The sequence below is a fragment of the Trachypithecus francoisi genome, unplaced genomic scaffold (genome assembly GCF_009764315.1).
Source record: "Trachypithecus francoisi isolate TF-2019V2 unplaced genomic scaffold, Tfra_2.0 Lachesis_group12, whole genome shotgun sequence".
Lineage (NCBI taxonomy): Eukaryota > Metazoa > Chordata > Mammalia > Primates > Cercopithecidae > Trachypithecus > Trachypithecus francoisi.
The window spans coordinates 96713808-96981550 of NW_022681457.1; the positions used below are offsets into that span (position 1 = coordinate 96713808).

A 267743-nucleotide genomic window follows, 5' to 3' on the forward strand; every position below is an offset into this window, starting at 1 on the left:
ATGTCTTCCAAAACTTCCCACTCATTCTCCTTCCCATAGTTTTTCTAAATCTACCAAATGCACCTAGCACTTCTCACGTTCCTTTTACCGAGGTAGGGAATAAGCGCATTTTTAAAGACCTCCTTAAAAGTGAAGGCTGTAGCACCATCGGGACTGCCCGGGACTCACGCAGAAGCTGCCGTCTCAGTGGCATCGAGAGGGGCGTGGCCATGAGCGGGGCTCGCCGTGCCGGCGGAATGGGCGGAGCCTAGGCGCTTCCCCGCCCGGTCATACTCAACACATGCGCCCTGAGGCTTCTAGTGGAACGAGGTGTGGATCGTGAGGGGACTCTGGCCGCTTACTTCCGGTTCCTAGGGATGCGCATCCGGGTCACACTAACGCCGCGGTTTCCTCCGCTCGTTTGGTTCTACTGTGGGTCTGGACTGGTCTCCATGTCCTGCTGTGGGACTTTTACAGCCTTTGGGTGAGTCTCCGCTGCCGACAGGGTTTGAGCGCAGCCGGTTGAGCACGGCCTGAAAGGTCTAGCGTTCTGCCTCGGTCCTTGGGTGTGGGAGTCTATTCGCCTGTCCCTTGTCCCTGCAGTGCTTCACTCACCTCAGCCCTTTCCTTCACGCTGGCCTCGCTTTATTCACCTCAGCTTAGCCTTCTCGCGCTTCTGTGCATCCCTCGCCTTGCTGTTTTTCCTCAGCGTCATCAGCCCTTTTCCAACCTCGGTTTCTTGCCTTACACCTCAGAGCTTCTCTCAGCCACTGCCTCTCCTTTTTTCTCCACCTCCCTTCTTTTAGCACCTCTTTTCCCCTACCCCGATCTGGGATCTCAGCGTTCTTTCACCGGGCGAGACGGCCCACCTTCTAATTGCTCTCACTCTTCACCACTGAGAAACTGAGCCTCTCTCTAGGGTCTTAGGTCGTTGTCCCCCAACTTTCTTCACCTTTGATCATTCCTCCTGGGACCAGTAGGTGACAGTGCTTCTCCTAGGGTTCTCCTGCCTGTCCTTAGCTAGAGGAGGGCTTTGCCAAAGCCCCGAAATGGGAAGACTTCCCCAGCCTGGGGGAAGTTTTGCCTTAAGGCGCTGGGTTAGACTGAACTCTGGTAGCTTCCATAGTTAGGGTTCCACAAAGGCGTTCCTAGTTCTTCGCTTTACCTCAGTTTTGGGGCTCTCTCAAGAGCAGCTAACAGGTGGCAGGCACACGGTACTGCTAGCGGTTGGGCTGGCGCGATCTTGTGCATTGACAAGTCATGAGGACGTTCTGTCAGTTTTGTGTTCCCATGAGAATGGATGTGCACAGCTGAGACAAAAATGCGAATGTTTGGGGACGTTCAGCTCTGTTTTCGGCGTGGACGTTTCTTAGAGGACACTTGTGATGATAGAGGACAGGGTTTGTGAGGAGATCATTAGCCCCAGATATATGAATTTATTGTGTTGTTAGCGAAAAGTGTTCTGCTGAAGAGTTCACTGTAGTAATTTCAAAGTAATCTTTAAACTTAGTATGCACACATGCGTTTTTTCATTTTTACCCTATTAAGTTTTCTACTTGTCTTCCTTTTCCTTCATTAGCCAGACATTACTTAGAATTACATTACTCAGAAGTACATTGCTTAGTACTTTTGTGGGTTTTTTTCTTACCATTTCCACCTTTGTCGTAAAACTGTCATTTTCTCATTTTGAGATTTAGGGCACCTTTCTTAAATTTCCCTAGAGGTTTAAAGTCATTTATAACATGAAAGAATTGCATTTAATAATGGTTAGTGCCCCCTTTGCCAACTTTCGTGATCTAAAGTATAGGCTTGGATAATCTTCATTTTTTCCCGATGTTTATGGTGTATATCTAGCACTTGATTGCAGAGGTTTTTGTGTGATCAGTTTCTGTAATCTATAAATTGTGCTTTAAAATGCAGTACTTCAGTAAGAACTTAAATACAGCTCTGAGCACCTGCTTATCTTTTGGCTAATTAGCTATAGAAAAATGTCCTTCATTATATGATACATATACATATGAGAGTGTATAGACCTTGGCTTATTCCAAAATTGGGCTCTCTTTGGCTGTTTTTAGCAAAGGACTTTGGAGTTTGGCCATGTTAGTCCTAGAAGCCACAGAGAAGGACCCTTCTAATTGGCTTTCAGGATTTACCTAACTGCTAAGCGAAGCCTCTTTGAAAGTTTCTTATGTGTACCTCCTCCCCACTACCTAGCTCTAGCTTCTGTCCAACCTGGCCTTACTATTTTCCATCCTTCAAAACTAACCCCAATGTGTATGACGTACTCCAGCTGCTTCCTTACCTTCAGGTTTATGGGCTTCATTTAAGCCATGAGAATGCCAGCTTTATTAATGCAGATTAATATAAGAACGTTAAACCCCAAAAATGATGGGAAATCACTCTGTCTTCAAAACAATAGAAAATAATAAAATCTACTTTTAAAGATTATATACCATTGTCAGTAGTAAGAAGTGGCACTTTTATTTACAAAGCATAAAGAAATTAGGGTTTAAGTCTGGTATGGTGGCTCACACCTATAATCCCCAGCACTTTGGAAGCCCAAGGTGGGAGGATTGGCCAGGAGTTCAAGACCAGCCTGGGCAACATAGACAAAATTAGCCTGGTGTAGTGGTGTGCGCCTGTAGTCCCAACTGCTCAGGAGGTTGAGGTTGGAGAATCGCTTGAGCCCAAGATTTTGAGGTTACAGTGAGCTGTGATCACAACACTGCACTCCACAGGGCAACAGAGTGAGACCCTGTCTCTTAAAAAATAAATAAATAAATTACAACTTAAGCAGTTAATCATTTTTCCAAGGTCATTTTTTTTTAAGTCCCATACGTGCTCTCAGAGTAGAGGGTGTTAATTCCATTAAAGCCATAGGCTGGAAAGCACAATATAGTATTTAGTGGGTCATTTCAGTATATGTATGTCATATATGAATGAGACTATTAGGATAAGAAATCTGTGACACGGATTTTAAAATCCAAAGCCGAAGTCATTTTGCCTTCAAAGAGGGACTAGAGAAAGAAACTGTTTTGTGCAGAAGTAGAAGTTGAAAAGTTTTAGGAGTCTCTTTTGCTCTTCTAAAATGACTTTGGCCTGTATATTCTGCATTGAAGCCATTAATTAAATGAGCGTCCTGTATTGTCATTGAAGCAGTTGTGTTCATGCTGCTGATCTTCAAGCCTGCCCCTCTACCTAGCTGCCAAATGAAATCAAACCAAACAAACCAACCAACCCAGAGACAGCTTAATGTGTGTTTGTTTTTAAAGCTCAGGAAAAAAAATTACTGTTGATTTTCTATAAAAATTTCTACTTTAGTTTGTAGCCCTAAGGGCTCAATTTAAAATATGTTTCTGTATATTAGCTTTATGCTTACCAAGTTTTCTTATTTTGGTTTGGTTTATTTTTTGTTCTTTTTTTGTCATTTTATTTGCTAGTGTACTTTGTCTTACATTTTTTGGTTTGATTTTTGGTCCTTGAATCCTATGTTTAAGGAGATGTAGTTTTTTGTTTGTTTTTTTGTCTCAAAAAAAAAAAAAAAACCTTGCTCTGTTGGCCAGGCTATAGTGCAGTGGCACGATCTTGGCTCACTGTAGCCTCGACCTCCTGGGCTGAAGCCATCCTCCCACAGCCTCCAGAATAGCTGGGACTATAGACTTATGCCACCACGCCTGGCTAATTTTTAAATTTTTTTGGAGAGGCAGGGTTTCACCATGTTTCCCAGGCTGATCTCAAACTCCTGGACTCAAGCAATCCGCCTGCCTTGGCCTCTCAAAGTGCTGGAATTAAGGTGTGAGCCACCACCCACAGGCGGCTGATGTAGTTTTGAAAATTTAAGAAACAAAATATACCTCCAACAAGTCCTTGTCACTTGTACCTTGTAGCATTGTGGTTTCTGTGCTCTGCCTAAGCTTTTTCATGACTTCATTTATTTTGTTTTGATTATAAGTAAAAGGCTCACGGAACTTCTTTTTAGGTAGCAGCTTGTTCAAAAGATATTTCTGTTCTGCATGTAACAACAGGATACTTTAGCTCATGTATGATTTAAATGGAGGAAGAATAGTTCAAAATAGGAATGTGTATTTTAAAATATTAGGAATAGTCAGCACTTTGGGAGGCCGAGGCAGGCGGATTGCCTGAGTTCAGGAGTTTGAGAACAGCCTGGGCAACATGGTGAAACCCCATCTCTACTAAAATACAAAAAATTAGCTGGATGTGGCAGTGTGTGCCTGTAGTCCCAGCTGCTGGGGAGGCTGAGGCACAAGAATTGCTTGAACCAGGGAGGCAGAGGTTGCAGTGAGCCGAGATCGTGCTACTGCACTCCACCCTGGGCAACAGAGGGAGACTGGTCTCAAAAAAAAAAAAAAACATATATATATATATATATATGTATATGTATACACACATATACATATATATATAAAGAATAGGCAGTTCTTCCCATATATTCATCTAATTAGTTTATACCAAAAGGTTGAATTGTTATATTGATAGTAAAGTGGAAAATAGGTGAACTTTCTCTTTTGTAATTGACTTAAAAATACAAGTGCATATTCTTTTACAAAGTGTATGGCTTAAGCTCTAAACTACCCTGTTGGTACTGGTATCTTTTACTGTCAGAGAACATAGCAAATAACGGAACATACCATCCTTGATATTTTTATTTAGTTCCATCAACCTAAGTCCCAGGGTAGTTAATTATTAATGTAGAAGTAATTTAGGCATTTTCTCTGTTATTTATAGTATATTTAAAAACAGCCATTTAAAATATGGGCTTCATAAAATTTGTCTTTGCTGTTTTCCCATTTAAGTATGCAATAGTATTTTGAATCAGAAAAGGAATGTGTAGTTTAAATAGTACCAACTTACTATAAATAAGTTAACAGATCAGCCCAAGGCAGTCAGTGCTTCATATCATGAAGATCTTACTATAGATTGTGTTGGATGCACTTTAACTTAATAGCTTGGTTAATGTTTGTAGCAGTTAGATGGTTTTCATTTTCTTCCCTAGAAAATAATTAGCGATACTCTTTGTAATACATTTATTTCAGCAAATATTGTTTAGGCACCTGCTGTGTACAGTTACAGTAGTACATGTTTAGGCTATTTATGTGATTAGGTAATATTGTATCCGGCAGATATTTACACTTAAATTCTGAATTTGATCTTATTTGTACATTTCTGAATTAAACCTAAGACTTAACATAATTAGAATTAAATAAACTTAATTAACATAAAATCATGTTCTTTCATTATAGATACAATCAAGTAATTTTCACTTGGAGAACTTTTTGATAACTGAAACATGAAAATCTGTAGTGGTAAAATGGTAAAAGTAAAAGTGAACTTTACATAGCACTTACTATGTACCAGGAACTATTCTAAGTAGTTTACATGTATTAACTCTTTAATCTTTACAACCCTATGAAATAAGGGTACTATTCTTTTTTTTTTTTTTTTTTTTTTTTTTTGAGTCTTGCCCTTGTCCTGTTGCCTAGGCTAGAATGCAGTGGCACAATCTCGGGTCACTGCATCCTCCGCCTCCCAAGTTCAAGTGATTCTCCTGCCTCAGCCTCCTGAGTAGCTGGGATTACAGGCATGCGCCACCATGCCCAGCTAATTTTTGTATTTTTAGTACAGATGGGGTTTTACCATGTTGGTCAGGCTGGTCTCGAACTCCTGACCTCGTGATCCGCCCGCCTTAGCCTCCCAAAGTGCTAACATTACAGGCGTGAGCCACAGTGCCCAGCCAAGGGTACTATTAATATCTCCATTTTACATATAAGGAAACGGATGTACAGAAGTTATGTAACTTGCCCAAAGTAACACAACTAGTTATCAAAGAGCTGGATTTGAACTTAGTCTTTTTGGCTCCTGAGTTAATCTTTTTTGTACAAGGGTCTACTACTTTAGTGATTTCTCTATAGGTTGAGGTTTAAAATCTAGTTTATCTGTAACACAAAAGAGTACTGCTTTTGGTTAGGAACCTTAAGGGAGGGTTTTGTTTGGCCTTTTTACTAATGATGGCTTAAGGCAAATTGCAAACCTTTTACTACCGATGTTTCTCAGATGGTAAAACCATATATTAAGACAATACAGGATCAAATTCCTCCTCCGTTAGAAAAATTATCTTATGGAAGTGAATTACTTTGGAGTTACTTGGAGATAAGTCACTATTTTTTATAAAATGGCCCCTTGGAGTTAATTTTTTTCTTTTATCTTCAGAGTACTAAACAAACTTATGTAGTAGTCTTAAAATTCTTAAATCTGGCCGGGCGCGGTGGCTCAAGCCTGTAATCCCAGCACTTTGGGAGGCCGAGACGGGCGGATCACGAGGTCAGGAGATCGAGACCATCCTGGCGAACACAGTGAAACCCCGTCTCTACTAAAAATACAAAAAACTAGCTGGGCGAGGTGGTGGGCGCCTGTAGTCCCAGCTACTCCGGAGGCTGAGGCTGGAGAATGGCGTAAACCTGGGAGGCGGAGCTTGCAGTGAACTGAGATCTGGCCACTGCACTCCAGCTCGGGCGACAGAGCAAGACTCCGTCTCCAAAAAAAAAAAAAAAAAAAAATTCTTAATCTTACCATTCCCATATGAATTTAACATCTTGGAAATATAAAACAGAAGACTAAAACTGAAACATCTGATTCACCACTGGTCTCATTTCCAAATTTGGAAATTTCTGTAAAATTAAGTACATTAAACTCTTCAGGACTATCATGTTTAGAGTACATGAATCTCTTTAGGACTATCATGCTTAAAGTATATTTACATTAGTGATTTTATTTTTACTTTAGAAAAGATGAGGGGAACTTTTCACAAATTACTTTCTAAATGAGAAGATGCAAATAATAGTCATTTGGAGTATTATTAATCATATTAAGATGATTCTTTTGTGCCTTTATTAAGCCCAAATAAAAAAACTTAATCAAATATCTGGGGGAAGGAGATTGTTTTGTGTAAGTTGAGGTGCACCTTAATGCAGGAGTCTTGTACTCAGATAATGATATTATTTTTCTGAATATTTTGAAAACAGTTGAGAATCGTAGAATCTGGTTTACAGGAAAAGTATAAATATTTCTGGCAAGAAGTGACATTTGATTAGGAATACTAATTTTAATTCTCATGTTAACTCTTCTTGTTAATTGAGACGTTAAGTATACTGTTTTTTATAGTAGCTTTTGTCCTTTTTCCACTTGGTGGGAAAAGTATTGTTATGGAGCTGAACAGAGTAAGCTTTTGCTATGATGATAATACTTGTTGATATTTAGAATGTTCTTTAGTTTTAGTTAAACATTTAATTTTTGATTCAAAGCAATTCTCTTTTATATTATGTGGGTCTGATAATCAGTGTATTTAAAAATTTCAATAGTTTTCTTTCACCTGAAATTTAATATTGTAGCAATTACTGAATTTAGGAAAATTGGTAGGTAGTTGCTATCAGCACCGTTACTACGGGAATACATTAGAATGATTAGTTTTTAGGTGGAGTTGAATTTTTTCTTTAGTTTCCATAGTAATTGAAAACGATTTAGGTCAGCTTCACCTGTTGTGCCCCTCCCCCTTTTCAAAATAAGAGGAACATTTAATTTAGCACAATGATGTTAATTTTTCCTAGTAGATTGATGATATGAATATGGTAATTTCACTCTCTTTACCAAAGAAATAATCCAGTATATACATGTATGAATTTCGGGGGAATATTTCAGACTTTAGAGAAGATTATAGGATAAAAAAAAAGTGCCTAAATATCTTATAAAAATCAGTGTTTTATTACATCACTGAATTTTTGTCTTTTGAATTTAACAATGTCAAATTTAGGAAACATCTGTGATAATTTAAAGAAGAATTTTTGAAATCTGCTTTTCCTTTTCACCAGGTGTTCCTCTGCTATAGGTTAGGAAGCAGTAATTAGGCAACACTAATGAATAATGTTCTTGAGAGTGAGAACTAGAGCTTCGCAAAGAGAATAGGCCATCTCTCATATTTAGTGGGGCATTTAATAGCTAGATAAACTGAAAATTTTTGTTTTCATTTCTATGTATTTTCTGTTAGTATGTATTTATTTACTGTAGATACCTCACATTCTGTGCAAAAAAAATTTTGGAAATAACTCAGTGGTTTCCTTTATCTTTTTTGTTCTCTTTCAGAGGCTTGCTTATATAAAACTACAGTTTAGAGAACCATCGGCTGGGCGTGGTGGCTCATGCCTGTAATCCCAGCACTTTGGGAGGCCGAGGCGGGAGGATCACCTGAGACGGAAGTTCAAGACCAGCCTGGCCAACATGGTGAAACCCCGTCTCTACTAAAAAAAAAATACAAATTTAGCCGGGCGTGGTGGCAGGCGCCTATAATCACAGCTATTTGGGAGGCTGAGGCAGGAGAATTGCTTGAACCCGGGAGGCAGAGGTTGCAGTGAGCCGAGACCGCGCCGTTGCACCCCAGCCTGGGCAACAGGAGCAAAACTCCGTCTCAAAACAAACAAACAAAAAAGAGAACCATCAAACTCTGAATGTTGTTTCCTATGTAGTGTGAAGTGGTTACTGTCTTCCGTTTTTGACTGGCCAGTTTTTTGTTTCTGGTAAAGTGGCTTTCAAACTCTTCTGATCATAACCCACCATAAAATACATTTTACACTGCTATCCAGTACTCAGACACATATGTGTACATATTAATATTTGAAATCGAAACAGAAGTTTCTTGAAACAATATTTTTACTACTGGTGATGCATTGTAATATTAATATTTTCTATTCTATTTGGTTTGTTTGCTTGTTTTTTGAGACAGGATCTCACCCTGTATCACCTGGGCTGAAGTGTAGTGACACTATCACGGCTCACTGCAGCCTCGACCTCCTAGGGTCAGGTGATCCTCCTGCCTCAGCCTTCCGAGCAGCTGAGACTACAGGTGTGTGCCACCATGCCTCACTAATTTTTTTTTGTTTTGTTTTTTATAGATGGGGTTTCACCATATTGCCCAGGCTGGTCTTGAACTCCTGGGCTCAAGTGATCCTCCTGCCTCGGCCTCCCAAAGTGCTGGAACTATAGGTGTGAGCCATTGTGCCTGGCCTCTATTTTGTTTTATTGTTTTTAATTTAAAACAAACTGCTAGTTTCCATTCACTAAGTTGATATGGTAACCTGTTAATGCAGTGTATCTGCAGTTTGCAAAATTTTAGTGACTGCTAGATTTTTCCCCTAATATTGTCTTTTTGTAATGGAAAAAGTTTCGGTTTGGGGCCAGGTGTGGTGCCTCATGCCTGTAATCCCCGCACTTTTCAAGCTCCTGAGCAATATAACATTAAATGTCAATCACTTAAGCCCAGGAGTGCAAGACAAGCTTGGGCAACATAGCGAGACCTTGTCTCTACCAAAAAAAAAAAAAAAAAAAGAAAATGTTTAGGTTTGCTAGTTTTTTTCTCTGCAGTGTACCTGGATTCTGTAAAACTTTTAACCTAAATAGCTACAAAACAGTCACTGAGAGAGGGAGGTCCTATTGTCCTGATTACCATTACTGTCATCTCTGTTCTTTACCGTGTCTAGGCACATTATTTTAAAAACTAATTCTGGAATCGTGAGGTTGAAAATGCTCGGTTGTATGCTGAGCTTCCATCATTAGAATCCTTTGCTAGTTTCCATCTAACAGTCAAAAGTTTAGGTCCATTCAGTTGGTTTTCACAAACTTTGCTTCTGTTCTTGGCAACTAGTCAAAAGGTTACAAAGCTGCTTTATTCTGCTCTCTTCTGGCCCCAGTCCAGTCTTTGTAAACCAAAAAAAGAGGACTGAGGAATGAAGCAGTTTGCTCATGTGTACATGGTCAGGTGAAATAACATGATTGAAGAGTCATTAGGGTTTGCGACAGTGGATTACATTTATGTATTGTCCCAGTTCATTTCCTGTAATCACAAAGGGGGAAAGGGCGTAGAAATATCAACAGTCCCTTGCCTATCCTAGCTGTTAGAGTGAAATAGGGTCAGCAGACATACTCTACTATTTTTATACGCTACCCACTCTTAACACTTAGTGAGCACTTACTATTTGCCAGGCACTATTTAAAGCACTTCACTTGTGTTAACTCATACTCATACTTGGGAGGCCTGGGGAAAAAAATGAGAATGGTAAAGGATAAAGAAGAAAAGTTGCCGTCTTCTCGTATGTTCTCATTACTTGGCTTGAGAGTTCTGGCTGTTGGTGACTATAGTGTGGCATATCATACATTTTAAGCTTGGTCAGCTTTTAAATATCACCAGTCCTGTCTGCATTGTTCCATTATGAGACATATAGCTGTGGTTTGAGAACTCAGGCTTTGAAGCTAGCCTGCTTGGGCTTGAATACCAGGTTGGTGACTTACTATGTGTATAGCGTTGGGCAAGTTACTCTCTGTGTCTTAGTTTTCTCATCTGTAAAATGGTGATAACAAATAGCTTTTATTTTATAGACTTATTGAAAGATTAAAATAATTAATATATTAGCTAGGCATGGTGGCATATGCCTGTAATCCCAGCTACTCAGGAGGCTGAGGCATGAAAATTGCTTAAACCTTGGAGATGGAGGTTGCAGTGAGCTGAGATCATGCCACTGTGCTCCAGCCTGGGTAACAGAGTGAGACTCTGTCTCAATTAAAAGAGAAGGAGGAGGAGGATGAGAAGGAGAAGGAGGGGGAGGGGGAGGGGGAGGGAGAGGAAGAGGAAGGGGAAGAGGAAGAGGAAAAAATTAGTTAACATATTAAAAGTACTTAGAACGGTGCCTGACCCATAAGAAGCATTCCATAAATGTTTGCTATTAATAGTATCAACTCACAGTTGGATCTCCTGAGAGTGTTTGTGGCTATGATGAGTTCTGTATATTTTCTGAGTAACAGGACATGATTGACATTTAATGTTATATTGCTCAGGAACTTGAAAATATCTTGTCTTGAGGACCTGTAGGGAAAGTTCTTGTGTAGTGTGTTGGATTTAAAGCTAAAGGTTATCAAGGCTACAGGTTATGCAGGCCCAACTTGTTTAATCTCTCTTAGGAACCACTTGTTATTTGGGCTGTAATCTTAATAGTTCTTATGGTTTGCTATTTGGGAAAACTAAGCGGAGCTAGTTAGTGAATTGACTTTCACTCAAGAACAGATTTCTTTCCTTTTTATCTTAGGTGTAAGATATTTATTTATTTTATTTTTCTTTAACAAACACTTATATTATCCTGTCTGATGGAGTTTTGAAGGGGTAAATAAAATTGGAGAAATAAAACATTAATAAAAAAACTGAACCTAGATTTTACAGTTCTTCTGACAGCTAAAGACATAGATTTCAAAAGACTTAGTTCTGTTAGTATAGTGTATAGTCAGTGTTATCCAAACACTGGCAAGTTGAAATATATGATTGGTGTATAGATGAGATATATAGATATATAGAATGTTAGAGGATTGATGACATAGGGTACAAACTTTGTCTGTATAACTGGAAGCAGCACATTTATGGAATATTCATGTTGTGATTCTCAGAAATGTTAACTGCACAGATTAAAGAAGGATGAAGATAAAGTTTTAGAGTCTTTGAGTCTAGATCATCAAATTTTTTTAAAATTTCTTTTATTGTATTCTTATTTTTTGATTTCTTGTTTATTTTTTTTCATGTCACATGTTAACACCCACTACAAACGGAGAAATTTTTATGCTCTCTGATAAGTTACTAAAACTGGAGAGAGATCCAAGGACTGTTGGAAGAAATATAGTAGAACCGTTGTACTGTTATTAAGCTCACATTTGATATAGCTAATTCAGGTTAACCTCCTCCTTCTTAATACCTTTTACTATGGTTTTGAAATTTTTCCTGTGGAACACATCTGCCTGTTTCATTAGGAGCTTGCAGGGGAAGCACAGTGGCTCATGCCTATAATCCCAGCACTTTGGGAAGCCGAAGTGGGCAGATCACGTGAGGTCAGGAGTTCGAGACCAGCCTGGCCAACCTGGTGAAACCTCGTCTCTACTAAAAATACAAAAAAAATTAGCTGGGTATGGTCATGCACAACTGTAATCCCAGCTACTTTGGAGGCTGAGGCAGGAGAATCGCTTGAACCCAGGAGGCGGAGGTTGCAGTGAGCCGAGATTGTGCCACTGTACTCTAGTCTGAGTGACAGAATGAGACTCTGTCTCAAAAAAAAAAAAAAAAAAGATTGTTTTGTAAACAGCTTCAAAGGATGATTTTTGTTAAGAAGTAATATTAGAAATTATAAAAACAGGCCAGGCGCGGTAGCTCGCACCTGTAATCCCAGCACTTTGGGAGGCCGAGGCGGGTGGATCACCTGAGGTCGGGAGTTCGAGGCCAGCCTGACCAACATGGAGAACCAACATGGAGAATTTAGTCTCTGCTAAAAATATACAAAATTAGCCATGCTTTGTGGCACATGCCTGTAATCCCAGCTACTCAGGAGGCTAAGACAGGAGAATCACTTAAACCCGGGAGGCAGAGGTTAAGGTGAGCCGAGAGCGCGCTACTGCACTCCAGCCTGGGCAACAAGAGCAAAACTCTGTCTCAAAAAAAAAAAAAAAGGAAATTATAAAAACAGTTCTTCTTAGAAAGACCCCTCCCCTCCCCTCTCTTTCCTTTCCTCTCCTCTCCTCTCCCCTCCCCTCCCCTCCCCTCTTTCCTTTCCTCTCCTCTCCCCTCCCCTCCCCTCCCCTCCCCTCTCTTTCCTCTCCTCTCCTCTCCCTCTCCTCCCCCTCTCCTCTCCCTCTCCTCTCCTCTCCTCTCCTTCTCCTCTCCCTCTCCTCTCCCTCTCCTCTCCCTCTCCTCTCCCTCTCCTCTCCTCTCCCCCAGGCTGGAGTGCAGTGGTGCAATCTCAGCTCACTGCAACCTCCACCTGGGACTACAGACACGTGCCACCATGCCTGGCTAATTTTTGTATTTTTAGTAGAGACAGAATTTTACCATGTTGACCAGGCTGGTCTTGAACTCCTGACCTCAAGTGATCCACCCACCTCGGCCTACCAAAGTGCTGGGATTACAGGCGTGAGCCACCATTCCTGGCCAAGAGTCTGTTTCTGGTAAACTGTTATTTTTTTCTGTTAAGAATTTGGTAGAGCCTAAATATATGTATATATTTTAAAAAGCAACTTTCTCAGTAAGTTCTGGTAGTGTTTTGTTAAGTGTAAAGTTACTATAAATAGTCCTACAGTGGATAATACTATGATATGTTAGTCATGCCTCTGGAACAAAGTAGCCAGAAGAATTCCCCAGCTTTACCGCAGTCAGTTGGCTGCACTATTTATTTATGGAAGGTATTGACCAGTATGGTGATGATTTTTATCTGTCTACAGAAAGTCCCATCAGGGAGGTGTAGGTGGTTGCAGTCTTTCTGGTTACAGAAGTGTGATTTGTGCTGTTGCCTAAGTTGTGAGACCTGAAAGGCTCTCTTAGGATCACACTAAAGGGAGCCTTAAGAGAGGTTAGCTGAGTGTAGGTCTGCTGGATATTTGTGTCTACTTTAGCAGGGCTCTGAGTACAAAGGATTCTGAGTGGATATGTTAGTAAGTATGTCAGATTTTTTTTTTTAAAGGTATTAAATCAAGAAAGTAGGCTTTCAGCTGATGGGACTTTAATGGATTTCTGAAAGATAGGAAACAGTGAGACCAAATTGATGGGGAAAAATGGGAGAAGAAATCACAGCCAAAAGTATATGTAGAAGTTTCAGAAATGTAGCAGACTCCAGGTAAACAAATATGAAGAACTGAAGGGTACCTGGAATATTTATCAATTGCAGCAATCTGGGAGCATTTATTCAAGAGAAATGACTGAATCTTGGCCAAAACAGCAAACTTTGTGGCATTTTAATTTGCCCTTTTCCCTCTAGCTCCTCAGTAGCCTTGAAAACCAACAGCCTCCAATCATGGTGAAAACCAGCCACTGGAAGGGATAGATTGAGTTTAGAGTTCTTCAAAGCTCCATTCCCAGAGTTGTCATTATTTTACTTAGCTGTTGGTTCCTTGAAAAACCTCATTCACAAGACCATCTGTATTTGACCTGAATTGAAGCTCACTTAGTACAAACAGCCTTTCCACCCTGGAGTGTTTATTGAAAACAATCAAAGGCAATTGTTGAACAACTTGAGTGCTCACCATTTTGAGTGACAGTGAATAGTTAAATCAAATAATAGGTTAACCAAGAAGCTTAAAAGGAAAAGCTGGGAAATTAAATGTTCATAAGGAAATTTAAGAAGCTCTGGTATATTTCTGGGAATCTAGAAGGCTATGTGTATGTGTAGGGCTGTGTGCTGCATGCTTAGGAAAGAACTAAGAAGGTCCTAAGCTGTCAGTTCTGATTAATCTCTAGGCTTTGTGCAAGCAAGAAGTAAAGGCTAAGGAAAGGTTGTAAACCACTTGGCTGAGTGTGAAAGGTATGCCCTAACACATGGTAGAGAGCCTGTCAATACACACTGAGACTTATACTGGTAAGCATTTAAGGAAGTCTCTGCCCAGTCATTAGCTGATCACAAACGAACAGCAGAGACTTTAGTGACCACATATGATAGATAACTAATATTTTAGATAATTAGTTCAGGAAAGTCACTAAAAGAAACAACAATAAACAGTAACAACAGTAAACAGTAGTAACAACAAATACCTGGTAGGGGAAGAATCTGATTTTCCGAGTTGTCACATTACATTATTTAAAATGTTTAGTTTTCAAGATACTATTACAAAGCATGCAAAAAACCACTTAAGTATGGTCCACACATAGGAGAGAAAGCAGTAAAATAGAAAGTGCACCCTGAGGAAGCCCAAATGTTGGACTTTAATATTAGGCAAAGACTTTAAATCAGCCATTTAAATTATGTTTAAAGGGCCTGGTATGGTGGCTTGCACTTACTGAGTGGAAGAATTGCCACTGCACTACAGCCTGGGTGACAGAGCAAGACCTCATTTCTCAAAAAAAAAAAAAGTTCAAAGAACTAAAGAAAACCATGTCTAAATAGCTAAAGTAAGGTTATGTGAACTATATTATATTAGTCCACTTGGTTTGCCCTAACAGAATACCAAAGAATGGGTGGCTAAAATAACACATGTATTTTCTCACAGTTCTGGAGATTGAAAGTCTAAGATCTCTTTTAAATGAGTACTAACTTCTATTTTAGGTATAATTGTTTCTGAATAATTGTATGTTGTATAGTTCTACCTCTAGTGTTTAAGATAGGGGAGAATTCTTCCACCATTTCAATTTAAATAAGGAAAGGGTATCTGAAGGTAGTCACATTTAGAATAAAAATAAGAATTTTTACAATTTGACCTTAAGTCATCTATGTAATGGAAAATTCTTCTGTTATGATAACAGGTAATAGAGCCTACATTTCAAATCTCTGTACTCATAAATAAACTGTTGATCCAACTGTTTTTGTAGTTTTATCTGCCAATGTTTCAGATCTTGTTACTCATAAATAAACTGTTTATTGTTCCAACTATGTTTATAATTTTGTTAGCCAACATTTCAGATCTCTGTACTCATAAAAAAAACTGTGGTCTAACTATGTTTATAATTTCATTTGTTCGTATTACAGTCATAGAATTTTATGCAGCTTCATATGTGATTTTTTTCTAAAAATCTTAAGTAGATCCTGTTATAACTTTTGAGGTATAATTTACATACAGTTAATTCTTTTAAACAAACAGTTCTGTAAGTTTTACAGATTCATACAATTTTGTAAAACCACATCAAGATATAGAGGGCCAGGTGTAGTGGCTCACATCTGTAATCCTAGCACTCTGGGAGGCCAAGGTGGGTGGATCACCTGAGGTCAGGAGTGCAAGCCCAGCCTGGCCAACATGGTAAAACCCCATCTCTACTAAAAATACAAAAATTGGGCTGGGTGCAATGGCTCACACCTGTAATCCCATCACTTTGGGAGGGCGAGACAGGTGGATCACTTGAGTTCAGGAGTTCAAGACCAGCCTGGGCAACATGGTGAAATGCTGTCTCTACTAAAAATACAAAAAAATTAACCAGGCATGGTGACACATGCCTGTAATCCCAGCTACACGGGAGGCTGAGGTGGGAAGATTGCTTGAATCCAGGAGGTGGAGGTTGGTTGCAGTGAGCCAAGATCGCGCCACTGCACTCCTGCCTGGGTGACAGAGGAAGACACCATCTCAAAAAAAAAAAAAAAAAAAAATTAGCTGGGCATGGTGGCACGTGCCTGTAGTCCCAGCTACTTGGGAGGCTGAGGCAGGAGAATTGCATGAACCCAGGAGGTGGAGGTTGCAGTAAGCCGAGATCACGCCACTGCACTCCAGCCTGGGCAGTAGAGTGAAACTGTGTCTCAAAAAAAAAAAAAAAAAAAAGATATAGAATAGTTTCATCAATCCCAAAAAGGATCCCTTGTGCGTCTTTATAGTCAACCTTTTTTCCCATCCCCAACACTGGCAACCACTGATCTGTTTTCTGTTCTTGTAGTTATGTGATATAAATGGAATTATACAATATGTAGGCTTTTGAGTCTGGCTTCGTTCACTTAGCATAATGCATTTGAGTTTCATCCAGATTGTTCTGTGATTTACTGTATAGTATTCCATTGTATGGGTATACTGCAGTTTATTCATGTGCCAGTTTGAAGGGCATTGGAGTTGTTTCCAGTCTTTGGCATATATATGAACAAGCTACTGTACACATTTACATACAGGTTTTTACGTGAACGTAAGTCTTCTTTTCACTTAGGTAGATACCTCAAAATGGGATTGCAGGGTTGTATAGTAAGTGTGTGTTTACCTTTATAAGGAACTGCCAAACTACTTTCTATGACTGGTTGTACTGTACCATTTTGCGTTCCCACCAGCAGCGTACAATTTCTAATCGTACATTGTTCTAGTTGTACAGAGTTCTTGTTGTTCTGCATCCTTGCCAGCATTTGGCCAGTTTTTAAATTTTTATTTTAGACATTCTAGTAAGTGTGTGTTGGTATTATATATATATATATATATATATATATATATATATTCCCCCACTTCCCCCAGGGGCTCTCTGTCCTAGTCTCTGCTTAGCCTAAATGAAAGAATCTAAATCTACAGAGGCCAACAGTCCCAAACTTTTGGAATCTCCTCTGAATGCAGCTCATTACTGTTTACTAGATTCCAGACTTTATTCAGATTTTACTATTTTTTCTACTAATATCTTTTTTCTATTCTAGGATCCAGTTCAGGATACCACTTTGCATTTATATAGTTTAATTTTTATTTCTGGCTGTAACTAACATGTTACCGGTTTATAAGATACTGCTACTAGTTTTGGTTCTGTTTTTTTGCAGGACTATTTTTTCAGTTCCTATTTGTCCCAAAATGCTTTTTATGTCACACAATTTTATTTTGAGGGATGAATTCAATTTGTGTGTCATCATTTTGAGTTGCATTCAGAGGAGATTCCAAAAGTTTGGGACTGTTGGCCTCTATAGATTAGATCCTTTCATTTAGGCTAAGCAGAGAATAGTACAGAGAGCCCCTGGGGAAATTGTTTCAATTAAGAGTCTTTATCAAGAAATGATTAAATTCCTAAATTTTACTCTTATTTACTTTGTTGCTTGAAGTTGGAGTTAACAACTTTACTTGGTTAAATTAGCTGAGCCTTTATAGTTTCATTCTGTTTGATCTGTACATTTTTGTAAAGGGTAGTTAAATGGCATCTTCAACATTGACATGAACTTTTGACGCAGCAGCTAAAAGTAAGTATGATTTCTTTCAGAATGTGTCTTTAATACCTGGTATATTTTATCCTGGATTCTATTTCAGTGTTTTTCTTCCAGCTTGAAATATTCTATGAATATGTTTAGAAAGAATTTCAGGGTTCTGTTCAAGACACACAAAAAAGAAATCCCAAAGAAAAATACATGCATGCAAAAAAGTAATTGCATTAGAAAAGTCACGTTTTTCCAATGAAAAAAATTTCTGATCATTTAGTACCATCTTATGATGTGTTTATCAATGTTCTTGATACAGTGCTAAGCACAGTGTTACAAAGTTAAAAATTAAATGTTTAGTAAATGATTTATGCTACATGAGAGAAATGCAAAATAGGAACTTCAATCAAAACAGAAAAATATGAGCTTCAATCTTGAGGCATAATTTACCTAAGATTGTTATTTAAGATAAATTGGAAAGGAGGACTTTGATATATTTCAGGTTTAACTCTAGCAGTAATTTTTTTCCCTAAGCAGAACACATCAAACAGTATAATGAGGCCAGGCATAGTGGCTCACACCTGTAATCCCAACATTTTAGGAGGCTGAGTCAGGCAGATCACTTGAGGTCAAGAATTTGAGACCAGCCTGACTGACATGGTGAAACCCCATCTCTACTAAAAAATACAAAAATTAGCCGGGCATGGTGGTGGGCGCTTGTAATCCCAGCTACTACGGAGGCTGAAGTGGGAGAATTGCTTGAACCTGGGAGGCCGAGGTTGCAGTGAGCTAAGAGCACGCCATTGCACTCCAGCCTGGGTGATAGAGGGAGACTCCATCTCAAAACAAACAAAAAACAGTATAGTGAATGTATGCAGACTTTAAGTGCTGTCTTACAAATACTAGTGTTGAGTTTGTTAAGGCTTTGGAAAGATCTTGTAAGATTTCTCAAGATCCATGAAGTACCTGAGACTGTCAGTGTTACTGTTACCTGGCATAAATTTAAGGTTTATCCCAGAGTGAAAGCAGGAGAATGCTAACTTTGAAGTTATGTAACACTTTCATTAGAGAGGCAAACTTGACAATTATTTGGAAAGTTTTTAAGTGTTTTATGTTTATTATTTTTAATGTCTGGAAGCATTTTTTCATCTGTGTTCTCTTATTTACATTTCCTTTTTTTTGTTTTTTTTTTTGAGATGGAGTCTCACTCTGTAGCCCAGGCTAGAGTGCAGTGGCATGATCTCGGCTCACTGCAACCTCTGCCTCCTGGGTTCAAGTGATTCTGCCTCAGCCTCCTGAGTAGCTGGAATTACAGGTGCCCACCACCACGCCTGGCTAATTTTTGTATTTTTTAGTAGAGATGGGGTTTCACCATGTTGGCCAGGCTGGTCTCGAGTTCCTGACCTCAGGTGATCTGCCTGCTTCAGCCTCCCAAAGTGCTGAGATTACAGGTGTGAGCCACCATGCCCAACCCCTTATTTACATTTCCTCATTTCCCACTTTTGTTTTCAGTTTGTCTGTTTCTTTCAGTGGTCAGGAGATGGTCAACAAGCCCAAACAGAGAGGTAATAGCAAAACCAAGCAAACAAAAAACATAAACTTTGCTATTTGTATTAGTTTCCTGTGGCTGCTATAACAAATTACCCCAAACAGACTTTGAGGCTTGAAACAACAGAAATTTGTTCTTTCACTTCTGGAGGCCAGAAGTCTGAAATCATGGTATTGGCAGGGCTGAACTTCCTCCAGAGGCTTTAGGGGCAATCATCCTTTGCGTCTCCCAGCTTCTGGTGGCTGCTGACATTCCTTGACCATAACCCTCCAGTCTCTTCTTCCATTTTCACATTGCCTTCTTCTCTGTATGTGTGTTAAATGTCTGCTTTTCTCTTATAAGGACATTTGTGATGGTGTTTAGGGCCTATGTATAATCTCATCTCAAAATCCTTAATTACATATGCAAAGACTGTTTTTCCAAATAAGGGAACATTCACAGGATCTGGGTATTAGGATATGGACCCATCTTTGACTAGAAATCTATTTCATGATAACTGTGTGTATATGTGTTTGGGGAAGGGGATTTCCCCCCTCCTCTCTTCCTTTTCTTTCTTTCTTTTTTTTTTTTTTTTTTTTTGAGACGGAGTCTTGCTCTTTCGCCTGGGCTAGGGTGCAGTGGCCGGATCTCAGCTCACTGCAAGCTCCGCCTCCCGGGTTTTACGCCATTCTCCTGCCTCAGCCTCCGGAGTAGCTGGGACTACAGGCGCCCGCCACCTCGCCCGGCTAGTTTTTTGTATTTTTTAGTAGAGACGGGGTTTCACCGTGTTAGCCAGGATGGTCTCGATCTCCTGACCTCGTGATCCGCCCGTCTTGGCCTCCCAAAGTGCTGGGATTACAGGCTTGAGCCACCGCGCCCATCCTCTCTTCCTTTTCTACCTCCCTTTTTCCCTTTCTTCCTTCTCCTCTTCCCTCCCTCTCTCTTTTCCCCCCACCCTCCTTTTTCTTCTTCTCTTTTTTTTTTTTTTAATAAATGGGGTCTCTTGCTATGTTGTCCAGGCTGGTCAACATACCAGATTACCAGATTACTCCTGGGCTCAAGGGATTCTCCTGCCTCAGCCGACCCTTCCCACTTTGACGCCCAGCCCCAGTTAAAATTACTTGTTTTGGCCGGCCATGGCGGCTCACGACTATAATCCCAGCAGTTTGGGAGGCCGAGGTGGGTAAATCACTTGAGCTCAGGAGTTTGAGATCAGCCTGGGCAACATGATGAGACTCGGTCTCTACTAAAATATGAAAAAGTAGCCGGGTGTGGTGGCATGTGCCTGTAGTCCCAGCTACTTGGGAGGCTGAGGCGGAGAATTGCTTGAACCCAGGAGGTGGAGGTTGCAGTGAGCCAAGATTGTGTCACTGCTCTGTCTCCAAAAAAAAACAAAAACAAAAAAACTTGTTTAATTAACAGTAAATCAGTCCGCCACGGTGGCTCAAGCCTGTAATCCCACTTTGGGAGGCCAAGGCGGGCGGATCACTTGAGACCAGGAGTTCGAGACTAGCCTGGCCAACATGTTGAAACCCTGTCTCTACTAAAAATATAAAAATTAGCCGGGCATGGTGGTGGACACCTGTAGTCCCAGCTACTCCAGAGGCTGAGGCATAAGAATCGCTTGAACCCAGGAAGCGGAGGTTGCAGTGACCCAGGATTGTGCCACTGTACTCCAGCCTAGGTGAGATTGTGACACTGCACTCCACCCTGTCTCAAAAAAACAAAAAACAAAACAAAAAAACCCAGTAAATCAAAGTCTGTACATTGTAAATTAAGGACTTACGGTTATAAAGATAAATCTATTTGTTTTTGTGGGGTTTTTTGCTAGCCTGTATAGGGAGTTAATAAGTAGCATAAAAAGAATGTCAGGGAGCTCTCTGAGTCTGAATCTCTTCTGATTCTGAGGGCTGCCAGATTCAGAAGTAGTCCTTTGTTCAACTAAGCTCTTTATTCCTCTAAAGAAAAAAAAAAGGAATGTTATTTTTGGATTTTTAGGAGGTCCTTAAAGTGCCAGTCCATACATTGAAAAAGAATTTCTGAGTTTAAATTTAAGATATTTAAAAACTTTAAGAACATGATGTTATATCATCAGATCAAAGTAATACAACATAGGATAGAGATGTAATGAAAGAAAAGGAATAAGTAGCCTAAGGTAATAATATTAGGAATGTAATTTTTTTCATTATTTGAGACGGAATCTCACTCTTGTTGCCCAGGCTGGAGTGCAGTGGTGCAATCTCGGCTCACTGCAACCTTCATCTACTGGGTTCAAGCGATTCTCCTGCCTCAGCCTCCCGGGTAGCTGGGATTACAGGTGCCTGCCACCACGCTAATTTTTTTTATTTTTAGTAGAGATGGGGTTTCACCATGTAGGCCAGGCTGGTCTCGAACTCCTGACCTCAGGTGATCCACCTGCCTCAGCCTCCCAAAGTGCTGGGATTACAGGCATGAAGGAATGTAATTTTAAAAGGGAGGGTTTTATGCTCAATTTTGCATAAAGGAGACAAAAAATTTCAGACAAGGGAGTTTAGAGTTTTGAGTTCCACCACTGTTTCTGCTGCTTACAGGTTCATGAGGCAGTGCCTTCTCTTTTGTTTAATTTCCTCAACTTTAAAATAAGGATTACATTTAATGATCTGTAATACCCTTTATCCTTTGTAGCATCTTTTGTTATATATTTTCTCGCATTTCCAAGAGAAAATCATATCTGTCCAATAGAGTGAAACCAAATGTGAAGTCTTTTCCAATAACAAATTCTTTAACTATTGGAAGTTCACTGCTTTTGCTTAGAGCTGTAAAATGAACCAACCCTGAGTTTATGTACAGTGTCTAAATAACTTCTTAGGAAAGAGATGACACAGCCAGAAAATCAAATGAATCTTTCTGCCTATATTGTTGTCACAAACTTTAAGGTTTTTTAGGTAAGGGAGGATCACTGCAATTTGAATTGCTTTTCCCTCAAAGCTGAAACTTTTTTCCAATGGAAAAAGTTGGGGGCAAGAATGAAGAACTTGTGTCTAATTTTAGCTTAATATCTTGAACATTTTTATATAAGCATTTAAAAATATGTATTTAAACATTTTACTATACTTTAAAATGTAACTTTGTATCTGCTTTTGATTCTTATCAAATTATATGTAAGCTATTATTAAACTAACGTAAAAACATGTATTTTTTCACTTTTTAAATAAGCTTGTATTGAAATAGTTTACAGTTATGGTATAGTTAAACTTATTCTTCACGTGTTGGTTGTTTCACATTTTTTGTTTCTTAGACAACAAACGTATACTATTTTTAAAAGTAGAGTTTGCTTCCTTCCTCCCTGTATGTAATTCTTGGGTGAGCACCGAAGAAAAATTATTCAGGTTAGGCCATGGCCAATCTTATGACCTCTTTTATACTTTATCCAGGAACAGTTTGAAGACACATGTGATTTTACAGCTATGCCTGACTGAATATGTCTTTATCTTCTCATAACTCAAATAACACTTGGTTTTGTTATTTAGATTTTTTTTGGTAGCTTAATATGTATGAAGTCGTATCTTAAGAATATTACAATTTATATTTCTCCAATTAGTAGTGAGTCAGTCTTTTTTCTCAAGTGCTGATTTAATCTCTGTGGTTTAAACTGCCTGTTTTTATTCTTTGACAGGTTTATGAGTTAGTCATTGTTTGCTCCGTAATAACAGATGATTGGGAAATGTTGAATTGGTTTGGTTTATATTATAAACATTAAGTTTTATTTATCATAATTCTTGTAGATATTGCCTGAATTTATAATATTTTAATGTTAGATTTTTTTTTTTTTTTTTTTTGAGGCGGAGTCTCGCTCTGTCGCCCGGACTGGAGTGCAGTGGCCAGATCTCAGCTCATTGCAAGCTCCGCCTCCCGGGTTTACGCCATTCTCCTACCTCAGCCTCCCAAGTAGCTGGGACTACAGGCGCCCGCCACCTCGCCCGGCTAGTTTTTGTATTTTTAGTAGAGACGGGGTTTCACCGTGTTAGCCAGGATGGTCTCGATCTCCTGACCTCATGATCCGCCCATCTCGGCCTCCCAAAGTGCTGGGATTACAGGCTTGAGCCACCGCGCCCGGCCAATGTTAGATTTTTTTATTGCATGAAAGTTTATTTTACATAACTGGATTTGTCAAATTGTCGTTTATGCTTTCTTTGAATTGACCATAGATTCATCTCTTTTCCATAGTGAGATAAGGTTACTGTTCTGTTTTCTCCAAAGTTTTTTGAATGCTTAGTTTTTTAATATATTTATAATTAGTTATAGCGGGCTGGGCGCAGTGGCTCACGCCTGTAATCTCAGCACTTTAGGAGGCCAAGGCTGGCGGATCACGAGGTCAGGAGATCGAGACCATCCTGGCTAACACGGTGAAACCCCGTCTCTACTAAAAATACAAAAAATTAGCTGGGCCTGGTGGCGGGGGCCTGGAGTCCCAGCTACTCCGGGGGCTGAGGCAGGAGAATGGCGTGAACCCGTGAGGCGGAGCTTGCAGTGAGCCAAGATTGTGCCACTGCACTCCAGCCTGGGTGACAGAGCGAGACTCTGTCTCAGGAAAAAAAAAAAATTAGTTATAGCATATGATGATGTGGATATTTTTTCCATATTGGTATTCAGTTTTTCTGACAATGTTTTCTAAATACTGATTTTTCTCTATTTATTTCATATTTTAAATACTTTATAGATTTGATCTTTTTTTGGCACTTCTAATCCGTTAGGTTTTTTTTTTGTATTTTTTATTGTAAAATATACAGAAGATAAAATTAACTGTTTTAGCCATTTTTAAGTACAGTAGTACCCCCCTTATCTGTAGTTTTGCTTTTGGCGATTTTAGTTACCTGCTGTCAACCTTGGTCTGAAAATATTAAATGGAAAATTTCGCAAGCAAACAATTCATCAGTTTAAAATTGTGCACCGATCTGAGTAGTGTGATGAAGTCTCTCTCCATTTTGCTCTTTCCTGCCTGGGTCATGAATTACCTCTTTATCCAACACATTCATGTCGTAGATGCTTCCTGCCTGTTACTTAGGAGCCATCTTAGTTATCAGATCACTTGTTGAGGTGTCTGCAGTACTTGTGTGTTTGAGTAACTTTTTTTTTTGAGACACAGTTTCACTCTTGCCCAGGCTGGCGTGCAATGGTGTGATCTCGGCTCACCACAATCTCCGCCTCCCAGATCCTGGTTCAAGCAGTTCTCTTGCCTCAACCTCCTGAGTATCTGGGATTACAGGCATGTGCCACCATGCCCGGCTAATTTTTGTATTTTTAGTACAGACGGGGTTTCACCATGTTGGCCAGGCTGGTCTCGAACTCCTGACCTCCTGATCCACCTGCCTCGGCCTCCCAAAGTGCTGGGATTACAAGCATGAGCCACCGCGCCCGGCCCAAGTAACTCTTATTTTACTTAATAATGGCCCTGAAGAGCAAGAGTAGTGTTGCTGGCAATACGGGTAAGCCAAAGAGAAGTGCATTAAGTGAAAACGTAAAAGTTCTCTTCTAAATAAGGAAAGAAAAAAAATCCTATGCTAAGATTGTTTTTTTTTTTTTTTTTGAGACGGAGTCTCGCTCTGTCGCCCAGGCTGGAGTGCAGTGGCCGGATCTCAGCTCACTGCAAGCTCCGCCTCCCGGGTTTACGCCATTCTCTCGCCTCAGCCTCCCGAGTAGCTGGGACTACAGGCGCCCGCCATCTCGCCCGGCTAATTTTTTTTTTTGTATATTTTAGTAGAGACGGGGTTTCACCGTGTTAGCCAGGATGGTCTCGATCTCCTGACCTCGTGATCCGCCCGTCTCGGCCTCCCAAAGTGCTGGGATTACAGGCTTGAGCCACCGCGCCCGGCCAAGATTGTTAAGATCTACTGTAGGGCTGGGTGCAATGGTTCACAGTTGTAATCCCAGCACTTTGGGAGGCTGAGGTGGGCAGATCCTGAGGTCAAGATTGAGACTATCCTGGTCAACATGGTGAAACCCCATCTCTACTAAAAATACAAAAATTAGCTGGGTGTGGTGGTGCATGCCTGTAGTCCCAGCTACTCAGGAGGCTGAGGCAGGGGAATTGCTTGAACCCGGCAGGTGGACGTTACGGTGAGCCGAGATTGCACCACTGCACTCCAGCCTGGTGACAGGGAGAGACTCCATCTCAAAAAGAAAGAAAAAAAATCTACGGTAAGAACTAATCTTCTGTCCATGAACTTTTGAAGAAGGAAAAGAAATTCATGCTAGTTTTGCTGTCACATCTCAAACTCCAGGTTTTGGCCACACAGTGCATGAAAACTGCTGAATTAAAATTTATCATAGATATATGTATAGGAAAAAAGATAGTCTATATGGGTACCATCTGTGGGTTCAGGTGTCAACTGGGGGTCTTGCAGTATATCCCCCCCTTGGAAAGGGAGACTACTGTTTACAATTCAGTGGAATTAAGTACATTTACAGTGATTTGCAGTCATCATCACTATCATCTGGTCTCTTTATTTAAGGTATTTTTACTTCAGCCTGCAACATTATTGCTGTTACTCTTGGACAAATTGTTTAAATCTCTGAATCCCAGTTTCCTTGTTTGTAGCATGAGGATGGTAATACCACCTGCGTCTTAGTTGTGGAAACAAAATTTGATGAGATAGTGACTATAAAAATTACTTGGAGCTGGATGCAGTGGCACATGCCTGTAGTCCCAGCTACTCGGGAGGCTGAGATGGGAGGATTGCTTGAGCCCAGGAGTTTGAGACCAGCTTGGGCAACATAGTAAGACCCCCATCTCTTAAAAAAAAAAAAAAACAACAAAAAAGAAACTTTGTGTATTATATATGCTCAGTAAATGACAGTTCTCTTATCTTTTCCACTATTACTGGTTTTAAAGAATAGTATAGACAGGTTTTCCTTAAATGGCCTCTGTTATTCTCCTTTCTCCCAAAATATTCATTATTAATTTTGTCTAATTTTCAATAAGAAACTTGTAGGTATTGGAGTAAACCTTTGTTCACTTTTTTTTTTTTTTGAGACAGAGTCTCGCTGTCTCCCAGGCTCTATATATTTATATATATATATGTATATATATAGAGAGAGGATGGCTCGCTTCCCTCTCTACCTAACTGCATGTTGAAAAATAAGGATTTGTTGATCTCAAGCATCTGTCAGATGAGTCATACACTGGGTTGTTTTTGTTTTTTATATACTTGTATGCACACATTATTTCAAATTGAAAGCAGCGTCTCAATGGATTTGAAACTTATTAAAAGCTATTGTCTAAAACATGAAAAATTTATAACTGTAAAAATAAATGCACATATTAATATTTAAAGTGCATAATTAAGAAAACCTATTGGTGTTTTGTTTTTCTTGTATACCAATAATTAAGCCACTACTGTTGACACTATTTAGCTTTCTATTTTAACACCGAAGGAGTGAAAGTACTTATATTTGTGAATTTACTACTAAAATCTTGGCAAAAAAAAAATTGTCTAAAATGTGTGGGTGAAAACTGTTAATCATGTGTGTTTCTACCTTCCCCCCCAAAGTTGGACACCAACTATATACTGTAGGTTCCCTAAGGTTATTTCACTATTATTAAATCAATAAGATAAATATGAAATAGTTGTGTGTATGCAACATTGTGTACAGAGAGGAGATAATGAATAGTATTAAACGTTCTCATCTTCCTTTACCTTTTGTTCCCTAATACCTATTCTACCTTTTAAAATTTCAGACTTCACTGCTCTTTGAATTCATAGTTCAAATTTGCACATTATTGTTATTGGAAAATCATATCTAATAAAGGTTTTAGGCCGGATGCGGTGGCTCACACCTGTGATCCCAGCACTTTGAGAGGCCGAGGCTAGTGGATCACTTGAGACCAGGAGTTTGGGACCATCCTGGCCAAAATGGCAAAACCCCATCGCTACAAATATTAGCCAGGTGTGTGGTGCACACCTGTAATCCCAGCTACTTGGGAGGCTGAGGCGTGAGAATTGCTTAAACTGGGGAGGCAGAGGTTGCGGTGAGCCAAGATTACACCACTGTGCTCTAGCCTGGGCGACAGAGCAAGTGCTGTCTCCAAAAAAAAAGAAAAAAAAAAGTTTTAGTTATTCCCCCCCCCAAAAAAAAAAAATTATATATATAAGGCACTTTGGAAAGTGTAGTAAATAAACTTAAAATACAATGTAGTCAGTGATTAAATCTATGGAATACCTTTTTTCTATGTGGGACTGTGTCATAGATATCCAGTTAACTCCTGAATATCTCTGTACATACTTAGCTGCATGCAAGTTCTCTTTCTAGGACCTGTAAATCAGACTGTTTTTGCCATACTTAGACACTTCTTTTGAAGTTGTAATTAAGAGTGATATATGCCTTGTTTTCATGGAAAACAATTTGGCCTTTATTCTGTGCCTTTTTTTTTTTTTTTTTTTTTTTTGAGATGGAGTCTTACTCTGTCGCCTGTCGCCCAGCCTGGAGTGCAGTGGTGCAATCTTGGCTCACTGCAACCTCCACCTCCTGAGTTCAAGCAGTTTTCCTCTGTCAGCCTCCTGAGTAGCAGGGATTACAGGCGCGTGCCACCATGCCGGATTAATTTTTTGTATTTTTAAGAGAGACAGAGTCTCACCATGTTGGCCAGGCTGGTTTCAAACTCCTGACCTCAAGTGATCCGCTCGCTTCGGCCTTCTAAAGTGCTGGGATTACAAGCGTGAGCCACCGCTCCCAGCCTATTCTGTGCTTTTAAACAAACAAAACACACACACACACACACCGCTACATATATTTAATTTCTTTTCCTAACCCTAAGAGCTTTAATAACACATTGAAGCAACGTAATTTCTTGCTTGTGGCTATTTACATTTGCAGGGTATGTAGTATGTCGAACTTGAGACAAAACAGAAACTATGAGGTAGGAATCTAATTCGAATTTTGAAATAAAATATTTGTTACTAATTATTTCCCTTCTAACTTCTAAAGAGTAAAAATAAAATTTATGGCCACCATGTTACAGAAAGATTCTGCTTTTATTTTTAAGCATGTAAAATCACAATAGCATTCAAAATTGTGTGGCTCTTGAATCAAACCAAAGTTTCTATTTTTTCACTGTCAGCATTCACAGGTAGAGAAGTATAAGGTCTTAGGAAATACTATTTCTATTCTCAATTTTAAATTTTCTCAGAATTCTGTCCATGAAGGCAAATGAATACTGACAAGCTCTATTTCCAAAAAAGGTGATAAAACAAGTGTATTTAGAAACCAGTAGTAAGAATCGAAATTAGAAAATTGTGGAAAGATGGAAAGACTTTACTTTTCAAATGTTCTAAAGGTACTTAAAAGATTAACTCGGGGCATGTCTTGTAATTTCATCAGCTGTTTGACTAAGTTTTAATTATATTTATTTTAATTACATTAAAAATTCACTTTTCTGTGTCACAACTGTTGTTATTACTTGATATTTTAAAAGATCAATCTCATTGAATGTAAAATAATGTCAGGTTACTTTAATGGTAAAAAAAAAAAAAACAAAAACACTGTTGGCCGGGTGCAGTGGCTCATGCCTGTAATCCCAGCACTTTGGGAGGCCGAGTTGGGTGGATCATGAGGTCAGGAGATCGAGACCATCCTGGCTAACATGGGGAAACCCCGTCTCTACTAAAAATACAAAAAATTAGCTGGGCGTGGTGGCGGACGCCTGTAGTCCCAGCTACTCGGGAGGCAGAGGCAGGAGAATGGCATGAACCCGGGAGGCGGAGCTTACAGTGAGCCAAGATCATGCCACTGCCCTCCAGCCTGGGCGACAGAGCGAGACTCCATCTCAAAAAACAAAAACAGCAACAACAAAAAGTTAAATTCTAGAACTAATACAAGAAAGTGAATACTAAGATTTTTACTGTAATTCTGTACTTCTTTTATTACCAAGTTTTGCAATATTGTGTCTTAGTTATATTGTACTTTCATCTCTTGCTGGTAAGTATGACTTTTGATTGTCTAGAATGTACCACTTGTGGAAAATGGTATGAAGTCTTAATAAAAGTTTTAGAACTGGGACTGTGATGAATACTTGCATTCTAATATTTAGTATGTTCTGATATTTCAGGTCATTCAGTGTACAAATTATTGGAAGGCAGGAGAATACTGTATTGATGGAAAGTAGCATTTAGATGAATGTTTTGGTAGAATTATATAATTTGTGGTCATTAGTGCATTTTATACACAATGTACCAGAATGTATGTTTGCAAACTTCCCACACATCGTGTATTGACAGTAGAATCCCAGAAGATTTTGTAATATATTCTTTACTTGTAGGCAGCTTTTTGTTTTAAAATGATCAAAATTATTCGTGGTCATTGACCAGTTATTTTGAGATAGCAAGCCTGGTTTTTAAACTTTTCTTTTCTTTCTTCCTTTCTTTTTTTTTTTTTGAGACAGAATCTCACTCTGTCGCCAGGCTGGAGTACCTCACTGAGACCTCCGCCTCCCAGGTTCACGCGATTCTCTTGCCTCAGTCTCCCAAGGAGCTGGGACTACAGGCTTGTACCACCACGCTCAGTTAATTTTTGTATTTTTAGTAGAGACAGGGTTTCACCATGTTGGCCAGGATGATCTTGATCTCCTGACCTTGTGATCCACCTGCCTCAGCCTCCCAAAGTGCTGGGATTACAGGCATGAGCCACCATGCCTGGCCAGTTCTTTTCTTCTAAATACAGAAATTATTTGTGTCCTTTTTATTCTCCTAGATTGAAAAGCTGAGAAGACAAAGGGAATTTTAAAGATGGAAACAACAAAGCGTGCTTATTTTCAAAGAATAGGAAATGTAGAAAGGAATGTCTTTAAATTTTTCCCTTAAAGAAAGTTTTTTTGCAGCTTACAGAATTTGTCAAGAAATAGTAGATTCTTCTTTTTCTATTATAAAATCAATTTAATATTACCATATTTCTAAAAAGCAAAATTCAATATTTTAACATTTATTGATAATTTATTTCCCCTCCATTTATGTTTTTATGTTTTTTCTTTTAAAATGATTCTTTCCCCACCATTTATGTTTCTATGTTTTTTCTTTTAAAATGATTATTTCCCCACCATTTATGTTTCTATGTTTTTTCTTTTAAAATGATTCTTCATTATTCAACTTGATAGAGTATTGTTTCTTTTTAAAACCAATGGCCCCTTTTGACCTGTAAATAGTATTATGTTCTCCTTTAATGTAATTCAGATTTCTAAAATGAATTAATTTTTGTGTTTAAAAACAAAATTAAACCACGTTATTGAGTGTGTATACACACACACACACACACACATATATATATATATTTTTTAAACAATTATTCTTACCTTCCTCCTATCAGAGATGAAATTTATAACTCTTCCCCCATGGTATTGTGGATATCCCTTTTATCTCCCTTGCTGAAAATATATTAGAGATTGTAGTTTTATAGTCATGGCCTTCAATTAGGGAAAACATGTAATGTTGTAAGTTTTGTATGGATGAGAACTGGTCACACACACAAAAAATAAATTGGCCGGGCTTAACCTGTAATCCCAGCACTTTGGGAGACTGAGGCAGGCAGATCACCTGAGGTCAGGAGTTCAAGACCAGGCTGGCCAACATGGCAAAAACCCATCTCTATTGAAAATACAAAAATTAGCCGGGTCTGGTGGCGCGCCTGTAGTCCCAGCTGCTTCGGAGGCTGAGTCAGGAAAATTGCTTGAACCCGGGAGACGGAGGTTGCAGTGAGCCAAGATTGCGCCACTGCACTCCAGCCTGGGTGACACAGCGAAACTCTATCTCAAAAAAAAAAAAAAAAAAAAAAGAAATTCAACAAATGAGGTATTGAAGGTATTCCATTTCCCTAATGATTTGGTCCTGTTTTGTTGTTTCTAATGGGATGAAATAATATATGTACATAATGTACATTTAGACAGTATAAAATGTAAAGGATTGTCCCTTAAAGAAAAGATATTTCAATTTGAAACTAAGACACAAACTAGTAAAACAAAAAATGTTTGATCTTTCATAGTTATGAATCAGTTTTAAGTCACATTGTTTGTGCTGTTCTAAGCTGAGCAAAACAAGTGCAGAGAAGATAGCTCCTATGAGCTTTACTTATTGCACTCTGTAATTCTGTATCATTAGTTATCTGCGTCATGTAGCAGGAAAACTTAGCTTTTGAGGCTCTGTGTATGAGCTACACGTGAGTGCACTGAGTATCAAGTGCTTCTGACCTTTAAACTTTTTTCTTTTGATATTCTAAATTGGGGTAGGGAATAAAGCTGTGTTAGAGTTGGACAACTTTGCATCTAATTGTAACCTTATGTGTGTTTTCTCTCCTTTTCACATTCTGAAGTGTGGCTTACAATAAAGTTGTGTTGTATTGCAACATGATGGAGTAATAGAAGTAGAGTGGTGGTATACTGGCATAACAAATTTTTTGTTTTCTTGTTATTTGTCTATTTTCAGGACTTCTGTAATAAGATTATATACTTTAGCTTTGTATGTGAGTTAGGTACAGTGGTTGGTAGAAAAACTAAAAACAGCTGTGACTTAAATGTACAAGCAATCACATCTTTTGGGAGAAGTGCTGGTTTCACTTTTGTTAGACAGAAATGGAGTATTTCATTTTTGTAATGTATGCAGCTTTCTAATTTTTGTCTCTTTGTCTCCTGTCAGTAGGACATGGTAAGGTGGACTTAGAATCCTATTTTTCCTTTTTTGTTTGAAAATCAGGACGGAAAAAGTAGGTTCTGAGAACATAAAGATTTTGCTTAAATAATTGACTGGGCAGTACAGTTAGTAGAAGCTCATTATTTCAGAATTAAATTAGGTCCTATCTTTGAATGATTATTTTCTTTAGTTCTAAAAGTCAAGGTTTCACTATACTTATTTTTATTATTGAGATGCAGAAGAATTGAGTTTTCCTTTAAATTGATGACATATAGACAGATAGTTGGTTGTAAATGCATTTAATTGATATTCTGGTTTGTCCTATTTAAAGTGATTCTGTGTGTCTGTGTTAACAGTTATGTAAATGCTCCACATTAAAGCAGGTTAGATGTTATCATAACTTGCTGACTTGCTAGGCCAGTCTCTATCATTTTTAATGTAACTCTAATCCTTAAAAAATTATTTTATTATCTGCACATGGCTTTCATTGTAAGATGTTTAATGCATTAGGCACCGTAGTAACCATCAGAAGTGGTTCCACGTGTTGACTTTTGCAAGGTATTATAAAAGTCATTGTGTACACCTCTCTTGATTTGGTGTAGCATGTCATTTTTGAAGAGCCACGTGCAGGTCTGAGATTTTGTGATTGGAGCTCACGTAGAAAGCTTGGGGTAGCAAAATACTAAAAAATTATCTGATGGCCTCAATAGTAATACTTTAAGAGTATATAAAGCTTTGAATCCTCCTTTTTAAAAACAGATTGTGAAAACTGCTGAGAGAGACTTGTAATCCAGTCACATAAGCATAATAAAGAAATATTGGTCCTCATGGAAGAAGAGCAAGATTTACCAGAGCAACCAGTAAGTATTTCCTTTAACAGTTTAAAGTTGATTATGGAAGAGCTAATCTTAAGGTATTTTAATTATTATTCAGTTATAGATTCCAAATTAGAAATAAAAATAAGGAAAAGATTTCTTAATTGTTTCCTTTCGAGAAAACAATGTTGTATTTTTCCAACTTAATTCTAAGGAGTCTAAGGAAAATTTAGCATTACAAAATGAATATTGTATTTAGAAATGTCGTTTAAAAAATAAGTGGCTAGTGTTACAGTTTTTAGAAAATAAGACATCTCTTTACTGATCTGACAGTATGTCACCATTTCTACCAGAAAATTTAGTTTTGTTTTTACCTAAATTTCCCTAAGAGAGTTAATTTTTTAAAAAGTAGTAGTGGTGAGGAAGGTATAATTTGACCACTAGCTAATTCTTGAAAACAGATAAAACCATAGAGACTATATTGAATTCTTAATTTCTTTTAAATATTTAACATAATAAAATAATTTTAAATGTCCCCAGATGATATGGGTTTATCTTCTTTTTGGTTTTTGGCCCTTAATATTTAAAAAACAAAAGCAATAGTGTCATTCTTTTAAGATAACTTTTATGCTAGAGGGTCTTTTCCTTTTGTCTTCAGTTTCTTTTTCTGAAGTTTGGTAACTACTGATTCAATTTGCTATCCTGAGTGGGCCTCTTGCATTTCATATTAAGAGAGGATACAGCATGGTACATGTTTACTTTATGAAAATTTAACCTAGAAAAATTTGAATTTTGAAAGCAAATAATAGGATATGTTTTTCATGTTCTAGTTGTATTCTTTAGGTGTATTAGCTCCCATTTAAATGATAAAGTCCTTTAATATATTTTTAATATTTTTCTTTATATTGAGAAATGCATATTGATGATTGCTTTGTCATTATTATTTTAGCGCCCTCAGTTGAGGTAAGTATAAAACTAGGAAGGCATTAGCAACTGGTAAAAAGACCTTTTGAAACGTTTGAGATGTGATCCCCTATTCCTGGTGGGACTTTAATTATCAGGGAAATGGTAGGGTTAAAAATTATCTTGAGCAGTGTGTTTAGGATTTACACTTTTGGAACAGATAGCTGAACTGTAGATACTAAATGTACCGGGGAAATTATGCCATTGAGTTTTGAATGTGGTAAGACAAAGGTCTAGTCATATTTTCAAAAGACTTATATAAGTGTTGACATACTGTTGAAATACGGATATTGTTAGTTACTCCTTACCTATTTAAGGTAATGAGAATTGTGAGGCTGACCTGCTGACAATCATCTATCTCTTCTGCCCTGCTTCATTTCCTTGTCATTCTGTTGAACTTCTGTAACATGATGTGCAAAACCTGATTATTACTTCAGAGAAAGGTAAGAAATTGAAGCACTTTAAAACCAAAATTTCTGCTGACTATAAATGGTTGTCACAGGGCATTATTTCCTTATTGATTTGTGCCCAGATCTTAATATAAAAAGGTGATTGAGTGACGACATGGAGAGGTCAGTGCCATTGAAAGAAAAGTTGAGTGTTTACTCATAGTTCCCCTTGAAACAAGAGGCATAGCATGCCACATGGGGGAAGTACCACTGTTGGTCAGGAGGCAGAAAAAAGTGAGAGGAATGCATGGGCCACAGACTTATTGAGGTTTCCACAGGAAAAGCAAGGTAGGCAGGGTAAACAGCTTAGGGTTGACTAGTTTGAATAATTTTGTCAGGCTTTGTGGCCTATGGGCTGTCCCTGGTTATCTGGTGGTACTTTATCCTGGATTGATTTATGATTTAGGGCAGGAAAAATAGGGGCTTAGTGTGTGAGAGTTAGATAAAGGAGGTGGTTCAGAGTATGGGCACCAGATCTCAGGGGAGATAGAATACAACTTTGGTCTTGAGTTTGGCTCTGTGATTAATGGACGTCAAACAGACAAATACAGAATCTAAAAACACGACACTTATTAATGTTTAAAATAGAACAGAAAGAGTAATGACACACTTTGAGGTAAAAAAACAACTTTTCACAGGCTGTAGTGGAGATGTAAAGTATGAGTGGAAAGAATGGTCCCATCCCAAGTTGATGATAAATAAAGCCAGTATTTTTAACCCTGGAGATGTTACTGATGGTCATTATGATTGAAGTTATTTTAATCCCATTGTCTCTTCTTGACTTTTCCTTACTGAATTATCCCTTCTCTTATTTCTCCACTAATTGCTTGCTCTACCTCAAGATTTTGTTCAGATCGGCTGGGCACAGTGACTCATGCCTGTAATCCCAGCACTTTGGGTGGCGGAGGTGGGTGGATCACTTGAGGCCAGGAATTTGAGACCAGCCTGGCCAACATGGGGAGACCCCATCTCTACTAAAAATATAAAAATTAGCCACGTGTGGTGGCGCATGCCTGTAATCCCAGCTATTTGGGAAGCTGAGGCAGGAGAATTGCTTGAACCCAGGAGATGGAGGTTACAGTGAGCCGAGATTGTGCCAGTGCACTCCAGCCTGGAAAACAGAGTGAGTGAGGCTCCGTCTCAAAAAAAAAGATTTTGTTTAGATAGCTCACAATGCAGTAAATTTTGACTTCAGATTCTTTCACTTTCCCTTTATTGCTTATCAGTCCTCAACTGAGTTGTAAATAACTGTGTTATATTACTATAAATCACCTTCCAAAAATGCAAGAATCTCATCCACAGATGAAGGGATCCTTTTGACTGATTATTGTACAGCCTCTACTTGGAGAATAGAGTATAAAGAACAGCAGTGGATTGAGAATAAGAAATACTTCATGCTACAGTTTACACACTGAGAGTGCCTGAAGAAGTAACATTATCACCCTTTGATACCTTAATTAAAAATCTTATTCTTTCCAGCTTTCTGTCATATACTTTACCTATTTATAGCCTAAATCTTTAAGCTATCAATAAAAATGTTGAGTGTTCTTAGAAAAAATAGCTCCAGGTGATTGTCATATCCTTTCTAGGTGTCTACAGAGGTCTGTTCAATAATCTGTTTTAGAACACTGTCATCAAATCAGCATTGAATTAGCACTAGTTTATAGTTTCCGGCACCTAATTCCTCTCTGCCATCACCTTTAAATTAAAACAAACAAACCAAGTAGTGAAACATTTCTTTTCGTTTTGTTTTGTTTGAGACAGACTGTCGCCCAGACTGGAGTGCAGTGGTGCCATCTTGGCTCAATGCAGCCTCTGCCTCCCAGGCTGAAGCAATCCTCCCACCTCAGCCTCCCAAGTAGCGGGGACTACCAGCACACCCAACAAATTTTTTTGTATTTTTAGTAGACACGGTGTTTTGCCCTGTTGCCCAGGCTGGTCTTGAACTCCTGGACTCAAACCCTGTTTCAAGCACCTCTCTAATTCTCTGTGATTTTTCAGAGATGGTAAACACTGGTTTAGCAATCATGTTTGTAAGTTACAGGTCTATGGGATAAAGCTTCTATGAGTCTGGAGGGTTCGAACTTATTTAAAATAATTGAGGTGCTTGCTTATAAATATGGAAATAAACTCTTTTTGAAAAATTTAGGTATGCTATCATTTACAGTTTGTAGATTAACTCTTCTTGATAGAGAAGACAAAAACATTTTTTGCCTCCATCACAAGTCACACCTGACATGCAGTGGTAGAATAGGAAGTTGTCGCTGCTGTAAATATTTACCTCTCTAATAATTTGGAATGCTTACCTCCCTCTCTAGGTCCTGCTTTCCTTATGTTAAGTTCTTGAAGTCAAATTAATAATTAGATAGCTATTAGTAAGCACGGTCAATGAAAATAGCATTAAATTGTTTTTTGTGTGAAATTTCATCTAGGTTGTGATCAAATCCTTTACCCCCTAGGATATGGAATATGACTTTTTAGTAAACAGAACAATGTCCTTCTCTTTGCTGAACAGTGTTGGATAAATCTTGACATAAACATCCTTTTTATACTCTCCATGAAGACTTACCCGACCATTGTATTTATTATTGCCAAGATTACAACTTACCTAGCACTAGTATACTTTTGCCTCTTGTTTAAACCTTCAGAGTCATTACTTGTAAGTTATCACAGAGTAATTTCAGAATGACATTTGAGATGCTTAATACAATTTTCTTAACGAGCGAGTCCTATTTCTTAAGCCTGTCTTGAAATTTCTGGGATTCAACTTTGTTCTTGCTGTTTATGGTAATAACACTAAAATTTAACAATTACATAGCACTTTGTTTTTCATAAGCAGCTCACTCTTTTCCTCTTTAAATTTCATCTACATATTATGTTAACAGTACACATCCTTAAGTTTTATTCAACCAGCATCCTTGTACTGTTAGTCCTGCTGTTTCCTGCTGTTGGAACATGAGCCCTGTGAAGTAGGTAGTTGTATCTTTTTTTTACAGATGAAGAAACAGATACAGAGAAGACATGCAGTGAATTAACTGTCAGAACTTAGCCTGGAGCCTGTATATTCTGAGTTTGTATACTGGGTTTTTTGTTTCCTTGCTGTGTTATATTTAAAGTGTGATTATACATTGTAGCAGAAGCAAAAATAGAACCCTGATTTATGAATTTGCCAGTGCTTCTTTCTTTCTGTGTTATCATTAGCCATTATATGCCCATAGGATTATGTCATTTTTTAAGATACCAGCTTTATTGATATGTAATTTACATATCCTACAATTCACCCTTTTAGCGTATACAGTGCAGTAGTTTTTAGTCTATTCCAAAATAGTTTTGTAACCATTACCAGAATAAATTTTAGGGCATCTTCCTTTTTTCTTTCTTTTTTATTTTTATTTTTATTTTTTTTGAGACAGGGTCTTATTTTGTCACCCAGACTGGAGTACAGTGGCACAACCGTGGCTCACTGCATCCTTGAACTCCTGGGCTCAAACAATCCTCCCATCTCAGCCTCCTGAGTACCTAAGATTATAGGTGTGAGCCACCACACCCAACTGTTTTTTAAATTTTTTGTCGAGATGGGGTCTTGCTCTGTTGCCCAGCTGGTCTCAGACTCCTGACCTTAAGTGATCCTCCGACCTTGGCTTTCCAAAAGTGCTGAGATTATAGAGGTGAGCCACCATGCCCAGGCAGAACATTTTCCTCACTCCAAAAAGAAACTCCATACCCATTAGCAGTCATCCCCCAGTTTATCTTCCACAGCTGTAGGCAACCATTACTTTGCTTTGTGTCTATAGATTTACCAATGTGTAGATATTTCATATAAATTGAATTCTGTAAGTCAGGCATGGTGGCTCACACTTGTAATCCCAGCACTTTGGGAGGCTGAAGCAAGTGGATCCGTTGAATTCAGGAATTTGAGACCAGCCTAGACAACATGGTGAAACCCCATCTGTCCAAAAACAATACAGAAAAATTAGCCAGGTGTGATGGTGCATGCCTGTAGTCCCAGCTACTCAGGAGGGTGAGGTGGAAGGATCGCTTGAGCCGGGGAGGTTGAGGCTGCAGTGAGCCGAAATCAAGCCAGTGCACTCCAGCCTGGGCGACAGAGTGAAACCCTGTCTCCAAAACAAAACAAACAAAAAATTGGAGTTACACAAACCATGGTCCTTTGTGACTGGTTTGTTTTACTTAATGTAATGTTTTTAAAGTTCATCCATGTTACAACGTGTATCAGTACTTAATTCCCTTTTATTGCCCCGTATTTCATTATGTAGATATACTACTACATTTTATTGATCTGTTAATCAGTTGATAGACACTGGGGTTGTTTCTACTTTTTTGCTGTTATGAACATTCATATAAAAGTTTTGTGGGGACATTTATATAGTGAGGAGTCGAATTGCCGAGTCATATGATAACTCTTTGACCTTTTGAGGAACTGCAAGATTGTTTTTCAAAGCAGCTGCACTATTTTACATTTCCACCAGCAGTGTAGTGAGAGTTCCAGTTTCTGCACGTCCTTGTCAACACTTGTTACTGTTCAGCTTTTTTGTTATAGTCATCTGGGTGGAAGTAGAGTAGCATCTCAGTATAGTTTTGATTTGCATTTCTCTTATGACTAATAATGTTGAGCACCTTTTCATATGCTTATTGGTCATTTGTACATCTTTGAAGAAATGTCTATTCAGATCTTTTGCCTATTTCTAAATTGAGTTATCCTCTTTATGTATTCTGGTCCCTTATATATTCTAGTCCCTTATGAGACATATGATCTGCAAAATTTTTCTTCCATTCTGTGGGTTATCGTTTTCTTGATACTGTTCTTCGAAGTGTAAAAGGTTTTTTTGTTTAAGACAGAGTCTCACTCTGTCGCCCAGGCAGGAGTGCAGTGGCGCAATCATGGCTCACTGTAGCCTTGACCTCCCAGGCTCAAGTGATCCTTCCACCTCAGCCTCCTGGGTAGCTGAGACTACAAGTGCATGCTGCCAAACCTAGCTAATTTTTTTGTACTTTTTGTGGAGGTGGGGTTTTTACTATGTTTCCCAAGCTGGTCTCGAACTCCTGGGCTCAAGTGATCTGTCTACCTCTGCCTCCCAAAGTGTGTGAGCCACCATGCCCAGCTGAAGCATAAAAGTTTTTCATTCTAATGAAATCATTTTTATTTTTTCTTTTGTTTATCATATCTAAGAAATTGTTTAATCCAGGTCGTGAAGATTTTTATTTGTGTATATATATGTGTGTGTATGTGTGTGTGTGTGTGTATATATATATATACATATTTTTTTTTTTTTTTTTTTGAGATGGAGTCTCACTCTGTCGCCCAGGCTGGAGTGCAGTGTTGTAATCTCAGCTCACTGCAACCTCCACCTCCCAGGTTCAAGCAGTTACCTACCTCAGCCTCCCGAGTAGCTGGGATCACAGGCGCCCGCCATCACACCTGGCTAATTTTTGTATTTTTAGTAGAGACGGGGTTTCACCCTCTTGGCCAGGCTGGTCTTGAACTCCTGACCTCATGATCCACCTGCCTCAGCCCCCCAAAATGTTGGGATTACAGGTGTGAGCCACTGCCTCCAGCCTATATTTTTACAAGTGATGAGAGCATCCATATTCTCCTAATAATTTTATTGCTTTAGCTTTTACATTTAGTGCTTTGATCCATTTTGAGTTTATTTTTGCATGTGGCTTGAGGTACAAGTTCAACTTTATTTGTTGAATTGTCGTGGCACTTTTGTTGAAAATAATTTGACTGTAAATGTGATACCCTTGTTGAAAATCAGTTGACCCAATAAATGTAGAGGTCTATTTCAGGACTCTCAATTCTGTTCTAGTGATCCATATATTCATCCTAATGCCAGTACCACACCGTCTTGATTACTCTAGCTTTATAGTAAGTTTTGAAATTGAAAAATGGGGCCGGGCACACTGGCTCACGCCTGTAATCCCAGCAATTTGGGAGGCCGACGTGGGCGAATCACCTGAGGTCTGAGATCTGCCTGGCCAACATGGTGAAACCCCATCTCCATTAAACGTACAAAAAAATTAGCCAGACATGGTGGCACGCACCTGTGGTCTCAGCTACTTGGGAGGCCAAGGCATGAGAAATGCTTGAACCCAGGAGGCTGAGGTTGCAGTGAGCCGAGATCACGCCACTGCACTCCAGCCTGGGTGACAGAGTGAGATTCTCGTCTTGAAAAAGAAAAAGAAAAAAGAAATGGAAAAATGTGAGTCCTTTAACTTTGTTCTTTTTTTTTTTTTTTCAAGATTGTTTTAGCTATTCTGGGTCACTTTCATTTCCATATGAAATTTAGGATCAGTCTGTGAATTTCTTGAATGCAGCCAGCTGGGATTTTGATTGGATTGACTGTAGACCAATTTGGGGAGTATTACCATCTTTACAAGATGAATTCTTCTGTCGCTGGATGTGGGATGATTGGCATTTATTTAATTCTTAAATTTCTTTTAACATGTACTTTTTCTTCTATTAGGTTTATTCCTAAGTGTTTTTTTTTTTTTTTTAAGACGAAGTCTCACCTTGTCACCCAGGCTGGAGTGCAGTGGCTCAATCTCAGCTCACTGCAACCTCTACCTTCCAGGTTCAGGCGATTCTCCTGCCTCAGCCTCCTGACTAGCTGCGATTGCAGGTGTGCAGCACCACACTCAGCTAATTTTTGTATTTTTAGTAGAGACTGTGTTTCACCATGTTGGCCAGCCTGGTCTTGGACTCCCGACCTCAGGTGATCCACCTGCCTCGACCTCCCAAAGTGCTGGGATTACAAGTGTGAGCCTCTGGACCCGGCCATATTCCTACGTATTTTATTCCTTTTGATGCTATTGTGAATGGATTTTCTTTTTCATTTTTGAATTGTTCATTGCAAGTTATATAGAAATATAATTGATTTTTGTATGTTTGTCTTGTATTTTGCTGCCTTGCTGAACTTGTTTATCAGTTCTAGTGGTTTCTTAATGGATTCGTTAGGATTTCTGTATACAAAATCATGTCATATAAAAAGAGATTCAGATTTTTTTCACTTTTAACCCTACCAGAGCTTTTTCAGCTTTATTGCTTTCTTACTTACTGGCAGCTTGTATTACTGTCCTCCTGCTACTGTCCTGATATGGCCCTAATTCCTTGGATACCAGTTGCTTGTATGATCTATACTGGTTTTGTTAATGAAAATTGTTGCCTATAGGACCGGTTGCTACTTGAATCTTCGCTTACTTTGCTGTGTAGTTTTCAGTATTCATTATTGCAAATACTCTGTTACTCTGTAAACTCTCCAGAAAATTGTTGCTCAATCTTTGCTATTTCTCTTAAGAACTAGGAATCATTTTCTGTCAGTTTCTGGCTTGTGTTGTTTGAACCCACACTTCTATAATTGAGTAAAATCTGTCTGTCTTTAGTAAATTTACTTGCCTGTACTGCCTGGTTAGTACATGCTTCCTATCCCTGCCTTAGAGGGGGACATAATTGCTCAAATTAAGACAAACAATGGGCCATATGAGGTTAAAAAAAAAAAAAAAAAAAGTTGTAACACCTTTTCCTTCTCCAGACTTTTCTGCTTGGTAGATACGACTTTAGATACATTTTCTCCCTTTCTATTTATGAATATGTACTCTGCACTGGGTTGGCACTGAAAAAAATTAAAAGTGAGGGGGTGTAAAGAAGCATAGTTCTTCCTTGAAAGTAAATACATTTTTGGCCAGGCGCAGTGGCTCATGCCTATAATCCGAGCACTTTGGGAGACCAAGGTGGGCGGATCACTTGAGGCCGGGAGTTCAAAACCATCCTGGCCAACATGGCGAAAACCCGTCTCTACTAAAAATAGAAAAGTTACCAAAATTAGCTGGGGATGGTGGTGTGCACCTGTGGTCCCTGCTACTCGAGAGGCTGAGGCACAAGAACTGCTTGAACCCAGGAGGCAGAGGTTGCAGTGAGCCGAGATTATGCCATGGCACTCCAGCATGGGTGACAGAATGAGACCTTGTCTCAAAATAAAATAAAATAATAATAATAATAATAATAAGTAAATTTAAAAATGTTGCTCCAGGACCTTTTTTATTTTTTTCCTTTTTTCTTTTGGAGGTGATAAGCTAAATTTGTTGCTCTGTACCTCTAATAAATGAAGACTATGATAAATTAGACTCCTCAGTGCTCTAATTTCCTCTGTTTAAATTACCATTTGAAGAGTATAGACTGTTTCAGTTACTCAGCCAACCAGCTCATAATTACATTTCTTTGATAGCAAAGAGTCTTTGGATGAGCTAAGCATAAATTCATCTCCACTATTGGAAGAGTACATTATTATCTGACCATATGTAACTACTATCATCTTTAGGTAGGAAGGGCAGAATATTTTACAAAAAGAGGCTATATTTTGTCATTTGTGAAATTATGGCAGGCAGATAAACTAGATAGTTGAATTTTTCTTGTCTTTATTCTTATAGTTTCCAGGCAAAACACTATTTTCCTATATTATCTAGGTCAGAACATATTTCCCTCCCCTCTTTCAGTGAGATTGTCATATACATTGGTAATACAGTTAGTTTTTTTTTTTTTTTGAGATGGAGTCTCGCTCTGTGACCCAGGCTGGAGTGCAGTGGTGCGATCTCGACTCACTGCAAGCTCCGTCTCCCGGGTTCACGCCATTCTCCTGCCTCAGCCTCCCGTGTAGCTGGGACTACAGGCGCCCGCCATTGCACCCGGCTAATTTTTTGTATTTTTAGTAGAGACGGGGTTTCACCGTGTTAGCCAGGATGGTCTCGATCTCCTGACCTCGCGATCCGCCCGTCTCAGTCTCCCAAAGTGCTGGGATTACAGGCGTAAGCCACCGCGCCCGACCTACAGTTTGATTTTTTTGTCACAGTCTGCATACTATCCTGGAATCCCTCAACCTCCTGGTTGTTTTATGGTGTCTTTTATCATATAGAAGTTTAAGATTTTTGTGTAATCATATCTATTTTCTCTTTTATGGCTTTTGGATTTAATGTCATGCTTAATCAGGATTTACCCACCTCAGGCCGGGCGCGGTGGCTCAAGCCTGTAATCCCAGCACTTTGGGAGGCCGAGACAGGTGGATCACGAGGTCAGGAGATCGAGACCATCCTGGCTAACACGGTGAAACCCCGTCTCTACTAAAAAATACAAAAAACTAGCCGGGCGAGGTGGCGGGCGCCTGTAGTCCCAGCTACTTGGGAGGCTGAGGCAGGAGAATGGCGTAAACCCGGGAGGCGGAGCTTGCAGTGAGCTGAGATCCGGCCACTGCACTCCAGCCCGGGCGACAGAGCGAGACTCCGTCTCAAAAAGAAAAAAAGAAAAAAGAAAAACAATTTAGGATTTACCCACCTCAAGGTTTTGTTTTTTGTTTTTGCTTCAAATGCTTTAATGTAATTTTTGTTTTAAATTTAGAAATGTTTTTTTAAATTGCCTTTGTTTCTTTATTTTCTCCTTTTTGGTACCTATGAAAATTAAGAGAACATTGAATGGAACACATTTTCACATGCCATAAGCAAGGAACCAAGAATGTTTGGTTTTATTTATTTCATGGTTGTGTATTGTCATGAGGAGTATATGGCCACGAGAAATTTTATGGAGCTTGCATTTATTATTTATCTTGTCTGAAATAGTCAATGTAATATTAAATATCTATGATTCCACCTGATACGTTTGCTTCAGATTATCTAGGAGAGTTTCTGCCTTCTTCTATTAGCTTGAAATACTTTTAAATATTTGTGGTTTGAATGGCTAAGCATATTAGACATGTTTCTACTATAGCCCATTCTAACCAGAGAGCTCTAAAATCAGATTCTCTGTAATATGAAAACAGAAAAATCCATTAGTATTAACCATTGATCTTTCATTTGTGGATTCTTACACTGTTTCAATGGAAGTGACTTCTACCCAGAAGGAAATAGAAAATGTGAAAAATGAAAAAAAAAAAATACAGGGTTAACAGTATTTTCTAAATTACTGGTAACTTGATAATAATTCATATTAATTTTTCACACTAAACTAACTTAAGTATAAAGCCATTTTTGTTAAATAAATGAGTAGATGATACTTAGATTGCCATCTTCACTGTTTGTTTAAATGTAATTTGCCTGTTACAGTATAAAACCAAATAGTTTGTATCAAAGCTTGGATACTTTATCCTAGTAAACATTCTGTCTACCTTGAGTAAAAATTCTGGTAAGCAGATTTTTTTTTAAATCAGAAGAACACTTTTTTCATTAAAAAGAAGAACTCCATTTAAAAAACAAACTTCATTTCTAGCTCTAAAATATAACAAGGGTTAATTAAATCTAAACTAAACAAAATTAAACAGTTACCCTGTAATAGTTAATAGCCTGTTCTTTGAGTAGCTAAATGATTTAAAAAATAGATCAGTACCTTGATACCTTTGTATGTTTATTTTTGCAGGTGAAAAAAGCCAAGATGCAGGAATCAGGCGAGCAAACTATAAGGTATGTAAAGTTCGCTTTCTTTTTAATGAACTACTCGTAGGTTTTTTTTTTCTTCATATGCTGATTAGTGTATGGGCATGCTTCGCCCTCTTTTTGGTTTTTACCATCAGCTGTTACATTTTGAAGCTATTCGATTTAAGATTAAAATTTCTTTTCCAAATAGTTTTTTCCTGAAACATATGCACTGATTCTTTTCTTATGCATTTGTTATTTATTCCACAATATGTACCAAACTCATGTTGTATATTAGGCACTGTACTACATAGAGGAGACTCAATGGTAAAGATGAAAAGCACCATATTCTTCAGTCAAACGTACAGTATACAGAATAGGAAGCATAAGCAAAATAAATAAAGTCCAAGTGGTTTGGTATTAATTACCAGATGGTTATGAAATGACTTAGTCATTAACCCCACTCCTCTTATAGAAAAGAGGCAGCTTGTTTGCACCTCACAGTTTGGCTTCCTCATACCATGGTTTTCAGTTTTCCACAGTTCTTATCTTCTTTCGTTTGTGCACCAACCATATGAGCCAGTAACTGCATCACCTCTACCACATTAATTTCAAGAATCCTACACTTTTACCTCCACACACTATCATCCCAGCTCATTTATTCTAGAACTGCCATGCTAGCCATATGATGTCTTAAACCATCAAGTAAATGATCTGTCATATTTTCACCATCACCCCTTAAAAAAGAACTTTAGTTTCTTCCTTATAAGAAACTTGATCAGGCTCAGTGGCTCACGCCTGTAATCCCAGCATTTTGGGAGGCCGATGAGGCCAGGAGATCGAGACCAGCCTGGCCAACACAGCGGAACCTTGTCTCTACTAAAAATACAAAAATTAGCTGGGCGTGGTGGCTCAAGCCTATAATCCCAGCTACTAGGAGACTGAGGCAGAATCGCTTGAACCCATGAGGCAGAGGTTACAGTGAGCTAAGAATGTGCCACTGCACTCCAGCCTGTGCGACAGAGAAAGACTCTGTCTCAAAAAAAAAAAAGAAACTTAACTGTCCAGTTGTGGGGGCTCCACTTTTGGAGGTCCAGGTGGGCAGATCGCTTGAGTTCAGTAGTTTGAGACCAGCCTGGGCAACTTAGCAAGACCCCATCTCTATAAAAAACACAAAAAAATTTCCAGGAATTGTGGTGCACACCTTTAGTCCCAGCTACTCGGGGCTGAGGCAGGAGGATTGCTTGAGCCCAGGGGCCAAAAGTTGTGGTGAGTCAAGATTGCGCCACTGAACTCCATCCTGGGTTGGTGGCAGAGCAAGACACTATCTCATTTAAATAAAAAGAAAAGAAAGAAAAAGAAACTTAACTATAGGATCTATTGTAATTAGTTCCTTACAAACATTTGTAACTTCCTCACTTTTTTCTGTCGTACTTGCCTAGCAAAACCACAACCCTGATTAAACCCAACTATCCACCTATTCTATACTTATTCCCAATCACTCATACATTGTGAGAAAAAAACACAAAATTGTGCAAACTATTCTTAGTTTCTATTCATGATTAGATCTAAAACAGGCACTTAAACCCCCTTCCTGGTATGTCTGATTTCCCAACCTCTAAAATCATCTTAATTCCTTTATTCCCTCCCTCCTTGCCCCCTGCCTTCTCCCCTTTCCCTTCTTTTCCTGCTATTTTCATTCACTCAGGTGTGGATCTTGCTCCCTAGTTCAAAGAGATTAGGAACATCTCCCTTCTCTGTCACCAAATCTGCCTACTTAATCTGCTTCTCTTGGATATTGTTTCTCTTTCCTCTGAAATTCCTTTGCTCTTATCTAAGGCTAACGTCTCCAGTTGTTTGAAAGAACCCATCACCTTCATCTCTTCCTGCAATTATCTCTTCTTTTACCTTCAGCAATTTTTTACTATGATAAAATACACACAATATACAATTTACCATTTTAAGTGTACAATTTAGTGGCACTAACTACAATCACTTTGTCTTGCAACCATCACTACCATTCATCTCTAGAACTTTATCCATCTTTCCAAACTGAAATTCCATGTTCACTAAACAATATTCTTCATTCCTCCATCTCCAGCCCGCTTTCTGTCTGTATGATTGTGACTACTCTAAGTACCTCACAGAAATGGAATCATACAGTATTTGTCTTTTTGTGATTCATCATGATGTCTTTAAGGTTTATCCATTTGTAGCATGTTACAGAATTCCCTCTTTTTAAGGCTCAATAATATTCCATTGTATGTCTGTTCCGCCTTTTGTTTATCCATTATCTGTTGTTTGTGTCATTAATAATTCTGTTGAATGAGAAGGAGGTATTTGTCATGCCACTTTATGGACTTGTATGTTGTTGGGTTCTTTTGGTCATTTTATTTTAGAACAATTGTTTTTTCATGGTGTATTCATTGTTAAGCAAAATTAACAATGAATACAAAGCAAAATTTATGTTTATATGACTTTGAAAATAATTATATTTTGAGGTGGTATGTCATTTCTCTAAGGACAATAATTTAAATATTTAACAAGTTAATTCACTGTCTTGGTGCTGTTGTTTCTATTTATTCTCTAGATGCTCATTTGAGTACGTAGGGGATGTTGCTATAACATAATATTCTAGGACCACTGGATTTTAGGAACTGGTCCAATGTATACTGAATCATAGAAAAATCACCAGCTTCTAAGATACAGGATCTAGAAATAGTCTTCAACAGTGGGTATAACAGTGAACCCCAGACTTAACCAGGTACATGTAGAAGTCAAACTAGTTATTGATGTCTGAAATGTGAAGTTCTGGTTCAGTTTTATGCCCTTCCCCTGGGAATTCTATGTAAGTAGGTGTGAGATGGGGTCCAGAAGTCTGTATTTTTATTAACTATTAGGTAATTATAATAAATCACCCAGTTTGGGAAACTGACACAACTACTCCATATAATTTCTTGCCCTTACCCTTCAATTTCCATAATCACATCTTAAGTTCTATTCCAAAAATATAAACATTAAGTTCTATTCCAAAAATATAAACATTTGAGTAACAAGATAAAAATGAAACTTATTTGGGGATTTAGCTTTAAAATTAATTACAAATGAGGAAAAATTATTTGAACATTCAAAATATACCATTAAAGCTGGACACTGTGGCTCACATCTGTAATTCCAGCACTTTGGGATGCTGAGGTGGGCGGATTGCTTGAGACCAGGAGTTTGAGACCAGCCTGGGCAATATGGTGAAACCCTATCTCTACAAAAATTGCAAAATTTAGCTGGACATGGTGGCACATGCCTGTAGTCCCAGCTACTCGGGAGGATGAAGTAGGAAGATCACTTGAGCCCAGGAGGTCAAAGCTGCAGTGAGCCATGATGGAGCCATTGCACTCCATCCTGGGCGACAGAGTGAGACCCTGTCTCAAACAAAACAAAAACCAACCAAACAAAAAATATATACAATTTTTAAGAAAACCCTTAGGCTTGAATATTAGAAGTCAGTTTCAGAAATAATAAGAGAACTTTATAAATTTTGGTGCTATGTATTTTTTATATAAGTAACATTTCTTTTTGCAATTTTGCTGTGTAGAAACTGCTTTTACCTTTGATTAGTCAGCATTATCTTTCCAGATATATAGAGCCTCTGGTACAGTGTCTTCCACCTCTCCCTAGAGTGTAGAAGAACAAAGCAGGTTTCTTTCTAGGGTGCATGAATGTAGGAATGATGCCTGGGCTTTGAAGAAGTTTTAATATAATAACAGTTACAGTTAAAGTGTGCTTACTATGTTCTAGCTTTGCTCTAAACATTAACTTAATAGTCCTCATAACAGCCCTATGAAATAGGTTTCATTTTTATTCTCGTTGACGGATGTAGAAAGTGGGGACAGATAAGTTCAGTGACTTGTCCAAGGTCATAGAGCTAGTTATTGGCAGAGTAGAATATGAACTTGCACAGTCTGACTCTAGAATCAACACTCCTAACCACTGTGCTATAATGGGAGATAATAACTGAAGAATGAAAAGTAAAGTAGATGGAAAAGGGAGAACATTGTGAAGAATTAAAGTTAGAACAATCTTCATTCCAGAATTTCTGTGGAATCTCTCCAGCATTAAACTATCTGACATAATGACTTGTCCTCCCAGTTTATGTGACTTATCATTTGCAATTTCTCTTAATCTTCCTTATAAGTTAAAAAAAAAAAAAGATGTTGCTTAGTCCTGGCTATAATAACAAATAGAAAATGAGGTGTTTGTGTTTTACTTAACTAGGAGAGAAGAGAAATATGGTAGAATGAATCTTAAGGGTTTAGAACCCCCACTTGGAAACAAACATATAATTTTTGTTTGTTTCATTTTTGAGACAGAGTCTCGCTGTGTCACCTAGGCAGCAGTGCAGTAGTGCCGTCTCCAATCACTACAACTTCTGCCTCCAGGTTTCAGATGATTCTCAGGGCTCAACCTCCCGAGTAGCTAGGACTACAGGCGTGCACCACAGCGCCTGGTTTTTAGTAGAGACGGGGTTTTACCATGTTGGCCAGGCTGGTCTCAAACTCCTAATCTCAAGTGATCCACCTGCCTCGGCTTCCCAAAGTGCTGGGATTACAGGAGTGAGCCACCGCACCTGGCCCAAACATGTAATTTGAAAACACTTCTCATATGATTATGGTTTGTAGCTGATGGGGAGCCGTTGTCTGAAATCAAACGTCTCCCTACCTTCCTGTGGTACTTTGGGAGCCAAGGTAACAGAGCACTGTTGCACAGAATGGTGACTGTCATAAATAATATAGCATTGTATATTTCAAAATTGCTAAAAGCATAGAATTTAAGTGTTTTTATGTACTTTTTTTCACAAAAAAGTGAAAGGTGTTTTATATATCAAAAATCACATTGTACCCCATAAACATATAATATGTACAATTTTTAAAAAGTGACAGAGCAATGTTTTACCATATGGTGTTAAAGAAAAATCTGACATGCCAGTGACTTAGCTGGAATTTCTGAATTATATAAAAACTGAAGGGATCTAGAGATATAAGAAAGAACAGTAGGTCGGGTGTGGTGGCTCACGCCTGTAATCCCAGCACTTTGGGAGGCTGAGGTGGACGGATCACAAGGTCAGGAGTTCAAGAGCAGCCTGACCAACATGGTGAAACCCTGTCTCTACTAAAAATACAAAAATTTGCTGGGCATGGTGGCATGCACCTGTAATCCCAGCTACTTAGGAGGCGGAGGCAGGAGAATCGCTTGAACCCAGGAGGCAGAGGTTGGCAGTGAGCCAAGACTGCACCACTGCACTCGAGCCTGGGTGACAGAGTGAGACTCCATCTCAAAAAAAAGAAAGAAAGAACTGTAGAATGCTGAGTGTACTAGCCCTGGCCCGAACTCTCTTCAAGTTGTTAAAAATCAACAATAAGGATATCATGAAGATTTACTTTGCCTTTTACTTGTATAGCCTAGGAGGAAGTAGGTTTGATCTCATCACTTTTAGCAATGAAGCAAATCAATCAGGGGCTAATGTGTTCGTTTTGGTTCTCCCAGTCAAGTAAGCAATCCAGATGTCAGTGATCAGAAGCCTGAAACATCAAGCCTTACTTCAAACCTTCCCATATCAGAGGAAAGTAAGTACTGTATTCTGTGCATGATTGAACAGATATTCCTATAACTAGTAATGCTTTTCTTATAGAATTGGTTTTTCATAATTGCCTTGTTTGTCCCAAAATATCCAGAAGGCTCTCCCATCCTTGTATTTGTGGGTATTTATCCTTGAGCCCTCCTTTAAGCTTTATTGACAGAGCAACTGAGAAAAGATCACATGGAATCCATTCACCCAAGGAGTCACGCTCCGTGATTTTATTTTCGTTTTGAGATTGGGTGTTCTGAAGGTAATAATGTCTTACAGAAAATCAGAGACAATTATACTTAACCATATATACTTCCCATGTACATTTTTTAAAAAGGTATAACTTTTTTTAAAAGGTGTATCTTGAGTTCTATATAGTATTTCCTCAAAGGTGATTCTGTTCTGGTGGTTCTCAGACTTTTAGTCTACATAAGAATCATCTGGAATACTTGTTTGTAATGTAGAATTCTAGGTTCACCTCCGAAGATTATCATTCAGTAGATCTGATGTGGATAGGGAATCTGCAGTTTTGACAGGTTAGCCAGGTGATTCTGGTCCATATGGAAAACTCCATATTGTGGAAAACCACTCTAATCAATAAAACGTCTCCTCTAATTTCTTGAATATCCCACTTATCCCCAGGAAAAAGACCTGTTCCCTAAAATCTTATACTTTACTTACTTCTGGGTCAGGAAGTAAGTTGAATATTCTTGCTCTTTCTAAATAATTTCCTTTTTTCCTTCAAATACTTTGGTTCAGCTGGGCATGGTGGCTCTTGTCTGTAATCCCAACACTTTGGGAGTCTGAGGCAGGAGGATCACCTGAGGCCAGGAGTTTGAGATCAGCCTGGGCAACAAAGTGAGACCTCCTCACTACAAAAAATAAAATAAAATAAATAAAAACTTTGGTTCATTTGAAGGCTACATCTGTACCTTCCCCTACCTTTGTGTTTTTACTTTAGACTGTTGTCCTATTCATTCTGTTCTTTATTTTATTTTTTTTATGTTTTTTGAGGTGGAGTCTTGCTTTGTTGCCCAGGTTGGAGTGCAATGGCACAATCTCGACTCACTAGAACCTCCGCCTCCCGGGTTTGAGTGATTCTCCTGTCTCAGCCTCCCAAGTAGCTGGGATTACAGGTGCATGCCACCATGCCCAGCTACTTTTTGTATTTTTTTGTTGTTGTTGTTATTTGTTTGTTTGTATATTTTTGAGATGGGGTTTCGCTCTTGTCACCAAGGCTGGAATGCAATGGTGAGATCTCTCGGCTCACTGCAACCTCTGCCTGCCAGGTTCAAGCTATTCTCCTGACTCAGCCTTCCGAGTAGCTGGAATTACTGGCACGTGCTATCACGCCCGGCTAATTTTTGTATTTTTAGTAGAGACAGGGTTTCACCATGTTGGCCAGGCTTGTCTCAAACTCCTGACTTCAAGTGATCTGCCAGCCTCAGCCTCCCAGAGTGCTGGGATTACAGGCATGAGCCACCACACCCAGCCGTTTCCTTCTTGTCAGGATGTAAGCAGTATACTTGCTCCTGTCAGATGTAGAGCCTTTTATTTGTGTTCCGTATACTATCTATTTTTACCTTACCCAAGGACTTGGGTACTGTAGTTTTCCTGCCACCACTTGTGTGTCATCACGGTCTTCTCTTTTTATCCTTCCTGTCAGTAAAGAAACATCTTACCATTTTAAAACATAAACACTGCTCCCCCTGCACCCCCACCCTTGGCTCCACATCTCCTACTAGTTATGGACACGTAAGTGACATATCAGCATTTCTGAAAGAGTTGCCCTCACTTGCTTTTTCACCTCCTATTCACTTTTCCAGCTTCTCAAATTTAGCTTCTGTCGTCACTCTTCCAATGAAACTGCTGTTGTCAAGGCCATTAGTTGTTTTCATGTTGCAAATTCTAGAATACATTTCTCCTCACATTCTCCCTCTCTTTACTTTTCCTCCCACCTTTCTCCTTTGATGGGCCTCAGCCTTCTTTGGTGGGCCTCAGGCCTTAGTTCTAGGCTACCATCTTTCCTCTTTCTGGATTCTCCCATTACATTACTTTAAATATCTTATACATGGTTAATGAATTCCATATTGATATCCAGTCTGACTTCTTCCGTGATTTCATTTGTGTATCAAACTGCCTGTTTGACATCTTTACTGGAAGGAAAATCATACCTAAGATGTTCAAAAAAGAACTTTCAATTCCTTTAGCCCCTATGACACACACTCTTCTCCCAAACTTGCACATCTTAGGAAGTGATATCACTCTCCCTCTAGTTGCTCAAACTAAAAACCTAGGAATCATCTTGTATTCTCCATTTCCCTCATTCTCTACATCAAATCCATCAGAATGTCCTGTTCGTTTTACCTTCAGAATATATTTCGAAGTCTTTGCCTCATCCCCACTGTTGCTATTCTAGTCCAAGCCAGCATATTACTTACTTGATTCTCCTATAGTATAATAGGATATTATACCTTGGCTCTTTATAATTGTTTTGTGGTTCCCAAGTACTGCCAAGATCAAGGCTCATTCATTCTCTAGAGAAGTGAAAATTGACCTCAGTCTCCTAGGATGTTGTTGATCCCTTCCAGAATTAAATTAAATGGGAGGAAGATAAGGATTTGGGTTTTTTAATGTATGTGTCAAATGAGGAAGAACCATTGTGTAGAATTCAAATAAACTTACCTTACATTCTTTGCAATGGATTGTCAGAACTTTAGATCTAATTGACATTTCCTTCATTTTTGTCAAAGTGATTAGAGATGAATGTGATCTCCAATAATTATTTTTAAATACTTCAAACAATAGCATTGGACAAGCTCTTCTGTAATAAACTCACAGGTGTTGATTTGTCTTACTCTTGAGCACTTGAGTTGGCCCCTCATCTGCTTTTGACCAGGGTTCTCTTTTTGGATCAGGCGCTCTTCCAGGGAACCTAATTAGACATAAAGTTAATTGGTTTGTTTTTAATCAGATATTTACAGTGTTCATACCAGAAGTAGTAATCATGAGAGTCAAGCCTTCATAGCAGCTATTCCAGATGAAGTCATGGGGGTCAAGAGGACAATAGCTGAAAAAGTCTGTGAGAGTCTGTCAGAGCATCACAGCAGTTCCTCACATCTGTCTCTGGTTTGCCAAAATCAAAGCCTTCACTACAAAACAGAAAAAATAGTAGTATAGAAATATACTTGCATCTACTCTGCTGTTGATTATGCATAGCAGTAGCAGTGGTTTTAAAATAAGATTGGATGCTTCCCCTAAATCTTTTCCTGAAAGTCATTCTTAAGGCTTTTACTCAATATAGTAAGCACTCAAAGAACAAATAAGCTGAAGTAGAATAATGTGGTTTTCTAGACACAGAGCTTGCTTTTTAAGTTTGCCTATCAGCATAGCTGAGAGCTTAGGAGGTTGCTTCATCTATTATTTTAGATCAGTAATGGGTAAAGGTAGAGATCTCTACCAACCTTCAGCTCTTTTCCATACCCCACCCTTCTTTTTTTACTGCCTCTGGAAGTCTATAACAGGTGTATAAACAAAAAAGTGAGATATTTTCTACCACATAGTCTTTCTATCTGGTGTCCAAGCTGTATTCTATTAATTAGTTTGAAAGACTATACAGTGAGATGTGCAGTTTTCCCATTCCATTTTTGAAACGTTCTAACTTTTTAACCTGGTGATACTATCTTTCTTTCAGTTATGACATGCACCGATTACATCCCTCGCTCATCCAATGATTATACCTCACAGATGTATTCTGCAAAGTAAGTTGAATAATTGTTTCCAAAATGCATTTGCTTTTTCTGTAGATTCATTGCAAAATTTAATATTATTTTTCCTCTAAAATAATAGATATTTAAATTATTTTTACATCTCTTATTCTATCATCATTCCAATTTTTAATTCCCTCTAAATATAGTCTATGTAGTATCCTTTTAAAAAGTAGATAGTTGCCTGTAATGGATCATTTTACACAGAAGCTTACTCTAAAATGAGTAGGCACTGAACGTGCAAAATAGTGTTAGTGATTAACCATATCATTGATTGACCTCTGGTCATTCTCTCTGTCCTGTACCTTGACATATGGCATACAGATTAATAAAAACAAGACTGGATTTCTCAGTCCAATCTGTGTTGTTTTGTTTTGTTTTTTTTTCTTTTTTTGAAGACAGAGTCTGGCTTTGTCATCCAGGCTGGAGTGCAGTGGCACCATCTTGGCTTACTGCAACCTCCACCTCCCGGGTTCAAGTGATTCTCCTGCCTCAGCCTCCTGAATAGCTGGAACTATCGGCATGCCCAGCTAATTTTTGTATTTTTTAGTAGAGATGGGGTTTCACCATGTTGGCCAGGCTGTTTTCAAACGGCTGACCTCAGGTGATCTGCCTACCTACCAAAATGCTGGGATTACAGGCATGAGCCACCACGCCTGGCCTGTGTTCAGTTTCTTGATTGAGGAATGTCCTCAGAGTAGAACTGGGCTTGAAGTTAGGTTTGGTGGGAAAGTCACTAAGAGGTTATGTTTTGGGCCTTCATGGGGTAATATCAGCATTAATATCAGCCAAGTTACTCATCTCCAAGGTGGGTAGGTGCAGAACAGTGTGTATACCAAGCTACCTATTGTGCATAATAAAGAGTGGACCTATGCATACAAAGACACATACAAGTGCATTTATTAAGCCAGGATATATTCTTAACGTGCTTACAGCTGCTGGATACATAAAGAAACTGGTAACAAAAAAGCAAGAGATACTTTATGGGGCTGTTATAAAAAGGAACTGTCTTTCTTTTCCCTGGTTATATCCATTTTTACCTTTTGAATTTTGCATTAGTTAAAAAATAAAAAGTCAACCCAATGAGTTCTTCTAATTTTAATCTGGTATTAACACTAATGGTGTGCTTGGGCTAATCATTTTCATGTGACTTTCTCCTGTGAAATGACTGAACCTATTCTCTGAGATTATTATGAAGAAATTAGATACTAAATGTGAAAACACATTTGAGCTTTGGGCTACAAAGACTCTGCATGAAAAAGGACGTTATGGTCTTTACCATATCTGGAGATTAATCCATTTAAGGTCACTAAGATTTAAATCATTCCCATGAGACCTGAGTAACAACTCTAACCTGAGCTATTTCCTGGACTCAGATCTGGCTAAGAAGAATAGACATTTTTAAATTCAGTTTTTTAGAATCTACTGAAATGTGGATATGTTGCAGATTCCAAATTCATTTATTCATTCAGAAAGTATTTGCATACCTGCTACATTCAGAATACCTTATTAGCTATACCATCTATCTTAATTCAGACCTCTTTATTACTTATCTGAACTATTTTTTTAGCTGGATCTCCATTACCAGTTTCTCCTCCCTTTCTAAACAATTTTACAAAGCATTGTCAAAATAATCTTTATTAAAGAACAGCTCTGATCTTGTCACTCTTTGCTCAATAATTTCAGTGGCTCTCAGTTTCAGATTTGCCTTTTAGCCTAGCATTCAAGGTCTTTGCTTCCTTTCTCTCACTACTTCTCTTAATATACTTCCCTCAGTTATCTATGCTCTTTGCAGGCTGAAGCCCTTGCTTTCCTTCCTCTGTTCCCTGGCAGGACTTTTTTCTTATCCTAGAACACCCTTTCTCTCCCAATTCTGTACCTCTTATCTACTCAGCTATTCTTTATGGCCTTTCTTCATTTTCCTCTTCCTCCAAAGGTGAAAAAAAAGTTTCCCCTTTAAAACACCCCCTGCTGCCCCCGCCATATTTTATTATGCTTACATGGTACAAATAGCATTTTCTTTTTTATGTTATATATACAGTGTAACTCACCACATGAAATAATTGGTATCAGTGCAATATCATGGATGAAATGGTTATATCTGCTAGCTACTGTAAAGTCCCAGGAGTTTCACTGCTGAAATCTCTAGCTATCGCTGATATGGTACCACCAACTAGTGGCAGTATGCCCTGACTTAAATATCATTGAGGAGATTGAGTCCTGTCTGGAACTTCCCAGACTTTGTTACTTACCTGGGTTCTGTTTTGTAGGCTTGATTTAAGGATATTGGAACCCATCACTACTTCCGTTTTTTTGGTGTGTTTGCTTGCCTTTTCTCCACCAGCCTCACCCTCTTTTCCAGTCTTACTTTCCCTCTCAGAATTTTAGTTTGGTTCAAGGGGCAGAGTGGAGAATGAGAACCAATTGCCAATCTTGTTCTATCTAGTTTTCTATTATATTAGGATTTTATTCTAGATGTAGGCTAATGGCATGAACAAGTTTAATCCATCCTTGTGTCTCACATAGGGCCATGATTGTAGCACACTAGAAATATTTGTAGGATAATTGGAACTTGGAGGGATGTTTGAAACTTAAATTTTTCATAAAATTGTTCCTTGGGTTGATGATAGTAGAACCTGGAAAGGAGGAAAGGCTTCTACTTTCTGATCATAAGAGCCATTTTAGGCCGGGCACAGTGGCTCATCCCTGTAATCCCAGCACCTTGGGAGGCCGAGGCGGGTGGATCACTTGAGGTCAAGAGTTCGAGACCAGCCTGGCCTATAAGGATGAAACCCCATCTCTACTAAAAATACAAAAATTATCCAGATGTGGCAGTAAGTGCCTGTAATCAATCCCAGGTACTTGGGAGGCTGAGACAGAAGAATTGCTTGAACTGGGGAGGCGGAGGCTACAATTAGCTGAGATCATGCCACTGCACTCCAGCCTGGGCAACAGAGCAAGACTGTCTCAAAAATAAAAAATTTTTAAAAAGAGCCATTTTATGTGGAAGATTAGTCTCCTTGTTGCAGATTCTTTGCCGTTAGTGGTGGTAGCTATTTTACCTATTTTTCATTACCAAAGTAAATCACACAAAAGTTTTTGTTTTCTTGAAATTTTCTAGACCATATGCACATATTCTCTCAGTTCCTGTTTCGGAAACTGCTTACCCTGGGCAGACTCAATACCAGACACTACAGCAGACTCAACCCTATGCTGTCTACCCTCAGGCAACCCAAACGTATGGACTACCTCCTTTTGGTAAGGCACTCTATTGTAAACAATTTCTAAGAATGTTGATTTTATTCCCCAGAAACTTTGATCAGCCATGCATCATTCTTTACAGAGCACTTAGTTACATATGTGGTTGGGTATGCAACTTTGCAACAGTATGTTTGATGTATGTAATAAAAAAATCGTAGTTTTTTAGTACTCATTTAGCTATTTTGTATGTTCTAAGTCTTGACCCTGAAGCTTGGAATCTTTAAGTGTTTGGTAAATTCTTTGAGGATTTGCTATTGATTTAACTTACTTTATATACAATATAATATGGTACTATCATTAGGAAAGCATAATAAATATATTTCGAGGTGGCCAATTTCTTGCTAAAACCAGGTAGTCTGAATATGTATCATAGTTTGCTCTGTGGGGTTTTTTGTTTGTTTGTTTGTTTTTGTGTGTTGTTGTTGTTTTTTTTTTTTTTGGCCAATTTCTCCCTCTCCTTTCTCCCCTAACCCCACCTAAAACTGATCAGATATTGTTCTGCTGAACCGAAAAGTCATTTTAGAATGCCAGAAATCCCCAATTTTCTTATAACCTTATATGCCTAAGGAGTTATTTTCATTGGTTTTAGGTGTCTTGGACATGAACTATAAATTAAAATGATTTATCAGACGTCCCTTTAAGGTTCTTTGGGTGCTTAATATCTGTGCTTATTTTTCTGTGTGTGTAAATGCAGTGTGCTTCATTGCTCCTTCCCTGCTTTCCTGAAATGGGTGTCAGAAAATTAAAAGAGTACTGTATTATTTAAAAATATGTAATATGTAACAAAATTATATTTCTGTAGACTTTATTTAATCAAGCTATGAATTAGAAAAGTTTTCCAGACAGATCACCACACAGATTCTGGATGTATTAATGTACCTGCTTCTAGTTTCCACCTTCCTGTTTCTCCTGAGCTGCTTGGCTACTCTTTTATGATATTGTCAGCCTTCTTACTTTTAGGCTTGTTAGAATTCTTTGGCTCCTGGTAACTGCTAGAAACAAGAATTGGGAGTTATGTTTAATAATAGTGGGGTTGATAACTTCATGTGAGATGGAAAACAAATTCTCTTGTTTCCTCATTTGTACATCCATATTTCCATGCCTGTTAGTACCAGCCAGCGTACTCAGATCTTGTATTTATGATATGATTAACCAGCCAACACTGAATGGACCTTTTGAAAGGAGACCCTTCTGTGAATATGTTTGTGTTGATTTCTTTTTGGTTATTTAAAGCTGATTTTTCAACAGTTGACTAATAATAGGCTAGCAATTATAATTATTTTCACATAGTTTTTTAAATCTTCTGTTTTGATTTGAATTACTAGCAAGCCCAAGCTGTTTACAACAGTTGATCATTCCTGCTGTTCAATATTAAATACAGCTCCTATTATATCTCTGAGCATGATTTATGGAATACCTAAGATAACTCTGTGTGCATATGGATCCTAGATATAATTAATTTTTTAAATGATCACTGTATTTCCCTTAAATTATTATTATTTCGAGACAGAGTCTTGCTCTGTGCACCACCAAGCCTGCCTAATTTTTGTATTTAAGTAGAGACAAGGTTTCACCATGTTGGCCAACTGGTCTCGAACTCCTGGCCTCAAGTGATCTGCCCAGCTCGGCCTGCCAAAATGCTGGGATTACAGGCCTGAGCCACCATGCCCAGCCCGCTTTGGACAGGTCACTTGAGACCAGGAGTTCAAGACTAGCCTGGCCAACATGGTGAAACCCTGTCTCTATTAAAAATATTTTAAAAATTAGCCAGGCATGGTGGTAGGCACCCGTAATTCCAGCTACTCAGGAGGCTGAGGCATGAGAATCACTCGAACCTGGGAGACAGAGGTTGCGGTGAGCCGAGATGGCGCCACTGCACTCCAGCCTGGGTGACAGAGCAAGACTGTCTCAAAAAAAATAATAATAGTAATGATAATAATAATACATTAAAAAAGAAAAAAATTCTGTAAAGTGAATAGATCTCTGTTAAAACCTTGAAGGATACATGTTTATATTGTATGTTGGTAATATTGTTAATAACAGGCTCCTTTAATAATCTGGTTTTATTTAATATTTGAGGGCAAGGAAGACTTGTGTTTCATAATTTCTTCTATCAGTAATTCAGAGAGAGATGATCATTAGCTTAAATTTGACTTTAAGTAATGTATGAGACTTACTGGAGAGAGACTTTGGTTGGGGTAATGTGAATGATAGAGATGGCATATTCTCAGAATTTACCAGAGAAATTATAAGAGAAGTTTGTAAAACTTTTAAAAGTGACTGTATTTTGAAAAGATGTTTTCTTGTGTTTTATCATGTGGCTTTTTTTGGTAATGTGTTAAATTAAGTAGGAGAAAACACTTGATTTCTTTTTTTCGAAATCAAGATTTTGGTACGTCGTGTCGTCTTAGTGCTGCCTGTTTTCATATTAGCTAATTTGTTTTATTTCAGATGCAAATAGGGCTTCAGAAAAATTCATTATAATAATATTACCTTATCTCTATTATTTACTATAACAAGCTGTGTGCTAAGAATAAGTATTTCACACTTTATAGTATTGTCTCATTTAACCCTCAGAACTGTCCTAAGAGGTAAGTGCTAGCTTTATCCCTTTTTATAGGGGAGAAACTGAGAGTTAAATCATGTGCCCAGAGTTCATACAATTAGTAAATGCCTGGGATTATAATTGAACCCCGGTTTGTTTCATTCCAGAAATGCTCATAACTTTAGGTCTGTATCAAAAAGGTGGTCTCAGAGTTGAGTTTGAAATTAAAAAGCTTCCTCCTCTTGAAGAAAGGAGAAAAGACTAGAAGAAATCTAAGAAGACTATATGATGAGTAATCTTTTAAAGTAAAGAAATACTGATCATATTCTTTCCAGAGCTGTATACAGATGGGGTGGGATGGCAGAAAGGAGATTAGAAGTTTAACTTCTAGGAATCTGAAGGAGTATGTGTAAGGAAAAGGGTACTTGTTTAATGTTAGTGGGATTCAAAAAATATGCCTTTAGGTGCCAACTGTTCTGATTTCTTTTAAAAGAACTTTAATGTGAGTTGGAGGAGTGGGTGATATGCATTAAGAGCCTTAAGGACGTTCATTTCCCTCAGTAATTTCACTTCTGGGAATGTATCCTATGGAACTAGTTAGAGATACCCACAAAAATGTGCTGACCAACATATTCATTGAAGCATTATTTATAATGTGAAAAAATTGAAAACCCAAAAATTGAATATTAAGGTATGTGTTAAATTGTATATGACTACTGCATAGCCATTATAAATCATATTCTTAAAAAATATTTAGGGTCTTGAGAAAACAGTATATTATTAATTGAAAAAAGCAGTATATAATAACAAAAACACAATGTTGTAATACCAGTTTAGTATTTTAAAAAATATGTGCATACCCAGGTATGGTAGTGCATGCCTATAGTTCCAGCTACTTGGGAGACTGAGGTAGGAGCCCAGCAGTTCTGGGCTACAGTGCACTATGCTGATTGGGTATCTGCACAAGTTCAGCACCAGTGTAGTGACCTCCTGGGAGTGGGGGACCGCCAGGTGGCCTAAGGAAGGGTGAACTGGCCCAGGTTAGAAGCAGCAGGTTAAAACTCCAGTGCTGATCAGTGGTGGGATCATGCCTGTGAATAGCCACTGCACTCTGGTGTGGACAATATAGTGAGACCCTGCCTCTAAAAAAAAAAAAAAGAAAAAAATTGTGCCTAAAGAAGAATTGGAAGCAAAAAAAAGTGGCTGTTTCTCCTACAGATGTTTCAAAAAATATATACATATACTTTGTTTATAATCAGGAAAAGTACTTACATTAAATTACTTACTATTTATAATAGCTTATCCAAATGAGCTGCTGAATCAGCAAGCCAAAATGTCCTTTCATGTGCTTTTTCTAGCATTGGTGTATACTTTAGTTCCTCACCAGACTAATCTCTAAAGATCACTATATGCGTTACTTATAAATTGAACTGATGAGATTAGTTTGGATAGTGAGTAATCAATAGTGAAGTACTTGTGCTGAGAAACTTGGGTAGAGTTTGTGATAAGACCCCACTCTGGGGGCAGCGGGAAAGCACTCAGAGACAGACTTGCTTTCCCATTGTTAACCTGACAGTTTCTCTGCAGCAGGCTCTTGATACTTAAAAGTACTTAAGAAAGTTGGTAGTTGTTGGCATAGAGCAGTGGACTGGGAGTCAGGTAATTAGGGTTTGGTTTCCTTGTTTGCTATGAGCAGTAGTGCTGTGGAGTCAAACCACTGGGTCATCATGCTGCCTATTATCTGGAATTCTGGGAGGGGTGCTTTTAGAGGAAGATGATTTGCATGTCTGAAGAGCCAGGTCTACAGTGATGCTGGAGGCACTGTCCATATTGTCTTTTATTCCTCATAAAATAATTATATGTTAAACATCTACTTTGTGTTTCTGGCCAAAGATATTCACAACTAGCTATCTCATACTTATTTGGGACATTTGTGTTCTAATTTTTGATCTTATAAGAGGGAGACTGTCAAAACATTCTCAGTTGATACTATTGTTAATAATAAGGTATTATTTTCATATAGTATAAAAATATGTTTATAAATCTAACCCCTTAGGGTCAAAACCTATTTGGAAAAAGAAATCACAGTGATGACAATAAATCTGAAAGTTATTGTGACATTGAAATAGCAATTTGTTTACCAAAAAGTGTGATACACAACCAGCAGGAATCATATCACTGATACTCACATTTTACATCATAAATGTTTAAAAAATGATATTCCCAAATATTTTTATTGTTGAAAATCAAACATAGCAAGAATCTTAATTATGGCTAATCTGGACAGGACATATTTAAATGATCATGAATTATGATAGGGCAAATGCTTCTAATTCATGCTACCAATGTCAGTATTCCTCAGTCTCTTAAAATAAGTTATTTCATGTGATTAATAGATGAGGAAAAAAATTACATTTTCTTTTTATGCATTAAGAGTTTGGGGCAAAGCCGGGCGCAGTGACTCATGCCTATAATCCCAGCACTTTGGGAGGTCAAGTCAGGAGGATCATTTAAGGCCAGGAGTTTGAAACCAGCCTAGGCAATATGACAAAATCTCGTCTCTGCAAAAATACAAAAAATAGCCAGGCGTTGTGTGCCTGTGGTCCCAGCTATTCAGGGGTTTGAGGCAGGAGGATCCCTTGATCCCAGCAGGTTGAGGCTGCAGTGAGCTGTGATTGTACCACTGTCCTACAGCCTGGGCAATAGAGCAAGACCCTGTCTCAAAAAACTTAAAAAGTGATTATCATATCCCACTATTGGTCTTTTTAAGACTTTCACATTTCTCTTTACTATTCTTAAATGTACTTGTCAATAAATTGGACAAATCTGAGTTGCACTGAAGTATCTCAGTGCCCTGGTGAAACAGAGGTTCTCATTCTCAAAGTATTATATTTTTGGTTGCATATATCTGTTCATTGGCTATAAATTCAATCACTCCTAGTTTATCAGAGTAGGAGCAAATAAATGATATGAGTTAATGTTGAGTTTGAAGTCATGGCTAACCTTAGTACTGATGTCATACATGGAATGTGTTTGGTTGATGAACCTTCTTAGACCTAATTATCAGCTTCAACTACACTAACCCAGTAACCATAGCTATTCAGAACACAGTGAACAACCAGGCATTAAGATTTTTTGGGCCTGGCGTGGTGGCTCACGCCTGTAATCCCAACACTTTGGGAGGCCGAGGTGAGTGGATTACCTGAGGTCAGCAGTTCGAGACCAGCCTGACCAACATAGTGAAACCCCATCTTTACTAAAAATACAAAATTAGCTGGGCATGGTGGTGCATACCTGTAATCCCAGATACTAGGGAGGCTGAGGCAGGAGAGTTGCTTGAACCCGGGAGGAGGAGATTGCAGTAAGCTGAGATCATCATGCCACTGCAGTCTAGCCTGGGCAAAAAAAGTGAAACTCCATCTCAAAAAAAAACAAAAAAACAAAAAAAAAAAGATTTTTTTTTTTTTAAAAGTAGGCTTTTGTGTGGCCAAAATTATCACCAAAACCATGCACTTAAGAGTGTTTCGCTCATAAAGAATATCCTTGGGCTGTCATGCAGATGCAAAGCTTTGTTTATGGTTGCCTAGTTTATTGCAAATTAAAAGGCAGATATAGCCAAGGAAGTCAAGAAGCGACAGACCACAGAGAAAAAACAGTGAAATTAGAACCTAAAAATCAGAACTATAATTAAGTTCTGTTTAGTACTAAACAATTGTCTTTACACATCACAATAGCCTCTGCGGTATCTCTGTAATATATATAGCACAGCAGAGTTTTTATTTTTGAAACAGTAACTGAGAAAATCTAAAGGTATGTGTGCTATTTCCTCCCTGCTAAGAAGGAAGGAAAGGATATAAATATATTTTAGAAAGATTGTCACTCAGGAGCATTATGATAAAAAGAAAGTAAAAATGAACAGCTATGATGTTTGTCAGTATGAGATAGATTTATATGTTCTGACTTGGAAAGATGAATCTTGAGGTATTATGTGGAAAAGCAAATTATGTATACTGGGTATAAAACAGTCGTTGGCTGGCAGTGGCTCACACTTATAATCCCAACACTTTAAAAAGCCAAGGTGGAGGATTGCTTGAGGCCAGGAGTTCAAGACTGGCCTGGGCAACGTGGCGAGACCCAACTCTACAAAAAATTAGCCAAGTAAGCTGGCACACGCCCATAGTCTCAGCTACTCCTGTGGCTGAGGCAAGAGGATTGTTTGAGCCTAGGTGACAGAGGAAGACCCTGTCTCTTAACAACAGCAACAACAAAAAACCACAATCCCATTTTTGTTAAAAAAGAAGATTAGTGAATACATAGAAGAAATCTGTACTGAGTGTAGTGGCTCATGCCTATAATCCCAGCACTAAAGGCGGCTGGGGCAAAAGGATCGTGTGAGGCCTGGAGTTCAAGACCAGCCTGGGCAACAGAGCAAAACCCTATCTTATTTAAAAAAAAAAAAAAAAAAAAAAAAAGGGAAGAAGAAATCATCTGGGTGACTCTTCTACAAACTGTTAATAGTGGTTAAGTCTGGATGATGGGGTTATATATGACTGTATTTTTTTCTAAATTATGTATTTCTGTAATGCTTTTAATTTACAAAATAAGCAGGTATGTCTTTCCTAATCAGAAGAAACAAAAGGGACAAAATAACCAGCTTAAGAAGGCAGAGAAATATTTAATATATTTTAGAAAAATTTGGTCCTTGTTTAATGGGTAAGTGGATTTTAAACTTATATGGAATGTCTCCTACCTTGACAGTTTGGATAAATTATTTATCACTGTACGTGGACATCAGGCAGTCTTTATAACAGATACTCCAGTTGGGTGTCAATAACTCTTTTTTCTGAATCCTGCCTGGTCAGTTTCCCCCAATCATTGAAATGAATTTATATACATATTGGGATTTGTGGCAAGCTTTTTGTTTCTTTGCCCTTATCCCCTAATTCTTTGAAAGTGTTATTTGCTTGTGGTGTATTACAAGTGGGAGATTCAATAATTTTCTCTTACAAGCAAATTTATTTTTAAGATTTAGATTTTAAACCTACTGGCTGATATTTGAAAGCATAACCATGCTCCTCAGTCCCAGTGTATTGTTTGTAATTGGTCCAATTTATCTGATTCAGGTGCATTGTGGCCAGGTATGAAACCTGAAAGTGGTTTAATTCAGACTCCATCTCCAAGTCAACACAGTGTTCTTACCTGCACTACAGGGTTAACCACAAGCCAGCCAAGCTCAGCACATTATTCTTATCCCATTCAAGGTAAATAGGCATGGTTGTGTGTGTGTTTTTAAATTATTATTATTGTTTCTTGCTTTTAATCTACCTGTATCTCCAAACAAATAAATTGGATAATACAGGAGCTCTATCTTCTAAAATAGAAAGGTGGTGATACTTGGATTTGTGCATGCTTTTTGTGTTAGGCAAACCACAGCTTAGGAGTGTGGTTTATAAGTAGTTTAGCCTTTGAATGTGAGCTGCTTAATAGAATTGAAGCCTTCCCTTTTGCATGTTGGTGTCCAGAAAACCCCTTGATTTTGTTCTAGTCTATTTTCACTGACGTTTTGTCCTATAAATGAGCAGAAGACTCCATGGGTTGGAATTTTGCTGACCTGTATGAATTGTCATAGCGGTATGTGAGGTGTGTGCTGCTTTTCTGCTATGTCTTTGTCACACTTATACCCCGTTTACTACTTGATGAGAGCATTTCTCTTGCTCAAGAAGTTCATTCTTATTTCTCTTTCAGGATAAAAAGCATGGTATTAAAGCTTAAGCTCTAAACATCTTTACCTTCCAAGTTCTTCCTGTAACAGAGTCAGAATTATGACAGGACTATTAGGAAAGAAGACAAAAAACTCAAAAGGCACTGTGGAATTCATTGTCTATTCTTCCAAATCCAGTGCAGGCAATTTGTCATTGCTCCAGACTGGGACTAGTATCCTTGTACCTGGCTTCTCATCTGCCTCTTTTCTCATGATATTTCCTAGCTTTTAAATTTTATTTCTTATAAAATGGACAGTAGAGGGATTAGTATAGGACCTCAAAAACCTATCTGAGGTACTCTTAATGTATAAGCTTTGGTGATAAAAAAAGTTTTCATGTAGATTAATTAGATTTTGTTTTTCAGTTTTAACTGTTTTCAGAAATGTTTGGAAACTACTTCTCCTTGGTCCAGTGGAAACAGAACTGGTCTCTATGTTCTGAGACCTTCCTCTGAGCTACCTTTACCTCCTGTTGTTTACCAAGTCTCCTCTTTTCTTCACTTGTTTCCTCCTCTTTTTTTTTTTTTTTTCTCCCCTCGTCCTCTCCCCCTTCTTTCTTTCTAAGATGGGAACAAACCAGGAGGGAGAAACTGGAGAGAATGACTTTGCCTGTCTTCTCCACCACTCCCTTTCATTTTTGTAGCGTATTTCTCTATAGTTTTTTGTTTTGTTTTGTGACAGAGTCTCACTCAGTTGCCCAGCTGGAATGCAGTGGAGTGATCATGGCTCACTGCAGCCTTCACCTCCCGGGCTAAAGTGATCCTGTCACCTCAGCCTCTCCAGTAGCTGGGACTGCAGGTGCGCACCACCACACCCAGCTATTTTTTTCTACCTTTTTTTTTTAGAGGTGGGATCTCACTGTGTTGCCCAGGCTGGTCTTGAACTCCTGGGATCAGGTAATCCTCCTACCCCAGCTTCCCAAAGTGTTGAGATTATAGATATGAGCCACCACACTTGGCCTCGTATTTCTCTATGTTGATAGGCCTTTTGGGTTCAACCACAGGTAAGTCTAGTTGCCAAGTCTCTTCTAAACAGGTATATCTCTGATAACTTACACCTAGGTTGTGAAAGAAGACCAAGGGTTCTCTTAATGCTCTACCAAAATGTAAAACCACCATTCCTCTGTAGTTATGTCTAGAATTTGAGGAACGTGGTAGCTATGCTTATTTCTCCCTCGTAAAACAAGAGGAATCACCTCTTTGGGGTCTGTTAGGACCCACTGCTTTAAAACAGTCATGAGGCCAGGCGCGATGGTTCATGCCTGTAATCCCAGCACTTTGGGAGGCTGTGGCGGGCGGATCACCTGAGGTCAGGAGTTGGAGACCAGCCTGACCAACATGCAGAAACCCAATCTGTACTAAAAATACAAAATTAGCCTGGCCTGGTGGCGCATGCCTGTAATCCTAGCTACTCAGGAGGCCCAGGTAGGAGAATCACTTGAACCCACAAGGCGGAGGTTGCAGTGAGCCGTGATCGCACCATTGTACTCCAGCCTGAGCAACAAGAGTGAGCCTCTGTCTCGAAAAAATAAATGGAAATTTTAAAAATTGAGAGTCGTGAAAATATCCCTTAAACTTCACTAACCACTGTTCTTATTTGTTATCTATTAGAACATTTTTTCCTTTGGATTGGCTAACCTGATTTCCTTCATTTTGCTATTAATGACAATTCCAGGTATTTATGAGGTGCTTACTATACTCTTGACGTTTTTCTAAGCCGTGGATAGATATTGCTCATGTAATCCTCACAACAATCCAAACCTCATTTTACAGAGGGGGAACCTGAGGCACAGAAAAACTAAGTAGCTTATCCATAGTCCCAAAATTAGCAAGTAATTAAGAAGACAGGACATTAGCTGGGCATTCTGACCCCAGAGCATGAGTACAATATTTATGCTTTTCAGTATTGAGGTTATGGTATCAATATCAACTCTCCCATAATTGAGAACCTATACTAACAAATATCTAAATTCACTTATCCTCCGTTTTTCTGGTTAATCTATTGGCCCATTTTCTGGTTAATTAGCACAGGGTAGCAATTAAGGCAGAAGTTAACCATTAAGTTATCAATTTGCCATTTATTCTGATGAAAAAATTATTAGAAAAGCAGTTGGCTGAAATGAAACGTGTATTATTGGTATTAAATTACTTAAGTTCACCACTATCAGTATTACTCTCCTTGCTCCTACTTTTCCCTTCCCTTTTAGCATGGATAATGAATGTTAGCTATCCAGGGCTGTTTCTCTCCCCCTGCATAACTGCCCAATTTTTTTAAGTTTACACCCCAAGCATTCTTCAATTGACAGCAGCCCATCCTCCGTGGGGGAGTTAGGGAAATTATCTCAAAAACCTAATCTGCTTCTGGCTTAATTAACTCTAATCAGAACCTTTTCTTTAGTTTGTACTTCAGTGGTACCATAATGAGAAGAACTGCCTTTGTTTGCTCATAAAAATGTTGTGAATGAGTAGATCTGACTGTAGTATCATCCTTTTCCTAGAGTATCTGTTGACTATGTGGCCTTATCTTTGGTCATTTTCTTCAGCTGAGATGTTTTAATTGGTTAAATAATATTCAAGTGGCAAAATTAATTTCAGAAATTTCAAAATTAATTTTAATTATATATATTTTTTGAGATTGAGTCTTGCTCTATTGCCCAGGCTGGAGTGCAGTGGCGTGATCTCGGCTCACTACAACCTCTGCCTCCTGGGTTCAAGGAATTCTTGTGCCTCAGCCTCCCGAGTGGCTGGGATTATAGGCACCCACCACCACGCCCAGCTAATTTTTGTATTTTTAGTAGAAACAGGGTTTCATCATATTGACCAGTCTGGTCTCGAACTTCTGACCTCAAGTATCTGCCTTCTTCAGCCTCTCAAAGTGCTGGAATTACAGACATGAGCCACTGCGCCCTGCCTAATTCAATCTTTTTTTTTTTTTTTTTAAACGGAGTCTCGCTCTCACCCAGGCTGGAGTGCAGTGGCGCCATCTCAGCTCACTGCAAGCTCCGCCTCCTGGGTTCATGCCATTCTCCTGCCTCAGCCTCCTGAGTAGCTGGGACCACAGGCGCCCGCCACCACGCCCGGCTAATTTTTTGTAATTTTAGTAAAGATGGGGTTTCACCGTGTTAGCCAGGATGGTCTCGATCTCCTGACTTCGTAATCCGCCCACCTCAGCCTCCCAAAGTGCTGGGATTACAGGCGTGAGCCACTGTGCCTAGCCCTAATTCAATCTTTTAATGAATGTCTTTGTACTCTAGTATCATTGGTAACACACAATAATCTATCTTTGACCAGGAGTTTTTTTTTTTTATTTTATTAATAGGTTTTATTTATTTATTTATTTTTAAATTTTTTTTTTGAGACAGAGTCTTGCTCTGTCACCCAGGCTGGAGTACAGTGGAGTGATCTCAGCTTACTGCAACCTCCACCTCCCGAGTTTAAGCGTATCTTCTGCCTCAGCCTCCTGAGTAGCTGGGATTACAGGCACATGCCACCATGCCCGACTAATTTTTGTATGTTTAGTCGAGACGGGGTTTCACCATGTTGGCTAGGCTGGTCTCAAACTCCTGACCTCAAGTGATCCACCCGCCTCGGCTTCCCAAACTGCTGGGATTACAGGTTTGAGCCACCTGGCCTAGACTTTATTTTGTATTAATAATTTTAGATTTACAGAAAAATTGAGCAGATAGTACAGAGAGTTCCCATATATCCCTCCTCCTGCACAGTTTCCCGTTATTAACATCTTATGTTAGTATATTAAACTTGTTATAATTAATGAACCAGTATTAGTATATTATTATTAACTAAGTCCATTGTTTATTTGGATTTCCTGTGTTTTTATATGATGTCCTTGTTCTGTTCCAGGATCCCATCCAGGATACTACATTACATTTAGTTATCATGTCTCCTTAGGCTTTGTAGTTTCTCAGACTTTTCCTTGCTTTTAATGACCTTGACAGTTTTGAGGAGTCCAGGTATATTTTAAGATGACCCACTCTTAGAATTTGTCTGATTTTTTCTCATGATTATGATGGGGTTATGGATTTTAAGGAGGAAGGTCCCAAAGGTAAGGTGCCATACTATCATCATTATTCATGACTCTTGATATTGACCTTGATTATCTAGTTGAAGTAGTGTTTGTCAGTTTTCTCCATAAAGTTATTCTTTCCTCCCTTTCTGTACTGTATTCTTTAGATAGAAGTCACTATGTGCAGCCCGCAGTTAAGGAATCATGCTGCCCCTTCTTTAGGGTAGAATATCTACATAATGTATTTGGAATTCTTCTGCCCAGATTTGTCTCTTTTCCCCAATTTGTTAATTTTTTCAGTCATTTGTTTATGGACTCATAGATATTTAATTTATACTTTGGGTTATAATCCAATACTACTTTATTTATTTTGTTCCAGTTTGGCCACTGGGAGCTCTTTCAGTTGGCTACTATGCCTTTTGACATACTCCCATTTTTTTTAGTTTTTGGTTGGTTTTTTTTTTTTTTTTTCCCCCAGCACTTCCTTACTTCCTGGCACTGCAAGATGCTCCAGGCTCATCTTGTATATTACCTATTCAAGTCCTATTATCAACCATTTTTTTTTAAGGAGTCCTGGTTCCTTTTATTGGAAAGAATGGTATTCAAAACCAAGATCTGGGCTTCCAGCCTGGGCAACATGGCAAAACCCCATCTCTACAAAAAAATATGAAAATTAGCCAAGTATGGTGGTACATGCTGTAGTCCCAGCTACTTGGGAGGCTGAGGTGGGAGGATTGCCTGAGCCTTAAGAGGTCGAGGCTGCAGTGAGCTGTGATTGTGCCACTGAACTCCAGCCTGGGTAACAGAGTGAGACCCTGTCTCAAAAAAAAGATCTGAGCTTGAGGGATGCTAATTGCTGCTGGGGTGTCAGTGACATTTATTTTAGGCTTTCTCAGCTGACAGAGCAAAGAAATATATGTGGATATACTAACCTATGTAAATACACATATCTATAAATATTTCTGTATGTCGTAATCTGTATCTGTGTTAAGTTAAACATGAGTTCTTACTGATTTCTTGAGCTCTGATCCATTATTACATAGATAATTCTATACCCAGTCCCTTGTTGATCTGTAAATCTCCACTCCAGCAATAAGAATCTTTTAGGCCAGGTGCGGTGGCTCACGCCTGTAATCCCAGCACTTTGGGAGGCCAAGGCGGGTGGATCGCAAGGTCAGGAGATCGAGACCATCCTGGCTAACACAGTGAAACCCCATCTCTACTGAAAATACAAAAAATTAGCCGGGCGTGGTGGCGGGCGCCTGTAGTCCCAGCTACTAGGGAGGCTGAGGCAGAAGAATGGCATGAACCTGGGAGGTAGAGCTTGCAGTGAGCGAGATCGCACCACTGCACTCCAGCCTGGGTGACAGAGCCAGACTCCATCTCAAAAAATAGTAATAATCTTTTATTAGAAGATTTTTATTATTTTGATTTACTAAGCTCCTTGTGGGGAGCAGTGCTTGCAAATAGAAGGCACTCAATAAATATTTGATAAAGGATTAAGTGAACGAATGACCCACTTAGGCAATCAGTTTTAACCACAATGTGTACAGCTTCTAATGGATCAGGAATTGTCATTTATATTAGTCATATACTGATAGTAAGTTTTAGGAACCCACCTGTCAACCTTTAGCAGAAAATAATGATTTTAGGCTGGGCGTGATGGCTCATGCCTGTAATCTCAGCACTTTGGGAGGCTGAGGTGGGCGAATCACTTGAGGTCAGGAGTTTGAGACCAGCCTGACCAACATGGTGAAACCCCGTTTCTACTAAAAATACAAAAATTAGATGGGAGTAGTGGCAGGCACCTGTAATCCCAGCTACTCGGGGAGGCTGAGGCATGAAAATCGCCTGAACCCAGGAGGCAGAGGTTGCAGTGAGCCGAGATCATACTACTGCACTCCAGCCGGGGTGATAGAGTGAGAGTGCGTCTAAAAAAAAAAAGAGAGAGAAGAATGATTTTGCCCTTCATGCTTAGTGCACACAAGATTGATGTATATGAATCCCACAAATATTTATTGACCATCACCTGCTATATGCCAGGTGCTTTACTAGATGCTGGAGATCATAAGACAGCAGGATTCTGTCTTGTTGGAGCTTACAGACTAGTGGGGTGGGAGGAGAAAACAAGCAAGTAAATACATAACAGATTTTGAACAGTGCTCTGAAAAAAAAATTGATTGCTGTGATTAAGAAAACAGAAAAGGTCTTGGTTTTAATAGAGAGGTCAAAGAGACCCTCTTTGAGGGAGTGAGTCATGCTGAGGAGCCATCATGCTAGGACGGCAAAGGGGGTGGAGAGAACAGTCTAGGCAGAGAGAACAATATTGTAAAAGTCCTCAAATGATGAAGAGCTTGTCTGGTTTTAAGTAACTCAAAGAAAGCCAGTGTGAGCAAAAGAGGTAGAGTGACATGATCTAAAATTAGAGAGGTGGGTAAAAATTAAATCTTGCACAAACTTTTATGTGCCATTAATGCTTGAATTAACCTTTTAACTTTGTAGCACTGTCACTTAGTGCAGCTGTGCCACTTACCATTCTGTAACTGTGGTATTCTGTTCAAAGCTATATCTGTATATTGTCTATATTAAGTGGATATTTAATGGGGCCTGGTTCTCAAAAGTGTTGTCTTTCAAGTTTTTGCAGCTCCATTGTCAAAACAGGAGTGATGGCTGTCCAAAAACAGTTGACCATGCCATTAGCATTTGGAGACCTAGCAGCCTTTAAATATATAGTAATAAGAGCCACCACTTGAGTTTTACTTGATTATCTAAATTTGTTGTTTTTGTTGCATAGTTCATTGTTGCTGCTTTTGTTTTTAAACTTGCAATTGAATATTATTTTTGCACGTGCGCGCGCGCACACACACACACACACACACACACACACACACACGATCTGTATTTTTAAAAAAGTGCCTGGCTTTTTAGTCATAGCTGTATATGGGGTAGGGCAGGCAGTGGTTGTGTACATTTTTAGGTGAGTTTGTCTTGGGTTCTATGGTGGTTATAAGGGCCTAAAAAAATTACTTAATTATTGACTAACTTCCCTCACTAGAATTTAAACTCCTTGAGGGCCAGGACTTTGTCTTACTATTTTATCCTTAAGTGGCTGAAACGGTTTCTAGGCACATAGTTGACCCTGATATACTTAATGGGTTTGCTGAATGAATGAGTGGCACATGTTCGAAATAGTTTGGCTTAGTTGGAGAAAAAAAGTGTTATTAAGCCCTATGAACTTTCTGGGTCAGCAGACCAAGATCCTCTATAATAGAAACCAACTATTGCTCAGAGAAGTTTGTGCTTTTAGTAAAGTACTTGTTAAAAACTCAGAGTTCTATCAATGCTAATCAAGACATTAAACTTTCTAGCAGGAATATAATAAGAGTCTATGGCCAGTTGTTTTTAAGGTTTACCATTTTACCTCCAGTACAATTCATTAAGTGGTTTGAAAATTGTTAAATTTCTAAAACCACCTTGTCAATCAGAGTACATTTTTCCCCGTTTATACAGAGATCAGATATGACTGAGTTGTACCTCCCACCATTATTAAGTTATGGAGAAGTGGCCAGGCGTGGTGGCTCATGCCTGTAATCCCAGTACTTTGGGAGGCTGAGTCCGGTGGATCAGCTGAGGTCAGCAGTTCAAGACCAGCCTGACCAACATGGTGAAACCCATCTCTACTTAAAAAAAATACAAAATTAGCCGGGCTTGGTGGCACATGCCTGTAATCCCAGCTACTTGGGAAACTGAGGCAGGAGAATTCTTGAACCCAGGAGGCAGAGGTCGCAGTGAGCCGAGATTGCACCATTGCGCTCCAGCCCGGGCAACAAGAGTGATACTTGTCTCCAAAAAAAAAAAGAAAAAAAAGAAGTTATGGAGAGGGTAGGACAGAATTAAAGATCAGTAGGTGAAAAAGAGGATTGTATGCCAGGACCAGGGCCAGAAGAAAACTGAACTAAAAATGGACTTGCTGGGGAAGATAAACTTAAAATATTAAATCGATTCTTTATTTTATTTCCCACCTTAAATCACCTATGTTCAGTCTGTTTTATTGCAGGCCTGCCTAGGATATGTACCAATAACAGCATCTGGAAACTATTCAAAATTATTTTCCCACAAGAATGATTAAAACCATTTACAGAGTCAGTTACCCTGTGTATTGTCATGTTTTGGCTCTTCCTCTTAGAAAAAAAAGGATGGGTTAAGCCACAGTAGAAAAGAAGGTGAATATTGGTTGAAAGAAAATACCATCTGTAAAGTTAAAAAACCTATTTCATTTAGTTGTTATGTTTAAGAAAGTAAGCCCCTAAGAGTCCTTTAGTTCCCCTGAAGCAAAGAGTACTGTAGAAAATAAAGTTACTCTGGGGAGTTAGGAAATTTGTTTTTGTTTTTGTTTTTTTAATTTTTTTAAATTTATTTTTTGAGATGGAGTCTCACTGTGTCACCCAGGCTGGAGTGCAGTGGCATGATCTCAGCTCACTGCAACCTCTGCCTCCCGAGTTCGAGTGATTCTCCTGCCTCAGCCTCCTGCATAGCTGGGATTACAGGCACACACCATCACACCTGGCTAATTTTTGTATTTTTAGTAGAGAGGGGGTTTCACCATGTTGGCCAGGCTAGTCTCAAACTCCTGACCTCAGGTGATCCACCCACTTCAGCCTCCCAAAGTGCTGGGATTACAGGTGTGAGCTACCGCACACCTAGCTGTAGTTAGGAAATTTGAACCCTAGCTTAGCTGCTGACCCTGAGGAAGAAGCACTGGATGAAGAATTGGGAGATCCAAGTTGTCATTTTGGTTATCTTCCATTAGTTTTGCTGTTGTGGACAAGTTACTTTAACTCTTCTTTGTCCTAGGTTCTTCATCTTAAAGCCGAGGTTGCAGCAATAGCTGTAACTGAACTTACTCTCTTCTAGATTGTCTTCTAAGCAGAGTACCCTTAGGGAAAGGGATGAAAATTCTCTGATTTTGACCAGAGAGCACTTAAGTTTGTGTTCCATTTGTTCTCCTGCCCTGTTCTCAGTGGAAGTTTTCTTACTAATTTTCCCTCTGGGGGACTTTGTTGTTAATGGGACAGGTAGTCAGTTAGGTCTACCTGATGGTGAACCCAATATGGTGTGTGCAGCTGCAGTAGGAACCATGTCTAAGTGTGTTTATGATAAGTGAGGACAAGGAGTTTGAGAACGGTACTGATAATGTCAGTTACATTGTTCACCTGAGAAAAGTCACTGTGGTTAATGCTGGTCATTGAGATTTTGGTTAAAACCCTAGTAGAGTGAACCTATGATAGAAGCTTAAAACTTAACCCAAATTACTTGTCTTTTATGTTTATTGTTTTATATGAATGGAAATCAGCATTTTCTTTCTTTATTTTTTTAAATTTTTTTTGAGACAAGAGTCTTGCTCTGTCACCCAGGCTGGAGTGCAGTGGTGCGATTTTGGCTCATTGCAACCTCCACTTCCTGAGTTCAAGTGATTCTTGTGTCTCATCCTCCTGAGTAACTGGGATTACAGGCCCATGCCCACCATACACAGCTAATTTTTATATTTTTAGTAGAGATGGGGTTTCACCATGTTGGCAAGACTGGTCTCGAACTCCTGGCCTCAAATGATCCGCCTGCCTCGGCCTCCCAAAGTGCTGGGATTATAGGCATGAGCCACCGCATCTGGCCTCAAATTACTTGTCTTAAGACAGCCCAAGTAGCATGTAAGGTACCTTTTTTACCTGACCAGAGTAATATTTAATATTTTCTGAGTTTTTCCAGGCTCATTGCTAAAGTCTGTAAATGCCACATCATTGTGTTTATTGATCCACATTAGTAATCTATTATTTGAGTAGAACTCAAGAAACAATTCTAAATGCTTTGGAATTTGGAGGACCAGCTCTGTTTCTCCAGTAATTATGTTGTATTAGGAAAGGCATAACTTGGGGCAAGTGACAGTAAACAGTATCACAGTGTAAGGTTTACCAGAGCTCTACTGCTTTACAGTAGATCACATTGCAGGTGAGTCATTTTTCAGCCTCTGGAGAAGATGGACTGGAGGAACTGGATTTAGCTGTGATTTCATTGATATTATTAGTATGAGTTGTGAATTGTATATTTATCCTTTTAGGCCTTTAGTAAGAAGAATTGAAGACTCAGGTTGAAACAGAAAGATGTTTCAAGTGTTTTGTTTTTAACCAAGTGTAAATGTAGCTACCCCATGCAAAAAAGCAAAATGAGTGTTTGCTTCCTTTGCCAATGTTGTTCACTTAAAACACATCTATTTTCAGTTTCTTCTAACCTTTTACATATTATCTTTAATATCTTTTAACCCCATCAATCCTCCAGCTTCAAGCACAAATGCCAGCCTGATATCTACTTCTTCTACAATTGCCAATATTCCAGCAGCAGCAGTAGCCAGCATCTCAAACCAGGTATGATGCTACTTTTGTTCATCCTGTTTGATAGAGTTCATCTAGCTTACTCTTTCTTCTTTCCATGGTCAATTTGCCTACCTAAGAGAAAACCAGGAAGAGTACGGGCTGTGGAGACTTTTTTCTGGATACCTTCAGAACTCGGACCCAGGATGGTATCTTAGGCTACTGTCTAGTTTTTGTTGTTCCTCTGCTGAGTCTCTCTAGAATATGATTATGTCTGTTCCTTGTAAGTGTTTGTCTTCACTTCCTACTCTGTCCCTACTAGAATGTAAGCTGCATGAAAGTAGGGATTTATTTTTCTATTTTGTTCATTTACATATTCCCAGGGTATAGAAAAATGCCTGCTGCTTACATCAAAGGCACTTGATAAATATATATGGAATGAACAGCTCATTCTTTATTAATTTTTTGTGGTCTATTCTTGATCACCATTATATTAACTATGCTTAGGAGATCACTGGTAACACCTTCAGTGTTCTAGAGTTTTTTATTTTTGTTTTGATTTGCTGTTTTCTCTACAGCAATTATCATCACCACTGTCTCCTTGGATCTTTTCCTGGCTACAGTTAACATTACTATTCTGGTTCTTATTTTAGTATTATGCTGTTTTTACTTTTTTTGAGATGGAGTCTCACTCACTCTGTCACCCAGGCTGGAGTACAGTGGTGCAATCTTGGCTCACTGCAACCTCCACCTCTCAGGTTCATGTGATTCTCCTGCCTCAGCTTCCTGAGTAGCTGGGACTATAGTCATGTGCCATCATGCCCAGCTAATTTTTGTGTTTTTAGTAGAGATGAGGTTTCACATGTTGGCCAGGCTGGTTTCAAACTCCTGACTTAGAGAGATCTGCCCGCCTCAGCCTCCCAAAGTGCTGGGATTACAGGTGTGAGCCACTGCGCCCAGCCTTGTTTTTTCTTTTAGTCCACAAATATTTATTGAGTTCCCACCTGTGTACCTGGTATTTTTCTAAGGACTGTCTCTTTCCCTCTCGTAGCTCTTCTTTTTGACCCTGTCTTTGAATGTGGACAGTCTCTATTTAGTTTTTCCACGTGTTAATTACTTCATCCACAGGAATGTTTAACCACGTAATGTCCATTTACTGTTGCCGAACTTCCAACTGATTGACATTTTTTTCTTTAATGTCTTGCTGTTTCCCTAAATTCAGCGTATCTAAAATCAGACTTTTATTCCAGCCCTTTTTATGTCTGTCTTCCAGAAGTAAAACCACTTTTCCCTGACTTCTTAATTCTTGTCAGTGATACTATGTTTTTCTTAATAAACATAGGCCTAAAACCAGACAAGATATCTTCCATTATTTTTCTTACAACCTTACCCAGTCTGGTCATTTCTCAGAATCTTGGAGAATAATTTTTCCTTTTTATTGTCATCTCCCATGTTTTGGTATTTTCCTCTTTAATCCTGAATTACCATGGTTAATTGCTCATTTTATTTCCAGTTTTTTTCCCCCTTGTGCCTATTCATTCTCTAAAATACTCTTATTAATTTTTTCTAAATTCCACTTTTTATCATGTTACTGACCTGCTCAGAATCTTTTCATGTGTTTTGTTTGTTTGTTTGTTTATTTTGAGACAGAGTCGCTCTGTGGCCCAGGCCGGAGTGCAGTTGTGCAATCTCTGCTCACCGCAGGCTCCGCCTCCTGGATTCACCTTCTTTTCTCCTTCTTTTCGTGTTTTTATTTGTTGGTTTGAATTTGAGAGTCCCCATTCCCTATTCCCTAGCCCACAAGCTATATACTATTGCCTGAAGAATCCAAGTCTCATTGCTTTACCAATCATTCAGGCCTACAGAGGTCCTTTGTTTCAACCAGACTCAGCATCTGTGGTCCCTGAATAAAATCTCTTCAGAGCCTATTCATGTTCTTACTTCCTCTGCCTATTAATCTCAGAAAGCTTCTTCACTGTCACACTCTACAATGATAGTTGTCTGTTCTGTATTTCAATCATTTGAGATATATTTTATTGACATTTTGTTGTCTGTCTTCTCTCCTGCTAGATTTTTAACTCCCTTGAGTTCTGCTAGTGTGACTTATTCTTTTCTTTAATATTTCCTTCTTCTGCCCATGCACAAATACACACATACATAGAATTATATTTGGTTTATAGTAGAGATACCCAATGAGTAATTAGAAATAATTGATCTGATCAGTTAGCTTTTTCTTACTTGCCACCAATATCAGTGTCAATGGATTAGGTGTGTATTTGAGCTGTCATACCCAATTTTTTTATAGCTTTATTAGGGAATAATTGACATACAGTAAACTACACAGATTTAAATTGTACAGTTTAGTAAGTTTTGCCATATATGTGTGTATATATATACACATATATATATACACTTATTTGCCATATAAGTTTTGCCTATGAAACCAAAAGTTTTATCCCAATATTTTAAGAAAACTTTTTTTTTTTTTTTTGAAACAGAGTCTTGCTCTGTTGCCCAATCTGGAATGCAGTGGCATGATCTCAGCTCACTGCAACCTCTGTCTGCCAGGTTCAAGCGATTCTCCTGCCTCATCTTCCCTAGTAGCTGGGACTACAGGCACACGCCACCATGCCTGGCTTATTTTTGTATTTTTAGTAGAGGCTGGGTTTTGCCATGTTGGTCAGGCTGGTCTCAAACTCCTGACCTCATGTGATCTGCCTGCCTCAGCCTCCCAAAAGTACTGGAGTTGCAGGCGTGAGCCACCGTGCCTGGCCTTTTTTTTTTTTTTTTTTTGAAACAGTGTATCACCTAGGCTGGAGTGCAGTGGCAATCTTGGCTCATTGCAACCTTTGGCCCCCTGGGCTCAAGTGATCCTCCCACCTCATCCTCCCATATAGCTGAGACCACATGTGTGCATCACCATGCCTGGATTTTTTTTATTTTTTTAATGTTTTTGTATTTTTAGTAGAGAGAAGGTCTCAGTATTTTGGCCAGGCTGGTCTCGAACTCCTGAGCTCATGAGATCCTCCCATCTCAGCCTCCCAAATAGCTGCGACCACAGGTGTACATCACCATGCCTGGATTTTTTTTTTTTTTTTTTTTTATGCTTTTGTATTTTTAGTAGAGAGAAGGGCTCACTATTTTGGCCAGGCTGGTCTCGAACTCCTGAGCTCATGAGATCCTCCCGCCTCGTCCTCCCAAAGTGCTGGGATTATAGGTGTGAGCCACCGTGCCCAGCCAGGAAACTATTTTTAAAGAAAACCTGATTGTTTTAGGTAGATAATCAGGTTGTTTTTTGTTTGTTTTGTTTGGAGACAGGGTCTCACTCTGTCACCCAGGCTGGAGTGTAGTGGTGCAATCTCAGCTCACTGCAGTGTCCGCTTTCCAGGTTCAAGCGATTCTCGTGCCTTAGCCTCCCAAGTAGCTGGGATTTCAGGCATGTGCCACCACACCTGACTAATTTTTGTGTTTTTAGTAGAGACAGGGTTTCACCATGTTGGCCAGGCTGGTCTTGAACCCCTGACCTCAAGTGATCCACCCACTTCGGCCTTCCAAAGTGCTAGGATTACAGGCATGAGCCACCGCACCCAGCTGATAATCAGTTTTTAAATTAAGACACTTTAATGTAGGAGATGTGCTTTTTTTGTTTGCTTAAGTTTAAGTTTTGTTTTGTTGTCCTTAGAAGTGCTATTATCTAGTGCAACAGTTTGTAAACCTCTTAGAGTAGAATCTTTCCCTCAAATTCTGTGCAGAAATGTGGTACATAAAATTGGGGGAAGAGGCTGTTAGAGTAGAAAAAGGGACACTGTGTGTATGTTTATGAGAGTACAGAGGACCCTTCCCTCTCAGCATTCTCCTCATTCCAAGCCTGCTCCTGGGACATCTCTTGACTCTTGGGTTTCCACAGAATGCATTTTGAAAATCATCAATTTAGATTGGAGACTGTTAGATAGGTAAATGAGAAGTCAAGTTAATGTTTTAGGAAAATAATTATGAATAAGAAAGAGGGAGAAGAAAATCTCTTGTGTTGAGATTAATGTATGCTCTAAGAGTCTTGTTTTCTTATTTCCTTTGGCCTGCAGGATTATCCCACCTATACTATTCTTGGTCAGAATCAGTACCAGGCCTGCTACCCCAGCTCCAGCTTTGGAGTCACAGGTCAGACTAACACTGATGCAGAGAGCACCACGTTAGCAGCGACCACATACCAGTCGGAGAAGCCTAGTGTCATGGTGCCTGCACCTGCAGCACAGAGACTTTCCTCTGGTAAGCACTGCAGCTCTGAAAAATTTGACTTAAGGCCACTTCATTCAACAGGTGTTTTTAGGCAATGGTAAGGATGATTTTGTTCTGGCTTAAGTCTGTTGGCTTTCCCTCTCAGGTAAGGAGTATTGGCTATGAGTCGTTAGTAGGTTTAATGTATACCTGATGCTGAGAACAGAACAGAAAAGTATCAAGAACTAAAAGACTGTTTCTAACTCTTACTCTGCCCTCCCTGTAGCTTTAACCCACTTGTCACAGGGAGCTTCAGCATGTTGTAATATTTTGTAAAAGGTGGAAGACTCCAGTTTTAGTCTTGTGCAGGTTTTGAACTGCTGCTAAGGCCTCAGAACCATAGTTCTTTCTATGTCCTGGATCCCTTTAAGATTCTGAGGAAAGCAGGTCCTTTTCCCTCAGAGAAATACATACAATTTAACCTACAATTTCAGGAGGTTCACAGCTCTGAAATGCATCAATGAATTACAGTGTCCAACTTAAAAACCTTTGACATAAAAGCTTACACACACATTTAATAAACATATGTATACATACTTTATATTTAATGAAAATTTGGTATTTGGCTTTCACATCATGTGGTTCAAGGAAAGCACTGTTTATCATTGGCACTGATGCATGTTTAGAAACAGTGCTATATAACAAGTGAACAGTTTTCTGTGCTGTTCACCCTACCAGTCTAATAAGTGGACATACAAATGGTCACTACTTCAAACTTACATAAATTTGAAATAATTACCAGTGTTGATTAAAAACTAAGGTTTTAAAGTCATTTTTCTAAATATCTTTGTTATTTTAACAATTTTAACTTTTGAATAATGGAGAATTTCAAACATAGAGAAAAGTTGCAAGGCTAGTGTGGTGAACACTTACATCCATCATTCATCTTCAACATATCAACTTATAGACAATTTTGTTTCAGGTATACATCATCTAGTTCCCTCCCCAGATTCCAGGCATTGTTCTCTAAACATAAGTATGGTACTCGTTAACATAACCCCAATGGCATTATCCCATCTTTGAAAGTTCAATACTAATAATGTCTTAATTTTTTATTATCAAGTACCAAAATGTATTTGTATTTCCAACTTTCTCATAAATGTTATGAGTTTTGTTTCTCTTTTTGCTTAAAGTAGGATCCAACCCATTCCACAGTGTATACATATTTCAAAACAACATAAAGCATATACAGTTTTTATCTCATTAGTAAATAGAAATAATAAATAAATAGAAAATTTGAGGGGGGAAAATTAGGATCCAAATAAGCTCCATAAATTGTGATTGGTGGTTACGGGTATTTTGTGTTTCATCTCTATGTTAACCTATAAATCCTCCCATCTCTTTTTCTCCCCTTTGTAGTTTGTTTGTTGAAGAAACTGGAGTGTTGATCCTATACAGTTTCCTAGTCTGAATTTTGACAGTTATATCCTCATAAGGTGGTTTAACATGTCCTGCTGCCTTCCGTATTTTATTGTAAATTGGTGAATGAACAGTTGTTTTCAACTGTTGGCAATATATGGAAACATTTTTGGTTGTTACAGTAGGTTGGGGGGTGCTTCTGGCATCTAGTGGGTAGATGCTAAGGATACTGCTTAACCAAACATCCTATAATGTACAAGACACCCCCCCACAACAAATAATCATCTGGTCCAAAATGTCAATTGTGCCAAGTTGAGAAACTCTGATCTACAAGTTTGACCATGAAGATTCAGGTTCAGCTTTTTCTTGACAAAACAACTTCATTGATATTTTCTTCCATCATGGGGTAAGGATATAAAGTCTGGTTATAATTTTTCTGATGTTAGCCAGCGCTGATGCTCAATGCGTAGATGTACACTTCCTAATTGCTTACATAAGGTTTAGCTTTCCAACCTTTATCCCTGCATTATGACTCACAAGGGCAGAGAGTCCGCTAACCCTCTTCCTACCCTTATTCTTATAGCCTATGACTCCTGACAGCATATGTCTCACTTTTTCTTTCCAGGAGACCCTTCTACAAGCCCATCTTTGTCCCAGACTACACCAAATAAAGATGCTGATGATCAGTCCAGGAAAAACATGACTAGCAAGAACCGGGGCAAGAGGAAAGCTGATGCCACTTCTTCCCAAGACAGTGAATTAGAAGTATGAGAAGAAACCCATTTGAGTTACCTACTTTGTTTTTTTCTCACTTCTTAAGTTTATCAAAAATGTTTTTGAAGCTCACAGAGATAATGTAGCCTATGTTATGTGCCCTTTAATTCCTGAGCAAAATAAACTGAATTGGCCATGTAAAAAGAAAAATGCAAAAAGAACAAATTATTCTGTATATTCCAGAAGAGAACAGAAATAATTCATCATATTCAGAAAGCAGAGGGAGTTACAAGTCATGTCATACTGTTCTCTATTTAAAATTGCAAAAGGGTCAGGTGCGGTGGCTCACATCTGTAATCCCAGCACTTTGGGAGGCCGAGGCAGGAGGATCGCTTGATATCAGCCGAGGCAACATAGTGAGACCCCCATCTCTAAAAATATATTAACAAAAATTAGCTGCACACCTGTAGTCCTACCTACTTGGGAGGCTGAGATGGGAGGATCACTTGAGCCTGGCAGGTTGAAGCTGCAGTGAGTTGTGATCGGGCCACTGCACTCCAGCCAGGGCAACAGAATGAGACTCTGTCTCAGAAAGAAAAGAGAAAAGAAAAGAAATTTAAAAGGAAAGGACTAGAGTGCTTTTAGCCAAGTTTCTGTAAGACGCAAACAGATCTGGTAACTTATTAATGAGACTAGCACTGATTTATTCTGTAGTGTAAGTACTATATGAGTTTATTATGGACATACATTTGACTTCATCATTAAAGACATAAAGGTCATGCAGAGTGCTAAAAATAGTGAAGTTTTGTATTTTTGTTTTCTGTTTTCAGTTTTTCTATAGTGCTATTATTTAATGAGGAGAAAATATATATTTAACTATGAATCCATTGATAAGTGCTCTTAAGACATAGGTGAACTGAGGCTGTATTTGAAGCCTCTCTCTTTTTTTCAGAGGTTTGGAGTGAAGAAGAAAGTAAATTTCTGATATATTTCTTAGGAAAAACTGAGAACTCATTTTTTAATTGTCTAAAATATACATAAAATTTACTATTTTAGCTGTTTTTAAGTATACAATTTAATATCATTATACATTCACAATATTGTATAACCATCACCACTGTGTATTTCTAGAACTTTTTCATGATTCCAAATGAAAACTCTGTACCCATTAAGCAATACCTCCCCATTCTCCCCTTCTTCTAACCTCTGGTAACCTCTATTCTACTTTCTGTCTGTGACTGCCTATTCTAGATATCTCATATAAGTGGAATCATAGAAAATGTATCCTTTTGTGCCAGACTTATTTCATTTACCATAATGGTTTTGTTTGTTTGTTTGTTTGTTTGTTTTTGGGATGGAGTCTCGCTCTGTCGCCCAGGCTGGAGTGCAGTGGCACGATCTCGGCTTACTGCAACCTCTGCCTCCCAGGTTCAAGTGATTCTCCTGCCTCAGCCTCCGGAGTAAATGGGATTATAGGTGCACACCACCACGCCTGGCTAATTTTTGTGTTTTTAGTAGAGACAGGGTTTCACCATGTTGGTCAGTCTGGTCTCGTACTCCTGACCTCGTGATCCGCCCACGTTGGCCTCCCAAAGTCCTGGGATTACAGTTGTGAGCCACCGCGCCCTGCCTACCATAATGTTTTTAAGGTTCATCCATGTTGTAGCATGTTATCAGAATTTCATTCCTTTTTATGTCTGAATATTTTATTATATGTGTATACAACATTTTGTTTATCCATTCATCTGTTGATGGACACTTGGGGTTTTTCACCTTTGTGCTATTGTAATGCTGCTTTGACCATTGGTGTACAATTATCTATCTGAGTGCATCTTATCAGTTCTTTTTGGTATATATGTAGGAGTGGAATTGCTGAATGCTATTGTAATTCTGTGCTCCACTTTTTGAGAAACCACCAAACTATTTTCCATTGTGGCTGCACGGTTCTATACTCTCACCAGCGATACATAAAGGTTCTAGTTTGTTCACATCCTCACCAACATTCATTATTTCCCATTTTTTTGATAATAGCTATTCTAATGGATGTGAAGTGGTATCTTACTGTGGCTTTGATTTGCATTTCCCTAGTGCAGTGGCACGATCTTGGCTCACTGCAACCTCTGCCTCCCAGGTTCAAGCGATTCTTGTGCCTCAGCCTCCCAAGTAGCTGGGATTACAGGCACATGCCACCACGCTTGGTTAATTTTTGTGTTTTTAGTAGAGATGGGGTTTCACCATGTTGGCCAGGCTGGTCTTGAACTCCTGACCTCAGGATATAGGTATCTCATATAAGTGGAATCACAGAAAATATATCCTTTTCTCCCAAAGTGCTGGGATTACAGGCATGAGCCACTGCGCCCTGCCCTTTGCCCAGTTTTAAACTGGGTTGTTTGGTTTTTCATTGTTGAGTTGTAGGAGTTCTTTATATAGTCTATATTAATATTCTAGAATATTCTAGATTATTAATCCCTTATATTAATCAGATATATAATCTTCAAATATTTTCTCCCATTCTGTAGGTCGTCTTTTCACTCTCTCAATACTGTCCTTTGAAGCACAAAAATTTTTATTGTTTAGGAAGCCTGATTTCTATTATTGCTGTGCTTTTGGTCTAATACTTGTTTCTTTTTTGTTTTGTTTTCTTGGTGTAATACTTAATACAAGGTTATGAAGATTTTTTATGTATTTTTTCTGAGATTTTCATCGTTTAGCTCTTAAATTTAAGTTCTCCATTTTGAGTTAATTTTGTGTATGGTGTAAGATAATGGTCTAACTTTATTATTTTGCATATGGATATCCAGTTTTCCCAGCACTGTTTGTTGAAACGACGTTCCTTATTGAATGGTTTTGGCATCCTATTAAAAATTAACTTATGATGTTGGTTGTGGGTTAAATACTAAAAGAAGGTAAAAAAACAAAACTAAAAAAAGAAAAAGAAAAATTGATCATATTTTTAAGGCTTTATTTCTAGACTCTCAGTTTATTCCATTCGTCTCTATGTCTGTCCTTACGCTAGTACCATACTGTTTTGGTTACTGTAAGTTTTGAAATCAGAAAGTGTGAATCCTTCAACTTTGTTCTATTTCGAAACAGTTTTGGTTATTTGGGGTTAGATTTCGTAAGAATTTTAGAATGCAATTTTCTATTTTTTTAAAAACTACTATTGGGATTTTGATAGGGATTGCATTGAATTTGTAGATTGGTTTGGGTAGTAGTGTCATCTTTACAATATTAAGTCTTCTAATCCGTGAACATGAATGTCTTTCCATTTATTTAGCTATGTCTTCTTTAATTTTCCTCAGCAATCTTTTATAGTTTTCAGTGTATGTGTCTTTTGCCTCCTTGGTTAAATTTATTCCTAAGTATTTTATTTTTGATGCTATCACAAATGGAATTGGTTTTTAAATTTACTTTTCAAATTATTCATTGCAAGTATATGGAAATACAGCTGATTAGCCGAGTGCAGTGGTGCAATCTGTAATCCCAGCACTTTGGGAGGCTGAGGTGGGTGGATCACAAGGTCAGGAGTTCAAGACTGGCCTGACCAACATGGTGAAACCCCATCTCTAGTAAAAATACAAAAATTAGTTGGACATGGTGGCAGGCGCCTGTAACCCCAGCTACTCGGGAGGCTGAGGCAAGAGAATTGCTTCCACCTGGGAGGCAGAGGTTGCAGTGAGCCGAGATCGTGCCACTGCACTCGCGCCTGGGCAACAGAGCAAGACTCTTGTCTCGGGGCGGGGGTGGGGAATAAATACAGCTGATTTTTGCATTTATTTATTAGCTTTAACAATTTTCTCTGGGTTTTTTTTTTTTTTTTTTTTTGAGACGGAGTCTCGCTCTGTAGCCCAGGCTGGAGTGCAGTGGCCGGATCTCAGCTCACTGCAAGCTCCGCCTCCCAGCTTCACGCCATTCTCCTGCCTCAGCCTCCCGAGTAGCTGGGACTACAGGCGCCGCCACCTCGCCCGGCTAGTTTTTTGTAGTTTTTTTTTAGTAGAGACGGGGTTTCACCGTGTTAGCCAGGATGGTCTCGATCTCCTGACCTCGTGATCCGCCCGTCTCGGCCTCCCAAAGTGCTGGGATTACAGGCTTGAGCCACCGCGCCCGGCCTTCTCTGGGTTATTTAAGGTTTTCTACATATAAGATCATGTCAGCCAGCCAGGCGCGGTGGCTCACGCCTGTAATCCCAGCACTTTGTGGGCAGATCACCTGAGGTCAGGAGTTTGAGACCAGCCTGGTCAACATGGCAAAACCCTGTCCCTACTGAAAGTACAAAAATAAAAAAAAAAAATTAGCCAGGCCTGGTGGTGCACACCTGTAATCCCAGCTACTTGGGAGGCTGAGGCAGGAGAATCACTTTAACCTAGGAGGTGGAGGTTGCAGTGAGCCCAGATTGCACCACTACACTTCAGCCTGGGTGACAGAGCGACACTCTTTCTCAAAAAAAGAAAAAAAGATTATGTCATCTGCAAACAGAGATAGTTTTGCTTCTTCCTTTCCAAATTGGATGTCATTTTCCCCTTTCTTGCCAAATCTCTGTGGCGAGAACTTCCAGTATTATGTTGAATAGAAGAATGGAAGTGGCAAAACGAGACATCCTTGTCTTATTCTTGATCTCAGGAGTAAAACTTTCAGTCTTTCACCACTAGGTATGATACTAGATATGGACTTTTTTTTTTTTTGGAGACGGAGTCACACTCTGTTGCCCAGTCTGGAGTGCAGTGGCGTGATCTCGGCTCACTGCAACCTCTGCCTCCCAGGTTCTAGCAATTCTCCTGCCTGGACCTCCCGAGTAGCTGGGATTACAGGCACGTGCCACCACACCCGGTTAATTTTTTGTTTTTCAGTAGAGATAGGGTTTCACCATGTTAGCCAGGATGGTCTTGATCTCCTGACCTTGTGATCCACCCACTTCGGTCTCTCAAAATGCTGGGATTACAGGAGTGAGCCACCGTGCCTGGCCAGTTATGGATTTTTTATATATGACCTTTATCATATTGATAACATTCACTCCTATCCCTAGTTTATTGAAAAAACACTCAAGCTAGGAATAGAAAGGGTGTTGAATGTTGTTAAATGCATTTTCTCCGTCAGTTGAGATTATCATGTAGCTTTTTCCCCCTTGTTCTATTAATGTGATGCATTACTTTACGTAATTTTTTTTCCAATAAGCCTTTTGCACTCCTAATTAATTTTTTTATGTTGAGTGAACTATCCTTACATCCTTATGTTCTGGGAACTAATCTCACTTGGTTATGATGTTTAATTCTTTTTTCTTTTTTTGAGACAGAACCTCACTCTGTTGCCCACGCTGGAGTGCAGTGGCACAGTCTCAGCTCACTGCAACCTCTGCCTCCTGGGTTCAAGTGATTCTCCTACCTCAGCCTCCCTGCCTAAGCCTCCCAAGTAGCTGAGACTACACGTGTGCACCACCACACCTGGCTAATTTTTGTATTTTAAGTAGAGACAAGGTTTCACCATGTTGGCTGGTCTCAAACTACTGACCTCAGGTGATCTGCCTGCCTCAGCCTCACAAAGTGCTGGAATTATAGGCATGAGCCACCATGCCCGGCCATGATGTTTAATTCTTTTAATATGCTGCTAAATTTGGTTTACCTCTATTTTGTTTAGTTTTGTAGATGTGTGGGTTTTGGGGTTTTTTTTTTGTTTTTTTGGGTTTTTTTTTTTTTTGAGACAGAGTCTCACTTTGTTGCCCAGACTGGAATGCAATGGTGTGATCCCTGCACACTGCATCCTTGACTTCCCATGCCCAAGTGATCCTCTCGCCTCAGCCTCCCAAGTAGCTGGGACTACTGGCATGCACCACCAGAACTGGGTAATTTTTGTGTTTTTTGTAGAGATGGTGTTTTGCCATGTTACCCAGGCTGTTCTCAAACTCCTGGGCTCAAGTGATCTGCCTGCTTCAGCCTCTCACAGTGCTAAGGTTGGCCTGTTGAGTATTTTTATATTGATTTTCACAAGAGATGTTGGTCTGTAGTTTTCTTACAGTGCTTTAGTCTGACTTTGGTATCAGGATAATGCCAGTCTCATTGCATTAGTCAGGAAGTATTCCCTCCTCTTCCATTTTTTGTAAGAGTTTAAGGAGGATTTGTGTTAATTCTTTAAATGTTTGGAAGAACTCACCATTAAAACCATCTTGTCCTGGACTTTTCTTTGTTGGGATGTTTTTAATTATGCATTCAGTCTCCTTACTAGTTATAGCTCTTACCAGATTTTGTATTCCTTCTTGAGACAGTTTTGGTACTTCATGCTATGTATTTCTAGGAATTTGACCATTTCACCTGAGTTTCCCAATCTTTTGGTATACAACTGTTCATAGTATTCTCTTGTAATCCTTATTTCTGTAAAACTGGTAGTGATGTCCCCACTTTCATTTCTGATTTTAGTCATTTGAATCTTCTCTTTTTTTTTCCCTTAGTCAATTTAGCTAAAGGTGGTGAATTTTACATTTTCAAAGAACTAACTTTTTGATTCATTGATTTTTCTCTGTTGTTTTTATAGTCTGTCTTTTATTTATCTCTGCTCTAACCATTGTTATTTCCTTCCTACTGCTAGCTTTATGTTTATTTTGCTCTTTTTCTCGTTCCTCAAGATATGCAGTTAGGCCATAGATTTGAGATCATTTGTCTTTTTAAATGTATATATAAAATACATATATGTATAATATATTCATATATATAAAATAAGCTATAATTTTTCCTCGTAGTACTGCTTTCACTGTATTCCACAAATTTAATGTTTTATTTCTGTTTTCATTCACCTCAAGGTATATTCTAATTTCACTTATGATTTCTTCTTTGACCCATTGGTTGTTTAGGATTGTATTGTTTAATTCCTACATATTTGTGAATTTCCCAGTTTTCTTTCTGTTATTGATTTCTAGTTTCATTCTGTTGTAATTGGAAAATATACTCTTTTTCATATTTTCTTTCCTCAGCGGGTATTTCTATGGGACTTGGATGAAACCATCATCATCTTCCACTCACTTCTTACTGGATCCTATGCCCAGAAATATGGAAAGGTAATTTGAGTCTTCTTTGTTGTAACTGTCCTTCTTCTGACTATATAGTCCGTCCCTCTTCTGACACATAACTGAAATTATTTCTCTGCTACCCTGTTGGCTGGCTTTTTACTTTCCATGTAAAACTTCAACAAATGGTTTGCAAATAGCTTGTATTAGGCAGGCTACATGGTTAGGCAGAATTGATGGCAAAGCTAGAAACTACTAGAACCAGTGCTGAAAGCTGAAGTTGTAGGAGAATGGCATTTTGTAAAGATTAAAGGATAGAAATGAGGCTCAAAACAGAGCAGAGTCTCAAGATTATATTAATAAATTCCAGAGACTGATGTCTTATTCCTTAACACACTTTTAACAGCCCAAATTGAGCATTTTATTTAGCTAAATATATGCCAGATATATATAAGTAAAATATATAGATAAAATATCTTTCTAAAATAGATTACATCCCTTTTTAAACTAAATATACCAAACAAAACCTGTTATATCTTCAGTGTACATATGAGTTTTAACAGAAGGATGGGCTGTTTTGAGACTATTAGGCTGTGTATTTCTATACTAAATTACTTCCAAGCTTATGTTTTTCAGTTTCTATGAATAAACTTTATACAAATATCTGCCCCCCAGCCAGGTGCAGTGGCGTGCACCTGTAGTCTCAACTACTCAGGAGGCTGAGGTGGGAAGACTCCTTGAGCCTAGGAGTTCGAATCCAGCTTGGGCAACTTAATGAGACCCCATCTCTAAAAATAAAAATATCTGCCTCCTTTGCCTGTCCTATTACTTCCAGTTATTTCATATTGTTACTAATGTTTTTGTTAGGAGGTGTGTTTTTTTGTTTGTTTTGTTTTTGTTTTTTGTTTTTGAGACAGAGTCTTGCTCTTGTCACCCAGGCTGGAGTGCAGTGGCATGATTTCTGCTCACTGCAACCTCTGCCTCTTGGGTTCAAATAATTCTCCTCCCTCAGCATCCCAAGTAGCTTGGGTTACAGGCGCCTGCTGCCATGCCTGGCCAATTTTTGGGGTTTTTTTGTTTGCTTTGTTTTGTTTTGTTTTTTGAGACGGAGTCTCACTCTGTCGCCTGGGCTGGAGTGCAGTGGCGCAACCTCGGCTCACTGCAAGCTCCGCGTCCTGGGTTCACATCATTCTCCTGCCTCAGCCTCCCGAGTAGCTGGGACTACAGGTACCCACCACCATGCCCAGCTAATTTTTTTTTTTTTTTTTTTGTATTTTTAGTAGAGATGGGGTTTCACTGTGTTAGCCAGGATGGTCTCAATCTCCTGATCTCATGATCCGCCAACCCTAACCTCCCAAAGTGCTGGGATTACAGCCGTGAGCCACCACACCCAGCCCTAATTTTTGTACTTTTAGTAGAGACGGAGTTTTACCATGTTGGCAAGGCTGGACTCAAACTCCAGCCTCAAGTGATCTGCCTGCCTCGGTCTTCCAAAGTGCCAGGATTACAGGTGTGAACCACTGTGCCCAGCCAGGAGGTTTTTTTTTTCTTTTTTTTCTCCTGAGATGGTATCTCGCTCTGCCATGCAGACTGGAGTACAGTGGCACAAACACAGCTCACTGCAGCTTCGATTTCCTGGGCTAAAGCAATCCTCCTGTCTCAGTCCCCCAGGTATCTGGGACTACAGGCACATGCCACCATACCTGGCTAATTTTGTTTTATTTTTGTAGAGATGGGATCTCGCTATGTTGCCCAGTCTCATCTTGAAATCTGAGGCTCAAGTAATTCTCCTGCCTCGGCCTCCCAAAGTGCTGTGATTATAGGCATGAGCTTCTATACCCAGCCTCTGTTAGTATTTTCTGCAGGCTTTTAGTGTCTAGTCTGGCATGCTGACATAAGCTTATAAGCTATATAACTAAACTGATTATAAAAATATACAGGCCAGGCGCAGTGGCTCACGCCTATAATCCCAGCACTTTGGGAGGCCAAGGCAGATGGATCATGAGGTCAGGAGATCGAGACTGTCCTGGCTAACACGGTGAAACCCCGTCTCTACTAAAAATATACAAAATTAGCCGGGTATAGTGGTGGGTGCCTATAGTCCCAGCTGCTAGGGAGGCTGAAGCAGGAGAATGGCATGAACCCGGGAGGCAGAGGTTGCAGTGAGCTGAGATCGCACTGCTGCCCTCCAGCCTGGGTGACAGAGTGAGACTCCGTCTCAAAAAAAAAAAAAAAAAAAAAAATATATATATATATATATACACACACACACATAGAGAGAGAGAGAGAGAGAGAGACACCAGGCATGGTGGCTCTTGTCTGTAATCCCAAATGTGCATAAAAATTTTATATATTGGCCAGGCATGGTAGCTCATGCCTGTAATCCCGGCACTTTGGGAGGCCAAGTTGGGTGGATCACCTGAGGCCAGGAATTTGAGACCAGCCTGGCCAACAGGGTGAAACCTCGTCTCTACTGAAAATACAAAAATTAGCTGGGCATGGTGGCACGTGCGTGTAATCCCAGCTACTAGGGAGGCAGAGGCAGGAGGATCACTTGAACCTGGGAGGCGGAGGTTGCAGTGAGCCGAGATTGCACCACGGCACTCCAGCCTGGGTGACAGAGCGAGACTCCATATCAAAAAAAAAAAAAAGGAGTCTCGCTCTGTCACCCAGGCTGGAGTGCCGTGGTGCAATCTCGGCTCATTGCAAGCTCCACCTCCCAGGTTCACATTATTTTCCTGCCTCAGCCCCCCGAGTAGCTGGGACTACAGGTGCCCACCACCACGCCCGGCTAATTTTTAGAATTTTTAGTAGAGATGAGGTTTCACCATGTTCGCCAGGATGGTCTTCATCTCCTGACCTCGTGATCCACCCGCCTTGGCCTCCCAAAGTGCTGGGATTACAGGTGTGAGCCACTGTGCCCGGCCAAAAAAAATTTTATGTATTTACATATACACATAATATCATTACATGAAAAACTTTTTTTTTACATTATAAACAAACACTAAGCTTCATGGTGAAATTTTTGGCTTTGACATTTAAGTTCACCTTTGAGGTGAAGAAGATATAATGGGAAGAGCACAGGACTGGGAGTCAGAAGACCAGAATGTGAAAATATAATATATATATATATCTTGTATTATATATATCATTATATAAAATATATATTAAAATAATATATTAATGTAAGAAGTATATTCATATATGTGAATGTATTTATATATATAGTGATGTAATTTATATAAATTATATATCACTGTGTGTATATAATGTATATATCTTATATAAATATATACAGTGATATATATGTGTATAAATACACGCGCACACACACACACACACAAACATTTTGAGACAGAGTCTCACTGTGTCACCCAGGCTGGAGTGCAGTGGTGCAATCTCAGCTTACTGCAACCTCTGCTTCTTGGGTTCAAGTGATTCTCCCACCTCAGCCTTCCAAGTACCTGGGACTACAGGTGTGTACCACCATGACCAGCTGTTTCTGTTTTAACTTTTATAGAGACATGGTTTCACCATGTTGCCAGGGCTAGTCTCAAACTCCTGGGCTCGAGCAGTCCTCCTGCCTTGGACTCCAAAAGTGCTAGGATTATAGGCGTGAGCCACTGTACCCAGCCAAATTTTATTTTTTGTGGAGACGGGGGTCTTGCTTTGTTGCCCCAGCTAGTCTAGAACTCCTAGCCTTAAACAGTCTTCCCACCTCAACCTCCCAAAGTGCTGAGATCACAGGTGTGAGCTAGCTGCCTTGCATGGCCAGCATTGTGTGTCTTTTTAGAAACATATTTTCTGGGCCGGGTGCGGTGGCTCAAGCCTGTAATCCCAGCACTTTGGGAGGCCGAGACAGGCGGATCACGAGGTCAGGAGATCAAGACCATCCTGGCTAACCCGGTGAAACCCCGTCTCTACTAAAAAAAATACAAAAAACTAGCTGGGCGAGGTGGCGAGCGCCTGTAGTCCCAGCTACTCGGGAGGCTGAGGCAGGAGACTGGCGTGAACCCGGGAGGCGGAGCTTGCAGTGAGCTGAGATCTGGCCACTGCACTCCAGGCTGGGTGACAGAGCGAGACTCCACCTCAGGAAAAAAAAAAACATATTTTCTGGCTGGGTACAGTGGCTCACGCCTGTAATCCCAGCACTTTGGGAGGCCGAGGCGGGCGGATCACAAGGTCAAGAGATCGAGACCATCCTGGCTAACACGGTGAAACACCATCTCTACTAAAAATACCAAAAATTAGCCGAGCATGGTGGCGGGCGCCTATAGTCCCAGCTACTCGGGAGGCTGAGGCAGGCGAATGGCGTGAACCCAGGAGGCAGAGCTTGCAGTGAGCCCAGATCATGCCACTGCACTCCAGCCTGGGCGACAGAGCGAGACTCCATCTCAAAAAAAAAAAATGTATTTTCTGTCCTCATTTATCTCTATGAAACTACTAATTTCTAGAAACTAAGGTCCTGAAATTTTTAACTGTCCATACCTTCTCTATTTTACAATTGTGGATTCTCATAACTGTGAATGAAATTGCATCAATGATAGTTTGAAGCACAGTTGGGAACTCATGTGTTTTGACCTTGACCTAAAATAATTTTGAAATTTGAAGATTAAAACGAGGACTGTGACTACCAAGTCAAGCTGATTTTTTCTTATTGTCTTCTAGGACCCAACAGTAGTGATTGGCTCAGGTTTAACAATGGAAGAAATGATTTTTGAAGTGGCTGATACTCATCTATTTTTCAATGACTTAGAGGTAAGCATTTTAAATTGTTTCTGTGCTTCAGTGAGACATTTTATTCAATAACTATTTAGAACTTTTACTTATTATATTTAGAAAATATGTGGTTAGATAGGGTGGATAAGGAGAGGCCAGCTGGCCACTAAGGCATACATACATAGAGAAATAGTACTTGTGGTTGAGTCACCACAGTTTTGATTCTGACCTTCAATTTTAATAGCTCAAAAATTTGATTTTTGTTAATTTATTTGAAGGTGATCTAGTACTAGGGGAAAGGCCAACCCATCAGGCAAAACACTGACATATAAACCAATATTCTAACTTAATAATAATCTATATTAAATAATATATATAAAGTGAGTTTGATTATTTGTACTCTCAATTATATTTTGACTTTTCTTCCATTTTACATTCTTAAAGGATAGTCTCCTGATTTGTCAAATCTATAAATGGTTACTCTAACCCATCATATTTTATACATGTTTGTTGTTCATATATAGGTTAACCTTGATATTCAGAATAATTTTATAGTTGTGTGCCGGAAAAACCAGGAAACACTAAGAGCTTCATGGTGAAATTTTTTGGCTTTGACATTTGAGTTCACCTTTGAGGTGAACATGGGGTAGTGGAAGGAGCACAGGACAGGGAGTCAGAAGACCAGAATGTGAATCTCACATAGGGAAAGTTATGTTCTCATTCTGGGCCTCAGTTAAGCAATCATCCTACACAGGACACTACCAACAGTGATTACCATCTATGGAGAGGGATGAGTTGTCAGGACACAAAGGTGGGAGGGAGCACACTTTTCACTTCATGACCTTTGAATTTTGAGCTGTGTACTACATATTTACCTAGTTTTTAAAAGAGTGAAAATTTTCAAGTAAAATAATACAGGATTTTATAGGCTGGGCATTGTGGCTCACGCCTATAATCTCAGCACTTTGGGAGGCCGAGGCAGGCAGATCACTTGAGGTCAGGAGTTCAAGACAAGCCTGGGCACCATGCTAAAACCCCATCTCTACCAAAAATACAAAAATTAGCCGGGCATGGTGGTGCACTCCTGTAATCCCAGCTACTCAGGAAGCTGAGGCAGGAGAATTGCTTGAACCCAGGAGGTGCAGGTTGCAGTGAGCAAAGATTGCACTACTGCACTCCAGCCTGGGCAGCAGAGAGAGACTCTGTCTTTTTAAAAATAAAAAAGAGAAAGAAAAAAGCAAAGTAATCATTTTTTAAATCTTTTTTTATTTTATTTTATTTTATTTTTTAGTAATAGAGATGGGGTTTCACTCTATTGCCGAGGCTGGTCTCAAACTCCTAAGCTCAAGTGATCCTCCCACCTTGGCCTCCCAAAGTACTGGGATTACTGGCATGAGCCATTGCACCCAGCCAACACAAAGGAATCCCATCTCTTTTAAAATAAATGTCTGTTCTACTCAACAGACAATTCTTCAATAAATTAATAGTGCCCTAAGTTCCAGTACTTTTGTCTAAACTCCATAATGCTTAAATCTTCCCTCAACTTCATATGTTGATAAATTAGGACATCATAGTTTTTATTCAGCAAACATTTATTGAAAACCTACTACATGCCAATAATTATTGCCAATTGTATTTGTAATGATTTTCTAGACATAGTCCTCACTCAGGGACTGAAAGTTCTGTGAAGAATTTGACCTGAATGTGTTCCTGCCCCCCAGGTCAGTGCTTCTCAACTTTAGGGGGCATAAGAATCACCTGGGGAGCTTCTTAAAAGTGGAGATTCTAGGACTTCACTCTCAGAAATTCTGATTCAAGTAGGTCTGGGATGGACCCAAGAATATGCATTTTTAAAAAACTTCCCCAGAGGATTCTGATGCAGGTACCCTAGGTGGTATCAGAGGAGTACATCCATTAATTAGGCAGTGGGCGGCATTTTATGTCAGTAGTAGCATGGGCTTGGTGGAAAGAACCTTGGATTAGAAGCAGGGGGAAAAAAAGAAGCAGAAAACCTAGGTTATTTCTAGTCTCTTTCTACCACTCACTAATTGTATGACTTTGAGAAAATCATTTCACCTCACTTTTAAAACATGAGGAGATTGACTTAGATGACCTCTTCTAACTCCTGACTTTGAAGTTAGAAATTTCAGTCATTCTCGGTTTTGATACCACACTCTACCAGCATCTGTTTTGTCTATAAAAATTTACTGGGCACAACTTACATAAGGATACTGGACTAGATCAGAGAGATGCAAAGGAGATGTGACATGTGGCTCCTGCCCCAAAAGACCTGCACTGTAATAGGACTTACAGTCTAGTGTAGGACATAAGAACATTTGAAGTGTAAGGGAGCTTGTGCTTATTCCCATGAGCTATTGGAGAAATGAAATATTGAAATAGGAGTAGAAATAAGGGATGGGATAGTTACAGAATTCATGAAGACTGTGGGATGTGAATCAGTTCTTAAAGGAATTGGACAGCAAGGGGTATGAGAGTGATCACCCACACATAAGCGATTCCATAAGGCATTTCATTATCCTGACACTGTATATGGTCTTTTTATGGTATGTCATGATGGTTATACCACTCCTACTCCCTGGACTGAAGTAGTGTGTTTCGTCTTTTAACAGGAGTGTGACCAGGTACATGTGGAAGATGTGGCTTCTGATGACAATGGCCAAGACTTGAGGTGATAAACATAATGATTCTTGAACACCAGTACACTTGTTATGTGCAAGATCTGTCTAGGTTTGGAGGAAAACAAAGATAAATAGAATATATCTCTGAAAGAGCTCACAACCTGTTAGGAGACATAGAAACAAACATAGTTAACCATGATGTAGAGTGTGAGAAGGTGACAATAGAAAATGCTGTGGAGCACAAGAAGAAAGAATTCTGATGGGGATAGGGAGTGGGTGGTGCCAACATTGGAGAGGCCTGCTCAGTAGAGTTGCATTAGAGCAGAACCTTAAAGAATGGGTAGCAAGCCAGGCACGGTGGCTCACGCAGTAATTGTAGCATCTTGGAAGTGCAAGGTGGGAGGATCACTTGAGTCCCAGAGTTCAAGACCAGCCTGGACAACATAGGGAGACCTCATCTCTGTAAGGCAGTCTTCTACATTTTATTCTAGTGAAAGCTAAACCAAGGAGATCTCAGTGGCAAAATGCTTGCTCAGGCTTCTCATTCCTCTTTCTTCTGACCCAGTAGCCTTAGCTAAGAAGGATCCAAAAATTTATCTAACTTAAAGACTTATAAGAAAAAAACCTGTCACATCTTTTCATATTAGTTTGTTTTAATGTTTATCCCTTTTTATAAGTAAAATGTTCTTCCCAGTAACTACCCCAAAATTCAGTGTTCCATCCATGAGTTCTCAAATGTGGAGCAGAACTGGACATACCACCTTAATAAGGACTGAGTCAGGTAGAGCTGAGAATATTGGAAGGTTTCACTTTCAGGTACAGCATCCAGTTGTACATGTTGTGTTGTCACATGGTCATGGAGGGCATAATTCTTATGACACTTTACTGTTCTTTTCAGGGAAAGGTCTGGTCTGAAGAGTTTATATTCTGCTCTGAATCCTAGTTTTTTGTTTTTTTTTTCTTCTCTTATATGTGTGGCTAACCAGTAATTACCTATCATATCTTAGCAGCTATCTTTTCTTAAGCACAGAATCTCACTCTTAGCATATTGGGATCTATTTTAACTTTTGATTGAACCAAGTTGTTCAGTCATTTTTAGATCTTTACTTATGAAATATTAATCCTTCCTAGTTTGTATGGTTGTATTATCTGTTGGTATGCAACAAATTACTCCAAAGTTTAGTACCTTAAAACAGTTAAATGGCCAGACGCAGTGGCCCACGCCTATAATCTCAGCACTTCAGGAGGCCAAGGCGGGCTGATCACTTGAGGTCAGGAGTTTGAGACCAACCTGGCTAACATGGCGAAACCCTGTCTCTATTAAAAATACAAACATTAGCTGGGCGTGGTGGCATGTGCCTGTAGTCCCAGCTACTCGGGAGGCTGACGCAGGAGAATTGCTTGAACTCGTGAGGCAGAGGTTGCAGTGAGTCAAGATCATGCCACTGCACTCCAGCCTGGACGACAGAGTGAGACTCCATCTTGAAAAACAAACAAACAATGAAACATTTATCCTCTCACAGCTTCTGTAGGTGAGGAACTTAAAAGTGACCTAGCTCGTTTTTTCTTTTTAAAAAAATACTTAAAATTTTTTATTTTATTTTAATTTATTAATTTTATTACTCTTTACACAATTTCTTTTTTTATTTTTGGCTAGAGTGCAATGGCACCATCTTGGCTCATTGTAACCACTGTCCCCGCCTCCCTCAAGCGATCCTCCAACCTTAGCCCCCAAAATAGCTGGGACGATAGGCACACACCACCACTCCTGGCTAATTTTTTGTATTTTTCTTGAGACGAGTGCCATGTTGCCCACACTTGTCTCAAACTCCTGAGCTTAAGGAATCCACCCACCTCAGCCCCTCAAAGTGCTGGGACTACAGGTGTGAGCCACCACACCCGGCTTGTACTCAATTTCTTTTTTTTTTTTTTTTCCTTTTAAGATAGGGTCTCGCTCTGGCACCCAGGCTCTGGAGTACAGTGTTGTGATCATAGCTTGCTGTAGCCTCAACCTCCCAGGCTCAAGTGATTCTCCCACCCCAGCCTTCTGAGTAGCTGGGCCCACAGGTGCATGCCACCACACCCAGCTGATTTTTCCTTTTTTTTTTTTAGAGACAGGGTCTCCCTGTGTTGCCTAGGCTGGTCTCGAACTCCTGGACCCAAGTGATGCCCCCTCCTTGGCCTCCCAAAGTGCCGGGATTACAGGCATGAGCCACCATACCCAGCCTACTTAAAGGATTTTAAATCTAGAAAATCTATTATTAATTTATTTTTACAAATTTTATTTTGTCAAGGTAAAATATACATATAGAATTTACCATCTTTATCATTTTTTAAGTGTACAGAAGTGGTTCTTTTTTTTTTTTTTTCGTTTTTCAAAGAAACGGGGCCTGCTCTGTTGCCCAGGCTAAGGTGCCATGGTGCGATCATAGTTCACAGTAGCCTCCTGGGCTCAAGTGGTCCTCTCACTTCAGCTTCCTAAGTAGCTAGGACAACAGGTACATGCTACCATACCCGACTAATTAAAAACAATTTTTCTTAGAGATGAGATCTTGCTGTGTTGCCCAGGCTGGTGTCAAACTCCTGGCCTCAAGCAATCCTCCCATTTCAGCCTCTCAAATAGTTGGGAATTACAGGCACCAACCACTGCATCTGGCCAGGGATAGTTCTTCTCCCTCTCCCTCCCTGCCCCAGGCTGGAGTGCAGTGGTGCGATCTTGGCTCACTGCAACCTCTGCCTTCCAATCTCAAGCGATTCTCCTTCCTCAGTCTCCCGAGAAGATGGGACTACGGGCATGCGCCACCACTCCCAGCTAATTTTTGTATTTTTAGTAGAGACGGGGTTTCACCATGTTGGCCAGGCTGGTCTGGAACTCCTGACCTTAGGTGATCCACCCACCTCGGCCTCCCAAAGTCTGGGATTACATGCATGAGCTACCACATTCAGCCCCAGAGGTAGTTCTCAATTAGAGTTTCTGGCGTTGAAATCAAGATGTTGGCTCGAACTCTAATCATCTGAAAGCTTAACTGGAGCTGCAGAATGTTCTTCCAATCTCTGACATGTGGCTGATGACAGAAGGCTTTAGTTCCTCATTACACATGCCTCTCCATGGGGCTGCTTGAATGTTCTCACGTGACAGCTGGCTTCTTCCAGAGCAAGTGCTCCGAGAGAGCAGAAGAAACCTACTCTCTGAAGCCTAACACTATCACTTTTATCACATTCTATTTATATTCTAAGTATAGTCCATACCCAAGGGGAGCAGAATTAGAAGAGAGGAATATCAGATAATTTGTGGATATATTTTGAAGCTACCACAGTGACCTATAAACATAAACCAGCCAGCAGATCACTTGAGAAAATATCTGCCATTATCTTACCATTGTTAGCATTTTAGACTATTTGCTTTCATTATTTTTTCATGTTTCTCCTTTTTACATAGTTGCCATCACTGTGTGTGTATGTGTACTCACAAAATTTTATATTCTGCTTTTTTCACTGTGTGGTTATTTTCTGTCATTAGTGAAAAAGATGCCTTATCCCAAGTCAACCTCTAAGGAATGCTGGTGCTTGAATTGTTTCTACCTTTCCTTCCCTCTCTCATTTCAATCCTTTCTTTGATAGAAGTAATAAGTGTGAGATAGAGAACTAATGAAAGATATACTCTGACAGAGACCAGGAAGAAGATCCTTAAAGCCATTGGCCTTATTTATCAGATACCAAGAACCCAACCAAATAGCACTCAAACAAAAACTTTATGCTGTATAAATTTTAATTTTTATTGTCTTCTCTCCTTGCAGCAACTACAGTTTCTCAACAGATGGTTTCAGTGGCTCAGGAGGTAGTGGCAGCCATGGTTCCTCTGTGGGTGTTCAGGGAGGTGTGGACTGGATGAGGAAACTAGCTTTCCGCTACCGGAAAGTGAGAGAAATCTATGATAAGCATAAAAGCAACGTGGGTGGTAAGTGTGGCATCTAACCAGTCTGATTCTCTGTTTCTTCCTGGTTTCCTCCTTACCTTTCCAGGGATTCCTTAGATTCCTCATGACAACTGCTTATAAATTATACCACAGTAACATGTTAAACTCTGTATTTAAAAAAATTGAGGTTTGGTTGAAACCTTTTGGGAGGAAGCTCTATATTTCTAACGGGCTTCTCTAAGCATAATTTTGGAAAGTTCTCTTGTTCTCTTTGGACAAATGCCTTTTTAAAGGAAACGTGTTCTGTAGATTATGTTTGATGACATGTATCACAACTACTGTCAATGCTAGTTAGTAGGGTGCCACCTTTTTTTTTTTTTTTTTGGCTGGTTTATGTAACTATCAGGACAAGTCAAATAGAACTAGCTAGTAACTTTTCGCTGATGGAAATCTAGGTCCAGGATTGTAGGTTGGCAATATCAATGTGTTGTGATTTGAAGGATCTTGGAAATTCTTTCTGACCAGAAATATTTCAAATGCCAGATGCCACTATGCCTAAAATTCTATTATTTAGAATTAATTAATCATAGATTGTTTGAATTAAAAGAGACAGAAGTCTAATCTAAATTCCTCACTTTGCAGTTGAGAAAAGTGATGTCCATCATAGGGGTAGTGGGGGCAGCTTATTCATGGTCACATTGCAGATTTGTAACCATTCCATGTTTGAAATTCACATTCCCTAACTTTCTGGTCCAGTGTACTTTCATGCAGCTCCTTTTTTAGTGAGGTACCCTTTTGAGAAAATATTTAAAACTGTAAACCATCACCCTCAAAGATACACATACATATAAAATGTTGCTCGAAGATTCAGAGATTACATAGACTGCCTAGAGCAGAGTTCCCCAGTTCCCAGGCCTCAGACTGGTACTGGTCAGCGACCTGTTGGTAACCAGGCCACACAGCCACATAGCAGGAGGTAAGTGGGCCGGCAAGTGAGTATTACTGCCTGAGCTCGGCCTACTGTCAGATCAGTGGCGGCATTAGATTCTCATAGAAGTACAAATCTTAATTGTGAACTGCACATGCAAGGGATCTAGTTGCATGTTTGTTATGAAAATCTAATGCCTGATGATCTGAGATGGAACAATTTCATCTTGAAACCCCCTGCCCCCATGGAAAAATTGTCCTCTACGAAACTGGTCCCTGGTGCTGAAAAGGTTGAGGACTGCTGGACTAGAGGTATTTTACTCAAGGTCAAGAGCCCTTGTACTATAATATGCTGCCTTACAATATGGTGCAGAAAGTAGGGCCAAGACTTTAAAGATCAATTTGGTTCATTTCAGTTAACAACTCTCTAATACCAGATAAAAGTCATGGGCTTCCAGACTTTAGGAATCTAATTACTTTTTTCAGATTCCCCTTTTTATTGCTTATTTCTTCTCATGATTCAAAGCCAGTATTTCTTATTTTGGCAACTCCAAGTCTTTTTGCACTTTCTTTCTCGCAAACACTAGCCTTTCTTTTGTTAGTTTTCATATTCAGCCTGAGTCTCTTATTTTTTCCTGCCCAATGCCTGGACCTGGTTTCCTGAACAAAGTGATGTAACCCTGTGTGAGAATCCTCTGAGCCTACTTTGGAGAACAGATTAAAATTAATGGCCAGCTGTATGTTTTATACCAATATGAATTGATGAAAGTGTCACATCATGTATTAGTTGAGTATATCATATATAGGTACTGGTTTTGTTGTCGTTTTATCCAAAATGTTAAGACAGTCGTCTAATTCTAGACTTGCATTGTGGAACCATCAGTCTGAAAACAAATTATACTCCAGTTCTCCTCCTCACAAAAATGCCATCTGCTTTTATGGAGTATTACTAATAGAATACAGGATTTTTTTTTTAACCTTCACTATAGAAAATTCAGATCCAGATTTACTGTTTGAATATTTTAACTGAAGTGTCTGAGAGCAGGCTCCCATTCATATGAGTTCTCTTTTGTGCTTAGATATCTAATCTTGGACAGTGTTTTAGTGTGTTATCAGTTGGAGTTGTTTCAGAAGTACAGTACAGAGAATTAGTTATTCAACCTGGAATTTCATGTCAACATGTTCTGAAGCAAGCGGACATGTAGTCACCATAGAAGTTGTGTGGAGTAATGGAAAGATTTCTTAAAGACCAAAAGCTACGAACTTACTGTGTAATCTTAGGGCCCTTTTTTTCATTGGGTTGGTTTCTTTACAGAGAGATTAGAAATGCTGAGGACTCTTCTAGCTGTAACACTAATTTTTCACACTTTGGTCCTTGATGTCATATTCTAAGCAGTGCAATTCAAAGTGTGGTCCACCAGTCTGCCAAAGATATGGTATTGGTTGGTGATGAAATAAGGAGCTTGCACCAGAATCTTCTTATTTCTGTCAGCTGATTTTATTGTTGTTATTGTGTCCCTGTAACAACACTTTTTTAAAAATTTATTTTTGCCTGAACATCCCCAAAACACTCTGATAAAGAAAGTAAAAATGGCATTCTGAGTAGCACTACTCTAAGGTTTCTCCAAGAAGAGAAATTAAAAAAAAAAAAAAAAAAGAATGCCAGGCACAGTGGCTCACACCTGTAATCCCAGCAGTTTGGGAGGCCAAGGCAGGTAGATCATGAGGTCAGGAGTTTAAGACCAGCCTGGCCAAGATGCTGAAACCCTGTTTCTACTAAAAATACAAAAATTAGCTCGGCATGGTGGCAGCTGCCTATAATCCCAGCTACTCGGGAGGCTGAGGCAGAGAATTGCTTGAACCCGGGAGGCAGAGGTTGCAGTAAGCTGAGATTGCACCACTGCACTCCAGCCGGGGCAAGAGAACAAGACTCCATCTCAAAAAAAAAAAGGCACTGGTCTTGTCTTGACACCAAGAACCACACTTCCAAATCCTTGTTCACTCACGCCAACACTGGCCTCCCGCCAAATTAGGAGATGTTCAAGGAGAAACACAAGGTTGCCATGCTGGGGGCACCGCATAGCTCTGCTCCCTCGATGTCCTCTGTGATCCACATCCACAGTGAGATCTCCATGCCAGAACCCTGTTCAAAATGCTCTTCATGAGCTAGTGCTTCATGGGCTTCATAGCATTAGTGTACTGCATGAAGTCTAGGGACAGGAAGATGGTGGATGACGTGACTAGGGCCCAGGCCTGTGCCTCCACCACCAAGCGCTTGAACATCTGTACCCTGTTCCTCAACATCCCTGTGCTCATTGCACTCATGCTTTTCACCACTAGCTCAGTGATAATCTTCCAAGCAATTTCTCAGAAGATAAAGGATCTCCAAGGCCAGTAGTAGAGCCCATGTACTCCACTGATGACCCTGCATCCTGGGGCTGTTGGTCCTGCCCTCTTGACCCCACCCCTATATACAGCAGTTTATATTCACCTGTCTGCAATGGAATTCAATAAAGCACATGTGTTCATGGGAAAAAAAAATATATATATATATATATATGTATATATATAAACTCAGTAGAGTATTTCAGTGACTCACACTTTTTAAATTGAATTTAGAAGTTGCTTTCTCAGTGTCAGCAAATGTATGTTGTCAAATGATAAATGTGTTTGCTTTTATTCCTAAAGGCCTTCTCAGTCCCCAGAGGAAGGAAGCACTGCAGAGATTAAGAGCAGAAATTGAAGTTTTAACAGATTCCTGGTTAGGAACTGCATTAAAGTCCTTACTTCTAATCCAGTCCAGGTATGGAAATGGTTCTTTTAGGTCTCATCTTCTTAGAGACATATTCTTCTACTCTAGTTCAGGATGAGCCATTCTCTAAAACAGGGTTTGGGATAAGGGTAAAGAGGAGTTTAAATGATGTAGGGAAGTATTTGTGTTAGGTGGGAAGCAAGGTCATTTTATGTTAATGGCACACCTTCTAGTTTTAAGAGAATATTTATATATGAAATCCTTTTTCTTTCTCCTTACTTTTTGCTCAAGAAATTAAAACTCAGTAACCCATAATCTCTAGTCTGGAAGTTGGGCCTGGTGACGTCAAAGAATACATGGAGGAGATGTATTACAAATATCCTAGGTACAGGAAGCTCCAAGAAGTGTATCCAGACCCACTCAAGAAGGCAAGATTCAAAAGAAAAAGGGTACATTAAGCAGATTAAGGAGATTTCAACATGAAGCTTAGATTGGGAAATAAATGCACCAGTCTGTGTCTGCACCAATACCCTATTGCTCCCTCCCTCAAAGCAGGAATTCCAGATCCACAATGTAGTAAACAGTAAAACTGACACCAAGGAGTGGATATCTGGTGATGGTAAAGGACATGTAAAATTAATGTGTATTCTGCAGTCTGTGTTGCTATTGTATAAAGAACAAAGCAAACACAAATCATATCTCATGGACTGACTTGCATTAAGATGAAAGAGTACAGCTCAGAACTTTTTCTTGTTTTCTAAAATATGGTATCAGTGACATGGGCTGGTGGTATTTATCAACAAGTATTTGTGACTAGAATGGTTAGAGGGGAAATAAGGCAAGAATTAACTAAGTTGCTGCTCTGCGTCCACTAAGAGACAAAAATGAGTAGAACCTCTGCCCTTTAGTATAGAAAGTAAATGAACATGAAATAATGAGTAGTAGCTGAACATTGGCCCTGAACAGTGTCATACCAGGTCCTTTAAGGTTAATTTTTAATAATTACATTGTAAAGAGTTGGCACGTATGAATTCTTGCTCCCAGGTTGGTTTAGTTTCACCTTTTCTTTTCCCTTTTACTCCCTTCTAGAAAGAATTGTGTGAATGTTCTGATTACTACTACCCAGCTGGTTCCAGCCCTGGCCAAGGTTCTCCTATATGGACTAGGAGAAATATTTCCTATTGAGAACATCTATAGTGCTACCAAAATTGGTATGGTTTCTATGCTGTTTCTTGTTACTGGCCTTGCAATAAAACTTTCTACTCATGATGCACCTATTATTTTCTAGCCCCTCTGTTAGACACTTTATATGTAATACCTATAATCCTCACAACAGTCTTCTAATATTTTTGGTAATGCAATTGAGGCTTAGTAGTTATATAGCTTGCTCAAGTTCTCACAGCTAGTAAGTCACATAAGCAGGCTGTTTGATAATATTTGAAAGAACGTAATATCTAGCTTAGAAATCTATTTTTGACTCATTTCAAATTTCTCTTTTTCACAGAGAATATCTAGTATAATAGAAAAAGCACTAGATTAAAAAGCAAGCTCTAAACTGTATACCTAAAAATGGTGGCCAGGCAAGATGAATCATACCTGTATTACCACCACTTTGGGAGGCTGAGGCGGGAGGATCACTTGAGGCCAGGAGTTCAACACCAGCCTCAGCCACATGGCAGACCTCCGTCTCTACAAAAAAAGGTTTTTTTAATTAGCTGGGCGTGGTGACACGCAGCTGTAGTCCTAACTACTTGGAAGGTTAAGGTGGGGGGGGTCACTTGAGCCAGAAGTTCAGTGCTGCAGTGAGCTATGTGATCTTGCCACTGTGCTATAACCTGGCTGACAGAATGAGATCCTATGTCTTAAATAAAATAACAGGTGTTGACCAAAAAATTAGCTGGGGTGGTGTCAGGCGCCTGTAGTCCCAGCTACTCGGGAGGCGGAGCTTGCAGTAAGCCGAGATTGTGCCACTGCACTCCAGCCTGGGTGACAGAGCGAGACTTCGTCTCTAAATAAATAAATAAAAGGTATTGACAAGGATGTGGAGAAATCGGAACCTTTGTGCACTGTTGGTAAGATTGTAAAATGATGCAACTGTTGATAGACACAGTGGTGCATACCTGTGGTCCCAGGTATTTGGGAGGCTGAGGCATGAGGATCACTTGAGCCCAGGAGTTTGAGGTCAGCCAGGGTAATCTTCTGGGTAAATATCTAAAAGAATTGGGTCTCAGATTCTTGAAATATATCCAAATATCCAAAAGCAGGGTCTCAAAGAGATATCTGCACACTCATGTTTATAACAGCATTATTCACAATAGTTCAGAGCTTAGAAGCACATCAAATGTCAAATGTGGATGAATGAATAAACAAACTGTGGTATACACATACAGTGAATTATTATTTGACCTTAAAAAGGAAGGAAATTCTGTCACAGGCACCATCATGGATGAACCTTGAAGACATGCTAAATGAAAGTGAAATAAGACAATCACAGACAAATACTATATGATTACATTTATATGAGACTTGTAAAGTAATCACATGCATAGAACTGAAAGTAGAATGATAACTGCCAGAGGCTGGAGGGGAAGGGAAATGGGAGTTGTTCAACAGATGTAGAGTTGCAGTCATGCAAAATGAAAACATTCCAGACATCTGTTATACAATAGTTAACATGACGGAACTTTACACTTAAAAATTGTTAAGAGGCCAGGTGCAGTGGCTCACACCTGTAATCCCAGCACTTTGGGAGGCTGAGGCAGGTGAATCACGAGGTCAGGAGATCGAGACCATCCTGGCTAACACAGTGAAACCCCATCTCTACTAAAAATACAAAAAATTAGCCGGGTGTGGTGGCACATGCCTGTAGTCCTAGCTACTCAGGAGGCTGAGGCAGGAGAATCCCTTGAACCTGGGAGGCGGAGGTTGCAGTGAGCCAAGATCGCACCACTGCACTCCAGCCTGGGTGATCAAGTGAGACTCCATCTCAGAATAATAATAATAATAATAATTGTTAAGAGACGCCAGGTGCAGTGGTTCATACCTGTAATGCCAGCACTTTGGGAGGCTGAGGCAGGTGGATCACTTGAGGTCAGGAGTTCAAGAGCATCCTGGCCACAATGGTGAAACGCTGTCTCTACCAAAAATACAAAATTAGCCAGGCATGGTGGCGTGAGCCTGTAATCCCACCTACTGGGGAGGCTGAGGCAGGAGAATTGCTTGAGCCTGGGAGGCGGAGGTTGCAGTGATCCAAGATCACGCTACTGCACTCCCGCCTGGGCAGGCAGGAGGAAAACGAGAAGAATCGTGTCTTGAAAGAATGAAGGAAGAGTGATCAACTCATTCTAATGTTGTTGATGGGTCACATGAGACCCAAGGGCCAGGTACAGTGGTTCACGCCTGTAATCCCAGCACTTTGAGAGGCTGAGGCAGAAGGATTGCTTGAGCCCAGGGGTTCAAGACCAGCCTGGGCTACATAGTTATTGTTTTGTTTGTTTGTTTGTTTTTTAATTAGCTGGGAGTGATGGAGCGTGTCTGTAGTCCCAGCTACTTGGGAGGCTGAGGTAGGACAATTGCTTGAGCCCAGGTGGTCAAAGCTGTAGTGAGCCGTGATTACGCCACTGTACTCCAGCCTGGGCAGCAGAGTGAGACCCTGTCTCAAAAAAAAAAAAAAAAAAAAAAAGACTTGAGAATTGGATTGAAGATTGTTTTTAGCTACATGAAAGTCATTAATAGCTTTGACATGCAGTTTGATTAGGGGAGTGACCGGGATTAAACCCTAATTGGAAGTAGTTTAAGAGAATTGAAATTTTATAGAACTGGCATAACAATATTTTTATTCGACCTGTTCTAATATTTTTACTAACTTATTACTAAATGCGAGAGAATAGAAGGAGAGTTGGAGAAGGGAACTATACAACTCTTTAGAGGAGATTTGTTTGGAGAAGAACAAAAAAATAAAGTAGTGGCTCTAGAGGTATATGGACTTCAGAGGATTTATAAGATTCATAAGAGAAATTATATCTATTTTATATGCAAATGGAAACAATCCACTAGATGAGGAAAAATAATAATGGTGTCTATTGTGTGCTAGGCAATGCGAAGGCAGTAGGAATACAGCAGTGACAAAAATCCTCTGTTCTCATGGAACTTACCTTCAATCAGTGATGCTATGATAATTGGATTATCTATATAGAAAAGTAAGGCAGAATTGTTTTCCTTCTTTACGTTATATGCAAAAATAAATTACAGGTAGATTAAAAACTTACCATGAAAGGTAAGTTTTTTAATTTTTAGAAGAAAATATAGAAGAGTATCTGTATGATCTTAAGGTGAGGATGGACCTCTTTTAAGAATCAAAAAATAGTATAAAAAGCCAAAAAAAAAATAAGATCATTGATTGCATGGAACTTTTAATTTTACATACAGTTAAATATAACATAAAGTGACAAACTGGGCACAGTAACTCGTGCCTTTAATTCCAGCACTTTGGGAGGCTAAGGCATCAGTTTAGGCCAGGAGTTCAAGACCATCCTGGGTAACATAGTGAGGCTCCATCTCTACAAAAATAAAAATAAAAATTAGCCAGGTGTGGTGGCGAGTGCCTATAATCCCAGCTACTCAAGAGGCTAAGGCAGGAGGATCACTTGAACCCAAGAGTTCAAGGAGGCCGCAATGAGCTGTGACTGTGCCACTGCACTGCACTTTAGCCTGGGTAACCAAAGGAGACCTTGTCTTAAAAAAAGGTAACCAGACAAGCCACGTTTTGGGAGAAGGTATTTACAACACATTTAATTGGCAGTTAGAATACAGAGTCTATAGAGAACCCCTGCCAGGCTCAGTGGCTCACACCTTTAATCCCAGCACTTTGGGAGGCTAAGGTGGGTGGATCACCTGAGGTCAGGAGTTCGAGACCAGCCTGACCAACATGGTGAAAACCCGTCTCTAGTAAAAATACAAAATTAGCTGGGCGTGGTGGCACATGCCTGTAATCCCAGCTACTCGGGAGGCTGAGGCAGGAGAATCGCTTGAACCCGGGAGGCCGAGGTTACAGTGAGCCAAGATTGCACCATTGCGCTCCAGCCTAGGTACCAAGAGCAAAACTCCATCTCAAAAGAAAAAGAATGCAGAATCTACAAAGAACTCCTGCAAATCAGTAAGCAAGAGACAATTTTGAATATAGAAAAATAGGCAAAAACCTTGAAACAACCAGTTTGCTGAAAAGGGAAACAAAACTGTCAGTAAATATATGAATAAGTCCTTAACCTCACAAATTAAGGAACTGCAAATTAAGAAGATGCAAATTTAAATATGGTACATTTTCCAGCCATCAGATAGACAAAAATTTAAATCTAACAATGTAATGGGAACGCTGACTCTGCAAATGGGATTGAAAATGGATATAACCTGCTTTGGAGAACGTTAATGTCTAATGAAGTTTGAGGTGTACATAACCCTTTGATCATGCAATTCCACTTTTTATATATATATATATATATACTTTAGAGCAGGGGTCTGCAAATTACAGTCCATGGGCTAAATCCTACCCTCTGGCTGTTTGTGTAAGTTTTTATTGAAACCATGCCCACTTATTTATACAGTTGCTTTCACACTGTAGTAGCAGAGCTGAATAGTGGCAACAGGGACCATAGGGCCTGCAAAGCCTGAAATATATACTATATACTGTTTGACTCTTTATGGAAAAAGTTTGCTAACCTCTACCTTTGAGTAATTCTCACATGCACAAGGAGACATGTACAAGGATTTTTTTTGATGCACCCTTATTCATAATAGAAAATAACTGGTCTGTAAACCTGTCCATGAACAGAAAATTGATAGATATAATCAAACAACAGAATGCTAAATTGCAGTTAAAAGTGGATGAAGTAAAATTACATATACTCATAAGGATTAATATGAAAAACAATAGGCTGGGTGCAGTGGCTCACACCTGTAATCCCAGCACTTTGGGAGACCAAGGTGGGTGGATCACCTTCCTGGCCAACATGGTGAAACCCCATCTCTGCTAAAAATACAAAAATTAGCTGGGCTTGGTGGTGTGCACCTGTAATCCCAGCTCCTCGGGGGCCTGAGGCAGGAGAATCGCTTGAACCCAGGAGGCAGAGATGATAGTGAGCCGAGATCGTACCATTGCACTCCAGCCTGGACAACAGAGCAAGACTCTGTCTCAAAAAAAAAAAAAAGAAAAACTGATGAACAAAAAACATTGTAGATAGATAAATGTACAGTATGTAATATTTATATAAAGATTTAAAATATTTACATTTTAGGGGTATTTGAGAAGTTCTGTAATGTCTTGATTTTTTTTTTTTTTTTTTATCTAAAGCAACTACAAAGGTCAGGTGGAGTGGCTCACGCCTGTAATCCCAGGGCTTTGAGTAGCTGAGGTGGGAGAATCACTAGAGACCAGGAGTTTGAGACCAGCCTGGACAACATAGACCCCATCTCTACAAAAAAAAATTTTTAATTAGCCAGGTGTGGCCAGGAGCCGTGGCTCACGCCTGTATTCCTAGCACTTTGGGAGGCTGAGGCAGGCGGATTGCCTGAGCTCAGGAGTTCAAGACCACCCTGGGCAACGTGGTGAAACCCAGTCTCTACTAAAATCAGCTGGGCATGGCATGGTAGGGGGCACCTGTAGTCCCGGCTACTTGAGAGGCTGAGGCACCAGAATCGCTTGCGCCTGGCAGGCGGATGTTGCAGTGAGCCACGATCACGCCACTGCATTCCAGCCTAGGCAACAGAGCAAGACTCTGTCTCAAAAAAAAAAAAAAAAAAAAAAAATTAGCCAGGTGTGATGGCTTGTACCTACAATCCTAGGTACTCTGGAGGCTAAGGTGGGAAGAGCACTTCAGCCCACAAGTTTGAGACTTCAGTGAGCTATGATTGTGCCACTGTACTTCAGCCTGAATGACATAGCAAGACTTTGTCTCATAAATAAGTAAATAAATACAGCAACTATGAAGTGTTAAGATTTTACAAAGCTTCGTTGGTGGTAGGGATTTTTTTCTGTTTTTTTGAGACAGGGTCTCGCCAGGCTAGAGTTCAGTGATCACGACTCACTACAGCCTCGACCTCCCTGGCTCAAGCAACCCTCCCACCTCAGCCTTTCAAGTAGCTTGGGACTATTGGTGCACACCACCATGCCTAACTTTTCCTGTTTTTTGTAGAAATGGGGTCTTACTTTGTTGTCAAGGCTGGTAATTCTCTATGCTTTTTTGTGTGGTTGAATTACTTCATTTCCTAGGGATTGGGTGGAAGGGAACATATATGATAGCTCCCTTCAGATATTGTTACTGCTGCCGGTTGCTTTATGTATATCATAGGAACCCAGAGCCCTCACTGAGTCTCCCACGTCTGAAAGATAGATTTTTCTGTAGTGCTTATTGTACTGAGACCTGGCACCCACAGGCTCATCAGGCTTATATAAATGAGCTCATTCCCTCTGTCGGTAAGTGTGCTTATTTGGTGATTTTCCTCAGTCTCAGTTCATCCAGAGCTAATTTGCAAGGTTGCAGTGGGATCTGGTGTCATGGTAACCACAGTTACCAAGGCTTGAGGCTTTTCTTCACAGAACTGTGAAATGGGAGCAAGGAGAAGAAATACTTTTTCACTTCCTCTGAAATGATAGCAAAATACGGTTCTCTTAATGGCCATTCTGTCATTTGGGGACATTAAAGAGAATTCTCAAAATAATTTCTGAAAATGTCAGAAGTATTTTTTGTTTTGGGGGATTTTCTTGAGACAGGGTCTCACTCTGGTACCTAGGCTGGAGTGCAGTGGCACGATCATAGCCCATCGCAACCTTAACCTTCCCATGCTCAAGCGATCTACCCACATCAGCCTCCTGAGTAGCCAGGACTTCCGGCGTGCTCCACCACCATACCCAGCTAATTTTTAAATTTTTTATGGGGAAAAGATCCCACTGTGTTGCCCAAGCTAATCTCAAACTCCTGTGCTCAAGTGATCCTCCTGCCTTAGGCCTGCCAAAGTGCTGGGATTGCAGACATGAGCCACTGCCCATAGCCAGAAATATTTTAATAGAGACAACCCAGGGACTAATATTCTCCAAAGACTTGGCTGATCTTACAGTTCACCAACTTCGATTGCTTGACATTTGGTTAACTGATTAGTCATTGGCCTCATCCTCCTGAACAGGAAAGCTCGTATTCAGAATTGTTTTGAGAGTATAAATGGAAGTATTTTACCAACTGTATTGGAGTGAGTCCTGTTTTCATGGAGCTGCTTCTTTACTTTGAGCTGTTAATAACTCTCTTGGCCTCTTAATCCTTTTAAAGGAGACATTACAGAGTATATTTCATCCTGGATCATTGCATGCCAGGACAATGAAAATGTCTGTGTTCTTATCCTCAAAATATGAGTTACTGCCTTTGTTGAGTCTTACAAGAAAGTCAAATCTGACTCACTTAAAAGAGTTTTTTTGCTGCAGACAGATCATAGTAGACTGTGCATCTGGTGGAGGTTGGCTTAGTTTGTAAAGCTATAATGGGTGAAATGGAATTAAAGAACTCTTCAACACCTTGAACATAGTAAGAATTTATTATTAGTTGAACGGTTTAATGTTTGAACTGAATTGAGGCATAAGACCTGGACTACAGTCCTCTACTGAATCATTTGTGAGATTAATATGAATTTACTCAGCAAACATTGATTGAATCCCTCATATGAATGTAAGGCAAGACAATTCTATGTAAAATGTTAGCACTAAAAGAGACCCAAGTGCGCCTAAGCCAAGCCTCGTATTATAAGTGGCCAGCTGAGCCCAGGGCAGACTAGTATCTTGTCCAGTTGACTAGTCCATCTGTTTTGAAGTGCCACTGGGGTAAGGATGTCAGAAATTTGCAGTTATATATCTGCATGACTTCTCCTATGCCACGTAGGACTTCTGAGTATGGAAATATAAGTTCTGGCCAATTATGTTATCTTAGATTTGTGTATTTATATATTATAATGATTTTCCAGCAGATGGCAGTCAAGTGTCTTGAGGAAGAGGCAGCTTTTATCTTATTTACACGGGAACCCTGGTGCTAAGTCACTCTATTGAGCAAGGGGAAGGAACAAGAAGGTTGATAGAGCAGGATGAAGAAGAATGCCAAAGTTAGGACCTTGCTTAACTGAAGAAGGTGGCAGAAGCAGGGAGATAAAAAGAGCAAGGGATATAACTTCCTTTTATTTATACAAATAAAGTATCTTTCCCACAGCAGTATGATCTGTGCATGTTTTAGTTGTTGATTGCAGATGGGATTTGAGTTTGGATACAACACTGCCATGTTTCTCAAAACCGTCTGCAGTTCTGAGAAATGGATTTAAATCACCCATTTCCCAAGGTCAGTTTCAGTGATGCAATATCTTGGTTACAACTACAAGGTGTAGTAAGTAAGGAGGTTCCAGATATGACAAATGTTGCTGCCGTATTTATTGGTCACTGTTCTCAATTCTATTCTGGGGCTCTTCTCTCACTGAAAGACATAAGGCCCATACACAGGACTGTTTCTAGGAAATGAAGAATTGGAGGGAAATGGCTTTTTGTTTGTTATTGTTTCTGACAAGAAATCAGAGCCTTGTGTTTTCACTTATCTTTTCTACCCTAAAACATTTCACCTCAAAAATCATTCATTCATTATGGCACAATGACCAGAGCCTAGATTTGGAGTCAGGGGCCCCAACTTCTAGCTACTTGGTTGTTTGTGATCTAGGGGCAAGTTACTAAACCTATGAATCTCTCCCATTTATAGAAATTCCCTCCCACTAAGATCTTAGGGACTTCACTCTCAATGTGAAGGTTAAAATAAGTTTTGTGTTTTTGTTTAGTTTTTTTGAAATGGAGTTTCACTGTTGTTGCCCAGGCTGGAGTGCAATGGTGCGATCTCGGCCCACTGCAACCTCCGCCTCCTGGGTTGAAGCGATTCTCCTGCCTCAGCCTCCTGAGTAGCTGGGATTACAGGCATGCACCACCACGCCCAGCTAATTTTGTTTTTTAGTAGAGACATGGTTTCTCCATGTTGGTCAGTCTGGTCTCAAATTCCCGACCTCAGGTGATCCGCCCGCCTCGGTTTCCCATAGTGCTGGGATTACAGGCATTGAGCCACCGTGCCTGGCCAAGTTGTTTTAATGGCACAACTTCACATTCTTTGGGTAGAGGGTCTACTGGATCTCTAGCTCCCATCCCTACTCCCCAGAAAGCAAACTACATGGGCTGTCATTTAGTCCACCTAAGCACAGGCAGGTGAACCTAGCAGCAGCCCTCTTCTTTGGTTTTGAAAAGAGTATTCTAACAGGAAATTTCTTTTTCTCATCAGGTAAGGAGAGCTGCTTTGAGAGGATTGTGTCAAGGTTTGGAAAGAAAGTCACATATGTAGTGATTGGAGATGGACGAGATGAAGAAATTGCAGCCAAACAGGTAACCGTGGTAAAGAAAAATAGTCTATGTGGTTGTACATCGTGTAATTAGAAAAAATGAGAAAAACTACAAAATCTTAGCAATCTGTTATTCATTTATAGTATCTTCTCTTTCTTCCTCTCCCATTTTTCTTTAAAGAAAAAGAAGGTCTTTTTTTTCTCCACATAGAGTTTTTCCTTTTAAGTTTTAGATCCATCCCTTCCTCTTCCTCCCTGTCCCTCAAGAATCTTAAAATCTTTAAGCCATTCTACAGGGATCCCATCATTCAACCTGAGATATGCCCCATCTTCCATCTTCAAAGACTGTGCCTTCTCAAGCATCAGACTTGACTGCAAAAAGGCTAATCTTTCTTTCTTTTCCATTATTCAAGTTCTCAGACAGTACAACCAATAGCTCTTTCTGTAGAGAACGTCTTTCCTGCCTTTGACCCCTGGAAAGATTGCTCTGATGTTAACCCCATCACTATACAGGTCCCAACTTCAGGTCACCCCTTATTTATTTATTTATTTATTTATTTATTTATTTTCTTTTTTTGAGATGGAGTCTCACTCTGTCGCCCAGGCTGGAGTGCAGTGGCATGACCTCGGCTCACTGCAACCTCCGCCTCCTGGATTCAAGCAATTCTCCTTCCTCAGCCTCCCAAGTAGCTGGGACTGTAGGCACCTGCCACCGTACCCAACTAATTTTTGTATTTTTAGTAGAGACAGGGTTTCCCATATTGGCCAGGCTAGTCTCGAACTCCTGACTTTGTGATCCACCTGCCTTGGCCTCCCAGAGTGCTGGGATTACAGCCTTGAGCCACCATGCCCGGCCCAGGTCACCCCTTCTTGATATACAAAACAATAGATGAAAGAATCTTGGCTATAGAACCTAAAATCCCATCTGTGTATCAGCTATGTGACTTTGAACAATTATCCTCATCTGCTAAATGTATCTGTAGAAGTTCTTTCCCTCCCTACCCCAATTTATTTTCTTCCAGCAACTCTATTTCTTAGACCTGGAGGCATTGGGTTGCCAGCTAGAACCAACTGCCCTGATACTCTTCATCCAGTTAAGTAGAAATCTTAGTAACTATAATAAAGTATAAGATTGGTAATCAGTCGGCATTATTATCTCATGTTTCTGTTTGCCACTTTATGTAGCAATTCAGGGATCCTTATTTTTTCGCATACGTTATGAAGCTTTAATTCTAATGTGCTTCTTGTTGCCCTCTTTGGGAAAGACACTAGTGGGTGTATGCATCAGTGTTTCCTGGTCTGAAGAAGGGTATGGGGGAGAGAAAGAACAACTCAAGTCATCAGCAGAGTTGGTAACTCTGAGCTAATGTCTAGAATCATCTACAATAGAATACACCATTGTGGCTGGGCACAGCGGCTCACGCTGATAATCCTAACACTTGGGGAGGCTGAGGCAGGCAAATCACCTGAGGTCAGGAGTTCGAAACTAGCCTGGCCAACATGGTGAAATCCCGTCTCTACTAAAAATATAAAAATTAGCCGGGCATGGTGGTGCACTCCTGTAATCCCAGCTACTCGGGAGGCTGAGGCACGAGAATTGCTTGAACCCTGAAGGCGGAGGTTGCAGTGAGCCGAGATTGCGCCACTGCACTCCAGCCTCAGCAGCAGAGCAAGACTGTGTCTCAAAAAAACAAACAAAAAAAGTATATACCCATTGGAAAATGCCTTAGCACTTTATCCAGTTCAGGCTATACTCTGTGAAGGATCTTTTCTGCAGCCTTTCTGACAGAAGTCTCTCTAGTCCTTGCTTGAATATGCCCAAGGATGAGGGCACTGGTTCCCAGTAGCCTGTTCCACCGAGGGGTCAACCAGACTGTTAGGGTGTTCCCCCTTCTACTGAGCAAAAATTTCTCTACCTTCATATACTAGGCTGGCATTCTTTTTTTTGTTTTGTTTTGTTTTTCAGATAGAGTCTCGCTCCATTGTCCAGGCTGGAGTGCAGTGGTATGATCTTGGCTCACTTCAGCCTCCACCTCTGGGTTTAAGCAATTCTCATGCCTCAGCCTCCCAAGTAGCTGGGACTACAGGTGCACACCACCACTCTCAGCTAATTTTTATATTTTCAGTAGAGACAGCGTTTTGCCATGTTGGCCAGGCTGGTCTCAAACTCCTGACCTCAAGTGATCCACCCACCTTAGCCTCCCAAAGTGCTGGGATTGCAGGCATGAGCCACTGCACCTGGCCTCTAGTCTGGCATTCTTGAACATAACAAATCGGTTTCCTCTTCTGTATGTTAATAGCCTTTTAAATATTATGTGTGAGCAGCTGGCTTAAAAAACAACTAGGGTATATGCCAAAATAACTGTGTTCGAGGACCTCAATATTCTGAGTAATTTGGAACCAGTTTCAACTAGATGATAGGAACGTTAATCTCCTCAGCTTCATAGAACATGGTTTCCAACACTTGGGTTTGTCAAAGCCCTCCTTTAAAATATGGCCTCCATATGAGAATCACTTAAACCTGGGAGTGGAGGTTGCAGTGAGCCAAGGTAGCACCACTGCACCCCAGCCTGGGCAAAAGAGCGAGACTCTGTCTCAAAAAATATAAAAAATAAATTTAATTTAATTTAAAAATATGGCCTCCAGGCACAGTGACTCATGCCTGTAATCCCTAGCACTTTGGGAGGCCAAGGTGGGAGGATTGCTTGAGCCCAGGAGTTCAAGACCAGCCTGGACAATATAGTGAGGCTTCATCTCTGCAAGAAATAAAGAATTAGCCAGATGTAGTGGCACATGCCTTTAGTCCCAGCTACTTGGGAGGCTGAGGTGGGAGGATCACTTGAGTTCAGGGGGCCAAGGCTGCAGTGAGCCATGTTCATACCACTATACTCCAGCCTGGGTGACAGAATGAGACCCTGTCTCAAAATAAAGAGTAAAATATGGCCTCCAGAACAGCACACAGTATTCTGGACGTGATTCTGACTACATAATATAATGAGATTATTATTTCCCAGATCTGTACATTCTCCGTCTTGGACATAGATAAGATTTAGGTCTTTAGTTCTGAAAGTTACAAGAAATTAACCATCCATAAGACAATATAATCTTATATCAAATACTAATTTTTCACCTGGGCCATTTTATTTGATCCTTAAGACCCTGTATGATAACTGGAATGCCTGTAGTTCCAGCTACTCAGGATGCTGGGATAAGAGGATTGCTTGAGCCCAGATTCAAGGCCACAGTAAGCTATAATCACACCACTGCCCTTTAGTCTGGGTGACACAGCAAGACCCTGTCTTCAAAATAATAGCTAGAACAGGTAATCTCTCAAAAGCACAAAGTACCACTGAAACTTATTAAAAATTTCTCACATTTACAAAGTGTGCAGTGTACAAGGTCCTTATACATATGACTATTTGATCATTATTACAGCCCTGTGAGGCAGGGATAGATAGGGTTACCATATACCTTGGGGAGAGGTGTGCTGAGGAAAGAGTATGGGCAAATATTTAATATAAGCTCTCAGAAGAAGTTGGATTAACCAGCTATCCCCACTCTCTTCCAGCACAACATGCCTTTCTGGAGGATCACAAACCACGGAGACCTTGTATCCCTTCACCAGGCTTTAGAGCTTGATTTTCTCTAAGAACTGGAATGAGGAGCCTTCCCCTTGAGCTCCTTTTCACTCCTGAAGGGAGCTGGAGACTGGAACCAACTGAGAACTTTCTCTGTCTCTCTCTCTCTGTCTCTCTCTGTCTCTCTCTCTCTCTTCCTCTCTCCCTCTCTCTCTGTCTCTCCCTCTCTCTCTGTCTCCCCCTCTCTGTCTCTCCCTCTCTCTCTCTGTCTCTCCCTCCCTCCTTCCCTCTCTCTGCCTGTCTTTATCCATGGAATGCTGGCGAGAACACAATCAGAAGCAACAGCTGCAATTTTTGCTAAGAGTGAGCTGCAGCCCCGTGTTCATCTCCATACAGAAGCAGGAGACAGTTGGATAGACAGAACAATGGACTCACTGCAGCTACAGTGCTTTTAATTCTTCTGTGTTTTGTTTTTGTTTTTTTTTTTTCAAAAAATGAAAAAGAAAAGGAAATTCCTGGGGCAGAGTTGCACTCTTAATCCATGACAAGATTGAGAATTACTCATAACTTGTGGTGATCAGATAAATGCAGCAGACTTTTATGATAACATCTCTTGCAGTCTTAGAGTCTCCTTAGCTTAGAATCTCACTTATTTCCAGTGAATGTGTATGTTATTTTTATAGGTAAGGGTCTGATCTCTGACACAGGTTTCTGCCACTTTCTTTTTCTAGCAAGAAAGTGTGTAAAGTCTTGAAAATAGTAATTGAAATACCTAAAATACCTTTGTGTGGCAGTAGCACCTCTATAGCTGCTCCAGTGGTCTGCTCTCTAGGATGATTCCTTTCCTGTTCTTCCATCTCCTAGCTGGTGAACTGTGGGGCACTGAACACTGAGTAACTTTAAACTTGGGCATTTCCCATCTAGAAGCCTTAGTCTTCTTTCCAGTCCCTTTTCCCTTTAGTCAAATGGCACAACCCTAAAAACTCTTTCAGCTTGACTGTCATTCAGACTGTATCCCAGGAAGCTTAGCTTCCAAACTGGAGAGAAGGAACTAAAGTGTCTTATGAATTTCGGCTTCTTTGGCTCTTGAGACCGAAAGGTTCTACCTGTTCCTCCTGCAGAGAAGTACCCATTTCCCATCAGATGCTCACTCCTGCAGTTTCTTCCTTCTTAGTCATCATAATGCTAGTTTCTTACCCCTTTCCTGCCCTCTGCACCTCATGTCCACCTCCAGGCAGCTCTGGCCAGTCCCCAGGTATTAGACCCAAGAATTCAAATCAAATCTAAAAACATGCTTATAACTACATTTTGGCCAAAACTGCCAATGTATTTGACTTCCTTTGTGGAAGCGCTAAGTCATATGAAGGATGTCCCAGGTATATATTTACCCAGATCTCTGCCTGAAACTGAAGAGCAGATTGCTGTATTTAAATTTTCCCATGGAAAACACTGCTTCTCAAATCCCATTCTAAAGTAGGAAACCAGAAAGACTTTGCTGATTGTGGGGGGAGGGGAGGTACAGACAGGGTTTCACTTTGTTACCAAGGCTGGTCTCAAACACCTGGCCTCAAGTGATCCTCCCACCTTGGCCTCTCAAAGTGTTGGGATTATAGGCATGAGCCACTGCGCCCAGCCAGACTTTCCTGATTTAAATGAGAGTGCTGCATCATTCCCTACTTCATGGCCCAAAACTTAATCCTGGGCCAAATGCAGGAGCAGCTCTCGACCTCTGGGCAGATTGGTGGGTGCACTAGTCACAGCCTTCCAGCCCAGCCATGATTATTGGATGCCCCATCCCTCCAAGAGCAAGTTGGGCATCTGCTCAGGCAGGATAAAATTCCCTAGAGCTGAGGAAGTTCAGCCTTTCCCAGGCTGCAAAGAGACAGATGATACGAGCATCTCAGATTGAGATGCAGGATTGGTCCGCAGAAGGAGGCATCGTTGACCAACCCCAGCTATCACTGCTTGTCGCCAGAGACTCTGCATACCCATTTCCAAAGATGTTGCAGCACAAAGAGGCAAGACTCCTTTCAATGCCAGGCCACCCAGATAGCAACAGAGAGAGGCTGGTATACCCTTACACATTCCTTCAGAACTCATTGAAAAGTGCTCATGACTCACAATTTGAAGGAGTAAGTTTTTGCTGAGTAGCTGAAGTCAGTGCTGCTTTACTTAGCTGCCTCTTTGGCCTTGTTTCCTGTGGGGTTGGGAGGAGGGAGATGTAGTGTGAGGTAGGCCTTCTCTTGGTCTGTATTCAGCATAGTTCCTTAGATGCTGCTCTGCCTTGTTTGATGGTTGATCTTAGGAAGCTCTAGGTTTTACTCTGAAGCCTCAAACCCTCCCCCTAATGCAGTATAGCTGTTGGGTTTTTGTCCTGGACAAAGGCCACAGCTGTTGTGCTGCGCTTCAGGTTTCTGAGGCTACGGAGTGGTACCCCCACCATGCACACAAGCACACACACAGATACTTCCCTCTCCACCCTTATGGGAGCTCTTTATTTTAGAATATAACTTGGACTCACTTTTATCAATGGCTTTTTTCCTCTTGCTCTGACTTCCTAGCTTAGCTCTTTCCAAAAGTAACTTGAACTTGACCAAGAGAGGTAAGGAGGCTGAGCAGAGCAGTCTCTGCTCACTTCTGGTTGTTGCCACCCTCATTTCGATGGAAGAGAAAACAGGAGCTTCTTGGCTTTTTGCCAGAATGAATTGTCCAGGGAACACGGTGCTGTCTGTAATTACCCTGCCTTTTTCTCCACCCCAACTCAAAAATCTGGAAAGGAAAATAAGTGGGTAGGATTAAGAGCTGTTGGAAGTAGAGGGCCAAAGGACACTGTGAGTCCATTCATCAAGGGGAAGGCCCTCTTCATTCGAGTCCTCATGAAATTAGCCAAATGATGAGTCCTTCCCCAGCTGGGCATGGCGGGTTCTCTTCTTTTTTTTTTTTTTTTTTTTTTGAGATGGAGTCTTGCTCTGTCACCCAGGCTGGAGTGCAGTGGCATGATCTCTCAGCTCACTGCAACCTCTGCCTCCCAGGTTCAAGCGATTATCCTACCTCAGCCTCCTGAGTAGCTGAGAATACAGGCACCCACCACCACGCCCAGCTAATTTTTGTATTTTTAGTAGAGACGGGGTTTCACCATGTTGACCAGGCTGTTCTCAAAACTCCTGACCTCAGGTGATCTGCTCGCCTTGGCCTCCCAAAGTGCTGGGATTACAGGCATGAGCCACCGCACCCGGCCAGGCTCTACAAGATGGGTCTGTAATGTCACGGTGAGGGCTCTCTCTAGTAGTAGATCTGGAGTGAGGTGTGTCTTGGGTTGAGGAGGTGGCTTGACTTTCGAATGTAAAACTGACTGTGCCTTAGCATCACCCTGTCCAGTGCCCCTGGGGCAGCTGGTAGTGTCCAGAAGAATGGACACCTGCTCCAGATTTAGGTGCCTCTCTGGGCTTTTGTTTGATTTGGGGTGTTCCTGTCTAGTGTAAAGCTAGTGAGTTGTCCCAAGAGACTGATGCCACAGCTTGTTCGCAGTTTACACAAACTCAGCTTTAAAGCTCCAGATAGAATCTGATTGACAAACTCTAGCTGCAGCATGTGGAGCTTCTAGATGTTTACTACCTTGAATGATGGTCAGTGTCACTGAACCACGGGGGAGAGGAGTATGGGGTAGAGCAATGGTCTAGGCTAACAAGTGGTGAACTTAGGGTCTTCCTCTGACTCCTTACTCCTCAAGGAGGCAGTTAGGGTCCCTCTTAAGCAGGCTTCTATTTCTTACCACTAAATTGGTTTCCTTTTTCATCCAGAAGTTAGAACTCCCCAGATATTCACACTATAGGGTCTGAATTCCGAGATTCTAAAATATCTTAAACCACAAGAGAGAAAATGTAGTGCTGCCCCAGCCCCAGTCAGCAGGCCATCTGTCCCTTTCTCTCCTGAGTCAGACAGCTCTGGCAAGCAAGGCTCCTTGGCTAGTTCCTAATGCACTGACAGGAGCCCTCCCATTAAGGACGACTTCTACTCAAAATGCAACTCTCCCTCTGGACTTCAGATTCCTCTGTTAGCAGGAAAAGGCATTGGTTGGATTGGATATATTTATGTGACTGCGGGCATTTGTGGCTGTAGAATCCGTGACCATAATGTTATATGTAATGGGAACTATCTTATAAACTTGAAAAAATAAAAGTTTTTATTTTCTATAGTTTGCTCCTGTGTCTTTTCTGAATAGGAGCAGCATAGTTGCCCAGCTGTGTGGGGTCCTAATTATGGCTTCATAAAAATTCTAAAGAGTTCATTAGAAAGATGTCACCCTTTCAGTAACTGGGTCATTTCACCAAAAAAGTAAAAACAAACCATTTGGTATAAATATACATGGAAAAATATTTTACAGTAATTTGCATAGGAGCATGTATTGTTTCTAAAATATTTTTTGCTTTTAAGGTTTAGAACTGGAGAAAAGATTTCACTCGCTGCCAAATATGCTGAAATTTCATTATTAAGGAGAGAAATCAGTACCTTGCCGCGCTGTACTTAAACCGCAGAAGCGCCGGGCATGGTGGCTCAAGCCTGTAATCCCAGCACTTTGGGAGGCCGAGATGGGTGGATCACGAGGTCAGGAGATCGAGACCATCCTGGCTAACACGATGAAACCCCATCTCTACTAAAAAATACAAAAAAACTAGCCGGGTGAGGTGGCGGGCGCCTGTAGTCCCAGCTACTCGGGAGGCTGAGGCAGGAGAATGGCGTGAACCTGGGAGGCGGAGCTTGCAGTGAGCTGAGATCCGGCCACTGCACTCCAGCCTGGGCGACAGAGCGAGACTCCGTCTCAAAAAATAAAAAAACCCCAAAGCGATAAAACTAGCAAACTGATATCCGACCTCATTTGATTTGCCCTGATTTCATGTCACATCAACTACTTATTCTCATTTCATTTCTCTGATTTGGGTCTGGCTGCATCCCTCTGGTCTGGAAAACAGTCATGAAGCCTTTCTGCCTTTTAGTCAATGAAGGAAAACAGAATTGGGTTCTAGCTTCCAAGTACCATAAATGTCAGGCCATAAGATGTATTTTTCCAAAAATTCCCCAGAAAAGAGGAAGTTGCCTATTCTAGTAATTAAATGTTTTCCTCATTAGGTGCACATTAGTTTAAGCAAACCCGTTAGCTGCTGTATCCTTACTCAGTTATAAGTACAAATATTAGAAGTATTGATTTCCAAGCACAGAGGAGATAAACATCTCCATCTCTTCCTGCAATTTCAGGTGTGTGTGTATGTTTATATGTATTCAATTAGAAGAATAGTCCTTTGTTCTAAGATTGGTACATCCTTTTATGAGATGATGAAAATAAATGGTGGTAGTTTTTTGTTGTTGTTGTTTTGTTGTTGTTGTTGTTTTGAGACGGAGTTTTGCTTTTGTTGCGCAGACTGGAGTCCAGTGGCACGATGTTGGCTGACCGCAACCTCCGCCTCCCAGGTTCAGGCGATTCTCCTGCCTCAGCCTCCCGAGTAGCTGGGATTACAGGCATGCGCCACCACGCCTGGCTAATTTTGTATTTTTAGTAGAGATGGGGTTTCTCCATGTTGGTCAGGCTGGTCACGATCTCCCGACCTCAGGTGATCCACCCACCTTGACCTCCCAAAGTACTGGGATTACAGGTGTGGGCCACCATGCCCAGCCAAATGGTGGTAGTCTTTAATGCCCTTTCTTTGTTAAAATTAAGTTTCAACCATGTTGGCCATTTTATAGGTACATGATATTCAAAAGTCTGAAAATCACTAGACAGGATCTGCAGGATCCTTTCCGCCTCTAACCATTGCTTGTATGTAAAGTCACTAGCATCGTCTTCCCAGATCCTCTCCCTGCCCCGACCCTTCACCTCTGGGTCATCTTTAGCTCCAGGCCAACAGAGTGGTTACAAGTGCTTCTTCATCCGTGGAATTCTGTTTGCATCATTCCTTCCATCACAGTGGTTCAAGCTACCAGTGACTCCAGGTTCTGTTCCTTCTCAGGACATTTATAGGCCACCCCCAAGTCACTGCTAACCAGCTTACCTGTTTTGCAGGAAGGCCTTCCCCAGCCATTCTAGATAAAGTTGTAATTCCCACCCCCAACACACAAACACCTACTCTCTCTCCCTATCCCTTTCCCTTTTTCTTTCAGCACTTAACACTATCTGATATACTAAATGTTTTACTTATCCTGGTTTTTGTGTCTCCACCAGAATAGTAACAGCTGAGACTATCCTGGATCCCATCACAGCAGTGACTGGAACCTTTTCTTCTCTATCTCAAGTGACTTTTCTGTCCCTTGTTTCTCCAAACCACAGACCTCCTAGAACAGCAAAAGGTTCCACTTCCCCAGCACCATCACCCACCACATTCACATCCCCTAAGGCACCTCATTACTTAACGTCTCAGAGGTCCCAGCAAGACGACCTTTCTTCACCAGGCTCCTATATTCACTTCCTGGTCCTAAATGTGTATGTGGCCACTCCTGCTGGGCCCAGCAGCAGAGCTGGTGGTGAAGAGGGATGCACTAAGCCCAGATCTGGATTCTTACCTCCAGCTGAGCTGTCAACCCCATGCTGGCTCACCAGCTCCTGAAACTTCAAACACGAGGTTGAGAAGCCCCACCTAAGCCAGACCTCTCTGTTCATGGACCTTGACTCATTTTGAGAGGTAGATTTTATGTCCCTGACCTCTCTCTTCCAGTTCAGGCTCTGAACTCCATAAGAGATTTCGTTTGATGACACAGACTAGGTTGGAGGATTTCATGAGGCTTTAATCATAACCTAGTAATACTGTTAAAAACAACACGTCTGACACTTGCGGACACCCACAGGGACACACATTCTCTTCCTCTCACACAGACTCTGAGGTAGGAGGTACACTGGCTAAGGAATAAAAAATACTCAGTGGTTGTACAAGGCTCAGACCAGGCTCACAAGGCTCTTGGTTGAAAAGCAGCCCCTTGAGAGCAGGAGCAGAGGCCAGGCCAGCTTCACTGAGATCCCAGAGGTTCTGACTGGGGCCACCCAGAGTTGGGCATCCCTGGCTTCTGGCATTTGAGATCGAACCCGGGACTGGTTGGTGCAAGTAGGGGATGAAGCTGGGGTGGTAGCGGGTCTTGTTCCAGGTTGCAAGGACAGAATGATGTTCCTGGCACATAACTGCTCTCCACGAAGACTTGTTTCATGAATTGAATGAATGGTGTGGGGGAGGGGAGGAAGACTTCTAGAGGACAGCCCCTGTGGCCTTCTAGCCCAGGATAGGGGAGCTAAGGAGTGGGGCAGCACCTATACCAGTCATTTTAGAGGTGGCCAGGGAGGTGGAAGTTTTGGGGCACCAGCTATACCAATGGCAGGGGGAAGAGAAAAGGTAGTGTTCTTTCCTCCCAAAGTGTCTTGTACATAATTGGGGCTCTTGACCCTGCAGGGCCCAGCCTTTCTCATCTTGTTCACTGTGAACTCCTTGAAGGCAGGACTCTGCCCGACTCAGCACCATCCCTGGTGCCCAGCCCAGCACAGGCGTCCCATTATGGCTGAGTGCATGGAGGCCACAGCAGCATCATTAGCTTATCCTCACCTGCCTTCTGCCAGCAGAGTCACTCTCCATCTCTGCCAGCTAGGTCTGATCCTGCTTCAAAGGACGCCATTCACCTCTCCCTTCACTGGCGAAGCAGCCTCATCCTTAGCCTTGGGGAAAAAGTTCTGTGCTAACTGGGTCATGCGCCTGTTCTGAGGCAACTGATACCTCTCTGGGGAAAGTAGACTCCGGGCCCCGTCTACCTGGTCAGGGTCGGGCTTCCAGCAGCAGCTAGGGTGCAGCCAGCGGTAGTACACAAGCCGCAGAGCCAGGCCCAGAAAGAAGCAGCCGCATCCCACAGGCAGCCACAGCTGCAGTGGAATCCCGCTGGGCAGCCAGGAGCTATGAGTCATCCAGGTGACCACCAGGAGAATGCTGTCAATCAGGAGGAAGGCGAAGTGGATGGTGGCCCGGCCTAGGGTATGGCCCTCAGCCACATTGAACCAGGAGAAATAGAGGATGGTGGCCACCGTCACCCGGTACAGCCACTCGGAGCTGGGGTCCGGCATAAAGTCTGTACCCTGAAGCCAGACCCAGAGCAGCAGTACCAGCCACAGGCCCAGGAAGTGCAGGGCCACATAGCTGGGGAAGAGGGCTGAGAACAGGGCCACAGCCAGGACTCGGGGCCACAGCAGCAGCAGGTTCCACAGGAAGTAGATCACGGAGGAGCCCAGGCCCAGGAGGGGCTTGGAGGGGAGGCAGGTGCGCAAGGCCCGGTGGTAGTCAAGCAGTGCCCACGAGATGCCCAGGAAGGATGTGCAGATGCCAAACCCTGCAAAGAGTAGGAGAGAATAGTGAGTCCTGGGGCCAGCCTGCTTGGCATTCCCCAGGGGTCGCAGGTACCGTGGGGCCCCTCTCAGAAACCCTGGAGTAGGTATCAGAATCCCTCATTTGTTGAAAGCAAATCTGCAGCTGCAGAGGACCCAGTGAGTTCCCATAACCAAAAACAAAGCTACGACTCCTAATATAGAGCCTGCCCCTCACCAACAGTGCTTTGCTGCGCAGGTGGCCCACCCAGCACTCAGCACCCCTGGGCCTTGGCTGCACCCTGGGCATCTTCCAGGGCCCCATAACCCTTTCTTTATGGGAAGAACACAAGCCTTTCTTGTGTCTGAAAATCAACAGCCTCAATTCCCTCTTTCTTAATCTCAAAAAGGGAGTAGAAAATCCCATGGGGTGGCCACAGGCTCTGACTAAAGCTGCCCTCAGGGCCAGGAGAGATGTCCCTGCTGTGTGGACAGAAAGTCTCCCCACTTCCCTCCCCTCTCCTCCAAGACCAGAGGCCATCAGACTGACCCCTAGTCTTGATTTTCCAAGATCCAGAAGTTTGCAACAGGGGTCCTAGGGTCCTATCCCACCTCCTGGTTGCCAGTCCTGGAGCAGAAGCACAAGGGCCTCCAGGGAGGGATGGAAGTGGCACCAGCACGTCTCCCGACTGCTTCCTCCCCTGTTCCTGTCCACCGCAGTCATTCGACAGATGTTTACTGAGAACCTATTAGGTGCCCAGAACCCACTCCTAGCCTGGAAACAGATCTGTGCCCACTAGCCTCGCCCAGGTCTCAGCAGGGCTGATGTTTTTCCAGTTTGCCCAGCATGCCACCTTCCGTGACCTTGACAAGCTCTGCCCAGGCTGTTAGGTGGCCAGAAGCACATGCCCCACTTCCCCAGCCTACTCCTCCATTACCCCACAGGCCCCAGCTTGAAGAGCCCCTGGAGTCACCCACCCTGGCCCCACGCCACCCACTCAGCTGTGTCAGGTATCCCTGTAACATGCCACCCACCTCTGTCTGGAGTCTCATCACACAGTAATTATCTATTTCCTTATCTCTGAGCTCCTCCAGGGTAGAAAACAGACTCTGCTCACTTGGGATCCCCCAGCAGCCCAGTACCTGGCACGTAACAGCAGCGAAAGAGATGTTTGCTAAATAAAAAGTAGGGAAAATCTGTCTTTCCCCCTTACCCCATGCCACACTCGCCGTGCAGACGGTCTGCACTTGGCCCTGGTTCTAGACACCCCCAACCCTCAACAGACAAAAACACGTGCCCAGTGAGTGCCCAGTGACCCAGGGCAAGTCACTCACCTTTCCGCACCTCTCTAAAAATGGAGCTCAATATAGCACAAACCTACAGGGCTGCTGTGAACTTGAGCAGTGATGACTGTAGGCGCTTCCCACAGGGCCTGGCTAATAGCTGGCACTCGATTGTGACAGCCGCTATTATTGTTTTTTCAATCAATATATCGACTCAGACTAGCAAGACAAAAGGGCCCTTGGAGATCGAATCCAACCTCCATCTTCCACAGGAAGGCTCTCCGGGTCACACAGCGAGTGACGGCAGAGTGAGGACTGCTTCTTTGAGAGACTGTGGCATTTATGGCAGGGGTGGAGGAAGGCAAAGGGGAAGGCTTGGACCCTGAACTGGATGTGAGTCGGGGCCCTATTTAGCTTGGCCACTGCCTGGGTCTGTGAAAATGGGCAAGTCACTTTCCTTTTATGGGCAAAAACCCTCCCAAAGCTCCTCACTATAAACTTCACCCTTGCTTAGGGGGCCCTGTGAGCCTCCGCCACCTGCCTCTCACTTTTCCAGTCACTCAACACGTTGTACCCTAGCTACTTGCTTTAGTCTATTATCCTGGCAGGGCAGGCGATGGGTTCATCTTGTTCACTGCTGTGTCCACAGCACAGTAACAGGCACAGAAGAGATGCACAATGAAAACCTGACTGGATGAAGGCATTCAATATATTGTTTCTTTTTTAAAATTTTGAAGAGATGAGGTCTCACTATGTTACCCAGGATGGTCTCCAACTCTGGCCTCAAGCCACCTGTGCACCTTGGCCTCCCAACGTATTAAATTGTTTCTTAACTAAAAAGTTACCTACACTGCATCAGGCACCTTACACACTTTATTATCTTCAAAATTATAAAAATTACAATTAAGACTTCTGGGCCAGGCACAGTGGCCGACACCTGTAATCCCAGCACCTTAGGAGGCTGAGGTAGCAGGTTACTTGAGCTCAGGAGTTCAAGACCAGCCTGGGTAACAAAGTGGGACCTCGTCGCTACAAAAAAAAAAAAAAAAAGAAAGAAAGAAAAGAAAGAAAGAAAGAAAAATTAGCCGGCATGGTGACACACACCTGTAGTCCCAGCTACTCAGGAGGCTGAGATAGGAGGATCACCTGAGCCCGGGAGGTCGAGGCTGCAGTGAACCATGATCAGGCCGCTGTACTCCACTATGGGCGATGACAGAGTGAGACTGTACCAGGAACTTGTGTACCAGGAAATGGGCTTTCTTTGCATCACCTCACTCAATCTTTTCATCAACCTTATGAGGCAGGAGGATTTAAGTCCATTTTTCAAATGAGAACAAACATACTCAGAGAGGTCAAGGCATTTGTCCAAACTCAAACAGCTGCAGAGTGACTTTAGGTTTCAAGCCAGATCTGCCTGACTAAAGCCTGTTCTCCTGTTTTCTAAGCAGCCTCTATAAAAGAATAAAAACAGTTCCGACATTTGAGAGAGCCCCCCAAGCCACAACAGGGGGGCCGGCCACTGGCCTTCACTCACACTGGTAGTACTCAGCCCGGCCGCTCTGCAGCATAATGGCCAGCACCAGCGTGAGCTGTGGTGCCGTCTCCAAGAAGGTCTCGAAGAGACGCAGCATGCTGATGTCCAGGGAGAGGAAGTCGGCGTAGGCCAAGTCAAACTCAGAGGGCTCCTCCTGCTGCCACACCAGCAGCCCCTGGCGCAGCTCCTGCACGCACCTAGGCACCATACACAAATGTTCAGAGGGCCAGGTTAGTGTCCTGTGAATTCCTCAGCCTCCCACCCATCTAATGAATGGACACAGGCCTCAACCTGGCTCCTCACATCCGTGCTATGGGACCGTCGGCCATGTCCTAACCTCACTGAACTTGTTTTATCTGGAAAAGGGGATCGAGGCCAGACGCGGTGGCTCATGCCTGTCATCCCAGCACTTTGGGAGGCCAAGGTGGGCTGATCACGAGGGCAGGAGATTGAGACCATCCTGGCTAACACGGTGAAGCCTTGCCTCTACTAAAAATACAAAAATTGCTGGGTGTGGTGGTGCACGCCTGTAGTCCCAGCTACTCAGGAGGCTGAGGCAGGAGAATCTCTTAAATCTGCAAGGCGGAGGTTACAGTGAGCCGAGATCGTGCCACTGCACTCCAGCCTGGTGACAGAACAAGACTCCGTCTCAAAAAAAAAAAAAAAAGGGGGGATCAATACACCTTCTACTCCGGCTGGCTAAGCACTGTCCTAAGCTCATCACAAACCTTGTCCTGTTTTACTTCTCACAAAAGCCCATTTTACAAATGAGGAAACGGGATCAAGAAGCTAATAAGGTCTGGGTGCAGTGGCTTGCACCTGTAATCCCAACACTTCGGCACGCCAAGGCAAGAGGATCACTGGAGACCAGGAGTTTGAGACCACCCTGGGCAACACAGCACGCCCCATCTCTACAAAGAATTTGTTTTAATTAGTTGGGCATGGTGGTACAAGCCTGTAGTCCAAGCTACTCAGGAGGCTGATGCAGGAGGATTGTTTGAATCCAGGAGTTCAAGGCCACTGTGAGCCATGATTGTGCTACTGCACTCCAGCCCAGGCAACAGAGGCCCTTTTTTTTTTTTTTTTTTTTTTTTTTTGGAGATAGAGTCTGCTTCTGTCGCCTGTCGCCCAGGCTAGAGTAGTGCAGTGGCACAAACTTGGCTCACTGCAACCTCCACCTCCCAGGTTCAAGCGATTCTCCTGCCTTGGCCTCCGGAATAGCTGGGATGCTGGGATTACAGGCATGCGCCACCACACCTGGCTAATTTTTGTATTTTTAGTAGAGATGAGCTTTTGCTATATTCGGCAGTCTGGTCTCGAACTCCTGACCTCAAGTGATCTTGCTTTCCAGACTGCTAGGATTACAGGCATGAGCCACCAAGCCTGACCAGACCCTGCCTCTTTATTTTTTTTTTTTTTTTTTTTTTTTGAGACGGAGTCTCGCTCTGTCGCCCAGGCTGGAGTGCAGTGGCCGGATCTCAGCTCACTACAAGCTCCGCCTCCCGGGTTCACGCCATTCTCCTGCCTCAGCCTCCCGAGTAGCTGGGACTACAGGCGCCCGCCACCTCGCCCGGCTAGTTTTTTTGTATTTTTTAGTAGAGACGGGTTTCACCGTGTTAGCCAGGATGGTCTCGATCTCCTGACCTCGTGATCCGCCCGTCTCGGCCTCCCAAAGTACTGGGATTACAGGCTTGAGCCACCGCGCCCGGCCCCTGCCTCTTTAAAAAAAAAAAAAGCAAACAAAAAATTATAAGTAGTTAATAAGTACTGGAATGAGGATTTGGATCCAAACCTGAATTGGAAAGGCATGCTATAAAATTGCCTGAGGCAATAGTTCTCAAACTTTAGTGTGTCCAAGATCTCTTGGGATCCTGTGGGCAAGATGACATTTGCCTCTTGGGCACAGGCCAGATGGAATCAGCCTCTGCCTTGCCCCAGCCACACAGGGGAGGGGCTGGAGGAGGGTTAGATTGGAAGGAGGGATCCCATTTAAGAGGCTGGCCCTGAGTGGTTAAGGATGGAGATTGGGGCAGAGTTAAGAGAGTCCAGAGGTTGGACAGACAGGCCTGGGGTACCGAAAGGCATGATGAGTAAGTGGAGGATGCACCAAGGACCCTCCACCCAGAACTCTGCTCTCAGTTGCCTATTGGGAGGGAACCCCCCCCACGCCGTTCACTCATTACAAGCTCATTCACCAGACATGTACTGTTACCTCCCCTGGAAGGGCCCAGGAACACACTGAGGAGCAGGCAGGCAGGGCAGACCGGGCTTCTCCCTCAGCAGGAGCCTTTGCCCATGGTCCCCCAGTGACCTGGCAGAGGCCTCGGCCTCAGCCTTGGCCTCGGCCTCGGCCTGTTCACATGCAGGAACAGAGACCCTGTTTGCAAAGCCAAAGCCAGTACAGTCTGCCTGACTGAAGCTCAGCAGAAACACAGGCAGCGAAGATGCACAGCTCATGGAGGCCTGCCCAGGACTTCACAACTGCACCCCTTCATGCCCACCCTTGGGTTTTCTGATATCGCTACAATCCCTCAGGCAAAACTGCCACATTCAAAGCTCCTCTCCTCCACTCCTGGAGACCCCATGCAACTTTGTCAAAGCAAGATCTCAAGAGTTTGTAAAAATGGATTCAAGAGCGGATCCTGGCCCCGGCCACCCCATCCTAACCCACACCACCCTCTGCCCTGACTTCATCGCATGCCTTTGACCCCTGGGTTTGTTTCCCCATCTCTAGGAGGCTCCACCAGGTCCAAACAGGAGCAGAATCCACACACATTTTCCAAGACCCAGCCTGTGCCCAACCCTGGTTGGCTCCACGGGCATGGATGAGTCAGAGGCCATCTCTGCCCTCTTGCTGGGTCTGGGGTGGGAAGAATACAACCAGGCAGACAGGGTGAGAGGCAGCCTTTGTGAGGGACAAGCGCTGTCCTGCGGTCAGGGCTGCTGAAACTCGCAGGGAGGCCCAGGTCATCATGAAGCGAGCTGAGGTTGCTGAGTGCTCACTCTGAGCCAGAGCAGTGGACAGTTGCCATTTCACTTCATCTTCACCAAACAGGCAGGCGCTATCCCCATCCCAACGGGAACAGCAACCAAACAGCCCCACTGAGAGGTCAGTGCCTTCCCAAGGCCCTGCCCGTGCTGAAACATGGGGTGCTGAACTGAGTCCCAGCCCCTGCCATTACAGGCCAGGCACTGTGCGAGGCGCTTTCTCACTCTTTCGCTCACTCCTCACAATAGGCCTGCCCGTCACACCTGTCTCAGGGTGACTACCGCCTTTCTATGGAGAAGGAAACTGAGGCTCAGAGAAATGTAGAAGTGAGGTGAGAGAGGTCAAAGCCAGAAGTGGATCCCTGAGAGGTCTGACTTCAAAGCCCATGCACCTCCCTTTCTTCCCTGGGCCTCAGTTTCTTTGCCTGTGCTAGGAAAGCTAGGGCTAGGATGAAGGCGGTCTACCCGGATTCCCTTTCCATAAAGGGTTGCACGCTCACCTGTAGGCCAGGTGCCCACAGGACTTGGCTCCCTCTCCCAGTCCCCTTCCCGGCATATGACGTGTCACCTGTATAGGTGACCCAGCTGACGCAGGTGCTGAGCTCCGACACTCCTCCCCTCCCGGGGCGAAGGACTCACCTGTACAGGTAACCCAGCTGCAGGAGATGCAGCAGCGCCAGGCAGCGGCGCGGGGCCTGTGACCCATGCAGGCCGGCAGGGTCAGCGCGCAGCCAGAGCCAGCTGAAGAGCTGCAGCGCCACCGAGGCCAGGCCCAACAGCACCAGCACCAGCGCCGCCCACAGGTAGCGGCCGTCGAGCGCATACTGGACGGCGGCCCACAGGTCTGCGCCCAGGTCGAACAGGAAGGCGGCAGTGCCCAGCACGCACAGGACCAGGTCCCGAAGGAGGGCGGCGCGGGACGACCAGGGCATGGCCTGCCAGCCTCTGCCCTCTCCTGCTCCTCTGCGGTTGGGGCCTACCCTCAGGGCCCGGGGTTGCCAAAGCAGGAAGGACGCCGGCGCAGCCCTCGGGGCGACCGGGGCGGGGACCTGCTGGGCGGGACTTCCCCGTCCCGCCCCGTCCGGGGAGGAGCGAGGCCCGCGGTTGTCCCCGGTCCCCCACCCGAACCCTCCCTTGACCTAAATGCCGCTCGATACTCTGCTCCCACCGCCAGACCAGGGGTCCCCCGACCCAGCCCAGCCAAGTCCGCTAGGCCTGAAGACTGACTGCCCTTCGCTTCGCAGACTTCAAATGGCCTAGTTTTAAGTTTGAGGCGCCCGGAGGCCCAAGAAAGCGAGAGGACGGGGAGACTAGAGCCTGGACTGGGGCAGCGATCCCTCACACCTGCATTGTTGCAAAACAAAACAACGAAACGCAAAGGCACATCTCATCCCTAAGTGCGGGACTTTGCAACAATGCGTGCGCCTTGATCCGGGGATACACTGAGAGCACGGGGCGGCTGGGTTCACGCCGGCGATCCGAGTCGGGGGAGGGCGGGCGTTAGGTTCCTGCAAATGAGTTAACCTCATTGTCATACGAAAAGGAATAGAGGCCGGGCGCGGTGACTCACGCCTGTGATCCCAACACTTTGGGAGGCTCAGGCGGGAGGATCACCTGCGGTCAGGAGTTCGAGACCAGCCTGGCAAACATGGCGAAACTCCGTCTCTACCAAAAATACAAATTAGTCTGGCGTGGTGGCGCGCGTCTGTAATCCCAGCTAGGAGGCTGAGGCAGGAGAATCGCATGAACCCGGGAGGCAGAGGTTGCAGTGAGCCGAGGTGGCGCCGCCACTGCACTCCGGCCTGGGCGACAGGGCGAGATTCCGTCTCGGACAAAAAAGAAAAGAAAAGGAATACAACACAGAATCAAACGCACGATGAGCTTTGTTTTGTGAATGAAACATAAAACGCAAAAGAAATATGCTGTGGGGGATCTTGGGTCGTCATTTCTTTTCTGTTTCTCATTTGTTTTTGGAGAGTCTGGTTATAGGCTGGAGTGCAGTGGCGCGATCACGGATCACTGCAGCTCCTGGGGCTTCACTTCCTGATTCGGTTGTCCTATTTCAGTTCACTCCTCAGGCGCGGAGGAAATGGTGGAAGGCCCAGTTCTGGGTGATCCCGGGCACTACCCCCGTTACCCGTTACCAGGAAGAAGGTGAGCCTGGCGGGTCACAGCACGAGCGTGCACAGGCCCAGCAGGGCCATCAGCAGCAGCGGGAGCTGGGGCGCGGGTGTGGTCCCCAGAGGCATAGACAGGTGGTGTAGGCGTCAACGTCCACCTGGCGCATGGCACACACGTGCTGCCTCATCACAGACCCCAGGGTAGTAGCTGACTGAGTTATAGACGTAGTAGTGCTGTAGTGAGCCCTGGTCGCCAGTGATGCAGTCCAACACTGCCTGCATAGAGTGGGCACCCAGTAGGCTTTAGTCAGCTGGTACTCAAGCTCCCAGCGCCGCATCCCCTGAGCATTCGCCTGGCTCAGGTTCATGAAGTACGTCACCATGTCCTGGAGAAAGGGTTTGGGGTAGGCCGGCTGTGAGCAGCTGTCTGCTTCCATCCCCATCTTGCACCTTGCATTTGCCCCCACGTTCTTTAGAGTAGTGATCATGACCACTAGTAGTTATTGAGCACTTAGCTGTGCACCCAGTGTGCTTGGCAGACATCCTCTGAATTGAATGAGGTAACTGCGCTTATTACCCTGGTTTCACAAATGAGGAAACTGAGGCCTAAAGAGGTTAATTCACTTGGCCAGGGTCATACAGGTATTCATACAGGTAGTCATACAGGTATTCATACAGGTACTCATACAGGTATTCATACAGGTACTCATACAGGTAGTCATACAGGTATTCATACAGGTATTCATACAAGTAGTCATACAGGTACTCATACAGGTATTCTTACAGGTAGTTATACAGGTATTCATACAGGTAGTCATACAGGTACTCATACAGGTATTCATACAGGTAGTCATACAAGTAGTCATACAGGTACTCATACAGGTATTCTTACAGGTAGTCATACAGGTATTCATACAGGTATTCATACAAGTAGTCATACAGGTACTCATACAGGTATTCTTACAGGCAGTCATACAGGTATTCATACAAGTAGTCATACAGGTACTCATACAGGTATTCTTACAGGTAGTCATACAGGTACTCATACAGGTATTCTTACAGGCAGTCATACAGGTATTCATACAGGTATTCATACAGGTAGTCATACAGTTATTCATACAGGTAGTCATACAGGTATTCATACAGGTACTCATACAGGTATTCAGTGGTAGCAGGATTGGCCCCCAGGTTGTTTACCCAGGTCCCACTATGCTAGGGTACACATAGAAGATGCTCAGTAAATATTTACATAATTAATAGGCAAAAGCAACATAAAAGGAGCGACATTAAGCATGAGAGAGATTATAGACTCCTAGGACCCAGGTGCATGTTCACGGCTAGGCTCTGCAGGGTTCATCAGTGCAACAGGTTCCAGGTACATTTATGAAACTGCTTCAGGCCACTGCAGATGGGGTAAGAGGAGCTGCCCGTATGCATGGCCACTCTGCGCCAGGCACATTCCATTATTTCATGTAGTCCTCCTCAAACCCTGTGAGGTTCTGTTACTCCCATTTTACAGGTGAAACAAGTGAGGCACAGAGGTCAAAAGATCAAAAAGCTTATGAGTGGTGGAGTCAGGATTCAAGCTCAGGGCTGACTCCCTCCCTGAGGACAATGTAGGGCCCGTTCGCAGGTGATGGTGGGGGTCCCTCAGCCTGCCATTCCCCTTGCTCAGACCCTCAGAGTGCCTATGCGGACAACAGGCCACTCTTAAAACCCCTCAGACCTCTTCTTAATCAACATTTATTAGAATCAAGGACCTGGGTGAGCTCATCCAGTCGTTGGTTTTAAATGTCCTCTCTCCACTCCCAGATCACATTTCTATCGCCACCTCTTCAAGCTCCAACATGCCCCTTCCCTAACCACTTTCACTTGATGCCATTCAGCCATCCCAAAGTTAGCAGGTCCAAAACCAGACCTCTGACTGACCCCCGAAGCCTGATCACCCTGCCACTTTTCTCAGTAACCGGCAGCCACAACCTATCCATTGCGCAGGCCAAAAGCCTTGGAAGCCTCCTGGATTCGTCCGTTTCTCTCACAGCCCACATCCACTCTAGCAAATTCTGCATCCAAAATTCATCCGGGACCTGGCACTTTTCACCACCTCACTGCCTCCACCCTGGCCAAGCCACCATCCTGTCATCTGGGGTTTGTCCTTCCCTCCAAATGGCCTCACTCCTTCCCCACCTGCCCCTATAGCCTGTTCCCTGCACAGCAGACGTGATGATTCCGTAAAATTTTAAGTCACAGGATTTCATTCTTCTGCGCCAAACCCTCCAAATCCAGAGTCCTCAATGATGCCTGCAAGGTCGGACCTCCCCTCCCACTCTCCTCTTAGGCGTCTCCCTGTGGCCACCTGGCCTCCGTGCTCTTCCCCTAACCCACCAAACACATTCCCACCCCCGGCCTTTGACTTGCTCCCCGAGATACCCACATGGCTCACTCCCTCAATACACTCAGAACTTAAATGGACACTTCCCCTTCCCACCTATCTAACAGAGTACACACCTCCCATAGCTGTCACCCTATCGCCTCACTGTTTTGATTTTCTCCTTAGCCCTTCTCTCAGTACTAGAATTAATTCTACATATTTATTGTCCCTCTCCTGTAAGATGTCAGGTCCAGGAGAGGGGTGACTTTGTTTTGTACATTTACATATCTCATGAGATTAGAACAGAGCCTGGCCCATGGCACAGACTTAATGCATTTTGTTGGATAAATAAAGGAATACTATTTTTCATCTCAACAACCACAAGCTCATCCTACCAGGTGAGGGATTGCTCAGAGAATTAGGCGCTGGAGCCTTGTCTGTGTATGGAAAAGGTGGACAATGGGCTTGAAGTCAGACTGTGGGAAGCCTTGAGTACTAAGCCAAGGAGACACAAATTTATCTTGAAGGCACTGGTGAGCCATTGAAGGTTTTGGAGCAGGTCAGAGACAAGATGAAAGTGGTGCTATAGGAGATTAGTTTCTTCTCTTTTGTGTAGCAGATGGACCATAGCAGGGCAGGGCCAGAGGCAGGGAGACCAGGTATGAGGCTGTGACAGTCATCCAGGGGAAAAGGAGACTTGGGGAAGCACTGCCCTGACTTGGTGGCTGGTGCCTCCAGGGTTCTGATCCTGAGATGGAGAAGGGTGGAAGGAGATCAACCTTCCTGAGGCTTAGTGGTCAGGGGAAGGTGGATAAGCTGAGCATTAGGGGAGGTGGTGATGCATTTAAGCCCCTGCCACCCTCCTCCTCTGGCCTCCACAGGACTCCTGGCCTTCAGGCTCAGTGTGGCTCAGTCATATTCGAACACCCGGATGACTGGATTGTTAGGCCCATTGATCACTCCGGGTAATGTGGTTTTCCATGGGATGACTCCAGGTGTGATGAACATGGCGCTTATGGGGGCACCTGTCAGGAAAGAGCAGCAGGACAGAGAGGGTCTGGGGAGAGAAGCTGGGACGGAGCTGGCAGTTGCCCTCCAGGTTGAATACCTGCGTCATGATAGAGCATCCAAAAGCTGTCAGTGTGGTGGCGCCTGAAGAACTGCCCTGCTGTGGCGCGACCATGCTTCCAGACCACCTTCAGGTATTTTTGTTGAAGCCCTCCTGGAACCATGCCTTGTTTTGTGTCTTCTCAAAGAACCCTGGGGGCAAGTGACCAACAGTGTACACCTACAAGGGAGGGGTTCCCAGAAGAGGCTCACAGATGCCCTCTCCAGACCCTCATTTCTACTTCTCAAAACCTGCAAATTGCCCCAAAGGCAGGTAGATGGGCCCAAATGTGTCTCCTCCCTGAAGGCTTCCAGGATTCCATCTCCCAGGCAGACGCAGGCATTCTCCCTGTGCCCTGCAATGAATGCACCACACACCTTCCCACTTCTGTGCCTGCCACCTGGAGTACCCTTTTCCTTTTCACTTCTGTAAATCCTCCCCATGCTTCAAAACCTAACTCAAAGAGCACCTCCTCCATGAAACCTTCCTAATCCTTCAAAGACTACTCTTCTCTTGGAGAGCTTGAACACTGCAACGAAACCATTCTTGCATGGTTGTGTGGCATATGCTACACGGTAATGTGCATCCGTTTCTTACATTCCTTGAGTCACTCAGCTGACAACACCTGGGCACTTGGCCACCATGGCAGGAGTTAGAACAGGGGACAGGGTTAACTCTATGGGTTTTGGAGTCAGACTGCAGTTTAGACACCAGCTGTGTGTCACCTCTGAGCTGCTGTTTTCTCATCCGGAATAACACCTAGCTGGTGGAGTTTTGACAATGATGGACTCATTACTGAGCCAGGGTTTCCATAGTTTTGCTACCTGAGATCATCTGTATAATGTCCTAAACAACGTGCCCAATGTTGACATAGTGCGTGCTCATGGGCACCAGCTGTGAGATCCTCTTGGGATGGGCTAGTCAGTGCGAGGACTTGGGCAAATGAGACACTGAGCCAGTCCTTGAGGAGCTGTCAGGCCAGCAGACTAGCTGGACACACTCAAGGGCAGGGCATCCCCTGGAGGTCTGGCACACAGTCCTGGCTGCAGCTGCACATGTGGTGGGAGTAGAAACAGCACTGGACTTGGAGTCTGGAGACTGGTCTTCTAGTCTGGGCTTCATCACTTATTATGTGACTTGGGACTATCACCACTCTTTATGAGCCTCAGGGTCCTCATCTGCAGTGGGCTCCGGATCCCAGCAACACAGGGCTGTGGTGAGGATGGAAGAAGCCCTCTGCTGGTGCTAGGCTGATGAAGGACCCTCTGGGATGTGGGCATCTTTGGGTGGGTGGGTGAGTTTGTGCCAAGCGGGAGACTTGTGCAGAAAATAACCCTAGATGAGAAAAGAAAGAAGCAGGACCTCTTACCATGTCCCCAGCTTTGGAGGCATTGGTCAGCACATCTTCCAGCCACTGGCATTGCTGGCCAGGGTCCACCACGTCTGCTGTCAGCTCATTGCTGGTAGTACAGATTGGTGTTGAGCACCACAATTTGCCCAGCCCCGCTGGGACCTGGCAGCTTCTCAGAGTAGAAGGCATCTGTCACAGCCAAGGACAATATGAAGGAGGCCCCCACCTCTGGCCAGACAGGCTTCTGCCCCTTCCACTTCATGGTCCCACTCTCTTTTTCCCTTGCATCTTCCCCTCCCATCTTTCCCATGGGTGGGACCTCAGTCTGGAAGGTCAGAGGTTCTGGAGCCAGGAGGCCTGGATTGAAATCCTGGCTCTGGAACTCATTCGCTGTGCAACTTGGGAAAGTAACTTCACCTCTCTATACTTCGGTTTCCTTATCTGTATAGTGAGAATAACAGTGATGTGTATTTGCCCATCCAGATCCACTGTCCACCCTTCACCGCTCAGCTGTCTTTTCCAAGAGCTGATCTAAGTGGATTAAATCAGCAGGCCTCTGTGCCACAGGCTTCTGGTTGGCTTTGACCACTGGGGAGTCCCAACAGCAGGAGACCGAGGAAAGGGAAGAGTAGGGTCAACGTCACCTTGGGCTCGCTGTGTTTCTGGACCAGTCATTCTCAACCAGGTGCTTCTGGCCCAGGGAACACTGGGCAATGTCTGAGACATTTCTGGTTGTCACAACTGGGGGTGTTCCTGAGAGTATCACTCTAGTGGGTGTTCGCAACATTCTGCAACACACGTGGCAGTCCTCTGCGACAGAATCATCCAGCCCATGGTGTCAGTGGTGGCAAGGTTCACACCTGCTGGAAGTGAAACCACTCCCTCCAAGGGCTGTTGTGAAGTGTCTAGGACCAGGCTGAGGGTAGTGCCTGGCACACAGTAAAGGCTCAATAAACATGAACTTAGGAGCATCATGAGTGCCATGGGGTTTACAGCAAGGGCTTTGGAGTTAGTTCTGGATTCTGCTCCCAAGACTGCCTTTTCTAAGCTGTATGACCCTGGCTTCCTTATCTGTAAATTGGAGATAAAATCAGTACTTATTTCAAAGTAAAGATGAAGATCAGACCCTGGCATACAGTAAGTGCTCCTGATAGGAGCAGATGGTGTTGGTACCTTTTTTGAAGAGAGCAATGGACTCGTTACTGAGCCAGGGTTTCCATAGTTCTGCTATCTGATTGTCGATCTTGTTAATTCCAGCTGGGAACTGGTTTTTGGGGTGAAAGTCATGATTTCCCAAAGCAGCATAGACTTTAGTATCTGGGAAGCAAGGGTGAAACATCAAAATATATATATGCAAAAGCACTCGGGGGAGTTAATCATTTTCTGTTGGCCACTGGCCATCAGAGCTCAAGGGGAAGAGCGATAGCACAGATGAGGAGAAGATGCAGATAGGAAACCCACATTTGATAGAATCTGACTGAACTTTGCTTAGGCTTTGGGAGGAAGAGCAGTGACTGCTTTCATCGCAGTCCCTAAACCCATTCCCAGCAGGAAGTTTCCTGGTTAGAAGGAAAGCAGCCGATGATGAGAAGGGCAGAACTAGGTCTAAATGATTCCGATCACTGTCAGCCACTTGGTAATTTCGTGTTCCCAATTCCTGTTGATTCCAGATCCATCTTACTGTTAGGGAAAGGCTCTGCTTCACTCTGGGAGGCCTTAGGAGTTTCACTCATCCATGCAGTCAGCAAATGTTTTATTGAGCACCTACTATGAGCCAATGCACAGAGCTGGAAACCAGGCTTCCAGCCCGAGGTCCTGCAGTTCAATAGGGTTGACAGGTATTGAGTAGAGGTGTAAGGGATGTCACAAAAAGGGAATGGCCACTTGCTATGGGAGTAACAACAGAGGGTAGGAGTGGGTTTGGGGAAGCCTCCCTGAGGAAGGGGCCTGTGAATGAGACCTGGAGGTGTAGGGGAGCCCATTAGACTCATTTCCTCCACATGAACAGCCTCATTTCTGTTTTATTCTATGCTCAGTGTCTGGTACCTAATGGGTGCTCAATAAATATTTGACACTCAACAAAAACAACTCTTGGACTCAGAACAGGGCCGGGCCCTTATATGAGCTTGGTCTATCACAGGGAGTGACCTGGAACAAATGAGGGAGGCTGGAGTCTCCCACTCCGGTTGGGAAATATCTCTAACACACCCTTTGCCTTGTACAGCCTACAAGACCTGGAAATGCTGAGAACTCTGCCAAAGTAGGAGGTGGTGAAATGCATCACTGTAACTGCCTGGAAAAACCTCACCTCTCTAAAGTAAATGCCAGCAGCCATTAAGAATCCATTTAAGAAAAAAAAACACAGGCCGGGCGCGGTGGCTCAAGCCTGTAATCCCAGCACTTTGGGAGGCCGAGACGGGCGGATCACGAGGTCAGGAGATCGAGACCATCCTGGCTAACATGGTGAAACCCCGTCTCTACTAAAAAATACAAAAAACTAGCCGGGCGACATGGCGGGCGCCTGTAGTCCCAGCTGCTTGGGAGGCTGAGGCAGGAGAATGGCGTAAACCCAGGAGGCGGAGCTTGCAGTGAGCTGAGACCTGGCCACTGCACTCCAGCCTGGGCGGCAGAGCGAGACTCCGTCTCAAAAAAAAAAAAAAAGAAAAAAGAAAAAAAAACACAAAAAACCCTGAATCCCAAGGGCATTTGAGAAGGGAGGGACTCACTCCTGTGTTTTCACTGCTTCTGTGTGCCCAGCTCCTTGCAAACATAAGCTCCACGGGGGTGCGACCTGGTGTCTTGTTCATTGCCATGTCTTCTACTCCTGGAATGGTGTCTCCACCATAGTCGATGCTCAATAACTACTAGTTGATTGACTAAATGAGTGAATGAATTACCTTATTTAATCCTCATAACAACCCTATGGACAGGTACCATTGCTTTCCTTTTTCACAGGCAGCAGACTGGGTCTTTATGAGATTACCCAGCTAAACCATAGCAGAGCTAGAACTGGGCTCTACATGACAGGGTCTTGCTTTGCCGCCCAGGCAGCAGTGCAGTGGCACAATCATAGCTCATTGTAACCTCAAATTCCTGGGCTCAAGTGATCCTCCTGCCTCAGCTTCCCAAGTAGCTAAGAGTATAGATACACACCACCATACATGGCTAATTTTTATTTTTTGTAGAAGCAGGGTCTTACTATGTTGCCCAGACCAGTCTCAAACTCCTGACCTCAAGCGATCCTCCAGCCTTAGCTTCTCAAAGTGCTGGGTTTACCGGCACATGATCACTCCACCTGGCCCAGGGTCCTGCATTTGTTTGCTTTGCATGCCTGTGTTGTCAGCCACTTGGCTGTGCTGATGAGCGGGGACCAGTGTTCACGGCCGACTCTGGTGGGTAAAGTTGAACACAGCAGGAAGGACACATGATGTGGAACCCTGAATCTCGAGTTTCAGTCCCTTCCTCTTCTTAGGCCACTTACTGGACCTCTCTGTACTTCGATTTAATTATCTATAAAATGAGAGTGTTCTGCTTGACTTGTGTTTTTAGAATTCTCAGTTAGATAATACCTTCATTTCATCTCTTCCCATTTGTTCTCATAGTACCATCTCTAAAAGTGAGGTGTGGCCATGAGAAAGTGCTGTGTCAGATTATAATTGGTAGCTGTTTTTTCTTAGTTATACAAAATGATGCATCTTTCAGTCAATGGCATCTTGGATATTAGGAAATTCAATAAATGTGCAAGTGTGGTAGAAACTACAAAATCTTGTAATTTACATTCGCGTGTTAAATCGTAGTCAATAGGCCAGGCATGGTGGCTCATGCCTGTAATCCCTACACTTTGGGAAGCTGAGGGAGAGAATTACTTGAGCCCAGGAGTTCAAGACCAGCCTACGCAACACAGCAAGACCCCTATCTCTACAAAAACTGAAAACAGGCCAGGCGCAGTGGCTTATGCCTGTCATCCCAGCACTTTGGGAGGCCAAGGTGTGTGGATCACTTGAGGTCAGGACTTTGAGACCAGCCTGGCCAACATAGTGAAACACCATCTCTACTAAAAATACAAAAATTAGCGGGCCGTGGTGGCGGACGCCTGTAGTCCAGCTACTTGGGAGGCTGAGGCAAGAGAATCACTTGAACCCGTGGGGGTGGAGGTTGCAGTGAGCCAAGATCACACTACTGCACTTTAGCCTGGGTGACAGAGCAAGACTCAGTCTTAAAAAATAAATAAATAAATAAAAATGAAAATAAAAATCATTAGCAGGGCGTGATGGCGTGTGCCTCTAATCCCAACTATGTAAGAGAGTGACATGGAAGGATTGCTTGAGCCTGGGAGATGAAGGCAGCAGTGACCCTTGATCGTGCCACTGTACTCCAGCCTGGGTGACAGCAAGACCTTCTCTCAAAAAACAAAACAGTCAGGGAAGCATTTTCTTACCCAATATTTGACTCGTGTTCCAGAAGTCCCATGTGAAGCAAAGGAGTACTCCCAGTTGGATCTGAATTTGAGTCCCTCCCTAGGAACTGACTAGCTTGGAGCCACAGGTTCCTTTTCTTTTTTTTTTCTTTTTTTTTTTTGGAGACGGAGTCTCGCTCTGTCGCCCGGACTGGAGTGCAGTGGCCGGATCTCAGCTCACTGCAAGCTCCGCCTCCCAGGTTTATGCCATTCTCCTGCCTCAGCCTCCCGAGTAGCTGGTACTACAGGCGCCCGCCACCTCGCCCGGAGTTTTTTCTATTTTTTTAGTAGAGATGGGGTTTCACCGTGTTTGCCAGGATGGTCTCGATCTCCTGACCTCGTGATCCGCCCGTCTCGGCCTCCCAAAGTGCTGGGATTACAGCTTGAGCCACCGCGCCCGGCCCTTCCTTTTCTATACATTGGGAATAATGGTGCCTGCTGTTGGGGTCGGGGGAATGTCCTGGTTTGACCCTAACTAGTGACCCCTGCTGGAAGACAAAGGAAACCAAGCGGCATCTCTTTGCCTAGATTGACTTGTGTTGAGGGAAGGAAGCAGCGGGAACAGACAGTAAGGGCAGTGCCCACACCAGGATTTGGACCCCTTAAGTAAATGTGACCTTCACTAGTTTGCTTAACCCTAAGGCTCATCTCCCTCCTCAGTAAAATTGAGGTCATAGCACCTCCCCCGAGGCTTATGGTGACAGTGAAGGAGCTAAGGCTTGACAATTCTTAGAGCCAGCCTGACCCTTCACACTTGACACAGAGTGACTGCTGCTAGTGCTGTTATTTATTTTGATTATTACTCCATATCTGTGTCCTGGGAGCATATGATGAAGATCTGTAGAAGGGGCAGATGTACTGGAACCCAAAAAGGTGGGCTGAGGGGCTGTAGGCTGCTTTCTCAGGTGCCCAGTTGGCAGCCTGGCAGCCTGATTTAGCCTCCAGGATGTTGTTTTCGGTGCAGACTGCTTTAAAACATTTGCAAGGGCCATTAGATGGGGCACACAGACCCTGTTCACCCCACACTGTCCTGTAGGGCTGCTGCCTCACTCACCCCCAGTCCCTGCCTGCTCTGCCAGGCTCTGAAGTCCTTGGAATCAACAGGAAACAGCACCTTGGCTGGAAATCAGCATTTCCCAGAGACCCTGGCAGCCAGGACAGTTTGAGGGTGATGGACGCCAACTCCAGAGCAGGACACATGGGCTGTGTGTGAGATTCACCCAGAGATGACACCTGTGTGCAACTTTAGACACCTGGAGAAGCTTTCATGGGTCTGGTGATAGGCAGGAGCAGAAAATAGTGAAATGCAGGGCATTTCCTTTGATAGGATTCTGTGTGTATCCACAGGCCCATGGGCTTGCAGGTTGCCTTCCGGCTTGTTAGAAAGGTGAGAAATGGTCACCACGAAGACCTGGCCAACAGCCATCGCTGTCCATGGATGAAGGTCAGCCAGGACACTCGCTGCTGCTGTTGTCCCACTGTGCCAGACAGTGCCTGGAGTTCCGAGAACACTGTGGAGGGACTGATGGCACAGTCTTACCTAGAAAGACCTCTCTGATGAGCTTGGTCGGACATTTCACAATTTCTAGTACAGCTGCCTCTCCAAGTTTCTCATCGGGCACGTGAGACAGGTCATCACTACGAAACACCACCAAGCCAATTTGGGGCAGGCAGCCCAGGAAGGGCACAAGAAAAGGAAGGGACCGTTCTGCAGTGAGAGGAAAACCTGCGGACCTGGGCCTCAGATGTCCCCTTAAGGGGGAATGGCCAGGCTAGAGTGGAGTCAGATGGGACAGAGCTGAGAGCTAGGCTTCACCATTTTCCTGCTGTGGGTCCCTTGACTGGTTGTTTAACCTCTCTGAGCCTCTATTAATTCATCTGTAATGTTGGGATAATACAGTTCTTACAGAGTGCTTGTTAGGTATCCATCAAGGAGGAAAATTATATACATAATGTAGTACAGTAAGAGTAGCTGCTAGGTTGTAATTAATATTAGTATTTAGAGAGGAAAGCTCTGGAGTTCCAGTCCCATCTGCAAACCCCAAGAGAGCTCAGGGTTGAGAAGCCATCTCTGAATTATGTTCCTTTCCCGAAGAGTTCAAAGGAGTTTGAAGCTGGCTTTAGAGTCTAGGGTTCAGATCTTTTCCAGGGCAGGTACTGATTCTGCCCCGGGACAATTGTGCCCCCTACGCCATGAATCTAAATTCTTTTTTTTTTTTTTTTTTTTTTTTTTTTTGAGGCGGAGTCTCGCTCTGTCGCCCGGACTGGAGTGCAGTGGCCGGATCTCAGCTCACTGCAAGCTCCGCCTCCCGGGTTTACGCCATTCTCCTGCCTCAGCCTCCTGAGTAGCTGGGACTACAGGCGCCCGCCACCTCGCCCGGCTAGTTTTTGTATTTTTAGTAGAGACGGGGTTTCACTGTGTTAGCCAGGATGGTCTCGATCTCCTGACCTCGTGATCCGCCCGTCTCGGCCTCCCAAAGTGCTGGGATTACAGGCTTGAGCCACCGCGCCCGGCCGAATCTAAATTCTTGGGTCCACCTTAGAAATGCTCGGCAAGGGGAGGAAAACGGTGGCAGGTGGGGTGTAGAGATGGGGAGACGTCCAGACAATCAAAATCCTGAGGCCTCTGAGGCCCAGGTACTCCCCCAGTGAAACTAATTAGCATAGTAATATTGATACTGCTGCTAGAAGCTCACACTGGCTGACTTTCCGCCAGGTACTTTCTGTGTGTTGTTGCCATGGCCACTAATTTTTTCCCCACTATGACACTGCAATGTAAATTCTATTGTTAGATTTTATTGTTTGACAGATAAAGAAACCAAGACACAGAAAAGTTAAGAATTGTGCCTATCCTAAATCAAGCACCAGAAACGGGAGAAAAAATGTGTGCCTAAGTGTACACCACTAGAAAGTGGTGGGGCCAAGATCTGAACCCAGTCAGCCTGGCCCCAGAGTCTATGCTCACAGCCATAGCCTCCTATAGTGTCTCTGATACCCACATGAGGGCAGCAAGAGGGGCTGTTTTGCCCTGACAGCTCCCTGGGGACAGGCCAGAACCCCAAAGACAGAGGGACAAAATTTCACATTTTTTATTTCTAGATTGCATAATCTAATTCTGTCTGATAAAAAACACACCAGGTGCATTTTTAATTTTTTTAGGTGCTTTTTTTTTTTTTTTTGAGACAGAGTCTTACTCTGTCGCCCAGGCTGGAGTGCAGTGGTGGGATCTTGGCTCACTGCAACCTCCGTCTCCCAGGTTCAAGCGATTCTCCTGCCTCAGCCTCCTGAGTAGCAAAACACTCCTAATTTCTAATGGCCATCCTCAAAGGGACTGCAGCTCTCTTAGAAGTCAAATTTCAGCCGGGCGTGGTGGCTCACACCTGTAATCCCAGCACTTTGGGAGGCCAAGGTGGGTGGATCATGAGGTCAGGAGATTGAGACCATCCTGGCTAACACAGTGAAACCCCGTCTCTACTAAAAATACAAAAAAATTAGCTGGGCATGGTGGCGGGTGCCGGTAGTCCCAGCTACTCAGGAGGCTGAGGCAGGAGAATGGTGTGAACCCAGGAGGCAGAGCTTGCAGTGAGCGGAGATCACACCACTGTACTCCAGCCTGGGTGACAGAGCAAGACTCCATCTCAAAAAAAAAAAAAAAGTCAAATTTCATTATAATTGAAGAATTGTAAAGGGTTCTAAAGATCTTCTTATCTGATGCTGTGGACCTCTTCAAGGTCTCAGAGATTTCCCAGAAAAAAAAATGTGCATCTGTGGCCAAGCATGGTGGCTCACACCTGCAATCCCAGCACTTTGGGAGGCCGAGGCAGGTAGATCACCTGAGGTCCGGAGTTTGAGACCAGCCTAACCAACATGGTGAAACCCCATCTCTACTAAAAACACAAAATTAGCCAGGCGTGGTGGCGCATGCCTGTAATCCCAGCTACTCGGGAGGCTGAGGCAGGAGAATTGCTTGAACCCAGGAGGCAGAGATTGCGGTGAGCCAAGATGGCACCATTGCACTCCAGCCTGGGCAAAAAGAGTGAAACTCCGTCTCAAAATTAAAAAAAAAAATGTGCATCTGTTAAAGGGTCATGAATTTCCTGAGGGATCCCATCTGTCATCTGTCAGAATGCTACACATGCTCTCCCTTCTCAGAGAAATCAGAAGCTCCCCCAGCGAGGCCCCTCGAGGGAACAGGCCCAAGGTCATGGACCAAAGCTCACTCTCTTCTTAGATTGATTCCTGAGCCCAAGGAAGCCAGAGCTGTCCAGGCTCCTCCTGAGACAATGTCACGTGTCTTATGTGTCCAGCCTGGCAGGTTCATCTGAAGGTCTTTCCTGGTCACACCCACAAACCACATCACAGCTAGGGGCGTCATGGGTTTCACCCTGCCTTATAGAAGTGTCTACTGAGGCTGGTAGAGGGAGCACAAAGTCAGAATTCCTTCCAGCCTTCCTCGAGAGCTCCCCTGCTCCACCAGTTCCTGCAGGATGTCTTCCCCTAATCCTGCCAGTTGGAATCATGTGCTCTGTGAAGCTCCCACATCCCCCCAGGTGACCCTCTCTCCTTGCTGGGACGTAAGGTCAATGAGTTTGTCTGCATTGCCCACAAGACCATGAGCTCCTTGGAGCCAAGTGTGGGTGTCCATCATCTCAGATCCCTAGCATCTACCCCACAACTGAGCATGACTTGTTGCCCTGCCAAGTGAGGGAGCAAGTGAGGGAATGGGGGTATCTTTTTTTCTTTTCTTTCTTCTTTTTTTTTTTTTTTGAGACAGAGTCTTGCTGTGTCACTTAGGCTGGAATGTAGTGGTGTGATCTCGGCTCACTGCAACCTCCGTCTCAAGAATTCAAGCGATTCTCCTGCCTCAGCCTCCCGAGTAGCTGGGACCACAGGCATGCACTACCATACCAGGCTAATTTTTGTATTTTCAGTAGAGACGGGGTTTCACCATGTTGGCCAGGATGATCTCAAACTCCTGACCTCAGGTGATCCACCCACCTCAGCCTCCCAAAGTGCTGGAATTACAGGCATGAGCCACCGCACCAGGCCAGAATCGGGGGATCTTGAGTGATAAGGAGGCAAGTTCCCAGGAAACTTGAAGGAATTAGAGCAGCAACCTTGGACAGGAAGCAGAAACTGGGTCTCTGCGATGAGTGGGATCGGCCCTCAAGCCATCACTGTGTAGAGCAGAGTTCTGACTGGTGAGAACATTCCAGGGCCACCGGGCAGCCCAGGGGTGGCCAGCAGCCGCCAGGACCCTAGGACCACAGGCTGGGCCACCTTCGGCCCTCATAACTTCTTCCCTCCCTGCACTTGGACCTCTCAGACTTAGAGTCCCTAAGCCCCAGGGGGAATGGCTCCAGTGTCCACCCATAGCTTAAAACCCGGGCACTCTCCAGGTGCCCAGGCATGCCAGGACCACATCCAAAACCTGAGTGAGAGCTGCGTTCTGCCACAGCCAGGAGACATGGAGGCTGAGGACACAGACTTTGGAATCTTTGGATTCAGGGATCCCCGGGCAAGTTACAAAACTCCTTTGAGCTTTAGATTCCTCAGCCTCACGTGAGACTGATGTGAGGATTAAAGGAGATAATGTGGGCAAAGGGCCATCTGGTATGTAGCACATAGCAGATGCCCGGCAAAGGGTAGCTGCCGCCTCGACTGTACTCACCCAGTCCAGAGAATGAAGTCTGGCTCCGGCGCAATCTCCTTCATGGCATAGATGGAGGAGTTGATGAGGGCCCAGGGAGAATCACAGAGGTAGTCACCCCAGGGGCCTGCGTTGGGCACTGACTGGAATCCAGCTGATGGGCACACCTGGAGGGGGTATTTGGGTACCTTGTGGTCAGGGTCAAGGTGCAGGTCAGTGATGTGCCAGAACTTCCCTGCAGGAGAAAAGACATCCTCCTTCAAAGCTGGTCTCTCTCAGCCTGGAAGCAAGGAAGTCCAGGCCAGCCCTGGGCTGGGGCAGGGGCGTTACACAGGCAAATGGAAGTCTTCTCTGAGCACCCCGGGTTCCGAGAAAGGCCCAGGGACACATTGAACAGAGCAGAGAACAGGCTCAGCTCCATCCCTGACCCCGACCTTTGGCAAGGCCCCGTCCTTCTCCCCACGTTTAATGGGCAGCCACAGCATTAGAGCTCAGGCATTCTAATGAGGGGCTTGTTTTAAAGCAAAAGCAGGAGAGGGTATGGCTTAAGTGCTCAGGCTCTGAGCCACTTAGGAGCTGTGTAATCTGGGCTATGTTACTTTTCTAAGCCCATTAACTACAGCCAGATCCTCTCAAGCTGCAGGGAAATATAACTACCTATGAAAATCTGACCTGTCCTGGAATTTCTTCCAAAATTTAAAAAAAAAAAGAAAGAAAGAAAAAAGTCTGACCTGGATAGAGAAGGTTTACACACCAAATGAGCTGGAAAACCTTGCTAAGCAATACCAGCAAAGCCTGGGTGCAGAGGTTCATGCCTGTAATCCCAGTACTTTGGGAGGCCAAGGTAAGAGGATTCCTTGAGGCCAGGAGTTCAAGACCAGCCTGGGCTACATACGGAGACTTCACCTCTAAAAAAATTTAGAAAATTAGTCGGGTGTGGGGTCATGTAGCTGTGGTCCCAGCTACTCAGGAGGCTAAGGTAAGAGGATCGCTTGAGCCCAGGAGGCGGAGGCTGTAGTGAGCCCTGATCATGCCACTGCACTCTAGCCTGGATGACAGAGCAAGACCCTGTCTCCAAAACAAAACAAAACAAAAAAACAGCAAAAACCTGGGGACTACATGTGGAAGTGAGTGTAAGAGTACTAGACCAGGGAAAAAGGAACGCCACTTCAGATTGGGCTGACCTCCTCCGGTAGGTATACTTGCTGGTGATTCTGGATCCGGGGTGTGGCTCAAGCAGCTGGGAGTGGTCCTGCTTGCTGAAGTGATTGACCAAAAGCTAGACTCAGCTTCCAACCAAAGGAGGCTGAAGTGGCAAAAAACTTCACGGTGTAATAAAGAGAACGGAATCTAGAGAAACAGGTAGGATGGAGTAGACTTCTCATGCGAACCCCATATGGGGCCTGGCACAAGTAGTTTCTTTTCTTTTTCTTTTTTTTTTTTTGAGACAGAGTTTCCCTCTATTGCCCAGGCTGGAATGCAATGGCGCGATCTCGACTCACTGCAATCTCTGCCTCCTGGGTTCAAGTGATTCTCCTGCCTCTGCCTCCCAAGTAGCTGGGATTACAGGCACGTGCCACCAGGCCCAGCTAATTTTTTTCTTTTTTTGTATTTGTATTTTTAGTAGAAATAGGGTTTCTCCATGTTAGCCAGGCTATCTCGAACTCCCAGCCTCAGGTGATCCACCCACCTCAGCTTCCCAAAGTGCTGGCATTACAGGCATGAGCCACCGCACCTCGGCGGCACAAGTTGTTTCAATGACTGTTTACTGAAGGAGGGTTGAGAAGATCTGGCCTCTGTTCATCCTGTTTGTCGCTAAAACAAGAGTGAGGCCCAGGATTTCCTCACCTTCTGCTATTGGAATCACTTCCTCCTCCATTTCTTGTGTCACTTAGAGCCACAAGTCAACATCACTGGCCCCAGGAAGCTGTGTCTGGGCCTGGGAGACTGGACTTCTTTTGATCTCAGGGTGGGATAGCCAGGGCCCCACTTAGGCCACAGGACATTTAGTGGACAACAGCCTGTAGATAAAGGCTGGCCCCTGACCCTCACTCCTTGACTTTCCCTCCCAGATGCTCTTGAGCTTTTCCCCACCTCTCCTGATCTAAACTGAGTCTCAGGAAAGGATCTGAAACATGTTCATACTAAAGTGTAAATGACTGATGAAGCAAATCATTATCCCTCCCACATGCGTTGTTACAATGTTCTCCACACAGCCCTGGGAACATTATCCCTACTTTACAGATAAGGAAACTAAGGTCTGGAGGTTAACATGCCTAAGATTACATGGTAAATGATGGGGGTCTCCAGGCTCCAATCCCTCCCAGAAAGATGTGATGGTGAAAGGGGTTAAAACCAGTGCCTTTCTATTTTAGATGGGTCTTTTTGCTGACAGCATATTCCCACATTTTTATTTTTTATCCAAACTGAGTCTTTGTTTATAATGGGGACAATTTAACCTTTCCACACATATTGTGATCATTAATATATTCCTGCCAGGCACAGTGGCACTGTGGCTCACACCTGTAATCTCAGCACTTTGGGAGGCTAAGGCAGGAAGATTGCTTGAGGCCAGGAGTTCAAGACTAGCAGGGGCAACAAAGCGAGACTTCATCTGTACAGAAAATAAAATTCAGCCAGGTAGAGTCGCTCATGCCTGTAATCCCAGCAATTTGGGCGGCCAAGGTGGGCGGATGACTTGAGGTCAGGAGTTTGAGACCAGCCTGGCTAATATGGCAAAACCCCATCTCTACTAAAAATACAAAAAGTAAGGCCAGGTATGGTGGCTCGTGCCTGTAATCCCAGCACTTTGGGAGGCCAAGGCAGGTGGATCACAAGGTCAAGAGATCAAGACCATCCTGGCCAACATGGTGAAATCCTGTCTCTACCACAAACACAAAAATTAACTAGGTGTGGTGGCACACGCCTGTAGTCCCAGCTACTCAGGAGGCTGAGGCAGGAGAATCGCTTGAACCTGGGAGGCGGAGGTTGCAGTGAGCCGAGATTGAGCCACTGCACTCCAGCCTGGTGACAGAGCGAGACTCCGTCTCACAAACAACAACAAAACCAAAAAGTAGCCGGGCACTATGGTGCACTCCTGTAATCCCAGCTACAGCTACTTGGGAGGTTGAGGCAGGAGAATCGCTTGAACCCAGGAGGCGGAGGTTGCAATGAGCCGAGATTGCATCACTGCACTCCTGCCTGGGCAACATGGCAAGACTCTGTCTCAAAAAAAAAAAAAAAAAGGAAAAAAGAAAAGAAATAATTCCTGTAGTGACAAAAACCCAAGCCAGAGTAAAGGAATGAACTGCCTCATACCAGTTAGTTGGTGAGCAGAGTTGGGCAGAGTTGGTGGGCATCCCAAGTCCCTAAGCTGACACTGTGATTGGCTCTCACCTGCTTCCAAGCCCAGAGCCAGGCTGGCCAGGATGGATGTGGTGGGAGACCCTTTGCCTTTCTCTCAGGCACATGGTCTTCACGCTTCCTCTGCAGACAGAGAAAGAGGCTATTCCCCTACCTCAAGCTGGCTCTTTCTCAGTTAATTACAAACACTGAGCAGTTTAGCCCCTTTGACGTCAGCCCTCAAAGTATTCAGGAACATTTCTACACTCCAGAAACTCCTCATCTCATGTGTCAGTTGTCGTTTTCTAGCCAGTGTGTAGAACTGAAACTACTTTCCAGCCTCTCTGGCACATCCTACTGAAAGGTGTGTGTACGTGCATGTGTGTTTACGTGTGTGTGTGTGTGTCTGTGTGTGTGCATATGCTGACTCCAGGAGAGGCCAGGCTAGTGGACAGAATGGTGGAGAGAGCTAGAGGTCCAGGCGGGCAGCTCCACCTCCTTGGGGTCCAGCCTCCTCATTGTGGGGGTGCAGATCCCAGCGACCTTGTCAGCTCAGCCCAACCCACCACCCTCAGCCAAGCTGCTTCTCCTCACAGGGCCTCTTCCCTGTCTAAGCCATGGTGTCACCCAATCTTCCCACATCATCATGTGGCTGTCTCCTCCTCATTCAGGCCTCTGCCCCAAGGTCACTCCTCAGAAGGCTCCCCTGACCACCTCAAGTGCCACCTCCCCTGCCTGTCTGGTCACTAGCTATTGCTTCCCCCAGCTTCCTTTTCCTCAGAGCACTCTCACATGTGAACTTACCTTGTTGGTTTGCTTATTGTCCATCTTCCCTGTTTACAATGTCAGTTCCATGAGAGCACCAAGCCCATCTTGTTTATCTCTATGTCCTCAGTGCCTAGAAGGGTGCCTGGGATGTGGAAGACGTGCAAATGCACATTCAATGAATGAACAAGGCTGTGGGGAGGCCAGTTAGAATTGTAGGCACTCAAACCGTGTTGGCTAGGTGCCCGGGCTTTCATACACTAATCTCATTTCATCTTGGCAGCCAGTCTGTGAGATGGGGATTCTTATGCCCACTGCATAGATGAGCAAACTAAGGCTCAAACCCAGACCTCTCTGACCCCAAAGCTGAGACACAATGTTGTCATGCCTGTTGACTTGGAACTCCCCCTCCAGAAGGTGGCTGTAATAATACATGTTTTCCGTAAGAATATGGGATCCACCAGCTTCCAGGCCCTACATCAAAATAATTAAGCTCTAATTAGCATGTGGGGACCATGGATGGGGAGGTGGGAGATCTGGTTTCTAATCCAGGCTCTTCCATGTGTTTGCCTAGGGGCTCTGGGCAAGCCACCAGGCCTCACTGAGCCACAGGATGTTGACATCTGGCCTGCCTCTCAGTGAGCATCAGATAAGATAGTGAAGGAGAAAGGGCTTATACAGGACAATCCCAACACACCACACCATTACCTGCAATTACCCCGGGGCCAGGAGTGAGACTGGGGAGGTGTGGGGACCTGGGCGCTTTAATGCTTTACCGTTTAGACCAGAACTTCTCAAATGTTACTGTCCAGATGCTTCACTGGGGATCTCGTTAAAGCTAAGAGGCTTTCTACATTCGCACTGCTTGGACCTTTCACAGCAAGACAGTATTCATCTGTAACTTCAGTTTTCTAGAAAAAGTGTACCAATCTCCGCTATCATTATTATTCATTTATTACTGAGAAGACAAATCAATTTGATATTGAGTACAGTGAGTAGCTGAGGCCACAGACCTGGGAGGGAATCCTGCTGCACTACCCCCAATAGCTGTGTGAACAGCGGAACCTTCCCCTGGGCCTGTTTTCTCCTCTGCAAAATCAAGATAACAGCGCCCCCTACCCCTTGGGGCCCTCGTCAGAATTAAAATGAGAAATGTGAGATGATGAACAGAACACCGTAAATGGGAAGCAGTGGTTACTCCACATTTGGTTCCTGGGGGCGTTCTACAAGGCCCCCTCTCACCATGAGAGAAGGACAAGGTGGGGAGTGGCCACGTCCTACCCAGCCAGCCCCAGTGTGTCCTTGGCTGCTGTCCACAGGTAAAGTGCAGGGGCAGGCAGGACATCTGAGGGGAAACAAGATGAAGATAGAGCCTGTCTGCCCCAGATGACCATCTCTGAGAGGAGGACTGGTGGGCACAGTGCATCCCTGGGCAAACAAAAATGTGTCCTGGCCCACCTCCTCCTTCACCAAAGGGGGTCACCAGGCCTTTATGCCCACTAGGGACAACAGACATAGGGCCCAAGGCCTCAGAGCTCTGCAAGGTCCACAGAAATATCTGAGACTTGGGGGAAAAAATGTATTGACTCTAAAAGTGCAGGAAAAGCAAAAACTACGAAAATCAAGTAATTCATCACAATCAAGAATTCATTTCAAAAGCAATATTAAAAATTTCATGGGCCACGTGCATTGGCTCACACCAGTAATCCCAGTGCTTTGGGAGGCCAAAGTGGGAAGTTCACTTGAGGCCAGGAGTTCAAAACCGTGCCTCTACAAAAACAAACAAACAAACAAACAAAAACAGGCTGGAGTGCAGTAGCGTGATCCTGGCTCACTGCAGCCTCAACCTCCTGGGCTCAACTCATTCTCCCACCTCAGTCCCCCAAGTAGCTGGGACTACAGGCATATGCCACCAGGCCTGGCAAATTTTCTTGTATTGTTTTGTAGAGATTGGGTTTGCCATGTTGCCCAGGCTGGTCTCGAACTCCTGAGCTCAAGTGATCTGCCTGCCTCAGCCTCCCAAAGTGCTAGGATTATAGGTATGAGCCACCACACTAGGAACACAGGTATATGCCACCACATCCAGCTACTTTTTAAAAAGAAATTTAATTTCTCCGTACTCGGGAGGCTGAGGCAGGAGGATCCCTTAAGTCCAGGAGTTTGAGGTTACCTTGAGCTATGATTGCAGCACCGCACTTCAGCCTGGGCAACAGATAGAGACCCTGTCTCCAAAAAAGAAAAATAAAATAAAATAATTAAAATCATACCTGATATGGGATCTTTTTAGTATGATTTGTGATAGGGGTGGGGAGAAGTCCCATAGTCATTTGTAAAACCTAAGTTCTTAAAGTGGCTAGAAGATGAGTTCGCTTATGGTTGGAGACAGGAGGGCAGGAAGGCATCTGCCATTCATTTAGCACCTACGGAATGCCAGACCCTGTGCCACACACTCTATCCAAGCAGTTTCACGACAACATTATGAAATGCATCCTAAGATATACTCATTTTACAGATGAGGAAACTGAGTGAGTGAGCGGCAGACCGGGGGTTCCAAGCAGGTCAGAATGGAAATGATCACAGTGCACTATATTCTGCCACCACCTCCCAGCATGACCTTGGAGATATATACAGGTGTTCCTTAACTTACAACGGGGCTACGTCCCGCAAAACTGAAAATATCATAAATCAAAAATGCATTAAACACACCTGACCTACCAAAGGGCATCGTAGCTTAGCCCAGTCTACCTTAAAGGAGCTCAGAACACTTACTTTAGCCTACAGTTGGGCAAAATCATCTGATGCAGACCTATTTTATGAGAAAGTGTTGAATGTCTCTTGCAATGTATTAAATACTGAATTGAAAGTGGGAGACAGAATGGTTGTGTGGCTCCTCGAAGTGTGGTTTCTAATGAATGCCTAAGGCTTTCGCACCATCATAAAGTTAAGGGGAACCTTCCTAAGTCAGGGACCGTCTGTGTGCAAGGCTCCTTAAACTTTTACAACATTTTACAATGCACCTGGCATGATCTCACTTAGGGCCATCACATTTAATCTCTCCTCTGCTATTATCCCTATTTTATAAATAGTAAAATAAAGGTTGCAGGTCACACAGGTATTCAAAAGTGGAACCACAGGTAGGACCTAAGTTTTCTGGCTTCAGGCAATAAGTTATTTCTGTAAGGATATGTATGAAACCTGTAATCAGGGACATCTTATTTTGAATCCTGGCTCTTCCATACAGGCAGTGGCAACTTAAGCAAGGGATTTTCAGAGCTGAGCCTCAGTTTCGTCATCTATAAAATGAGGATTAGAATGCACTCAGCAGAGGGATGGCTGTGATGCAGAGCAGGTGAGCCTCAAAGTGGAGCTTAGCCCATGAGGGTTCTTGGCTTTGCCCAGGAAAGAATTCAAGGGCAAGCTTGAGGTTGAAGGAAACAGCTTTGTTGAAGAGGTGATGTTACAGCTCCATGACTGCTCCTGCAGAGCAGGGCTACCCCATGGGCAGAGAGTAGCAGCTCAGGGCAGTTGTGCCGTCACATTTATACCCACTTTAATTGCCTGGAGATTAAGGGGCATTTATGCAGAAATTTCTAGGGAAGGGGTAGTAACTTTTAAATCACTGGGTCACTGCCATGGAAGGGGCAGTAACTCCTGGGTGTTGCCATTGCAAAGGTAAACTGACATGCCACACTGCTGGGTGTGTTTGAAAACTGCTTTTGCCCAGGCCCTGTTTTAGCTAGTCCTCAATCTGGTCTGGTGTCAAAGCCCCGCCTCTGGAGTCCAGTCCCACCTCCTGCCTCAATTGTGCAGGTGCAAGGGTTCTCTTATACCGAGTACCTGGCTGTGGGGTGAGCAAGGCAGCCTTAGGGCTCATTCCCTGGACCACACTGCCCCTCAGGCCTCCATTTCCTCAAGTATAAGATGAAAGTACTGAACAGAGGTTCCCTGAAGGCCCTCACAGTCTGACTCCTGTGATTCAGTGACTTTTGTCTGTTATTGCCTATAACCCTAACCACACAATGATCTCAATCCCTATTTCAGTCCTTTGCTATTAAGGTTCAGCAGTAGCCCCAAAACACAATTGTAATTCGTGCTCTGTAAACAGAAGCCCTCCAAAACCCATGGAGTTCATTTGTTAAAACCTACATTTACGGACCCCCAACAGTGAATACCCTCTGCTCACAACAGCTCCAGAGGTAAGTATTACCATTTCTGCCCTGGTCCTGCTCCCTTAGCCCTGGGCTGGCCTTTCAGGGAGTGTTTTCCTACCAAGCTCACCCACAGGGGAAGAACCTGTCTGCTTCTCTGCTGTTAGAAGCTGAGGAAGGAGTGAAATGCTGCATAGGACACGTGTGGGAGGAGAAGGAGCCAGTAAGTTGGCATCCACCCAAGCTCCTGGCTAAGAAAAGTGGAGGCAGAAATCCTGCAGTTTAATGCAAAGCAGGGATGATGCTGTCTGATCCCCGTCTCAGAATCCACCTATGCTTCAGGAAGACACCTGGAGTCGGAAAATCCTTACAGGTGCTGCAGAATTCCTTTTGTTGTTGTTGTTTGCTTGTTTGTTTGTTTTTGAGACAGACTCGCTCTGTCGCCCAGGCTGGAGTGCAGTGGTGCGATCTCGGCTCACTGCAAGCTCCACCTCCCGGGTTCAAACCATTCTCCTGCCTCAGCCTCCCGAGTAGCTGGGACTACAGGCGCCGGCCACCATGCCCGGCTAATTTTTTGTATTTTTAGTAGAGACGGGGTTTCACCATATTAGCCAGGATGGTCTCGATCTCCTGGCCTCGTGATCCACCCGTCTCAGCCTCCCAAAGTGCTAGGATTACAGGCGGGAGCCAATGCAACCGGCCCGGAATTCCTTTTAAATTTACTTTTGTTTTAAAATTACAGATGTATACATTCCAGCAAGTCTGGAGAAAAGAGAAAAAAAATAGTACTTCTAAACCCCACCATCCCAAGAGGATATAAAGCACAGTACAGCCAGGCACAGGCTTTGTCCTGCCACTTCCCAGCTGGGAGGTCTTCAGCAAGTGCAGTGTCCCCTCTGAGACTCATTTGCCTCATCTGCAAAATGGGCATAATGATATTAGCACCTACTTCAGAGGGGCTATAAAAGAGAATTTTTTTCTTTCATTTTCTTTTTTTTTTTTTTTTTTGAGACAGGATCTCGCTCCCATCACCCACGCAGGGGTGCAGTGGCACGATCACAGCTCACTGCAGCCTCAACCTCCCGGGCTCAGGTAATTCTCCCACCTCAGGCTCCCAAGTAACTGGGACTACAGGCGCCCACTATCACGTCCAACTAATTTTTGGTATTTTTAGTAGAGTCAGGGTTTTGCTATGTTGCCCAGGCTGGTCTCAAACTCCTGGACTCAAGCAATCCACCCTCCTCGGCCTCCCAAAGTGCTGGGATTACAGATGTGAGCAGCGCATCTGGCCTCAAGGGTCCTTTTAAACATACAGAAGTCAGAATACATTACACCTGTGCCTAGAACCCTCCAAGGACATCCCATTTCACCCTGTGCAAAAGCCTGCGTCCTTCCTATCTATAGGCACATGGAAAGAAAAATGTCTGAGTCTTTAAGGAAGTCTTCCAGGCTATCCATGATTTGGCACCTTCTTCACCTCATCATCTGCCAACCTCACCCCCACTCGTCCTGCCCACCCTGCTCCAGCCACACAGGCTTCCTTCCTGTTCCTCTTGCACATCACCTGTGTGTTCACCTCAGACCCCGTGCACTGTCCTCTTTTTCTGTAATGTTCTGGACACCCATGTGGCTCCCGGACTCACTGCCTCAAGGCTTCACTTGAATGTCACCTGATTTGACAGCTCTTCGCTGGCCGTCTTGTAGGTACCCCCTCCCCAAACCCTTCCCTCCCTGTTCTACTTTATTTTCCCCATAACACTTATCATCTCCTCCAATGCTGTGTATTTTAGTTGTTTATGTGGTTTGTTTTTTTCTCCCCAGATGAAGGAATTCTTCATTAAGACAGGGACTTTGTTTTCTTCTCTGATATATCCCTGGCTCCTAGAATAATGTGTGGTACAGGAAAGGACCTCATTTGTTGAATGAGTCCACGAATCTTTCCTGCCACCTCCTACCTCCACTAATTAGCTAGCTCTCAAGTACCCAGACCTCTTCGCAACATCAGTGTGCCTCCCTGGCCAGCTGTCACCTCCATTTAAAATCTTCAGGCTCAAACAGCACTCACCAAGGCCCACTAGCTCTCCCCACCCTGCCTCCCTACCCTAGCTCCTGCCTTGCTATCTTTAGAAGCACCTTCAGGTTTGCTGCGAGCAGCTTCCAGCAGCCCCAGAGTTCATAGTACAAAACAAAGGCATAGCAGACATTCCCAGTACTATACCTGGTTCAGCCCTGGCACCTCCCCAGTGGGCCAGGAAAATCAGCCAGGTGAGCAGCCTTATCCTCGGGGCTCACTTCACCAGAGCGGTGGGATTCTCCAGGAACTGTTGTTCTCACCGCAGGCTTCCCAAGTAGTTTTCTGTGGCCACATGCCTGAGCAGAACTCCCTGTCCTGTTACAGGTGTTCCAAGTGCTCCAAGGCATCTGGACCCTCTGGCTCTTCCTCCTTTGCCCAGCAGGGTGCGATCTGTGCCCGCCCGAGGAGGCGGGCCTCTGGACCGTTAAGTGGAAGCCACACCTCTCCTGCCTGTGCAGCCCCTGCCCCCAGGAGGGAGGGGCAAACCACAGAACGGCAGGTCAGCATGTCAGGTGAATTGGCAAGCCCTGGAAAGGGGGATCTAATTCAGACTGAGGAATGTGAGAGGGCTTCTAGGAGGAGGTGACACATGTTTAATCCTTTCTTAACATTGTATTATGGAAATGGTCAAACAGAAACAGAAGGAGAGAGAATGATGGAATGAACCCCCAAGTACCTTCCTCCAGTTGCAGCAATTATGAACTTATGGCCACACTTATTTCATCTATATTCCCATTTGATTATTTTATGTATTTAAACAACTTTTTATTTTTTTGAGACAGAGTCTCTCTGTCACCCAGGCTGGCGTGCAGTGGCCGGATCTCAGCTCACTGCAAGCTCCACCTCCCGGCTTCACGCCATTCTCCTGCCTCAGCCTCCCAAGTAGCTGGGACTACAGGCTCCCACCACCACGCCCAGCTAATTTTTTGTATTTTTAGTAGAGACAGGGTTTCACCGTGGTCTCGATCTCCTGATCTCATGATCCGCCCGTTCTGGCCTCACAAAGTGCTGGGATTACAGGCATGAGCCAGCGCGCCTAGCCCTATTTAAACAACTTTAAAAATTTTTATTATTTTAACTTTTATTTATTTATGTATTTTTTTACAGAAGGGGTCTCAGGCCGGCTGCAGTGGCTCATGTCTGTAATCCCAGCACTTTGGAAGGCTAAGGCAGGAGGATTGCTTGAACCCAGGAGTTTGAGGCCATCCTGAGCAACATAGTGAAACGCCGTCTCTACAAAAAATACAAAAATTAGCCAGGTGTGGTAATACATGTCTATAGTCCAGCTACTTGGGAGGCTGAGGCAGGAGGATCCCTTGAGCCTGGGAGGTGGAAGTTGCAGTGAGCCAAGATTGCACCATTACATTCCAGCCTGGGTGACAGAGCAAGACTCTATCTCAAAAAAAAAAAAAAAAAAAGAAGAAGAAGAAGGGGGTGTCTCATTCTGCCACCCAGGCTAGCGTGCAGTGGCAAGATAATAGCTCACTGCAGTCTTGACCTCCTGGACTCAAGCTATCTTCCCGCCTCAACCTCTGGAATAGCTGGAACTATAGGCACTCGCCACCTCACCTAGCTTTTTTTAATTTTTATTTATTTATTTATTTATTTATTTTTATTTTTTTTTTTTTGAGACGGAGTCTCGCTCTGTCGCCCAGGCTGGAGCGCAGTGGCCGGATCTCAGCTCACTGCAAGCTCCGCCTCCCGGGTTTCCGCCATTCTCCTGCCTCAGCCTCCCGAGTAGCTGGGACTACAGGCGCCCGCCACCTCGCCCGGCTAGTTTTTGTATTTTTAGTAGAGACGGGGTTTCACCGTGTTAGCCAGGATGGTCTCGATCTCCTGACCTCGTGATCCGCCCGTCTCGGCCTCCCAAAGTGCTGGGATTACAGGCTTGAGCCACCGCGCCCGGCCTTATTTATTTATTTTTATAAACAGCATCTTACTGCATTACTCATTCTGGTCCTAAACTCCTGGCCTCTAGTGATCCTCCCATCTCAGCCTCCCAAAGCACTGAGCTTACAGGTGTGAGCCACCATACCTGGCCCCCACTGTATTATGTTAAATTCCAGTGATCCTATCATTTTGAACATAAGCAGTATGTATCTCTAAAAGATAAGGACTCTCTTTTTCTTTCTTTTTTTTTTTTGAGATGGAGTTTCGCTCTTGTTGCCCAGGCTGCAGTGCAATGGCACGATCTTGGCTCACTGCAACCTCTGCCTCCTGGGTTCAAGCGATTATCCTGCCTCTGCCTCCCGAGTACCTGGTATTACAGGCATGCGCCATCACGCCTGGCTAATTTTGTATTTTTAGTAGAGATGGGGTTTCTCCACATTGGTCAGGCTGGTCTCAAACTCCTGACTTCAGGTGATCCGCCTGCCTTGGCCTCCCAAAGTGCTGGGATTACAGGTGTGAGCCACTGCGCCCGGCTAGGACTCTCTTTTTCTAACACATTATCAGATATTTAAAAAAAAAACAGTAATTCCACCGGGCATGGTGAGGCAGGAGAATTTCTTGAGCCCGGGAGGTGGAGGGAGCAGTGAGCAGAGACCGCGCCATTACACTCCAGCCTGGGTGACAAGAGCAAACTCCGTCTAAAAAAAAAAAAAAGAAAGAAAAAAGAAAGTGGTGAACAATGCAAAGCCTCTGCCCTCACAGGGCTTACATTCAGCGGAAAACATGGGCATTACACAAATCAATCAACAAGGCTCCTGGCCTAGCTAAGTCCCTGGGGTCAGAGATGCAGCAGAATTTCCAGCCCCTAGGAACTGTGCAGCCTTAGCCAATGAGTATATTACACCCACAAACAACTACAGACTAAACCCCATTTCTGTTTAGGGCCTAGGACACCCCAAGGAAGTGGGGGCATCAAAATAATCACCAAGACTGAATCTTCTGCCAGTCCAGGGGGAAGAAAGCTCAGAGACTCACTGCTATGGATTTAATGAAAATAAAGCCATGTGATTTTTCTTGCCCCTGAGCCTGTGGCCCGATTTATAATCCAGGGCATGTTGAGGTATGCGTGGAAGGTAACCTATGGGACTGGTGGGGAAGGAGGGCAGGCAAGGAGTCTAGGGCAGCCAGCACTCCCAGGGCTGGGCAGGGAGTTGGCAATGGTTACACTTGAAATTGGAACAAGAAAGAGAGTCCTGGGAGGGCACTGGAGCTCCTCATAAACCCATCTGACAGATGCTAGAGTCTTACTCAGCTTTTGACTGCATGCAGGGCTTCTTTTTTTTTTTTTTTTTGAGACAAGGTCTTGCTCTGTCACCCAGGCTAGGGTGCAGTGGCCCTATCATGGCTCATGACAGCCCTGAACTCCCAGGCTTAAGCAATCATCCCACCTCAGCCTCTCAGGTGTCTGGGACTACAAGCACACACCACCATGCCCACCTAATTTTTGTATATTTAGCAAAAAGGGGGTTTGGTTGGGTTGCCAAGGTGGGTCTCAAACTTTTGGGCTCAAGGGATCCGCCCAGCTCACCCTCCCAAAGTGCTGGGATTACAGGCATCAGTAACCACATCAGGCCTGCAAGGGTTTCTTTTAAATACCTCAGTTTTTTGGTCAGTGTCCCCTGAAGATACCATCATCACCACCACCAGTAACCAATAAGATATCTTTGTGAATGTAGAAAAGGGCCTTTGTGTGAATTAGATAAAGATGCCTCCAGCCGAGCACAGTGGTTCACACCTGTAATCCCAGCACTTTGGGAGGCTGAGATGGGAGGATTGCTTGAGCCCAGGAGTTCAAGACCAGCCTGGGCAACACAACAAGACTCCATCTCATTAAATAAATAAATAAATAAACAAATAAATAAATAGGCTGGGCGTGGTGACCTCATGCCTGTAATCCCAGCACCTTGGGAGGCCGAGGCAGGCAGATCATGAGGTCAGGAGATCAAGACTATCCTGGCCAACATGGCGAAACTTCGTCTCTACTAAAAATACAAAAATTAGCTGGGCATGCTGGCGGGTGCCTGTAATCCCAGCTACTCTGGAGGCTGAGGCAGGACAATCGCTTGAACCAAGAAGTCAGAGGTTGCAGTGAGCTGACATTGCGCCACTGCACTCCAGCCTGGTGACAGAGTGAGACTCCAAAAAAAAAAAAATTAATTAAAAAAAATATATATTTTTATATATATATAAATTAATATATATATAATTAATTAATTTAAAAAATATATATATATATATATACACTTAAAAAAAAAAGGAAACATGCCCCCATCCCAGACAGGCACAGCCAGGACTCAGAATGGAAGCAGGGGTGGGGGTGGGAGCTAAGCCCCCGCTCAGCCCTCTGTCAGGAGCCTATGACTCCATGGCAGTGCTTCTTCCTGGGCCTGACCAGCTGGAGGCGCCTGTGCTGGGTTTGCTGAAAGAGGTAACTGAAGAGGGAAATCCTAGTGGACCGGACTTTGCCTTCTTAGCTACAAAACAGCCCCTCTTCTTCAAACTGCCCAAACCATTTGTTTGACTCTTGGCAACTGTAATTTCCAGGAAATCCCCACCACTCTTAAGAGAAAAGTATGTTGGCCAGGCACAGTGGCTCACACCTCCAATCCCAGACCTTTGTGAGGCAAAGGCGGGAGGATAGCCTGAGCCCGAGAATTCAAAACCAGCCTAAACAATAGGAGGAGGCTCCATTTCCACAAAAAAGTAAAAATAAATAAAAATAAAAATTAGCCAGTTGTGGGCATGCACCTGTAGTTCCAGCTATTTGGGAGGCTGAGATGGGAGGATAGCTTCAGCCCAGGAGGCTGAGGCTGCAATGAGCCAAGATCACCACTACACTGCAGGCTGGGCAACAGGGTGAGATCCTGTCTCAAAAAAAGAAAAAAAAGACGTGTATGAAGCCGACAAGAAGCAAGGCTCTTCATGTTTTGTTGTATCCCTTTTCGTCCTATAACCTCAGCAGTGCATGTTAGCAGGAAAACCAAACTCTGTAAAACGTTTTAAAGAGGTTTTTTCTGAGTTAATATGAGTGACCACACCCAGTGAAAACACAAATCCAAGAATCCTTGGATCCTTGGTCCCAGGAGGGACCAAGGAGGTCGAATTACAGTTTGGTTTTATACACATTAGGGAAGCAGGAGTTACAGGCAAAGACATAAATCAGTACATGGAAAGTATACATAGATTTGGTCTGAAAAGGCAGGATATCTTAAAGCAGGGGCTTATAGGTTTATTTATTTATTTATTTGTAGACAGGGTCTCACTCTGCCCCCTAGGCTGCAGTGCGGTGGCCCTACTGCAACCTCTGCCTCCTGCAACCTCTACCTCCTAGGCTTTAGCAATCCCCCCACCGCAACCTCTCAAGTAGCTGGGACTACAGTTGCAAACCACCACACTCAGCTAATGTTGTTCAGATTGGTCTCAAACTCCTGGGCTCATGTGATCTGCCCACCTTGGCCTCCCAAAGTGCTGGGATTATAGGCATAAGCCACCACAACCTGCCCAGAAATTCTTTTTCTTTTTTTTTTTTTTTGAGACAGAGTTTCGCTCTTATTGCCCAGTCTGGAGTGCAGTGGTGTGATGTCAGCTCACTGCAACATCCACCTCCCAGGTTCAAGTGATTCTCTTGCCTTAGCCTTCCGAGTAGCTGGGATTACAGGCATGTGCCACCACACCTGGCTAATTTTGTATTTTTAGTAGAGACAAGGTTTCACCATGTTAGCCAGGCTGGTCTTGAACTTCTGATCTCAGGTGATCTACCCACCTTGGCCTCCCAAAAGTGCTGGGATTATAGGCATGAGCCACCATGCCCAGCCCAGAGATTCTTTAATTTGTAGTTGGTTAAAGGAGTAAGGTTCTGTCTAAAACCTGAAGTCAGCAGAAAGGAATGTTTTACTTTTTTATTTTATTTATTTTATTTATTTATTTATTGAGACAGAATCTCGCTGTGTCACCCAAGCTGAAGTGCAGTGGTGTGATCTTGGCTCACTGCAACCTCCCCCTCCTGGGTTCAAGCAATTCTCCTGTCTCAGCCTCCTGAGTAGCTGGGATTACAGACACTTACCACCATGCCCAGATAATTTTTGTATTTTTAGTAAAGACAGGGTTTCACCACATTGGCCAGACTGGTCCTGAACTCCTGACCTAGGGGTTCCGCCCACCTCAGCCTCTCAAAGTGCTGGGATTATAGGCATGAGCCACTGCACCCCACCAGAAAGGAATGTTTTAAATGATGATAAGATGCTATGTAGCAGGTTGATGGCCTGCTGGCACGACTTAACCCTTGACTGGCATGGCCCTAGGTCTTGTTTATAATTTGGTATCTTATTGCTACAAAGAGTCTGTTTCGTCAGTCTTATCATCTCTATTTTAACGTTTACGCTGGTCAGTTGTTGTGCCTGACTCCAAAAGGGAGTGGGTATAATGAAGTGTGTCATCATGGCCAGGAATTAGTTTTTAAGGTTTTTGTGGAGTCCCCGTGGCCAAGAGGGGTCCACTCGGTCGGGGTGGGACTTAGGATTTTATTTTTAGTTTGCATCATATAAAACAAACACCCTGGTGGCAAAGCCCTTGCAGGAAGAGAAAGCCCTCAGGTGCTGATCACCTTTGTCCATTCCTGGCCTCAGAGCCTCTGGGAAGCCAGGCTGCAACTGTGGTTGACCTGGGTTCAAGTCCACAGAAGACCAGGACAGAATCTCTGACTACTGACCTGTAGCCCAGGCAAAGACACTTTGCTCTTTTGCATTCATTCACTTACGCATTTAACTTTCATTCAACATCCATTTATTAAGCAGCCTCTATGTGCCAAGAGCTGTGGCAAGTGCTGGTGATACAATGGTGAACAAAACTCGGTTATAGGCTGGGCGCCGTGGCTCACGCCTGTAATCCCAGCACTTTGGGAGGCCAAGGTGGGCGGATCATGAGGTCAGGAGATCGAGACCATCCTGGGTAACATGGTGAAACCCCATCTCCACTAAAAAAAAAAATACAAAAAAATTAGCCGGGTGTGGTGGCGGGCACCTGTAGTCCCAGCTACTCTGGAGGCAAAGGCAGGCGAATGACATGAACCTAAGAGGTGGAGCTTGCAGTGAGCTGAAGCCGAGATCGTGCCACTGCACTCCAGCCTGGGTGACACAGCAAGACTCCGTCTCAAAAAAAAAACAAAACAAAAAAACAAAAAACAAAAAACAACCAACTCGGTTATAGATTAGTGAGAGAAACAGGCTTTGACAGAGTCATACAGACAAATTAAAATTATAACTGTGATGGTGCTCGGTTTGGGTGCCCTCCTAAGAATCTTGAACTTTTTCATACAGTTCACAGGGAGTCACTGAAGGTTTTGGAGGAGGAAAGTGAAAAGATCAGCCTGAGTGCGGTGGCTCATGCCTGTAATCCCAGCACTTTGGGAGGCCGAGGCAGGTGAATCACCTGAGGTCAAGAAGTTTGAGACCAGCCCGGCCAACATGGCAAAACCCCATCTCTACTAAAAATACAAAAAAAATGAGCCAGGCGTGGTGGCAGGCACCTGTAATCCTAGCTACTAGAGAGGCTGAGGCAGGAGAATTGCTTGAACCCGGAAGGCAGAGGTTGCAGTGAGTTGAGGTTGTGCCACTGCACTCCAGCCTGCGTGACAGAGTGAGACTCCACCTCAAACTAAATAAATAAATGAATAAATAAATAATTTTAAAAAGTGGAAAGATCATGGAATAATTACTCATATTTTCCCCTTTGCAGCAGCAGTGACTGCTCAAAAGAATAAGTACTGAGCTAGGCGTGGTGGCTCACACCTGTAATCCCAGCACTTTGGGAGGCCAAGGCAGGTGGATCACCTGAGGTCGGGAGTTTGAGACCAGCCTGACCAACATGGAGAAACTCTGTCTCTACTAAAAATACAAAAGTAACTGGCCATGGTGGTGCATACCTGTAATCCCAGCTACTCAGGGGGCTGAGGCAGGAGAATTGCTTGAACCCAGGAGGTGGAGGTTGCAGTGAGCCGAGATCGTGCCATTGCACTCCAGTCTGGGCAACAAGAGTGAAACTCTGTCCAAAAAAAAAGAAAAAAGAGTAAGTAGTGATGAAACCTGGGAGGCCTCAAATTATACCATCTATTCGTGTCTTCTCTTATCTGGGCTTTTTGTGATGGTTGATCCTTAAAAATCTCAGAAATTCTTAAGTTGTTCACAATTGACAAACTCGGCCTGGCCAAACATTAATTGAAGAACCCTGCTTCTGTTCCTGGGTTCTACTCTATTTCTCCCCATCCATTTCTGAATTTCACCCAGATTCAAAACTAGAGTCACTTGAGGGTTAGCACAGCTCCTGGCACTAAATATATATTCATCAAATAAATGTATGGTGGAATGAGTAGGTCTGGATGAATAAAAAAATTAATGACTTGAAGACACCCGAAGCTTTGCCCCTTTCTACGACTTCTGCTTGCTCTGCCTCTTTCTTTACCACGCCTCTGCCATGGTGCAGGTCCGCATCATTGCTACCTGGGCCTGTTAATCCAGCTTGATAACAGATCTCCCTACCTCTAGTCTCAGGCAGTTCCCGGCCTCTCCACACTCCTCACTCTGCCTCACTCAATCTGGAAGTGATCTTATAATTCTCTTGCTTCAAAAACCTGTGGCTCCCCATGGCTATGGGAAAAAAATCCTAAATTCTTAGCATGACATTTAGATTGGGCAATGTCACTTCTTTGTAGGTATCTCCCTTATCATCTGTCCTCCTGGGTATACTTCTTCCTGGAATACTCTTTAAAATTATACATAGTGGCCAGGTGCAGTGGCTCACGCCTGTAATCCCAGCACTCTGGGAGGCCAAGGCTGGCAGATCACTTGAGGCCAAGTGTTTGAGACCAGCCTAGGCAACACAGAAAAACCTCGTCTCTAAAAAGAGGGGCTCAGGAGTCACACAGAACTGGGTTCAATTCCAACTCCTCCCTCTACTAGCTCTGTGACCTTAGGCTGATGACAGCCTCACCGGAGTGGTCAGGCACACCATTACAGAACCCAAAGGTTACAGGAACAGTAAGACATTCAACCATAGCCCAGCCAGAAAGCCCTGACCAGCGTAACTAACTGTCTTAGTTCAACTGGGACTGGGTGGTGAGGAGGTTTCTGGAATATGGGACTTGGGACTTTCAGCTTAAAAACTGGGAAAGTCCTGGGCAAACCAGGACTAATGGTCACCTTGTACCTTTGGCCCCAGCCAGTGTCTTGTGTTTAATCCAATGTACCATGCAAACGTTATTTTCTACTTGTGGCTGTGATATGGAAGAGTTTGGGGGGCAGTTTCCTTATCTGTAAAATGGGGATGACATACTGCTTCCCTCATTTGGTGATCATGAAAATTAAGTAAATAAAGCAGGACCTTTGACCCTACCCTTTTTGCCAGAGGCACACCCAGATCCCATGCCATTTCCAGTGTAATGATCTTTACTCCAAGATCTTAGAAAACACTCACAATTTGTCTGTCATTGTGACAAATATAAAGTATAGCAACATGCTATGTTACATTGGAAAAAGAAATGTAAACATCTAACCTTAAAAAATAAGTATTTTCGGCCAGGCGCAGTGGCTCACACCTGTAATCACAGTACTTCGGGAGGTCAAGGCTGGCAGATCACGAGGTCAGGAGTTCGAGACCAGACTGGCCAATATGGTGAAACCCTGTCTCTATTAAAAATACAAAAATTAGCCAGGCATGGTGGTGGGTGCCTGTAATCCCACCTACTCAGGAGGCTGAGGCAGGAGAATCGCTTGAACCCGGGAGGTAGAGGTTGCAGTGAGCCAAGATTGCGCCACTACACTCCAGTCTGGGCGAGAGAGTGAGACTCTGTCTCAAAATAAATAAATAAATACATAAATAAATAAATACATAAATAAACAAAATATAATATTTTCATCTGGGTGTGGTGGCTCATGCCTGTAATTCCAGCCCTTTGGGAGGCCAAGGTGGGCAGATTGCTTGAGCCCAGAAGTCCCAGACCAGCCTGGGCAACATGGTGAAATCCCATCTCTACAAAAAAATATAAAAATTAGCTGGGCACGGTGGTGCACACCTGTTGTCCTAATTACTTGGGAGGCTGAGATGGGAGGATGGCTTGAGACTGGGAGGTTGAGGCTGCAGTGAGCTGAAATTATGCCACTGCACCTCCAGCCTGGGCAACTGAGTCTCAAAATAAATAAATAAATAATGGTACAGAAGCCTTAGGAGGATAACAAAATAAATAAAGCAAGGATTCAAAGAAGAATGGGACATGAGGACCTAGATTTTGTGGGGCTGGAAGCTTACACAATTTGGGCGGCTTTCTTTCTTTTTTTTTTTTTTTTGAGACGGAGTCTCGCTCTGTCGCCCAGACTGGAGTGCAGTGGCCGGATCTCAGCTCACTGCAAGCTCCACCTCCCGGGTTCACGCCATTCTCCTGCCTCAGCCTCCGGAGTAGATGGGACTACAGGCGCCCGCCACCTCGCCCGGCTAGTTTTTTTTTTTTGTATTTTTAGTAGAGACGGGGTTTCACCGTGTTAGCCAGGATGGTCTCGATCTCCTGACCTCGTGATCCACCCGTCTCGGCCTCCCAAAGTGCTGGGATTACAGGCTTGAGCCACCGCGCCCGGCCTGGGCGGCTTTCTTTAAGAAAAAGAATGCAAAATAAGATACAAATGTAAGTATGAATGTAGACCCTTGGAAGAGGCTGTGCAAGTGAGGGGCCCTGAAGCTTAAACCTCACCAGCTTCCCAGTAAACCATTGTTTCTGTATGTTTTGTCTGCTCTTTAAGATATGTGAAGTATTCATAAGAATGAGCCATCCTAAAACTTTAATTGCACTTTAAAATTTTAAGCATATTTAATTAAATGTGTAAGCAATGTTTAAATACCCAAAGGTTTGATTTCAAGTTTCATTAGCTATTAGAATTTAATAAATTCAGCACTGAACAATAAGTTGACTCTTGAACAACACAGGTTTGAACTGCACGGGTCCACTTATATGGATTTTTTTTTTTTTTTTTTTTTGAGATGGAGTCTCGCTGTGTCGCCCAGGCTGGAGTACAGTGGCGAAATCTCGGCTCACTGCAACCTCTGCCTCCTGGTTCAAGAGATTCTCCTGCCTCAGCCTCCAAAGTAGCTGGGATTACAGGCGCCCACCACCATGCTTGCCTAGTTTTTTTGTATTTTTAGTAGAGATGGGGTTTCACCATGTTGGCCAGGCTGGTTTCAAGCTCCTGACCCCAAGTGATCCGCCAGCCTCAGCCTCCCAAAGTGGGATTACAGGTATGAGTCATCGCGCCTGGCCTCCTCCTCCTCTTCCCCTCTTCCCCTCTTCCCCCTCCCCCTCCCCCTGCTCCTCCCTCTCCCTCTCCCTCTCCCTCTCCTCCCTCTCCTTCTTCCTCTTCTTTTGAGACAGAGTCTTGCTCTGTTGCCCAGGCTGGAGTGTAATGACAGGATCTCCACTCACTGAAACCTCTGCCTCCTGGGTTCAAGCAACTCTCCTCCCTCAGCCTCCCGAGTAGCTGGGATTACAGGCGTCTGCCACCACATCTGGCTAATTTTTTGTATTTTTAGTAGAGACTACGAGGTTTCACCATGTTGGCCAAGCGGGTCTTGAACTTCTGACCTCATGATCCGCCCATCTCAGCCTCCCGAAATACTAGGATTATAGGCGTGAGCCACCGTTCCCAGCCCCAATCCACTTTTACGGATAATCAGTGTCATTTAAAACTGAAAACAGCTAAAACTCCATCTAGTAAAATTATCTTAGACCAAAAGAATTTTTGGAAAATCACATGTGTTTAACACTGGAAACTATTTTTAAAAATCACCCCAGGTGCCGGGCGCGGTGGCTCAAGCCTGTAATCCCAGCACTTTGGGAGGCCGAGACGGGCGGATCACGAGGTCAGGAGATCGAGACCATCCTGGCTAACACGGTGAAACCCCGTCTCTACTAAAAAATACAAAAAACTAGCCAGGTGAGGTGGCAGGCGCCTGTAGTCCCAGCTACTCGGGAGGCTGAGGCAGGAGAATGGCGTGAACCCGGGAGGCGGAGCTTGTAGTGAGCTGAGATCCAGCCACTGCACTCCAGCCTGGGCGACAGAGCGAGACTCCGTCTCAAAAAAAAAAAAAAAATCACCCCAGGCCAGGTGCGGTGGGTCACACCTGTAATCCCAGCACTTTGGGAGGCCAAAGCAGGTGTATTGCCTGAGGTTGGGAGTGCGAGACCAGCCAATATGGTGAAACCCCGCATCTACTAAAACTACAAAAAATTAGCTGGGCGTGGTGGCAGGCACCTGTAATCCCAGCTACTTGAGAGACTGGGGTGGGATAATCGCTTGCATCCAGGAGACAGAGGTTGCAGTGAGCTGAGATCATGCCATTGCACAGAACGAGACTCCCTCTCAAAAAAAAAAGATCAGGCGGACATGGTGGCTCACGCCTGTAATCCCAGCACTTTGGGAGGCCAAGACGGGTAGATGATTTGAAGTCAGGAGTTTGAGACCAGCCTGGCCAACATGGTGAAACCCCCATCTCTATTAAAAATACCAAAAAAAAAACTTAGCTGGGAGTGGTGGCATGCACCTGTACTCACAGCTACTCGGGAGGCTGAGGCAGGAGAATTGCTTCAGCATGAGAGGCGGGGTGAGCCAAGATTGTGCCACTGATATCCAGTCTGGGTGACAGAGTGAGACCCTGCCTCAAAAAAAAAAAAAAAGAAAAAAAGAAAAAATCACTCCAAATCAAATTCTACTTGATACAAATAAGGAGCACCCATAAAGTGACAGTGGCAGACGTAAAAAATCTGTAAAATTTGATTGGGATCTAATTTTTATTGACAAAATAAATCTTCACTGTAAACTCTGCCCAGGAAATACTACACAAAAATGATTTCTGCAGAATTAAAATGGCAAAAATTGGAAATGGGTAACTTACACTGTACAGAATATTGAACAGAGAATCAAGTATAAATGGAAATTCACCAATATTGGGTCATATCTGATTAAAATATGTATATTTAGGAAATGGAGGCAAAATGATACTGGAGGTTAAAATGGCAGGTCCAAAACATTGAGACATACAGGATACAAAATTAATGTGCAAAAATCACAAGCATTCTTATACACCAGTAACAGACAAACAGAGAGCCAAATCAGGAATGAACTTCCATTCACAATTGCTTCAAAGAGAATAAAATACCTAGGAATCCAGCTTACAAGGGATGTCAAGGACCTCTTCAAGGAGAACTACAAACCACTGCTCAGTGAAATCAAAGAGGACACAAACAAATGGAAGAACATACCATGCTCATGGATAGGAAGAATCAATATCGTGAAAATGGCCATACTGCCCAAGGTTATTTATAGATTCAATGCCATCCCCATCAAGCTACCAATGACTTTCTTCACAGAATTGGAAAAAACTGCTTTAAAGTTCATATGGAACCAAAAAAGAGCCCGCATTGCCAAGACAATCCTAAGTCAAAAGGACAAAGCTGGAGGCGTCACACTACCTGACTTCAAACTATACTACAAGGCTACAGTAACCAAAACAGCATGGTACTGGTACCAAAACAGAGATATAGACCAATGGAACAGAACAGAGTCCTCAGAAATAATACCACACATCTACAGCTATCTGATCTTTGACAAACCTGAGAGAAACAAGAAATGGGGAAAGGATTCCCTATTCAATAAATGGTGCTGGGAAAATTGGCTAGCCATAAGTAGAAAGCTGAAACTGGATCCTTTCCTTACCCCTTATACGAAGATTAATTCAAGATGGATTAGAGACTTAAATGTTAGACCTAATACCATAAAAACCCTAGAAGAAAATCTAGGTAGTACCATTCAGGACATAGGCATGGGCAAGGACTTCATGTCTAAAACACCAAAAGCAACGGCAGCAAAAGCCAAAATTGACAAATGGGATCTAATTAAACTAAAGAGCTTCTGCACAGCAAAAGAAACTACCATCAGAGTGAACAGGCAACCTACAGAATGGGAGAAAATTTTTGCAACCTACTCATCTGACAAAGGGCTAATATCCAGAATCTACAAAGAACTCAAACAAATATACAAGAAAAAAACAAACAACCCCATCAAAAAGTGGGCAAAGGATATGAACAGACATTTCTCAAAAGAAGACATTCATACAGCCAACAGACACATGAAAAAATGCTCATCATCACTGGCCATCAGAGAAATGCAAATCAAAACCACAATGAGATACCATCTCACACCAGTTAGAATGGCAATCATTAAGAAGTCAGGAAACAACAGGTGTTGGAGAGGATGTGGAGAAATAGGAACACTTTTACACTGTTGGTGGCATTGTAAACTAGTTCAACCATTATGGAAAACAGTATGGCAATTCCTTAAGGATCTAGAACTAGATGTACCATATGACCCAGCCATCCCACTACTGGGTATATACCCAAAGGATTATAAATTACTCTACTACAAAGACACATGCACACGTATGTTTATTGCGGCACTATTCACAATACCAAAGACTTGGAATCAACCCAAATGTCCATCTGTGACAGACTGGATTAAGAAAATGTGGCACATATACACCATGGAATACTATGCAGCCATAAAAAAGGATGAGTTTGCGTCCTTTGTAGGGACATGGATGCAGCTGGAAACCATCATTCTTAGCAAACTATCACAAGAAGAGAAAACCAAACACCGCATGTTCTCACTCATAGGTGGGAACTGAACAATGAGATCACTTGGACTCAGGAAGGGGAACATCACACACTGGGGCCTATCATGGGGAGGGGGGAGGAGGGAGGGATTGCATTGGGGAGTTATACATGATATAAATGATGAATTGATGGGTGCTGACGAGTTGATGGGTACAGCACACCAACATGGCATAAGTATACATATGTAACAAACCTGCACGTTATGCACATGTACCCTAGAACTTAAAGTATATAAAAAAAAAAAAAATTGAGACATATATTAAACACTTAGCAGAGCCAAAAATGCAGGTACCTGGCAGGTGGTATGTACCCAACAAATAGCAGATTGGGTTATTTTTTCCTCTCTCTTTAAAAAATAATGTTTTTAATTGTGGTAAAATATACATAATATTTAGGGCTTTAACCATTTCAAGTGTACAGTTCAGTGGCAATAAATATATTCACATTGCTGTACAACCATCCCCACTATCCAACTCTGGGACTTTCCCATCTTCCCAAACTGAAATTCTGTACTCATTAAATACTAATTCTCTATTGCCCTCTACAGCCACTATTTGACTCTTTTGTTGTTGTCACTGTTGTTTTGAGACACGGTCGCTCTGTCACCCAGGCTGGAGAGCAGTGATGTTATCTCTCCACCTCCAGGGCTCAAGCCATCTTCCCACCTCAGGTCTCCCAAGTAGCTGAGATTACAAGTGGGCACCACCACGCCTGGTTAATTTCTGTGTCCCTTTGACTTTCTGTGCATATGAATTAGACTCTCAAGGTACCACATATAAGTGGAATCAAATAATATTTGTTCTTTTGTAACTGGCTTATTTAACTTTGCAGTTTTTGAGGTTCTCCACATTGTAACATGTCTCAGAATTTCCTTCCTTTTTAAGGCTGAATATTATTAATTCACTATATATCTATACCACATTTTGTTTTGTTTATCCTTTTATGTGTCAATGGATACTTGGGCTGCTTCCCTCTTTGGGTATCATGAATAATGCGGCTATGCACGCAGGTGTTCAAATATTTCCAAGTCCTCCCTTTCAATTATATTGGGTATAGACACAGAAGTTGAATTTCCGCGTCATATGGTAATTCTATTTGTAATTTTTTGAGGAACCACCATACTGTTTTCCATAGTTGTTGTGCCATTTTACATTCCCAGTAACAGTGCACGAAAGTTTCGATTTTCCACATCCTCACCAACATTTGTTGTTTTCTATTTTGTTTGATAGTGGCAATCCTAATGGGTGTGACACCAGATTGGTCTTAAAGGATGATTTCAGCTGGACCACAACTGTAATCCTAGTACTTTGGGAGGCCGAGCTGGGCGGATCACTTGAGCCCAGGGGGTCGAGATCAGCCTGGGCAACATTGCAAAACCCCGTTTTTACAAAAAATACAAAAATTAGCCAGGTGTGGTGGCACACACCTGTAGTCCCAGCTATGTAAGAGGCTGAGGTGGGAGGTTCACCTGAGACCAGGGAGGTTGAGTCAAGGCTGTGATGAGCTGTGATCATGCCACTACACTCTAGCCTGGACAACACAGCAAGACCCTGATTCCAAAAAAAAAAAAAATGATGACGATTTCTCTTCTTCTCAGTCTTACTTTAGATTTCCCTGACAGCCCCCAGTCTGGGAATAAAGTGTACAACCTACCTGGAGAGGGAAGTGGAAGACCTCCTAGCAATTCCTTTTATGTGACAGGAAGACTTCAACTTGACAAAACTAAATTAAGAGATGAGTTTACTACCACATCCACACACAGAGTAAATACCAATTACTTTAGCATTTATTGAGAACTGACTCCTCTATTTGATTTATCAGATCACCCAGGTCTTGAAATTCTGGGCAAAAATCTGATTTTGATGTTTGGCATTGTGTTATATTTTAAGACATTTTAAATTCTTTCTCTTTTTTATTTTGTTAAGCGATAGGATCTTGCTCCCTTGTCCAGGCTGGAGTGCACTGGCCATTCACAGGCAAGATCATCACACATTGTAGCCTTGTACTCCTGGGCTCAAGCGATCCTCCAGCCTCAGCCTCCCAAGTAGTTGGGACTGCATGGTGTGCCACTGCACTTTGGCTCTTTCTTATTTATTTATTTATTTGTTTGTTTATTTAGATGGAGTATCGCTCTGACGCCCAGGCTGGAGTGCAGTGATGTGATCTCAGCTCACCGCAAGCTCTGCCTCCCAGGTTTATGCTATTCTCCTGCCTCAGCCTCTGGAGTAGCTGGGACTACAGGGGCCCGCCACCATCTGATTTATTTTTAAAGAGGAAGGAGGAAGGGGAAGGAGGAAGGAGGAGGACAAGGAGGAGAAGAAGGAGGAGGAGGAGAGGAAGGAAGGAAGGGAGGGAAGGTGGGAGGGAGGAAGGAAGGATGGAAGGAAGGGAGGGAGGGAGGGAGGAAGGGAGGGAGGGAGTTGGGTTTGTAATCCCAGAAGGATTACGAAGGAGGCTGAGGCAGAAGAAAGGAGGAGGAGGAGAGAGGAGGAGGCAGAAGGGGGAAAGAGGAGGAGGAGGGGTAGAGAGATGGAGAAAAAAAGAAGGAATGGGGAGGGACTTGGGCCTGTAATCCCAGAGACTGCGCCATTGCACTCCAGCCTGGGTGACAGAGAGAAACCTTGTTTTCAACAACAACAACAAAAACAAAAAATAAAAGCCGGGCGCGGAGGCTTATGCCTGTAATCCCAGCACTTTAGGAGACCGAGGCGGCGGATCACCTAAGGTCGGGAGTTCAAGACCAGCCTGATCAACATGGAGAAACCCCGTCTCTACTAAAAATACAAAAAAAAAAAAAAAATAGCCAGGCGTGGTGGCGCATCCCTGTAATCCCAGCTACTCGGCAGGCTGAGGCAGGAGAATCGCTTGAACCCGGGAGGCGGAGGCTGCAGTGAGGCAAGATCGCGCCATTGCACTCCAGCCTGGGCAACAAGGACAAAACTCCGTTTCCAAAAAAAAAAAAAAAAAGGAAAAAGAAGAAGAGAAGAAAAAACACACAGTTCGGGAGCCCAAGAGCCATGTCTGTCTTACTTACCACTGAATCCGTGACCAGCACAGGGCCAGGAACAAAGAAAGCATCAACAATCCTTTTTTTTTTTTTTGAGTTGCAGTCTCTGTCACCCAGGCTGAAGTGCATCACAGTTCACTGCAGCCTGGACACCCCAGGCCCAGGTGATCCTCCCACCTTAGCCACGCCAGTAGCTGGGACCCCAGACACTGGTCACCACACCAGACATTTTAAAAAATATGTTTTGGGAGGGGGTCTCACTGTGTTGCCCAGGCTGGTCTCAAACTTCTGGCTCCAAGAGGTCCTCCCACCTCAGACCCCAACTGCTGGGTTTACAGACATGCGCCACAGCACCTGCTAATTTTTCTTAAATACATAAATGAACATAAAATTCTAACAATGTTATTAATATTCTGAGGAAGGAAGTGACAAAAGGTTCCACTGCCCATGGGAGGAAAAGACCAGCACGTCATATGAAGAATTACAAAAAATGGTAGAAATGACTGGAGAGGCCAAGCCTGGATGAGACTGGGGTGGGGACAGGTGGGGGACGAGGGGTGCCACCCTCAGATCTCTACAAGTCTGTCATGGGCAAGAGGGCGTAGGAGTCTCACAGCCCCACGGGGAGAATTGGGACCATTGGTGGCATTACACGAAGAGAATGGGACTTCTTATGTAAAAGAACAAGCAACTCCACGCGGTGCTGTGAGGCTAGTGCTGCGAGTCCCTGAGGTGCGCAATTCCCGCGCGACCGCGGGTGGGAAACACCGAAGCCAAAAACCCCACTACGGCCCTTTAGTTGAAGGCGTCGTCTGATTGGTGATAGTTTGGCGGGAACCCGAGCACGCCGAACAAAGGAAGTGACGTCAGAAGTCGCGCACTTGACGAGGGTGGAATCACGCGGCGCTGCGTCACGGTAGTATTGCTCTGATTGGTTGATTTCTTGCGATACCGCCCTGCCAGCTCCTTGCTTCCGCTAGTGCGGAGGGTTTTGCCCTTCGTAAAGATGGCCGCGCAGGCTTTTGGAGCCAACTGGGAGTGCAGTGTGCGTTTTCTGGAGCATGGGCAGAGAAGACAGGAAGAAGCGTAGCATTCGTGAGCACCGATTGGCTGAAGCTAGAAGCTCCCCGGGAGCTGACTGGCTCCGTCATTCGCTGGAAGGAGTTTGTGGCGCCAGAGAAAAGTAGCTAGAGCGGCGCAGTAGCGGCCGCATTCTGTGGTTTTCCGTGATTCCCCCAGACCCGAACCTTCTCGGCCTTTTTGCGGAAAATCACGACCAAGATGTGGAACAGTAATGATGGGGGTGCGGGGTGGAGGAGGAAGAGAATCGCAGGAGGTTTTAGCAAGAGGGAAAGCCTGGGGTCCGAGAGGCGTGTGGCAGCCGGAGAGGAAGGGCGGGAGCGGAGCTGGGGCGTTTGGGGGTCGCAGGAAGGCGGCGAGGAAGGTTAGGGAGACGCGGGCAGTATTTGGAGGGGCGAAGCCTCGGGGAGCCTGCAGGTTTCTCGGAGGCGCGAGACGTGGCACAGGCACTAATCCTGTTGTTCAAAACAGGTGGATTCGAAAGCTATGGCAGCTCCTCATATGGGGGAGCCGGCGGCTACACGCAGTCCCCGGGGGGCTTTGGATCGCCCGCACCTTCTCAGGCCGAAAAGAAATCAGTAGGTTGAAAGGAGTATTTGGTTTTGTTTTATCCTGTCCTGAAGTCCCTAAGTCATCTATGACAGAAACTTTATGCTTTGAAGGAAGATTTCAACATGAACTGATGCGATAATCTATTATTATCCGCATCTCTCATAATTAAGTGCTGTAAGTTTCAGAAATGAAATCTTGCCAAATTTTGCACCTCCTGTTGCCCTGGCTTTTCCCCTCATTGGCTTTATTTTGAAATTGATCAGTGTAGCTAATGAATCAGTCTTGTGTGAATGCTCTCAACTTGTTTTTTTATTATTTCTTTTCTTTTTTTTTTTTTTTTTTGAGACGGAGTCTCCCTCTGTCGCCCAGGCTGGAGTGCAGTGGCCTGATCTCGACTAACCGCAACCTCGGCCTCCCAGGTTCAAGGGATTCTCTTGCTTCAGCCTCCCGAGTAGCTGGAATTACAGGCATGTGCCACCATGCCCGGCTAACTTTGTGCTTTTAGTAGAGACAGGGTTTCTCTATGTTGGTCAGGCTTGTCTCCAACTCCTGACCTGAGATTATCCGCCCGCCTCGACCTCCCAAAGTGTTGGGATTACAGGCATGAGCCGCCGAGCCCGGCCCAAAGTCGCTTTTAAATTAAATGTGAGGGGACTTCAAGAGTGTGGTCTTTGGGCCGGCCGCGGTGACTCACGCCCGTAATCCCAGCACTTTGGGAGGCTGAGGCAGGTGGATCACCTGAGATCAGGAGTTCTTGACCAGCCTTGCCAACATGGTGAAACCTGGTCTCTACTAAAAATACAAAAATTAGCCAGGCGTGGTGCGGGTGCCTGTAATCCCAGCTACTAGGGAGGCTGAGGCAGGAGAATTGCTTGAACTCGGGAGACAGATTGCAGTGAGCCAAGATGGTGCCACTGCACTCCAGCCTGGGCGATAGAGCAGGAGTAGACTCTGTCTCAAAAAAAGAAATAGGGTCTTTGAAGTCATAGACATGTGTTCTGCCATTGCCGTGCTGCTTTACTTACAGGGTGTCACTGGACACATTTCCTAACTGGCTTGGGAGTCAGTTTTGCACCTATGAAGAGGGGCTAACATACCTTAAAATGTCATTGTGAGACTTATATTATATACAAAGAATACAGGCTATGGAGCCAGAACACGGGGACTCCAGAATCCGTTTTGCCTTTTAACTGCCATTGTGATTTCAGGAAAGCATCTTGTGGCCCTTGGTTTTTCTCATCTGATGATACTAGTAGTACTCATATCACAGGGTGGTTCTGAGAATTGACAAGTAAGGCATTGTGTAGGAAAACAATCTATAGAAAGCTGTCTAAACGTTGATTAGTCACTCAGAAATGAGTTTGTCTTTTTTCTTTTTTTTGAGACAGGATCTCTGTCTGCCAGGCTGGAGAGCAGTGGCGCGTGATCACAGCTCACGGCAGCTTGGACCTCCAGGCCTCAAGTGATCATCCCACCTCAGCCTCCCTAACAGCTCGGACTACATATGTGCACTGCCGTGTCAGGCTAATTTTTGTGTTTTTTTTTAGAGGTAGGGTTTGGCCATGTTGGCCAGGCTGGTCTCAAACTCCTAGCCTCAGTCCACCTGCCTCAGCCTCCCAAAGTGCTGAGATTACAGGTGTGAGCCACCACTCCCAGCTGAGTTTGCGTTTAACAACTGCAATTTCATTCTATAAATGTGGGGTTAATTTGACTTCTCTTTAGGAGTCACTCAGATGTGTTAAGATTCAGTGTGAGGGCCGGGCGCGGTGGCTCAAGCCTGTAATCCCAGCACTTTGGGAGGCCGAGACGGGCGGATCACGAGGTCAGGAGATCGAGACCATCCTGGCTAACACGGTGAAACCCCGTCTCTACTTAAAAAAAAATACAAAAACTAGCCGGGCGAGGTGGCGGGCGCCTGTAGTCCCAGCTCCTCGGGAGGCTGAGGCAGGAGAATGGCGTAAACCCGGGAGGCGGAGCTTGCAGTGAGCTGAGATCCGGCCACTGCACTCCATCCGGGCGACAGAGCGAGACTCCGCCTCAAAAAAAAAAAAAAAAGATTCAGTGTGAGCAGGTTAAAAAATTCATTGATATTCTGGTATATTTGGACATTGCTTTATAACTTTCTTTCTTTTTTTTTTGAGATGGAGTCTCACTCTGTCGCCCAGGCTGGAGTGTAGTGGTATGATCTCGGCTCACTGCAACCCCCGCCTCCCAGGTTCATGCCATTCTCCTGCCTCAGTCTCCCAAGTAGCTGGGACTACAGGCACCCACCACAACGCCCGGCTAATTTTTTGTATTTTTTTAGTAGAGATGGTGTTGCTCCATATTCACCAGGATGGTCTCGATCTCTTGACCTTGTGATCCACCTGCCTCGGCCTCCCAAAGTGCTGGGATTACATGCGTGAGCCACCGTGCCTGGCCACTTTGTAACTTTCATATAAATTATTTTACGTAATTCTGTAAGGAATTTGTTGTTTATTCCAGCATACAGCAGAGACTCAGGTATATTAAGGGACTGCCTAAGCTTACATAGCTAATAAGGAACTAGAATCAGACAGTACACACATGATGCTGAACAAATCCAACATCTGATGAGCAATAACTCCCTGTTGTAGTTTTCTCTCTCCTAGAAGATCTCAAGGGACTTTAATTCTCTATTTTGATTTTCTTGAGGTCGTGAAGGAGAAAACAAGGTAGATGATTGGTTCTCATCTTTTCTTCCCAAGCTTAACTATTTTTCTCCATTCTGATTGTTAGAATTTTTATGGGAGATCGAGACCATCCTCCTGGCTAACACGGTGAAACCCCGTCTCTACTAAAAAAATACAAAAAAAAAACTAGCCGGGCGAGGTGGCGGGCGCCTGTAGTCCCAGCTACTCGGGAGGCTGAGGCAGGAGAATGGCGTAAACCCGGGAGGCGGAGCTTGCAGTGAGCTGAGATCCGGCCACTGCACTCCAGCCCGGGCGACAGAACAAGACTCCGTCTCAAAAAAAAAAAAAAAAAAGAATTTTTATGTCATAATTCCTAAAAGCTGGGTATTAAGATAGCTTTTCAGAGAATAATGCTTGTAAATTGGAGACTCAATCCCAGTCTCTGGATTTTATTTTTCTTTTTGTGGAGACTATGTTGCCCAGGCTGGTCTCAAACTCTTGGGCTAAAGCAATCCTCCCACCCCTGCCTCCCATGGTGCTGGTATTAACAGGCATGAGCCACCATGCCTGGACAGTCTTTTTGTTTTTATTTTTATTTTTTTGAAACAGAGTCTTGCTCTGTTGCCCAGGCTGGAGTGCAGTGGAACGGTCTCAGCTCACTGCAACCTCCACCTCCTGGGTTCAAGCGATTCTCCTGCTTCAGCCCCCCCAAGTAGCTGGGACTACAGGCGCATGCCACCATGCCTGGCCAATTTTTGTATTTTCAGTCAAGATGGGGTTTTGCCACGTTGATCAGGCTGGTCTCAAACTCCTGATGTCAGACGATCCGCTCTTCTTGGCCTCCCAAAGTGTTGGGATTACAGGCATGAGATACTGTGCCTGGCCTTGTTTTGTTTTTAAATCTAGTATTTTCCACAGTTAAAAGTTAGGTGAATGCCCTATTCTTTTTTTCTTTTAAAATTGAGACGGAGTCTCACTTTCACCCCCACTGGATGCAGTGGTACAGTCATAGCTTACCGCAGACTCTTAACTCCAGGAGTCAAGGGATCCTCCCACCTCAGCCTCCCAAGTAGCTAGGATTACAGGTGTGCAGCACCATCCCTGGTTGATAAAAACTCTATCCAAAATGTTTCCTGTTGATTATATATTTGTTCAATGTGACTGAACCATGTGAAGTTTCAAATAGTGACCCATTTTTAATCTGTAATAATGGTACCTTCATGAAGTACTGTCAGAGTAGCCTGTAATTCATAATCAGCTATGAAAATTCTTTTAGTCTGAAAATGTTTTTTTTTCAGAATTAAGCATACTTATATTGACATTCTGTGAACCTCTTCGGAGCAAACTAGGAATTCCTTGCGATCAATTCCTACATAAAATATGTGCTCAATAAAAAATAAATACTTGATTTGAGATGAATTTGAAGGCATTGTTAACATCTCAACTGTTACCCATATGTAACTTTTTTACCTGAGAGGTAATAATATTTGTCAAACATCCACTGCATGCAGAGATTGGTATTAGCACTTCGTATATATTATGTGTCTTATTTACAACTGAAGAGGTATATATACCCAGTTTTCAGAAAAGGTGGTCCTGTGTCCAGGGCTTTGGAGCTGGGATTTGAGCATAGGTCTATAGGACTCTGGCTCCAAACCTCATGTTCTTGCCAGTTTACCTTACTGGTCTTAAGTTTTCTTATGCTGAAGATACGATGAACATCTCAGCTGTGATAGGTAAAAACAGAAATATAGTAGTTTGTGAGAGGTAAATCCTGGGACCCCTGCAAATTTTAAAACTATAAATATTAACATAGCATGTAACTTTACCTATAAAATATCATAAAGTAAAATTGAAAAACAGTTGATCCCGTCACATTGTTATTAAAAGCTATTGCAGATGTAAAGAATGAGGAACAATAGCTAATATAATAATAGCTAACATTTGTTATTGAGTACTGTGTGCTGGGTAGTATTCTGAGTCCTTACCATGTACTTAATTTTTATAATTTATCATTCCTAGTTTTGCAGATGAGGAAACCAAGGTACAAATGAGTTAATAAATGTGACCAAGAGCAACTGCTCTTTTTTTTTTTTTGGGAGGGGGGGAGAGTCTCTGTTGCCCAGACTGGAGTGCAGTGGCAAGATCTTGGCTCACTGCAACCTCCACCTCCCGAGTTCAAGTGATTCTCCTGCCTCAGCCTCCCCAGTAGCTGGGATTACAGGCACACGCCACCACACCTGGCTGATTTTTTTTTTAATTTTTAGTAGAGACAGGGTTTCGCCATGTTGGCCAGGCTTGATCTCAACTCCTGACCTCAAATGATCCGCCCGCCTCAGCCTTGGGATTACAGGCATTAGCCACCACGCCTGGCCAAGCAACTGCTCTTGAGAATAGAGCCACAGTCTTAACCCTCAAGCTTGGCTGCTGCCTTTTGTGGCATATGTGCCAGCGGTTGACTGAGCTTGCTTTATCCTTTTGCGGCAATACTCACCATTCAAAATCATGCTTCAGCAAAGTGAAATATTGGCAGTGTCATGGATGTTCAGGTCAGAGTTGCAACTGCTAAATCCATGAAGGCCAAGAGTCTACTGTGTTCTAAGTCTTCCATGCAGTACAGGTATTGGTCCACTTCCTCTTGGCTTCTGACAGGAAGAGCTCTCATTGTTTTTCTGCCTTGTACATATTCCCTTTAGGAGACTGGGAGTACGTACTTGCCCTCAGCCTGTTACCTGCTACTTTTTCACTATTGAAATTCTCATGCTTCAGAGTTCAGCCTAAAGCCTCCCTCTTTTGCCAGTAAGTTTTTCTGAGGTCCCACATGGCACATTTTGTTTTACGGTATATCAAGATCAGGTTTATTGTTTACCTTTGTACCTCCCCTAGATTAGGAATATGTTGAGGGTAAATCCTGTCCCATTGTATTCATCTTTATGTCACCCAGACTACCTCTTGCCACTGGTAGGCAAAAATAAGTTTACACTGTTGTGTGGCTGGTTTAAGATATGATCTGGGCCTGGTGCAGTGGCTCATGCCTGTAATCCCAACATTTTGGGAGGCCAAGGTGGGCAGATTGCCTGAGGTCAGGAGTTCGAGACCAGCCTGGCCAACATGGCAAAACCCCATCTCTAGAAAAAATACAAAAATTAGCTGGGTGTGGTGGCATGTACCTATAATCCCAGCTACCTGGGGGACTGAGACAGGAGACTTGCTTGAACCCAGGAGACGGAAGTGAGCCAAGATTGCTCCACCACACTCCAGCCTGGGCAACAGAATGAGACTCCATCTCAAAAAAAAAGGATATGATTTGAGTGTACTCACTAGACACTGTTCTGTCTACCCTATCCTGCCTCTTCCCCCTAAGATGTCCAACATGAGTCCAGCACAGTGGCTTATGCCTATAATCCTAACACTTTGGGAGGCTAAGGTGGGAGGATCACTTGAGACCAAGAGTTTAAGACCAGCCTGGGCAACATAGCAAAGCCCCATCTCTACAAAAAAAAAAATGTTTTTTTAATTGACTGGGTGTGGTGGTGTGCCTATAGTCCCATCTTCTCAGGAGACTGTTGCAGGAAGATTGCTTGAGCCCATGAGTTTGAGGCTGCAGTGAGCTATAATCATGCCTCTGCACTCCAGCCTGAGTGACAGAACAAGACCCCATCTCAAAACATAAAATGTGGCCAAGGGCGGTGGCTCACACCTGTAATCCTAGCACTTTGGGAGACTGAGGTGGGCAGATCACCTGAGGTCAAGAGTTCCAGACCAGCCTGGCCAACATGGAGAAACCCCGTCTCTACTAAAAATGCAAAATGCTGGCACACACGTATAGTCCCAGCTACTCAGGAGGCTGAGCCAGGAGAATCGCTTGAGCCCGGGAGGCAGAGGTTGCGGTGAGCTGAGATTGCGCTATTGCACGCCAGCCTGGGCAACAGGAGCGAAACTCTGTCTCAAAAAAAAAAAAAAAAAAAAAAAAAAAAAGTTAAAAAGCTGTCCAACATGCCCAAGCTCTGATTCCATTTCCCCAGGAGCCCCATTTGATTGTCAAAAAATCTGTCCTACAAGAAGCTATTCTTCTACCTTTTATAGTTCATCACAAGACCTACAAGCAATTCCAAAGTTCTGTCTCCATTAGTCATTTCTCAAACCTTTTCGCAATACCATCTCATTTTGTCAGTGACCTGAACAGCAGCACCAGCCTGTCTACACCCTAAAGCTGGGGTTTCCTCTTGAAGGTCTGTTCTGGCAGCAGCAGGTCGTTCTTCCTTATCCTGTCCCCCACTCTGACATACTCATTTTGGTGAATTCTCAGGGCAACACATGTATTCAGCAGGAACTCTGGAGTTAGACAAACCTGGGTTTGGATTCTAAAAGTGTGATATTGGTTTGCTATATGGCCTTGGTTTCCATCTCTCTGAAGCAAAGATAATGAGATTTGTTTTGAAATTCAATGTTCTAATATATTTAAAGTACTTGGCACATGGCAGGTGAGTGGTATGGTAGTTATTACTTTCTTAATTGAATTTTGCATGCTTTTTCTTTTTAGAGAGCCCGAGCCCAGCACATTGTACCCTGTACTATATCTCAGCTGCTTTCTGCCACTTTGGTTGATGAAGTGTTCAGAATTGGGAATGTTGAGATTTCACAGGTATGTCAAATAATTTGTGAAGGAATCACTCATAATAAAGAATGAAATAAGACTATGTTTAAAAATACAAAAATATAGCCTTGGTTTCAGGGGAAACAGCCTTTTTTTTTTTTCTTTCTTCTAACCTAGGTCACTATTGTGGGGATCATCAGACATGCAGAGAAGGCTCCAACCAACATTGTTTACAAAATAGATGACATGACAGCTGCACCCATGGACGTTCGCCAGTGGGTTGACACAGATGTAAGTGGCTGGTTTTGAATCATGATGGGGTTACTTTGGAACTGTGGAGATGTTGAACTTTTTTAGTCTTTTTAAAGTTTTTTCTTACAAAAATGATACAAAAAGACATCAAAGACAGATACCCTAAAGTGAAAGATTAATAGATTTGATTATATATCTTCCCGATATACCAAAAATAGAATTAAAAGTCAAATGACAGGAGACAGTAGAATGTTAAGTTCCAATAGAACAAAGGTGTTTTTTGTTGTTGTTGTTGTTTTGAGACAGTCTCACTCTGTCGCCCAGGCAGTACAGTGGTGGGATCTCGGCTCACTACAACCTCCGCCTCCCGGGCTCAAGCGATTCTCTGCCTCAGCTTCCCAAGTAGCTGGGATTACAGGCACCCGTCACCATGCCTGGCTAATTTTTGTATTTTTAGTAGAGACGGGGTTTCACCATCTTGGTCAGGCTGGTCTTGAACTCCTGACCTTGTGATCCACCCGCCTTGGCCTCCCAAAGCTCTGGGATTACAGGCTTGAGCCACCGCGCCCAGCCCCTGCTTTTTTTGTTGTTGAGACAGAATCTTGCACTGTTGCCCAGGCTGGAGTGCAGTGGCGCAATCTCAGCTCACTGCAACCTCTGCGCCCCAAGTTCAAGCAATTCTCCTGCCTTAGCCTCCCAAGTAGCTGGGATTACAGGCGCCTGCCACCACACCTGACTAATTTTTTGTATTTTTAGTAGAGATGGGGTTTCGCCATGTTGGCCAGGCTAGTTTCAAACTCCTGACCTCAGATGATCCACCCACCTCAGCCTCTCAAAGTGATTGGATTACAGGCTTGAACCCTCACGCCCGGCCTAGAACAAAGATTTTTATCTTGGTCACCACTGTAGCCTTAGCACCTAGAGCAGTGCTAGTCACATAGTGGTCCTAGAATAAATATTGTTTAAATGAACGCCGAAAATATTTGCAACATATTACAAACATTTAAATTTTTAATTAATAAAAAGCTCCTTTTTGGCCTGGCATGGTGGATCACTAGAGGTCAGGAGTTCGAGACCAGCCTGGCCAACATGGCAAAACCCATCTCTACTAAAAACTATAAAAACTTAGCCAGGCATGGTGGTGGGCGCCTGTAATTCCAACTACTCGGGAGGCTGAGGCAAGAGAATTGCTTGAACCGGGAGGCAGGGGTTGCAGTGAAACTGAGATTGTGCCACTGTACTCCAGCCTGGGTGACACACTGAGACTGTCTTAACAAAAAAAAAAAAAGCTCTTTTTTGTTGTTTCTGGTTTTGAGTTTTGTTTTGTTTGTTGTTGTTGTTTGAGAAAGTCTCACTTTGTCTCCAAGGCTGGAGTGCAGTAACTCAATCTCAGCTCACTGCAACCTCCACCTTTTTGGTTCAGGCAACCCTCCCGCCTCACCTTCCTGAATAGCTGAGATGACTAGTTTGTGGCATCACGCCTGGCTAATTTTTATATTTTTACTAGAGAGAGGGTTTTACCCTGTTGGCCAAGCTGGTCTCAAACTCCTGACTTCAAGTCATCTGCCCACCATGGCCTCCCAAAGTGCTGGGATACAGGCTTGAGCCACTGCGCCCAGCCAAAAAGCTCTTATAAAACCAGAAAACCACTGCACCTTAGAAAAATGAACAAACAAGATGCACAGATAATTCATAAAAGACAGTAGAAATGGTAGTGGCAGTAACTAAAGCAGGCTTAACAAACATTGAGAGATCATTTTTAGCTTAGGTTTGCAAAGAAAACAAAGAATGACAATGTCTAGTTCTAGTAAGAGCAGCAGCTACCACACAGTGCCCTAGATTAGTAGTAGGCACTTAATAAATACTGAGTGATTTGTTATTGTCCAAGAAAGTAGGCTTATAGCGTGAGTATAAATTGGTGTAACCTTTCTCAAACATCAGCTTGTATCAAAAGCATCAGTCATAAAAATGGTGACCTAACGGCCGGGTGCAGTGGCTCACGCCTGTAATCCCAGCACTTTGGGAGGCTGAGGTGGACAGATCACAAGGTCAGGAGATCGAGACCATCCTGGCTTACACAGTAAAACCCCATCTCTACTAAAAATACAAAAAATTAGCCGAGCATGGTGGCAGGTACCTGTAGTCCCAGCTACTCGGTAGGCTGAGGCAGGAGAATGGCGTGAACCCAGGAGGCGGAGCTTACAGTGAGCCAAGATCACGCCACTGCACTCCAGCCTGGGAGACAGAGCGAGACTCAGTCTCAAAAAAAAAAAAAAAACGGTGACCTAGCAAAACTCCATGGCTTAGGAGTTTACATCAAGGAAAGAATTAAAGACACGTACAAAGATTTAGACCAGTGAAGTGGTCACGCCTGTAATCCCGGCACTTTGGGAAGCCAAGGCAGGCAGATCACCTGAGGTAAGGAGTTCAAATCGAGCCTGGCCAACATGGTGAAACTCCGTCTCCTAAAAATACAAAAATTAGCCGGGTGTGGTTGTGCGTAGCTATAATCCCAGCTACTCGACTCTGGAGGCTGAGGCAGGAGAATTACTTGAACCTGGGAGGCGGAGGTTGCAGTAAGCCGAGATCATGCCACTGTACTCTAGTCTGGGCAACAGAGCAACACTCTGTCTCAAAATAAATAAATAAAAATAAAGCGATCTCAAAATACTAGCAATAAAGGATTATTAAGTAAACCATGACATGTTTATAACATACTACAAATGATATAGAAAAGCGTGTATTGTCACAAAGAAGTATTTGCCATAAATTGTTGAGAAAAGCGTATTACAATATGGTATGCAGGATTTGACCCAATTTTTACACAGCAGCATGTGTATATAAGTGTCTTTATAAACATGGATAAAATAGATTGAAATACAGTATATACTTTTTATCCTTTTATATTTTTAATTGTGCAGAAGGCCTCTTGGTGTTTTGTATTTTGTTTTTGAAATACATTCATTACACAAAATTTGGATAATAAAGACTATTTTAGGCCGGGCATGGTGGCTCACGCCCATAATCCCTGCACTTTGGGAAGCCAATGCAGACGGGTCACCTGAAGTCAGAAGTTTGAAACCAGCCTGGCCAACATGGTGAAACTCCATCTCTACTAATAATACAAAAATGAGGCGGGCACCTGTAATCCTAGCTACGCAGAAGCTGAGGCAGGAAAATTGCTTGAACCTAGGAGGCAGAGGTTGCAGTGAGCCAAGATCGCGCCACTGCACTGCAGCCTGGGCAACAGAGTGAGACTCTGACTCAAAAAAAAGACCGTTTTCCTTCAAAAACCACAAGTTACCATAGAGAAATAACTTGGTAGTTATGTAATTTTTTAATTTTTTGCTTCTCAGAAAAATAAAGGATAATTCATTCAGCAGTTATTGTTGGAGTACCAATTCTGAACCAGACTGTGCGTGGTTCCAGGTATAAAAAGAATGAAGTAGACACAGTCCCTGCCATCAAGCAGGGAGGTAGATACTATGGATACATAATACTACATGTTCATACAAAATACACTATACTTGCTTATAAAACATTTTAAAAATCACCTGAAATCTCATGTCCCTTAAATAACTGTTATAACACATGTTGGGAAATATCCTTTCAGACATCTGTCTCTGCCTATATGTACATACAGATGTCCACATACCTCTTTTACTGTAAAAGGGATAATATGCTATGCAACTGCTAAGTAATTTGCTCTTTTAACTAAAAATTATGTTGTGGAACTGATTTTTTTTTTTTGAAATGGGGTTTTGCTCTTGTTGCCCAGGCTGGAGTTGCCAGGCTTGTTGCAATGGCACGATCTCCAGCTCACCGCACCCTCTGCTTCCCGGGTTCAAGCAATTCTCCTGCCTCAGCCTCCCGAGTAGCTGGGATTACAGGCATGTGCCACCACACCCAGTTAATTTTGTATTTTGTAGAGACGGGGTTTCTCCATGTTTGTCAGGATGGTCTCAAACTCCCAACCTCAGGTGATTGCCCGCCTCAGCCTCCCAGAGGGCTAGGATTATAGGCATGAGCCACAGGCCCTCTTTTTTTTTAAATAGAGACAAGGTCTTGGCTTGCTGCCTAGACTGGCCTCAAAGCTGGGCTCAAGTGATCCTTTGACCTTAACCTCCGAAGTAGCTGAACTATAGACTGATGCCACCATGCCTGGTGAGGAACCGATTTTTTTTTTTTCAGACTGAGTCTCACTCTGTCATCCAGGCTGGAGTGCATTGGCGCAATCTTGGCTCACTGTAACCTCTGCTTCTCGGGTTCAAACGATTCTCCTGCCTCAGCCTCCCGAGTAGCTGGGATTACAGATGTGCACCACCACACCTGGCTAATTTCTGTATTTTTAGTAGAGATGGGGTTTCAACATGTTGGCCAGGCTGGTCTCGAACTCCTGACCTCAGGTGAACCACCTGCCTCGGCCTCCCAAAGTCCTGGGATTATAGGCTTGAGCCACCATGGCCCAGCCAGGAACTGATTTTTTAATGTTATCTGTAAAGATTTACATTTATCATTTTAAATGACCACCTATTCCATTGTAAGAATACATCATTCCTTACTTAACAGTAGACCCAATCAGGGAACAACATTTAGCTTCTTTCAGTCGTTCTCCATTTATGCACCAGTGAGTATCTTTGCATACATTTCTTCATGATTATAAAATAATCGTAAGGCTGGACGCCGTGGCTCACGCCTCTAATTCCAGCACTTTGGGAGGCCAAGGCAGGCGGATCACCTGACATCAGGAGCTCAAGACCAGCCCGGCCAACATGGTGAAACCCCATCTCAACTAAAAATACAAAATTAGCCAGGCATGGTGGCGCACACCTATAATCCCAGCTACTTGGGAGACTGAGTCAGGAGAATCACTTGAACCCAGGAGGCAGAGATTGCAGTGAGCCAAGATCGTGCCTTTGCATTCAACCTGGGCAACAAGAGCAAAACTCCATCTCAAAACAATAAAATAATCATAAGATATATTCCTAAAAGTAGGTTTTCTGGGGGGAAATACACACTTGACTTTTTTTTTAACATCTTAATTTTTGCATTTTTGTACTGTCTTCTATAAAGGTACCGGTTTACACTTCAATCATGCATGAGAGTGCCCAGTTAGTTTCCATACCCTTAACTTTTTTTTTTTTTTTTTTTTTTAAGAAATAGGATCTCACCATGTTGCCCAGGCTGGTCTCAAACTCCTGGGTTCAAGCAATCCTCCCACCTCAGCCTCCCAACATGCTGGGATTACAGGTGTGAGCCACTGTGCCCATCCTCCATACCCTTTCTAACAATGAGTTTTTTTGTTTGTTGTTGTTGTCGGGATTTTTTGGTTTGTTTTTATTTGTTTTTTTTGTTTTTGAGATGGAGTTTCGCTCTTGTTGCCCAGGCTAGAGTGCAATGGCGCAGTCTCGGCTCACTGCAACCTCTGCCTCCCAGGTTCAAGCAATTCTCCTGCCTCAGCCTCCCGAGTAGCTGGGATGTACCACCATGCCCGGCTAATTTTGTATTTTTAGTAGAGACGGGGTTTCTCCATGTTGAGGCTGGTCTCTAACTCCTGACCTCAGGTGATACTCCTGCCTCGGCCTCCCAAAGTGCTGGGATTACAGACGTGAGCCACCACACCCGGCCTAACAATGAGTTTTTGTCTTAAATTTTTGCCAGTATGATAGTCGTTTTAAAAAATAGTCTTTTTGACCAGGTGTGGTGGCTCATGCCTGTAATCCTGGGACTTTGGGGAGGCCAAGACGAGTGGATCACCTGAGGTCAGGAGTTTGAGACCAGCCTGGCCAACATGGTGAAAGCCCATCTCTACTAAAAATTAAAAAATTAGCCTGGCATGGTGGTGCATGCCTGTAACCCCAGCTACTCGGGAGGCTGAGGTGGGAGAATCACTTGAACCCGTGAGGCAGAGGTTGCAATGAGCTGAAATCGTGCCACTGCACTCCAGGCTGGGTGACAGAGCAAGACACTTCGTCTCAAATAAAAAAAATCAGCTAATGTATTTTTCTTATAAATAATGTGTGCATATTCTAGGAAACTGATAAAGAAATATTAAAATAGTTTGTAATTATCCTAGTCAACCATTAAACAGTTTAGTGTGTATTGTCCCAAATGGGAAATCAGCTTTTTTCCATGTATCATGACTTGTTTTTCCAGACAGTAAACAGAATTCTGTGTTATCATTTGCAACAGTGTGGAGTATCCTATTATATAGAAATGTATACTTTATGTTGGATATTTAGGTTGTTTTAAAATTTTTAATATTCTGTACTATGATAAATGTAAATCTTAATGCATGTTCTTAATTACTTCCTTAAATTCCCAGAAGTAGAATTGCTTTGCCAATAAGTACATCCACCAGAAAATTGTGTGCCTGTGGGGCGTGGTGGCGGGCGCCTGTAATCCCAGCTACGGGGGAAGCTGAGGCAGGAGAATCACTCAAACCCTCCCTTGGGAGGGGAGGTTGTAGCGAGCCAAGATCATGCCACTGCACTCCAGTCTGGGCAACAGAGCAAGACTCCCTCACAAAAAAAAAAAAAAAAGAAAATTGTGTGCCTAAGAGCTTGAATGAGAGTATCATTAATTGTTTGCTTTTTTATGATATGCTACAGAACTTTGGAACCAAGAATTACCTTTAGAGATATTTTTATTCTAATTCCTGGTTTTATAAAAAAGAAAGTTGTAAAAGGCAGGGCAAACTCCTTAATGCCATTTTAGGATCCTTTAACTCTTCTACTTTATAACTTTCTCTTTCTATACATAATATAGAAATGTTAAAGAGGCTTTCACCAGCATCACTAAAACCTTAATGACATGTTTGTATTTTATGTTAGGATGCCAGCAGTGAAAACACTGTGGTTCCTCCAGAAACATATGTGAAAGTGGCAGGCCACCTGAGATCTTTTCAGGTAAAGTCAGAATAAAATAGCAGTTAAAGTCTTTTTGCATGAAGCAGTTTCTAGATTCATGTCATGGCTTTTGGATAGTTAAAATACTTAAGTCCCCCTGTTTAATGGGAAGTTTTTCTTCCTCTCTTCTTCAAAAGGAAATAATTCTTCTTTCTTTCTATTATTATTTTTTTTAACCTTAACATGAAACTGACAGAATAGTAAAGAAAGAACGGAATCTCCTTCTACAGTTGCCATCTGTGGCGTTCATTAGTTGGAGAAAGGAGAACACTAGATTCGGAGTCAGAAGTCTAGATTTTGCTCCGTTATGCAACCGTGGGAAAATTATTGTCACTTAGCTATTAATTTTAGTGTTTTTCTCCTCATGTTTGACCATATTTGGATTACCTCTGAGAGTATATAACATTTTTCTCATATTGGCAAAATATTAATATTATAACCAAGAAAAGCGCCACAGTGTTGACCTGAAATTAATGTATGTTCATATTTTATTCCCCTTTTTTTCTTCATTTTAATAGAACAAAAAGAGCCTGGTAGCCTTTAAGATCATGCCCCTGGAGGATATGAATGAGTTCACCACACATATTCTGGAAGTGATCAATGCACACATGGTACTAAGCAAAGCCAGCAGCCAGGTGAGTAGCCTCACTTTCCTAGCTTTTTCTCTTCCCTGGAAGAACACAGGTTACTTTTGTGTTCCAGCTTTGATTTCCCTGACATTTTGAAGGTCGAGCCAGAGAAAGACATCACTAAGTCCTCAGAACACTTTCTCCATTAGCTTTGTCACTGTATTTTATTCTAGATGAAACACTGATGTTTCTCTCAGAATTAAGAGTTCCTCTGACTCCACTGGCCTGGACAGCTGAGGCCTGTGACAACCCTTAGGTGTAGACATGTAATTATAGGCTGAGCTCTTAGCTCCAAGGATTGTCAGTGCATATTCAGAGAGTAGCTCCCTTCAGGACAGCATTTTGCTGTCTTCCTTCCAACTTACTGGCTAAGTAGGAAAAATTATGTAGTATTATTTTTTCCCTGAGATTACATTTATTGGTTCGTATTGAAATTTCTCCATAGTATTTTCCATTGTGTGAATTAACTTTGGCAAGTCCATCTAGGACCACGCAAAAGGTTTGTTGACTCTAGTATTAGAAAGCCCTCAGGGCCGGGTGTGATGGTTCATGCCCTGAAATCCCAGCACTTTGGGAGGCTGGTATGGGGGCATCACTTGAGCCCAGTTCGAGACACTACCCTGGGTAACATAGGGAGACCCCTGTCTCTACAAAAAAAATTAAAGAATTCGATGGGCTACTTGGGAGGCTGAGTTTGGGAGATCACTTAAGCCCAGGGGGTCAAGGCTGCATTGAGCTGTGATTGTGCTACTCACTGCAGCCTAGGCAACAGAGCAACTTTGTCTCAAAAAAGAAATACAGAAAAAGAAAAATATTTATTGCGCCTACTTTGATTTGATAGTCCCAATCATTCTAGTCCCCATTCGAGTATAGCAGTGAACACGATATACTTACATTCTTGGGAGAAACAAGCAATAAACAAAAAATATATATAATTTTAGGTAGCTATGTAGGTGCTCTAAAGTAAATAAAGCAAAATAGGAGAAGAGGGTGATGGAGGGAACCAAGAATGGTACAATTTTAGATGGGGAAGAACATTCCAAACCAGAGGGACTAGGAAGTGCAAGAAGCAGGAGTGTGGAGTAAGCGTGACATCTCTGAAACCAGTAAGGCCAGAGTCTGGAGTGAAGCAAATGACAGGGGAGAGGGAGAGGGTTGTAGTCAAGGAGGCAGGGCCCAGATTTTGTGGGGCTTTGGAGGCCATGATAAGGATTGCCTTTATTCAAATTTTTAAAATTTTATTTGGGGTTTTTTTTGTTTTTGTTTTTTTGAGATAGAGTCTCGCTCTGTCACCCAGACTGGAGTGCAGTGGCGCGATCTCAGCTCACTGCAAGCTCCGCCTCCCAGGTTCACGCCATTCTCCTGCCTCAATCTCCCGAGTAGCTGGGACCACAGGCGTCCACCACCATGCTTGGCTAATTTTTGTATTTTTAGTAGAGAAGGGGTTTCACCGTGTTAGCCAGGATGATCTCAATCTTCTGACCTTGTGATCTGCCTGCCTCAGCCTCCCAAAGTGCTAGGATTACAGGCATGAGCCACTGTGCCCAGCCCTATTTTTTTTTTTTTTTTTTTGAGACAGAGTTTCATTCTGTCACCCAGGCTGGAGTGCAATGATGTAATCTCAGCTTACTGCTGCCTCCGCTTCTCGGGTTCAAGTGATTCTCCTGTCTCAGCTTCCCCAGTATCTGGGATTACAGATGTGCACTACCACACTGAGCTAATTTTTGTATTTTTATTTTTATTTTTATTTTATTTTATTTTTTTTTTTGAGACGGAGTCTCGCAGTCGCCCAGGCTGGAGTGCAGTGGCCCGATCTCAGCTCACTGCAAGCTCCGCCTCCCGGGTTTACGCCATTCTCCTGCCTCAGCCTCCCGAGTAGCTGGGACTACAGGCGCCCGCCAACTCGCCCGGCTAGTTTTTTCTATTTTTTAGTAGAGACGGGGTTTCGCCGTGTTAGCCAGGATGGTCTCGATCTCCTGACCTCGCGATCCACCCGTCTCGGCCTCCCAAAGTGCTGGGATTACAGGCTTGAGCCACTGCGCCCGGCCTAATTTTTGTATTTTTAGTAGAGACAGGGTTTCACCATGTTGGCATCCAGTTAGCAATCCGGCTGGCAGTGAGGATTTGTGGCCTAGGAGGCGGTCTGGGATGACATCCTGGGGACTCTGTCAGCCTTTTGGGAGACAGATAGAAGAGGCTAATGAGGGATACTGAGAAGGTTCAGTTTGAGAGTCAGATGGAGAACCAGAAGAATGTGGTGTCAAGAAGCCCAGGGAGGAACACATTTCAAGAGGAGTGTGGTCAGCAGTGTCTGCTTCTGAGAGGTTAAGTATTAGGAGGACTGAAAGAGACTTTTTGATAATTGGTTGAAAAGTCTTTGGTGACTCTGGTGAACAGTTTCAGAGGTGTACTTGGGGAGAACCCAAATATGGTGGGTTGAGGAGTGACTGGGGAGAAAGGAAATGAAAATAGTGATTGCAGAGCATTTTAAGAATTTGTTTTAAAAAAAGGAAAAAGAGAGGACGATAGGGACTGTGTCTCCTTTTCTCTGCCTGCGATGCTTCATGCCTATAGACACTCAGTGAATGCTTGAGTGATTGGGCCACACGGATACCAAAATAGCAGACTCTGGGTAATTTTCTTCTCACTACTACTCTTCTCTGGTTCCTCTCACATCAGAAACAAAAGGAGCCAAGAAGATCTGTCTCTTTTTGATATTTATGTGCTTCGGGGAGTTACTTTATCTTCCTATGAAATACTCATTAGATAATAGTTGTCCATTCCAATGTAAGCAGTGTTACTGGGAAACTGTTTATCAATTGTTTTTTGTAAGCTGCTTAACGAGCTATTTGAAGTTGTAAAGACTGTTTAGCTTGATGGATTTTCTAATATTGTTAACTTATTTCTTAATTCAGCCCTCAGCAGGGAGAGCACCTATCAGCAATCCAGGAATGAGTGAAGCAGGGAACTTCGGTGGGAATAGCTTCATGCCAGCAAATGGCCTCACTGTGGCCCAAAACCAGGTAAACTCCACCAGAGTGGCTTCAGAAATACAAAACACAGACAGTCTTAAATTTTGTTATTTCCCTGATGAGCTAAGATTGTTTGAATACCTGGTTTATTTCTTTCCTATAAAGGGACTCAGGTTTGCAAAGGGGAGGCTGATCCAAAATAATTGTGAAAATCTTTCTGATTTGAATCTTCAGGTATTGAATTTGATTAAGGCTTGTCCAAGACCTGAAGGGTTGAACTTTCAGGATCTCAAGAACCAGCTGAAACACATGTCTGTATCTTCAATCAAGTAAGTATTTGATTTTCATGAGCTCAGGCTCTAGAATTGTACCTGTTTCACCTCACAAGGGTTTCCTGACAGTGAGAAGTGAGTTTTAAAAGTAAAACTTGGCAGCCGGGCATGGTGGCTCACGCCTGTAATCTCAGCACTTTGGGAGGCCGAGGCGGGTGGATCACCTGAAGTGAGCAGTTCGAGACCAGCCTGGTCAACATGGTGAAAACCCCGTCTGTACTAAAAATACAAAAATTAGCCGGGTGTGGTGGCACTCAACGATCACACCACTGCGCTCCAGCCTGGGTGACAGAGCGAGATTCCATCTCAAAAAAAAGTAAAAGTTTGCCAGGCACTAGCTCATGCCTATAGTTCTAGCACGTTGGGAGGCTGAGGTGGGCAGATTGCTTAAACTCAGGAGTTCAAGACCAGCCTGGGCAACGTGGCAAAACCTTGTCTCTACAAAAACAATAAAAACAAATTAGCCGGGCACAGTGGCGCATGCCTGTAGTCCCCACTACCCAGGAGGCTGAAGTGGGAGGATCACTTGAGCCCAGAAAGTCGAGGCTGCAGTGAGCCATCACTGTGCCATTGCACTCCATCCTGGATGACAGAGTGAGACTGTCACACAAAAACAACTTAACTGCAACCCTGGTGGCAGAATGGAAATTGTTCAGCTATGGAAAAACAGGAAAAAGACCATGCGCCAAAATGGTGCTACCCATCACATCACTTATTCAGCAAATTTTTTCATTCAGCAGACACTAAGGACCATTATATGTAAGGGATATATAATAATTCTGAGCAAAAAGTTGACCTGATTTCCTTATGGGATTTAGACTGGAGGAGGGAAGTCCTTAGCTCCTGGTCCTCAGGTGTACAGTCCTGTTGCTGTTACTGTCCCCATTGTGGACATGAGTGTATTAGGCTATCTGGACCTTATTAAACAACCAGTCCTTCCAACACCCTTATCCTGATTCCATCTTAGACAAGCAGCCTACTGATTCCAGTGTAGTAAACCAGTCAAACACACTGACTTACGGTGCTTGTGATAGTTATTTGTTACTGTAAATCAATTGACCTGCCAGGCCTAGATAGAAAAGGAATACTCAGGACTAATTCCATTTCCTCTCCTGTAAAATAAGGATAATTCCTATCTCAGAGTTACTGTGCTGATGAGGTAGAGAACTGCTGTCACTTAGGTGCTCTGTAGATTGTGGCTATTAAATACGTTACTGACACTAACCCTGAGGACCTTGAAGGGTTTGAAGGTTTCCGTGTTTCCTTTGCTTCCCACAACTTTACTTCCCAGAGGGGAACCAAAGGGATTTCAGTGTGTGGCTGGAAAAGGGGGACTTTTAAAGACAGCTCTTTTTACTAAGAGATTTTGTGTGCAAGTGTGACTACAGCTTTAGATCCTTGTTTTCCTGCTTAGACTGTATTTAAGTGAGGCCCTGTTGTCTTTCCTTTACACAATTTGGGAGAGGGACCCAAGATAGTCCTAATAGCCAGTGTCTCCATGAATAAGCTCTGTTTTGCTATTTTACTGGCATTTCTCCCTGTGAGAGCTTTCTATGTGCAAAATACTTGTGAATTCTTAGCTAAGGTAGAAAGTTGGGAGATAAGCGAAGTTTGCATATTTGACCATATCCAAAAGGCAATTTCCTTCTGAATTGGCCTGAAAATGACTTCTTTTATTTTTTTCTTTCTTTCTAGGCAAGCTGTGGATTTTCTGAGCAATGAGGGGCACATCTATTCTACTGTGGATGATGACCATTTTAAATCCACAGATGCAGAATAACTGGATCTAATTGGGTACCTGAGATATTTTACAGCTGGACCTAGTTTCACACTCTGTTGTCTCCGGCTCTGCATATGTTTGGCCACGTGGCTTCTAGGAAGTAGGTTTCATCTATCAAAGGTCTCCTCTGACATCCTTTTGAAACTTACTGCTCTTCTGTTTTGTTTTGTTTTGTTTTGTTTGAAGCTCAGAGGGAGATGGGCAATTGACAGGGATGCAATCCAGGGTGGGATTTCTTGAGGAAGTTACAAATAAGCTTGTTACCACATAAAGATAGATGGAATTGGAAGGATGCTACCAGGAGAGTACTTACATAGTGCTCGGGAGTTTCTCTTCTTAAAATGTTTGCTGCTGAAAGATGAGCAGGACCAGGGCCTTGTAGGCAGAGCCCTAGCCGAGAAACCGGCTGGCCTCTGCCTGTTTTTGTTTCCCACTTTGGTTGTGTGGCATTACTTTCAGAATTGCACTTTCCTGCTTGTCATGACTGCTTGACACACTTGTCATGACGTGTGTTTCTGTGAACATGAAGTTCTGCGGTGGTAGCCTCCAGGGGCAGAGGAAAGGAAGAAGTGTTACTGCGTTTTGTACAAAATAAGTACATTCATATGTTTAATAAAACAGTTCTATTGTAGTAACTTGTAAAAATGTTCTCATTTTTTCTTTCTGAGCAGTGTAATGACTACTTTATCATCTGAGGCAGTGTAACATAGTGAAACTTGGATTTGAATTCTGGCCTTCCCACTTTGTAGTTAGAATCTTGAGCAGGCTATGTCAGCTCTGAGACAAAAAGAAAACGACGTCATTTCCTCTGGGTTTGTTATGAAGATTGAATAAAACACATAGTCTGTAAAGCATCTACATCTAGCATTGCCACTTAAAGGGATTATAGAATGGACCTTAATGTTAACTCTTTGGCAGTGTGTGATCATGTAACTGAATCAAATAGCTACCCATTTGGCCTCCAGACGAGACTTTCCAAAAGCCTATGGTCATTTTTTGGCCAACTTGATCGGCTGTTTCTTACAGAAAAAGAAACTAGTTCAAAGATGTTTTTGACAACTCCTGAAAGTAATCTACATCTTGAATAAAAGAACCAATTTTGAGATAAAGTTAGTGAGGTGTAACATCCAAATAATTCTCTGCTTTAGGCTGGGTGCAGTGGCTCACACGTGTAATTCCAACACTTTGGGAGGCCAAGACAGGAGGATCAAGAGATCGAGACCATTCTGGCCAACATGGTGAAACCCCGTCTCTACTAAAAATACCAAAAAAAAAAAAAAAAAAAGAATTCTCTGCTTTAACTCTTTCTAAATGAGATCTAGCAGCTGTGTAGAGAAGGCCCCACCTTATTTTTTTTTTTTTTTTTTTTTTTTTTGAGACAGGGTCTCGCTCTGTCACCCAGGCTGGAGTGCAGTGGCCGGATCTCAGCTCACTGCAAGTTCTGCCTCCCGTGTTCAAGTGATTCTCCTGCCTCAGTCTCCCGAGGAGCTGGGAATACAGGCACCCGCCACCACGCCCGGATAATTTTTGTATTTTTAGTAGAGACAGGGTTTCACCGTGTTAGCCAGGATGGGTCTCAATCTCTTGACCTCATGATCCACCCACCTTGGCCTCCCAAAGTGCTAGGATTACAGGCGTGAGCCACTGTGCCTGACCAGTTTTTTTTTTTATATAAAAATCAGATGACGGCCGGGCGCGGTGGCTCAAGCCTGTAATCCCAGCACTTTGGGAGGCCGAGACGGGCGGATCACGAGGTCAGGAGATCGAGACCATCCTGGCTAACATGGTGAAACCCCGTCTCTACTAAAAAATACAAAAAACTAACCGGGCGAGGTGGCGGGCGCCTGTAGTCCCAGCTACTCGGGAGGCTGAGGCAGGAGAATGGTGTAAACCCGGGAGGCGGAGCTTGCAGTGAGCTGAGATCCGGCCACTGCACTCCAGCCCGGGCGACAGAGCGAGACTCCGTCTCAAAAAAAAAAAAAAAAAATCAGATGACAACTTAGCAGTTAGCAACTGCTTGTTAATTTAGTGCTTGTTGGATACCTGCTGTATCAACCTGTAGGTCAGGTACTAGGAATATGAAGCACAATAAGAGATTGGCGTCATGGGACCGGCTGGTTCAGCATTCCCAACAGCACAGAGTAGTTGCTTGGCGGTGCTGGATTCCCTGCCATCTCACCATTTCCACAGTCTCACAGGAGTTGTGTGATTTCTGACTGCTGCTAGGACCTGTGGGATGAGCACAGCCAGGAGAGCCACCCACTTCTCAGAATGAAACTCCAGCCTTTGTAGAGCTTCTGCTCTGCTCAGGCAGGACAAACTTGCATCATGGGCATTTGTGATCCACCTGATAGGTCAAATGTACAGTGCTCTCTTGGCCCATTGTCGAGATAGCCGTGTGACCCAGGTTCTTAGAAACCGCCAGTGTCATGGCCTAGCAATGGGGCCAGCCTGCTCATGGAAGAATCCCTACATATACAGGTGGGAAATGAGGCTCTTTGGAGAATCGTACTACTTTATTGGGTTTAACTAGAGGAAAGACACTAAGAATTAGTGTCTGGTGTGGATTAATAGATTTGATTTTAAAAATGCAGTTGGCAGAAGTCCAACCCATTGATAAGTTTTTGAGCATCCATCTCCAGGTTATAGTCATTTGTTTAGCAATTATGTCTACTACTATATTGGTATGTTAAATATAATGATTCAAAGAAATGAGAAAGAATATTAAAAATCAATATGGGGTCGGGCACAGTGGCTCACACCTATAATCCCAGTACTTTGAGAGGCCAAGGTAGCAGGATCACTTGAGGCCAAGAGTTTGAGACCAGCCTGGGCAACATAACAAGACCCGCCATCTCTATTTTTTTTTTTTTTTTTTTTTTTTTTTGAGACGGGAGTCTCTGTCACCCAGGCTAGAGTGCAGTGGCGCGATCTCGGCTCACTGCAAGCTCCGCCTCCCGGGTTCATGCCATTCTCCTCCCTTAGCCTCCTGAGTAGCTGGGACTACAGGCGCCACCACCTCGCCTGGCTAGTTTTTTGTAGTTTTTAGTAGAGACGGGGTTTCACCATGTTAGCCAGGATGGTCTCGATCTCCTGACCTCATGATCCGCCCGTCTCGGCCTCCCAGAGTGCTGGGATTACAGGCTTGAGCCACCGCGCCCGGCCTAAGACCCGCCATCTCTAAATAATAAATGTGAAAGGAGTTCGAGACTAGCCTGACCAATATAGAGAAACTCCATGCCTACTAAAAATACAAAATGAGCGAGGTGTGGTGGTGCATGCCTGTAATCCCAGCTACTTGGGAGGCTGAGGCAGGAGAATCGCTTAAACCTGGGAGGCGGATGTCGCAGTGAGTTGAGATTGTGCCATTGCACCCCAGCCTGGGCTCAAAACTCAGTCTCAGAAAAAAAGGGCTAGGCGTGGTGGCTCATGCCTGTAATCCCAGCACTTTGGGAGGCCGAGGCGGGTGGTTCACGAGGTCAGGAGATCGAGACCATCCTAGCTAACACAGTGAAACCCCGTCTCTACTAAAAATACAAAAAATGAGCCAGGCGTGGTGGTGGGCACCTGTAGTCCCAGCTACTTGGGAGGCTGAGGCAGGAGAATGGCATGAACCCAAGAGGCGGAGCTTGCAGTGAGCCGAGATGGTACCACTGCACTCCAGCCTGGGGGACAGAGCAAGACTCCGTCTCAAAAAAAAGAAAAAAGAAACTAGCCTGGCCAACATGGTGAAACCCCGTCGCTACTAAAAATACAAAAATTAACTGGATATGGTACATACCTGTAGTCCCAGCTACTTGGGAGTCAGAATCGCTTGAACCTGGGAGGCGGAGGTTGCAGTGAGCCAAGATGGTGCCACTGCACTGCAGCCTGGGCCACAGAGACTCCATCTCAAAAAAAACAAGAGAAAAAATTCACAGGTGTGGCTTTCAAGCCCAGCTTTCGCTGCTGTGAAATTTTTCTCACTGCAGCATTTGGCTACTCAGCCCCTTTTTTTTTTTTTTTGAGATGGAGTCTCGCTCTTTCACCAGTGGTGTGATCCCTCCTCGCTGCAACTTCACCTCCCCGGTTCAAGCAATTCTGCCTCAGCCTCCCGAGTAGCTGGGAGTACAGGTATGTGCCACTACGCCCAGCTAATTTTTTGTATTTTTAAAAGTAGAGATGAGGTTTCACCATGTTGGCCAGGATGATCTCAATCTCCTGACCTCACGATCTGCCTGCCTTGGCCTCCCAAAGTGCTGAGATTACAGGCGTGAGTCACTGCACCCAGCCTACTGAGCCCATTTTATAGGAACTGGTAGCCCTCTTTTACTCCTGCTTTTGTGGCTTTGTTACTCATCTTGCTTAATTTTGTGCCAAGAGTAAATGCAAATGTGGAAGTGAAAACTATTGGCATTTTGCGCATCACCCTAGCCCCTGGGGATTCTGTGCCAAGGAGGAACTTTCTGTCTGACTTTCTTGCCCGTTGCTTTTCCCTACAGTGCTCTCTTCCTCAGGGTCCTCCTTTGCAGCGCAGGTTGACCTCTCTGGAGAAGGGCGTGGGAGCTGATGAGCAGATGAGGATGGGGTGTCAGACCCTGGGGACTGGCCCCGCAGCCTGTAGGAGCCACTCAGTAGTCACCTGGAGAACTCCACGCTGGAGTATGGAGGCCCGGAGGCCTAGAAAGTGCAGTGAGTCCAGACAGCTCAGGGAGATGTTACGCAAAGGAAGGACACACCCAGGGGCAATTCCCTAGAAACCAGGAAGTGGGCACCTCACCCTCTTTAAGTTCCCATCTCAGCTGGAGTCTCTGATCACCTCTTTGTCTCCTGTCTTTGCTGTCTGCGACTGCATCATCCATAAACCAAAGTCCCACCACTTAAAAGGAAATGTGGCCTGTGGTCTCGTCTCACTGAACAGGCCTTGACTGCCTCTGAAAACTGAGTTAGTCTCTACATGGACAAAGGATTGTATTATCTCCACTAAAGAAAAGGAGGCCAGTCAACCAGTCACTAGACTCTATCTCCACAGTCTAGGGATATGGTATATTTTTAACACTGGGATGTATTCTATGACTAGGAAACATTGTGGAGGGGTGGAAAGAGTATAGACTTTAGAAGCAGGACAGCTACACAATCTTGCTCGATAATGATACATGTTTGTTGAATGTTTACTATGTGCCAGGCACTGTACTAAATGCTTTACAAAGATTATCTCATTTGATCCTTAAAACAGTCAGTCTTCTGAGGTAGTAACTATAGTTTCATTTGACATGTCAAAAAACTGAAACTTAGGTTAAAATAACTCAGCCCCGGCTGGTACATAGCAAGCTGGGATCCTAACCCAGTCTCATACTTTCCAAGTCCTCACCCTTAACTACAACTAGGGTCAGCGTCCTAAGGTACTCGACCACGCAGCCTGTTCCCTAATCTTCAAAATCAGGCCATTCTAGAAAGTTGAGGATTTGGATATGATTGGTAAGTGCCTGGCACGCAGTTGGAACTTAATAAATGATACCCTTCTCATTCGTATAGAAGCTCAGGTGTCATTTTTATTCTATAGTTTTAAAATGAAATAATCTTGGATAGTCACTTACAACTTGGACGACTTTAACCACCTGATGAAACCTGCCAGTTTTCTGTAGCCTCAGGTCTGCATAAAGTTCTTCTTAAATTGGCTCCTCTCACCACCAGCTTTGGGGGCCCAGGGTCCTAAGATTGTGCTCTTGAAGCCAAGTTCTCACATTAATCCATATGACCCCTGTTTACCACGTGCAGATCTATCAGGCTAGGTGCTACAGAGATGAGGAAGACAGTCCAGGCCTCCCGGGGGCTTAGAGCTTGGGGGTGAAAGTGGGGGTGGCAGATGTTAACAAAATCTCCCACGCAGTGTGATCAGGATGGAATCCCTTTCACTGAGAGGCATTGGCACGGAGCTGCTATCACCAAGGTTGATGGCCTTGGATTCCCCTCTGCACCCACCGGTGGGACAGCTGGGGTTGCAGGATTGAGAGGAACCCTGCCGGCTGCTCTGCATCCCAAGGCTCTGAGACTGAGGGAGTCACGTGGGAGATGTTAGGTCCAAACCAGCCCGCCCTAAGTAGCAAGAATCTAGAACCTGAAGGAAGCTGGTGCAGTGTCCATCAAATCAGTTTCCACAAAGCTACTCCCCGTCTGCAGCTCAGTTTTTGTGAGACCTTGCCCAAGGTCTTTTAGAGGCTTAAAACGGTTGGCTGGCGTCGGATTCCCTGAGAAGCAGCAGTTAGGAAGCATGGTCCTCCAGCACTTATATGGTTTTCTGAAAGTGCTCAAGTATTTCTTCATAATCATGCTTATCATCATCTGCAAAAGAGTCCGAGTCAATGAGGATCTTTAGCATTAGGCAAGTTCCTTCCCTTCTGTAGGGCAGTTTCCTCACCTGTTCAGGGTAAGAGTTGGCCTGAATGCTCTGCAGTCTTTGCTAGCCTAGAAACCACAATTTGTTCTGTCTCAATACTTTGCAACCCTTTCATTTTCCTGTATGCTGCAGGGAGGGTAGTATGTTGGGGACTGAACTCATTTTCTTTGCCAAAGCCCTAGAGCCCATGGAAAAGACAGTAGGAACCTTTCTACCCGAGCCCACCCCATAGAGGCCTGCCCCTCAAACTGGGACCATAGAAGGGTCTGTCCCCGGGCAGGGCCATCAGAGGTAAAGGAAGCAGCAAGGTAGGGAGGGGAAACACCAGGACAAGGGTGAGCAGTGCCCACAGGGACTCACCTGGATCCTGCCTTTGGGGCTTAGCAGGCCTGTGGCCCTTCCTGTGGGCAGGAATCTTGCTGTACATCCTGGAGCCATCCTTGGTGAACTCTGGCAAGGTCTTCGCCTTGGGTTTGGGCAGCAGAGTGTGTTGCTGCAATCCTAAGATTTGAGAAGACTTTGGGGGAAAAAGCAGAAATCAGCAGGGTCTCAAGAAATGGGGAAGCAGAGTCCATGAAAAACGGTCATTTACGTTAAATTAAGTGTCACTTCCTCTGCTTATCTACTTCCTTTTCAGGCTATGACCTCTCAAGACCCTGGTGTTTTTGCTACACGCATATGAAATATTCTCTGGCAAAGGGGAAAGGGATCAGGGTAGAAAATGAGGATAGGGTTGGGGGCTGGGATTCCCCACTTAGGAATTCGGTCATTGTCCTTTAATTCTCTTGCTGAAGGGTAAGAAAGCAAAGTGGGGATACCTGAAGAAAGCAGCCGCAAAGCCTCATGACGGTGCCTGAGCTGAGGAGGCCCAGAAGGAAGGGGACTTCCACTGCGCTCCCCCATGTGCCAGATGCTGCGTGACGTCTGCCCTTTCATCCTCAAGTCACCCTCTGAATGGTTTCAATTCCCAGTTTATGTAGGAGAGAAAGTGTGCCTTGTCAAAGGTCACACGGGGATCCACAGCAGGGCCAAGGTTTGGACTCAGGGCCACGCCTGTGACCTGTAAAGGCAGCGGTCTTGGCGCCACACCATGCTTTACAGAGCATGTGGCACAGCTCCCTGATCAGCACCAAGATTTTGACACACAGAGGGGAAAAGCTGTTCCAGGGTGACAGCAGTGACCGGGCCCAGAGTCCTCCATCGGGAGCCAAGACACGGGCTGAGGTCTGTCAGTTTTGGAAAGTACCCTTTTCAGCACTGGCACAAGGCCTGTGTTTCGGATGTCTCAGTCCAGCCATTGTCAGAAAATGACTTCCCATGCTCACCCCACAGATAAAAGCCTCTTCTGGGGCTGAGACCACTCAGGAGTCATCTTGTAACTTCCACTGCCACCTGCTGCCTACCACACATGACTAAATACAGTCACCGAAGATCCCAAAACAAGAGCTGGTGATAGTAAAGGATGTTTGATCTGTCTCATCCCCTCCCGTTCTCAGCAGACCACAGTAGTTAGAAGCTCAGGCTGTGTGGTCAGACCCAACTGCAAGTCCTGGCCCTGCCACTTGCTGGCTGTGTGATTTCAGGTAAATACTTTACCTCTCTGTGCCTCTCACCTTCTCAACTGTGAAGCAAGACACCGGTGTGTAACTCAGAAGCACTGTGAGAATTGGTTGGGACAAAGCGTATCAGGGGCCTGCCACAGAGTAAGCAAGTCACAGAAAGCAGCTAGCACAACAGCAGCTGCAGAGGATATCTATCACAGGTCTACTGGTGAGAAAAAGGATGCTCGGAGGAGCACCCAGCACAGGCGCAGAGTAAGTGAACCGGAATATAAACTTAAGTCTTTCTGACCCCATGCCTGGCTCTTTCCCGCTCATCTGTGATTCTCTTTGGCCCCGTTCAGCAGGTACTCTCTGGCCTTGAAGCAGGTAAGGTCCCTGCCCCACAGAACTCTTTCCAGTCAGAGACTCAGGTAGGACTCACTAAAAATGTCCTGAGCTACATAGAGTGTGCAGTGGGAGTACAGAAGAGGAGGCAGGACCACCACTGCTGAGTGGGAAATCGAGTCCTGCCTTGCCTGTGAGCCTGAAGGAGGAAGAACACTGCTGGCAGAAGGCCCGGGTGTAGGGCTGTGAAGCAGGAGTCCCAGTGCCATGAGGGAGCTGTGGGCACTTCTCTCGCTGGAGCGTGGACAGCAGAGGGAGTGGAGGAAGATGGGTCAGGGGCAATGCGACAAGTCAGCTTATAAAGGACCCTGGATGCCATGTTAAGGGGTTTGCATCATCCCACGATGATGGGCAGCCACAGAAGATTCCAGAAGATGGAGCTGTGGCCCATCAGTGACTAAGAAAGGAGTTAGGAGGCCTTTCTGACAGCTTTAAGAAGCTGCTGAAGCAGTTTAGGAGAAAAATGATGAGGCTCGAACTAGGAAGTGAAGGTAGCAGTAATGGAGAGAGGAAAGCACCGTGAACTTGGAATTGGACTGTCCGTGGCCAAGTTCAGTCCTCCCACTTATTAACAGGGACCCTGGTCGAGTCTCAGGGTCTCTGAGTCCTTGTTTTCTCAATCGTAAGATACTGATAATCATGCCAACCTCGGGATTAATTGTGAGGTGGAATGAGAATAATGGGTGCAAAGTGTGCAAGTTTATAAACTACAAGTTTACACATTTGCAAGAGAAACATGACAGATGTGACAAAGCAGTGATCCCAATAGGTGACCCCTCCCTGCCCTCTGGGATTATACTGGTACCTTGATGCCTCCTTCCTGGGTGCTGTGTCTCCTCTGCTTGCTGAGGCCCTGACTTTTAGGGGGCCTGGGTGGGGGGGCTTGGATCTCACAGGCTGGTAACTTCCGAAGACGATAATAGAAGGTGTCTGTCAGCTCCTCCACTGTGGCTATGGGGAGAGACCCCCCTGGCCAGTCTGGCTGCCCCTTGGCCTCCACGACAGTCAGGTCCAGCCACCGGGGAGGGATCTCAAAGCACATCCCAGGCTCAGAGTCCAGGCTCACCACCAAGAATGGCTCTGTGATCTTCTCCTCCAGCCGCAGGCCCAGGAGGGAGGTCAGAGGGTCAGTGGGATGGCTACTGTCCTTGGCTACCACCTTGACCTCACAAGGCAGTGAGAACTGGGCAGTCAGATCCGCCAGGCTGTAGCGCCGACTGTCACTCATCTCCTCCACGAAGCTGCCAGGGAAGTGGAGGGGCAGCAGGACCCGCTCTGGGCTCTCTGCCTCCTCTTCACACTCTTCCTCCTCATCCTCCCCAGCCTGGTCACTCAGCCGCTGGCAAACCAAGACGTCCATGTCATTGCCCTGGGCCCCATGGGCCTGGCCAGGCCCCAGCACCTCCAGCCGGTCACCCACAGCCAGGGACGTGAACTCAGGATTCTCCTCCCTCTCACCCTCACAGTCCTTAGTGGCCACCACCCGGAGTGGCCAGCCTGGCTGGAAAGCACCTAGGAGGTCATAGGCCGTGGGGAACTCCCTTGGCCGCCGCCGCAGCTTGCCCTGGTAGGCCCCTGACACCAGGAAGTGCCTGGGCACCTTGCGGCCCTTGCTTGAGGCCAGGACCCGCCAGGGTGGTGAAGCTAGGCCATAGATGCAAAGCTTCTGGCCTTTCTGCAAGGAGCCCAGCCACGGGCTGAGGAAGATGGGACGGCGCTCAGGAACCTCCAGGATCTCCGTGGACAGGGGGAAAGGGCCTTGCTGGGCCAGGACCTCGCTCAGCAGCAGCGGTTTGATGAAGTGGACGTGCTGGGAGGAGGCGGTGACGTCCTCCACGTCGACCTCCAGGGTGGAAGGGATCTTGACAATGGTCCTGCGCACTGTGGAGAGGGGCAACTCAGTGGCACTGCATGCCACCCCAGGAGTGGCCCCCACCCCAGGCATAGAGCATCGGCTGGGCCGGCTGGCCCCCTTCCCACTGCCGTCTTTTCTTTCTTTTTATTTATTTATTTATTTTATTTATTTATTTATTTATTTATTTTTGAGATGGAGTTTCGCTCGATATGGAGTTTCACTCGTTGCACGGGCTGGAGTGCGATGGCACGATCTCGGCTCACTGCAACCTCCGCCTCCCAGATTCAAGCAATTCTCCCACCTCAGCCTCCCGAGTAGCTGGGATTACAGGCGCCCACCACCATGCCCAGCTAATTTTTGTAGTTTTAGCAGAGATGGGGTTTCACCATGTTGGCCAGGTTGGTCTCGATCTCCTGTCTTCAGGTGATCCTCCCGCCTCAGCCTCCCAAAGTGTTGGGATTACAGGCGTGAGCCACCATGCCTGGTCCCCACTGCCATCTTTTATTTCCAATCAGAATCTTCCAATTTACGCCACATTCCCACACATGCTTTCCCTTCAACCTTCTTTTTTTTTTTTTTTTTGAGACGGAGTCTCGCTCTGTCGCCCGGGCTGGAGTGCAGTGATGCGATCTTGGCTCACTGCAAGCTCCACCCCCAGGGTTCACACCATTCTCCTGCTTCAGCCTCCTGAGTAGCTGGGACTACAGGTGCCCGCCACCACACCCAGCTAACTTTTTTGTGTTTTTAGTAGAGATGGGATTTCACCATGTTAGCCAGGATGGTCTCAATCTCCTGACCTCGTGATCTGCCCGCCTCGGCCTCCCAAAGTGCTCGGATTACAGGCGTGAGCCACCGCACCTGGCCCCATCCTTTCTTTAAAAATTATTATTTTTATTTTTTCTTCCTCCAAGTATTAAGAAAAAATAAAAACAAATTTTAAAATTATTATTTTTAGGCTGTGCTCGGTAGCTCACGCCTGTAATCCCGGCACTTTGGGAGGCTGAGGTGGGTGGATCACCTGAGGTCAGGAGTTCCAGACTAGCCTGGCCAATATGGCGAAACCCCGTCTCTACTAAAAATACAAAAGAATTATCCTGGCATGGTGGCAGGGAGGGAGGCTGAGGCAGCAGAATCGCTTGAACCCAGGAGATGGAGGTTGCAGTGAGCTGAGATCAACCATTGTACTCCAGCCTGAGTGACAGAGCAAGATTCTGCTTCAGAAAAAAAAGAAAGAGATGAGGTCTCACCCTGTTGCCCAGGCTGGAGTACAGCAGTGTGATCATAGCTCACCACAACCTTGAACTCTTGGGCTCAAGTGATCCTCTTGCCTCAGCCTCCCGAGTAGCTACTACTACAAGCACTATGCCTAGCTAATTTTTTAAAAAATTCTTTGTAGGCCGGGCGGGGCTCAAGCCTGTAACCCAGCACTTTGGAGGCGAGACGGGCGGATCACGAGGTCAGGAGATCGGACCATCCCGGCTAACACGGTGAAACCCCGTCTCTACTAAAAATACAAAACTAGCCGGGCGAGGTGGCCTCGCCTGAGTCCCAGCTACTCGGGAGGCTGAGGCAGGATATGGCGTAAACCCGGGAGGCGAGCTTGCAGTGGCTGAGATCTGGCCACTGCACTCCAGTCCGGGCGACAGAGCGAGACTCTCCTCAAAAAAAAAAAAAAAAAAAAAAAAAAATCTTTGTAGAGGGGGATCTGCTATGTTGCCTAGTCTGGTCTGGAACACCTGAGATCAAGCGATCCTCCAAAGTGCTGGTATTACATGCGTGAGCCACTGCGCCTGGCCCAGCAGAGATAATTTGAGCATCAATAAGAATAACTGGCCAGGCACAGTGGCTTACACCTGTAATCCCAGCACTTTGGGAGGCCAAGGCGGGTGGATCACCTGAGGTCAGGGGTTCGAGACCAGCTAACATGGTGACACTCCGTTTCTACTAAAAATACAAAAAATTAGCTGGGTGTGGTGGCGCATGCCTGTAAATCCCAGCTACTCAGGAGGCTGAGTCAGGAGAATCACTTGAACCGGGGAGGCGAAGGTTGCGGTGAGCCGAGATCGCACCATTGCACTCCAGCTTGGGCAACAAGAACGAAACTCCATCTCAAAAAAAAAGAATAAGTTCAGTGTAATACAGAGGAAGCAACCTGAATTTCCAGCTGATCCTCAGGGATGGGGTGGGGGTGTCTTCCATCAGAGCAGCTCCCGGGGGCACCCTTCTTTCTCTCCCCCAGCAGCCCCCATCCACCTGCCCAGGCAACTCACTGTGCATGATGGCTTGGATCTCATACTGGGGCCGCAGGATCAGGGAATGCCAGGGCAAGGTGGGGCAGGTGAGGACGAGGTCCTTCAAGGCTGGATCCTGCAGGACCTGGAGCAGAGTTCGAGGGGTACTGGGCTCCCATTTCTGGAAGGGCCCCTTCTGGGATAGGGGCAGGTGCAGGATGACCTGTTGACCCTCCACGCCCAGGACACAGCGGGCACAGCGGATCCCGAGGTGCATCACCACAGCCTCAAGCATGAGGAGCTGGTCCTTAGTCACCACCGTGCCCTCGGTGACAATCCTGTGGGTCGACATGAAGCAAGTGGGCAGCTGCTTGGAGCTCTGAGTTGTGGCAGAGACCAGCTCCTCCAGGGTTTCGTAGCTCTGTGGGGTGTTGAGGGGAGTGAAGTAGCCTGTGGGGGACAGCAGAGAGCAGGTGGGTCATTGTGGGGTGTCAGAGTGGGGCAGGTCCTTGCCAAGTCCGGACCCCAGTCTGGCCCTGCAGATGACCCAGCCAGAATCCCCCGGGAACAGGTGTCAATGAGGGATTTGCATCTGGACATCTGGGCTGCAAGGCTGAGGGACACAGGGCAAGAAAGTGGCGATGCATGAAGGGACAGGGAGAGACAGGAAGTAGGGACCGAGAGAGACTTGTCACCAGAGACACAGAGAATGAAAGAGGGACACATTCCCTGACAGACACACTAGACTTCCACACTCTCCTAGCTCCTGACCCCACGTGCCTCTAACTGCCATCTTAGCCTTTCCTCCAGAGGCCTCCCCATAGCTCCGATCTCACGCATCCAAAACCTACCATCCCTCTCTCCCAAACCAACATCCCAGGAGCTGCTGGCCAGAGCCATCTCAGACCACCCACTTTACCCCTGCATCCTGGCTGCCACTACTGACTGCCCAACTGCCCCCTCACCCCCTTCCTCCAGCCCCCACCCATTCCACCACCAGCTGGCCTAAATACCTCGCTTCCAGACATGATACCTCTTTGGGGAAGCAGATTTTTCCTGCCCCAAACCCACAACCTGAAGCTAATCGAGGAAACACCGCACAAGCCAGGACTGAGGGATATTCTACACAAGTACTGCTCTAGATGCTTCAAAATGTCAACATCAAGACAAAGGCAGAGGAACTGCTCCAGTCTGAAGGAGAATGAAGAAACAGGACAATTGAATATGATGTGTGATCTAGGACTAGACTGTGGATTGAGGGGAAAAACTGCTATAAAGCATATTATGAAGATAGTTGCTGGAATTCAAATATAGACTGTGGATTAGGCAGTAGTACTGTACCAAAATTAAATTTCCTGAATTTGATCATTGAACCATGTGAATGAATGTCCTTGTTTTGGGGAGATACTATAATATTTAGGGGTAATATATAGATGTAAAAGGGATCATGTCTGCAATTTACTCTTAAATGGTTCAGAAAAAACATATCCATATATACACATATAGTAATACATTCATATGTGTGGGTGTATGTGTGGAGGGAGAGAAACACACGTAACAAATGTTTAACACTTGAAGAAAAAAGGAAACCTGAGGCTGTTTTTGGCCAGGTCCACTGGCTCACACCTATGATCCCAACACGTTGGGAGGCTGAGGCAGGAGAACTGCTTGAACCCAGGAGTTCCAGACCAGCTTGGGCAATATGAGACCTCATCTCTACAAAAAATTTAAAAATTGGCCAGGCACGTTGGCTCACACCAGTAATCCCAGCACTTGGGAGGCTGAGGCGGGCAGATCGCTTGAGCTCAGGAGTTAGAGACCACCCTAGGGAATACGGTGAAACTGTCTCTACCAAAAATATGAAAAAAATGCCGGGCGCCGTGGCTCACACCTGTAATCCCAGCACCTTTTTTTTTTTTTTTTTTTGAGACAGCGTCTTGCTCCGTTGCCCAGGCTAGAGTGCAGTGGCATGATCTCGGCTCACTGCAAGTTCCACTTCCCGGGTTCACGCCATTCTCCTGCCTCAGCCTCCCAAGCAGCTGGGACCACAGGCGCCCGCCACCATGCCCGACCAATTTTGTGTATTTTTAGTAGAGACATCTCGATCTCCTGACCTCGTGATCTGCCCGTCTCGGCCTCCCAAAGTGCTGCAATTACAGGCGTGAGCCACCACGCCCGGCCTGTAATCCCAGCACTTTAGGAGGCCAAGGCAGGCGGATCACAAGGTCAGGAATTGAGACCAGCCTGGCCAATATGGTGAAACCCTGTCTCTACTCTAAAAATACAAAACAATGAGCTGGGTGTGGTGGCGCATGCCTGTAATCCCAGCTACTCGGGAGGCTGAGGCAGCAGAATTGCTTGAACCTGGAAGGTGGAGGTTGCAGTGAGCCGAGATCATGCCACTGCACTCCAGGCTGGGTGACACAGCGAGACTCCATCTCAAAAAAAACCACAAACAACAACAACAACAAAATGAGCTGGGCATGGTGGCACAGACCTGTAGTCCCAGCTACTTGGGAAGCTGAGGCAGGAGGATTGCTTGAGCCCAGGAGATGGAGGTTGCAGTGAGCTGAGATCATGCCACTGCACTCCAGCCTGAGCAACAGAGCAAGTCTCAAAAAAATAAAAATACAAACAAAAAATTGGCTGAGCGTGGTGGCCCAGGCCTATAATCCCAGCTACTCAGGAAGCTGAAGTGGGAGGATCGCTTGAGCCAGGGAGGCAGAGGTTGTAGTGAGCCATGATTGCACCACTGCACTCCAGCCTAGGCGACAGAACAAGACTCTGTCTCAAAAAAAAATAAAAATAAAAAATTGGCTGAGCATGGTGGCCCACACCTGAAATCCCAGCTACTCAAGAGGCTGAGGTGGGAGGTTTGCTGGAGCCGGGGAGGCGGAGCTTGCAGTGAGCCGTGATTGCACCACTGCACTCCAGCCTAGGTGACAGACCAAGACTCTGTCTCAAAAAAAAAATTAATGAATCTGGATAAAGGATGTACAGGAGTTCTAGCAAATTCTGGTTCTATAAGTTTAAAAGTATTTCAAAAGAAAAAGAAAAAACTCAAAATATAAAGCACATCACTTCCATATTAAAAACATCATTGGGGCCGGACATGGTGACTCACACCTGTAATCCCAACACTTTGGGAGGTCGAGGCAGGAGGATCGCATGAACCCAAGAGTTTGAGACCAGGCTGGAGAACATAGCAAGACCCTGTCTCTACTAAAAACAAGAAATGAAGAAACCTCATTGGCTCTTCAGTGCCTTCAAAATAAAGAACAGTGTCAGCACACCACATAGCCCCCAGGTGGTGTGGCTCCTGCGGCTCCCCACACAACGTGCCCCTAACCCAGAAGCCACACTCTCCGGTGTTGGGCAGGCAGTCACATAACAGCCAGTCCTCAGAGTGTGCCTGCTTTGTAGGTGCCCCCCTCCCACTTTTTTTTTTTTTTTTTTGAGATGGAGTCTTGCCTTATTGCCCAGGCTGCAATCTCCACCTCCCAGGTTCAAGTGATTCTCGTGCCTCAGCCTCCTGAATAGCTGGGATTATAGGTGCCCCCCACCATACCTAGCTAATTTTTGTATTTTTAGCAGAGACGGAGTTTCACCATGTTGGCCGGGCTGGTCTTGAACTCCTGACCTCAGGTGATCCACCTGCCTCAGCCTCCCAAAGAGCTGGGATTACAGGCATGAGCCACCAGTCACCGCACCCAGCCTGTCCCAGGCCCCTTTCTAAGTGCTGCATACATATCGGCTCATTGCATCCTCATATCAAGCCTAATCACCCTCATTACAGAAGAGGAAACTGAGGCCCGGAGAGGTCCCAGGAACTTGCCTAGCTTGCCCAAGGCCACTGGGATTCAATTCCAGGCCGCTGGCTTCAGGGTCCATGCCATGGCCCACCACACTACTTGCCTCTTAAAATAATTGAGCTCTGGCCAGGCGCAGTGGCTCACGCCTATAACCCCAGCACTTTGGGAGGCTGAAACGGGCAGATCATGAGGTCAGGAGATCGAGACCGTCCTGGTTAACATGGTGAAACCCTGTCTCTACTAAAAATACAAAAAAAAAAAAAAAATTAGTTGGGCATCGTGGCAGGCGCCTGTAGTCCCAGCTACTCAGGAGGCTGATCCAGGAGAATGATGTCAACCCAGAAGGCGGAGCTTGCAGTGAGCCCAGATCACGCCACTGCATTCCAGCTTGGGTGACAGAGCGAGACTCTATCTCCAAAAAATAAAAATAAATAATAATAATTGAGCTCCTTGGGGTCTCCTGAGCACCAAATGTGCACGTGCTACTCCCTGTGGCTGGGATCTTTCTTCTGGTTCAGATGCCACCTCCTCCAGGAAGCCCTCACAGACCCTGAGGCAGGTTACTCTTGCTCAGAGCCCTCTCTAAAGCTTATGTCTCCTTTTACTGTTGCCCTCCTCTCACTGTCATCCCGGAAGCTCCCCACTGGAGAGGGTGGCATCTGGTTCATCCTGAGCCCCACACCCACAGTCCCCCACACAGAGCTTGGCACACATGGGTGTCTGCAAATGTTTGGGGAGTGAATGTGTGAATGAACACAGAGACAGGCACCTGGACAGAGCTTGGAACAGAGGCAGGTGTGACCAGAGACCGAGAGGGAGAGGGCGCAACCTCTCTGAGTCCAGGGCACTGCAGACCCTCTGAGGACATCCCCACCCTTGAGGCTGGGTTGTGGTGGATATGAGGGCCTTGGGAGCAAACCCAGAGGGGAAGGAGTGACTGCTGGACATGGCAAGCCCACGAGCAGCTGGCAGATGGGCCAGGAGGGTGCCGGGGCACGTGGGGAGGCAGAGGTGCCCACCTTACCCTCGAAGTTGCGGGGGAGCTCCATGGTCTGTCTGGTCCTCGGGTTCTCACAGACCACCTTCTGGAGGCAAACCTGGGTGACCTTGATCAGGTCCCCTGTGGAGAGGCAGCACTCATTCCCAGAGATCTCATAGATGGAGCCTGCGGAGACAGGGACTCTGTTTCCCCGCTGGACAAGGGCCAAGCGCTGGGCAGTCTGTGCCCCAGGGCCCAAGAAGCTCTGCTCTGCCATGCCTTTGCACACGGTGCCTGCTGCCTGGCATGCCCTGCTCTGTCATTCCTGCCTCATTCCCACAGGTTCAGTCATCCTCAGCTGTTCTTGCCCCTCCTAGCATCGGCACGCCCCACTGTGGCACATTTCTCTGGCCTTTTTCACCCCTGTGCCTCCTTCACTGAGTTCCCAGGCAGGGCTGATCCATCTCAACATCACTGCAGCCAGCACGGGGCTTGGCCTCTGAGTATGTGTTAAGTCCACAAATTGGTAAATAACCCAGCGAATCGCCCTCTCTGAGCCTGAGGGAGTTGGGATTCCCTTAGTGTATAGCTAAAAAATCAGGCTCAGAGAGGGGTCAGTGGCTCACTGGAGATCACCTGGACCCAGAGCCGGTACCCAGCCCTCCTAGCACCCTGGAAAATAGAGGGACACTGACAGAGTGAGGCCAGTGGGCAAAGGTCTGCTTTCCTGGTTTAAAGTGTGTAAGTGGTGTCGAGAACACAGAAGGTGCTCAATAAAGATCTCTCCTGGCCGGGCGCAGTGGCTCAAGCCTGTAATCCCAGCACTTTGGGAGGCCGAGACAGGTGGATCACGAGGTCAGGAGATCAAGACCATCCTGGCTAACACGGTGAAAACCCGTCTCTACTAAAAAATACAAAAAACTAGCCGGGCAAGGTGGCAGGTGCCTGTAGTCCCAGCTACTAGGGAGGCTGAGGCAGGAGAATGGCGTAAACCCGGGAGGCGGAGCTTGCAGTGAGCTGAGATCCGGCCACTGCACTCCAGCCTGGGCGATAGAGCGAGACTCCGTCTCAAAAAAAAAAAGATCTCTCCTGCGTACACAGAGTGCAGTCTCTCCGTCCAGCTAATGGAGGACAACAGACTACATGGCAGGACCTTGAGGCCACCTGACCCCAGCCCCACCCACAGGGCAGCCCCAACTTCAGTCCTGAGAAACTGATGAAAACCTCCCCACATACCCCCAGGAAAACACCCCCCTGGTCATAAATCACAGTCCGTTTACAATGTCAGGGCGTGGGCCTTCCAGACTGCTGAGAACAGCCATTGTGATGCTACAGACACCCGGCACCATGCCAGGGGCTACTGATGCGTCACTGTATTTAAGACCCATGACTGCTCTTGCGGAGACAGGCAGTTTCAATTTCCTACATAATGAAACAGCTGGCTGGGCGTGGTGGCTCACGCCTGTAATCCCAGCACTTTGGGAGGCCAAGGCGGGTAAATCACCTGAGATCAGGAGTTCGAGACCAGCCTGGCCAACATGGTGAAACCCCGTCTCTACTAAAAATACAAAAATTAGCCCGGCGTGGTGGCAGGTGCCTGTAATCCCAGCTACTCGGGAGGCTGAGGCAGGAGAACTGCTTGAACCCGGGAGACAGAGGTTGCAGTGAGCTGAAATCAGGCTACTGCACTCCAGCCTGGGTGACAGAGGGAGACTCCGTCTCAAAAAAGAAAAAGAAAAAGAAACAGCCTCGCAGAGGCTGAGTAGGTTGTACATGATGATCAGGTAATAGGAGGCAGAACTAGAAGTTATGGCTGGGTGTGGTGGCTCATGCTTGTAATCCCAACACTTTGGGAGGCTAAAGTGGGAGGACTGCTTGAGGACAGGAGCTCAAGACCAGCCTGGGCAACACAGGCCTCGTCCTTTTTTTTGAGACAGAGTCTCACTGTCGCCCAGACTGGCGTGCAGTGGTGCAATCACAGTTGATTGCAGCCTCAACCTCCTAGGCTCAGGCAGTCCTCCCACCTCAGCCTCCCGAGTAGCTGAGACGACAGGCATGCGCCATCACACCTGACTAATTTTTTTATTTTGTGTACAGACACAGTCTCACTTTGTTACCCAGGTTGGTCTTGAACCTCTGAGCTCAAGTGATCCTCCTGCCTCAGCCTTCCAAAGTCCTGGGATTACAGGCATGAGCCACCACACCCTGCAATTTTTTATTTTAAAATTTTTTGTAGATGTGGGGTCTCACCATGTTGCCAGGGCTGATCTCCAACTCCTAGGCTCAAGCAATCCTCCCACCTCGGCCTCCCGAAGTGTTGAGATTACAAGTATGAGCTATCACACACAACCTATGTTCTATTAAACAAAAAACAGGGCCTGATGTGGTGGCTCATGCCCATAATCCCAACAGTTTGGGAGGCCGAGGCAGGCAGATCACTTGAGTCCAGGGGTTTGAGACCAGCCTGGGCAACATGACAAAACCCTATCTTTACAAAAAATACAAAAATTAGCTGGACGTGGTGGTGCATGCCTGTGGTCCCAGCCTTTCAGGAAGCTGAGGTGGGAGGATTACTTGAGCCCAGGAGGTCGAGGCTGCAGTGAGCTGTATCGTGCCACTGCACTCCAGCCTGGGCAACAGAGCCAGACTCTGCCTCAAAAAAAAAAAAACCTAGGTTGAACCCAGGGTGTTTGCCTCCAGAGCCAGTGCTCCTAACCACGCAGCCAACCACATCCGAGTGCCCTCCCAGACACCTGCCCCAGTCGGCAAAGCCATCTGTCCTTTGCACTCACCCCACCCACACACCCACACCCTATCATGGCCTTCTCTAGTCATTATCACTCTGACTTCCACCACTTCCACCACCCCGCATCAGGCAGGATGAGGAAACAGGTGTTGTAACACCAGCAGGCAAGGGGTGCTGGGAGGATGGAGACACTTGGTCCTGGGCTTGGGGAAGAGCAAACAGATCTCAGGTGCCTGCCTGCAAAAAGCCTCTGGAGGTAGAGTCAGAATTTGAACCCAGATCTGCCAGATTCCCAAGAGGACCTGGAGAGACCCACTGCGAGGTGGTGGCCCCCTGTGGGACCCTCCATGTGGGACTTCCTTGGTCTAGGACCCCACTTGGGACTGCAAACACTCTGCTGGAAGCTGCTGAGACAGAGCGTTTTCCTGCAGCCAGGGAACAGGATGAGGCCTCAAGCCTCAGTTTGCTCTCTAAGGAAGGAACCCGCACCCCCACACAGCATCTCTCACCTCCACCTCCATCTCCCCTACTCGATGGCCCACGGGTCCTCCCTCCCCACAGAACGGCCCTGGCCACCCATCCACTGTGCTGTCCTCCCCTGACTTCCACTGTCTGTTAGTGCCTCACCTCTTGCTCCTTCAGGCAGTAAGTAGTGACTGTGCGCCTCCTGCGTGCCCATCCCTGTGAACCAGGGCGCTGCGGGCAGGCAGCAGATGTACGGGGGCATGCAAGTAGAGCCGGGAAGGCTTCCGGCAGGAAGGGCCATTTAAGCTGAGAACTGAAGAGGTGATCAAACCAAGTACTGCCCATGGTCAAACAGAGGGCCAAGGTGGACGCAGGGACTGAAGGAAGGCAGTGTAAAGGAGGGCCAGGGGGAGGAGTGGGAGGCCACAGACGGGAAGACTGACCCTGCACTTCAGAATCAAGACGCAGCCACGACCACCAGCGCCGACCACCAGCGCCCTAATGTTGCGTCTCGGCGGTCGGAGCTCCGTCCCATGCGCACCGCGGGGCCACCTCGGAGTGGCCCGGCTGCATCCACTTCCCGCGCCTGAACCCACTAACTTTTCACCACCCTGCGGGGCAGGTCAGCGGTCCCTATTCCACGAAAGCAAAAGCCGAGGTTCTGAGAGGTTGAGGGCGGCCCCAAATCACACAGCTTGGCCAGTGGCAGCGTCGGGATTTGAACCCGGGGGCAGTTTTCCCGGATTGCTAACGCCTTCTCGAGGTCTCTGCCCCCGCCCCACACCGAGGGAGTGTTCGGAGGGGTTCCAGCCCCCGCTCACCCTCGAAGTAGACCCCCGAGCAGACCCGCAGCACGCGCGGGAGGGTCTTGGGGTCCAGGGCGCGCACGAAGTCCTGCAGCGGCACCGGCTCCATAGTCACCACGACTCTCTGGGCGCAGACTGAGGGGCTGGCGAGCGATCCCCGGGAGCCCCGCAGCCCCGCCCCACCGACGCCCCGCCCCGCAAGCCGAAGCCCCGCCCCGCAAGCCGCGGGAGCCCTGCAGCTCTGCCCCGCCGAAGCCCCGCCCTGCCCCTGCAGTACCCTATGGGGGAGGGGCGATGATGAAGATGAAGAAGTCCCAGACGCCCCCTCAGCAATGCTCCCAGTTAGAAAAATGGGACACGGCCCGACTTGTTCTGCGTCTCATAGGAGGGACATGCCCCTGCCCTTTGGGTTTGAGGAGGGAGATGTAGTGTCAGAGCTCCCGAATGTCCCTCCAGGACACTCCATGGTCCTCTATCAGAAACCTCCTGGTGAAGCGGAACTCATTACCTCTCTAGAACTCCCAAACTCTTTCGATAATTATTGCCCACGAATTCGTGGACTCAAGTGATCCTCGCACCTTGGCCTCCCAAAGTGCTGGGATCACAGGTGTGAGCCACTGCGCCGGGCCTCGCCAATTGTAGTTAAAAATTCTTCCTAAGGCTAAAGAGGAATCTGCTTAGGAGCCGGACCAACCACTTATCCTGACCCCACAGGCTCGGGATAAGCCTTTTCCATTTCCCTGTCCCTCAGGAGTCAGACTAACATAGGTTCAAATCCCAGGTCTCCTCTTGCTTGTTATATGACGTTAGGCAAATCACTTTGATTGTCTGAACCTCAGTTTCCTACTCTCTCAAACAGAGAGAAGAGGGCCAGGTGTGGTGGCTCACACCTATAATCCCAACACTTTGGGATGCCAAGGCGGGTGGATCACCTGAGGTCAGGAGTTTGAGACCAGCCTGGCTAACACGGTGAAATGCCGTTTCTACGAAAAATACAAAAAACTAGCCAGGCGTGGTGGCACACAACTCTAATCCCAGCTACTCGGGAGGCTGAGGCAGGAGAATCGTTTGAACCTGGGAGGCGGAGGTTGCAGTGAGCCAAGATTGTAACATTGCACCCTAGCGGGCAACAAGAGCTAAACTCCGTCTCAAAAAAACAAAAACAAAAACAAAAAAACAGGGAGAAAAGGCTGGGTGTGGTGGTTCACGCCTGTAATCCCAGCACTTTGGGAGACCGAGATAGGAGGATCACTGGAGACCAGGAGTCCCAGACCACCCTGGGCAACCTAGCAAGAGCCTGTCTCTTAAAAAATAAAATAAAATAAGGTCAGTCACGGTGGCTCACGCCTATAATCCCAACACTTTGGGAGAGTGAGGTGGGCAGATCTCTTGAGGTCAGGAGTTCAAGACCAGCCTGGCCAATATGGCAAAACCCTGTCTCTACTAAAAATACAAAGAGTTACTGGGCACGATGGCTCATGCCTGTAATCCCAGCACTTTGGGAGGCCGAGGCAGGCAGATCATCTGAGGTCGGGAGTTCTAGACCAGCCTGACCAACAGGGAGAAACCCTGTCTCTACTAAAAATACAAAAGTAGCCGGGGGTGGTGGCACATGCCTGTAATCCCATCTACTCGGGAGGCTGAGGCAGGAGAATCACTTGAACCCGAGATGGGGAGTTTGTGGTGAGCCGAGATCGCACCATTGCACTCCAGCCTGGGCAACAAGAGCAAAACTCCGTCTGAAAAAAAAAAAACTAGCCAGGCATGGTGGTCCATGCCTGTAATCCCAGCCACTTGGGAGGCTGAGGCAGGAGACTCGCTTGAACCCAAGGGGCAGAGGTTGCAGTGAGCTGAGATTACACTACTTTACTCCAGCCTGGGCAACAGAGCAAGACTCCATCTCAAAATAAATAAATAAATAAGTATATAAATGAATAAATAAATAAATAAATAAAATATCTAGGCATAGTGGCATGCATCTGCAATCTCAGCTACTCAGGAGGCTGAGGCAGGAGGGGCTGCAGTGAGCTATGATCATGCCACTGCACTCCAGCCCCAGCCTAGGCAACAGAGTGAGACCCTGTCTCTAAAAAAATAAAAAATAATAAAATAGGAGAAAGAATTATATCTCAGCAGATTGTGAGGATTGAATAAGATGATATAGGTATTGTGCAAAATGCTTTATTTAGTTTTTTTGTCACTATAAAAGTAACAGAAGACTTTTAATCAGAGATAATAACAAAAGTTTAAAATAAAATGAATACATTCTAACTAAAGAACATTTTATAAATAAAAAGCGGGCAGTCTTTACCCACCACCCAAAATACCTATCACTAACATTTTGTTGTGTTTCTTTCTAGTTTTGTCTTTTTTTGGGGGGGAGGATGGGTGGGCGGTCTCATTCTGTCACCCAGGCTGGTGTGCAGTGGTGTGCACACAGCTCACGGTAGCCCCCAACCTCCTGGCTCAGGCTTCACAAAAGTGAAGGGTCTTGCCTAAGATCATGCCAAGTGAGACACTGGGATTTTAACCCGGCTCTGCTAGGCTCCTCCTGTAGGCCAGAGAAAATGGCAGTTCTTCATTTCTTTCCCGGGTGTTTAAGCAAATTGTGGCAGTTGGATGGATTTTGTCTCAGCCCAGTTATGTCTAGAATTTCAGTAGTGGATGGGTTTTGGAGATAGACAGAGCTGGGCTCAAACCCTGGCTCCACTACTTCTTAGCTGTGTGACCTTGGGCAAGTTCCATACCCTCTCTGAGCCGCAGTTTCCTCTCCCTCTGTACAACGAAGGCTGGCAGGAACCAGGTGTTGGTAAAAATGTTAGTGTAACCCAGGCACATGGGAACATGCCCAGTGCCCCATATGTACGATCATTACATGATATTGTTCCTTCCCAAGACCTCCTGTGCCTCTGACACTAGCTCTCATCTTCTTTATTTCTGCAAACACTCTGCTTTCTATTTGAAGAAATAAGACAATGGGAACCTGACTTCCTTGCGGCTGCCCATGTAATGGAGGAACTAAAATCTGAACTGAGCCTGCAGGTGGTCACGGCCCAAGCCCTTTTCACTTCCCCAGGTTGGGAGCACCAGCCTGGGGATCTCTCCTTGGCTCCTCAAGAGCTGAATGGTGCAGAGAAAGAAGCTCAGGTTCCCACAGCAGGGCAGGGGCAGAAAGGAAGTCCCCCCATCCACCCACCAGCTGTGAGGAGGATGCCTCCAGCCACTGGGAAGAGAAGTTCCTCGTTTCAGCAACCCATCTCTGTCAGCTTTTGGAGTCTGAAGGTGGATGGCTCAGGACCTCCTATGGATAGTGCAGGAGGCAGCTGGCCACAGCAGCAGGGTGACAGGATGGGGTCAGACCCGTGCCTGCTGCGTGGCACCACACACTCCGGTACCTGGCGTGTCACGTGACTTGGTGTTTTTCAGCAACTTACAAGGCAGGAGGTGGGGTCCTCCCTCTCCTCCCGTGTTTCCTCCCCCTGTAGAGGAAGGTAAGGGCCTAACACTGACACAGCACCGGTCGGTGGTTGTTACAGTGTCCTGCCATCCACTTCAACTCCCACTGGCGTGGCCCACTCGCCCAAAGAGGGGGAAACATCCCAGCAGCCAGCAGGGTCAAGTGTGGCAGGTATAGGGAGAATGCCTGTGCTCTAAGGGTGAGGGATGGAGGCCCAGCACATCCCTGAGCCTGCAGAAGGACTCGAAGCCCTCCGCATGCTGGCGGGAAGTCACCCGTGTCCCCACCGTGTGATGCTGCCAAGCAGTTTGCCACTCGATGATACTCCAGGCACCTAGGCTGCCCACCAGAGCAGATACACACCTGGCCTGTGGGTCCCGAAGTTGTCCTCGAGTTGCTCCCTCCCTGGGAGGGCGAGATCCACCCCCTTGCCTTAGAGGCTTCATGGCGCCCTTCCGTAATGACCACAGTGCAAAGACAGCACCACAGCAGCTCACAGGTCTCCTGCAGAAGCGCTCACAGGTCCCAGGCGTGACGGTGGCAAAAGGGCATGTCTTGTCTTTTAACTGTTTTCTGGATTTTCCAGAACACAGTTTGAGTACTTACAAGAAATTTTTTTCGGCCGGGCGCGGTGGCTCAAGCCTGTAATCCCAGCACTTTGGGAGGCCGAGGCGGGCGGATCACAAGGTCGGGAGATCGAGACCATGGTGAAACCCCGTCTCTACCAAAAATACAAAAAAATTAGCCGGGCGCGGTGGCGGGCGCCTGTAGTCCCAGCTACTCAGGAGGCTGAGGCAGGAGAATGGCGTGAACCCGGGAGGCGGAGCTTGCAGTGAGCCGAGATCGCGCCACTGCACTCCAGCCTGGGCGACAGAGCGAGACACTGCCTCAAAAAAAAAAAAAAAAAGAAATTTTTTTCTTCCAGTCTGGAGCCTTGTCTTATTTTCAATTTTAGAATGTTTTTTAGAAACAAGGTCTGGCTATTTTGCCCACTCCACCCTTGAATTACTTTTATATTAACAAAAACAACATGAGCAGCCCCCTGCATGGCCCCTCTGAGACAACTGTGGAGATCACGGGGGAGGGGTTCTCCCCCACTGCAGGGTTTCACAGGGAGTAAAATAGGTCACTTTTGGGAAAAGCTGCTCAGCATATCTTTTTTTTTTTTTTTTTTGAGACTGAGTCTCGCTTTTGTCACCCAGGCTAGAGTGCACTGGCACTCTCTCGGCTCACTGCAACCTCCGCCTCCCAGGTTCAACTGCCTCAGCCTCCAGAGTAGCTGGAATTACAGTCGCCCACCACCATGCCCAGCTAATTTTTTGTATTTTTAGTAGAGACGATTTCACCATGTTGGGGAGGCTGGTATCGAACTCCTGATCTCAGGTGATCCACCTGCCTTGGCCTCCCAAAACGCTGGGATTACAGGCGTGAGCCACTGCACCCGGCCAGTGCTCAGCATATCTTTAAGGAGGCAGGTGTGTCTGCTTGTAAAGCCTCAGAGGGCTTGTTCTTGCTCCTGTGTGGTGGAAAATTAGTTCAACTCCCCTCTTGGTCTTGTCTTTTATTTCTTTTTTTTTTTTTTTTTTTTGAGACGGAGTCTCGCTCTGTCGCCCAGGCTGGAGTGCAGTGGCCGGATCTCAGCTCACTACAAGCTCCGCCTCCCGGGTTCACGCCATTCTCCTGCCTCAGCCTCCCGAGTAGCTGGGACTACAGGCGGCCGCCACTTCGCCCGGCTAGCTTTTTGTAGAGACGGGGTTTCACCGTGTTAGCCAGGATGGTCTCGATCTCCTGACCTCGTGATCCGCCCGTCTCGGCCTCCCAAAGTGCTGGGATCACAGGCTTGAGCCACCGTGCCCGGCCTTTTTCTTTTATTTCTTTTCTTTTCTTTTCTTTTTTCTTTTTTTGAGATGGAGTTTCACTCTTGTTGCCCAGGCTGGAGTGCAATGGCGTGATCTCGGCTCACTGCAACCTCCGCCTCCCAGGTTCAAGCAATTTTCCTGCCTCAGCCTCCCGAATAATTGAGATTACAGGCATGAGCCACCATGCCTGGCTAATTTTGTATTTTTAGTAGAGACAGGGTTTCTCCATGTTGGTCAGGCTGGTCTTGAACTTCTGACCTCAGGTGATCCACCCACCTCAGCCTCCCAAAGTGCTGGGACTACAGGCGTGAGCCACCGTGCCCAGCCCGGTTTATTTATTTATTTTTTTTAATTTTTTTTGCCTGGTGCAGTGGCTCATGCCTGTATTCCCAGCACTTTAGGAGGACGAGGCAGGTGGATCACAAGGTCAGGAATTCAAGACCAGCCTGGCCAAGATGGTGAAATCCCATCTCTACCAAAAATACAAAAATTAGCCAAACGTGGTAGTAGGCGCCTGTAATCCCAGCTACGTGGGAGGCTGAGGCAGAAAATTGCTTGAACCAAGAGGTGGAGGTTGCAGTGAGCCAAGATCATGCCATTGTACTCCAGCCTGGGCGACAGGCGAGACTACGTCTCAAAAAAAAAAAAAAAAATTTTTTTTTAAAGAGGGTTTTGCTCTGTTGGAACAGAAATTTAAAAAACTTAAAAGAGTGTGCAAGCAGAAATTCAGTTGTATGTAAGAAAACCCAATTCCCCTGAGGAAAAGAAAGAGCTGGAGTCCTTTAACTGCCTCTTCTTTGGGAGGCCGAGGCAGGTGGATCACAAGGTCAGGAGATCAAGACCATCCTGGCTAACACAGTGAAACCCCGTCTTTACTAAAAAAAAAAAAAAAGAAAAATCAGCCAGGCATGGTGGCGGGCGCCTGTAGTCCCAGCTACTCAGGAGGCTGAGGCAGGAGAATGACGTGAACCTGGGAGGCAGAGCTTGCAGTGAGCCAAGATTGCGCCACTGCACTCCATCCTGGGCGACAGAGTGAAACTCCATCTCAAAAAAAAAAAAAAAATTTAACTGCCTATTTTTCTGTGGCTAGTGAGTATTCTCTCTCCCTTTCCCAGGCATTGTGAAGACTATTTCTCTAGCTGCTGCAAGGTCACTAGACAGATAAACTCAAGTTGCAAAACATGTTTTTCCTTTAAAAGTAAGAAATGATGTAATACATGTCTCAATTGATTAAATAACTGCCTTTGTTTCTCGCTTCTGTAGTATGCTTCCCCCTGTACAGATCTCCCCCTGTCCCCATGAAATGCTTAACAGGTAACTTAACTCTTTGTTCAGGGTTCAGTCCTTTGGATGTTAATCTGACTGGGCCAGTGCACCCAAATAATTAATAAATATCCTCCTGAACCCCACTGGTCTCTCTGATTCCTTAAAAATCCAGCAACACTGTCACCCAGACTGGAGTGCAGTAGTGCAATCACAGCTCACTGCAGCCTCAACCTCCCAGGCTTAAGCGATCCTCCCACCTAAGCCTGGTGTGTGCCACCATGCCCAGCTAATTTTTTTTTTTTTTCGAGACAGAGTTTTGCTCTGTCACCCAGGCTGGAGTGCAGTGTCAAGATCTCAGATCAGTGCAAGCTCTGCCTCCTGGGTTCACGCCATTCTCCTGCCTCAGCCTCCCGAGTAGCTGGGACTACAGGCGCCCACCACCATGCCTGGCTGATTTTTTTTTGTATTTTTAGTGGAGACAGGGTTTCACCATGTTAGCCAGGATGGTCTTGATCTCCTGACCTCGTGATCCGCCCACCTTGGCCTCCTAAAGTGCTAGGATTAGAGGCGTGAGCCACCGCGCCTGGCCCATGCCCAGCTAATTTTTAAACCTTTTTTTTTTAATAGAGAAAGACTCTTGCTATGTTGCCCAGACTGGTCTTGAACTCCTGGGCTTAAACAATCCTCTAGCCTCAACTTCCCAAAGTGCTGGGATTACAGGCATGAACCACCATGCCCGGTCCATACAATGAAATATTATTCAGCCTTCAAAAGGAATAAAATTATGACACATGCCACAATATGGAGGAAACTTCTGGACATTATGCTCAGTGAAATAAGCCTATCACAAAATGACAAATATTGTATGATTCCACTCAGATGAGGAACCTAGAGCTGTGAAATTCATAGAAAGTCAAAGGGAGGCCTGCTGCAGTGGCTCACGCCTGTAATCTCAACACTTTGGGAGGCCAAGGTGGGTGGATCACCTGAGGTCAGGAGTTCGAGACCAGCTTGGTCAACATGGTGAAATCCTGTCTCTATTAAAAATACAAAAATTAGCTGGGCATGGTAGCAGGTGCCTGTAATCTCAGCTACTTGGGAGGCCGAGGCAGGAGAATCGCTTGAACCTGGGAGGTGGAGGTTGCAATGTGCTGAGATCAAGCCACTTCACTCCAGCCTGGGCAACAGAGCAAAAACTCCGTCTCAACAAAAAAAAAAAAAAAAAAAAGAAGAAGAAGAAGAAAGTCAAAGGGTGGTTTTTCCCCAGCCACTGGGGGAAGGGGGAAATTGGGAGTTGTTGTTTAATGGGTGAAGAGTTTCAGTTTTGCAAGATGCAAATATCCTAGAGATTGGTTGGTTGCACAGTGTGAACATACTTTTTTTTTTTTTTTTTAATGGAGTCTCGCTCTGTGGCCCAGGCTGGAGTGCAGTGGCCGGATCTCAGCTCACTGCAAGCTCCGCCTCCCGGGTTTATGCCATTCTCCTGCCTTAGCCTCCTGAGTAGCTGGGACTACAGGTGCCCGCCACCTCGCCCGGCTAGTTTTTTGTATTTTTTAGTGGAGACGGGTTTTCACCGTGTTAGCCAGGATGGTCTTGATCTCCTGACCTCGTGATCCGCCCGTCTCGGCCTCCCAAAGCGCTGGGATTACAGGCTTGAGCCACCGCGCCCAGGCAATGTGAACATACTTAACACGACTGAACCATATACTTAAAAATGATTAAAGGCACACTTCTCAAGGTCTCCTGAGGACTGTGTCATGATTTTTTTAAATGGTTAAGATGGCAATTTTTTTTGTTTTTTTTGAGACAGTCTCGCTCTGTCACCAAGGCTGGAGTGCAGTGATGCGATCTCAGCTCACTGCAACCTCTGCCTCCCAGGTTCCAGTGATCCTCCCCACTCAGCCTCCAAAGTAGCTGGGATTACAGGTGCACGCCACCACACCCAGCTACTTTTTGTATTTTTAGTAGAGATGGGGTCTTGCCGTGTTGGCCAGGCTGGTCTTGAACTCCTGACCTCAGGTGATCTGCCTGCCTCGGCTTCCCAAAGTGCCGAGATTACAGGTGTGAACGACTGCACCCAGTCAAGACGGTAAATTTTATGTTATGTGTATTTTACCACATTTTTTTTTTTAAGACTGCTTCTAACCCTAAACCCAAAGTGCAGCATTGTTTATTCTTCAGCAGTGGTCTGTGGTCTGGCTGGTATTGAGTTCCCGGTTGAAACAATGTTCCCCGCAAATTTGGAAGCATTGGTTCCATGGTCTTGAGGTCCTTTTCCTTTTTTTTTTTTTTTTTTTTTTGAGACGGAGTTTCCCTCTTGTTGCCCCAGGCTGGAGTGCAGTGGTGCAATCTCGGCTCACCACAACCTCCACCTCCCGGATTCAAGGGATTCTCCTGCCTCAGCCTCGCAAGTAGCTGTAGTGCACACCTGTAATCCCAGTTACTTGAGAGGCTGCAGTCCTATTTTTAAAGTTGGGAAGTCCGATGCCATTCTTGTTGCAGACCCTCGCATGTGAGGGCTGGGAGCCTTCTCCCTTGGACCTGGTACTCTAGTATTCCACACGCTTAACCAGATGTGGGTCTTACATTCTTGCTTCTGGGCTTTTATGGATCGTTTAAATTTAAAAACTCATTCCGAGTAAGTTCTGGAAACTTCCTTGGTTGTTTTTTGGCTGTCTGGTTGGTTTTGTCTTTGGGGAATAGCTTTCAGTCAGATATTGGATCTTCTAGACCAATTCTTCATTTATTTCCTTTCCTCTTATTCCACTTTCAAGATTTCTTTTTTTTTTTTTTTGAGACAGAGTCTCACTCTGTCACCCAGGCTGGAGTGCAGTGGCACCATCTCGGCTCACTGCAAGCTCTGCCTTCCAAATTCAAGTGATTCTCCTACCTCAGCCTCCCGAGTAGCTGGGATTACAGGCATGTACCACCACGCCCAGCTAATTTTTGTAGTTTTAGTAGAGACAGAGTTTTGCCATGTTGGCCAGGCTAGTCTCGAACTCCCGGCCTCAAGTGATCCACCCGCCTTGTCCTCCCAAAGAGCTGGGATTACAGGCGTGAGCCACAGCACCTGGTTGAGATTTCATAGATTTCTTTTAACTAGCCTACCACAAGAGCATCTTCTGCTTTGACCCACCCCTCTAAAAACAAAAAGCCTAGAAGTACTTAAGAAATGTCAATTTAACATATTATCATGACTCAAATTGTTGATCAAAATAAACAATTGCCCTCCCATACTTATTTCTGGAATTTAAAAGTTACTTCCGTAGGAGGTCATACCATCCGAAGTCTGGCTGTCTTTCAAGACTCTTGTGCAAACAACTCTTTCCAGGACAGATTTATATTAACAGAGCTAACTTGTTTTATGAATAGTTCCACAAATTCCCACATTGGCCAGGAAGGCAAGACTGATGCTCTTATGAAAGTTCTTGGCTGAGGCCGGGCGCGGTGGCTCAAGCCTGTAATCCCAGCACTTTGGGAGGCCCAGATGGGTGGATCACGAGGTCAGGAGATCGAGACCATCCTGGCTAACACGGTGAAACCTCGTCTCTACTAAAAAATACAAAAAACTAGCTGGGCGAGGTGGCGGGCGCCTGTAGTCCCAGCTACACAGGAGGCTGAGGCAGGAGAATGGCGTAAACCTGGGAGGCGGAGCTTGCAGTGAGCTGAGATCTGGCCACTGCACTCCAGCCCGGGCGATAGAGAAAGACTCCGTCTCAAAAAAAAAAAAAAAAAAGAAAGTTCTTGGCTGAGCACGGTGGCTCACACCTGTAATCCCAGCATTTTGGGAGGAGGCGGACAAATCAAATGAGGTCAGGAGTTTGGGACCAGCCTGGCCAACATGGTGAAACCCCGTCTCTACTAAAAATACAAAAATTAGTCGGGTGTGGTGGTGCATGCCTGTAACCCTACCTACTCCAGAGACTGAGGCAGGGGAATTGCTTGAACCTGGGAGGCGGATGTTGTAGTGAGCTGAGATTGTGCCACTGTACTCCAGCCTGAGTGACAGATCGAGACAGTGTCTCAAAAAGGAAAAAAGTTTTTGTTTTGACCCCTATTATGTCTGATTCTTAAACTCATTTTTATGATGGAGAATAGCAAGTATTTCTGATTTTTTTAGCTTCAAGGGAGAAAGGATACCTCTTCATCTTTCTGAGGCTTGTTTCATAGAGGTTATTAGGAAGAGTTTAATTCTAAGGTCCAGGCATTAGAATTTCATCAGTTAGCACTCAAAGAAAGAACTGGCCTGGCTGGGCGCAGTGATTCATGCCTGTAATCCCAGCACTGTGGGAGACCGAGGCAGGCAGATCCCTTGAGGTCAGGAATTCAAGACCAGCCTGGCCAACACGGTGAAACTCCATCTCTACTAAAAATTAAAAAATTAAGGCTGGGCGCTGTGGCTCACACCTGTAATCTCAGCACTTTGGGAAGCCGAGGCGGGTAGATCACCTGAGATTAGGAGTTCCAGACCAGCCTGACCAACATGGTGAAACCCTGCCTCCATTAAAAATACAAAAGTAGCTGGGCATGGTGGCACACACCTGTAATCCCAGCTACTTGGGAGGCTGTGGCAGGAAAATCACTTAAACCCGGGAGGCAGAAGTTGTAGTGAGCTGAGATCGCGCCATTGCACTTCGGCCTATGCAACAAGAGCAAAACTACATCTCAAAAAAAAAAAAAAAAAAAAAAAAAATTAGCCGGGCATGGTGATATGCGTCTGTAATCAGCTATTCGGGAGGCTGAGGCAGGAAAATTGCTTGAACCCAGGAGGCATAGGTTGCTGTGGGCCGGGACACATCATTGTACTCCAGTCTGGGTGACAGAGTGAGACTCTGTCTCAAAAAATTAAAAAATAAAAAAGAGTTGGCACGAGGAGGCCAAGTGTTTTCTTTTTCTTTCTTTCTTTTTTTTTTTGACAGAGTTTTGCTCTCATTACCCAGGCTGCAGTGCAGTGGTGAAATCTTGGCTCACCACCACCTCCACCTCTGGGATTCAAGCAATTCCGCCTCAGCCTCCTGAGTAGCTGGGATTTACAGGCATGCGCCACCACACCTGGCTAATTTTGTATTTTTAGTAGAGACGGGGTTTCTCCATGGTGGTCAGGCTGGTCTTGAACTCCTGACCTCAGGTGATCCACCTGCCTCGGCCTCCCAAAGTGTTGGGATTACAGGCGTGAGCCACTGCACCCAGAGGAGGCCAAGTTCTAAAAGTAGAGAAAAGACAAAATTATTTGATAATTCTGTGACTTAACCATATTGGAATCAGGAACATTGGAAATTTTCTACAATATTGTAGTTCAACGTCAGAAATATTTTCTTAGAAGATGGAGTTTCTGTTTCTTATTCCTTGTGAGGGGGTAATTTAGGAGAAGAAAATGGGGAAAAGCTGCCTCTACTCCACCTTCCTGGAAAGACACATTTGGGGCATCTTCTACCACAGAACTTCTGCGTATGCCAGTGCCTCTGGATAGAATGCACACTCCCACTTGCCTGGCTAACTTTTTCATCTTTAGATTTTTTTTTTTTTTTTTGAGATGGAGTCTTGCTCTGTCACCCGAGGCTAGAATGCAATGGCACAATCTCGGCTCACTGCAACCTCTGCCCCCCAGATTCAAGCAATTCTCCTGTCTCAGCCTCCCAAGTAGCTGGGATTACAGGTGTACACCACCATGCCCAGCTAATTTTTGTATTTTAGTAGAGACAGGGTTTCACCATGTTGGCCAGGCTGGTCTCGAACTCCTGACCTCAGGTGATCCGCCTGCCTCAGCCTCTGAAAATGCTGAGATTACAGGTATGAGCCACTACGCCCGGCCCAGAGTTGAATCTCCACACATGCAGAGGCAGTGGGAAGGCCTGTGACTCTGGGAAGGGGAGCTGTAACTGGCTGGCTCATTAAGTTCATAGCAACCCTGAAATGCACATTTATCTGGTTCTTTCCATTTTAGGTATAGGAAAACTGCCACCTAGAGAGGTTAAACTGTGTGCCCAAAGTCCTCCAGCCAGGAAAAGGCTGAACCCGGGTTTAGTCAAGGTAGAACCCGACACCCACAGTGTTCCTCAGAACAAGAAGGCCTGGGGACGTTCCCTTTCTAATGGGGCCTCTGGAGCCCTCCCCATGTGAACTCCCTGCTTGTATTTCCTCACTGCTGTTACTTCCCCTAAGGGTCTGAGAATTTTGTTGAAACATGACTTCAGTTTGGTGGTACCACTGAGTCACTGGGTTCAAGGCTGAGACCTTGTGGGTAGCACAGATGAAGGGACATACTCTGGACTTAGGTTGCTCCTTCTAGCTGGGAGGAAGTGAAGGGTGTCTTAGTCTGTTTCCTGTTGCTATAATAGAATGCCGCTGACTGGATAATTAATAAAGAAAATAAATTTATTTCTGGCCAGGCATGGTGGCTCATGCCTATAATCCCAGCACTTTAAGAGGCTGAGGTGGGTGGATCATCTGAGATCAGAAGTTTGAGACCAGCCTGATCAACATGGTGAAACCCTGTCTCTACCAAAAATACAAAAATTAGCTGGGTGTGGTGGCGGGTGCCTGTAATCCCAGCTACTCGGAAGGCTGAGGCAGGAGAACTGCTTGAACTCGGGAGGCAGAGGTTGCAGTGAGCCAAGATTGTGCCATTGCACTCCAGCCTGGGCAACAAGAGTGAAACTGTCTCAAAAAAAAAAAAATTTTTTTTTTTTTTATTTCTTACAGTTTTGGAGGCTGGGAAGTCCAAGGCTGAGGGGCTGCATCTTGTGAGGACCTTCTTGCTGTGTCGTGACATGGCAGAGGGCATCACGGTGAGAGGGAAGAGCGTGTCAACTCAGGCATCTCTTCCTCTTCTTGTAAAGCCACCAGAACCACCATGAGGGCCCCACCCGGATGACCTGATCTAATCCTAAATACCTCCCAAAGGCTCCACTTCCAAGTGCCATTAACATAAGAATATGGGGATTGTTTCCAACACCTGAAATTTGCAGGACACATTCAAACCTCAGCAGAGGGTAATAATACCTGCCCACCTAATGGGGCAGGATCCAAGGACCTGGAGAGGAAAGGAAGAAGGAGCTTCTTAATCTTAATGCATTTCAATTAAACTCTGTCCATATTGCTGGCCTGCCTGTTTAGGGCACATTGTGGGGTTGCCAGGCAACAGTGGTGAGTGTCCTCCCAGCACTCACACAGGGAGGATCCAGTGTGTGAGGACTGCTCAAGCAGATCTTCCTTCCACAGCTGGAGGACCAGGGAAGCGTGCCCAGAGGAAGTCATGGGTGAGGCAAGGGTGAGTGGGAGACAGAGGGGGAGCTAAGAACAGAGGAGAGCATACTGGGAAACTGAAAGAGATTTAGAGTAGGAGGCAGAGAGCAGCCAGGCATGCAGGACCCCAGAGGCCTCAGTAAGGAGTCTGGTCTTTAGGAATGAGTTGTTGATTGATTCAAATGAGGGATGTGGTGTGAACTGCATTTTAGCAAGACTCTACTGAGGTGTGAAGATGGCTTGGCAGGGCAGGGAGGGGCAGTTAGGAGGCTGGTGAGGTTGCTCAGAGGAGAGGATGGAAACCTAGCCTGGAAGGCCGAGGGGAGAGGCAGGTAGGAGGCAGAATGGAGTGAGGGGCGAAGCCTGTGGGGTCCAGGTGAAGGGGCTCATCTCTCCTGTCTGGGCAAGGTGCTTCTTGTTCTGCTCCGAGTCCAAGGTAGGGATCATTGAGGGGCCATGTGCTGGGAAAGGAGCCCACCAGGCTGTGCTGGACTTGTTTGCAGCCCTGCTGGGACCATGTGCACCACAACATACCTGGAGCCCAGTCCTGAGCCTTCCCAGAATAACTAGGGCCTGAGTCCCAGAGGGGCTACTGCTGCAGCCATCTGTGCGGGGGGCCTCCTCCCTGCTTTCTAAAGAAGCCTGGAGCAGTGAGCTATTAGGAGAGACAAGAGGTCTCTGTCCAAGGGAGTGATTCCAGCCACTGGGGGCTGCAGGGGCCAGTGGAGACCTAGAGACCACCCAGAGGACAGAGAGAGGAGGAGAGGTGGGGAGCAGGTCACCCTCTGCCCTTCCCTGAAACCCTGCCACCTGAGCCCCTCTTCTTCTTCTTTTTTTTTTTATTTGAGACGGAGTCTCACTCTGTTGCCAGGCTGGAGCTCAGTGGCTCACTGCAACCTCCGCCTCCCGGGTTCAGGCAATTCTCCTGCCTCAGCCTCCTGAGTAGCTGAGATTACAGGCATGTGCTGCCAGGCCTGGCTAATTTTAGTATTTTTAGTAGAGACAGGGTTTCACTATGTTGGCCAGGATGGTCTTGATCTCTTGACCTTGTGATCCACCCGCCTTGGCCTCCCAAAGTGCTGGGATTACAGGTGTGAGCCCCTGCGCCCGGGCGAGCCCCCTCTTCTTACAGTTTTGTAAGTAGAAGTCCTCAGAATCATCCTCCCCGATGTGGGGGATGTGGCCTCACTCTGTCCCGCTTCCAAGACTGTGTCCAGGCTAGCCTTGAGCTCCAGGTGTGCACACAACTGCCCTGATTTCTATGGCATAAAGGGCCTCAATCTCAGCACCTTCCCCATAACCTGCCCCTCTCCTGTGTTCCCCTCCACAGTGGATGACACCTATAAACCCTGGATGCCCAGCCAGAGTCCTCAGAAGCACCCTAGGTCTTCTTCCTTCTCCCTAGACTCTCCAGCGTGGTCCAGGCCGCATCATCTTGCCCTGAGGCCATCTCACTGCTAGTCTTCCCACCTCCAGCCTCACCTCCCCAGGACTGTCCCCTCCCTCCCATCTGCTCTTCCTTAAAAAAAAAAAAAAAAAATTCATCCTCACATTGTGGTGACATTAAATGTGATTTGCACAATTCTTCCACAAATATCAAATTAATATGATTTTCCTCTCTAATCTCCTTGCACAACATATTGGAAATTACAATGATTATTAAAACAAAAAATACATACATATTTATTTGCATATTTTTATTTATTTATTTAGAGACTGGGTTATTAGACTGGCTAATTTTTGTATTTTTGGTAGAGATGGGTTTTGCCATGTTGCCCAGGCTGGTCTCGAACTCCTGGATTCAAGCAATCCTCCCGCCTCGACCTCCCAAAGTGCTGGGATACAGGTGCAAGCCAACATACCTGACCCCTCTGCTCTTCCTAAATGCAGTTCTGACATGTCACCTCCTGCTTCAACACCTCCAGGACTCCCCATGACCCTCAGGTGAAGTCTGAGCTCCTGATGATGTGGTCCTTTGTGTCCTGGCCCCTGACAACATACCATTCTCATCTATTGCCTTCCCCTTCCAGAATATTCTCTCCGGCCACATCAAATCACTTGCATTTCCTCAATCCTGAAACACCTCCTCGCTTCCCCAGCCTTTTGCAGATGGCTGGAATACCCCTCCCACTCTTTCTTATTATTTTTTGTATTTTTAGTAGCAGGGGGGGTTTCACCATGTTGGCCAGTCTGGCCTTGAACTTCTGACCTCAAGTGATCCACCCACCTCAGCCTTCCAAAGTGCTGGGATACAGGTGTGAGCCACCGTGCCCGGCCTCTCCTCCCCACTCTTGTGCCTGGATAACCTTTATTTATCCCTCAGATCCCAGCCCTGACAGCCCTCTTCCAGCGAAGCCTTCCTGGTGGCCAGGCTGGTTAGGCACTTCCTTGGTTTGCTCCTGTCCCAACATTGATTCGTTCATTCAACAAATTTTTCTGGCATGCCAGCGATGTGCTAGGCTGTTCCAGCCATTTTGAATACACTGGGAATCAAAACAGACAACAGCCCCTGCCCCTCAGTGGAGCTTACACTCAAATGAGGGGAGGGGGAAGGCAGACTGTAAACAATATGCAGTCAATAAGTAAAGGATTCCACCATAGGGGTGGTATGTGGTAGAGGGGATGGTGCTGTGGGAACAGTGGAGCGAGTGAGGAGGTTAGGGATAAGGAGTTGGGAGTGAGGAAGGTTGGCCTCATTGAGATGGTGGCCTTGGGGCCAAGATGTTGTCAATGCCCTCCAGCCACAGACTCCTAGGAACACAGGGACATCTGAATAAGTTGGGTTTGTGACTCATAGGGATAGCACACGCCATGGGAAACTCAGTAAGCTGTGTTAGAAAGGACTTACAGAATTTGGGTTAGATGACTTTGGAGTGCTTAAGAAAGCAGGGCTTCAGGCCCGGCATGGTGGCTCATGCCTGTAATCCCAGCACTTTGGGAGACTAAGGAGGGTGGATCACTTGAGGTCAGAAGTTCAAGACCAGCCTGACCAACGTGCTAAAACCCCGTCTCTACTAAAAATACAAAAAGTAGCTGGGCATGGGGGTGCGTGCCTGTAATCCCAGCTACTCTAGAGGCTGAGGCAGGAGAACTACTGGAACCTGAGAGGTGGAGGTTGCGGTGAGCTGAGATCATGTCACTGCACTTCAGCCTGGGTGACAGAGTGAGACTCCATCTCAAAGAAAAAAAGAAAAAGAAAAAAGAAAGCAGGGCTTCACTCTGGATGGGATGCTGTGCAGAAGCAAGGGTATTTCTATGGCTGAGGACATTAATACATTTTATCTAGAGGGAGGCAAGACTAGACCAAGGCTAGAGCTGTGATCAGTAAGAAGCAACAGCTTCTCCTATGAGCCAGGACAGGGGGATTGTATTCGTTTCTGAGTCTGCTGTAACAAATGACTACAAACTTGGCAGCTTAAAGCAACATAAATGTATCTTCTCACAGTTCTAGAGGCCAGACATCAAGGTGTTGCAGCGTTGATTCCTTCTGAAAGCTCTGAGGCAATCCCTGTGCTTCTTGGCTTGTAGACCTATCATTCTAACCTCCGTATCTTCCCATGGCCTTCCCCTCTGTGTCCTTGTCTTCTCCTTTTCCGTTTCTTTTTTGAGATGGAGTCTTGCCCTTTCACCCAGGCTGGAGTGCAATGGTGTGATCTTGGCTCACTGCAACCTCTGCCTCTCGGTTCAAGCGATTCTCTTGCGTCAGCCTCCCAAGTAGCTGGGATTACAGGCGCACACCAGCACGCCCAGCTGATTGTTTTGTATCTTTAGTAGAGATGGAGTTTCCCCATGTTGGCCAGGCTGGTCTCAAACTCCTGACCTTGTGATCCACTTGCCTTGGCCTCCCAAAGTGTTGGGATTACAGGTGTGAGCCACCACTCCTGGCCTCCTTTTCTGTCTCCTATTAGATCATTCCTGGATTAGAACAAATCCTAATGCAGGACGATCTCATCTGAAGATCCTTACCTTCATTACATTTGCAAAGATCCTACTTCAACTGTGACATTCTGAGGTCCTGGATGAATGTTTTAGGGCCGACAAGTCAACACCCACTGCAGGGGTGATGGGTCCTTTTTGTGGCTTGGACAATGTTCATGTTTTATTTGTGCTCAGACATGATTGTGGAGTGGCCCTGTTTGTGTTGTGATCCATCATGGTCACAGGGTGGTGTGTCTGGTGCTGATGTCCTGTGAAGTCGTTTAGGTTCAGCTGGAGAATACTGAAGCCCCGCTGGGCTCCAGGCTGGCTCCAGGAGGTCAGGGCCTGGTTTTCTCTTTCTCAACATAGGGACAGGGCGCGAGGGAGCCCTGCCGATGCCTAGGAGAGAGGTCCAGTCACAGGGGCAGGACGGGCATGTGACCTGAGGGTGGAAGGAGAAGCCAGAAGCCTCTGGGCTATAGGGGCGCGAGCAAGGGGAAGCAGAGAGGTGATGGGAGGGCGAGGGTGTGCAGGGCAGGGTGAGGAAAGAAGCAAACACGACCGACTGCAGAGGGGAATGAGTGTTGGGGGAAGAGCCTGCCTGGAGTGGGTTCAACAGCAAATGGAGGAGAGCAACTGCAGACAGCAAGTGGAGCAGAGAAATGGGAGGGCGTCTGGGGCAGCTGGCGGGGAGTGGAATCAAGAGGATTTGCTTAATTTTCCATGAAGGAGAGGACAGTAATGGTGAGCCTGGATGCTGCTGCCAGTGACCCGAAGGAGAGAGAGGACTGCCACCAGCAGGGTGGGGCACAGCGGGAGCAGGTACCCTGATGGGGGAGGTGGGGATGTGGGGCCGCTGAGGCAGGCAGGTTGGGAGCTGGGGAGAGGGGCTCAGGGGTGCACTTCCTGCTGGTAACCCTGCCGCTGGCTATGGGCGCCAGCCTCTATGGGGAGCTGCCCAGGCCCAACCTGGCACAGTTGTGGAGACTCAGTAGTACTTGAAGAAGCCCCACACACCACAAAGGGGACAGAGATAGAGACAGAGGGGACAGGAAATCGAGAAGGAAAAAACTCAGAAAGAGAACAAAATCCAGAGCCTGTCACAGACGTGGAAAGGGCAGGGGAGGCAGCCTGGGCTGGTGGGTCCCCTGCACTGTCCCTGCTCCAGAACCTCAGGGCCGGGCTAGAACGCCCACTGCATGGCTGGCCAGGGCTGTGACCTGGGACTGTGTACCCTGAGCCTCAAGCTCCCCATTTGTAAAATGTGGACATGGCCAACCTCCTCTCAGGGCTGTGAAGGGAATTAAGGCGGTAACTCTCATAAAGTGCCCGGCAGTGAGCCAGATTCTCTTCCTTCCCTCTCTCATCTCCTGCTCCATGCCCTGGAGGTCTTTCAAAAGTGGGCCCAGGGCCCAGCCTGCTGGCAGAGGCTGGAACTGCACCCATGCCCGTTAAAGGTAGAAGCTTCAGCATCCAGTTCCCTCCATGGAACAGGCAATGGTTTTATTCCCTTGCCACAGAGAACATCCAAACTCCACAGCCATTCAAGGGGCTTCCCTCCACCCCGGCATATGCCAGACTTTAGTCCACTCTGCCCCATTTGTGCTCCCACGGTAGCCCCTGCATGGAGCGCCCTCCCCTCCACCACGTGGAGATATCCAATGTCATGCTCTTTGAAGCCCCACTCCCCTCCCACAGACAGAACTAATGGGGAACTCTCTCTTTAGTCTTTTTGTGTGTGTGTGTGATGGAGTCTCACAGTGTCACCTAGGCTGGAGTGCAGTGGCACAATCTCACTCACTACAACCTCTGCCTCCCGAGTAGCTGGCATTACAGGTGTGCGCCACCATGCCCGGGTAATTATTGTATTTTTAGTAGAGATGGGGGTTTCGCCATGTTGACCAGGCTGGTCTCAAACTCCTAACCTCAGGTGATCTGCCCAGCTTGGCTTCCCAAAGTGCTGGCATTACAGGTGTGAGCCAGTGAGCCCAGCCGTCTTCAGTCTTCTTGAAACACCTGGACTTTTCTCTAGATTTGCTAAGCTGTGAGAAAGAGAGCACTAGAACACCTGCTTGTCTTCCTGCGTGGAGAGACTCATGAGAGGCCAGGGACCCCCTTACTCACCTGCTACCCCAGGGATTTTCTATCGTCTGAACCTGACCAGTCACTGCCAGTGCCTGAGACCTTCCCAAGGAAGCCTCCCCTACTCTGGGTGAGGGTGTGTGTGATGTAAGTTTCTCTGCATTTTCCAAAATATCTACCTGAGCATACATATGTGTGTGTGTATGTATGTATGTATATGTGTGTGTGTGTGTGTGTGTGTCTATTTTTTCTTTTTTAAGAAAAATATCCTTCAGTGCCTTCCTGGTAATTCCCTAGCAAGGCTTACAGGGCAGGCTCTCCTCCCTGCTCCCACTCACCAGTCACTCCCATCCCATGTCCTCTTTTCACACCTCTCTCATGGTGGCCCCTCTGCTGGGAAAACCATGGTCCACATGCCTCAGGTAATACATTTCTATTGCTATTCTCACCCACCTCATCCTTCCACTCGAGCTGTCAAGGGTCTGGACAGCATCATGAGTGCGTGGCTGTCTCCCTCTAGGTGAGCCTCTTGTAGTAGCTGGGGTAGCAGGGGTGGTGCACTTCCATAGGCCCAAGTCACGGACGTCCGATCCACGCAAGCTGAATGAAGCAAGTCCTCACTGCCATAGTTTGCTCATTTGCAAAATGAAGGGTCTAGACGGAACCTCCCAGGTGACTTTTGACTCTGAAATTCTGACCTATATGTGGTAGTGAACATATTTTAGGCAAACGGTCATCAAACAGCTGATCCTGGGCCAGGATCCCCTGGGGAACGGGCTGTTCTGTCAGTAGATGTCTTTCTCCACAGGATTCATCACCTCTCCTGCCCCGGGGAGAGGAACACGGGTCTACCTTCCCTCCTTAGCAGGTGGCCCATCAATGGGCACAGGATTTCAGGGAAACCAGCAGTCACTTCTCATCCAGGGTGAGTTTGCGTCCCAAGATGGGGACAGGCTGCATCCCTCAGCAGCACTGTGCCCACTTGAGTGTGAGGCCACTGCCAAACCTGGTAGCAGACAGAAGGGGCTCATCCATCTGTTTGTCATCCAGAGCTGATTAGGGTAAGAGGCAGGCGAGCCCCATCTTGGGGTGCTTATCTCTGAGGGGCACCTAAAACATAACTGGAATCAGAAACATGGCGCCAGTTAAGCCAGGTTGCCACACATACATGCCTCCTTCCCAGTTCTGCTTCTGCTTAATTGGGCCCTTAAAGTACATGAAATATCAGCCGGGGGCAGTGGCTCATACCTGTAATGCCCGCACTTTGGGAGGCTGAGAAAGGAACATCACTTGAGGTCAGGAGTTTGAGACCAGACTGGCCAACATGGCAAAACCCCATCTCTACTAAAAACACAAGAATTAGCTGGGCATGGTGGCTGGCGCCTGTAGTCCCTGTACTTGGGAGGCTGAGGCAGTAGAATCACTTGAACCCAGGAGGTGGAGGTTGCAGTAAGCCGAGATTGCACCACTGCACTCCAGCCTGGGGGACAGAGTGAGACTTTTGTCTCAAAAAAACAAAACAAAACAAAAAAACGGTGCCTCACGCCTTTAATCCTAGCACTTTGGGAGACTGGGGTGGGTGGATCACCTGAGGGCAGGAGTTCAAGACCAGCCTGGCCAACATGGCAAAACCCCATCTCTAATTTAAAAAAAAATAGCCAAGCATGATCGCAGGCGCCTGTAATCCCAGCTACTTGGGAGGCTGAGGGAGAAGAATTGCTTGAACCCAGCAGGCAGAGGTTGCAGTGAGCCAAGACTGCGCCACTGCACTCCAGCCTGGGACACAAAGAGAGAAGTCTCAAAAAAAAAAAAAAAAAAAAAAAAGAATGCATGGCATAACCTCATCAGGAAGGACTGATTTTATCTCAACTATATCTAACATACTTTAACATACTTCCAATAAGTTGTCCAGTTTGGACTGTCTTCTTTGAGACGGAGTCTCGCTTTGTCACCAAGCCTGGAGTGCAGTGGCGCAGTCTCGGCTCACTGCAAGCTCCTCCTCCTGGGTTCAGGTCATTCTCCTGCCTCAGCCTCCCAAGTAGCAGGGACTATAGGCACCCGCCACAACGCCCAGCTAATTTTTTGTATTTTTAGTAGAGACGGGGTTTCACCGTGTTAGTCAGGATGGTCTCGATCTCCTGATCTCATGATCTGCCCCTCTCAGCCTCCCAAAGTGTTGGGATTACAGGCATGAGCAACTGCACCCGGCCCAGTTTGGACATTTTTTAAAGAACTACAAAACAGGCCGGACTCGGGGGCTCACGCCTGGAATCCCAGCACTCTGGGAGGCCAAGATAGTTGGATCACCTGAGGACTGAAGTTTGAGACCAGCCTGGCCAACATGGTGAAACCTCGTCTCCACTAAAAATACGAAAATTAAAGGGTGCGCCACCCATGGACCAAGCATATCCCCACCTTAAACTCTGGATTCAGACTAGTTTCAATCCTGTCTTCAGTACAGGGGGCTCATAGGGAAGTTTATTTTGTCTGAGTCTGTTTTCTCATCTATAAAATGCAGACAGAAATAGAATTCCTCTCGGGGCTATGAGAACTAGATGACATGCTGTAGGCAGGCAGGTGCTCAGTGATTGTTCAGCACTACCAACAGTACCATCTTCACTATAATGAGAGGAAGGTATTGTTCTGATGGGGGACACTCATTTTTATAGACCCTCTGGGGAAGTCAACTCCTGCACGGCTGACGTTAGAATTTCTGTTCTTCAGGAGGCTGCTCCTGCTACAAGTCTGCACTTGACCCAAGGATCTGGAACCTAGTGGGCATCTTCATTCCAAAGCCACATGTAAGTCTCACACACACACTGTACTTACTGCAAATCAGATTCTGTATGCAGGCATATTCCTTCAATTCAAATTCTTGCTGAAATCCCTCCTAAACTTACTTACCTTTAGCTTCCGTTTGCTCCTGTGTCACCAAGCTATGGCTCAAATGCACAGAGCTCTGACTGCAGGGTGGGCGACAGGGCTTATGCAAATGCCCTAAAGCCCGGTCTCCTGTCATGAGGTCTCCTGATGAAGGGCACCAAGCACTTCCGAACCGATGCTGCTTTGTGATGTTTCAGTCTGGGGACTAGATTCTCTCATTAGAATTTCCACACTCATTTAGGGGCATCTTTATTTGTAATAAAATGGGGATGGAGCATTGCCTCCCAAGCTCAGTGACTGTGCCTTTAGCAAACATTCCCCGCCAGCAGTGGCAATCAGTGACTGAGAGACAAATTCACAGACTGCACCCAAATGACAAAAGTTACGTTTAATTTACAATGTAATAAAGGTTACAGGTAAAAAGCTACACATAAAGCATGAAAAGGCCTATTACACAAATGTACAAATCTCTGTACAAAGCTTGTATCAATGTTTCCTAACTTTGTCTCCTATGTTTGTTAGCCAGGTCTAGTCTCAGAGCTCTCAATAACAAGAGCTCTCAATTGGGGGGGAAAGAGCCTCCAAACTGACATCTAAAAATTCCTCGTAGAGACACCAGTGACTTGCAAAAAAATCTTTTCCTTTTTATTTTGAATTACCCCAACCGGTTATATCCTTTGAAAATTGCCTTCATAATACACTTAAAAGTAATGCCTTAGAGTAGAGGACAGTACTCTGGAATTAAATAAGAAACTTCAGCAAGTGGAGTGCTCAGGTTTGACAAGAAAAACAGGTAGAGTTCAAACAATACTATAAGTTAAAACTATAAACCTGTGTCTATGGCACCAGTCAGACGAAGGAAAATTGCAATGTGTTCACTCCAAAAGAGAAAGGACAAAAGAGAAAAGCCTAACTATTGGACCTCAAAACCACTCACCCAAGGAAACATTTTTTAGTTTAAACCTCAACTTAACTGCAGACTTCTAAGTCTTCTTTTTGATCAATTTGAGACCCATGGCAACCCTTCTGCTACCTGGGACTTGCAAAGGTAGTGAATATAAATTAGGCTGCTGGACCCCCAAGGCTGGTGATGCTACTGTAACCTCGACAGCTCTGGATTCAACCTGAGGGCCTGGGATATGTGACTTTACATAAAAATGATCCTGGAAAGTGGGAGAAAGGAGGTAGTGGAAGGCCTAGGAAAGAGCCAGGGCAGTCTACTGAAAAGGATATAAGAAGCCTTTCTCACACTGCAGGCATTGTGAAGACAGGTCTTTATGGGCTATTTCAGCCCCACCCCCAATTTTCATATTACATGGTTAGGATGCCAGGAGACATTCTGAAAGACGATACTGCACACATGGAAAGTTTTTCTCCCTAGTTCATTAGCTCCCCATCACCCTTCCACCCCATTCCCACCCAATCCCACCCTTCTCCATGACCAAAAATATCAAATCAGTAAGGAAGGTGTGGGCTTCTTGCCTGGCCAAGCCTCTTTTGCATACTTCTTCTTCTTGGGTTCATTTACAGCTTCAGGGTTATAGACTGCAGGGTTTGGTGCAGGGTTCATGTTCACTGCTGACGGCACAACAGGAGTCAAGTCCACATCAGGGGCAAGGTTTGGGTATGGCATGGGCAAGCCACCGATAAGTGCTGTCCCGTGGATGCCATGCGGCTGGGAGCCTGCTTCACTGTGTGTGGGGGGCAGGCCCCCGTAGAGTCCTCCGCTGAAGGCAAAGTTCTGCATGCGCCTGCTCCCTGATTCCTCCAGGCCCAGGGAGCCTGGGCCCTCCACACGCTTCTTCTACAGTTCACGATGAGGAGGGGAGAGATTGGAGAGAGAAGACAAACGGTGAGGCCCATGAGGGGTCGGCTTTTTCTATTCCAGGCTTAGAAAAATGGCTTTGGGAAAGGTTCCTAACTTCTAGCCTGTTCTCCTTTACGGACAACCTATTTCATGGTGTTAAAATCTTACGGTTTGAAGAGACCTTCCCAGTCATCTATGATGGTTCCCAACACTGCTCCATAACAAAGTTTTCACCATCCTGTATCAGCCAAGAAGGATGGTGCTGTGAGTTTTACATAAAGTAAAACATATCAATTTAAACGACTATTCTTTACCCTAAAGTCACATAGCTCACTTTCTTATTTTCATATTAAAATGACCTTTTAGGAGGAACATATGACATCAGGAGTTCGAGACCAGCCTGGCCAACATGGAAAACCCCATCCCTCCTAAAAATACAAAAATTAGCCAGGCGTGGTGGCAGGTTCCTGTCATCACAGCTACTTGGGAGGCTGAGGCACGAGAATCACTTGAGGCAGAGGTTGCAGTGAGCTGAGATGGTGCCACTGCACTCCAGCCTGGGTGACAGAGTGAGACTGTCTCAAAAATAAAAAACATTTTTAAAAAATCCCTTTTAGGAAATGGAAACGATAAAAGATGGCAATAGATATTTTTCCTTTTTTTGAGGGGGAAAAATTTGGTATCCTCATGTTTGATGTCCAATTTTTTTTTTCGAGACGGAGTTTCACTCTTGTTGCCCAGGCTGGAGTGTAATGGTGCCATCTCAGCTCACAGCAACCTCCACCTCCCGGGTTCAAGCCGTTCTCCTGCCTCAGCCTCTGGAGTAGCTGGGATTACAGGCATGCGCCACCACGCCTGGCTAATTTTGTATTTTTAGTAGAGACAGGGTTTCTCCATGTTGGTCAGGCTGGTCTCACACTCCCTACCTCAGGTGATCCGCCCGCCTCGGCCTCCCAAAGTCCTGGGATGACAGGCATGAGCCACTGCGCCTGGCCTGGTGTCCAATTTTTAAACATTAATCTGAGAGCAAAACCAATCTACAGTGAAGAAAATATTTACTGGCTGCCTGGACCTAGGAGTGAGCTGCTGCAAAGGGCCACGAGGCAACTTTTTGGAGTGAGGAAAATCTCTATGTTGATTATGGTGGCGGTTACACATATATTTTCCAAAACTATACACTTAAATGTGTAGACATTATTATATGTAAATTATACTGCAATAAAATTGACATAAAACTATATACCTGATGATTTTATACTTTAATGACAAGAAAATATTCCAAAGGAATAAAAACAATAACAAAAAGAGCTCAAGGGGCATTATGGAGTCCCACAGAAAAACATCATCTACTTTTCCACACTAGACTAAAGCTCATGAAACATCCTCCTCACTCCTATACTCCTTCTGGATTAAACAAAGTCTAAGCAGGAACTCTGACAGATCTTATTTAGTCTAATATATTCTACAGATTTTTTTTTTTTTTTTATAAAAAGTAAAACAATTTCTTTCTTTTTTTTTTTGAGACGGAGTCTCGCTCTGTCGCCCAGGCTGGAGTGCAGTGGCCGGATCTCAGCTCACTGCAAGCTCTGCCTCCTGGGTTTACACCATTCTCCTGCCTCAGCCTCCCGAGTAGCTGGGACTACAGGCGCCTGCCACCTCGCCCGGCTAGTTTTTTGTATTTTTTAGTAGAGACGGGTTTTCACCGTATTAGCCAGGATGGTCTTGATCTCCTGACCTCGTGATCCGCCCGTCTCGGCCTCCCAAAGTGCTGGGATTACAGGCTTGAGCCACGGCGCCCGGCCAAACAATTTCTATATCATCACTAACCAGCATCTTCTAATCACCTTCTTAATATTAACAGGGATCTCACTACTCTAAGGGGAAGTGTGTTGCCGTTTGGACAGTCCTGGCTATCTGGTAGTTCTTCTACATGTTGAACGATCAGAGCATCTCCGTAACTTCTACCTCTTGGTTCTTCAACATACTTGATCTTTAAACTTAATCCACATCTGGGCTGACAGTCCTATCTGTGCCATTGCCATAAAATAAAGGCATGACAAATCGTGTGGTACTGCAATAATGCATCTCCTCTACCGAACAGCTTACTTTGAGGCCAGAGAGAAAGGACAAAAGAAGGTGGGCTTCTCTCTGCACCCCTCTGGAAAATGAATTTACAGATTCACATTGCACATGATTTACATGAAACATCAAGCTGGCTAGTTACCTGCAGCCTTTCTGTGGTACTCCAGGATTCCCTAAACATAGATTTCATTTCCACAGAATGAGAAATGGGAGAGGAGCATGGTATGTATTTTAAAATTAAGCACTCACTCAATAGCACATAAAGAGCAGGTTATTTTTTTTTTTTTTTTTGAGACAGAGTCTCCCTCGGTTGCCAGGGTGGAGTGCAGTGGCGCAATCTCAGTTCACTGCAACTTCTGCCTCCCAGGTTCCAGCGATTCTCCCGCCTCAACCTCTCAAGTAGCTGAGACTACAGGAATGTGCCACCACACCCAGCTAATTTTTGTATTTTTAGTAGAGACAGGGTTTCACCATGTTGGCCAGAATGGTCTCGATCTCTTTTTTTTTTTTTTTTTTTTTTTTTTTGAGACGGAGTCTCGCTCTGTCGCCCAGGCTGGAGTGCAGTGGCCGGATCTCAGCTCACTGCAAGCTCCGCCTCCCGGGTTTACACCATTCTCCTGCCTCAGCCTCCGGAGTAGCTGGGACTACAGGCGCCCGCCAACTCGCCCGGCTAGTTTTTTTGTATTTTTAGTACAGACGGGGTTTCACCGTGTTAGCCAGGATGGTCTCGATCTCCTGACCTCGTGATCCACCCGTCTCGGCCTCCCAAAGTGCTGGGATTACAGGCTTGAGCCACCGCGCCCGGCCTTGATCTCTTTTTTTTTTTGAGACGGAGTCTTGATCTGTTGCCCAGGCTGGAGTGCAACGGTGTGATCTCGGCTCACTGCAACCTCTACCTCTCAGGTTCAAGCAATTCTCCTGCCTTAGCCTTCCGAGTAGCTGGGATTACAGAGGCCCACCACCACGCCCGGCCAATTTTTGTATTTTTAGTAGAGACAGGGTTTCACCATGTTGGCCAGGCTGGTCTTGACCTCCTGAACTCAGGTGATCCGCCTGCCTTGGCCTCCCAAAGTGCTGGATTACAAGTGTGAGCCACTGTGCCCAGCCTCTATCTCTTGACTTCTTGATCTGCCCGCCTTGGCCTCCCAAAGTGCTCGGATTACAGGCATGAGCCAATGTGCCTGGCCTAAAGAGCAGGTTTTTAAACACAGACTGTATGGCATTTCATGTGCTTCCTACCTTGACTGGGACCACTGCAGTTTGCACCATGTTCCTGAATCGACCAACTGAGGGATCCACATCCTCTGCAAAAAGAGAAGAGGGCAGGGTTGGGTTGGTACTTTACTGGGAGGAATAAGGGCACAGGGGTCACTGCAAACAAACCATCACAACAACTCATGTTAAAATTGTAAAACACAGAGAGTGCTTCCTGGGTGCTGGGCATTGTGCTAAATCCTCACAAAGACCCTGTGACGTAGGTACTACCATAATCAACATTCAGTAGATGAGAAAGCAAACTGAGGCTTGGAGGAGCAAAGTGACTGGCCCAGTTGCTCTGGTGGAGAGGACAGGAGCCAGGACTTGAGTCCAAGTACTTCGAATCAGGCCTGTGATCTACACCACTGTGCTGTGCTGCCTTTCCCCAAGTTCTTTCCCATTCTTTATACTTCCCTCTTTTGAGGGGAAAGAAAGAGTAGACATTATCAGTTCCCTATCAGTGACAAAACAATGACATGTCAAGAGGTTATATATCAAATGCCTTGCTAATGCCTGCTTATTAGCAAAAAAAAAAAAAAAGGATTTTGGATTCAAAGCCAGGGCTTCAAACTGAACCTGGCCTTTTGACTTGAATGGCCTGAACTGTATATAAGCAAGACTTGCACTAAAGGCTCTGATACCCCCGTCTACACAGGAAATAAAGAGCAAGATACTGTCCCATCCTTGATGAACTCACAGTTACAGAGCCAGATAGGCTACAACACACAAAGGTGCTTCAAGAGAAGTACACAACAGTGTTTCTGGAGCAGAGGGGATGACTAGGCTGCATCGCCAAGGATGGTGGAGTTTTCTCACTGAAGGGTGAATGTGTGGAAACAGGCAGAGTCAGTAACTTATGTACCACTACTAGAGAAAACTACTCCAAGCCCCAGTTAACTTAATATAGCGGTAGAGAAGGAATCGCTTCCCTAATAGATATTGTAATCTTATTTTCAATGAGGTCGCTTGTTATTGAAAGAAACACTCCCAGCCGGGCGCGGTGGCTCACGCCTGTAATCCCAGCACTTTGAGAGGCTGAGGCAGGCGGATCATGAGGTCAGGATCATGAGGTCAGGAGATTGAAACCATCCTGGCTAACATGGTGAAACTCCATCTCTACTAAAAAATACTAAAAATTAGCCAGGCGAGGTGGCGGGCACCTGTAGTCCCAGCTACTTGGGAGGCTGATGCAGGAGAATGGCGTGAACCCAGGAGGTGGAGCTTGCAGTGAGCCGAGATTGCGCCACTGCACTCCAGCCTGGGCGACAGAGCGAGACTCCATCTCAAAAAAAAAACAAAAAAAAAAAAAAGAAAAAGAAAGAAAGAAAGAAACACTCCCATAAATCCCCTTGGAAGACAAAAGAATCGTTATTTGAGTAATTATAATTAGCCCCTGGTTTATTTGCTTTAAGTCTGGATTTTCACATATTAGGATCCATGACTTTAAAGAGGACACTCTGGTAGTATGTTCACTATCAATATCTGCTCAATGAAAAAATGGCTTCTACATAGAAGAGAAAGGAAAAAAATATCCAAGCTCATTAAGAAAGAGACAATGTCCGCAGTGGCTCACGCTTGTAATCCCAGCACTTTGGGAGGCTGAGGCGGGCGGATCACAAAGTCAGGAGATCAAGACCATCCTGGCTAACACGGTGAAACCCCCGTCTCTACTGAAAATACAAAAAATTAGCTGGGCATGGTGGCGGGTGCCTGTAGTCCCAGCTACTCGGGAGGCTGAGGCAGGAGAATGGCATGAACCCAGGAGGCGGAGCTTGCAGTGAGCTGAGATCGCGCCACTGCACTCCAGCCTGGGCGACAAAGCAAGACTCCGTCTCAAAAAAAAAAAAAAGAGAGAAAGAGACAACGTCTCTAAAAAGGTATCCCAATCTTCTCTCATGGCCCCTCTGGTTTCAGAGCCTGTGCTCTTAACCACTATGCTATATTGACTGAACACACTTCCCTAAGAAAGCTTGAGGGCACTAATTTTCAATGAGAAAAACAGAGCAGATCAGATCCTCACTCCTGAAAGAGACTTAAGAAATTTGTCTAGTCCAGTGGTTCCCAAATTGCTGGCTGTTGTACAAACAGGAGCTCATTAAAAAGTATAAATTTTGGGCTGGGCACGGTGGCTCACGCCTGTAATCCTAGCACTTTGGGAGGTCGAGGGCGGATCACTTGAGGTCAGGAGTTCAAAACCAGCCTGGCCAACATGGTGAAATCCTGTCTCTACTAAAAATACAAAAAAATTAGCCAGGCGTGGTGGCATGCGCCTATAATCCCAGCTACTTGGGAGGCTGAGGCAGAAGAATCGCTTGAACCCAGGAGGCGGAGGTTGCAGTGAGCCGAGGTTGCGCCACTGCACTCCAGCCTAGGTGACAGAATGAGACTCCATCTCGAAAAATACATACATAAAAATAAAAAATAAAAAATAAAAATGTCAACCAGGCACGGGGATGCTCATGCCTATAATCCCAGTACTTTGGGAGACTGAAGCAGGAGGATCACTTAAGCTCAGGAGTTCAAGACCAGCCAGGGCAACATGATGAAACCTCATTTCTACAAAACATATCACAATTAGCTGAGCGTGGTGGCATGCACCTGTTGTCCCAGATACTCAGGAGGTTCAGGTGGGAGGATCACCTGTGCCTGGGTGGTCAAGGCTGTAGTGAGCCATGACTGTGCCACTGCACTCTAGCCTGGGCGACAAAATGAGATCTTGTCTCTTACACACACACCAAAGTAAAACTAAAAAATACATACATTTCTAGGTCCAACCCTGGAAACTCTTTTTTGGAGACAGCCTCACTCTGTCACCCAGGTGGGAGTGCAGTGGCACGATCTTGGCTCATTGCAACCTCTGCCTCCCAGGTTCAAGCGATTCTCCCACCTCAGCTTCCTGAGTAGCTTAGACTACAGGTGTGTGCCATCATGCCTGGCTGATTTTTGTATTTTTTTAGAGACAGGGTTCTGCCACGTTGGCCACCCTGGTCTCGAAATCCTGGCCTCAAGCAATTCGCCAACTTCAGCCTCCCAAAGTGCTGGGATTACAGGCATGAACCACTATGCCTGACCAACCACAGCTTTTTCTTTTTCTTTTTTTTTTTTTTTGTCACCTAGGCTGGAGTGCAACGGTGCAATCCCGGCTCACTGCAACTTCTGCCTCCTGGGTTCAAGCAATTCTCTTGCCTTAACCTCCCAAGTAGCTGGGACTACAGGCGAGCACCACCAAGCCCAGCTAATTTTTGTATTTTTTTTTAAGTAGAGATGGGGTTTCACCTTGTTGGCCAGGCTAGTCTTGAACTCCTGACCTTAAGTGATCCACCCTCCTCGGCATCCCAAAGTGCTGGGATTACAGGCATGAGCTACTGCGCCCGGGCCAACCACAGCTTTTTCATCAGAATAAACTAGGAAGATACCTCACCTGGATTGATGATCTCATCATCCTCACTGAATGTCACCCGTGAGTTCTTCCTCTTCCTCTTTGGTCTTTGAATGTCCAGATTTCCCTCCTCAATGGTAAGGGTAGAAATCCGCTTGTTGTGGGCAGTGTTGAACTCTGTCAGGTTCTAAGCCAGGGTTCATACAGGAAAGACAGCAGTCAGTACAAAGGGAATCTGATGGAGAAAATCATACTAAAATAAAGGTCAGGAAGGCGTGAGGGGCTAATCTTGACCTCCAAAGGGAGTTGAGACTCTTCTGCATTTAGAGAAGATTCATACTGTCCTGAGACTACTAATACTAACAAGTCTCAAGTCTCATTAGAAAGAATGTGGAACATCTCATTGACTAGTGGGGCAGTGATATTCAAAAGGAGGTAAAGGGCCTTGAGCTGAGAACAGGTCATCTGTGCAAATACCCTTGAGTTGTGTTTCGTTGTTGTTGTTGAAGAAAGGCTATCATGTCTTCATGCCCACACAAGCTGAGAATTAAAAGGAAATGTGGCTGGGAGGAACGCCAAGAATTGTTTTTAAGTAACAAAATTGAGATGAAAAAGGACAACTGGCTGCTTCTTTTCTAGTAGCTTTCTCCTTTAAAATTAAGGACACCGCTAGTGCACTTAATTTTGGCGTTAATATTTTGTCATTCCCCATCCTGTGTCTGGCCCCAGTTCTATAAATAACTATCTCAATAATTAACATGACCGTAGCTCTGTTGCTTGCCTCTTCCCAATCCACTGAAATTATTCCTTTCTGGTACAAACCACCAGTTTGAGATATTCTAAATGTCTTAAGAATGAAGATCCAGGGAGTACCTAACGTACTGAACTAAAAGCCATGGAAGCACAGCAGCAGCCTGGATGGAGGCGGCCTGAAGGGAAATGGGCAACAGTGACTGCCAGCAAGGCCCCTGGCTATGAAGCCACTTCTTCAAAACAAAACGACTTCTTAATTGTACAATTTCTTTCTTTTTTTTTTTTTTTTGGAGATGGAGTATCACTCTTGTTGCCCAGGCTGGAAGGCAATGGCACAATCTTGGCTCACCACAACCTCCACCTCCCGGGTTCAAGCGATTCTCCTCCTCAGCCTCCTGAGTAGCTGGGATTCGGGCATGCGCCACCACACCCAGTTACTTTTTTGTATTTTTAGTAGAGATGGGGTTTCTCCATGTCGGTCAGGCTGGTCTCGAACTCCTGACCTCAGGTGATCCGCCCACCTCAGCCTCCCAAAGTGCTGGGATTACAGGCGCTCATGAGCCACTGTGCCCGGCCTAAATTGTAGAATTTCTACTGTGCTTTTCTTCCTAAGAGCTAGGAAACTGCCTTGGTGTACAGGAATAGTAAATGCGGGTCGGTGGTTAAGGACATGATTGCATTTGGTCTATCTGAACAGACCAATCACACCAGTGCAGTGACAAGACATGTAAAGGACTATAGCCACACCAAACTACTGGGGTCAGCCTCAAAAAAGGAAAACTTCCAGCACCTTAAAATTAAATCTTATAAAATTCATGGCCCTCAGGACAGTGAGGCCCATAAGAACAAAAGCAGTCTGGTTCTATTCAGGAGATTCCTGAGCTGTTCAGATAGCACCAAAAAAAGCTATATAAATGAATGAAAGTGTCAGTCTCTCCAAGCCAGTGCTGTCTGACAGAACTTTTTGTGAGGATGAAAACATTCTCTCTTTACACTATGCAACACGGTAGCCACCAGTCTTTTTTTTTTTTTTTTAATTTCTTTTTTTTTTTTTTTTTTTTTTTGAGACGGAGTCTCGCTCTGTCGCCCAGGCTGGAGTGCAGTGGCCGGATCTCAGCTCACTGCAAGCTCCGCCTCCCGGGTTTATGCCATTCTCTCGCCTCAGCCTCCCGAGTAGCTGGGACTACAGGCGCCCAGCACATCGCCCGGCTAATTTTTTTGTATTTTTTTAGTAGAGACGGGGTTTCACCATGTTAGCCAGGATGGTCTCGATCTCCTGACCTCGTGATCCACTCGTCTCGGCCTCCCAAAGTGCTGGGATTACAGGCTTGAGCCACCGCGCCCGGCCGCCACCAGTCTTATGTGACTACATAATACTTGAAATACTGTTAGTGGCTACCACCTTGGACAGCATTAGCTCTAAGCAGTCAACGGACAGAGAAATGTAGCTTCTAGTCTTAGCTTGTAACAGCCAGTGAAAGTGCACAAAACAGTTCAAGGGGTCTAGTGGCTGTGACCCAGCCTCCTTGTTAGGCCTGGTGATACACAACCAAATCCATACAACGTGGCCCTCTGAGAGGTGTCACAGCTGGCCACATCAGATTGCCAAAGGCCCATTACTGGACTCAAGAGAATCCCCTGCTGCTAAGTCAATGGCATTTCCAGCTACATAGAACAGCTATATACTCCAAAAACCAGGGTCCCCAAAGACAAAACAATGACATAAACAGGGAATTACATCAAGCTCAGTTTCCTCCTCTGGAAGCCCCAGTAAGCCCTTGAGTTCATCATCCTCTCCACCCATCTTCTCATCTCCTTTCACAGCCGATGGCAATGTCTGAGGCTTCTCGCGCAGAGTGTATGCCCTTGTGGATGCGCCAAATGAGACCGTGGAATCGATGGGAATTTGCTGAGGCTTGTGAGGTTCCAACCGAATGTGACCCAAGAAAGTGCCGTGTGCTGGGAACAACCAAATCAGAAACGTAAGGGGGAAAACAAAAACAACCCGAGTTTTAGAAGGGAGAGTATGATCGCCAACTCTCTTATGAGGTCAGCTTCCCCCCAGCACATCAGTTTTGCTTTTTTGTCTGTTTTTAATTTATTTTAAAAATGCCATAGTCAGGATCGTGGTCAGAAAATTCCAGCTTTTTAAAAAACGAAAATGGCACCGGGTCCACCACATCCATCATGTGTTACAGTGAGAAGGAAACTCCTTCACTGAGCCTTGAATCTCCTCAGTGGGTATTCTTATATCCTCAGACCTATTGTTCCCCCAAATAACAAATACCACTGCCCGTTCCCTGCTGCCACACAGGCTTGGCTCCATTCTAGGTCAAACAAGAATGGCTCCAACCCAGCAGAAGCCATGCCTCCCAAAGCAGGAGCTGGGCTTCACTGTAGTTTTCCCTCTCCAGCCCCAAGTCAAAGGAATAGAGAAATTGCTGGCCTGGTGGCAGTTATGCTTAGGTTATCCCCAGGACAAGAAAGAGCTTGGCTGAAACAGGTGCAATATCACGCCAAAACAAGCCAAAATCCTACTATAGATTCTGAATATTTTCCCCTGTTGGCATTCTGCATAAAATGGGAGAGAAAAGATAAGTATTTGCGAGACAAAGCTCTCCAAGACCGTTACACAAGCAGATGAGGGTGATGTGTGAGTGTATGTTTGTGTGTGGTAGGAGGAGAGGGGTGGAATCCAACATATTCCCAAGAAGCAGGACCCTTTACATTTTACTCTGTATTCACACATGGGCAAAATGAACAAATTTCAGGGCCCCATGCAGTTAAATCTCAATTGCATTTCTGTGGATTATCTTATGCGAAGTTTAAACTCTTATTAATTGGTGTATGCTTATGGATACTCCAATTAATTAATACTTATGGATTATTTTTATTTTTTGAGGCAGGACTTGCTCCGTCACCCAGACTGGAGTACAGTCGTGCTACAATGGCTCATTGCAACCTCCACCTCCTGGGCTCAAACAATCCTCCCACTTAAGCCTCCCAAGCAGCTGGGACCATAAGCGCACTCCACAATACAGGGCTAATTTTTTGTATTTTTTGTAGAGACGGGGGTCTCGTTACATAGCTCGTGCTGGTCTTGAACTCCTGGGCTTGAGAGATTCACTGACATCAGCCTCCCAAAGTGCTGGGATTACAGGTGTGAGTCACCATGCCTGGCCTTGCTTATGGAATTAAAACTGGCATTATTCATAGTCAAAACAAAACAGAGATGGAATAAAGAACCAGAATAATGAAATTTTCCTCAAGACAAGCTTTCTTAAAATGCCCTATATTGCCTATATTGCTGCTCTATTACATTAATGGAGCTAATCATAGCTTCTGCTTAAACAGAATCACAATTTATTATGGTTCTATAAACACTTGAACATGCATGGTCGATAGTTCCTGGGTGCCTTTTTCCTTTTCCTTTTTTTTTTTGAGACAGAATCTTGCTGTGTTGCCCAGGCCAGAGTGCAGTGGCGCGATCTCGGCTCATTGAAACCTTCACCCCCTGCGTTCAAGCGATTCTCCTGCCTCAGCCTCCTGAGAAGCCAGAACTACAGGCACCCGCTGCCACCCCCAGCTAATTTTTGTATTTTTGGTAGAGGCGAGGTTTCACCATATTGGCCAGGTTCGTCTCAAACTCCTGGCCTTAGGTGATCTGCCCACCTCGGCCTCCCAAAGTGCTGGGATTATAGGAGTGAGCCACTGCACCCAGCTCTTTTTTGTTTGTTTGTTTGTTTTGAGACAGAGTCTCGCTCTGTCACCCAGGCTGGAGTGCAGTGGCGCGATCTCAGCTTACTGCAAGCTCCGCCTCCCGGATTCACGCCATTCTCCTGACTCAGCCTCCCGAGCAGCTGGGACTACAGGTGCCCGCCACCAACCCCGGCTAATTTTTTTGTATTTTTAGTAGAGACGGGGTTTCACCGTGTTAGCCAGGATGGTTTCGATCTCCTGACCTCGTGATCCGCCCACCTAGGCCTCCCAAAGTGCTGGGATTATAGGCGTAAGCCACTGTGCCTGGCCTGTTTGTTTGTTTTTAAGAGATGGGGTCTTGTTCTGTCACCCGGACTGGAGTGCAGTGGATCACAGCTCACTGCAGTCTTGAACTCCTGGGCTCTAGTGATCCTCCTGCCTCAGCTTCCTGAGTAGCTACAGGTGTGCGCCCCCACACCCAGCTCATATTTGCTTATTGATTCCCCCAGGACAGCTCCCCAAACCCCTGTTCTCTCCACACTCAGTTATCAATTATCTCAGGAAAACAGAAAAATCACAGAAATAGAGAAGGGTGGATTTAAAAACCAAACATTACCTTTTTCCATAAAACATAATTTCCAAACTAAAGAACCCAAAGAGCATTTTCATATTGCCCAAAGATAACATGTGAATTGGGAGGGAGTTACTTACTACTGTTGAGATCTATCAGGAAAACTCTCTTCAGATGCTTGTGGTAGACAAGTGCAGCATGGACCCGAGAGCAAGACTGGTGGTCAATGGTAAAGTCACACAAATCAGGGTTTCTCCCAAATAAGTAATACTTCTTCTCATCAATAATCAGTTTCTAAATAAATATTAAATTAAATATTACTTAAATCTTGTTTCAACAGCATTTACCAAAAACTCTTCCAATCAAATAGAGAATCTTGAATAGATAAAATTCCTTTCCATTAGATTGATTTGAGTAATAACTCCATCTCCTTGCATCCAAAAAAGAAAAATCCATTCCAAGGAGAAAAAAATATCTCCCGTTTTTCTTCAACATACAGCACTCAGAATAATTTACTAAAATAATATTTTTTTTGAGAATGGATGGCAATTCATCTCCTCAATATAGTGTTTAATTGTCTAGTGTCGGTATGAAAATAACTTCTCTTTCTCTTTTTTGTTTCTGAGATGGAGTCTCGCTCTGTTGCCCAGGCTGGAGTGCAGTCGCACGATCTCGGCTCACTGCAACCTCTGCTTCCTGGGTTCAAACAATTCTCCTGCCTTAGCCTCCCAAGTAGCTGGAACTACAGGCGTGCACCACCAAGTTCAGCTAATTTTTTTTTTTTTTTTTGAGAGACAGAGTCTTACCCTGTCACCCAGGCTGGAGTACAATTGTGTAATCTCGGCTCACTGCAACCTCCACCTTCTGGGTTCAAGCGATTCTCCTGCCTCAGCCTCCTAAGCAGCTGGGATTACAGGTGCATGACACCATGCTTGGCTAATTTTTTGTACCTTTAGTAGAGATGGGGTTTTACCATGTTGGCCAGGCTAGTCTCGAACTCCTGACCTTATGATCTGCCCATCTCGGCCTCCCAAAGGGCTGGGATTACAGGCGTGAGCCACCGAGCCCGGCCTCATTTTTGTATTTTTAGTAGAGACAGGGTTTCATCATACTGGCCAGGTTGGTCTTGAACTCTTGACCTCATGATCTGCCCACCTCAGCCTCCTAAAGTGCTGGGATTACAGGTGTGAGCCACTGGGGTGGGCCAACTTTTTTTTTTTTTTTGAGACAAAATCTCGCTCTGTCACCCAGTCTGGAGTGCAATGGCGTGATCTTGGCTCACTGCAACCTCCGCCTCCCAGGTTTAAGCGATTCTCCCGTCTCAGCCTCTCGAGTAGCTGGAATTACAGGTGCCCACCACCACGGCCAGCTAATTTTTTGTATTTTTAGTAGAGACGGGGTTTCACTGTGTTAGCCAGGATGGTCTCCTTCTCCTGACCTCGTGATCCGCCCTCGTTGGCTTCCCAAAGTGCTGGGATTACAAGCGTGAGCCAACCACTGTGCCCAGCCCAACTTCTCTTAATTCTATTAGACATAAGTGGCCTGCCCCCAAGAGATCAACAATTCTTTTTTTTTTTTTTTTTTGAGACAGAATCTCATTCTGTCACCCAGGCTGGAGTGCAGCGGCGCGATCTTGGCTCACTGCAAGCTCCGCCTCCCAGGTTCACACCATTCTCCTGCCTCAGCCTCCCGAGTAGCTGGGACTACAGGCACGTGCCACCACACCCAGCTAATTTTTTGTATTTTTAGTAGAGACGGGGTTTCACTGTGTTAGCCAGGATGGTCTCCTTCTCCTGACCTCGTGATCCGCCCTCGTTGGCTTCCCAAAGTGCTGGGATTACAAGCGTGAGCCAACCACTGTGCCCAGCCCAACTTCTCTTAATTCTATTAGACATAAGTGGCCTGCCCCCAAGAGATCAACAATTCTTTTTTTTTTTTTTTTTTGAGACAGAATCTCATTCTGTCACCCAGGCTGGAGTGCAGCGGCGCGATCTTGGCTCACTGCAAGCTCCGCCTCCCAGGTTCACACCATTCTCCTGCCTCAGCCTCCCGAGTAGCTGGGACTACAGGCACGTGCCACCACACCCAGCTAATTTTTTGTATTTTTAGTAAAGACAGGGTTTCATTGTGTTAGCCAGAATGGTACTGATCTCCTGATCGGCCCGCCTCAGCCTCCCAAAGTGCTGGGATTACAGGGGTGAGCCACCATGCCCGGCCTAAGATCAACAACAGAATTGTGCCCGGCCTGAGATTGACAATTGAATTAAGAGTGGCAGGCTTCCGAAAAAAGGTTCTGTTGGATCTTAATTTTAGATCAGTTAGGAAACAAGAAGCACAATGCATGTCTATAAAGTAACAAGATTGCTTTTAGCCTAGTGAAACGGAAAAAAATGTAATAAGATTGCTTCTCAGAAAATATTCAAATGTGTATTTGGGAAAGGAATGAAGCGTAAACACCTATTTCTAATCTAATAATGCTGCTATAGCCCCAAAGTATTTTTGTTTGTTTTTGAGACAGTCTTGTTCTGTCATCCAAGCTAGAGTGCACTGGTGCAATCTCAGCTCATTGGAGCCTCCACCTCCCAGGTTGAAGTAGTTCTCCTACCTCAGCCTCCTGAGTAGCTGAGATTAATGGCACCCACCACCACACCCGACTAATTTTTGCATTTTTAGTAGAGATAGGGTTTCACCATGTTGGCCAGGCTGGTCTTGAACTCCTGACCTCAGATGAACTGCCAGCCTCAACCTCCCAAAGTGCTGGGATTACAGGTATTAGCCACTGTGCTACACCTGAGTTGAATTTAGCTTTATAAAAAACTTGCTGACTGGGCGCGGTGGCTCATGTCTGTAATCCCAGCACTTTGGGAGGCCGAGGCGGGAGGATCATGAGGTCAGGAGATCAAAACCATCCTGGCTAACACAGTGAAACCCTATCTCTACTAAAAATACAAAAAAAAAAAAAAAAAAAAATTAGGCGTGGTGGCAGGCGCCTGTAGTCCCAGCTACTTGGGAGGCTGAGGCAGGAGAATGGTGTGAGCCCGGGAGGCGGAGCTTGCAGAGAGTCAAGATCTGCACTCCAGCCTGGGCGACAGAGCGAGACCCTGTCTCACAAACAAAAACAAGCAAACAAAAAAATAAAAATAAAAAACTTGCTATACCTGTCCTTATATTTCTTTTAATCCTGGATCCGTAAAGCCTTTGCCACAGATCGGTTATAAACTGAACTGTTATAGATGAAGGACTCTAGATGAATTATTGCTAACGCTTCTTCCACTGCTAGTGGTCTAGTAATCTAGTGTGAGCACTTGAGGAATAACTGTCATTTGGGTATGCTGTGTTTTTCCTTTAAACATGAGGTCTCACTAAACTCTAGTTCACATTTCACACTATACTCCTAAAATTCCTGAGAAAATATAGCACAAAGCTAAGTAGAGTATAGTCAAGTTAGTACCAGGCTGGGAATCAAGAAGCTTGTATTTCATTCCTGGCTAAGTCCTTTAACTCACAATGGGCTACTATTCTCCCCTTATAAAACCAAAAGATACACCTCATGCAAGCACACTTTCAACACTGATTACAGTAACAACTGCTAGGCGCTTCTATGCCACACACTATGCTATGAGTTTTACGTTATATCATTTCATCCTCACAACCATCCTATGAGGTGGGTAACACTATTCTCTTCCTATTTTTATAAATGACAAAATTGAAGCATAAAGAAATTAACATACTCAAGTTCACACAGTTAGATACTTGTGGGCTGGGTTAGAAATTCAGATTTGTCTGGCTTCAGAGTCTAAGCTGTTTTAACCACTACATTATATATTTTCTTCATTCCGCTTACATCAAAAAATGCACCATATGGCAAGGAATATTTTAAGAAGAGAATAAGTACTGTGGGTCACACTCTTTTCCTTAAACAATCACTTAGCCAGTTTCTTTCAAGCTCAGCCTTAAGGTTCAATGAATTCAGGCTAGCTTGGATATGTGGGTCACCTCTGGGAAACCCTATCTGGCAGTGCCCATCTGCTGCTGGAAGAGCTTGTTCTGGGCCCATACTACTATGGAGAACCAAGATTCAACAACAGCCTGACAGGAGATCAGTCAGTCACCTTCATATCTGCTTTGACCAAGGTTTGTAAGACTTGAGTTAAAAACAAGACATTATTTCAGGATTAAGAGAGAGCCCAGAAATTTCAACAACTTGTTCTCTCTAATAGCTATTCGAGCTGAATCTCATTGCACTTCTCATTCATATTTATATGCACATGGATTATGCTGTCACAAACTTAAATTTGCTAACCACAGTGCTCACAGATTGGGCTGAAGGAATATGAAAGACCACCAGCTCTTGGGCTCTAAAATAACAATGACTAAATTTCTATGAATCTAGGGTGCCAACAGACATACTAGAGATTTAGGGATTTGAGAGGAAAAAAGAGAGGGCCTCCAAATTAAATGTACACATTCAGGATTAAAGGCATCCCAATTACAGAAATGTTAAAATGAATTTTTTTTTTTTCCCCTGAGATGGAGTCTTGCTTTGTCGCCCAGGCTGCAGTGCAGTGGTGCAATCTCCATTCACTGCAACCTCTGCCTCCTGGGTTCAAGTGATTCTCCTGCCTCAGCCTCCCAAGTAGCTAGGATTATAGGTGCGTGCCACTGCACCTGGCTAATTTTTTTTATTTTTAGTAGAGATGGGGTTTTGCCATGCTGGCCAGGCTGGTCTTGAACTCCTGACCTCACGTGATCTGCCCGCCTCGGCCTCCCAAAGTGCTGGGAGGCCAGGCGTGAGCCACCACTGCGCCTGGCCAAAATGAATGGAATTTTAACAGAAAACAGTATGTCTCAGAACCAAGGAAATGTGTCAGATGTTGAACAATGTGCTGCTTCTGTCCAAGTGAGTGAAATAATGCACTGGCTTTCAATAGTCACTAAAGTCATAGCTTCTTGACTAGCTATGGCCAGTACCGCTATCCAGTTGTGCCTCTGAGTTATAACTCAGAGTGTATCTTTACACACTGGGCTTAAAAGACTCATGGCTTTTGTTTTAATGTTGCACTTCTTAAACCCAGCTATCACAACACATCACAAGCCTTTGATACAAGGCTAGGATATAGATAGCTAGGTTAGTATCAAGTGCTGATTAAGTTTAAATCTAAAAAATAAGCACATCTCAGGTCTACACCTCTGAAGAATACAGTGATGTCTGAGGATTGTAACTTGACAAGTTTGTGGCAACTCAGCACACTTAACAACACCGAAAGAGAACGTTATCAGCTAATAGAAACCAATGATCAGGAGTATCTAGCAAGTTAGAGTGTTTTGAAAATATAATACCAATTATTCCACAAAGGAATGTGATGTTATCATTAAGACTAGGCAACCCTGTCTGTTTCTTCCTGTTGCAAACTAAAGATTTGCTAAATTCTAGTAATAAAACAAATCTCTGTATGTCTTCAAGCTTTGTGCTATTTAGCAACAAACATTTTGTAACTGTGGAACAATCTATAGTAAGAAAAAGTTTTACAGATATTTTAGCTAAATTATTTCTTTGAATAATCTTGAAGTTTTAAATCTTTAAGACTGAAGAACCCATGACAAAGGGGCTCTCTGTGACTGGCTGAGTCCATGATGTATTCATAACAGGAGACATCATTAAAACTCATGCATGCCTTAACACTTTGCAAAATACCTGGTCATCTCTACAACATCCCAAAAGTGACAACAATATATTTACAGAGTAACCTTCAAAAGATCTCAGATAGCTTTTCAATCGAGCAACCATGGAACTGCAACATTTTTATTAAATACCAAAAAACCACAAGGAAAAAACTGCATTCAATAATGGGGCCTTGAACCTAAATTCTAGCTGAGCAAGCAAATATAAAATTGGTCTAATACAGGGAGACTCACAGCTACATGGTCATGGTGGGCTTAATATCCATCTCTTGGTAAATAAATAATACCATAAGGATTATAAAAAATTTACACAAACTAATAGCTAATAAAAACTCATGTTCTCTTGAACTCCTGTGTGGTGTTCTCTCTAGAGGCTTGTATAAAAGCTGGAATTCTGCTAAACTTTTATAGTACTTAATTCAAATATAACTATGTAATTTTTTGGCGTGATTCTGTCTCTTCCACTGGACGACTTGAGGAGAGAAATCATGTTGGTTTTGCTTACTGCTGCAATCTGTAAGCCAAGCACTGTAACTGGCACATAGTAAACACTCAATACATGTTTTCAAAGAATCAATTAATGAATTTCACCACAATTCCATTATCTTTTTGAGTAAGTGCCTTCTTAGTTTACCATACTTCTTATAAGGAGTTGGGCCTGAATCTCTTAAAATTAACTTAAAAGTTAAACTCAACATGTATCATTCACTTTCTTCAGTTATTGTATACCTTGGACAGTTTACACAACTCCATGTACTCCGGGAGAGGGAATTAACCAAGCTAACAGGGCTTCCAGTTTGACTGGGGCCCACAGGACGCATGACCTGTTAAAACCATTCATTTGAGAGAAGTCACAAAAAAGTGAGTGTCTGTGGTAGATACAAGCTTTAAGTGTGTGATGTCACCATGTGCTTTCAACAGAAAAAAAAATCAAGATGAAAGAAAGTAGCATTGCTGGAAAACAAAGCACAGGAGAGGGGGTGGAAAAGTGAGTCACTGGCAAAAATCTTCATGTGGTGGGCAAAAAAGGAAGACATGTATTTCCATACCTCAATTAGTTTGTCTCCTTTGACTACATCCAGATGTAAACCGGGAGGGGGCTTACCTGCCCTGAAAAATAAAAATAGAAAAAAGCATTTTCAGGATGAGTTTATAAATGCAATTTACAATCATTGTCCCATTCAACATTGCAGCTCTCCTACCAGCCAGCCTATAATTAGTTCATGCTCAAGCAGAAATGTCATCCACTTCACTGTTATTACAGCTCCATTCTACGTTTGACACTTACTTCCCTAGTGATTCAACTGCTCTGAAACAGATTTTAGTGGATCTGTATTTAGAGCAGCACCAAGAAACCTACATTTTAACACTGGATCTTCACCTCAGAGAAAGAGCTGCATATAGAGTGCAAGTACGATAGCTGGAGTGGTCTGGTCACCTGGAGTTTGAATCTGAAATTTACCCCTACTCCAATATCATATAAAGATCGAATAAATTAGTTGCTGTTTGGGGCTGATCAAGATTAGTCTCATCACAGAATAAGCAAGGAGTACTGTCCTGAGCTCTGAGACCAAACCAGAGGTGCATAATTAGGGAACCAGGGCAATACAAAATCATGCCCCATGAAACCAGGTACCAAATGAATATGTTACCCTTGAACAGGTCTTTCTACAACAGCATGATGAAGGGAAGTAAGTTTCCTCTGTACTCCTACAGCCATATCATTCAAGGGAGACTCACATATGTCAAAGCACCTAACAGTGCCTGGTACCTACCAGACCCTAAGGAAAGGGTAGGTGATCTCAAAACAGTGCTTTCTAACTATGTTTGCTGTATTGGTCCAAGTTTGAAATCAATACAGCGAGGGATCAAAACGGATATAGAATTTGTAGACTGAAGCAACCATTACAAAAGTGCAAAGTGATCCAGAAAATAGCCACACATTTGCTTGCTTTTTGGGTTTGCTAATTTGAAGTTAGAAAAAAGAACCACCTCACTAGAACCTCTAGATTTGCACATGAAAAAAACGTATCCTTGTCTAGCTAACTGAAGATACAACACAGTCATCTCAAACAATCCTGCCCCAACTCCTCCTCTATGGAAAGGACAGTGCACCGGACAAAAGGCCATTTTGTCCAGGAAAAAGGAGGAATGTTACATCCAAAATATACTTTCTGTATGTGCCTGACTCAGGCCTTGGAGCTGGGAATACAAAGATGCAGTCTTTGCCCTTGAGGATGGCAATATAACGGGAGACAGAGACAAGTAACAAACAATACACTGCGATGAGCTACAGCAGAAAAAAAACTCTTAATTCAGAAGCGTTTCCTTGAAAGGTAATTCATATTTATTCAACTTGTACCCTACTCAAAGGCCAAATTATTTCATTATTCCCAAGAACTTTCGAAGGGATAAAAAGGGTTCATGCCAGCCATTACTAATGCCTACTCGTGCCACAGACTGGGAGCTCCCTGAGGGCAGGGAGGGCGCTAACCCTACCCTCGTGTTCTCTGTGGCAGACAGAAAAGTGCCGCACGAGAGATGCAGCAACCAAAGAGGGATGCGGGGCTCAGAAGTAGGGTTGGGGCCGGGGTTGGCTCGAGAGCGCTCCGGACGTACAGGAAGGGGCCAGGTACGATGCTCCATGAGAGCACCAGGCACTCAGTCAGGAGTTGGGCGTAAGTTCGGGCAAAGGCCTCAAAGCGCTCCAGCGACTGGCTAATCGCTCAAAGGGGCTGCCTAAGTGAGCGCCTTTGAGCCCCCAACCCCGTGTTTCTTCAGTTCCTGGGCCTGGGCTCCAGGCTCTCGGTTCTTCAACACGTCGCCCGGCCCCGTGCAGCGAACAGTTTTTCCTCAACCATTCCAGGATTTCTGAGCCGTTCGGCTCGCAGCAGAAAAGTAAAAAAAGAGCCGCCCTTCCAGCCCAGGCTAGCTCCGGCCAGGCCACTCTAGCCCTGGCCGCCTCGCCACTCACCAGGTTGGGCAGTCGAACAGCGGGAGGCTGGAGCCGGAGTTCGCGGCTGCCGCCATCTTGCGTTTCCCCCTCCCATTTGGCGGGCCCGAAGCACGCCGGGAAACTGGAAGACCGAACAGGGAAAAGCGGCATCCCAGCAGCCTGTGCGTACGCACGCTCACGCACGCACGCGCGTACGGGGGGCGGTGCTTCTAGTAGGGACAGAGGAGGTTTTGGGATTTTTTTTTTTCCCACTGTTTGTGCGAGTTGGCCGTCTCTGGAAGTATCCGGTGTATGGTTTTCCTTGGCCAGGAGGTATCAAAGGAAAAGCGGCTTTGTAGGGAGGGGAGTCAGTCTCTCCCTGCGTCCTCCTGCAAACGCTTCTGGGCTCTAAAATCTTGGGACTAAGCCGGGCGCGATGGCTCACGCCTGTAATCCCAGCACTTTCGGAGGCTGAGGCGGGCGGATCACTGGAGGTCAGGGGTTCGAGACCAGCCTTGCCAACATGGTGAAACCCCGTCTCTACTAAAAATACAAAAATTAGTCTGGCGTAGTGGCACATGCCTGTAATCCCAGCCACTTGGGAGACTGAGGCAGGAGAATCGCTTGCACCCGGGAGGCGGAGGTTGCAGTGAGCCGAGATTGCGCCATTGTACTCCAGCCAGGGCAACAGAGCGAGGCTCCGTCTCAAAAAAAAAAAGAGAAGGAAAAAATCTGGGGACTGCATCCTCCTCCGGCGTTTAGGTTAAGACCGACAGCCTTTTGCCCTCAAAGCAGAGAAGCTAAAGGGCAAAACTTGGAGATTGGAGTGATTATGGTTTCTACTTATCCAGCCCTTCTCCAAAAAGTGGCACTCTACTCACTTTTTTTGTAATACACGTCTAGGCCTGTAGATTATCAGGGAATCTGCATTAGGGGTCACCTGGTCTGTTTATGAAAACTCTGGACAAGCTGGAGCCAGGAGCAGGTCCAGTCAGAAAGCAGGGGTCCAAATCATCACTGTGCTTGGCTCAAATGGTTAATTTTTTTAAAAAGGATTTTTTGCTTTTGGTTATAGTGCAAGGAAGCATTAGGATTGCTGGCTTGCCCTAGATCACCAGATGACTGAAAGAGACCATTAGCAGGGCCTCTGGTTGTAATGGCATTGTCTGTTGAGCACTTACCTTGGCAAGTATGTATTTTATATGGATCATCTCATTTAATCCTGACAAGGCTCTTGAGTTAGGTATTATTATAATTCCAGAGGAGAGGCTCAGAGAGATTGAGTTGCCCAGCTTCACCCTAGAACAAGTGGTGAGTGGGATAAAAAAACCTAAACCTATATGATGCCAAAGGCCATGCTCATGAATCACTATTCTCTCTCACACTTTGATGTTGGTATAATTATATTTATTATTAGCATGCAACTGATGCCCCTCTTTTTCACTTTTGTAGACGCCTTGGGAGGATTATCTGACTGGTTTTTCCTTTTTTAAATAAATCAATTGCTAAGTTCCTGTTCATCCAGAAAGAGGCACTGCTCAGCAAGTTAAGGAATCTATGATGAAAGTAGTTCTTTTCTTGCTTACATGCTACTGGTTCTGTAGAAAATCAGCCTATTCAAAAGATTTTTTGCCTTTGATGAAGTCTCCAGCCCTCAAAATGTAACTGCAATATAACTTAGAAGGAGCAAGATGATCCAAAAAGTAACAGCAATATAACATTAACTTGGATTTGAAGATGATCAACTCTTAGGTAGATTGGAGAAACCCCTTTTCCTCTGGCCTTTAAAGCACGATAAACTTATCCAGCAAGGATGGCAACTAATCAGATCACTTATCAAATGGCCTGTTAATATCCTCCTTTTCAGCCTTGTGATTCCAAAGTAAGACTAGGCTGACTGGAAAAATTCAAATTCTAAACTTGGTTTCAAGAAAACAGAAATAATCCTATGTCCCCCTCTTTTGAATACAGGGCATGATTTTTGAGAAGGAATTAGTCCCAAAAGCTTTTGAGTCTAACAGAAAAGAACAAGATACTTTCATCTACAGAAATTGTGTGGGCCTTTTGAGGTTCTATGCTCCTTTTAGGCATAACGTGGTATTGAAGCCATTTCTAGTTAGCAGTGACCTGATAGCATCTTATGGCAACTTCGTCTTTCAACTTCTCAGCTTGTGTGATCCTTCTATTGCTGACTATAGACCCAGGAAACCTAAAAGCTACATCTTACCCTTCTAATTCTTTACTCCTTGGCCATGTTCTGTTTCTAGCACAGTAGATATTCACACATGGCACCTTATGCTTACCTAGGCCCTCATAAAGCAAAATGCTCTTTGTTTGGGCACCAATGATGTCAGTATAGACGAGCAAACTAGAGGGCAGCAATCTAGGTCCTTAACCTTTTAAAACAGACTGACGCACTAGCTGCCTTTGGATTTTGGTATCTCAATAAAGAGATTAGTATCTTGGCCTTTAATAGATTTCCTTAGAATAAGATCTAAAGACATTAGAAGCATATTGAGGTCAGAAAACTTTAAAAAATTTTTTGATTATTATGTTATGTTTTGAGATGGAATCTTACTCTGTCACCTAGGCTGGAGTGCAGTGGCAGGATTTCAGCTCACTGCAACCTCCACCTCCCAGGTCCAAGTAATTCTCCTGTCTCACCTT

At 44.3% G+C, this 267743-nt stretch overlaps 6 protein-coding genes and 1 non-coding gene across 23 annotated transcripts; 2 read left to right on the forward strand and 5 right to left on the reverse strand.

Annotated features, from left to right (window-relative positions):
- Positions 1-285: 285 nt before the first annotated feature.
- On the forward strand, positions 286-122250 carry EYA3 (EYA transcriptional coactivator and phosphatase 3). Of its 12 annotated transcripts, none has more exons than XM_033227534.1 (20): positions 286-463; positions 8134-8271; positions 32568-32668; positions 34024-34029; positions 44453-44496; positions 49990-50069; positions 53766-53832; positions 56960-57096; positions 64768-64905; positions 75759-75844; positions 79873-80056; positions 82050-82189; positions 89097-89180; positions 93798-93887; positions 96479-96537; positions 100285-100445; positions 104019-104133; positions 105172-105293; positions 114420-114520; positions 115500-115970. In XM_033227534.1, the coding sequence occupies exons 3-20, from the start codon at positions 32636-32638 to the stop codon at positions 115605-115607; spliced, it is 1755 nt and encodes a 584-aa protein (XP_033083425.1). In that variant the 5' UTR covers positions 286-463; positions 8134-8271; positions 32568-32635; the 3' UTR covers positions 115608-115970. The 12 variants fall into 12 exon arrangements, 11 of the variants coding, with proteins under 11 accessions (XP_033083425.1, XP_033083424.1, XP_033083427.1 ...); XR_004441003.1 differs by lacking the exons at positions 8134-8271; positions 115500-115970 and adding exons at positions 118046-118216; positions 118311-122250 and having other exon boundaries at positions 288-463; XM_033227533.1 differs by lacking the exon at positions 8134-8271.
- On the reverse strand, positions 118532-133726 carry XKR8 (XK related 8). Of its 2 annotated transcripts, XR_004441004.1 has the most exons (4): positions 132824-133726; positions 129197-129393; positions 125633-126404; positions 118532-120824 (listed from the first exon to the last, which is right to left on the reverse strand). XR_004441004.1 is itself a non-coding variant. In XM_033227545.1 (3 exons), the coding sequence occupies exons 1-3, from the start codon at positions 133114-133116 to the stop codon at positions 125689-125691; spliced, it is 1206 nt and encodes a 401-aa protein (XP_033083436.1). In that variant the 5' UTR covers positions 133117-133726; the 3' UTR covers positions 124809-125688. The 2 variants fall into 2 exon arrangements, 1 of the variants encoding a protein (XP_033083436.1); XM_033227545.1 differs by lacking the exon at positions 118532-120824 and having other exon boundaries at positions 124809-126404.
- A 203-nt stretch (positions 133727-133929) lies between these two features.
- Positions 133930-139342, reverse strand: SMPDL3B (sphingomyelin phosphodiesterase acid like 3B). Its single transcript, XM_033227546.1, is given in 8 exon segments — positions 133930-134432; positions 134435-134487; positions 134489-134600; positions 134603-134690; positions 137567-137700; positions 137784-137885; positions 137888-137963; positions 139153-139342. Coding segments are annotated over 8 exon segments (816 nt in total). The 5' UTR covers positions 139324-139342; the 3' UTR covers positions 133930-134352.
- Positions 139343-178210: 38868 nt separating this feature from the next.
- RPA2 (replication protein A2) lies at positions 178211-199630 on the forward strand. Its single transcript, XM_033227547.1, is given in 10 exon segments — positions 178211-178359; positions 178361-178523; positions 178784-178890; positions 186059-186160; positions 186290-186403; positions 193198-193272; positions 193791-193907; positions 196817-196924; positions 197108-197202; positions 198901-199630. Coding segments are annotated over 10 exon segments (1032 nt in total). The 5' UTR covers positions 178211-178293; the 3' UTR covers positions 198986-199630.
- A 4864-nt stretch (positions 199631-204494) lies between these two features.
- Positions 204495-220372, reverse strand: THEMIS2 (thymocyte selection associated family member 2). Of its 4 annotated transcripts, none has more exons than XM_033227548.1 (6): positions 220217-220372; positions 216230-216370; positions 211433-211843; positions 208113-209188; positions 205722-205878; positions 204495-205306 (listed from the first exon to the last, which is right to left on the reverse strand). In XM_033227548.1, exons 1-6 carry the CDS (start codon positions 220308-220310, stop codon positions 205251-205253), a joined length of 1935 nt encoding a protein of 644 aa, XP_033083439.1. In that variant the 5' UTR covers positions 220311-220372; the 3' UTR covers positions 204495-205250. The 4 variants fall into 4 exon arrangements, 2 of the variants coding, with proteins under 2 accessions (XP_033083439.1, XP_033083440.1); XR_004441005.1 differs by having other exon boundaries at positions 205264-205306; positions 205722-206421; XM_033227549.1 differs by having other exon boundaries at positions 205288-205429.
- A 22904-nt stretch (positions 220373-243276) lies between these two features.
- On the reverse strand, positions 243277-265266 carry PPP1R8 (protein phosphatase 1 regulatory subunit 8). Of its 2 annotated transcripts, XM_033227551.1 has the most exons (7): positions 265116-265266; positions 263191-263251; positions 256600-256753; positions 253928-254148; positions 251479-251623; positions 248040-248104; positions 243277-244715 (listed from the first exon to the last, which is right to left on the reverse strand). In XM_033227551.1, exons 1-7 carry the CDS (start codon positions 265169-265171, stop codon positions 244362-244364), a joined length of 1056 nt encoding a protein of 351 aa, XP_033083442.1. In that variant the 5' UTR covers positions 265172-265266; the 3' UTR covers positions 243277-244361. The 2 variants fall into 2 exon arrangements, with proteins under 2 accessions (XP_033083442.1, XP_033083443.1); XM_033227552.1 differs by lacking the exon at positions 253928-254148 and having other exon boundaries at positions 265116-265188.
- On the reverse strand, positions 261439-261604 carry LOC117094076. Its single transcript, XR_004441403.1, has one exon.
- Positions 265267-267743: the final 2477 nt, after the last annotated feature.

Coding starts and splice junctions, on each gene's coding strand:
- THEMIS2 (XM_033227548.1), bottom strand. CDS start 220,310: ATGGAGCCGGTGCCGCTGCAGGACTTCGTGCGCGCCCTGGACCCCAAG. Junction 205,879..208,112: donor CCCAGGAAGGAGGCATCAAG/GTACCAGTATAA, acceptor TTTCCCCCAAAG/TCTTCTCAAATCTTAGGATT. Junction 205,307..205,721: donor GCCCCAAAGGCAGGATCCAG/GTGAGTCCCTGT, acceptor ACTCTTTTGCAG/ATGATGATAAGCATGATTAT.
- EYA3 (XM_033227534.1), top strand. CDS start 32,636: ATGGAAGAAGAGCAAGATTTACCAGAGCAACCA. Junction 50,070..53,765: donor CCTTCCCATATCAGAGGAAA/GTAAGTACTGTA, acceptor TCTTTCTTTCAG/TTATGACATGCACCGATTAC. Junction 82,190..89,096: donor CCCAAGACAGTGAATTAGAA/GTATGAGAAGAA, acceptor TTCTTTCCTCAG/CGGGTATTTCTATGGGACTT.
- PPP1R8 (XM_033227551.1), bottom strand. CDS start 265,171: ATGGCGGCAGCCGCGAACTCCGGCTCCAGCCTCCCGCTGTTCGACTGC. Junction 263,252..265,115: donor CTGTTCGACTGCCCAACCTG/GTGAGTGGCGAG, acceptor TTTATTTTTCAG/GGCAGGTAAGCCCCCTCCCG. Junction 256,754..263,190: donor AAGGAGACAAACTAATTGAG/GTATGGAAATAC, acceptor ATATTTATTTAG/AAACTGATTATTGATGAGAA.
- XKR8 (XM_033227545.1), bottom strand. CDS start 133,116: ATGCCCTGGTCGTCCCGCGCCGCCCTCCTTCGGGACCTGGTCCTGTGC. Junction 129,394..132,823: donor CAGCTGGGTTACCTGTACAG/GTGAGTCCTTCG, acceptor TATGGTGCCTAG/GTGCGTGCAGGAGCTGCGCC. Junction 126,405..129,196: donor CCGGGCTGAGTACTACCAGT/GTGAGTGAAGGC, acceptor TACTCTTTGCAG/GGTTTGGCATCTGCACATCC.